The sequence below is a fragment of the Neolamprologus multifasciatus genome, chromosome 22 (assembly GCF_963576455.1).
Source record: "Neolamprologus multifasciatus chromosome 22, fNeoMul1.2, whole genome shotgun sequence".
Lineage (NCBI taxonomy): Eukaryota > Metazoa > Chordata > Actinopteri > Cichliformes > Cichlidae > Neolamprologus > Neolamprologus multifasciatus.
The window spans coordinates 2336560-2603935 of NC_140459.1; the positions used below are offsets into that span (position 1 = coordinate 2336560).

At 41.5% G+C, this 267376-nt stretch overlaps 6 protein-coding genes across 18 annotated transcripts; 3 read left to right on the forward strand and 3 right to left on the reverse strand.

Annotated features, from left to right (window-relative positions):
• The first annotated feature begins 3179 nt into the window (after positions 1-3179).
• On the forward strand, positions 3180-25500 carry LOC146492558 (uncharacterized). 3 transcript variants are annotated; one of them, XM_085149229.1, is made up of 7 exons: positions 3180-4450; positions 4791-4907; positions 6413-6544; positions 22267-22371; positions 22518-22657; positions 24287-24393; positions 25123-25500. In XM_085149229.1, the coding sequence occupies exons 1-7, from the start codon at positions 4294-4296 to the stop codon at positions 25241-25243; spliced, it is 879 nt and encodes a 292-aa protein (XP_085005355.1). In that variant the 5' UTR covers positions 3180-4293; the 3' UTR covers positions 25244-25500. The 3 variants fall into 3 exon arrangements, with proteins under 3 accessions (XP_085005355.1, XP_085005354.1, XP_085005356.1); XM_085149228.1 differs by lacking the exons at positions 22267-22371; positions 22518-22657; positions 24287-24393; positions 25123-25500 and adding exons at positions 6625-6729; positions 6985-7127; positions 7382-7494; positions 8224-8598 and having other exon boundaries at positions 3182-4450; XM_085149230.1 differs by lacking the exons at positions 3180-4450; positions 4791-4907; positions 6413-6544 and adding exons at positions 19242-19891; positions 20757-20867; positions 21478-21525.
• Positions 11081-15795, reverse strand: LOC146492559 (uncharacterized). Of its 3 annotated transcripts, none has more exons than XM_085149257.1 (4): positions 14559-14807; positions 12409-12503; positions 12094-12270; positions 11081-11411 (listed from the first exon to the last, which is right to left on the reverse strand). In XM_085149257.1, exons 2-4 carry the CDS (start codon positions 12414-12416, stop codon positions 11132-11134), a joined length of 465 nt encoding a protein of 154 aa, XP_085005383.1. In that variant the 5' UTR covers positions 12417-12503; positions 14559-14807; the 3' UTR covers positions 11081-11131. The 3 variants fall into 3 exon arrangements, 2 of the variants coding, with proteins under 2 accessions (XP_085005383.1, XP_085005382.1); XM_085149256.1 differs by lacking the exon at positions 14559-14807 and adding an exon at positions 13681-13864 and having other exon boundaries at positions 11094-11411; XR_014872039.1 differs by lacking the exon at positions 11081-11411 and adding an exon at positions 13681-13700 and having other exon boundaries at positions 11437-12270; positions 14559-15795.
• Positions 25501-30853: 5353 nt separating the features above from the next.
• Positions 30854-239989, reverse strand: col14a1b (collagen, type XIV, alpha 1b). 7 transcript variants are annotated; one of them, XM_085149180.1, is made up of 48 exons: positions 239862-239989; positions 238325-238439; positions 228208-228324; positions 213930-214073; positions 211228-211311; positions 165674-165832; positions 165433-165552; positions 160462-160626; positions 159340-159501; positions 158870-159039; positions 157516-157642; positions 153812-153957; positions 148617-148746; positions 140629-140768; positions 140298-140424; positions 140078-140217; positions 139124-139256; positions 138876-138920; positions 136644-136789; positions 124588-124717; positions 114192-114314; positions 112277-112426; positions 98866-98982; positions 91156-91305; positions 86045-86119; positions 79368-79507; positions 76244-76367; positions 73216-73359; positions 72887-73051; positions 72714-72752; positions 70392-70530; positions 69981-70123; positions 69592-69701; positions 62461-62619; positions 58876-58953; positions 58184-58270; positions 56938-56991; positions 44767-44862; positions 44623-44676; positions 43380-43433; positions 42743-42796; positions 42425-42496; positions 39898-39933; positions 39394-39460; positions 39118-39306; positions 37829-37906; positions 37104-37259; positions 30854-33602 (listed from the first exon to the last, which is right to left on the reverse strand). In XM_085149180.1, exons 2-48 carry the CDS (start codon positions 238404-238406, stop codon positions 33361-33363), a joined length of 5562 nt encoding a protein of 1853 aa, XP_085005306.1. In that variant the 5' UTR covers positions 238407-238439; positions 239862-239989; the 3' UTR covers positions 30854-33360. The 7 variants fall into 7 exon arrangements, with proteins under 7 accessions (XP_085005306.1, XP_085005305.1, XP_085005307.1 ...); XM_085149179.1 differs by having other exon boundaries at positions 30854-33641; XM_085149182.1 differs by having other exon boundaries at positions 33525-35234.
• LOC146492561 (C-type lectin domain family 4 member A-like) lies at positions 46714-52285 on the forward strand. Its single transcript, XM_085149272.1, has 6 exons — positions 46714-47832; positions 49062-49181; positions 49280-49375; positions 49465-49589; positions 49884-50020; positions 50937-52285. Exons 1-6 carry the CDS (start codon positions 47679-47681, stop codon positions 51061-51063), a joined length of 759 nt encoding a protein of 252 aa, XP_085005398.1. The 5' UTR covers positions 46714-47678; the 3' UTR covers positions 51064-52285.
• On the forward strand, positions 53862-56691 carry LOC146492562 (uncharacterized). 3 transcript variants are annotated; one of them, XM_085149245.1, is made up of 7 exons: positions 53864-54196; positions 54376-54483; positions 54671-54760; positions 54878-54961; positions 55061-55114; positions 55226-55368; positions 56039-56691. In XM_085149245.1, exons 1-7 carry the CDS (start codon positions 54073-54075, stop codon positions 56102-56104), a joined length of 669 nt encoding a protein of 222 aa, XP_085005371.1. In that variant the 5' UTR covers positions 53864-54072; the 3' UTR covers positions 56105-56691. The 3 variants fall into 3 exon arrangements, with proteins under 3 accessions (XP_085005368.1, XP_085005371.1, XP_085005370.1); XM_085149244.1 differs by having other exon boundaries at positions 53865-54196; positions 54869-54961; XM_085149242.1 differs by having other exon boundaries at positions 53862-54196; positions 54671-54961.
• A 9400-nt stretch (positions 239990-249389) lies between the features above and the next one.
• LOC146492563 (DEP domain-containing mTOR-interacting protein-like) lies at positions 249390-254360 on the reverse strand. The gene is made up of 5 exons (XM_085149112.1): positions 254109-254360; positions 250778-250942; positions 250528-250598; positions 250122-250226; positions 249390-249913 (listed from the first exon to the last, which is right to left on the reverse strand). Exons 1-5 carry the CDS (start codon positions 254125-254127, stop codon positions 249785-249787), a joined length of 489 nt encoding a protein of 162 aa, XP_085005238.1. The 5' UTR covers positions 254128-254360; the 3' UTR covers positions 249390-249784.
• Positions 254361-267376: the final 13016 nt, after the last annotated feature.

The window sequence follows — 267376 nt, forward strand, 5'->3', positions numbered from 1 at the left end:
GCGACCTGGAGAAAATCAGAATGTCATCCAGATACACGAAGACAAAATGGTTGATAAAGTTCCTGAGCACATCATTAAATCAGGGCCTGGAAGACTGCAGGGGCGTTAGTAAGACCGAAAGGCATCACTAAGTATTCGAAGTGCCCCAGGTGGGTGTTGAAAGCCGTCTTCCACTCGTCACCCTTGCGGATGCGAACCAGGTGATAGGCGTTCCGAAGATCCAGTTTGGTGAACACGACCGCCCCCTGTAGTAGTTCGAATGCTGAGGCCAGCAGGGGGAGTGGATATTTATTCTTAAATATCTTGTTCAGGCCTCGAAAGTCAATGCAGGGATGCAGGCTCTCATCTTTCTTTTCTACAAAAAAGAATCCTGCTGCTAAAGGTGAAGTAGATGGGCGAATAATACCTGCGGTCAGAGACTCCGTTATGTAGCATTCCATGGTCTCGCGTTCCGGTTTAGACAGACTGTAGAGCCGACTTGTTGGCAGGGGAGCGCCTGGGAGTAGGTCGATTCCACAGTCGTAAGGCCGATGTGGAGGCAAAGACAACGCCTTACTTTTGCTGAATATCTGGCCGAGGTCCTGGTATTCGGAGGGCACCAAGGACAGGTCGAGGGGTGAGGAGCTTTTCGCAGAGGTGGTCCCAGGATTGTCCGGGACAGCGGCAAGTAAATATTGTTCATGACACCGCGTGCTCCAGCCAGTTACACACCCTTTGGCCCAGTCGATTTGGGGGTTGTGACATTGGAGCCAAGGAAATCCCAGTACCAGTGGTGTGTGGGGGGCTTTGAATACCAATAAACTGATTTTTCAATGAGTGCGCAGCAGGAGTGAGTGAGGGAGTGAGACATTATTTTGGCAGGGCAGCTGAGGTGAGGGAACGCTTTTGTTGTGGCGCCCGCCAGTATCCCCACAATTACTGACGGGCCGACTCTTTTACTCGGTCTGGGCAGGGGTCAACAAAATGTCCTGTTTTTCCACAAAGAAAGCACTCACCGGTCCGTGGTTTGCGCCCCAGTCTAGAGGAGGAAAGCTTGGCTCCGCCGAGCTGCATGGGTTGCTCTTCATCCCCGTGTTGCTCCTCCTCACTTCTCCACATCAGAATAGGAAGGTCCCTAGATGTACCCGTGCTCCCAGCAGGCCGCCGACCATCCCCGGCTCTTTTGCCGAACTCCCGCATATGGTCGTCTAAGTTAATACACATATTGATTAGAGCAGACAAAGCTTTAGGCAGTTCCTTGGTTGCTAACTCACGCTTTATATTCTCGTTAAGGCTGTTGAGGAAGGTTCCACGCAGTGCTTTCTCCTCCCAGCCCGACTCCTCCGCCAGGATCCAGAATTCCACGGAAAAGTCAGCAACGCTCCTCCTACCTTGCTTCAGAGAAAACATGCGATGACCTGCGGCGTCCGAGCTAGCGCCTTTATCAAACACACAGCGAAACTTGCTGAGAAAAACGTCATATGACACAGAGGGCTGGGTACTTAAAACCGCTTGAGCCCATTGAAGCGCCCGCCCAGTCATAAGTTGCACCAAATAAGCGATTTTAGCGGAATCAGAGGCAAAGGCACAAGGTTGCTGTCTAAACACAAGAGAGCATTGCGTCAAAAAACCCCGGCTCTTCCCCAACTCGCCGTCAAATTTTTCAGGCGCGGGGAGTGAGTACTCTCGCTGCCGCGGTGGAGGTGAAGGAGGAAGCGGACAGGCTGCCGCAGCTTCCAGCGATTGGGGCGGGCTGCGTTGGAGCCGTATGAGGTGAGGAAATCATCATACCTTTAAGCTCTGTTATGGCTTGCAGAAGCGCGGTTTGTTCCTTTGAAACATGCTTCAGCATTTCCTCGTGTCGCTCCAAAACCTCCGCTTGGAAAGACAGCTGGCGTGAAGCAAAATCCGCTGGGTCCATGGTGGTGGGATTATTCTGTCACGGAAAAGAGGGACCCAGGCGTGATTTTTGTTCACAGAAACACAGTGCGTTTATTTACAGTGAAACAGACAGGCAAGTCCAACAATTAACTCAAAAGTGCAATTTTCCAATCGTGCTCGTCCCTTGCTCCCAGTGCGTTCCGTGTTGTAACTCCCTTAGTGTGTGTGCTCCCCATCTCGCTTCTCCGCTCGCCCCTCCTGGAGGAAGAAGGAAAATCCACTGTTAGCCACACGCTCGCCGAATAACAAGCTCACATTGCTCGCACGGACTATACCAGTTCGGAGTAATAATCCCACGTCGACTGTCGCTGCGAGTCCAAGTTAAATACCTCTTTCTAGTCGGGAGGAATGATTACCAACGGCTGGTCAGGTAATCAGCTGCAGGTGGCCGGCAACAGCGAAGAGGGACTCCCAATGACGACGGTCGCCAGGACACGCCTCTCCCACGGCGCGCACTTCCGTAAACAGCCCCGAGGACCGGGGAGGGAGAGAGGGAGAAGAAAACACACACTGAAAACATACACACAAGCAGAGTCGTCCGGAAGGACCATCCAACCGTGACAGAGAGAGACCTCTGCACAGCTCAAACGCCAGTTGCAAGAGCTCTCTAACATTAGAATCATAAACTGTGCTTCATATAGGTTTTATTTTGGTACTTTACACGTCACACAGTCTCAAACATTGCTCATATGGCAAGTTCCTCATTTCAGTGTCTTATCTATTAATATGGCTGTGCACTAAAACTTCCTGTTTTTCACTTAGTTTGTGAGTTAAAAGTGGCCTTGCTCTACAAGCCTTTATTAAAGTACATAAAACAATATAATGAGCAGATACACATTAAAAATATTTCTCTTATCCCTAACACCGACCACTTTAAGACATATTAGTGTTCGTGTCACATGTCCCCAGAATATAACATATTTGCATGTTTCCAGTTTCAGTCCAAACTGGCACACAGATCATTTGTTGCACTGGGCCTGTTTACTCCCAGTTAGGAGCTCCGTTTCTAACCGTCTCACTGTTTCAGTGTCTGTGGCTTCAAGTCAAACTGGTTCAGCTGCTGCTCTGCTTTCAGGAAGAGGTCTGTGAGTGACAGAGAGAAGCAGCCAATAGGAGCAGCACAGCTCTTTCTGCTTCCTCTCCAAGTGTTAACATGACTGTAAATACAGTCAGATTGTCCACACAGTCATTGTTTTAAACATATGTGAATGTCGAGTTTGTCCGAAAATGTTGTGCTTACAAAAACGCGTCTTTCAGAGGTGCAGAGCAGCAGCTTGGTATGCAGCTCCAGTGTGTTAGCAGCTTCCCCCTGTAGTTAATGCAGCACGTTTAAATCAGTAGGTCATAGTTGTTCTGTGGTCTGACAACAGGAACAGAAAGATGCAGATTCATTGTGAATTCAGCTGCATCAAAATGCAGTATGAGTGAGTGTAGAGAGGAGAGAAGCAAACTGATGGAAACAGCTAGCAGAAAGCTGAGTGTAACTGAAGCACAAACACAGAGTAACACACACCCAGCACCACTCTGTTTGTTATAAATCAGCACATTGTTGCTCTGAATTTGAGATTTCACAATTGGATGGACTGTCTCCTTCAATATTCTGACATAAACCTTCTTAGGGAGGCTGAGGAGTGTGATCTCCTGAAGTTTGAACCCACCAGCCCAGATTTACAAATCCAGAGGCCGAGTACCCGACTCTCATGTAATGTTGCAGAGGTGTGTTAACCAGGACGGCCCAGCAACAAAGTATGAATGAAATGCATCAGTTTTTCTGCGCAAAATGTAGAAATGAAAGGAAAAGTTAGTGAATGAAATAAAAAGGGAAGAAGTGAAAAATAAATTGTTGTTCATTTAAAGAGTGACTGAGACGTGGTTCAAACTTTCCACATCGACTGGATGAAGCTCAACAGTTCAACAGTTTGTTTCTCTATAAGGCAACAGCAAGAAAACAAACTGTAACTGAGAAAATAACACTTCCTGGGTCGAACCAACTGTGACACTGAGGTGTGACTGTGTTTGTGCTTTTATGTGTGAACGTTCAACGTCTTTAGAAAAAGAAGTTTATACATTTTCTGCTTTTATGCAAACTCAGTCATATATTTTCTCAAAAACTCAACAAAGTACACATATTGTACAACACAGAGTTTTATCTGTAGTTAAGAGAAACAATAAATGCAGTTAAGAAATTTTTATGCAAATTAATCACAGGGTCTGTGTTTCCTTACACGCTGCCACTTCCTCAAAGCTTCTTCCTGCCTGAAAGCAGACAGAAGGCTGGACAAGAACAGAGCAGCTCGATATCTACCAGGGTCAGTGCTGCAGAACTGTTAGAGTACAGTTTAAACTCCTGCTCAGCGTCTCAGTCCTCTCAACATGTCCTCGGATATTTATGCCAAACCAGATCTATCAAAGAAGGTGAGATACAGCAGAAAGGAGGACGGAGCAGAGTGGGAGCAGAGGGAGGTGGATATCTACGAGTGTACAGATGAGATCAGAGATAGTTATGATCATTTTCAATCGGAGGAAGGAGGTAAGTCAATTATACAAATAAATGTACTTCCAGTTTGTTACAGTCAGCTTTTAATGCCAAATAACTGCAGCCCATCAAACATCTGTTTCTCCATGTGCTGTATGAACATTTGTAGTTTATGTTTCACATATTGTTGACTTTTAAGTTCTGTGCACAGAAAAGTCATTCAGACACTTCGAAGTGCAGATGTAATAATAAGTAATACTGTTGTATTACTTATTACTGTATTGTTTTCAGCATCTGATCCTTTTGTGGAGTTACGTTTGTACAACCACAAGTCTATTAAAAGCAGAGTGACAGGAAATAACCACAAACCAACATCCACACTGCTTTCTAACAGGACCACAGACTCAGAATCCTCCTTCAGTCCTGAAGGGCTCTTTCAGATGTGCTACACTGGGTCTAAGAGTGCTGTGCCTCCTGATGTTAGCTGGGATCATCATCCTGTCCATATGCTGTAAGATAAGATACAACCTCTGAACTTCTCCTGCAAATGAATGTATGACTGATACTGAATCCCAGCAGCCAACAAACATGCAGCTTCACAACCAGAACGTGTCCTTCTGCCACAGCAAATACAGGAAGTACATGAAGCCAACACAGAAGCAGCAAAAACTGCAGTTCCTTTAATGACCACTGGAGGCTGATGCTGAAAGCGAGTCAGTCCCCACAGACTCCCATGTTAAAATGAGCACCTTTGCTGCCTTAAAAACATGTTTCCATTCAGGACCAAATGAGTTTTGGTCTCTAAGGATAGTTTCCTCTTCATAAAAACTGCACGGTGGCATTTTAAATGGAATTCTCTGATCAATAATATGAGCTGCTGTGTGGTACAGCCTGACCAACACGTTGGTTTTGCTGACTGAGCTTCTAGTATTTCATGAGTCTGTTACTTAGCACTGATTAGCAGGTGTGTGTCTGTGTGCATGATTCCTGGCTCATATCTTGTGTGTGTTGTGGAGGTGGAGTGAATGTTCTTGTTGTTCCTTCAAACTCTTCACTCAACACGGTGATTCTGTGATTATCTCAACAAAGCAGACAGGCAGCAGCATCTGCTGCAGACTGATGCAGGTGCAGTCACACTATGTTAGACAGTGGCCGTCTGTCATTGTGCGACTAGTTAGTTCACTTGGTGTATTAAGCAGGTAGCTAACAAGCTCATGTTAGCTCCATTCATCTGCTGGGATATATCAATTAATCTTTTTTTATTACATCAAATCACATCAACAGTTGCCTCGAGGTTCTTTATATTATCAGGTAAAGACTCCACAAAAACATAAACAACAACACAGAGAAAACTCCCAGCAGCTGCTGATGTTTGGATTTTAAGGTGGTTTGATTCTAGGTTTTAAATCAGTTGATGATCTTCAGCTGACCTTTAGGTCCTGGTGGAGCTGTGACAGACTTAATGCTGAATCAGGAGAAACATCACGCATCTGTGATGTGAGAATAGAGACGCCTGCAAAAGGACGTCTGAAAGCGGGAAAAACTGTAACAGGAGTTCCTGGAAGCTGCAGGAAGAAACATTTATTAATTATAAATAAGCAGAAAGAGGAAGTGTTGAAGCCTCAGAGCAGCTTTGACTGAATGTAAAAAGACATATTTTCAGTGAGAACAGGCACATGTCACATGAGTCAGAATCTATTCTTTCAAAGCATATAGATAACATCTCTGACTACAGGTGTAGAAATGCTGTTTGATTCTTCACCTTCTTCCTCCACACTGAAGCACAATTATTCTGAATCTTGTCAGTGGTTTTTGTTCACAGTTGATACGTATTTAGCTCATCAGATTTCCTGTAGTTCTAACACCTCCACCCACAGGACATGTTAAAGAACAATGGCTGCAAGTTTCTGACTCTTATTGATATTTGACAAAGCAGAGGAAGAAGATTATTTCTGTTCAATGTTTCACTCATTTTATTTTATTTTATTTTATTTTGATTTCACTGAAATATTTCAGATGCTTTGAACAAGAGTGAAAACAACAAACTTCAAATCATACATGAAGAATTTCAGACTAAATACAACAAACTGAACCACGTTTACAATGACACCAAAAAGAATCACACTGAGCTCCAAGATGAACTTCAAGGTAAGCAAACATCAAGTTCTTATATCACAGATATATTTTCAGAACATTTTAACTTAATTTGAATCTTTTTTTCTCTAAAGACACAAAAACCAACCTGACTCAGTTACAGAGCCGTTATGATGAACTGAGTAAAAAACACAGTCAGCAAAAGAAAGAAGTGAAGAAGCTGAAGGAGAAGATAGAAGGTAATAAAGTTTGAATAACTAATAGAAAACATCAGTGTTACACAGTGATAACCTGATTGTGTCTTTGTTTTGAATCCTAAATGTTTGATGCTGTGTAACAGTTTCTCTGTATAAATGTAAGTTTCAGTTAATTATGAATAAGAGAGAAAACCTGAGTTTAAATGAAGTATTTACAGGGAAAATGACAGGGACCAAAGATTAATGTGATACAACATGACACAAAGTCTGTCTTTAAAACATGTGTTTGACTTTAAGGGAAGTGGTGTCCAGAAGAATGGACGAGATTTGGAAGCAAGTTTTACTTTAAGTTCAATGAGAGGAAAACTTGGTCTGAGAGCCAAAACCACTGTAAGACCAGAGGAGCTGATCTGGTGATGATAAACAGCAAAGAGGAACAGGTGGGTGTGTTTGTTCATGTCTGTGTGATCTTTGATGGAGCTGACAGTCATCTGTTACTTGTGTTTTTGACCTGCTGTCAGTCTGTGACCTGCTTCCTGTTTCCACTCTGATGGATTTCTCTCTGATTTCTGCACAATGGAAGAAAAGTTTCATCACATTTATTCTTCCTTCAGACATATTCACAAGATGATGTCACCACAACAGAAGTGCTGAATTATGACTGGAGACAATATTTGTGTCTCTTCTCAAACAGGAATTTGTCAATCAACTGAACATGAGAGGACTTTCCTGGATTGGTCTGGAAGCCAAACACACATCAGGAGGATATAAATGGGAATGGGTGGACGGATCAGCGCTGACACAAACGTGAGACATCAGTTTGTTTCTATTCCAGAGTTATTATTTAGAAGTGAAACATTGATGTTTTGGAAGATAGATCAGCAATACATGAGTTGAGCTATTTTCCAACAGCCCCACAAACTGAATGTAAAGAAAAGCAGAAATCCTCCTTTGAATGAACAGCTGTGCTTGAACTCTCTTCATCTGCAGTCTGTGATGACGTTCAGTTACAACAAGTCAGTTTGAAGAAATCAGGATTGAAACATGTTCAAAGCAGCGACCGACACATTTCACTTTGTTCAATTTGTCTTCATGTTTTTTGTGCTGTAATGTTTCTTTTCTCACAGAACAAAAACTGTTTCAGAGAATTCCTGTCTCTTCTTCTTTGGTGTTTGTAAAACTTCAGAACATATGAAGGAAGAAGCTTCAGTAAATATGACCTGATAGACACACATTTCAAAGTGATGTCTGTAAACAGCTGACAAAACAGTTTCAAACAGCAGAAAGTCAGCTCTGACTTCTTTTTATTCTCCATTTTTACAGCAGGAAGATTTCATATTCATCAAAGCTTGAAAGCTGTTTTAGTGTGCATGATGATTCTCAGAGAAAAGTCTAAAGGAGGGAAAGTGGGCGAGAAACCTGGGAAAGAAATACAGGAAATATTGGAAATATTCCAAAAGAGACTCATATTTATATGAATGTGACAATAGTTATGAGTTTAGTCCAGTTTCATATCAGATTTGATCTCTCTGACAGGTTCTGGAAAGAAACATATGGGGATCCCGAATATGGTTACCATGGAGTCTGCTGTACCGTTGATGGGAAATGGACATGGTACAGTTCTGGATCAAGGACCTTCATCTGTGAGAAATGAATTTGGTGCTTTGATGTAAATGTTTGAATAATCCAACCAAAGACACCTCACGATGAAATGTCCTGCATGAGCCTCAGACTCAGCTTACAGTCTTTACTTGTTCATTCTGCATCATATATTGATTACATATATTGTCCCTCTGTGCTCTGTGCTGTACAGTAAGGTTGGAAGTCATCCACACAAAACCTTGAAGTACTTCATTACTCTGTAGTTCCAGCAAATTGTTCTAATAAAAGTCAAAGTGCAGCTTGTCTTTACTTTGGTTTACTTGGTTTATTCATCAGTCTGTTGGTCCTAAAACTACAGTAAATATCTTGTTTCTAAAAGTTCAGAAAAAACATATGTTTGATTAATAAGAATTTTAAAGGTTCTGATCAGCTGGAATATCAGAAGGACATTTTTATACCTCTGTATATGTGAAAGTGACAGAAAGGCATTAAATGTTAATTGTGTTGTGTGAGTCATATATATATTTAGTATTGCATTCAATATGGAAGTTGTATTTAAATTTTTGTATGATGGATTTGAAAAAAACAAATATTTCATAAAAGGCTTTAAGTGTTGATGACTTTAATTACAGATAAAATAACTTACTCAGTAACTTATTGGTTGAATTGTAAAAGAGAGAAAACGGCTTCAGAGCTCTAAGTGTCGCTATATTAAAGGTTCAACATTTAACTTGGAGACACTTTGAAATATTTCAAAACATCAACAGAATATAAACAAAACATCTCTGATGTCATGTTCAACACATCTACATATGAACTGAAGTTAGCATCCTCTAAGCAGCTAATGCCAGAATGTACTCTCATGTAATAGCACTTTGTACCACAAGAGGCTGTAGTGAGTCAGCATCTAGTCTGCACTGAGCTCACATTTGTATAGTTGTTTTTGTACTACAACATTAGGTCAGACCACAAGTGTGTTGTTCTTTTACAATAAACAGCAAAAATCAGAAAGTGTGTTTGGATTGACAACAACTGTGATGACACATTATAACCTGTTATTAAAGTTCTGCCCCTGCTTTGATCAAATGTGGGTTACTGCTGGTTAGTTAGTGTGACTTCATACAAACCTGTGTGTTACACCAGTGGAAGAAGCTTTTCCTTCATCAGTCTTCTTGTTTCTTACTATAGGGGTGAACAGCTACACTAACACTCTCTGGCTCTATGCTGCCCCCCTGTGGTCACAGTTGTAGTCAGTGTTGGTATAAAATGTTTGAAAGCTTCAGCACCACAGACAGCTACAGGCAGCTCCACCCTCTCTGTACCATGTCTGCAACCTGTAACTTCAGTGTGTTGGATTTAAATATTGAAATAAATAAACTGAAAGTGTAAAATATGTAAATGTACAAAGAAAATGTAGAAAATGTAGTGGTCCACGAATAACTACAACTTTAAATAATTATCATCATAGCGATGGCCTGATGGCGGCAGTAATGGAAACATTAGAGTACCACCATCATCAGTTTAAATTTATCACACAGCAGTGAAAGTATCTTATTGTATAATCACAGACTGACTGACAGACAGTCAAATTCAATGTTTGACAGAACAAGTCTTAACGTTAATAAAGACGACATCTTAACTTAAAAACAGTTTTTATGTGAAGAAGAAGAAAAAAGACTATCAAAGTGACATTTCTGGACACATTGGAGCTTGTGGATGGATTTTTGAGTGAGACCAAAAAGAAGTGAAAGAGACGATTAATATTGTGCAGTTGAAAATATGCCGACCGAGTAACATTATTAATGTGTGAATTGAAAGATAGAGTACTGTCGAGGATGGCACCCAGACTTTTCACAGAGGAAGAAACGAAGACCGTCAAGTTATTGATCGTAATAGAGAAACTGTTGGTTCTGGATAATGTTGATTTAGAGTCGACCAAGAGGAGCTCAGATTTGTTATTGTTGAGTTTAAGAAAATTAGTGTCACGACCGAGGCCGTCTCAAAAGGAAAAGGACTCAATTGCTGGACGCCGAACAGCACGTAAGTAGTTTCACAAATGCAAAATAGAACAACTAAACCTAAGTGGTTTATGTAGCCCGAGCTAAGTGAGCAATCTGGTCATTCGTCAGTGGAAAACAGCTGCTCCGAGGTTTGGACTGGAGAGAGAGTCAACATGGGTCCGTGGAAAGGGTCAGAGTCACTGAAAATAGAGTATAGACGTTCAGGTAGGGTTCGGGAGGAATATGGGCAAGCTGTGAGTTCTGAATCTTCCTGAGTACTGCTTACTTGCCGCGGGTGGTCTGTAGTGGCGTGGAGGGATGAGTGGTCCAGGTATGTGGTCCAAAATTCCTGGCGTTGAGGCAGGGAGGCAGGCAGGTGAATGTGGTGAACAACCCGTGGGACTGGCAGGTGGTCCAGCGTCCGGATGGGAGCACTTCGGCAGAGATTTGCGTCCGGCTCTGGCTCTTAGGTGACGGTTTCCTCGTGGCTGCGTGCAGCGCGGCTAGTGGAGGGTCTGTGCTGACGGACGTGGGTTACTGACCTGGTAGCCTGGCTGCCCCTGGGTGGGTCCGGGACGGGCGTGAGGTTCTGGGGGCGCTCCGGCTCTGGGCTGGGGCCCTGGCCGGGCCTCGGGGGCTTGGGTCCTGGTTGGTGTGTTGCCGGGGTTGTGGGCAGGTGGGTGTATGGGGGCCCAGCCCTAGGGCAGGGTGCCGCCGGTGCGTCGAGCCACCTGGGAGGCTCTTCAACTGGTGGGGGAGGTTGTCACATCTTGAAGGAGCTTTCCTCTCTTCAGGAACTCTCTCTGCAGGAGGGGGAGATACAGGAGAGGTGGAGGAAGATCTCAGCCTGGGCGTCTATTGTCTTGTGTAGTCTGGAAGATGAGTGGATGATGGGGTTGGTGCAGTTTTCTCTGTGGTGGGGTCGGGTGGACTGTCCCGGGCTCTGTGGGGCCAGGCGGCGCGATGGGCCGCCAGTCTCCAGGTGAAGGCACAGCCATGGAGTCGTCCACTAGACAGTCCCAGATGGCCGTCGCTACCTGGGGGTTGATCTGGCACACCGTGGACGCACTGACTCTGAAACTGAACGCGATGGTCATGAAGGAGTCCCCGGTGGCAAGGAACCTGGACAAGATTGTTCAAAATTAGTATTATGTGTACCGCAGTTACAAAATACATTATTCAAATTCCAAAATACTTTTGTGATGTCAGATTTAAATTACAAAACATAAATCTTACATAAAACATTTTGTAATTATAAGGATAATTACATAATATATATTAGATATAATATCAAACAGTCAGTTGTGTTTTGTTTTAACTTTAACATATCATAATTTGATTGGTAGCAACTTTTACCACTACAGTGAGCCAATCACTCATAATTCCTAAACATGTCAATCAGGTAGGAATGAAGTAAGAGCTTAATAGAAATAAAGAGTTGTATGTTGACATGTAGCCCTTTCCTTGCTTATATCATTAATATGTCTGAAAAATTAATCTGTGATAAGACAGCTTATCAAGATAGAATATGCTAGATAGAACCATATAACTAAAGATGAACCAAACTGTTCACAATTTTATCTAACTCTCAGTTTTAAGAAAGTCTGGTGACTTGATGAGACCTTTCGAGTATCACTAGAAATATTATAAACAGTCGTCTCCATACCACAGTTTGCTTTCAGTAAACACCGACGGCATTCATTGATAGCATAGCACATCCATGTTAGCAGTCTATAAACGATAGTTTAGCATATATTAGCACAGGTATCAATAAAGGACTACCGTATTAAACACTTTTACTAACCTCAGGCAGACGGACAGGCGCTCTGCAGGTGGGATTGAGCGCCTGTAGTTGGTGTCTAGGCGGGCGATGCTTGGACCAACGCGCCCTGCTTGATCCCGGCGATGAGTTTCATTCTTCCTGGTGTTTCTGAAATGATGCCTCTCACTGTGGGTCAACAGAACATCTGGCACAGGACAGCTGTAATGAAAGAAATTGAAGAAGTTTTGAAAAAAAAAATCTTGGAAATGCCCTATATGTGAGAAGCAGATTTTGTATTTACTTTTCTTTTCCAATCAAGATAACTAAAAGTATAATTTTCACCATACAATTACTAACCTTGTCATCTCCTGCACTGTCTGTTTTGGGCTCTGGGCTTGTCCTTCCCAGCGCTCATGAGACTGCTTTGCTGCACTGTGGTATGAGGTGCTAACCTGTTGACAGTGTTGGGAAGATTTTAAAATGTACTCCACCAAAGATTATAGAAGTAATGTATTCTGAATACTTTACAACTACATGAATGTACTATTGCTGTGTGATTTATTACTATTACTGAAGGCTACTCGCCATACCAACACCAACTAGATGTTAAAATCATAATATAAATGAGTAACAGTAGGTGGACATTAGGTAAGGCTGCACTTTTTGCAGCGATCTCATGTAGAAAACTATTCCATGCGTATATAAAACAGGTCAGCGGCTCCGAACCGTAGTAAAGGGACCTCTGGCTAATACGTCGGGTTCGTAGCTGAAAACTAGCTTTACTTTGTTGTCTGGGTCAACTTTGCTAGCGAGAGACAGAGAGAGGCGTTGAAAGGCTGCTCCAACAGAACTTATTGTTTTTGGAGGAAAACACGAACACGGTGTACAGTCGAGTCTTAATAGCTTACTTACAGCTGGGCTCGTCAGGCACTCTTCTTGGCTGCAGTGGTTATTATTATATTTACATGCTTCCAGCTCCCGTTTCTGCTCCGTGACAGCTCGTACTTTTCCTTTTTCTCCCTCCCTTGCTCACAGACACATAACGGGTATGGCAGTCCATTCTCCCTGCAGCACGGACTACACTGCCCATGAGGCTACATTGTTTTGGGCGATGCCTGGAACACTCTGCTATTGCCTTCATATTAAATCATTTTTGTATAATAATTTTTAGAGGCTCTTATTGCGTGTTTTGTTTGGGTTTCCACCGGCGTGGAATTACCAAAAATAGAGAGACCATAACCTAACATATGAAACAGGAAAATACCGACATGTAATCCATTTATTTCAACAAACTAACTGTATTCTCAATTTAACCTATTGAACGGTAACTGTAACGGATACATTTACTCATATTTTGTATTTTAAATACGTAACACGCATGTATTACGTTACTGCCCAACACTGCCTGTTGATGAGATCTTGTGCCGTTCCTAAAACACCGGCCTCCAACTCCTAAAGAGACACGGGTGTCCCTAAATTTAGCTAATATTAGCTTCGGGCTAGCTTGCTACGACGAATAGACTAATACCAGCATTTTACCACAACTTCACCAGATGTAGCTAAAAAAAACTAAACTAATGTCCAGTCCAGTGGGACAGCAAGGAAAGATGACAAAAAATGATTACTTACTTGCGGTTTGGAGGGTCCAGCTGAAATTGAAGCAGCCATTGAAAGACAGGAAGAGAGAAAGATGGCAGCTTGGTCAGCACTAGTGGCCTCTATAATGTATGCAAATACACGCAGGCCGGAATCCCCGCCCCAGAGCGCCCCCAGACGCCAAAACACTGCCAGCAGATTGAAACTGAAAAATGGTTTGAAACTGAAAAATGGATTGAAACTGATAAATGGTTTGAAACCGAAAAAAAATTGATTGAAACCGAAAAAAAATGGATTGAAACTGAAAAAAAAAATTGTAAGCGAAAACAAAAAAATTACAGTTTCAACTAAGTGTTTTTCACTATCAATTTTTTTTCGGTTTCAATACAAGATTTTTCAGTACATTTATTTCAGTTACAATATTTTTTTTCGGTTTCAATATTTTTTTCGGTTTCGTTTCAAGGTGGCATCGTTCTGATTCCACAGAAATGTCCCTCAAAAAAAAACAGTCTGCACACAAATACGCAGAATGTTAGATGTCCACATTCCTTAAATGTCCTTGTTCCTAATGTCCTTGGTTCTTTTTAAATATTAAAATAAATTTGCATCTTGTGACACATTAAAAGTAAATACACTGGCATTACTGTGCATCACCCGCAGTTACAGCTACAGCACAGCTATTGCACCTGAACTGCGCATAACCACTTAGCTGGCCGCAGCTGAACTAGCAGGCCCAAGAAAGGAAAAAACACTAAGCACTCATAATAAACAAAACTGTCACAACACTGCAATACTATGAAAACACATCTTAAACATAATTAAACACATTTACTACTATTCTGACTGGTTAGTTGTTTTTTTTCAGTGCATTAAACTGCAATAGCGGTGCTAAGTGAGCTAGGCTAACTCACCAGAATAGTTCAAAAAGTTCGAAGAAACACTCCGACTCCTTCGAGGTAGGTACCCGTCTGTGGTTCACCGCTAACGACAGCTCTCTCACAAATATTAATTGAACCTCTTTTCTCTCTTTCAACTGGGAAAAACCGTGCTCCGCGGCAGCATGGAGTTTTTCCTTGCCGTCTTTGTTCTTCTACACCACACACCGCGCACCGAGCTGCAGGTGATGCCTTCAGGGCAAGCCCGGAAATTAAACTATCAGACGAGAACTACGATGCATTCAAAGAACCCTGTACTTCTGATTGCTGTAAAACTTACCAGGGTTACATTTGTTTCTTTTTTCATTCTAGCTGAAGTCCGGGACAAACTGTGTTCCTTTTCAAATCAAATCAAATCAAATGACTTTTATAGTCACATCACATGTGCAGTTACACTGGTACACTACATGTGAGTTAAATTCTTGTGTGCGAGCTTCACAAGCAACAGAGGTGTGCAAAAATACAATACCATAAGAACAAGCAAAATATAAGAATGGCTAAATCTGAGAATTATATGAATAAATATATGTACAATATAAGAGTGTATGCATATTACTGAATGTGTATACTAAATATGTTTTTCTACGTGTGTGTGTATATATATTTGTGTGTGTGTGTGTGTGTGTGTGTATATATATATATACATATTTTACAAATTAAATAGAGTAAACAATAAAATAAAATATATAAAATATACAGAGGTTGGTAGTTGGACATGTGCAAAACAAGTGGCATTTATATACAGTGTGGAGTGCATAATGTTGAAGTTCCAGTAGTGAAGCTGAGGTGTCTATGAAGTGTTCAGCAGTCTGATGGCCTGGTGGAAAAAGCTGTCTCTCAGTCTGCTGGTTCGGGACCGGATGCTGCAGAACCTCCTTCCTGATGGAAGTAGTCTGAACAGTTTATGGCTGGGGTGACTGGAGTCCTTGATGATCCTCCCCGCTTTCCTCAGGCACCATTTCCTGTAGATGTCCTGGAGGGAGGGAAGGTCACCTCCAATTATCCGTTCAGAGCACTGCACTACTCTCTGGAGAGCTTTGCTGTTGTAAGCGGTGCTGTTGCCGAACCAGGTGGTGATGCATCCAGTGAGGATGCTCTCAATGGCACAGCGATAGAAGGTCCTGAGGATGCGGGGGCTCATGCCAAATCTTTTCAGTCTCCTGAGAAAGAAGAGGCGCTGTTGCGCCTTCTTCACTGTTTTGTTTGTGTGTACTGACCACGTAAGATCTTCAGCCAGATGTACACCAAGGAAGCAGCAGCTGACAGATGGAGAGAATAGACAGACTGTTCCCTGTTTGTGAAGGACTGCTAGAGAAGTTTAAAATAACTAATTGTCTGTCCTGAATCAGTCTTATTAGGTAATGTTCAAATAATGTTATCATCCCAGTGTTTGCAGTGTGGGAGAAAGTACTCAGGGCCTTCAAGTTACACACTATGAAAGGTAGCAACAAGTTTAATATTCAGAAACCTAAAGTATGTATCAGCAGCAGAATGGAGCTACAAATAAATGTTTGTTTCAGTTCTATGAAGCTTTGAGTATTTTGGATTAGTAGCACTGCTGTGTTTGTTGCATCATATTGCTGTAATTGTTTATATGCTTTATATATTCTGAGGTAAGTTGATCTATAGTGTTACATCATATTCTATAAGGATGTTATGTGTTTGTAGACTTTCTGCCCAGTTTGACCCATTTAGCAGAAGTCAGCCTGTTTTTTTTTTTTTAAACAATGTCTTTTTTTATTAAGAGGTTTCCTTTTATACACATAAACATCAACATATATATTATACATATAAATAGAAAGAAAAGAGAAGGATTACAGATGATCTGTACATTAAGGTTAAGTAGTACATTTAAGCTGTAAAATGAGTTCAGATCTTCGGCTGTGAAATAAAAGGAAAGAAAAAAAAGGGAAAGAAAGAGAAAAAAGAGAGAAAAATATAAACAAATGTATAATATATCCCAAAGTAACATAATCCCTGCAAAACAATCCCATTCATTCCCACCCAGGTCACTGCCTGCACCTGCACACTGTAATTCCACACCTGCCTTAAGAGAGTTTGCTGAAAAATTCTTATAGATTTTGAAAAGCATCAAGGAAGGGTCCCCACATGTTTTGAAATTTCCCAGTGGAGTTCTGAAGTGAGTGTTTTATCTTTTCCAGTTTTAGACAGGCCATGAGGTCATATAACCACTGTTTGTGAGTGGGAGGGGCAGCGTCCCGCCACCTCAGTAGGATTGCCCTTCTGGCCAACAGGGAACAGAATGATAATGCCTGTTTTTTAGAGGCCGGTAGAAGCACCTCATTCCCACTGATGCCAAACAGAGCAAGAAGGGGGGCAGGGGCCAGCGTCACACTGAGAATCCTGGACAGGGTACGAAAAACCTCTGACCAGAACTGAATGAGGTTGGGACAAGACCAGTACATGTGGACCAGTGAGCCTTCAGCAGTTTTGCATCTGTCACAATATGGAGTGATTTCAGGGTAGATACGGGATAATCTGGATTTTGAGAAATGGGCTCTATGCACCACTTTGAACTGGATTAAACAGTGGCGGGCACATAATGATGTTGTGTTGACATGTTTGAGTATAGATGCCCATGTTTCGTCAGAGATTGTCATGTTTAAGTCTTCTTCCCACAGTGTCTTGAGCTTGGATGAAGAGGTATGTGTCAAATTTAACATTTTATTGTAAAGCAAGGAAATCAGCCCTCTATTGGTTGGATTGAGTTGTAGGATAGTTTCTAGTAGTGTAGGCTCTGGTGGAGGGCTTGAGCCTGAAGTCTGGGAACAAATAAAGTGCCTGACTTGCAAGTATCTGAAAAAGTGTGATGGTGGAAGAATATATTTATTAGCAAGTTGTTCAAATGATGCTAGTTTGTTGGCTATGAATAGGTCCTTAAAGCAAGTTATTCCACTTCTGTGCCACTCCGCAAACCCACCATCCTGGGTCGAAGGTTTAAAGAGATGGTTAGATGCAATGGGGCTGAGAAGGGAGAAGTCACAAAGTTTAAAATATTTCCTAAACTGGCCCCATATTTTTAATGAGTGCACCACTACAGGGTTGGGAATGAAGTTGAATGAAGAGGATGAGAGTGGAGAACAAAGTGCAGCTGGTAAGGATATACTGTTGTCACTATGCAATTCCATAGTGACCCAGTCAGGACAACCACTCCGATTATGGTAAAAAATACCAAAACACCAAACATCGTATGTTAGCAGCCCAATAATAAAAACGAAAGTTGGGAAGTGCAAACCCACCCTCAATTTTAGATTTTTGAAGATGCATCTTATTAAGCCTTGGGCGTTTACCCTGCCATAGTTAAGATGAGATGACAGAGTCCAGCTTATTGAAAATAGTGTTGGGAATGAAAATGGGTATGGCCTGGAAAAGGTATAAAAATTTGGGTAGAATTTTAATTGAATTGATACATCCTACCAGAGACATAGAGAGTGGTGTCCAGTGGGTAAGGGACCGCTTCACTTGGTTCAGCAATGCACTCACATTTTCTGTGAAAAGGTTTTTATGAGAAGTCAGCCTGTTTAAGGCTCTGATATCTATTCTGTATGACTTAAAGCAGTTATGACATGGTCTGATTTTCTCACCCAATAAAGGAATATTTCATATATCAGTCTACTCTTCATTCTATCAGAAACAGTTATCACAGCTTGTACATTTGCTTTTTATAAATATATGTAAGCAATGAGCCAAATTTAGTAATGCCAACATACTGAAGGAACAACATTTGTCTCTTATATATGATACAGCTATATATGCACTGTCAAAGATACTTGTCTTTGAGTGAAGATTTAAGGTGATAAGACATATAAATAACTGCAACTTGAATCTGTACTGAGGCTCAGTATTTGACACAGAGTTCATGTTCACTGCTGTAATAGCTAATAATGATTAATATAATAACTATAATATTGGCCATATTATATTTACATTACCACAGTGAGATGACTTTAGTCTCATGAACAACATTAGCTAATTGTTATTTACTAGCTAATCTTAAATGACTGTTCAGTACAGAAATGAAGCCCAAAAATCATGTTTTACTGTCCTGTGGTCTCAGCCTCAGATACTTATCAAATCACACAAAGCTCTTGTAGAAACAAACAAACAAATGAACAAAATATGTTCTCCTTCATTTCTGTCAAACAAAGTTATATGACATGTTTCCAGCGGTTAGTATCATGGTTGCTAGGCAACCTGGGAAGCGCGACGGAGACTAGACCGTCCCATACAGCCCACGTGTTTGCAACAAACTTGCCGTTTATTTTGCAAATCGACCTCAACACTGCCCCTAGCGTCCTGGGGCAGTGTTTTGGAGTTTGCATGTGTTTTGGAGTTTGCATGTGTTTTGGAGTTTGCATGTGTTTTGGAGTTTGTACATGCGTTGTCTCTAGGGGTCACCGTAAGTTTCATATCAGATAAGAAAAATATTTTCAGAAACCGTTCAGATGCACTTTTATCATGTTCGTCCTATAAATTTGTTCCATCATGTGACTCGGCTGTCATATAAACACTTCTGTGTTCTTATTTAGTCACAGATCAGATCATCACATCTGTCAGGACAGAAAAACTAGCAGCAGTAAAAAGTACTGCAGAGTCTCAGGTTCGTGTTCAGACCAGGCTCTGTGCTGCAGCTCAGCCCCTCTCTCTCCCCCCACTTTCTTTACTGTTTCAATGGTCTCTGTCCAAAAAACAACAACAAAGAAATATCTGTGAAAAAGTAGAGTTCATAAACTCAAATCATGAATGAATAAATAAATAAAATAAAATGCAAACATTTTATTTTGAAGGAAATTTAGTTTAATTTGTTGAACAAACCTTCAATAAACCCAGAAAGTTGATTCTGTTTATCTGGACTTTGTGTTATCAGTTTTAATTCTAACTATGGACAAAACGTGGTTTAGCTTTTCCTGTCATGACCTCTGCACTTCCTGTTCAAAGCAGCTCACAGAGAGACAGAGGAAGCGAAGCGACAGCAGCATCAGAATACAGAGGACCAACATTTACTTATGATTTACTGCAGAATCAGAATCAGCTTCACATAGAAAAGCTCCAGTTAACAGAGAAACACAGCGACTGAGTGACAGCTCTGCTGTACAGGAAACTGATACTGCTGAAAACTGAGCATCTTAAAATGTCTTCCATCATCGATGAGGATCCAGAGTTGAGCATGAGTGTGAAATACAGCAAAGGAGAGGACAGAGGAGAGAGACTGGAGGGACTGGTCCTCCTCCATGAGAATGTGGACTCCAGCACAGACCATCAGGTCCCTGTTTCAACACAGGACGGAGGTAAGTATCAAATACTGAGGGATCAGGAATCAGGAGAGACTGTTTCCATCTTCTCAATAAAATATCAAACTAATACAGATCCATCAAAGCTTTTGGGTCCAGAGACTCAGTTTATTCATAGTGTGGAGGAAAGTTCAAGCTTTGGTGAAGGTGTGCAGTCTCTGCTCTTATTATGGTTTATATGTTTCTATATTTTTAATGTTTTCTGTTTATTTAGAGAATAAATGATAAAAATTGTCTAGTTTAAAGTATCAGTGTGTTATTTTAGTAAGTGTAGAAACTCTTCAGTCTCCACAAGCTGACAGAAAAGTGTTGGAGGAGTTATCTCACAGATCAGTGGTGAAGGCAGAAATATAAGAAACAAGGAAGTGTTGGTCGACACTGTGGAGCGAGTATAACCACGGAAACTGCTCAAAGCACACTTTTCACAGCTAGTTTTAGCTGACAGGAAATCAGACCAATGAATAACAACTCTGTTTTCATTTCAGTAAATCATGGAGATATTGTTTTAATGACATAATATTCATATTATAATAACCAACATTGTCTTCATGATCTGGTCTTTGTGTGAAACACGGCTGATACACATTCGTCTGTTTCTGAGTCACATCAAAGCGTTTCTCTGTCAGAGTCTCTGTTCTCACATATGTAAAAGTCACCTGAAGACAAACATGTGACAAAGTCTCCTGTAAATATCAAAACTGCTAGAATGAACTTGTTCAGCTCATCATCAGGTCGGCTGCAGGTGGAAAGTCTTTCTGACGATAAACCAATAAAATACGCTTGAAAAATGGGAAACAAATTATGATTAAAACATGTTTAATAATTAAATTAACAAATGATTTTCTCCATTTTGCCTTCGTAGAAATAAAAGCCCAGGAGAAGCTTCCAGCTGTGAAAAGAAGCCGTTTCAGAGCTGTTGAAGTGAAGCTGGTGGTTCTGTATCTGCTGATTCTGGCTGGAATCACAACACGCTGTGAGGAGTTTTATTATCATGCTCATGATACACTCCCATGTTAAAATGAGCACCTTTGCTGCCTTAAAAACATGTTTCCATTCAGGACCAAATGAGTTTTGGTCTCTAAGGATCGTTTCCTCTTCATAAAAACTGCACGGTGGCATTTTAAATGGAATTCTCTGATCAATAATATGAGCTGCTGTGTGGTACAGCCTGACCAACACGTTGGTTTTGCTGACTGAGCTTCTAGTATTTCATGAGTCTGTTACTTAGCACTGATTAGCAGGTGTGTGTCTGTGTGCATGATTCCTGGCTCATATCTTGTGTGTGTTGTGGAGGTGGAGTGAATGTTCTTGTTGTTCCTTCAAACTCTTCACTCAACACGGTGATTCTGTGATTATATCAACAAAGCAGACAGGCAGCAGCATCTGCTGCAGACTGATGCAGGTGCAGTCACACTATGTTAGACAGTGGCCGTCTGTCATTGTGCGACTAGTTAGTTCACTTGGTGTATTAAGCAGCTAGCTAACAAGCTAATGTTAGCTCCATTCATCTCATAGGAAAATGAAAAACTTTATTTAAATCATTTTAAATTTTAAATCTTCGGTTTTGTTGCATTTCTAACCAGATATTTTGGTGAGTTTGGAAAAAGAGCAGCTGAAGGACGAGATGGAAGGTAAGAAACTATTAAAAACTGTCAGAGTTGGAGACGGATTTGAAAGGTAACTGATTTTACATTTTGAATCAGCTTCTTGTGTTAAGATAAAAAAAGAAACAAACCAAATTACAGCAGCTGACCTCCCAAACTAACATAAACAGGAGAAACTGTTCACAGTCAAAGGCAGCTCAGCCCTACAAACTCCTTCGAAGTGAAACAGGAAACACACAGTGAGAGCTGCACTTCCACAGGAAGTACCTGATCACATGGAAACACCTGTGATATGAGGAAGTGTTGATTCCCAGTGTTGTCTGTTCTTTCAAAGCATATAGATAACATCTCTGACTACAGGTGTAGAAATGCTGTTTGATTCTTCACCTTCTTCCTCCACACTGAAGCACAATTATTCTGAATCTTGTCAGTGGTTTTTGTTCACAGTTGATACGTATTTAGCTCATCAGATTTCCTGTAGTTCTAACACCTCCACCCACAGGACATGTTAAAGAACAATGGCTGCAAGTTTCTGACTCTTATTGATATTTGACAAAGCAGAGGAAGAAGATTATTTCTGTTCAATGTTTCACTAATTTAATTTAATTTAATTTAATTTAATTTAGGTTCTTACAAAAATATTTTAGATGCTTTGAACAAGAATCAAATGCAAGATGAACTTCAAGGTAATTGACTCCTGGATTCTAAAATCACACGTAACTATTGTCAGAACATTTTAACTTAATTTGAATCTGTTTTCCTCTAAAGACACAAAAACCAACCTGACTCAGTTACAGAGCCGTTATGATGAACTGAGTAAAAACCACAGTCAGCTACAGGAAGAAGTGAAGAAGCTGAAGGAGAAGATAGAAGGTAATAAAGTTTGAATAACTAATAGAAAACATCAGAGAAAACCTGAGTTTAAATGAAGTATTTACAGGGAAAATGACAGGGACCAAATATTAATGTGATACAAAATGACACAAAGTCTGACTTTAAAACATGTGTTTGACTTTAAGGGAAGTGTGATGAAGGATGGACGAGATTTGGAAGCAGCTGTTACTTTATATCCAGTGAGAGGAAAACTTGGTCTGACAGCAGGAGAGACTGTCAGACCAAAGGAGCTGATCTGGTGATGATAAACAGCAAAGAGGAACAGGTGGGTGTGAAACAAGACTGGGTGACCTTTGACATGTGAGGCACAAAATGCAGCTGTTGGTTCAAAATGATCTTTAACAGGTGATTGGATGTTACTGGTGAGGGGGACGATGTACTGACTGACCTCCTCAGAGAAACTGAGCCAAACAGCACAACTTCAGTTTGAGATGAAGGAAGTTTAAATCCATGAAGTGATGACAGAGAAGCATTCACTGAGGCAGGAGAGGCTCGACAGAAAAGCATTAGTGTGTGTGTCATCTGCACAGCAGTGCTAGGAGATCCCATTAAAACCATTAAGCAGATGTCACAGGAGCAGCATTTATAAAGAGAACAGAATTGGTCCAAGGATTGAGGCATGTGGGACTCAGATGAGGACACACATTGATTAATATGAAGTATCTGTTTGATAAGTATGAAGAAAACCATGTGAGAGCAGCACCAGTGATGCCAGTTTGTAGTGTGTTAATAAGAGGAGCACCATCAACAGTATGAAGGCTGCAGAGAAGTCAAGCAGGACTCAAATGGAGTCTTTATCCCAGCGCAGAAGAATCTGGTTAGTAACTTTCATGAAAGCTGTTTCAGTGCTGTGGTTTGTCTGGAACCAGGTTGGAATTGATCAAAGATCTGAAGGAGCTGACGAGCAACTTGATTTAAAACAGTGGGATGTAAGGAGGGTTGATCCCACTCAGAAAGACTCTGGCTGTTTGAAAGTCAGCTGAAATGAAAGGGACTGATTTCTAATAGAGAGAAGTAAGGGGGAGATGGCAGCAGGAAGGAGTTTGAACTCCAACAACAGAACTGGATGAGAGACTTGGGGCGGTTGAAGAGGTACAGACTTGAACTCTGACCTGATACTGTTGATGTTGCCAGTGAAGAAATCTAAAAATGTCCACAGTCATTAGAAGACATGGGAATGACAGCAGTTTGTCTCTGGGAAGACAACACTGACTGTAAGCCTGTCAAAGATGATACATCTGTGACTGGATAGTAGGTCAGACATGTGGAAGGTCAGCGTTATGTGTGGGGCCAACAACATGATGCACTACATGAAATGATGCTGCAGTGTTCATCCATTGTGTGGCAGTGTTGTTAGAGGGATCATCAATAAGTAAATTAGAGTCATCTACTAAAATGACTTTATGAACAATAACAGATGAGAGAAGATTAGAGAATCCATTCAGGAAATGATTGCAGGATTTGGGAGGTGCATCGATTACAATACAGCAAACTGGATATTCACATTGAATTATGAAGGAGAGAAAATCAAAGCAGTTAAAGAACCAGGATTAAATGGGAACCAGTTCAGATGATCCTTAGAAACCAAGTCAACACAAAACATTGAAATAACTGAAATGTTATAAAATGAGAGAAATCCTCATAATCCAGATTATTTTTCTGATTCAATCCAATTGAATCAAATGATTTGTTAACACTGATTCCACTGCAACACTGACTGAGCTACAGGAGGAGCTGATATTCATTGATTCTTTGGCTCTTTCTGATTTCTGCACAATGAAAGAAAAGTTTCGTCACATTTATTCTTCCTTCAGACATATTCACAAGATGATGTCACCACAACAGAAGTGCTGAATTATGACTGGAGACAATATTTGTGTCTCTTCTCAAACAGGAATTTGTCAGTAAATTTGAAGGAGAGTCCTGGATTGGTCTGAAATCCAAACCGACATCAGGAGGATATGAATGGGAATGGGTGGACGGAGCACCGCTGACAGAAACGTGAGACATTAGTTTGTTTCTATTCCAGAGTTATTATTTAGAAGTGAAACATTGATGTTTTGGAAGATAGATCAGCAATACATGAGTTGAGCTATTTTCCAACAGCCCCACAAACTGAATGTAAAGAAAAGCAGAAATCCTCCTTTGAATGAACAGCTGTGCTTGAACTCTCTTCATCTGCAGTCTGTGATGACGTTCAGTTACAACAAGTCAGTTTGAAGAAATCAGGATTGAAACATGTTCAAAGCAGCGACCGACACATTTCACTTTGTTCAATTTGTCTTCATGTTTTTTGTGCTGTAATGTTTCTTTTCTCACAGAACAAAAACTGTTTCAGAGAATTCCTGTCTCTTCTTCTTTGGTGTTTGTAAAACTTCAGAACATATGAAGGAAGAAGCTTCAGTAAATATGACCTGATAGACACACATTTCAAAGTGATGTCTGTAAACAGCTGACAAAACAGTTTCAAACAGCAGAAAGTCAGCTCTGACTTCTTTTTATTCTCCATTTTTACAGCAGGAAGATTTCATATTCATCAAAGCTTGAAAGCTGTTTTAGTGTGCATGATGATTCTCAGAGAAAAGTCTAAAGGAGGGAAAGTGGGCGAGAAACCTGGGAAAGAAATACAGGAAATATTGGAAATATTCCAAAAGAGACTCATATTTATATGAATGTGACAATAGTTATGAGTTTAGTCCAGTTTCATATCAGATTTGATCTCTCTGACAGGTTCTGGGCAGAAGGATGGTCAGATGCTTTTTCTGAGTACTATGGAATCTGCTGTGACGATGATGGGAGATGGATAGGGTCATATTATTCTTATTCAGTGACCTTCATCTGTGAGAAATGAGTTTGGTGCTTTGATGTAAATGTTTGAATAATCCAACCAAAGACACCTCACTATGAAATGTCCTGCATGAGCCTCAGACTCAGCTTACAGTTTTTACTTGTTCATTCTGCATCATATATTGATTACATATATTGTCCCTCTGTGCTCTGTGCTGTACAGTAAGGTTGGAAGTCATCCACACAAAACCTTGAAGTACTTCATTACTCTGTAGTTCCAGCAAATTGTTCTAATAAAAGTCAAAGTGCAGCTTGTCTTTACTTTGGTTTACTTGGTTTATTCATCAGTCTGTTGGTCCTAAAACTACAGTTCTGGCTGTTTTTTAGGTTTTTCAACTTCAAATATTTTCATAATTTTTTACCCATTAAATTTTAGTTTAATGGTTTTTCATTATTATTATTATTATTGGGTTTTTTGTTTTTTTACAATATTCCAATATTCATTATACTTCGAAATATAATAAATATTGGAATATAAGAGTCTAATCACCACCAGTGACCTCTGTCAAAGATTAATTCAAAGTTCAGCAACAAAATTGATTTGATTGCATAAATATTTTTATGTCGTGTCAGATTTAAATGTTTCACTCTTTAGACAAAATGCACATGAACAAAATCTGTAATTGTCTGCAACGTCCCAAACGTGTCAGCTCTAAACTCAAGATGTTTTGTGCATTTTAACATCGTTGTGTAACGTGTTGCTACATCTCTTTTTTTTTTTTCTTTTTTTTTCTTTTTTTTTTGCCTGTCCCGTTTGGCTCTTTTGCCATCAGAATTATTGTCTAAAGGCGAAGAAAGATGCCCAACGGATTTTCTTTACCAAATTGACCATCCCAGCTTTGCCGTAATGGTCCATTTGATTCACCTTTTATTCTTTATTTTATTTTCACTTGCTGAATACGGGACAGACTTGACTGGGGGAAAGAAAAGGGAGAAAGAAAGAGAGAAAGAAAAACAGTTGAGAAGAGGGACGGGGGAGAAGGGCAAAAAACAAAAACCAACAGAATAAGCAGAAAAAAAAAAAAAAAATACATATATCGATCACCTGGATCACCTGTTGAGAAAGAAAAAAGAAAACAAGCAGAAGAAAACGAGAGTAATACAATAAACAACATCACAATGATATATGGGAATATGATAGTAAATACTAAATATTAAACATTATTGTGCAGCACGTAAGATCGACAGCACAGTGTGCATTGAGGTAGGAGCCAAAAAGGGTGTAGTTTGTGTGTGTGATCACCCGTGTGTACACCTGTGAGCATGGACGCGCTTGTTTTCTTAAAAGGTTCCCTCATGTAATGATCTGCTAGAGGGTGTGGGGGGCCACTGCCCCGTCCTCCAGGGCATGAAGCAGGTATGGAGGAGATCAAAACTCCAGACATCCAGAGGCCCTCAGAACACAAGAGACCAAGGAAGACCAACAGAGGGGCAGCCGTGCCACTGTCCCAGAAAGAGCCGAGGAGAGTCCCAAATGAGGGGTCACCCAGCAGCCACGGAGCAGAAGCCAGGGGGGGCTGCAGTGACGTGCCCGTGAGCTCCGCCGGCAGCCAGCTGTGCCTGAGTGACCGAGCCCCAGGCCGAGAGGCCGGGGACACCCCACCTCCGAAGTGGCCCAAGCGAGCCCCAGGCTCCAGGCCCCGATAAGCAGCCGCCAAGGAGTGAGCCGGTGTGTACCCGGACGCCCACCCCCGGACACAAAGAACCACCAACGCACCGATGTCTGAGGGAGTCCGCCCCCGGCAGGGGAAGTGGTGCGGGGAGATAGGCCTCCAAACCTTGGAGGGCCTGAGCTGTCCTCAGAGAGGTGGCGTCTGATACCCAACCTGACATATGGACACAGACATACAGGCACACACAGATACAAACATCCATTCCCACCCTCATGCTCTCATATGCACTTACTCCACACTCAACCAACGTGGAGACAGACATAAAGAGACGCTGTACACACAATCACACTAGTCCCTCCTGCTAGCCCTCAATGTCTACATGTATTTAAAATTGAGAGGTGGGCAACGACGCCAGGGGTGAGGTGTACACCCTGATGGTAATTGGGATTCCGTGTAGCGTGCCCACCCCCAAGATCCTATATGTATGTGTAATGAGAGTGTGAGTAATGTGAATGTCTAAGTTGCGGGATAAAATTGAGGCAGAGGCAGCCAGAAGGGGACAGAGGGGGGGGGTTACCTCCTCTGCACCCTGGTGACACACCCCTACTCCAAGGCCCTGCATGTGTGGGTGGTTGTGGTGGAGCGGGAAGAGGGAGGCAGCTGGAGATGGGGAGGGAAGGAAGGGAGGGGCAAGTGACCCCTCCCTGGGGCCAGCTCCCCCGCTGACCCCAGTAGGCACCCCCATACTCCGCGACCCGCCAGGGAAGGGGGGCCCAGGCCCATCCGAACCAGGGCCCAGTGCAGCGGCGCCGCCCGGCCCCACAGAGCCCGGGGCAGTCCACCCAACCCCACCACAGAGAAAACTGCACCCACCCCATCATCCACTCATCTTCCAGACTACATAAGACAATAGACGCCCAGGCTGAGATCTTCCTCCACCTCTCCTGTATCTCCCCCTCTTGCAGAGAGAGTTCCTGAGAGAGGAAAGCTCCTGCAAGATGTGACAACCCCCCCCCCCCCCCCCCCACCAGTTGAAGAGCCCCCCAGGTGGCTCGGCGCACCGGCGGCACCCTGCGCCAGTGGCGGGCCCCCACATACCCACCGGCCCACAACCCCGGCAACACACCAACCAGGACCCAGGCCCCCGAGGCCCGGCCAGGGCCCCAGGCCAGAGCCGGAGCGCCCCCAGAACCTCACGCCCGTCCCGGACCCACCCAGGGGCAGCCAGGCTACCAGGTCAGTAACCCCCGTCCGTCAGCACAGACCCTCCCCTAGCCCTGCTGCACGTAGCCACGAGGAAACCGTCACCTGAGAGCCAACAGAGCCCCCAATTGGCCATGACCGCTACCCCGGGTTGAGCCCCCCAAGGAAGATGCTCCCGGGGAACCCCCCGACGCCCTAAGCCTGACCCTACCCCCACACCAATCACAACAGTGAAGGCGAGACCAAAATATGACCCCCCACCCCCACTAGGTGATGGAGCTGATCAGAGGAGCCCAGAGCGATTGATCTGATGTGGTGGCAGAGGCTGTATCAAGACTAATGTAATCTAATAGATAATTTCTATATTGGTTAGAATTAAGATTGTTTTTATTTTTCCAGTTCATGAGGACTGTTTTCTTGGCTATGCATAGAGCAGTGAAAACCATATGGGCTATATTCTTTTCTGAAGTGACATTATCTAAGCTGCCCAACAAACACACTAAGGGGGAAGTTGGAATGTTACATTTCAGACACTTTGATAAGTCTTCACATATCTCGCGCCAAAACTTCTGAACTGGTGGACAGAACCAAAGAGCATGGATATAATTGTCCGGTGAATTGGTTTGGCAGTGTGAGCAGTTGTTGGTAGATGCAAAGCCCATCTTGAACATCCGATGACCTTTATAGTGCACTCTATGTAGTATTTTGTATTGAATTAATTGAAGACTGGGATTTCTGATTAGATGAAAGGTTTTTAAGCAAATCTGAGACCAGAAGTTTTGGTCTAAGTTAACTGATAAATCCGCTTCCCATTTTGCAATAGGAAGTGATATTGATTCATCTGTTTTAGAAAGCATTCTGTATATTTTGGATAGTAATTTGGGGGTTTTAAGAGTAAAAAATTGAACCACACTTGGTGGTGTTTGTAGTTCAACTTGACCCGGTTTAAATTTCTTTTTTATTATGGATTTAATTTGTTGATATTCTAAAAATCTTTTCTTGTTGATCCCATATTGTGTAACTAGTCTGTCAAATGAAATAAATTCTGTTCCTTCTAGTATATGTTCTACATATTTGATTCCTTTACCATTCCAATCTGAAAAGTTTATCATATTATTGTTTTGTAATATGTCAGGGTTGTTCCAGATAGGTGTACGTTTGCATGGGATTAATGAAGACTCTGTCAACTTCAGAAACTCCCACCATGCTGTCAGAGAAGAGCTGATGTTGATGCTTTTGAAGCATTCATGTCGTTGGATGTTTGAGCTGATAAATGGTAGATCTGAAATCTCTAGATTATTGCAAAGTGCTTGTTCTACATCTAGCCAAGGTTCATCTAAAAGGGTATGTTTTAGCCATCCTGAGATAGACTGAAGCCTGTTGGCTAAGAAGTAGTGCTGAAAGTTAGGTAGTTCTAATCCTCCTTTATCCTTGGTCTTTTGTAGTGTTTTTAAGCTTATACGTGGGGGCTTATTTTTCCAAAGGAATTTGGACATATATGAATCTAGAGATCTGAACCAATCTTGCGGCGGTTTAGTTGGGATCATTGAGAATAAATAATTTATTTTTGGTAATACCATCATTTTTATAGCAGCAACCCTTCCCATGAGTGATATGGGTAGACATTTCCATCTAGCCAGATCACCTTCTACTTTCTTTAAAAGTGGGGTATGGTTTAATTTAGTTAGATCTGCAAGCTTGGGAGAAATATTAATACCTAAATATTTTATATTTCCCAATTGCAGTGGAGTAGAAGAGGAATTATGGAAGCAGCAATTAATAGGAAGGACTGTAGATTTTGACCAGTTAATTGAGTAATCTGATATTCTTGCAAAAGAGTTTATCAATTCAATCACCCCAGAGATATTGGTTTGTGAATTTTGGAGAAAGAGTAACACATCATCAGCATAAAGGCTGATTTTATGTTCCACGTTCTTGCATTTTATGCCCTTAATTGCTGAATTCTGTCTAATTGCTGCTGCTAGTGGTTCGATAAAAATTGCAAACAGTGAAGGGGAGAGTGGGCATCCCTGCCTGGTGCCCCTCAGGAGACATAAGCTGGAGGATGTCTGGTCATTTGTTCTGACACAAGCTGTTGGGGAATTATATAATATTTTTAACCAGTTGATGAAAGAAGATCCAAAACCAAATTTGTGTAAAGTTGCAAATAGAAATTTCCAGTTAACTCTGTCAAATGCTTTTTCTGCATCTAAGGAAAATATTGTAGTTTCAAGATTTTTACTAAACCTACATCTGCTACATCTCTGGTCACAGGCTGCCATGTAGGTCACAGCACGGAGTACAGGTCAGTGTAGATTTAACATAAACATATAAACGAAGGATGAGTGTGAACAAGTGTGACCTCCATGAAGAGAAAAACAAGACTCACCTCAATAATGAACGTGACGTCAGGATCCCACCTTGAGCTTTGTGTTAACAGGACTGTGGGCCCTCTGCCAGTAGGAGGCGCTACAAACTGACTGGTGCTTTGTTGTTGCTGATCCTTGGTCCCAGAATTGGTGTTATGGACATTTATGGGTTGTTAATGAACATTTGTCAGATAACATCTGCATAAGTTTTTCTTTCATTTAATGTAAATTGTCCCTTAAATATATTAAATATAGTCTGCTCTGTAACAAATATAATGTGTGTAATTTTAAACTTCAACTCACCTGAAAGTTTGCAGTCAGCCTCCTGCTGTTGCAGCTCCAACAGGCTTCCTGCTCACTTCAAGTTTAATTAGACTTCAGTCACAAAACCAGCAACACATTTACAACCAACACACACACAGGCAGCACTGATGGTTGTACTTCAGTTTTATTGTTCTCAGAAATCAATACCAGTGAAAAATAAATTAATTCCTTGATTTTATTTTTTTAAACATTCTGGTCGGAGGTGTAGAGGGAACTGCTCTCCTCACAGACCTGAAGGCTTCAAAACACTAAACTCAGAAGGAAAGTTCAAAGTTCAAATTCTGGCCAAATTCACATCAAACACAAGGTTGAATCAAAGCACAGTCGTCCACGTAACTGGGATTTTTTTTTTCAGACAATGAGACTAAAGGATTAAAGTCTGAATATAAAGACAAGAAAAGAAATGAAGTGATAACTAAATAAAAACACCAAGTAAGAAACTGAGCGTTGTGAAAAATAACATTTTTTCCAACTAAACTTTGTTAAATTTGCTTCTCTGAGTAAAACTGTGGGTTGACAAACTGACCCAAAATACATTTACACAGAAATAATCTCCGTTTGTACAACTTATATTTTCATCAGCCTCCCCAAACACAGAGACCAGTTTGAGCTTAATACTGCGACAATACCTGCACTCAAAAACTACAAAATAATATGAATATGTAACAATAAAATGTTTGTATGGCTCTATGATTAGAAAATGATACACTGCATGGTAACTGAAATAAACAAAAACATGCAAAACTTTACATAAAAAGGCTTTAAAACAAAGACACTGGAGGTAATAATCAGACCGATGCAGGACAGGACCAACACACTAACAGATTACATCATTGTCATCAAATACTTTGCAATTTAAATCAAAACCTTTTGGATATTTTTATTTTATTTTTTCTGTCAGAGAAGCAACAGAGTAAAATAACATCTTGTAAGACTAACAGGCTTTAAAGAAAAAAATAATGAAGGAGACAGTTTGAAATAAGTTGTTGCTGGACCGTTTGGAGGCACTTAACCAACCAGGTTAAAAATATAAATCACAGACGAGTCTCTGATTAACGACCACAGGGACAGTTACAGACTGTATATAAAAGAAGGATGTAGCTTCTACGTCTGATTAGCCTTGAACCCGAAATTCTCTCTGATGACCAGAAGGTGGCAGCGTTTGACAGAAGTCTGTGGAGAAACTGACATAGTCGATCTGTGACCTCAGTAAACAGTTAAAGTTTAAACTTTTAGGGTCAAAATCAGTCGTTTTCAGTCTTCTTTAAAACCCACTTTATTTAATCAACTGTCCAATAAAGAATAAAAATGATAAAGTGGGGATTTAAGGCTCCATTAGTTTAGATCATCTGTGTGTAGATTAGTAGTAGCTCTGTAGTTCAGAGCAGTTCAGCTGCTGCTGTGAGGACTGAGCGAGCAGCGTTTGATTTAGCTGAGGGACCGTTTATCATCAGAGGGACTGAAGGTAAGCAGTGGTTTTAGATATTTGTCAGGTTTTTATTTATTTTGTTCAACAAGGCGTAACATGCCGACGTTTTGTCACGTCCCGGGGCGTTCCTGAGGAACGCAAAAGGAGACCTTCGGCGTTCTTATGGTACGCGGTGGGTTATGGCCGAAATCCAGTGCAATGACGCTCCCGCGGTAATAGACGTTCCAGCCCTGTATCCCAGGCCCTAACCATAACCTTTTTCCTGAGGTTAACCATGACTTTAATGATGTTAAATAGCGTGTTTCTAAGTGATTTGAAGAAAAAGAGCGAACATGTGTAGATTGAGTCCATATGGTTCTCATATTTCCTCATTTTTCCGAGGTCGTCATTTAGGAATGTGGTGGGTAGCCGAAAACGTAATATGTTGACGATTTGTCACCTAGCGTAAAATGTTAAGCTTTGGGAGTGAGAACGTGTTGGTTAAAGCATAACTGTTAATGACTGAATAATGAGAAGGGCACCAGTGTTCATTTTCCATGTGTATCTATAAGTGGTTATGTCTCTTGTTGTACTGGTTTCCCTTCTTGTGGCTATAATTAAATATTCCAGTGGTTGAAGCAAACAGCCCGACAGCCCTGTGATGAACCACTCACTGTGTGTTAACTAGGAGAGACTCTGTTCCTCCCCATGATCCTTATTGAAGCAGTTAAAAATAATGGACGGCTGTATTTTTGCCCAGTTTTGACACGTTACTGTACTTTAATGTGTCTATGAAGTGAGAGGTCACGACCCCTTGACCATTTCCACTGGTTTCTCACATTGATCCCTTGCTTCTTTAAACAGCATCAGGAAACCAAACGTTCAAAACGAAACGTTAGAAACCAGCGGGGAACGTCATTGGTGGCTACATGAACCTTTGTTATACAGTCTGTGAGAACAGTTCACCTGTGAAACATGAACCCTCTTTAAGATCCGACGATTTCCAAACAATATTGTTGACAAATGAAAAACAAACAAAATGTAAATTGTTTTGAAAGTTTTCTTAATGTAGCATAGATGTTACAATAGTCCCGACTGGTATCCCTTCCCGTCCCTCTACAATGTCCATAAGAAATCCTTTACATCAGGCACTTGTTGATTAGTCCATAGCAGCTCCGAGCCGCCCAATCAGAATCAACTCCTCTCAGTTAGTCCACGCAGCGCTTCTCTTTAGTCGCCTCTTCGTCCCGACTTTCTCTTCCTCCTCCTTCACACTCCGAGAGGTGCGGTAGACGCCAGGAGACCTCAGCTCAATGTCACCCAGGGCCAGTGCGGGATCATCAGGCGCCACTGGTCGAGGGGCCGGGTAGTTGGGCTGGTAGTAGCGGTACGGATCGTCTTCCTCGACCTCGCCGTAGTTCTGGAAGACGCTGGGTGGTAGTTGGACTGCGGGGACAGCGCCGCCGTCAGTGACATCCTCGCCTTCTGTGATGCCGACCAACCAGGCAATGAGCCAACCAGCAGCCCGGCGGATAGGCAGTGAAAAGCCCAAAACAAAGATGGCCGACCCCGCCACCACAGGAAGCAGTGTTTTGGAGCAATTTGGAGGGTTTTGATTGGGTTAGCGAGAACAAAGGGGTGGGTAAGAAGGAAGGAGCAAGAGACACAGAGACAAGGGTTACCAAAGGTTACCAGGTCAGGTTTATGAGTCAGTTAATGAGGTGAGTTTTAAGTTTGGGTTACCCAGTCAGGATGTGTGAGTCTGAGTTAGAAAGTCAGTGTTGACAATATTGAAGGTCGTTAGGATAAAAAGCTTTAAATAAGTCAGACTGAGCTTTGATGTTTATGTTTTGTGAGACATTTTGTACAAATGTCTCAGTATTACCAGCCAAGTATGAGCTCATTCAAACTGTCATATTTTAAGTGTTTTCAAATATTGTCTTTCAAATGATAAGCATCTGGATACTTAACGTGCAAAAATATTCAAAGTTGTCGTGCAGATGAGTGTTTAGGACGAGTTACAGGAGTTTGTATTAAGTCAGTGGAGTCTGGGAATTAAAAAAGAGGAATTGGATGATCATAATCTAGAAGAAAAGGTAAGGAGAGGACGACCGTGTCAATGTTCACAGTATTTCTTTATCAAACTACTGATAATTTCATATTTTTCTTGCTCCTAAAAAATACAACAAAAAATTAAAACAAGCAACAAATGCATCACATAAAGTAGTGCTGTTTGTATACGGCACCTCAGTGAGACACACTAGATTCATGTGGACCAAATCTACGTATAACTTTTAGGGATCTACAACTACAGGAAGTAATAATAATAATAATAATAATAATAATAATAATATTGGTCTTTGATGTGGTTAAGTTTACATCTGCTGATTATCAGCTCAGATGATGATATATAATCCAAGTAATTCATATCTGTGTAATACTGGGAGCAATATATCTCTAAAATGTTATGATTATGGTCAACGTCCTGTGAGTCGATCACCGCAGACAGATCAGGAATGTCTGCCAGGAAACCAACAAATTTAAACGATCTCTCCCAGTTCTTCCTGGATGATTGGTCCATCCTCAGGTCAAAATTATGCCAGAAGCTTGTAGATGGCTAACAAAAGCATCTGGTTGAGGTGCAGCTTGCCTGAAGGTATATTTAACCAAATATTAGTTGCATAGTTGAGTGTTTGCATACTTTTAATCCAGATCCATAAGTCATTAAAGATTTAAGCTTTACAATCATTCCAGCCTGAAAAAGAAGAGTTCAAAGAAATCCTAAAAAGCTCCAAATTACTACGACATTCCCGCCCATCATGAGTGTATGCAAACTTAACTGAAGCCACATCATGGTTGAAGTCACATGTGGTCTAACATGTGGGGTTGTTTGGATCATAGCAATAATTCTGATGGTGCAACATTAAACCTGCCACTGACTGTCAGGGATTTAAGGTTTTAGAGAGGGGGTGAAAGTGGACACTGGGAAGGAAAAAGGGTGCATTGATTTATAGCTCGAGACAAAACACATGAATTGCACAGCCCTGTTTGATTATTTGTGAACGTCTCAGTAATATTCTGTTGTGGGTTATTATGGGGGATAAAAGAAGGTGAAGACAGATGTGGAGACACAAACACAGAGACAGAAGCGTGATTACAACATGCAGACATTACTCACATGACCACCCTGCAGACTGCAAGCTGCACAGCTCCGTTTAGGCCACTGTGTGACCTTTAACCTCAAACACATCGGTGATGTAGCACCAACATGCACAGAACATGCTGAAGATGACTCCTGCAGGGTTTTCTTTAGCCTCTCAAAAACATGTTTGCTGACTTGTGATTGGTGCAAACTAGCAGTGATCAGGATGCATGTGAGGGATCAGCTGTGAAGCTGCTCAGATATAAACGCCTCCTGGGTCTTTGCCTGCAGCAGGAGGGAGAACAGGCTGAAGCTGGAAGGTAACATCTGCCTGCAGTGCTGCTTCATCACCTGCAACTTTCATGTGGATTTTGTAAAGTCATTTGTTGTATGTTTATATGGAGACATTTAATAACTAATGCATGCATTAGAAAACCCTGCATGGAGCATCTTTCCATGACAGATTAAACCCACACTCACTGCAGTGATTTAGCACCAACTGAGATGTTAAGATGCAGAGTTTATGACCACGTGTGGAATAAAACATGTTGTTTTTGAAAACATGTCATTGAGGGTTTCTCCTTCTACTTCCTTCCAGAGCTGATGTTCAAAGATCTGTCGTTTAAATGAGTTTTAACCACAATAAAATATTCTGTTCTTTTATTTTTCACTTTGAAGTCAAATAATCAGCATCTTTACTCAACATCTACTCTCAGTTCAAGAAACTGAACCTCGTTTTGATCGTCTTTAGCATCAACAGAAAAATCTACCACTGTAAAAGTCTGTGTGTGATATTTAAAATAAGAAGCAGCAGAATAAATAAACTTTAAAAACTCAGCTGTTTTGTCTCAAATGTTCAGAAACAAACTGTCTCAACAAATTCTGCTTAGAGTTGATTATTTTGGGTGAAATGAGCCTTTAAAGTCTGTAGTACGACCACTTTGAGGCTAAATAAAGACATCATCTCTGTGTCTGTCGTTCCATCGAGTCTGTTTTCTGATTTGAAATTGTACAAAATTTAAAAATCACACACTGAAGATGAATTTCTGTGTTTAACTTCAACACACACACTGCTGTTTGTGAAACTGAATCCTGCATCTTAGCTGTGAGTGTATCTGGACGTGCTTCACCTTCAGATACACTGAGTGTGGGTGGATGACTTTATGTGAAGCACTAAATGCATAAAGGCTCATTTACACCATGAAGGCTGCTCTCACAGACTGATTGTTAAGGTGGAATTAAGAAATAAGTGTCTAAAGTTCTTAGAACATGTTTAGCGCCACCTTGTGGCCGGACGTCACTTTTTTCTTAAATTCAGCTTCATGAGGTTTTAAATTTCTGTCACTTTTTGAAAGCAGGGCTCCAGAGTGTAAATGAACCTTTATACACGCAGTGTTTCAGGCCCACTTCTGTGACATGCACTCTGTTTAACTCAGTGGCAGCTTTTCAGTGTGAAAATGAACCACAAGAACTGAACGTCTGTCTTCATGACTTCAGTCCAAATACAATCAGCAGTGAAATGTTTTCATGCTCAGTTAAAAAGTTTCTTCTGTTCACATATTTGAACAAACATGCAGGTTTGTCTCATTACAGCCTCTTCAGTCTGTGGCTGTAACTACACAACAGTCACGGTGGAGGCTGCTGCTTTAATCATGTGGTTGATAATAAGAGCTGCAGAGCAAAGAGCTCAGTATTTTTCTTTGATGAAAAACTCCAGAGAAAGCAGCACGATTAAAAACTACAACAATTAGAGTCTTGATAACACTGGTGGATCATAGTTTCCTCATATTTCTGAGACTACGTACCTCCAACATTGTAGCCCACACAGGAGTTCTGATCACAGTAACCCGGAGGCCCCTGGGTGCCGATGGGTCCGGGGGCTCCGGGCCGACCGGGTACTCCGGGATTTCCAGGTCGTCCTGAGGGTCCAGAGTTACCTGGTCTGCCCTGTCCCTGGGGACCTGGGAGGAAGAGGATGAAGAGTTTAGAAAACATCAGTCATAAGAACCTCGACTGTGAGCCCAAAGTTATCACAACACGTGTTTTCTCCTGCCTTCTGTCAGTCAGAGGACAGAAAACACTTTGCAGCTGTCAAAGTGATTATTTTAATGATTTTATGGTCAGAGTCGAGTAGTTAAAGTACTTCCAGATGTTTCCAGGTAATAAATGTTTAAGACATTTTTAAATGGCACTAAGAAATAACTTATTAACATCTCAACAACAACTAAAACTATGGAAAAAATTATATCAACTATTTAATTTTAGAGACAATTTATTCACATTTTTTTGGTTCAGTTCAGAAAAACAACAACAACACGAGTACTAACACTAATAATAAAAATCTATCTTACCATGTCAGTTAAGACATTTGATAAAAAATTATATTTTCTGTTGAATTCTGTGGATTTTACAACATCTTAATGAAACATGTGAAACATTTTTTCTTTTACTAATCAGACCATCATGTTCAGGACTTTCTTCACTGCATCACTGGGATGGTTCAGAAAGGCTTAGCAGGAAAATAAGTTACCAGGTGGTCCTGGAGGTCCTCTGGGTCCTTGTACACCCACACCTGGAGATCCCTTATCACCCTTCTCTCCTGGTTGTCCTGGAAACACACAACAGAAATAAATACTGCTTAAATGTCTATATTTTGTGTCATTCCACACAGATACACTGTAACATGGAGAAAGTCAGCAAGTTCGACCTTTCCTGCACATTTCTGACTTTGTATTTATTTTTTTGCTGTTAGACTGAACCAGTGCAGCTTTGCATCGTTTGCAGTTCAAAATAATTTTGTATTTATTTTATACTGGGCTGTGTGGCAGCTACAGCAGGGTGATATGACAAAAAATATTTATCACGATATACATTTGAAAATTTGCGATAACGATATAACTGACGATATAATTGACACTAGACAAAATACTTTACAACTCCACAACTTTATTAGTGCAAAAACAAAACAAACATCAATGTATTTTCACTTAAACAAGCAGCTGTTTTTTATGTGCATTAAAGTTATATAAAAATATAACAGTGCAAATGCAAATTCGTTGCCGACAGTTTAACCAAAAGGCATTTCCAGTGGAAACTGGCCGACATATCCTCAGCATAACCATGTATAATATCCACAAAACTTAAAAAGAGCTTATACACACACAATACGGTAACATTATGTTGAAGCACAGTACGTATCACTCCGCGAGGCTCCGCCTACGATAGCCGTAATGCTCCGACAATCCATCAAGCGGTGCGGCTTCGTAGCTTAGCAAAGTCGTACTGAAACATCTGACAGGTTTTCGAGCGCCGTGCACATAAAATCGTTTCGAGGTCAGTAAACACAACCAGAGTTCATACATAAGGCACACGGGATTATAAGGGGCTCTGTCGACTTTCAGAAAAATCAAAGGATTGATTTTAAGTGTCGTATTTTCCAAACAACACGGTAATAACGACGGCCCGCTAGCATGCGCTACCAAAAATAGTGCTTTGTTGTGTATCTGACGGACAAAGCTAAACCAGTTCCACACCAGTGAAGCTGCAGCATTTTTACAAACCAGTCCAGGTTCATCCGTTTCATTCAACGATCCACTTTTGCTGTTTTTATTCTGCGTCACCGCCGTGTGCGTATGTAAACAAAGGCACTGCGCATGCGCGTTTTACCCATATTCTATCGTGATATGTCATTTTCCTATCGTTGCCCAACATTACACCGGTGTTACCGTGAACGGTATGATATGGCCCAGCCTTAGTGGCAGCCCCTCAGTTCACACTGTTTTAAACAGTAACAGAGTTTTACTGTTTTGTTAAACTTGCCTCTTTCTCCTGGTTGCCCATTCTGTGCATTTTGTCCCGGGAAGCCTGGTCTGCCTGGGGGTCCCTGTTCTCCCTGTGGTCCTGGGGATCCTTCTCGACCAGGCTCTCCCGGTGGTCCGGGAACTGTGCGGATTGACACCGGAGGACTCGGCACGTGGTTCAGGATGCTGTTGTAGCGCGCCATGTGGCCTGAAAACAGTTCAGTTCAAACATGATTATTATTATTATTATTATTATTATTATTAACAAATAAAGGTTTGTTTGTTTTTAACTCACTTTGGATCAGCTGCTCACAGACCTGTCTGGCAATGGCCTGAACTGATGCTGTCGACTGGAGATCTCCCTGAAAATACACACGATGTTCATATAACATACATGTAGTTATGTGTTTTAAATTATTCATATTGTGTTTTATGAAGGCGCTACAGACTCAAATATAATTATTAGGACGTAAATTTACTCATAAATCTGCAGTCGTTTCTTTTTCAGCTGCTAGTGTCAAATTTTTAGTTACAGCAAGTTTAAAGTAAATTTATTGTATGAAACTCAAATACACACTTATTATATTTACTTATTGGATAATGTTGATATTTCATTATTGTCATCAACGGAGGAAACAGTGACTAATGTTTACTGCATATTAATAAAACATATATTAATACTTTGATGAATGTCTGCTGTTTGTGCATCCTTGAGTTTCACATATATCTCTATATGCAGGTCAGCAGACAGGACGTTTGTGACGGAGGTAAAGTGATAGCATGAAGACAGAGAGCTTACCCGTTCACCTTTCTCTCCCTTAGTTCCAGGAGGTCCCTGCAAGAGAAACGAATCCATGAAAAACCTCCAAACTTGTGAAGCATCGAACACAAGATGAAGCAGGTGATTCTCTCGCATGTTGATCATCTTGCTGTCCTGATTAAACTGCAGCCTGCTTTGTTTTTGTCATTTATTTAAAATATTGGAAATCTTTATCTATATGAACAATAACTAAAAACATAATTTCAAATGTTTATACTTTTCAGTGTTGACATGTCTCAGAGGGAAACAGACACATCCTAAATCGAGGGGATTAGATTTCAGGAACGTGTCGAGACCAGCGAGAGAATATGAATATTTGTGCAGCGCTGTCACTTAACGCCGTGTTTATAATAATAAGGAAACAGACAAACATCCAGTAAGAATGTAGAAAAGAGGAATAAACACTTAATAAAAACTTCGATGGAGCTGCTGTGACCTCGGTGCTTCTTTCTAATATAAAACTTTCACTGAATGATGTTTATCGAGATGAGAAAGAATAAAAAGTGTTAAAAAATACAACCCAGAATGTAGTATTTATGGAAATAGTGTTAATACCCAAAACTTGAACTACTGTATATTTCACTAAATTCTCATTACGACCTGTAATTTGCCAGCATGAGGTAAAGAGCTGATGAGGCCTTTCTGCAGTCACCCATGCATTTGTAATTACATGCTTATAAAGATTTGATCACAGTGATGAATAATCATGTCAGCAGATTGTATCACCGCCCACAGTGTTTTCTTTGTTGCTGCACTTTGAATGTGATTTACTCTCCATGAAGTTTTCACATAATCAGGAATACATATGAAAGCAGCGAGCGGTCACACACCTCTGTTTTCAGTGGCTGAAGTAGAAACCAGCACAGCAAATGGACTGCAGACAAAGGTTTACATGCACAGCCTACATACTGATCAGCGACTCTGCAAACAGGTGGAGATCAAACTTTGCTGCGTTTTGCATGAAGCTGCTGTCCCACCTGTTTCTCCTTTAGTCTGATTTAAATGCTTGAAACTCTTTGAATTTTTAGTTTATTTCCACTGCTGACAAAATATTTTAACACATTGCAATAACGACCCAGTGGGGCTGAAACATTAAGGCTGCGCATAAGTGCAGTTCCTCTTCTGAACACTAGAGGCAGGCTCCAAAAACGTCCACATTCACAGCAGAAATAAACACGTTTAACCCTTTAAGACCTACCATAGAACCAAGTCCACCAGAGCTTATATTATATGTTTACATGCTGTGGAGCCATTTTTGGGAGCATTTCAAGTTGATATACATCAATACAACCATTATAGCCCACATTTTAATAATATGTCTGCATTAAGTGCATAGTAATTACATAAATTGCAAAAAAGTGCAATAAACTACAAAAAAATGTAAAATCGTTTTTGTTTTTTTAACATATATTTCTAGTTAGAGAAATTTAAGAGGCTTATCCCTCAAAACTGTAAATACAAAAAAGTTGCACAAAATAGTTTCCCATCACAGGAAATTTATTTTGAGTGTCTTCATAGTTTTATTTTTGAAATACACCAATTTTTATATAATGCAGGAAAAACAAAAATAAATATTATAATGCAAATTTGCAAAAAAGCAGCATATGCATCAAAATAAACTATTTCCAGCAGTGCAATATGAGTCCTAAGCATCCCAGAAACCACACAGAAAGTCATAAAGTCAAAGATAACTTTTAAAAACACCAGTATAGGCTCATGAGGCCCTGATGGTAAAAAACTACATTTCTACATTTCATTTTTATGCAGTTTTTGCAAAGCTGTATGTGGAAGGAAACTGTGACCGAGGACAAGCTGATGGCATAAGATGTAAGTACAACTCCTCCGGTTTCATGTGCAAAAAAAAATTATTGCGCTAGCTCACGTGGTTGCAGAGCTACTGGGATTTAAAAATAGTTACGCAAAACGGAGCGTGCAGAACACCTTTAAAGGGTTAAGTGAGAACAAAATGACTTTGAGTGAACTGTGACTGCTGCCACTGAGTCATCACAGCAACATAACAAAAGTCCTGATGTACAAACAGAATGAGAGAAAGAGGAGCCGTCAGCATCAGTGATGGATCTGTTCACTCAAGTGTTTACGCAGAAGGATAACGACGCTGCCAGCCTCCGTTAGAAAGAAAGAAGGATTTGTGTTGGCCGTTTGAAAGGCTGTCAAAGGTGAAGGCTCCAACAGCACTTTTCTGTTGACATAAACACAAAACACTGAGCTCCACATATCAGTGAATGTGTCAAACAGCTTCTAGAGCTTCTGATTGGACAGGAAGCTGTTAACCAGACGCTCACCTCGCTGCACTCTCAGCTGACTCGACAGAGTCGCTGACAACACATCCCGCTGCCTCCTGCGTCTGTTCACATGCAGCGGCTCATGCCAGAAACATGAAACTCAGAAAACAAATGATGGCGTTCCTTCTAAGAGCTAAAAACCCCGCCCACCCCGGCCGGTTTGGTTAATGGAGACAGGCAGCTCCACTCACTGACAGACTCACCGGTGGGCCGAGCTCTCCCTGCTTTCCTGGAGAGCCTGTACTTCCTGGGGATCCTGGAGCTCCCGGAGTTCCCTGCAGGAATGAAAAGCAATTTTTAATTATATTATTTTAATTATTATAAAGTTGTTCCTGTTGTACACGCCTGACTGAGCTTATTAGCCCTGCCCAGCCTGACCCAGCTCCATCATTATCACCTAAAGTCACAGTTTTAATTCAACTTTACATTTAAGTGTCTAACAGAGAGGCTGCAGGCAGTGCCATGCACATATATCCTCTGAATCCTCCAAAACAGTCACAAAAACAGCAACAGTGACTTACGATGGTTCCTGGGGGGCCCGTTGTGCCTGGGGGGCCATCTTTGCCTGGCAGTCCCTGAGAAGGTGAAAGTAGATGTTATAATAAAATAAGAGTAACGTGTTCCTACGATGACTTTGACCCAGCAGCTGTGTCGCTCTTTCCAGCCTTGGCTGCCACCCTTCTGTGCTGCTGACTCTACTGTGGCCAGAGGGGGGCGCTCCAGGGCCACACATGCTGCTCCACTCTGTGAGGGTCTTTTTGTTCATTTGACAGCAGCTCTGTCTCCTTTCTCAACCTCTGGACTTTATAGGAAACTTTTATCTGTTTTCTTTCCCACTTGTCCTTCCATGCAGCCATGCTGTGCATTAACGTGTCATTTCTAAAGCATCACACCTCTTTTGTACTTCATTGTTGCTCCTGTCCCAAATTAGCATATATTTAAAATCAATCCAATGCCTCAAATTCAACATCTGAGAGTAGAGACAGTTTACAGATATAATAGTGTTACTGCAGTATCAGAGATAAAATATCTACATTACAGGTTATATTATTCATATTAGTATTTGACCTCATCCCAGTGGTTTACTGACTGTTAATATTTGTAGTATCAACAAACTTGTCAAACAGCTGCATTATTAGTGTGTCTGTGATGACTCACTCTGGGTCCTGGAGGTCCTTCCCTCCCTGGACCTCCGGGTCTTCCAGGAACCCCCTGAAACAGCACGAGGAGAGCAGAGGTCACTGCAGGTCACGTTCACAGCAGCCCTGAACCTCAACACGCATCAAGATCAGTGTCTGTAACTCATGATGTGTGAGAAGCCTGTGATGGAGCTCTGGATGCACGATTCCTAAATCCCTCCTGAGAGAAGAGTGCTCACAGGTGCTCCCGTGACACGGACTTTTACTCTTAGGTAAACTTTTAGGCTGCGTTCACTCTGCAGGTCTTAATGATCAAATCTGATTTTTTTGTCTGCTCGTTCACACTACAAATAAAATGCGACAGCAAACGCGCTCTAGTGTGAACGCTCAACGCGGCCGCATGCGCAAAAGACGACACACAACGCGCTCTGTTTAGACCCAGAGCAACAGTATGTTTGACTGATGGCCTTAATATAAAGACTTGTTTCAGACTTTATCTTTTCGAATTTTGTTTGTTATTTACGTTTGGCCTAATAATGATCTTTATTGCTGTTTTAGAGGAGCGCTGCTTCAAAGGATAGCTGCAGATTTCTGTCAGAATCTGCAGATTATACAAAGAAAATGTTCAAGTTGTCTTCCCAACAGTTTCACTAACATCTACACTGGATGGCCAGGAAGCGTTCGCGGTGTCTTCTCCGGCGCTGATAATTGGCGTCTGTCTTATGTCGGTGACGTAAAAGACGGATTTAAAGCGACATGACCATCAAACAGCAGCTTTCTAAAACATCAGATATGTATCGGATTCAGAACCACATACGAAAGTGACCCAGGTCGGATTTGTCCCGTTCACACTGTCACACCATGATGGGTCACACGGGGTCAAAAAAGTCAGATTCGATGCGCTTTCGCCTGCAGTGTGAACGTAGCCTTAGTCTGAGGATATGAAGTCTTGTACCTGCGTTTTATTTGCTCCAGCAAAGGAGGAACGACACAACGTGACAGACATGGGGATGAAAGGAGGTTAAACACTTCCAAAGTGATGTGGAAGTCTCCTTCTTTCCTAAGTAACAGGTAATTCCACCTCACAGTCTAAATTTGATCTTTATTATCTCTCTAAATGATTTATATTCAATGATGAAAGCACAGTAATGTGTTTAAGCATCAGTTGATGTAAAGAAATGAGAAGCTGAGTGTTGGTATCTTACTCAGAGAGCAATGAGAGCTATGATCTGTCAGTATATAAAAGCTGATCACATCTTTACCTGAGTTCCTTGTTGTCCCACATCACCTTTCTGACCTCTCTCTCCAGCACTGCCCTGCAGGCACAACGACACACTTTAAATCAAAGATTAAGGAAAAAAAGTAACAAAAAAGACTAAAAGGTTGTTGAAAACTGTATAACCCACCGGGGGTCCAATAATGGAGCGTCCACTGGGTCCTTGCCGTCCTGGGGGTCCCTGAGGTCCTGGAAGACCCGTATCTCCAACAGGACCAGTTGGTCCCTAAAGAGAGCAGGACAGAGAAAGTTGAAGCTAATGTGCTAAAAACACGGATGTGATGTAGGCAAACGTGCAGATATTCTGAGGTGGTGATGGTGGCTTTAACTGGTGAAGTGGGACACTTTCCCAGAGATTTACTGGTTATCAGGTGACCCATCAACCAACTGACCAACCACAGGGTGGCCGGAGCCCATCCAAGATCCAAGAAGGTGAGACACTCACACACAGCAGCTCTAATCATTTTCAAATATGTGCATGTATCAGTACAGTAACAGTCACCCCCTCAGCTACAATGATGATGGATTTTACACAAACCTGGAAAGCAGACGTTGATTAGACAGGGAGTGTTGTATTTATCAGGCTGGATTTTTGCATTATTTCATTATTTAATCATTTAACCCTTTAAGACCGACCATAGAACCAAGTCCGCCAGAGCTTATATTATATGTTTACATGCTGTGGAGCCATTTTTGGGAGCATTTCAAGTTGCTATACATCAATACAACCATTACAGCCTAAATGTTAATAATATGTCTGCATTAAGTCCACAGTAACTACATAAATTGCAAAAAAGTGCAATAAACTACAAAATAATTGAAAATCGTTTTTGTTTTTTTAACATATATTTCTAGTTAGAGAAATTTAAGAGGCTTATCCCTCAAAACTGTAAATACAGAAAAGTTGCACAAAATAGTTTCCCACCACAGGAAATTTATTTTGAGTGTCTTCATAGTTTTATTTTTGAAATACACCAATTTTTATACACTGCAGGAAAAACGAAAATAAATATTATAATGCAAATTTGCAAAAAAGCAGCATATGCATCAAAATAAACTATTTCCAGCAGTGCAATATGAGTCCTAAGCATCCCAGAAACCACACAGAAAGTCATAAAGTCAAACATAACTTTTAAAAACACCAGTATAGGCTCATGAGGCCCTGATGGTAAAAAAAAACCTACATTTCCGCGAAAATGACGTCACTTCCGGTTTCGGGCAGGTCATGGCGGACATGCGAAAGTTCACGCTGACGTCTATTCCAAAGTAGGAAGTGTTATGAACAGCTGATTGGATCAGCAAAGCTGGTATATTATGGAATATTATGTTTTTGTTGCTGCAAGTGCTTTTTATGCAGTTTTTGCAAAGCTATATGTGGAAGGAAACTGTGACCGAGGACAAGCTGATGGCAGAAGATGTAAGTACAACTCCTCCGGTTTCATATGCAAAAAAATTATTGCGCTAGCTCACGTGGTTGCAGAGCTACTGGGATTTAAAAATAGTTACGCAAAACAGAGCGTGCTGCTCTGACCGGTTTTAAAGGGTTAATTCTGCCTTCATAGTGATTTGATTAAGTTCACTATATTTTGTGCATTATTACGTTTTAATACGAGACTATTCTGTGTTACCTAAACCTCAAAACACACCACATAACTGATCTAGTTATAATATCTGTGTGGGAAATGAGCTCAGGCTGGTTCAATGGTAGAGTCACAAACAGTGGAAGCAGTGAGGTGAATCAGTTTTAGTGCTTTAACTGAAATAACAACACATCTAACTGCACCAACAACGAGTCCTGTCTGAGAAGACGGCTTCAAATATTCGGGAGGAAATCAGTTTGTGAGTAGAGAAGGAAGGTTTATGATGAGCTACGTGATACGTTTCCGTCACAAAGTCACTACAAACATGTGAAAGTTCAAACTAGACTTTAATCCAGCCCGAGGTTATTTAAAGACTCCTTATTGAAGATGAAGCGTAGTTCGGTGTATTTACCTCATAATGATCAGAACATGATCTGTGCAAGCAGACGAACATTAAAAGTTATAAATCAAAGGTCAGAGGTCGCCTCGTTTGTGAACACAGATTCTTAGATTTGTGTTTTCTGTAAAATTTAAGGCTGATTAGTGAACTTTGTTGTTTGCAGCATTAATGTTTGCTCAGCTCTGAAGCAAATAATAAAAATGCTTTTACTTTGTAACGGCTTTTTTAACATGGTTACATCTACAGAATATTTCTACAGATCAAAACTCAAAGCAACCGAAAAACGAAGAAAACCTGGACACTGTCCCTGCAGAGGGCGGAGCCTAATGTTTTGTTTTTGTTGTTTCCAAATGTTGGCTGATGAGCATGACTATGGTCTGTCATAATGAGGTTACTAAAAAGATTAGATGTGTGTGTCTGGTACAAAACTGATGACATTGGTGAATTAATATTATTAATATTCAATCATTCCAATTATTAAAAGGACTCCCTGAATAATCCTGCTTTAATTATTACATTTATTATCATTTCCTCAATTATCACAAACTATGTTTTAATCGTTCCTGTGTAGTACTCCGTGTCTTTAGATTTTAGTTAAATGCAGAGTTACAGTGTAAGTACGTCCGGCTGGATCGTCCACGTCATTCAGCCTCCATATGTGCCACATGACCTTCAAACTGTTTCTTATTGGTCTATGAAACTTTATCTTTTATCTCATGGCGTCAAATGAGGGCATGAGTGAGGCACATTCATATCATCACATCTATCTATCAGTGGAGAAACAGCAAGTAAAGAGTCGAACACATTGGCCTTTTTACTGCTCGCCAGCATCTTTCTCTGGTTTGTTTTGTTTCAGCTGTTGCTGTTTAATACATTTAGAAACAAACATGAACAAAAACACTTTTATAATTCCAAATCATTAAAAATCAAATATCTGTGTTTATGGTTTCCTGCCAGAGCTTCCTCTCGACTTCCTGTTCAAACCTTTTTAGCTCGACACAGAACGACGGAGAGACCGACAGGAACTGAAAACTGCGTCTGCTGGAAGCCGCACACCTTCAAATGTCTTCCCACATTTATGAGGATCCAGATTTGACCATTAAATTTAAATATGGCAACCGAGGCGACGGAGAGGAGAGACTGGAGAGAGAAGTCGACATCTACGAGACTTCGGACGTCTACACAGACCAGAAGGCTCGTTCAACACGACGCGGAGGTAAGAATCACGTTCTGTGACTCCGTATAAGACGTCAATGCGAGATAGAAAAGTGCAGTATTAACGTAGTGAAACGAGCAAAACTCCTCGGTTACACAGAGACTCTGTTCATGAGGGAATCATCAGTGTGGGCTGATCACATTTTATATGAAACACTAGCATTTTCTTTTAAAACCAACCAGTTTCCAAAGCTGAGCACACTGCTGCCTGCAAGCAGAGATATGGCAGTGACACTTTGAAAAGTATCAGGAAAATGCCTGAAATAATTTTAGGAAATTTTAATAGATGTTATTGGTTTATTTATTCGATCAGGAGAGAAGATTTGTAACATGCTAGCTAGCTTTGAGCCGTGATGTCATTGTTGGCCTGACTCTTTGTGGTAGAGTAACAGCAGATTGTTAGATGAGGTTAGCCTTCTCTTCTCTTCTTCTTAGACTGCAAACAGTCCAAAATGCAGCAGCCGCCTCTTGACTGGTACCAGGAAATTTTTCCCTATTACTCCTGTTCTAGCTAGCTTGCATTGGCTGCCCATAAAGTACCGTATTCAATTTAAAATATTACTCCTTACATTCAAAACTATTAATAAATTAGCGCCAAGTTATCTTAGTGAACTTCTCAAACCACAGACTCCTGCTAGAACACTCAGATCTGCCACTCAACTACCTCTGACCCAGATCTCGGCTGAAGTCTCGGGGTGACCGTGACCGTGGAATAACCTTCCTCTCGACCTCCGCACATCTGATTCCATCGCACTGTTCAAATCACGACTAAAAACACACTTATTCAATCTTGCCTTTCCCTCTAGTTAATATTTCTTTTATGATTTTATAATATGCACTTTTATGCTCATTTAAATTCTTGTTTGCTCGTTACCTGTTGCTTTCCTGTGTATCAGTGACAGCTACCTGCTGGCAGACTTAGCACTTGCTTTGGTCCTATTTCTATCATCCTCCTATTCTCTATCTTACTTGATAAGCACCTTGGCATACCCTTGGTTTTTAAGTGTGCTTTATAAATAAAGTTTATCATCATTATTCTCCTGGGTCAGGTAGTAATGAACTAAAAGCAGCTAGCTAACACCTGTTAGCATCTTCCCTCATGTTAAACGGTGTTTGGTGGCTGTTTGCTGCAGTAGGTGTCGTGGTGTTTTCATCTCATCTGTTCAGATAAACTGAAGCAGGAACTTAAAATGTGTTTAATCCAACTGTGTCTTCTGCTTCACGTTGTAGAAGTGCACACTCAGTATCGCCTCCCAGCAGCCCGACGAGACCAGTTCAGAGTTCCTGCCCTGATACTGGGTCTACTGTGTCTCCTGCTGGTAGCGGGGCTTACAGTCTTCTACAAATTCTGTGAGGACTCACATTTATTTAAATAACATGGTCAAAAGGTCAAAGCCTTCAGCAGCTGATTTGCATTTACATCCTGAACTGTCTGTTTTTATCATGAGACGTGGAGCTCAAGTCTGAGAATCAGAAGCTGACGTCGGATCTGGAAAGGATAAACTGCCAGTTTGGAAACAAGCAAACACAGGCGAACACCACCGGTGAGAAACATCTCAAACTGACTCTCATTAAACTGTTATTACGTGATTTGAAACTGGACCTCGTGTTGACGATGAGTTATTTCTTAAAGAGTGGAAAAGATTTGAGTGCAGCTGTTACTACATTTCTACTGAGAGGAAAAACTGGAGTGAGAGCAGGAAAGACTGTGAGAGGAGAGGAGCAGATCTGCTGGTGATAACGACCAAGAGCAAACATGTAAGTGTGTCATAACTGTTAAGATACTAAATGTGTGACATACGTGATGTTGTTGTCTCAGTCGGCCATGAATGATTTAAATATGTGCAGCTGTACATGTGATATGTTTTTCTGCCATGTGTCTCTTTGCTGTTCAGTGTGATCTGTTTAAATATGGAATCTCTAAACTAATAATTATGAGTAAGATCTTCATGTTGGTTATTTTTTGGATTAGTAAAAATTAACAAAATGAAAAAAACCTGAAACATGAATCTACAAAAAACTAATCCATTCCTGTTTCTGACAAACTATCAGGAATTTTTCAGAGAGCTGAATAAACACAGAGAATTCTGGATCGGTCTGGAGAGAAAGGAAAAGGTCTCGTCAAAGGAGTGGGAGCGGGAGTGGGAGTGGAAGTGGGTGGACGGATCACCAATAGCACATGCATATACGTAAGAAATTTAAAATTGTGATATATCTCCTGGATAAAAGCTATGGGCCTTCCTCGTGCGTTTTCACACAGGAACTCTGAACAATGTCACAGAATCAGGACGGGACGCTGAATAAATCGTCCTTTTTTCCATGTAGCACAGAAAAGGAGAGAGTTTCTCCCAGCTGGAGATACTTTTGATGGAGGAGCTGCTGCTGTCTGTAGAGAGTGTGCAGGAGGCAGGATGCATGACACCCACTCGCTCACACCAGACAGTTACTGTTTGTTAAAGATCATTTTAGGTCTGATGTTATGTTCTCACCAAGATAATGTAGAAATCCCTTGAATCTGTTTTATTTCTAACAGCCAGCAGGGGGCGTCTCCTGCGGTTGCATAAACAGGTCAGCTTGTGTTGAAAATGTCCTTCAGCTGCAGTGATCCAAGTCCTCATGAACACTTTTCTATGAGTCCATGGTCTCAGATTTACTGGATACAGTGATATTCATTTAATCATTTATTCTCCTGTTAATGTTCAAAGCAGGTGATGAAGCAGGTACGCTTTAGTGTGAGGGGACTGTGTGGTTACCAAGGTGACTGATGGGGATGTGATGTTCCTGGATTTAAAGGTCAGATCCATCCCTCAGGACGCTTTAAAAACACGTCTTTGTAAACTAACGGGTGATGTCACAGAGGCAACGTCCATCTTTTATTTACAGTATATGGTTCTCATGTGTCCTGCATCATTTTGTATAGAAAAGTTCAGAGCTGCAGTTCATGTGTGAAAACTGCACAACTGGTAATTATGGGAATACTGGGAAGTTAAATAGTTCAGCAGGAGAATATGTTGATGTGTGTTTCTAAGCACTGCTAAGTGCTCTCTGCACAGTACTCTGTGTTTTCAGGATGTTACCTGTAACAACATTGTACTTGTTCAACAGAGGCTGGAATAAAGATGCAAAATTCTATCCTAAGGATCATGTCAAAGTATTTATGGATCTACAAGGAACGTGGAACTACATCAACACTGGATCGAAACACTGGATCTGTGAGAGGGACATCTACTGAGAGTCTGCTGGTCACCGCTCAGTCTAACATGTGTAACATGTAACTGCGCTGTATCAGATTTAAGTCCCAGCACAGCTGTGTGAAGGTGAAATTGACATGATGGTGTTCTGACCTTTATGTTTTACTGAAAAGTCAACAAAAGTCGTTGTTGTGAAATCCCAGACTGAAAACCAAAGAACTTTAATAATCAGGGATTATGTACAAAATGTCAGTGAGTCCTAAACTGCTTCATACATTTATTAAACTCCGTGAATTAAAGCTGAAAGCCTGAACTTCAATCACACCTGATTTGTTAGATTTAAAATACGAGGCGAGAGGACCAACACTGTAACTGTTCAAATAAGAACTTGAGCTTCAGCCCACAGCTTCACATCGATCAATATTAGAAATGTCCTCATTCCATATTCCCTCTGAATCTGGATGCAGTGGCATTTTTTCTTCTCTACTTAAAAAGGATTTAAATACACAAAACAATGTGTGAAAGTCTAATCCACCAGAAAACAACACGCGTCTCCTCTGGTGGTCAGTTTTCAGTCAACATTGTCAGTTTATGTCTGTTTCTATTCTGTTATTGTGATTTGATTTGCTCTGTCTTTTTGTTGCATTTTAGTTCATTAACTGTTACTGTACATGTGAACTGTTGAGTGTGTTTTCCACTGTCCAATAACTTTGCAGTGCTGAGCTTTATGTATTTTAGTGAAAATGAGTTTATGCTGTGTACACTGTGGCTAGCACGTATACATTACACTGTCTTAGCCTCTGAAGGCACGAACTGTAAATTAAAATTGTTTTTAGATTTCAAACTCTGCTTCGCGTGGTGTAAATCTGTGCTCTCCATTATTTCCCTCTCAGACTCTCTTTCATGCACCCCGCCTCCTCCCATCTCCACCTCACACAGGGAGGTCCTTTCCTAAATCCTCCCACCGCTGAGAAGCTTCTGCCATGACGAGGTCGTCGTAGTCTGATCTCCATCCTATCTCAATAAATCATGTTCAAGTCTTCTAAGTCAGCGCTCCTGGTTTATGTCTGACAATATTTTCACGGACCGGACTATAAGGTGTCACGGATAAATACAACAAAATAAAACCAGTACTGGTGCCAAGAAAATAAGATTTAATCATAACACACAGGAAAAGACTCAGGGAAACAGAGTTAACGATAAAAATGATTTAAAATAAAAAACTAAAAATTGATATAACCCCTGAAAACCCTCATCGCAGCCCAGTACTGTGGCCCGCTGAGCAGGCAACATCATGTAGCAGTTGATCAGTGAAGCAGTGTCCACTCACTCTGACTTCAGAGAGTGGAATAAACACAGTGGAGAGGTGTGGGGAGCTGCTTTCCACCTCTGTGGATTACAGTGGGTTAGAAAGACAGATCACAAACATCAACAGATGATTTAATCTGCTGACTACAGCTGTTATGGGGTGAGGCAGGGTGCCCCCCCCACAGGCAGGCTCACCTACGGCCTGTTTACAATCACAGCTCAGCGAGTGTGTGTTTGGCCTGTGGAACGACAAACTACACAGAAAGGCCTCAGACAGGAAGCCTGAACACAAATGCGTCAGCACTAACCTCCACACTCACAGGGCAGACGTTTCTCACTGCTGGCACAACGACGCTGATATCTTCTGATAACACTGCCACCTAGTGTCGGAACCTTTAGTTACATTTTGCAATTACAGCCCCTTTAATAAGGAAGCCCAGACTCCTGTTTACTGCTTTATATTACAGACTAACACCAACACTTCGCAAACACAAAACCTCCCGCTCTACCAATTTCCATACAGTACAAAAGTTAGACTAAAAAACTCAAGACAGAGAGAAAACAATCAGATCGGATCTTTTAAAGAGAGCATCTATACGGTTGGAGGAGCACGTGTCCTGCTCCGTGGGGGTTTTCTGATACTTGGAAGCCTCGAGACCAGGAACTACTACTTTTATCCACGTGATTCAGAATCTCTCTAAACTATTAAAAACAGCAAGATGGAGACTGATAAGTTTCTTAGCAGCATCTTTACTCTCTGCACAGCTCAACATAAAAAAGAGCACTTCCTGTGTGCAGCCATCGTGATACTTCACTGGCAACTCAGAAGCCAGGAAATCTCGTACTCAGATAAATGCAGGAAAACCAACCAGGTGGAATCAGCACATAATTATAACTGTTTGAATGTAAATGTGTAAACATTCAGATATGTAAACATGTAAATATCAAAACATGTAACCACCAAATAACTAACTCCTTAACCCTTATAAACAGCTCTTTGTGTACCAAATGACATAAATTTACTTCTACATTTTACATAATTAAAGAGACAGAGAGATAAAGAGAGTGCTCTCTCTTATCTGGAGGGAGCGAGCTAAGAGAAACAATGTTTCAATATTTTTGAAACGATGTTTCAATATTTTTGAAACATTGTTTCATTTATGAAAAAACAGTATTTTCCATAAATGAAACAGTATTTTATAACTTCTCTCTCCTGAAAGATGTTTTGCATGAGTGAAAAACTGCTCGCACAGAATTTTCATAACAAAAGATTTTTTACATACGACTGAAATGCCAGCGCGGTGTGGCGCTCAGTGTTTTCACCGTGAGCGGGAAAAATCTGGATCTTTATCTGAGAGACGTTCAACAGAGATGTGCTTCAAGACTCTGATGAACTCTGGTGATCAGACCTTTTCATTTTTATTCACCATTTTAACAAAGTCAAAAAGAGTTTCATGACTCACAGCTGCAGGTTTCTGTGACAAACACAACCTCTCTGTCATCAGTGTCTGAGTGGACACCTGCCTGAGGTCAGAGGATCGTAAGTGATACGTCAATGATTTCTTAAATCCTACACTTTAACTCACAGAGAGAGAGAGAGAGGCTGTAACAGCATTTATTAGAGTTGTGTTTGTGTGTGCGGTTGTGTTTGTGGGTAGCTGTTACTTCCTTCATGCTCGTCTCTAAAAACAGCTGCGTGACAAAGACAGAAGCAGACGGACGAGACTTTTACTTCGCCCAAGATGTCCACAGGAAACCGACATGTGAGATACAGCAGAGGAGGCCGAGCGGACGGTGGAGAGAAAAACAAAGCGGAGATCCGAGAGCTTGAAGCCCACGCCACCAGGACCGGGTCACAGAAAACCAGTAAGCATGAATAAGTAGACTTATGGGCTGGCAGTAAACGCAAATAAAACATGGATTATGTCTTATTTTAAACATGAAATAAATAAATGTGTCATACAGCAAACATCTGTCCTCGAGCAGCTCATTTAAAAGTGCGCGTGCTGAGTGAAGTATAGTTACTGCGCTTTTCATCTCTACAGGTCGACGTGCTCGAAAGAAACATTCAGTGAAAAGAAGAGACGCTCGAGTCATCGCTGCAGTTCTGGGAACGTTTCTTCTGTTCACGCTGACTTCGACAGGACTACGCTGTGAGGCCGACACGTGCTGCTTACGATCAGTGTTCAGATCCAACAGACTGTTCTGGAAACGATGAGAACATTACAACAAGTTTCTCATCATTCCTGAACTTTTTACTGATTTTAAACTGTTAATTTAAAAAATAAACACACAAACGTTTGTTAAAGTTTCACACGAACACTTTACGTTCCTCTGCAGATATCTCAGTGACCGTGCAGAGAGACGAGCTCAAAATAAAGTTGGATAAACTAAATGAGGAAATGACCAGGATGAAGAGCCAATGCTCAGGTAAGAGAGGAAAATCAAACTCACAATCAGAGTCACTTCTAAATGTTGACAAGCTGAAGAACAATTATTTCATAACAAGCTGTGTTTTCTTTGGTTCTCCGTGTCCAGACTTCTCAGACTTCGAGAATCCAAACACAACTGGTGGTTGGCCGGATTTTGGATTTCCAGATGATCGACCCGAGAGAAACGCAACTGAGAGAGGTTACAAAGCTTTTCTTTTCCCCTCAGTAACTGAAACAACCGTGTTTATCTGCAGCTTGAAGCAGTTACTGTGTTTCACATTTTATTTCCTTTTTTAAGGCTCTTTAACGAACATCACTGAAGTGAACAACACCTCAAACGCGACTGAGAAAGGTTTTACAGTTTCCCTAAAATAACATACAGAACTCATTTAAAGCCATTTTAACTGAGCAAAGACACAAAGTTACAGGAGGTTGGAGTAAGAGGGTGTCGGTATGTTTTCAGGGAACGGCTGTCCTCTAGGATGGGTGAAGGTCGGCTGCAGCTGTTATTATGAATACACCATAGTGTCCGCTTTGCAGAAGAGCAAAGAAGACTGTGAGAAGAAGGGAGGGAATCTGATCGTTGTGAACAGCATCGAAAAACAGGTGAGTGCGTTTGTCTCAAGCAGCGTGACTTTAAAACTAATCAAGTTTAAACCTGCAATATGAAAGAAAGTGCAGAAAACTGTCCTCTGACGTCTCTGAGTCACCCTGATAAAATCATGTTCAGCCAGTAAGGAAGTGAGCTTAGTACAAGCAGCAGCTGGTTCTTAACCAACGGAAGAAAACTCAGATATGTAGGTCTCTATAAATACCAACGATGATGCCTCTGAAAACTGAACACCTTTGCTTTTGAAAGAAAAGCTAAAAGTCTGCAAGAGATGAATCTGCCAAAGCATCAAATTAGAGCAGGTCACTGTGACGAAGCAGCGCTGTGATAGTGGAACACATGGCATGAAACACTGAACTAACTGCAGAGGTGGGCGTGCCCGGAGCTCTGAGACTGTTCAGGAAACTGAATCGTCGTATCTAAACCACAATCAGGCGCAGCAACAGTGAGCACGCCATCAAGCGTGGCTCAAAAACAGCTTCATGTGCCGCAAAGACCAACCAGGAAATGACCTTTAACATGTAGGCTGTGCAGCCGAGCGCAGAGGGAGGAGTCACATGAATATATTAATTATGCTCTGAAACTAACTCACTAATACATTTGTTGTCTTAACTGCATAAAACCTGAGTCGACACTTTGAAGCTTCCATATTTTTCCCACATATAGAGAATACTGAAGGGCGAAACGCCTAAAGATGTCCTGAAGTGTGGCTTAGCGATGCCTCCGCCGTGACGGGAGGAGCTCATGAGAGCGGTCACATCAAGAACTCGTGTGTGTGTGTAAACCCCACAATTACTGCAAATATTGACAGAAGCTATTTTTATTTTCAATTTAATTGACGGATTGATCTTCCTGATGTTTATTTATCTGTGCTTTTGTTTTGTTTCTTCTTCTTCTTCTTCTTATTATTATTATTATTATTATTATTATCATCATTATTATTATTATTATTATTATCATCATTATTATTATCATTATTATTATTATTATCATCATTATTATTATCATTATTATTATTATTATTATCATTATCATTATTATTATTATCATTATTATTATTATCATTATTATTATTATTATTATCATTATTATTATTATTATTATTATTATCATTACTACTGTATTTATTGTATTAACCCTTCTTTCTGGAAAAAATGATTTGATTGAACTCTGTTTAAATTAGGGATTTAATAATAATAATAACTTTTGAAAAAATATCTATAAAAGTGTTTTTGTAAATTTATGTATACAGCTTTCTGCATCCTAATTCTTTTCAATCTATAAACTATTGCTGAAGTTATTAAACTGATCAGAAATGATTCTGCGTGTGTCTGAGTGTAAATCGTTGGGATGTGGCTGCTCACAGCTGCAGACAGGCAGAGTTATATCGGCTCTGTCCCTTTAAGACGAGGATGAACACGAGCATGATGGATGTTTTTACTCTGAGAAACTGGATAAAAACAAATGCGATTTCTTGATAACCTGTTGATATTATTCAGCGACGTGCTGAAGGCGGGCCCATCGGACACAGCCGTGGTTTCTGATAGGCTAAACCAACAACTCACCACAGGGCCTGGCTCTCCACGTTCTCCTCTGGCTCCTCTGATTCCTGGGCCTCCCTGTTAGATACACAAACAGCAGGAGGTGCTTAGAAACACACGATTACCAGGTTTGCTGCTGGGGTTTGAAGGTGATGACAGATGACTTTATAACCCACAAAGCTGACAGATGAGTCATGGTGCGAGAAAAAAAAAAAAGGTTTAATCTGCCAGGAAGTGAAAGTAAAAAAAAAAGGAATTCCACTAAAGAAATGTAAACGGAACATAAAACAGGATGTTGGTGTTTTGTCCTGTTATTGGACTTTTGTGACTGCATGAACGAATGTGCAGCACTGGCTTTTATGGAGGGCCAGGAGTGACAAACTGAATGAATTAAATGTTTCATTAAATAATTAAAATTGGAATTCATTTATTAAATAAATATTTCAATAATTAATTAAATGTCCAGTCATTTAATTTAAAACATGTAATACATTATTTATTAAAATTTTATTTAATTATTGACATATGTAATTGTTTATTGGCATTTTTAATGCATTCATTTTGTCACTCCTGGCCCTCCATATTTTGTGTGTGTTCAGTATAGGGATGACAGGTCGGCAAAAAAAGTCTCACTGTCGCTCTCTGCTGGTGAGAAATGAAATTGCATACTCTTTAAATACCAGCTGGTATATTGGAGTCATGGTGCTTTTTGCAGTGGTACAAAAAGTTACTCGTTTGGTGATTGTTCTTCACTATATCAAAGAAACATGTAATACATTATTTATTTAAATTTTTATTTAATTATTGACATATGTATTTCATTGTTTAATGGCATATTTAATTCATTAATTTTGTCACTCCTGGCCCTCCATATTTTGTGTGTGTTCAGTATAGGGATGACAGGTCGGCAAAAAAGCCTCACTGTCGCTCTCTGCTGGTGAGAAATGAAATTGCATACTCTTTAAATACCAGGTGGTATATTGGAGTCATGGTGCTTTTGGCAGTGGTATAAAAAGTTACCCGTTTGGTGATTGTTCTTCACTATATCAAATAAACATGTAAAAAATAATGTGAGTAAAAAGTGAGGTGACAAAGTGCAGGAAAAACGATGTTTGTGTCACTGATTGTTGTGATGCAGATGTGCGATCACGTTTGGTCTTTGTCCATGTTTCATTCAAGCAAGCAGACGATGAAATGCAATGCAGCAGAGGTGAGACTTGCCCAGTAACCAAAGTGTGTGTGTGTGTGTGTGTGTGTGTGTGTGTCTCACTGGTGGTCCAGCAGGGCCTGCGGGGCCTTTGCTGTCCTGGGTGCAGGTGCAGGCTTTAGGCAAGGCCGGGCAGTCTACCTCCTTCCTCTGGATGACCACAGCATGATGAGGATGACACAAAGAAAAAACAAAAGCAAATAAATAAATATAATAACAGAATAGAAAACAAATAAAAATGAAATGGCATGAATCATGATTAAAAAACAACCCAAACGAGGTGGAAATATGATAAAGCTCTCCATCTCAGGTGTGAATGTCAGATATTTTCAGGTTACAGTCACTGTAGCACACAGAGACTGTCAGGTTCATTCATGCTGCTACTTCGCTACGCTCTGCTTGGAAACCTTCAGCCCCAGCAGTAAAGATCTCAGCCTGCACGACTGTCCAGAACACGTTAGCCACAGACGCCTGAGAGCGCCTGCTTCCCGACACACTCTGATGTTGTTTTGTGTCATGAAAAGATCCAAATAAAACCAGGGAGGCAGTTTAAATTTAAACGACTGCTTTCAATGGTTTTACAGTGAAAAATGGAAGAAAACATGACTCAATCTAACCTCGAAAACCCCGAAACTGTCACCGTCGTGCATGCAGTGTTAATAAACTGTGTGTAAATGAGCACTTAAGAGCTTCCAGGTCATCTCCTCCTGCTTTAAACGAGCAAACATCGAGACTGCTTCAGACTTTGACCTCACCAGACTGGGGAGTTCACAGCACTTGTCTCTGTTGGCCCACGAGGTGCTGCAGACGATATCAAAGTTCTGGAGCTGAAACTGCAGAGAAGGAGAGAAAGAAAGAAAATCTCTATGAAATCCACATCAGGTATGAACAACAGCCAATCAGCTGCCAGGTGTCTGTGACAGAGAGACACACCTACTGGCCTGGTAACCGCTGCACCACAAACAGCCAACACGTGCAGCCAAACGCACACAGGGGCATAAATAATAAACACATGACTGAACAGAGACGCACTGAGAACTTGCAGGTAGTTCACAGCACGGCTGGATCACGACATCAGTGAGGATCAATAAAAGCTAATTATGATCAGCTGATGGGACTCAGCAGGCAGCGGGATTTTTATTTTTATTTTACCTGGTACATAAAAAGCTGCTGATAAATCAGTCATGTTGGTGCTGAGCATGTGTGGCTTTTCACCATAATCCTGTATTACACCCATAACGAAAGATCACCCCAGCTTTACACCTTCCTTTGAATCTTTTCAAACGTTCTCTGCTTGTCTAATTAAGTGTGGAGAGTTTGCAGGTGTAAAATGAGAGCATTAGTCAGGGCCACCCTATGATTCACGGGCTTTAAAGCACAGCGGGAGTCTCTGCAGCTCGTCTTGGATTGTGGGAAATCGTTAAAAGAGTCGAACACAATTAAACGCTCGTGGAGGCTAAAATCCATAAAACTGTTTGAACTTTGAGGCCAGAAAGTGTCTTTTTTTCTACTCTTCTAAGAACAGAAGTAATCTCGTGATGGTTGTTTGCTGCTACCTGCAAAAACCTGCCGATGCTTCATTCTGCAAACTTCATTTTCAAAACTGTAAACACGTAGGATCTAAAACAGCAGCTGTGCCGATGCCGTGAAGCTGAGTTTAATAAGAGTGTAAAACTGAGCCTGTCAATCAAAGCTGTTGGGCTCCGCCCTCCAAACGGCCAAAAGTTAGACTGAGGTGAGCGAGCAGAGCGGCCTGCGAGAGCGGGAGTGTGTCGCAGCGCCTGGCGTCGTGTGTGAGGGCTTCTTTGTGCGTTTGGCTGCTGAATCATAGCGAGTCTGAATGCACGCACGAGGAATTTTGCATGAGTGAAAATGAGAAGCGGCGCCTTATCTCGCTGCCATTTTGACACCAATATAAACCCGCACTCGATTGCTTCGTTTTGGGCGCTGACACGGCCGTGCAGGCGGGGAAAATAAAATGAATAAGTAAATAATTACGCTGCTTATTTGACACAAATGGTTGAATTTTGCAGCTTCAGAACAAAGTCAGCGTTGCAGGTTTTCTCTTCAGAGGGAGATCAAACACTGAAGGCCAGAAATGGATTTGTTTGCATTCATACAACCGCTCGAGGAAAGAGCTTTGATGGAGAGAAAACAGTGAACAAAGTGCAGCATGCATGTGACACGAATGATTCATAATGTTAAATATAGAGAACATACAAATAAATTATTTATAAAATCGAAATGATTAAAATGAGGAGATTTAGTGAAATTACGCACACTATTAATTATGTTTAAGGCTAAAAATAATATTTTGCCCTTTAAGTTACAAAGAGTATTTTTATTGTGTTCTGGGGGAGAAGATAGTAGGAGGAAATGTTATTTTAAGCATCAGTTAGCATCAGTTAGCATCAGTTAGCTGTGACTACACAAAGATTAATGAGTCCAACGGTGCATACGACTGTGGAACTCACTTCATTATAATTTAAAGAATTGTATAAATTTACATTGTTTTAAAAAGTGTTACATGCTTAAAACGAAAACTCAATATGAAAAATGTGAATGAAATTGGAGTTCATTGAAAAAGGATCCATTATAATTTTTGTTTTATTTATTTTAATTTTCATTTTTCTCCTTGTTACTATGTGGAGTGGTATATTCTGATTGTAAATGTGTTGTTTGGTTTGGGTTAGGACCGCAGATAAATGTTAATGTTGGTTTGTTCCCTGATTTTTGGTGCCCACTTAATATAATTGTAATATAATTGGATTGTAGATAGGGGGCGGGGTTTAATAAGAATATGTTCTTCTTCCTGCTCCTTTTCACACATGGTTGCTTTTTGATAGAAAGTGTGGTTGGTTTGATTTTTTGTAGCAAGTGTGAAATAAATAAATAAATGAAATGAAACACTGAGTGTTATAATTCATGTATCACATGTGCAGTAAAGCACAGGAAGGCTGACAGTGGCAGATTTGGGTCTGAGGAGAGCATGACGTGCACCCATACTCTGTCCCTGGGTGCAGGCCTGTTCCAGGGGTCGGCGACCTGCGGCTCCGTTTGGTTTGGGAAAATAAATGAGACGTATTGAGCTGAAGTGTATTTTATTTATGTTAGTTCTTTTTAACTTGTAGTTCTAAATTGGAAGATTATTGTGATACTGAAATAAAAATCAAAGCGTCACACTCGCAGAAGCCGGTGTACCCGCCGAAACGCCGTGCATTTATTGAGACTTTCAACCCCAGGTAGGTCAGTTATGGATGTTTGGATCCACATTATGTCAGCAGCTCCACCGTGAACTATGTTAGAAACAAACACGCTCACGCCTCACAGACGACAGCTCACAGTCCTGTAGAGATAAAGTGACTTCGTACAGCCTGATCTGCAGACGCTGTGCGCAGAGGTTCAGGAGCAGAAGTCTTATTGTAAACATACCACGGCAGACCCGACGATGTTTGCATGAACACGCTTTACAGCATCTCTTTATTGACCACTTTACACACGGTTGCTGACGCACACAGCCGGCTGTAGCTTTGCAGCTCACAGCCCGACACACACCAACAACAACACAATAGCATAGACGTTAAGGCGGCGAGGCGTGGTTGCAGGTGCCACTCAGGTGCATCCTCCTCCCCTGCAGCGGCGCTGCAGACCACGCCCCGCCACACACATTAACCAGGTAAAATACACATTTAGGCAGAATTTTCCAAATATCTATTTATTTATTTATTTTAGCAGCATAGAGCTTTTTTTCCAATTACGTTTTAAAAGTCAGGTCAAGGCTCCAAAAGCCCAAAGGTGATATGAGGCTGGGACTCACAACAGTTTCTGTTTGCTACTTTTTCAGCAGCTAAATGGTTGTTTTGTCACAACAGTTCAGCAGGATTTAATCATTAGTGATGAATTTTATTCTCTGGTTTGCTCCCACAGTGCATCTGTGTCTGTCCCATTGTGAGCCGGCTGGAGGTTTCTTCCTGTTTAAAGGGAGTTCGTCCTTCCAGCTGTCACCAAGCGCTGCTCACAGGGAGTCATCTGACTGTTTGGGGTTTTCTCTGACTTACTGCAGGGTCCTTAAATGTAACGGAATGAGATTTACTCTGACATTTATTCTGGGCCGAAACACACAGAAACATTGGTTTTGATATTTCGTTTTCACAGCAGACTAACGTCCATGATGCGTGAGCTGGTTCTTATAGTGTTTCTTCCAACACTCACTATTTCATGGACTCATCAGGGGTTTGCTATTTTGCCCAAGGACACTTCAACATGCAGACTAGAGGGAGCAGAGGCTCAAACCAGCAGCTTTCTTTGCACTTCACAGCGTTTGTGTGCGTCCTGCTCACCGGTGCAGAGTTGTCCTTGTTCCCTCGGGAGCGGACCATCCTACCAAGAACCTCCAGCCCATCCGTGCTGATGTTTCCTGCTGCGTTGACGGTTTTCTCAGACACCATCTTGCAGTCAACGAACACTTTGGCGCTCGTCTTACTGATGGCGAGGTGAAGCTACAGAAGGAAGAGATACAGTCGCTCGTTTAAAGAGGTCCAAACATGGATGCAAAACAAGTGTTAAGATAAATGCTGTTAATAAAGAGAAAATTATTATTAATATCTGTGATGATTATCACTCCTCACAAACATCAGCAGCATTTAGAAGCTGTGCAGACGTCTCGGGTGTAGAAAGTAGGAGAACAGCGCCCCCTTCCTGTGAAGCCGTAACATGACCGAGCTGTTCTTCATGTTTGTGAGTACGGTGCTCACACACTGACACAGTAACAGTCGAATAACACAGAACACCAACAGCGCACAAACATTAAACACACAAGAACAGCTCAAAGTTTCATTTTAAGACTGCTGGGAGACCTCGCACGACTTATTTATGGTCTTTTCTCCTTCCTGTCAGTCACCAGTGCAGCACAGGTCTGTCCTCTTTCCACCTTCACTCAGTGAGGCTAAAAAGCCCCACAGAACAGAAACAGTCTCCTGATGCAGAACATCACAGAGTACAACTAAAACTACTGTTTCCACTTATATAATTAAATTATTATTATTATTAAATTACATTTAAATGTGCATTAAAACACATTTCACTCCATCTGCTTCCTGCTTCATTAACACCACAGCAGCTAATAAACTGTTTTAATACGGTGAAAAAAAGAACTGAAGGATATTTGGCTGGAATAAAATAATGCAATGAGCTAGAGCTGCACGATTAATCGTTAGAAAATCGCGATCTCGATTCATACTTATGTGCGATCTCATTTCCAAATGACAACGATTAAAAAAACAACAACAACAACAAAAAAAGACGACGATTGTACCGCATTTTGATCCGGGACGTAATCTGCATGAAAACAAGCGCTCACTCTTCCTGCTCAACAAATGACGAGGGCGGAGCTTATACCACGTGACACAGAAGCTGGCTGCTAAAATTAGCAGGAAAAACAACGGAGAGCACGTCAGGGATGACGAGAAAGTGACAGGAGAAAATCCGTCCCGGTCAACCACCCAAACATCAATAACGGGAACCTTATACAGCGCTTCCCTATACCCGTCGAACTCCCGCAGGCACAAAGAAATTATGGAGGCTGTTACTTATCACCTGACCAAAGATATGGCTCCATCAACACTGTGCAAAACGAGGGATTTAGGAAAATGATCAACACCCTAGACAAACGCTACACAGTGCCGTCCCGCAACTATTTTTCTATTGTTGCACTACCTGCTCTATACACGCAGCGTCGAGCAACGGTGGAGACGGAAGTTCAAGCAGTACAACATTTTGCGGCAACGACAAAATGTGAGACATTTGTTGTTTTTATATTTATTTATTGTTTTTATGTTCAGTCTCAACTGTTACGAAGTTGATGTGCAGTTAATAAGTGCAAGAAATATTTATACTGGAAAAGAAAATCGTGAGAGAATCGTGATTCTCATTTTATGCAAAATCGTGCAGCCCTACTTATGAGCTTTTTATTTTTTAAAGCCACATTTAATTAAGTTAATGTTAAAGGAAAAACACCCACAGGGAGCACTTTACATTGTTCCCACAGGACTGTGTTACAGCAGCTGCACAGCCTGAGCTGGAACTGGGACACAAACCAGCAGAGTAGACCGAATTATCTCACTGAGTGACATCACTATTTATAATCACACACACACACACACACAGGTGTTACTGTCACCATCACGGACAGTCGAGAGCTGAACTGCGAGGCGGATAAAACGCCGCCTGTCGACTCCGAGTGGCTCCTCACCGTTAATCCTCCTCTCCCAAAATCGCAGCAGACCCCCAGGCTGCTGTCAGCGACTCTGCTGGCTTCTCAGCAGCAGCACACACAAATGCACACACACACTAACACACCTTGAAACCCCACTGACCTCCGTCTGTAAGTGCACGGTTGGTGAAAGTGATGCGGTTTACAGAGAAGCTGTTTTTGGAGCGTCTGAGTTGTTTGTTCGTGTTTCGCTACTTTTGAAAAGTGCAAATTAAACTGTTAAAACGGTCTATGTTTATCCTGGCAGAGCGGACACTCAAAATGCAAAACATACGCACGCTGCTATAAAGAAAACAGGCTGTAAAAAAAAGGCTGCTCTGTAATTTGAGTTCCTATATGCCTGCATCAGACCGTGACACGTACGCATGGATGAAGAAATGTTTCTATTTGCTCTGACAGCTGCAGACGAGCGTTTGTGAAGCCTTCAAAGCTCCTGTAATAACCTGGATCAGAGGAGATAAACACTTTTTTACTTTTAGGTGGGATTTTAATGTCGGATGAAATACTTTTCTCGCCGCTTTGCGTCCTCAGATAATTATAGTCTGCTAAATTATGGGTTGAAAAAAATGATTATAATAATTCAGATTCCTAATGCCTGCAAAAGTCAGATTCATTTCCACTGCAGAAATCAATCTGCGCTTCTTTGACAGTTTGATGTCTACTTTGGTTAATGTTGTGTTGCATCTGGAATTGAACATTAAATTTAATGTTAATACAGCGAGAACCAAGTCACCGCAAAGAGTACACGAGGTGCACTGAAGCTAACACGAGTTTTATATTTGGAAGGACGGGACTAGAATTTCTACACATCCCAAACTTCCTCATAATAATAATAATAATAATGAAACAAGAGCAACTGCAGTAAAGGAACAACTCATTTATTCTCTCATATTCTGCTTTACATTACAACTAGCTGTGTTTGGTGTTGATGCTGAGAGGATAAAAAACTTCAGGCTACATGATGTGAGGCGTCTGTCGTGGGACGCTGACCCAAACACAGGACTTGTACAAGCAGCTGGGAAATCCTCCATAAAACAAACCAACACCCTGGACATGGAAACTAAGAACTAAAACACCGGAAAACTAGAAACGCAAACTAGACAAGAAAACAAACCCGGAACTGAGAATCAGGAATTAGACAGGAGCACAAGGGAAACACACGGCAGGGAGGCTGTATGACATGACGGCGGACAGAGGAAAACACGGGGCTTAAATACATGTGGGGGTAACGATGGGATGGAAACAGAGCTGCAAGTAATCAGTCTAGGGCTGCCACAAACGATTACTTTGATAGTCGACTAGTCACTGATTATTTTTGCGATTAGTCGACTAATCAGATCATCATCCATTGGACTAAAACGTACAGCTTATTGCACCAGCAGCATCTGCTCTTATATAACTATCATTAGCTTACAGCTTGAAGTGTTTAAGGTATGTGCTAACTAAAAATAAAGACAAGATGATAGTTTGTTAAATTTTAATGAAATTTGCAGATTGTTTCGGTGAAGTTTAATAAACTCCTTGCTATCTAAAATATAACAGGACACCGGAGTAAATTCTCGAGCATCTCACACTTCTGATAATCAGCTGTCTGCTTGACGTTTATTCAGCTGTGTAAAGCTATAACTTTAATCTCAGCCAAACCGATTTACTCAGGAACAAATAAAATACTGAAAAAATCCAAACAATAACATTTTTAAGTTATCTAAGTGACTTATATATCATGTTTAACCTGAGTAACGAAAGACAGCGGTGGGTTTGAAAACGATTAGCCGGGAGTCCGGTGTTCTCACGGCTCTAGTGAGCCTAGCCCCCGGCTAGCTATCGAGCTAGTGGCTAACAGACGTCTCCGAAAACGTCGGAGCGCTTTTGAAAATATGTGGTGTCTTGATAAATTGAGCAGATATTTGAGGTTTACACAGCTACATTCTCGCCTAAAAATATGTTAAACGTTTATTTTGTGACCCAGAAAGAATAATAAGAGTAATATTAAAACTAACTAGCTGCCGCCATTGTTGGAAACTGAGCTGGGCTGCGCTATGAATTCTGGGACACAGCTTCTTCTTCTTCTTCGGGGTTTAACGGCAGCTGGCATCCTTGTACATGCAGTGCTGCCATCTTCTGTTTCAGTCCGTTATTACACTCTTAAATCCTACTACTTATTCCTGCGTCTTTTGTGATCTTACAAAGCTTCAAACGACGCGTCGACTATTAAATCAGTCGTTGACGATTTTGATAGTCGACTAATTGTGGCAGCCCTAAATCAGACATAACAAGGTGGGGAGGAAGCAAAACTGAACACAGGACAAGAGACCTTCACAAAGATGCAGACTTGACCCTGAGACATGGAGACATGACTAAGAAGGGGAACAGAGGGAATATAATACATGGAGACAAGAGTAACTAAACGTGGGACACAGGAAAGGCACAGAGACAGAAAACTAGAGACTAGAAACTGAGCAGAGACACAGACTTAAGGAGACACAGCTGACAGCGACGACAGAGGATTAAACACGGAGACAGAACAAAATCTACAGTAGAGACGTGACACACAAAACACGGCCGGCAGAGGAACGAAACCTACGAACTAAACGACTAAACCCTGGAAACGCTCACAGCATGTTAAACAATCAAAACCATCACACATGTGTTCAAACAGTGAACACAACACAGAGCGCTCAGCGTGAACCTGCAGAAGCGCTGCTGTTACTTTCATGCATCACATTTCTTTTATATTATTCTCTTTGTTCAGCTCACAGCAGCAGGTTTACGAGCAGCTGTTAGGCGCCTACTTCTGATTGGTCACTGAAAATCTCAAAACTATTCTAACAATATAATCATTATCACTGAATAAGAGACGTGCTGGCAGTGATGTGCACGTATGAGCAGAGCTGGGTTTTCAGCTGTGGTGCAAACTCCATGTTGGTGCGCTGCACATGTCACAGTCACTAGTTTTTAAAAGTGAGAACAACAAAAAGCACAGGTGTCCCTCACTGTTATACACTGTAGATAAAGAGACTGACAATCTGCAACAGAGCGACTGTGATTTACAGAAATCTCTCTGCAGTGAGGTCAAAGTTCACGTTTAAGGGGGCCAACGTCTCCAGAGAATCAGAGTAAGCTTTCAATAATCAGCAACCCTGTTCTAACTTTACTGCCGGGCTGATTTCTTCATACTGCATGATGATGTCACTAACATCCAGATGTTCAAGAACAGGAAACCAGTGAGGGCAGCCAATCAGAAGAAAGGGATCTTTAAGTGGGCGGTCTTAAAGAGGAACATGTAAACCCACATGTCTGTGCTGTCAGTAAGTGTGTGCAGTGTAGATGTTCAGTCATGTCTCCAAATGTCAGTTTTTAGCCACTAAAACATCACGTCCTGCGTTTGTCAAATAACTGAGAAAAAGTTGAAGAAAAACTGAACTTGTAGAACTTACAGGAGACTTTTTTAATCTTCAAAGTACTTCAAAGCAGGATAATTGCCAAACTGAGCTGACTATCAAATCATTCATGTCCTCTGATCCATAATCACAGAGTCCTATACAAATGTCACACAGACTCGTCAGGTAGGCGCTGCAGAGGCAGACGCACACATGCAGAGCAAGCAGAACAAAAGGTGAAAAGGTAAGAAGGATCAGCTCTGCTGACAGCAGATCAGTCAGCGTCCCTCGGCTCTGACACGTCGACAAAAACACAACACGACTGCGAGCAGGTTCAGGCTCGGGGCGTGACTCGACTACAGCACGCCTGTCAGGACTTCCACTACTGTCACACTGCTCGACAAGGCCTCGCGAGGCAGAGGAATGAGGGAAGGAAGGAACCAGAGCTTGTCAATAGAAACCTGTGAAACTGTCAGTCAACAAACCAGAGGAAAAACATCTGTATAATTTTAATCAATCCACTGCAGAAGAACACCAATAAGACTTAAAAAGGAAAGTTTCTCAGCATGTTTGATCACCTCCACACTAAAACGCAGCAGCCAGGCTGCTAACATCTTCTAGCAAGTACAGTAAATGACCAGGCAACAGATTATTAATCCAAGCTTCTTATAAAACACACAGCAGCTCGTTGTCTCCGCCCACAGGCTCAGAGTTTGTTGGAGCAAAGGGGGCGGAGCCTTTCAGTCTGTGGACCAGTTTACCACCACAGCTGCGATTGGTTGACTCTGTGAAATCCTTTAGAAAGCAGATGAAACCTTTTCTGTTCAAACAAGCTGTCTGTTGATCAATGCTTGTAAACATGTAACCCTTTCTATTGCTTATATTTTCTATTTTATTTCTTAACCTTCTGTTTATTCCACCCTTCATGCTCAGCGCTCTGTGACTGCCTGTCTATGAAAAGCTCTTAATAAATAAACTTTACTCAGTAAAATATTACCAGACCTATATTGCTTCAAACACTTCCACCAACACGTTTTCCCTCTTGGACGCATCACAAACTATTTCTTGCATCTGCTCTCGATTTGTTTTGACACGTTCGTTTGTCAGCGGGTTCGGTTTACTCCACCCTAAAAACTAAAAGCACCTTCAACGTGTGATTGCAGCCTGCAGCACAATGACCCTGCAGGACCTCCCACACCTGCACACAGCTGTATTAAGCTATCAAAGGTGCTTCCATCAGACCACAGACTCAGACTCATCGTCCCAGCTTCCACTGGTCTTCACTATGTTTTTAATATTGCTTATAAAATATTTTTTAGTATGTTGCTTTGTTTTGTTTTTTTTGCTTGTTTTCTATTCTTTCTCTCAACAGGTGATCCCGGAGATATTTTTCCCCCCCTTTCTCACTGTCCCTCTCCCCTTCTGTTTTTCTTTTCCTTCCTCTTTCTTTCTCCCTTTCCTATCCCTCACTCATGTCTGTCCCGTCTGTAACAACTGAAAATAAAATAAAATAAAATAAAATAAAATAAAATAAATAAATAAATAAATAAATAAATAAATAAATAAATAAATAAATTAAATTAAATTAAATTAAATTAAATTAAATTAAAATAAAATAAAATAAAAAATAAATAAAAATAAAAATAAAATAAAATATTTTGCTTGTATGATTTCTGACTGTACAACAACTATGTTACACATCATCTTGGTAAATATTTAAGGGTTAAAGTTCAAATTGTTCTCTAGCCTGTCAGCCAATCAGACGATCACTCATCCATGTGTCGGGCAAACCGACAGCGGAGGTCAGGTGTGATTCTGACCTTGTGGAAGTTTCCAAAGAAGAGCTTCTTTATTTCCGGCCCTTCGAAGGTGACTGTCTGAAACTCTCCTTTAAAGTCGTTGTTAAAAAACGTCAGAGTTTTTCCACCGTCTGCAGGAAGAAACATGAGAATTAAAATAATAATAAATCAACAAATAAAACAACATTTATAAGAAGCAACAATCTTGTTTAGTTCAAATTTCACTTAAACAAATGCATTTTTTCCAATGTTTTGAATTTTAACTGGAGTTTAACAGAAGTAGAACACAGCAGCTTGTACTGTACCCAACTCTCCTTTTCATTAACATCAGGTAAACATGTTGTATTCACTGATTTATTTTGATAGGAGTCTAGAAATAAAGTGGAACAAATAAACATGTCTCAGCTCACTGTCCAGGATGACTCCCACTAGAGGCTCGTTCTTCTTGTTGAGGATCTCCCAGAGCGCAAAAGGCTCCTCGGGAGTGTCGGCCAGCAGCCTGAACAGCAGGGTGATGGTGTAGTCAGAAGGCAGCCCCTCAGGGTGGATGTACCTGTGAGCCAGGGTGAAAACATCAGAGCTGAGTAAACGTCCTCACTGGTGATGTCTCTTTTAGGTCAAACAGTGAGGTTATGGCTCTGGATGCAGTCGATACTCAGCTGGTGAAATCAAAGCTCGCTTCTCCTTCCAGAAGCTATTTGCTGCACTTTCATCTGTCTTTGAAAAACATGCTATGATGTCGTTTCCATCAAGGTGCAGCAGTGAAGCTGCCAATAAATAAGGTGCTATTTTTATGAGCGTGGAGACTGTGTCCTGTGTACCTGGTCGGCTGTGCCAGCAGCGCGTCGCTGTGCAGGTGGAAACAGGGGAACGTGTTAAAGGTGCCGGGTACCATGGAAACGCCAGACATGCTGCTGTACCGATTCTCCACGAGCCCGAACAGCTCCATCATGCGAAAGCCTGATGACACAAGGAGCAATTATTACCTGTTGGAACCATTTCAATGAAAGCAGGACTTTGATCCGTTTAGCAAATTCTACAGGTTACAACGAGCAGAAAAACAGCAAAAGATGAAGTATTTGTACATTTGTAAATAAAGAAATATAGAGCTGCAGAAAAAGCAGCCCAGACATACAAGACATGACAGCAGGATACAAGATAATTAATTCAGCCAATCATTTTAAACACACCAGAGTCCATAAACACTAAAAACTACAGGCTGTGTTTTCACCAGTATAGAGGGCCAAAACTGCCAAAAATAAAAATTATTAAAAAGATATAACAAAGTGACTTAATAATATAATATAATATAATATAATATAAAACAATATAAAATAATATAATATAATATAAAATAAAAGAATAGAAAATAATATAACATAACATAATATAATATAATATAATATAATATAAAATAAAATAAAATAAAATAAAATAAAATAATATAAAATAAAATAAAATAAAATAAAATAATACAAACATGTGCCAACTGTGAAATCTGGGGCTGATGATGATGTTTGAATAACAAATAGTTTAATATCTTTTATTCAGCTGTTGTTGCTGTTTGTCAGAGCTCTTCATTATAAAACATATCTGCCCTGTTGTGTCTTTCAGAGCTTCAATTCTCCCAGCAAGATATTGATGTGATACCACAGATGTCTCTGTCAACAGGAAACACCATGTGTTAAATACTGGCCCTTACTGACATTCAGCAAATGTATTGGTGCATTTTTAATGAATATAAATGCAGCAAAAACCAATAGAAATCTATTTATTCATGAAATGTCAGATAAACAGATACCATTTAATTTGATTTTGTATTTATTTATAACACAAAAAGAGGATATGTAAATTATGCTATTAAAATAAAACAAATAACTAAAATGTATTAAAATGAAAAGAAAAAATACAGAAGAAATAAAACAGCAACAGCTTATTCTGAAAATTTAAATATAATAATAAAAAAATGATATGTTGATGATTAATGACATTTTGATGAACAACATTCTCAGTTGTTTTAAGTTATTTGTTTTACATGTGTTGGCAGTGTTGGCTCTCCATACTGTTTGAAATGAAGGGTTAGAGCTTTAACATTATTGTGTTCATCCAAACACATTAAAACCACAGCTCACACTTGATTTATATTGTTTCCTATTTGAAGTTATTCTGTAAACTAGGGCTGCTCGATTATGACAAAAATGATAATCTCGATTATTTTCACTGAGATCTCGATTATTTGACGATATTTATTTAACAATAACAATGTGTTGAATAATGACTTTAAAGATTGTCAAAAATAATATAAAATAGTGCAAATACTGATAACAGTGCAAATGTTTGCAATATAAGAAATAAATGAAAAATGTAAACATCTATGTTTAGTGAAGTTTGCAGTGTTGCTCTGTGGTGCAGCTACGACACTGTAGCAAAGTTTACACACTGTGTCTACTTGATCCACGTCTGACTCTGAACCCATAATGTTTCCACACCACTCAAGTTTTTTTACCTCTTTTCAACCAACAGCATCACTCTCCTCTCCAAATAACTTCTGCTGAGCTTTCCGAGCTTCCCTCGGGTCCTCTTAATCAGCGGTCCCCAACCCCCGGGCCTCGGACCGGTACCGGTCCGTGAGTCGTTTGGTACCGGGCCGCGAGAGTTGAGGCTCAGGTGTGAAATGTATAGTTTTCAGGGTTTTTATCGGTTTTCAGAGTTATTTTGTTATCGTTTACTCGGTTTTCCTGGGTCTTTTCACGTGTGTTATGAATAAATCTTCTTTTTTTCGGTACCAGTACTAGTTTTATTTTGTTGTATTTATCCGCGACACCTTAAAGGCCGGTCCGTGAAAATATTGTCGGGCATAAACCGGTCCGTGGCGCAAAAAAGGTTGGAGACCGCTGCTCTTAATTGTTGTGACACGTGTTTGAAATGCAGAGAGGTGCGCTCGATTTGTCACACGGAGCAGCGCGAGAGTAAAGCACGAGGGAGGGGCTAATAATCAGCTCAGTCATTGTTAATGATCGTTGAAAGCCCAGATCGTAATCGAGATTAAAATTTGATTCATTGAGCAGCCCTACTGTAAACACTCATAACTGAGACCGTGACACATGGACACGTGGACACAGCAGCAACGCTCCAGCTCTTACCTGGCATCGTGCTGCCACTCATCGGTACAGCCGGACACGCTGTGAAAGACAAAAAGTGAGTTTGATGACAAATATTTAAAAAGCACCACATGTTGTATAATTTACTCTCTAATGTCCAGTGCAGGCATCTCGTCAGGACTACATTTAGCTCTAACGTCAGGTCAGGGACTCACTGGCAGTTGCAGCTTCACACACAAAGGTCACCAGCTTCTCTTCAATCTTCTTGAAGGCGTCCAGGTCATCCACAAAGAAGACGTGCCTGTCACTGGGTTTACTGGCGATGCTCACCAGCTCCCCGTAGTCAGCATCAGCGAAGCCAATGGCAAACACGATGTAACCTTTGATGGGAATTCAGAGAGAGAAAGATCCATGATGCAACAAAACTGGAGGAGCAACATGAACGCAGACTCTTGCACATTTAAAGGCAGATAAAGTTTGGCCTTTCATTAACACAGACCGCAGCTCGAGGCCTTCTTCAGAGCTTCACACAGAAACAACTGACCTTCCATCTGCATCTCTTTGGAGACTTTGTTGACGTCGTCCTGAGATCGGCCGTCAGTGAGCACCACGAGCACTTTGGGGATTCCTCTCCTCGCTCCCGCCTCTTCTGTGAAGATGTTTTTCTTCACGTGCTGGATGGCTCGACCTGAGTGAGCAGACAGAACAAACATCTCCAATAACTCCAAATATTCCACTTTGAGTTTTCAGCTTCGTATTCTCAGTAGTTGAGAAACAGCAGCAGACGAGTTATTTGAAACAACATGTCTATTACCAGAGGATGTTTTATTATGCTGATTTGACTTCACACCATCTGTTCTGGTTAAAAAAGTCATTAGCGGAGCTGCAAGTCTGTCACTGCGGACTTGGCAGTGATGGGAAATCAGAATTAATCAATTTTCAGCTGCAGTCTCCGGTGTGGCAGACGTTATTCTGAGAGGAAGTCAGAAAATCCTGCAACAACTTCAGAGGATCCCCGTTTACAGTGTTAAGTATAAAAACATGAAAGAAAGGAAGCTTAAGGGTTTGTACAAACTGTAGCATTAATCGTGATGAAAGGACTTGATTATTGATGCAGGCTGATGCACATCAGAGTGTTGCATCACAGCGTCCCACCAGGGAAATCACATCACAAGTTTCACTGAATGTGTGAAGAGAATTCATGTTTCTGCAGCAGCTGGAGGACCAGCTCGACATCTAAGGCTGCCCCCCCCCCCCACCCACCCCCCCACACACCCCCCCACACACACTGTGCTGCAGGCTCAGACACCCACCAGACACCCGGGACCCCCGACTTACTCACACTCTTCAACTATGATCAGATTTTACACATTACTACCAACAGTTACCGTCACATATTAATATTTAGATGTTTATTTGAATGTTTGTTCTTTTCATGCCTTAGAAATGTGCTCATACAGCCTCGTGTGGTTTTTCCACTGTTTGCTTTATAGGTTTTATTTGTTTTTATTTGTTTTATAGGCTTTAATATAAATTTCATTTTGCAGAATTAACAAAGCAACATGATGAGAGATGATGAAGATGACAGCGGTGATGAAGATGACTATATTTTTAGTATTATTATTGCTATTTATGTTATATATTGTCATTATAAGCTGTTTCTTGATTTGTGTCTTCTTCTTTGGTGTTTGGTCATGACGTTTCCCGGCACCACGTCTTCATGTTGCTTAACCCTTTAAGACCTACCATAGAACCAAGTCCACCAGAGCTTATATTATATGTTTACATGCTGTGGAGCCATTTTTGGGAGCATTTCAAGTTGATATACATCAATACAACCATTACAGCCCAGATTTTAATAATATGTCTGCATTAAGTGCATAGTAATTACATAAATTGCAAAAAACTGCAATAAACTACAAAAAAATTGAAAATCATTTTGTTTTTTTAACATATATTTCTAGTTAGAGAAATTTAAGAGGCTTATCCCTCAAAACTGTAAATACAAAAAAGTTGCACAAAATAGTTTCCCACCACAGGAAATTTATTTTGAGTGTCTTCATAGTTTTATTTTTGAAATACACCAATTTTTATATACTGCAGGAAAAACGAAAATAAATATTATAATGCAAATTTGCAAAAAAGCAGCATATGCATCAAAATAAACTATTTCCAGCAGTGCAATATGAGTCCTAAGCATCCCAGAAACCACACAGAAAGTCAGAAAGTCAAAGATAACTTTTAAAAACACCAGTATAGGCTCATGAGGCCTTGATGGTAAAAAACTACATTTCCGCAAAAATGACGTCACTTCTGGTTTCGGGCAGGTCATGGCGGACATGCAAAAGTTTACACTGACGTCTACTCCAATGTAGGAAGTGTTACGAACAGCTGATCGGATCAGCAAAGCGTGTTTCTGGAATATTATGTTTTTGTTGCTGCAAGTGCTTTTTATGCAGTTTTTGCAAAGCTATATGTGGAAGGAAACTGTGACCGAGGACAAGCTGATGGCATAAGATGTAAGTACAACTCCTCCGGTTTCATATGCAAAAACAATTATTGCGCTAGCTCACGTGGTTGCAGAGCTACTGGGATTTAAAAATAGTTGCGCAAAACGGAGCGTGCTGCTCTGACCGGTTTTAAAGGGTTAAGAATCAGGAACTAGTGCACTTTATGTCTTTAGTGCATAAATGGAAAAAACCCATAAAGTCAAATAATGATTATGAACTTTCATCTACGGAGCTGCTTTTATCTTTTTTCTGTATATTTACTCAGAACCTTAAACCACAGCTTGACTGAGTCATTAACAAATCCATGTGCACCTGTCTGCTGCACGGCCGTTAATACATCCAGACATCAGAGATGTTTTTAGGCCTCTGGAAACAACAGGAAGCACGTTGCTAATTGCAACACGGCGATCCCAGAAACTGTTGCTTCCTGTGAGAAACGGAGGATTCGTGTTTTACAGCAACACATCAGCAGTGGGAGAATTCCTCCCCACCAGTGACGCTGATACAAATCTATCAGTCTCATCCCTGTAGGAGAAACCGCCCGCGCTGCTTTGTAAACACGATTAATGACTACACCTCTCACTGCTTCCCTACAGACGTCCTCTCATCACACACACACACACACACACACACACACACACACACATCCATGGATACGACTCTGCGTGAACATGCTTGACTTGCACACACGCATGTTGACACGGAGCCGAGAGGACAACACACTTTTCCACAGTGATTTAATTTTCTGTTTGCGGTCGCCTCCTGCTCAGGAGTGTTGATAACGTCAGGAGGGAGTTGTGTTTGAGCGTGTGCACATCACACTGTGGATTTGTCTCGACCAGGTGTCTTTCTCACATTTAGAGATTATATCTGCCGCGGTAAAGACGGATTTGATCCGTCACAGTCGCACAGCTTGTATACATTTGTACACTGCATCGCACCGGCTTCAAGCACGCACGCCAACATCTGTCATCCTGAGACTCCAGCAGACTCGTGCAGCGTCAGTGACTCATACGCACTTTCACAGAAAAGCAGCCGCCTGCACGCTGAGCGCGTCCTCACCTGTCTTAGTGTTTCCTCCTTTGTAGGAGATCTTGTTGATGGCGTCCAGCAGACCCTCCTTGTCACTGTAGGAGTTCAGCTTAAACTCTGTCCGGGCATCGTCACTGAACTGGGCAATAGCCACCTGTCACAAAACACATGAGCGTAGCTAATAAACAAAAGAGGAAGTAGGCCACTGTTAGGTGAAGGGGTCGAGGGTTAGGAGGAGACGAGAAGAAGCATCGTCACAGAAAAGCTCATCTCTATGAATCCTCCTTTTAGACTCATCATTTAGAAAGTGAACATGTTTGTGTTACTTTTATACAACCGTGGTTCTATTTGAAACATTCAGCATCACAACACATGATCAGCATCATAGCCGGGCTGGTGCAGAGCGACTGTAACGACCACAAAGAGCAGAGAAGGATGATGATGATGGAGACAGGAGGGTTACACCACTGCAACGAGAGCCTCGACTCTCCTGTCAAAATGATTATTACTGGACAGGTCTTTAAGAATTCTTATATTTAAAAACTATGAAAAATGGAGGATAGATTTCTGTTTTCAATAATAAAGTATAAGATAATACGGGTGCAGTGGGCAAAGAGTCAGGCTGTGTTAGATGGAATCATTTAAAGCAGTGAGGTACATTAACCCCACGGTTTTAATGGACACTTTATATTTTTAAGCAATTATTTTTTGTTTGTTTGGACTTCAGATCAAAACGTTTGTGTTCCTCCATCTGTTCCTGGCTTGAACGCAGCACTTGTGGCCTGCTGTGGGTGGCTGTGTGCTGCTGCCTTAGCTACTTCCCTTCTTGCTGTGGAAACAGTTGGGTGGAGCACTCAGCCAGTACCAGTGGATCAGTCTGGTTGAGCTGTGTGTTTGAGCTGCTGCTGAGAGGCTGTTTCACCCTCTTTAGGGCAGATTTGATTCTTTCACTTACTTTGATCGATATCCAGGTTGTTGTTCAGAAAGAGCCACAGATCTCTTAGTTTAGACTGCTTCATAAAATCATGCTGACGTTCATGTTTACCTTCTGTTTGGTTGTTTTCTTCCACCTGGAACGCTTTGTTTACTTTGTCACATATACGCTTGTCCTACAGTATATCACAGCATTTAAAGACTGAACGGAGCTGAACGGGGAGGAAAGAGGAACACGTGAGCAGCTGTAACACATGAGCTGTTTCATGAGTGAAGTGGGCTGTGGCCACCTGGGAGACCACTCAGGAACAGTCTTTATTTGTAAATAACAAAAAATCGAAATGAGAGCAGCTTAGAGGAAACTTGGCGCTGATTGGCTACAGCGAGAGTCTGAACACAGGAGTGAAAAAGAGGTTTAGCTCAACTGGGAAAACTGGGAGGAAACTGCTGTATGTAAACAGTTTGTTCTCTTTCTCTAGTTTGTCCTGGAAAGTTTCCCTTTTCTTTGCATCTGCAGTGTATCAGACGCTCCTACAGATGACGGGGAAACTCGTTTAGATGAAGACGTCCGAGTGAGGCCACAGAAACAACCACGAGAAATCAGATCTTTGAGTTTAAAGATTTTTTACAATTTAATTACCGAAGAGGCTGCTCTGTGCACGTGGTACTTGTTTCTGTCACGTCCCACAATAGTGAAGATATGAAAAATCAAATGTGATCTGGTGAGAAGAAAATTCATGGAGCGCGGTCTTTAAGTCTGTCCACAAAGATGATTTTGGAGTGGTGGCTTTCATATGATCAGCTGTGATGTATCAGTGGTAGTGTTGGTCATGAGTGAAACGGTTTCATTAGAACAAACGTCTCCACATTAACAGCTACAGACAATCACGTCTTACACAGGCCGACAGTAATAATAATAATAATAATAATAATAATAATAGAACTGCTGAGATTATAAAGATGGGAATTAAACCAATGGATTCATCATTGTCACATTTGGTGACTGTAAATGTGACGATGGTGAATCCAGCTGTTTCTTCATGAGACAGATGAGTGGACGGTCCCTGCATGTGTGGAGGTGGAGGAGGAGCAGTGATGGAGAGAGGAGCAGCTTTGCTGGGGTCACTGCTGTTTACTCAAAATTCAAGGAAACAAACAACACGAGCAGCCGTCTCCACGTTGTGTGAGCTCAGTTGGATAATTGTTGGATAAGTTTATGTAAAAGCTCTCTGACGTACGAACAGTCACCTGACCTCAAGCCTGCTGAGACGATTCTTCCCTACAGCTGTCAGACTCCTCTGCCTCCTGACCTCTGACCCACATTAAACTCATGGACTAAACACACCCACAACCACCTACACACACACACAATGGACAAAAACAAACAACTGGACAACTGGACCCTCATACACACAATAATAACACGGATTGAACCACCAGCACTTTATAGAACCTCTGTAGAAGCCACAGATCTCACTGTAAACACTGTAAACGCTGTACAGACAATCATTCTGTACAATAATAATTATAGTTCTACAACTGTTAGAACTTGTATAGTTCTCATATTTATATCCTGTTCACAGCTTGTACAAACTTATAGCATATTCATAACATACCTTCATACCAATAATAGACACATTTTTGTAATATATCTATATTTTTGCTAAAGCACTTTCTGCAAACTGCATTTCGTTGCCTTGTACTTTGACATGTGCAGTGACAATAAAGTTGAATTCTATTCTATGATTTCAGATTCATCAGCCAGCAAACGATGACCCTCGCTGGCTCGCAGTCACACCGCTGCAGCGTCATTCCAGGCGACAACACTTTGGTTAATTAATATGTGAATAATAAAACTTTATTTATCCACGTAAAACAACAACACGCAGGGTTTGTATGATAGTGTGAGGCTGGTCTCCACACACTGATAAAACAGGTGTGGTATGTGCAGTGGGCTGTAGATGGCCCCGCCCACTGATGAGCTCTTTCATTGTGCTGCCAAAGCAGCGCGCAGCAAACCTCCATCATCCACCGTGAGGACGAGGAGCCTGCTGTGCCTCAGGCTAAGTGCACATTTTTCCATCAAGTCATTGTTTTTCTGGTGTTTCTGTGGCGCGTCTGTCAATAACCTGTCAGTCAAAGCATGGCGCTGGAGAGCAACACACGCCAAAGCTCTCAGAGAGCTGCTCGCTAAAGGCTAACACGTCGCCCTCGGTGGTACCTGTGTGCCTTCCGGGCCAATCCGGTCCAGAGCTCCGCTGGTGCTATACAGGAAACGGATGATCTTCAGGAAGTTTTCATCTCCGATACTCCAGGAACCGTCAACCAGGAAGACCAAGTCTGCTTTGGCAGCTTTACAGACTGAACGAGGAGACAGAAAACATGAAGTAAACAAAACAACAGCAACTGGTTGACTCACAAAGGAAACACTTCAAATGGGAATAAGTAGAAAGGTTGTCAGTCTGCTGTATGGAAGCTTGAAAACAGCTGATTAAAGGGTTTTGTTGGAACGTTCATTGTGATCATTTTTGATTGGCTTTCTTTTACTTACCTTTTATCATTAAAAACATATATTTATCCACTTGCTTTCATTTGTTCGCTTTATTGCCGTGCAAATAAACAAACCGGCTTCGTTTTGAAAACCGATGAATAAAAGCAGCTTGTGAGTGAAGCAATCCTGTGATTAATTGCACTCAAAGAGCTTTCGACGTGTAAACGACTGAAACACATTAAATGCAAAACACAGAGCTGCTTCTGCTGCTCTTCCAAAGTCATTCTAATCACTTCCTTCTCTCCTCTAATCAAACCCTATTTAAGGGTCAGCCGGTGCCGCATTGATCTGCCGACGCTTCAATCCAGCATTCGACTCTTGGTTTATTGCAAACATTTAATAAACACATCTCAGGAGGAATCAAACAGACTTTGTTCTGAAGTCTGAATACAGACTGAGTGAAACTGAAATTGTTATTTTGTTCCAATATAATATTTTCTAAGTTGATTGTTAGAATTATTCACCCGCTCTTTGTAAGGACACTTTGGTTCACTGCTGTCAAAACTGCGGCTGGTTGCAGAGCAGCTGAAAGCAGGAGAGATTTAAAGTTTTATGTTGAACGTTTACAGTTTTATGCTGGCATTACACATCACTGTCATCCTATCAAGCCTGAGCTTTCAAGGTCAAACTGTGTTTCTAACCTTTAGTGCGATAGCAGTGATTTTGTTTTTTCTGTTTTCTGTTGCCAGTATAGCGCCCCCTTGTGGCGTAAGACTGTACAGAACTACAGCATTTTGACTCCACCCACAGATGAACAAATTAAACATATTTCAAATCAAATGCAACTGAAATATTAGCAGTAATTCAAAGACAATTTATCAAATGTGGAGAAACTGAATGACAGATGTAAATAGATGACGTCATCCTTTCCTCTTCTTCATCTTTTATCCTATTCAGGGTTGAGCAGGGACCAGATGATGATACTCTTTATAAAACTAGAGCACATCTAGTGATGAAGAAACTGAAACGAGACGATGATGAGATAACAAATACTTTATGAATCCCATATTTGGGACATGTGGAAGTGTCTCCTAAGGCAGAAGTTTAACTCCCAAACTGGAGCCACAACACCGGATGTGTTTTGCACTGAATTATCAAAACAGATGACAGAAGCCCGCACGTACCTGCCGCAGTGTGTACCTGCAGCGTACCTGTTAGAGGTGGGAATCAACACACATCCCACGATACGATATTATCACAATACTTAACGCACGATACGATATTATTGCGATTTTTGAAAATATTTTGCGATATTCAGATTCTGTACATAAAGGTAAACTTTATCAATATTCATTTTCTCTAATATCAAAGTCTCACACTCAGTCTTTCTCTCATTTCAGTTTGATTGTTGACAAACTGAACGGTTTGTATTACAGTCTAGTCCAACTTAACTGAATCAACCATCTGGTACAATTATAGCTATTCTGAACTATGCAGTTTATGAAAACTATGCAGCCCCTTCAGCAACTGAAGAATTTGAAAGTCAATTAAAACAAAATATAATTTTACATTAAATAAAAAAGTTTTAAACTTAATTAAATAAAACATGTCTTAAATTAAAATAAGTAAACTGTCATGTTTATTGCTGCCATAAAACAAGTTAAACACATTTGGACAGTGAAGGAATGTCAGGATTCTTGCTCAGAAAAAGGATCAACATGCTCTGAAGTCAGAGCACAAAAACCTTTTTGTAACAAAGTATCGATTTCTGCTGTCCCTGTATCCATACATTATTAGCAAACAAAATATCACCATGCTACACAGTATCCATTTTTCCCCCACCCCTAGTACCTGTAGAGGGCTGTAGAGGAAGCTGTAATCAAACATGTGAGGAGGAAACACTCACTGTTCTCCTCGTCAGCCAGAATGATTTGAATGTGTTGATCTCTCGGATCGTTTCTCTGAATTTTCTGGATCATCACAAATAAGATTTATGCACATTTCCACATTATGTGCAGGACGGCTGAAAGCTTTATTGCTTTTATTTAGTTTAGTTGTCAGTGGATTCTTTCTGACTCGGTCCAGATCGTCTGTTTCTCTCTAAATCACCACAGGCCTTCATTGTGTGTAAATGTCCTTATTTGTTCCTCGCTGATGCCGACAGCACGTAAACAGCATCCTTCTTTGTTTTTGTTCAATGAATGTGTCTGGAAAGCAGAGTGATTTTATGCTGGTGCATTCTTACTACTGCATTGCTGCTCCGTCCCGTGGAGAGCGCTTGTTAATGGTAAGATAAAGCAGCGAGCTCGTGCTGCTGTCGATGTTCGTGTTTGGGTCTCTCTGGATTGATTAATCTGGTTTATTCAGGAATGAAGGGACATCCGTGGATCTTTTGTGGATGCAGAGGTCCACGACTGGTTTCTGATTTACAAACTCTCTCATTTTCGATGCTCTTCAGCTCCTCAAAGTACTCCTTACATCTTCTCAACACTCTTCACTTGTTCCTACGTCTGTCCTTACACTAACCTGCTGCACATGCTACATAACTGATAACAGATAAGACTCATTCACTTCACCTGTTAGTGTTTTTTTCCTTCTGAAACCTTTTGTGGCAGTTTGAAAGTGAAGCTGGTGATTCTGTGGTGACGGGCGTGAGAAGAATGAGAACCACTGTAACAGATCCAAGACTCACTCGGTTTATAATTACACTGAATCAGACACACTGTGTGTCACATGTTACTGTGTGTTGTTATTGAGAAGCTCTTCTTTGTTCAGCTCTCATTCTCCTGCGTGTGAGGATGAGTTTGTAACAAGGTTGGGTTTAGTTACATGAACCTAGAGCTGGGCGATATAAGGCGATTTTTCATATCACGATGTGCTTTTTTCATTTCAGGCGATAACGATATATATCACGATATATATCGCGATATAAGCCAAATAACTATATTTGTAAGATTTAAATGTGCCGTTGCTCACAAGTAAATGTGAAATAATCAGCAGCTTGTTTTGATTTAAATATTTATTTCCCATAATAGGTTCAACAGGGTAGATGTACTTAACGTGAGACTGTTTCAGATAAATAAAGGCAAATATTGCAAACTACACAAAGGCAGCCGCTAAAGCGTTTAAGTTTCAAAACAGAACAAACAAAACAGACTAAATTGTCAATTCCACTTAGAAACAAAATATTATTTCTAAAAATAAATCTTAGTTTGTTTTACAGAAGAACAAAATTGAAAACTTTTGTCAATATCAAATAAACTGAGAACTAAAAGGAAATTCTCGATCTCTCCTTGTTGTATAGCTGAGCTTTTCAAACAGTTTAACAGTTACTTTAGTCTGACAAAAGCCGAATGACGAATTAGCGCTTCCAGTCAGAGACTGAGCATGCACCGCTTTATTGTATTTCCAGACTTGCTTTCGGCACAATTTACAGTGGCTACTCTGTTTCTGTCAGACTTGAAATACGAAACTTCTGTGGCTCTTCCGTTCAACAATCTCTCCGGCATTGGAACCATCATCTGTTTTCTCTTCGGTAACCTTCAGTCACGCTCTCGGTTGATTTTTCTCTAGTCGGCACACTCATTTCCTCCGTTACCCGGGCGGCACGGCGGCTGGCTGCTTCCCAAACAAATACACATGTGCGGCTTGGCACTTGTGACGTAACGCTGCGGCTGTGACTTAATTTGGATTGGCTGTTCTTCTTCTTTTTGTTTTTTAAGAGGATAAGAGCGGTGAGGTCTATCGCAATAGTTTAACTTTTCTATCGAGAAAAAGTTATATCGTTATCGTTCTATCGCCCAGCTCTACATGAACCCCAAAAGCAGCCAATAGGAGACCTACTTCCTTCTATAGTGCAGTGAGCTTGTCTGCATGTTGACTGTCTGTGACATCAAGAGAAAGTCTGAGACTCTCAGCCTGATATGTCACTGAAGCTGATCTCATTAGAAATTTGCTGCAGATTTGCTTCTTTAACGAGTGACATTTGATCGGTGGGCATACGGATCAAACTCTGCCCCCAAAAATACTTCACAGGACGTCTATCAAAAAATTATACTTTAAAAATGAACTGAAGTATTTATGCATTTATTTTTTATTGGTTTGAGCTTGTAGCTGCAGATTTGCTTTATATTTCCTGTCATTGATATACATGTTTTCTGTCACAGCAAAGATGACCTGAGGATAAAACCTGAGACACTCTCACATTGTGAGGATGAGGGCGATCTGCGGTAAAATGAAGCGTCCCTCACTAACGCTCAAAGCTATCCGCACACTGAATTCCTCTGGCTGATCATGTCGTACTTTATAATTCTTTAGCTGTAATGGCTCTAGTGTCTTGTGGCTGCGTTAATTGCAGTCATCATTTAGACTCGTTGAGAATATTCTTCATTACATCTTTGACATTCATTCACAATCGTTGTACACTCCAGTGGAGTGTACAACGATTCAATGTCGTCCACACGAGGAAACAAATAAAGCACCGAGTGAAAAAGGCAACAGTTGGCCTTAAATTGAAGATTAAGTGCATCATTTAACGCTCGCCCTGAATGCATCTGGCAGTCTATTTAAAGCTGGTGTCAGACATTATATTTAACTTAAATGAGAAATCTCATAATAAGTGCAGCAAATGAAGATTCTGCCTTGTGAAGATCCATTCTCCACACTGTAAGATTAATATAAGATTAAATAAGAAATAAATACAGCTAACTGGTAACTATGGCTGTCAGATGAGGAAAGAGCTCATGAACTTATCATCTCAAACTCTTGTTACCAGGTTACAAAACCATCGTCTTTGCTGTGGGATAATGTAACTGGCTTGTGCAGCACTTTGTGGATCTGACAGGTGGAGAGAAGTGACGCTGACAATCGCAGCACCTGAAAGCTGAATTATTGTGAACTGAGAGGATTGTGAGTGAAGTCTGTGGGCACGCAGCTGAAACACACCAGGTCCCCTGAAAAGCCTCTTCCAGCCTCTGGCTTCACTTTCCAGACTCACCCAGGCTTCGTCCAATCGTGGTGCAGTCTACACATAAAATACTACAGTACAGTCCATCCACCCATTTTCCTCCATTTATCAAGTGAATTGTACAAAACGTTAGTGCGTGGACTTCAGTCCTGTTAATAAAGAAAAAGTCATCGTGCAAATCTCAGACAGTGTGTCACATATCACAGCGGCCACGGGCCGGTTTCATGTCAGACACTATCTTCACAGACCGGCCTTTAAGGTGTCGCAGATAAATACAAGAAAATAAAATAATACGACAAAAACTGTCTCTGTAAATATAATAATAAACGTGAATGTACTGTGTAATAGGGGTGGGGGGAAAAATGGATACTATGTAGCATGGTGATATTTTGTTTGCTAATAATGTATGGATACAGGGACAGCAGAAATCGATACTTTGTTACAAAAAGGTTTCTGTGCTTTGACTTCAGAGCATGTTGATCCTTTTTCTGAGCAAGAATCCTGACATTCCTTCACTGTCCAAATGTGACAGTTTACTTATTTTAATTTAAGACATGTTTTATTTTAATTAAGTTTAAAACTTTTTTATTTAATGTAAAATTATATTTTGTTTTAATTTACTTTCAAATTCTTCAGTTGCTGAAGGGGCTGCATAGTTTTCATAAACTGCATAGTTCAGAATAGCTATAATTGTACCAGATGGTTGATTCAGTTAAGTTGGACTAGACTGTAATACAAACCGTTCAGTTTGTCAACAATCAAACTGAAATGAGAGAAAGACTGAGTGTGAGACTTTGATATTAGAGAAAATGAATATTGATAAAGTTTACCTTTATGTACAGAATCTGAATATCGCAAAATATTTTAAAAATTGCAATAATATCGTATCGTGGGATGTATGGTGATTCCCACCTCTACTGTGTAATTGTGTAACTTTATTAGCAGCATCCTCTTGAAATGCACCAACAACATTGAGAGTAACGTCCTCCTCTCTGCCCCTTCATGCTCTCTGGTCGCTATGGTAACACATAAATATTTCTTTCAAAATAAGACACAATAAAACCCAGGGAAACCAAGTTAACGATAAAAACTCTGAAAGCCATAAATCTCGCAGCGCGGTATTGAACGACTCACGGACCGGTACCGGTCAGTGGCCCGGGGGGGGCTGGGGGCCACTGACATATCTGACTGCACACCTATAAAATAATAAAAGGTCTCCTGCTACAAATCAGAATATCAAAGCTGGTTATGCAAAACGTTTCATAAAAACAAACAACTCAAACTATAATACATAAATATTTATACATATTTATTGAAAACTGAGCAAAAGAAATAAATGAAAGAAGCTGTTTGGATGCAGCCTGATGTCACCAAAACACATCAACATAAAGAGATGGAAAGATGAGACGATCAATCACAGTATTATAAACGGCTCTCCTACCTTCCTTGGCAGCAGGGATTGTGGGTGTAGGCGTGGTGGTCGGGGGCTTGGTGGGTGGTGGGGTCGGGACGGGTACTGCAGAACAAACAAACACATGAGGATGTGACAGCCTGTAATTATAACAAAACAACCGTCGTGTGCCACATGACCCTTTTCTCGTTTGGCTCTCGGCGAAGGCGGTTGCACTTTTTCTCCTCTCCCTTATCTTCCCTGCTTAGCCTCTTGTGTCCTTGTCTTGTCTGGTGTTTTTACTTTTCCCTGAACACTCTCTCACAGTCTGTTTCTAAACCTTAAAGAGGAATTATGGATTGGATCAACTGGTCTCTGAATGTAATTGACACCCTTTTCTCAATGAGAAGTTTGGGCTTGGGTGAGCCTGAGTGCTGAAGATATCTACCTATTCAGAACCATGATAACAGGGTTCTTGCTGATCAGAGCTGGCTTGGCCCTGACTTATCGAAGAATTAAGGAAGCGGAACCGGCTGTTCAAACCCCCACAAGGCTGCCCGCTGGGATTGAAATGATGGGACGAGGCGTGAGTTTCTCAAAATGGGCTCATTGAGTCATCACGGATAAGATCTTGGAGAAGCTACGGCTGCCGTGAATACTCAGACTGCAGACTGGATACATCTTGGAGGGCTTGCTCAGAATAACATCTCTGAGCACAAACTGGATGACATCTTAATAATAATAATGGATTGGATTTATATAGCGCTTTTCAAGGCACCCAAAGCACTTTACAATGCCACTATTCATTCACTCTCACATTCACACACTGGTGGAGGCAGCTACAGTTGTAGCCACAGCTGCCCTGAGGCAGACTGACAGAGGCGAGGCTGCCATATCGCGCCATCGGCCCCTCTGGCCATCACCAGTAGGCGATAGGTAAAGTGTCTTGTTCTCTGTCAGAACGACCAGGACAGAGAGCCCGGGGATCGAACCGGCGACCTTCCGGTTACAGATACGCTTCCCAACCCCCTGAGCCACGGTCGATCTTGGAGAAGCTCACTGCGGTTGTGAGTTCTCAGAATCTGCTCTTTGAGCACAAGAATGACAACATCACAGAGCGCAAGGTTGATAACATCATGGAGAAGCTCATGGCTCTCCAACGGGAGATTGAGAGACCAGTGTTGGACTGTTAGAACTGCTTTGAAATTCATATGAGCTGTTCACACTAAAGTAAAAACCACCATCACTTCATGCGGATACCCTTCGGTGCCAGCTGCGGTCTCAAGGCTGGAGCCGAACAACAACACCCTGATAACGACTGTGTTTAGTCTGTTCCTTCCCATCCCATGCAAGGCCACCTGGGTTGGCTGGAGGACTGTTTACTTAGCCTGGCAGGGCGAAGGACACTGTCTCAGCTGAACTATAGACACGCACACACATACATTTACACTGATATGCACACACTCATCCCCCCTCCCTTTCCAAACGCCTTCGATGCTTGTTCCCTCCTGGGAACACGGCGGGTCTGAGCCCGCGCTGTAATGGTAGCGCTGGGCAGGATGGCTGCTGTGCTTGCTTCGGGTGACTCCTCACCCCCCACCCAACCCTGTGGCTTGTCACGTGTTCCATAATGTTGTGCTGTGGACATTTATGTGCTTTTTTGTGCAGAGGAGTTTATTTGTTTCCTGTTCTCGTGCTGTCCTCCCAGGAGCCCAGCATGAGTAGAGCTCTCTTTTTTTCCTCTTGTATTTTCCCATTGTAGTGTATATTTCAGTGTTTTTCTGTAACGCTACCGATCTCCGACCTGTATCCCCATGTGATGTCTGTTGTGTGTGTAAGGTCAGGGGGGTTGTCTCATTTCACTGCAGGGCAACCTGCACATGGCGAATAAAGCATTGATTGATTGATTGACTGATTGACTGATTGATTGGAGCACGCGGTGAAACCTGCACAGAGCGCTCACGTATGGACCAAACGTGTACAGTAACTACATTCAGCTCATGTATAATTTGCTGCACTGATCACAGTGTTAGCTGCGGTCCAAAGCGCACTCCCACTGTGTCTGCCTTCCACTTCCTGCCTGTATTCTACGCGTGTCTTTGAGTGTCTCTGTGCATTTATGCACTCAGCGCTGTTTAGGCAGTAAATCAGCTACCTGAGGCTGAGAATTACTTGTGATGGCAGGTAGGGAGCATTCAGTAGTGGCTGCCTGCAGCGATGGGGATAGTCATTTGCAGGAAAGGCTCTGGCTTTCATTTGCATCAAAACAAAGCAATAAATCATTGTGGAGGCTCACTGCAGAGCTGCGGTACAGAGGGGAGCAGCTTCAAGCAAACAAATGTCTGCTTAGCTTTGAGGAGGGAACATTCTTTCTTGTATCTCTGTGGATATTTTCTTTGTCTCGTTTTCGATTCTGCGGGTTCTCGTCTCCGTGCCGCCTCTAAACTATGCTTTTCTCCCGGCTCGTCATTCTCACTTCTCTCACTTTAGTTCGCCACAGAAATTAGCTTTCAGATCAGCAGCCTGATTTAGGAAACACTATGCTCCCATTATGATTGTGTAGCACTGCTAACAGAATGAAAACATTCACGCACATATTGCAGAAACTTTAACACTAAGTTCACCTCTGAGTTTACTCACGCTGAGACCTCAGAAACAATAAAAGTACTCAAAGTAAAAGTTGGTCTGTGGGTCTGAGCTGAAACTGCAAATGTGCACATAGATGAGACAGAGCAGGACCTCCAGTGATCATCGGCTGCACTGAAAAACTCAAAGCAGCACTGAACACAGTGCAGAGGAAACAACCAGGAATGTGAGATTAGCCAAATAACTTCCTTTTGCTTTATTCTCATCAGCAGGGCGTCGCCATATTTATTTATCAGACATTGAGTTTGCCTGCAGTTCCAAAAACTTTCATTTTATCCATTTTATTGTATTTTTTACACCCTCTGCTGATTTTACTAAATCAATACTGCTATTGCTGCAATAACAATGGAAAAATATAAAACAGCACATTTGTGCATCCATCTGAAACCTGTGAGTCTCACAGCACGGCTGCTGGTAGCAAACTTGTATCCAGTTATTTGGTCGACTCGTTATTAAAGCTGCACCGTCGCGCAGGTTTGGCTGTGATCTCGAGCGCTTCTTCAACACACGGTGGATCTTATAAAGTGACACGTGAGACACGCTGACGTGTGGTTGATTAAAACGTCTTCGTCTCTGCAGTGAAGCTGGTGATTAAAGTGTTGGATGCAGCTGAACATAACTAAAGCGAGCAGTGAATTTACTGCACGCGGGCCTCATTGAAAATAAAACAACAGCCCACCCACCCCGTCACCCTCCCCTCCCGTCTCCAGACAGTGGGTCTTGATTAGTGTTTGGGGCTGCTGCTGCAGAACAAAAGGCTCATCCTGAAAAGAAGGAAGAGGATTCAGCGCTCGGCGCTCCGGCGAGGATAAAAGATGTTTTATGCTGAAAACGACGCGATCGTCCTCCCAGCCCGGACCGGGCTTCTTCTTAAACCGATGACAGCTGACAGCAGTTTGTGTATAATTGTGTGTGTTTCCCCGCCGTGCGCTTCTGCTATATTGTTAATATGACACATGTAAGGGCGCTTTTAAAACGGGCGTTTGGCAGATCGAATGGAGGAGGCAAAGTACTTCTGGATGTGTCGGCGGTGCACGAGTGGGTTTGTGCGACACGCTGCACATCAAAAAGCAGTTTACAGGATTTCCCAGTTTTTCAGCTTCAAATTGGCTGCAGATCTGACGACCTTAGAGGCAGCCAAAGTTTTCAGTCCTCTGTTTGTGGTCGAAATAAACGAGCCCGAGAATGACTGAGACGGCGTTACAGTCGCACACATTAGTTCTCTCAGAGAACACAAATAAGAAAAAAGAAGAGAGCGGCTGCTCTGAAACAGTCATTGTCTCACATTAAATGGGAAAAACTACACACATGCATCCCTATCAGAAATAAAAGTGGCCGATCTCCACACAAAGGTCATGTAGGGACGCACGGATCGTGAGATTTTAGGCTGATATTGACGATTACAATAAATATTTGCAGCTCAGCTGTTGTCAGTGGATTTCTTTTGTTTCTCTGAGACATGATGAACGATCAACATATAACCAATCATGAGTCCCACGTGCTCGCTCTACACGAGGTGTTTGCTGTGTGTTTTTGTTGGAGGTTCCACTCTTACATTAACCTCCTAGGACCTCCGTCCACATGTGTGGACGTCACATTTTGGGTTATTTAGACCAAAATACTCAATTTTGCTCTCCTGGGGCCTGATATCCACTTACGAGGACGTTATACTGTCAAAATTTTAAACGGATATTCTCATATGTGGCTCTGATTTTTCTTAAAAACAAAAATAAGGTAAAAAAAAATCTGGTAATTCTTTCTTTTTACATTCATCGGGCCCCAATCAGCCCAAATATCAAAGAGAAATTAAAAATGCTGCTGTGGAAGAGTTCAGGGCTTAGGAGGTTAATGCAAACGATTCTTTGTCTGTATCTGCAACTGCTGAATAAATGTAACTGCTGCAGTCTGCCTTGTTGGAGCTGCCTGACTCGATCCTGTGTTGGCGATCACAGCTTTGAGTCCCACGAAGCCAAGTTGGAAAACCCTTCTGCCCAAAACACACACTGCAGCAGCTCTCAGCAACCTGGAGACCACGTTTTACATTTTAAACTTTGGCATCACAAAACACGATTCGTTATATTCTGAAAAGTATCAACGTTTTAAGATTTAAAAATAAATCTTTAAGCTTATTTGAGGCATTGATTTCAAGAGTTTCTGAGGCTGTGGAGAAACCCTCAACAAATGCATTTACTGTAAAATATTTGCACTCTTAAAAGCCTTTTAGCTCCTCGTTACACTGTTGTTGAATATTTATTCAGGGATAAATGGACACTTGGCAACAGATAAACGTTGGCCACTGGCGTCAGAAATGAAGATCTTGTGCAATGGCATGCAATATGTAAGTGTGCCCAATGTGAAAGACTGGAAGCAGCCCAGCACACACAGACACACAAACGAGGCTTCTGTGGAGTGATCTTAAAATAGCAGCAGCAGGAGAAATCCACAGTCAGGGAACTGCAGTGCAGCTCAACCTGCAGCATGTAAATGACACGTGTGTTCAAAGCTGAGGTCCTTACGCGTCTTCTCAGTGGTGGTGACTGCAGGCCCCTCGGTCCCGTCCTGCAGCTGCGTGTACATGCTGATCTTATACTGCGTGTTGGGCTTCAGGTTGTTGAAACAGTGCCTGCTCGCTCCTCCGCTCAGTCTCGTCTCCTGCTTCTGACTGCCTGCAACAAAAGTACAAAGAACATTTTTATCTTTCTCAAAAATGATTTTGTATTCGTCACATACAGAAATAAAAGCAAGTGCATGCACATGCAAGTGTAGAACGATCTGCACGCATCCTAAACCCAGCACGTTATCACAGATTGAAAATGAAAGCATTTATTTATCTTTGGTGTCATTAGGATGCTGCTGTTCGCTTGGTTTGTTAATAATTGATGAATCAAATCCAATTATTGAACCAATCAAACACCTTCCTGTTGTATTTGTTCGCTCCATCCTAACAGTCGGGGTCCATTGGTAACATGTCAAACAGTTTTCTAAGAAAAACTTGTTATCCATGAAACACCAAGCATTCACTTCATTACAGGGAACAGGTGGAACATTTTAATGACTTAAAGAGGCATCCAGTGCAAAGATAATGAGAAGGACAAGCTCACCATGAAACTGCCAATACAAATAAATACATATTCTACACAGGTGGGAGTGTATGGGTAGAAAAATCTCAGTTTAACCCTTTAAGACCTACCATAGAACCAAGTCCGCCAGAGCTTATATTATATGTTTACATGCTGTGGAGCCATTTTTGGGAGCATTTCAAGTTGCTATACATCAATACAACCATTATAGCCCAGATTTTAATAATATGTCTGCATTAAGTGCATAGTAATTACATAAATTGCAAAAAAGTGCAATAAACTACAAAAAAATAGAAAATCGTTTTTGTTTTTTTAACATATATTTCTAGTTAGAGAAATTTAAGAGGCTTATCCCTCAAAACTGTAAATACAAAAAAGTTGCACAAAATAGTTTCCCACCACAGGAAATTTATTTTGAGTGTCTTCATAGTTTTATTTCGAAATACACCAATTTTTATACACTGCAGGAAAAACGAAAATAAATATTATAATGCAAATTTGCAAAAAAAGCAGCATATGCATCAAAATAAACTATTTCCAGCAGTGCAATATGAGTCCTAAGCATCCCAGAAACCACACAGAAAGTCATAAAGTCAAACAGAACTTTTAAAAACACCAGTGTAGGCTCATGAGGCCCTGATGGTAAAAAAAACTACATTTCCATGAAAATGACGTCACTTCCGGTTTCGGGCAGGTCATGGCGGACATGCAAAAGTTCGCGCTGATGGACGTAGGAAGTGTTATGAACAGCTGATCGGATCGGCAAAGCGTGTTTCTGGAATATTATGTTTTTGTTGCTGCAAGTGCTTTTTATGCAGTTTTTGCAAAGTTATATGTGGAAGGAAACTGTGACCGAGGACAAGCTGATGGCATAAGATGTAAGTACAACTCCTCCGGTTTCATATGCAAAAAAAAATTATTGCGCTAGCTCACGTGGTTGCAGAGCTACCGGGATTTAAAAATAGTTACGCAAAACAGAGCGTGCCGCTCCGACCGGTTTTAAAGGGTTAATGGGAATAAACCAGTTCATTGTCATTGGAGTCAAGTTAAGTGAATCAAACCAATGTGAGCAGCAGCGGGACGCAGCTGATTTATTTGGCTAAATTAAGTCCTCAACATGTCTTGAAGTTCTCCAGAGGCCTGGTGATGAACTAATCATTTGATTCAGGTGTGTTGACCCAGGGTGAGATCGAAAACCTGCAGGACACCGGCCCTCGAGGCCTGGAGTTCACCACCCCTGCACTGAAGGTCACCGAACCCATAAATGCTCCTTTTTTCTCATCAAATAGAGTTTAATCCCTCAGAATCCATGCCAGAAGTGCCGCTATGACTAATATTGCGTATAATCTGTGATATAATTTAATCACATTGATGATGGTTGGAAGCTCGAGCTGTGAGGGAGTCATCAGGCAGAGGAACCTATGAGATACAACATTCCTGTGTAGCTAAACTGGGATAAGACGATAATAAGGGTGAAGAATTGATCCTGTGCAGGAAAAGATCAAAGTTATTTCTGTAAATTCCAGCTGAACATGGTAAATCCTTCTATCCTGCAGGAGGATGCATGAAAACACACTTTACACTTTCCTTTCTATACCCTATTCCCTCAATCTACCTCCATTCCCTTTAAATTCCAGCCTGTTCAATAATAAAACAGGATAATCACACATTTCCCCGTTCTCAGCAGCAGGTGTAATTATTTACCAGCTGTTCTAACATAAGTCATTATTTAGCTTCATTGTGTGTTGAGAGAACCAATACATTGGCTCTCCCCGAGGAGACACGGGGGAATTTGTGCCTTTTATGTGACGTTAATGACGCCGGTGTTATTGCTGGACGCCTAAAGGTGACGAATAACAGCTATTACTTTCCTATTTGGTGGATGACGGCTGTATTAAAAGTTAGTCTTAGCTTTGAGGTGCTGACTGAGTGGTGGATGTTTAAAATCGATTCAGGGCCAGACCATCTGTTGTTCGATGTTATTTGGATGTGTTATCAGTGTCAGATAAAGAACTATTGTGTTAGTTGGTGGCTGCACAGAATCATAACTGAGGAAATGATAAGCATAAGGTGCTTCACAGAGGTGACTTTGGTGCAGTGGCCTGTTTGGCAGCTGACGTACGAACACATTAAAGTTCGTCGGTTCATAAATAAATTGCAGAGAGTTTCAGGAGAGTTTAACAGACACCGGAGGTAATGTGAAAGTGTATCTGCTGTCACCGTGTGGCTGTTTTTCTTCCTAGAACATCAAGTTAATATTGGTTTGGGGACCATCGCTGACAGCCAATCAAAATGCTGTAATAAAGCCTTGCAGCCAATTTGTTCTGTAGTGGAGGAAGTGCAGAGCTAAAGAGGAATTCTAGATAAAGACGTGTCTGTGAGGGATGTAAGGAACAAACGCAGGATTTTAGTGGACAAGTTATATGTGATTATAAAACGAGCTGTGAGTGAGTTTGGTTAGGTTTAGGACACGATCTACTTGCTTCTATTTAGAAAAAGATCATAGGTGAACCATGTATTAGACAACCTTTCCTTTAAACATGCGTTTGGAGAACTTCTACACTGTTAGCAAGAATGCCCACTCTCTGTGGGAATCTTGTAATCCTTGATCATGTTTTTAGAACCAATAGATATAGTTAGATTTTTATTTTTAGGGATCATCACAGCACCAAAGTCAGGGTAAGAAGCAAGTAGCAACAGAGAACCACAACTAGCTGCTACTTATAAGCCTTACATCTGACTTCCACCGAGAGGAAATGTCCTCCTGTAAATCTGAACTTGTTTGTACTGTGCATGTATTAATGAAAGGTGGAATGATCCTTGTTGGACTCCAGTTGCAGGTGTGTTGTTCCAGTCTTAATCAACTGCAGTTATAAAAGGTCTGCATTAGTAAATTTCATCCATCCATCTTCATCCGCTTTATCCGAGGCCGGGTCGCGGGGGCAGCAGCCTAAGCAGAGAGGCCCAGACCTCCCTCTCCCCAGCCACCTCCTCCAGCTTATCCGGGGGGACACCAAGGCGTTCCCAGGCCAGCCGAGAGATATAATCTCTCCAGCGTGTCCTGGGTCTGCCCCGGGGCCTCCTCCCGGTGGGACATGCCTGGAACACCTCACCCAGGAGGCGCCGAGGAGGCATCCTTGTCAGATGCCCGAACCACCTCAGCTGCCTCCTTTCGATGTGGAGCAGCAGCGGCTCTACTCTGAGCCCCTCCCGGATGGCCGAACTTCTCCCCCTATCTCTAAGGGAGAGGCCAGCCACCCTTCGGAGGAAGCTCATTTCCGCCGCTTGTATCCGCGATCTCGTTCTTTCGGTCACTACCCACAGCTCATGACCATAGGTGAGGGTAGGGACGTAGATCGACCGGTAAACTGAGAGCTTCGCTTTTACACTCAGCTCCCTCTTCACCACGACGGACCGGTGCAGCGTCTGCATCACTGCAGCTGCAGCACCGATCCGTCTGTCGATCTCCAGCTCCCTTCTGGTAAATTTCATTTAATTCAATTTTGTTTTTTTTCTAAAGCACCAACCTAAACTTTTATCCTGTCTTCCTTCTCTCACCCCAACCAATCACAGCAGATGGCCCCGCCCCTCCCTGAGCCTGGTTCTGCCGGAGGTTTCTTCCTGTTAAAAGGGAGTTTTTCCTTCCCACTGTCGCCAAAGTGCTTGCTCATAGGGGGTCATATGATTGTTGGGTTTTTCTCTGTATCTATGAAGCGCCTTGAGGCGACTTTTGTTGTGATTTGGCGCTATAGAAATAAAACTGAATTGAATTGAATTAAACAACAGTCATCCCAAAGCACTTTACCTGGTGATGTAACCCTTACAATAACTCAGAGACAACCCAACAGTCAAATGGACCCCTGTAAGCACTTGGAATAAACCTCTGGCAGAAGCAGGATGTGTGGACATGTCGGCCTCTCCTGAATCAAACTTTGTAGAGCTGCACGACGCTTTTTACTGCCAAAGTGCAAATAACATAAAAACTAAAGGTGCTTTTTTAAAAGAATACTCTCGCTGTAAAAACAAGGGCATTTATTATTATTATTCACACGTGCAGACACCTTTGTACTTCTGCTGCTTCCTTATTCACAAAGCCTCGCCACAGCAGGCCCCGTCGCATGTTTGATGTTTGGCACATTTATATTCTGGGTTCCCTTCAAGAAACACCCCCCCCCCCCCCCCCCCCCCCCGCCGAGGGGTTTGCGTCTCCTCCTGGGATCAAACCCGGGGGCTTTTGCTTGCTATACATACATAAACCACGTGCTACTGAGCCACTACAGCCACCTAGCTTATATTATTATGTTTAACGACGCCGGCATAATTTAGCATGACAGCTGACAGTCTCGTTAAAAGAACGTCAGCGGTGGGCTATAAACAAAAACATGTTTCTGCAAGACGAACGTAGCTCTGCAGAGTCTCGGCACTTCAAACTAACGCTGGGATGCACGGTGTGATTGCCGTTTACACGCGTGCTGACTCGTGCAGACGGCAGCTTCACTTCCCTTCTTCTTCACACTCCCACACATAATGAACTCTAAATAGAAGCAGTTCAGTTTTTATTGTTTTAAAAATATATATATTGTCACAATCAGAGGAAAGAAGTTGCAGGTGCAACCAAAACTTCAACAGAGAAAACTTCACAAGAAGAAAATATCTGTACCCCCTCCTTAAAGTTTACCTCTGAGAATAGACAACAGGGCATAATTACTGTCACTGCTGTAACAAGCACGTCTCCTCACTCGGCAGCCGTAATCGCGACCTTTTGTCTTTTTTGTTCGCTTTATTTTACCTCGTGCTGCAAATGTAAATGTCACCCGTGCTGTGATCCGTAAGCCTTCCTTCTCTACAGAGCGGCACAGTGTCTGATTGTACAGCTGAACCTTTAAAGTGTCAGCACGTCTCAGACGGGATACAACAATATCTTTGTCATCTCTGGCTGCTTAGGGATTCAGAAAATTGGACCCTCTGCTTCAGCTACATACTGAAACTCCTACTGATGAAAGCATGTGAGCATGAATGAGGCTGCTCTCCTACTGCACTGGATATGCAGCGTAGGAGTTTGACGGGAAGAATTACAGTTACGCACGCAGTATTCTGTAAATGCTAAAGCGATGCACTGTCACATTTAACTCCAGCAGCGTGATGGGAGAAGAGTTCAGATGTGCACGTTTGCACTGATATCAGATTTGCAAACATCTCCAAACATATAGCAGCAAAATGTTTGTGAGTTCACACTGAAAATGTAGCATATTGTGTCTTGATTCTGTGACTCCCACTGTAAAGCCAAGTGTTTGTGTTTGTGCCAAGCTTTGCAGGCACACAAAGATAATCTAATATTGATCTGATACAAAAGCTTATTGGCGAGACTTTTCCAGATTACTGGACACGTTTTGTTTTAACAGTGTTTAAAGGAACTTTATATAAATCTGGAGGAGAACGGTGAGATCTTCATCGGAGTCATTTTCATGTCTAACTGAGGAATCACGTACAGGGTGGGAGAAGGTAGCAGGAACAAATGATTAAAGGATGTACAGGGGTTAAGAACTGGGGTGCATGCCTCTATCACCTCGTTCTTATTGATTTGCATTGGTTACCCATAAAATGTCGCATTGAATTTAAAATATTGTTGCTCACCTTTAAAATTATAAATCATTTAGCCCCTCGTTATCTAGTCGATCTTCTCTACATGTCCCTGGGCGAGCCCTCAGGTCTTCAGCCCAGTTACTCCTGGCTCAGCCTGGATCTAGACTTAAATCTAGGGGTGACCGTGCTTTTGCCCTGGTTGCACCGAATCTGTGGAACAACCTTCCCATCGCTATCCGTGCGTCAGACTCCGTTTTATCTTTTAAATCCCGTTTAAAAACTCATTTATTCAACATAGCTTCTCCATCTAGTTAGCATCTGTTTTATATTTGGTTCAATTTCTTATTTATGTACTTTATCTTTTAGCTATATCTGTTCTTAGTAACTTTGTTCTTATATTCCCTTTTATTGTTGTATAATTGTGCCCTTAACCTGATGACATATGTGGTACTTTGTTAATAGTCTTTTTTTATTGTCTTAATTTCCCTGTTTTTATTATAAAGCACTTTGATGTACAGCTGCTCTTTTAAACGTGCTATACAAACAAAGTTGTATTGTGTTGTATTGTAGCGAACCTTTGAATTTAGTAACTCGTTGAGGCTCCAACAGCAGCAACCGTTTCATTCATGGCTCATAACGCTTGCACAACAATGAGAACTCCTGTATAAGTGTTCCGGTTCATCGGCACTTGTGGGACGGTTTGATTGAAAAAGCACACTGGAGGTCTCAGCTGGGTTAATGTTGGGACCTTTTCAGAACATGAATTGTTTTCTTTTTTAATCATTATAGTTTAGATTTATTTGTTTCAGGTCACGGACTGATGCCCTGACATTCTCCTCTGAAATTTCTTGACACATTTTTGAAATTTATTGCTCTCCAAGTCTTTGGAAGGCATCCATGCCCCAAGGTGCCAAATAAGCCCGATTCGGGACGCTCCCTCCACGGTGCTTCACAGTTTCAATGAGCAGGCCTTCGTCCTCCAACAGAGCACAGAGGTTCGTTTTTTCTGAGACTGTGTGCTTATTAAAGACAAAGAAATCCAAACTACTCTGTGTTGTATCCATGCGTGTGACCTGGATGTTTGGGGTTGACACAGCTGTATCTTAAATATCTGCAAACAAACCTGTAAATACTTCTTAATATCATCTTAAAACATTAATAACATATATGCACGATGTCTTTCCCTAATCCAGAATGAGAGATCAGAAATGTGTTTCCTTGGTGTGCCTACGAAGCTTGGCACAAACACTGGAACCATCCAACGTGCTGACAGATCTTCCACCACCTACAAACGAGTCTTTTTTTAGCAGCTTGAGATTGTGCGCGTAGTCGAGCAGAGATACTGGGATGAAAGGAATTCCACTTGCAAATAGAAGAACTACAAACCTTCATGATGAGAACAGGTTCATAAGTTTAAAATGTTGATACTGTGAAATGATCCAACAAACGCCCCAGGCTGACCTTTATTTGCTTACATACACAGTATAGATGGGAGTACGAGCAAAACATCACACAGAAGGAATAAAACCACCTTTAAAATCACGCTGCCATCACTGTACTCACCAACCAGCGACTCCAGGGCCACTCTGTAGGCGCTGGCATGTCGGTGAGGCTGCCACTGGGCACACAGCCCGTTCATCCTCACCTGATAGGTACTCAGGTTGGTCACGCCCAGGTACACTGCAGGGAAACAGAAAAGTGTTTTTACTTGCAGAGCAGATATTTACGAGCCCAGACATTATTTCCAAATTCCATTCTTGAATCTGTCACTCGGAGCACCGTGTTTGAGTTTTACAAAAAGAACTAAACGCTCAACGACTGCTTTGGTTCAGTGGATGAAGAGCTGCAGCTCAGGAATGTCGGGTTTCTGCAGTAAACATATTTCTCTACTAACTTTAAACTCTTATTAATACTGGAACAATGACATCACAGCACCGTGAGTCTCTTCATGGCATGCACCAAGTAAATTTCACCAATCAGACAAGCAGCAGCCCCCTCACACCAGGAGCTGTGGAGGTTTCAGTTTTTTACGTACATATCTAACATTTGCTCTCGTTATTTACAAACTTAATGATTTAGAAAGCTATTTAGATTGAAATTGAACCGAACTAGGGCTGCCACAAACGATTATTTTGATAGTCGACTAAGCAGATCATCATCCATTGGACGTAAAACGTACAGCTTATTGCACAAGTTTATTTTGTGACCCAGAAAGAATAATAAGAGTAATATTAAAACTAACTAGCTGCCGCCATTGTTGGAAACTGAGCTGGACAATGAATTCTGGGAAACAGCTTCTTCTTCTTCGGGGTTTAACGGCAGCTGGCATCCTTGTACATGCAGTGCTGCCATCTTCTGTTTCAGTCCGTTATTACACTCTTAAATCCTACTACTTATTCCTGCGTCTTTTGGGATCTTACAAAGCTTCAAACGACGCGTCGACTATTAAATCAGTCGTCGACGATTTTGATAGTCGACGTAATCGTGACTAGTCGACTAATCGTGGCAGCCCTAAACCAAACATGATAAGATACAGTGGGGCAAAAAAGTATTTAGTCAGCCACCGATTGTGCAAGTTCCCCCACTTAAAATGATGACAGAGGTCAGTAATTTGCACCAGAGGTACACTTCAACTGTGAGAGACAGAATGTGAAAAAAAAATCCATGAATTCACATGGTAGGATTTGTAAAGAATTTATTCGTAAATCAGGGTGGAAAATAAGTATTTGGTCAATAACAAAAATACAACTCAATACTTTGTAACATAACCTTTGTTGGCAATAACAGAGGTCAAACGTTTACTATAGGTCTTTACCAGGTTTGCACACACAGTAGCTGGTATTTTGGCCCATTCCTCCATGCAGATCTTCTCAAGAGCAGTGATGTTTTGGGGCTGTCGCCGAGCAACACGGACTTTCAACTCCCGCCACAGATTTTCTATGGGGTTGAGGTCTGGAGACTGGCTAGGCCACTCCAGGACTTTCAAATGCTTCTTACGGAGCCACTCCTTTGTTGCCCGGGCGGTGTGTTTTGGATCATTGTCATGTTGGAAGACCCAGCCTCGTTTCATCTTCAAAGTTCTCACTGATGGAAGGAGGTTTTGGCTCAAAATCTCACGATACTCGGCCCCATTCATTCTGTCCTTAACACGGATCAGTCGTCCTGTCCCCTTGGCAGAAAAACAGCCCCATAGCATGATGTTTCCACCCCCATGCTTCACAGTAGGTATGGTGTTCTTGGGATGCAACTCAGTATTCTTCTTCCTCCAAACACGACGAGTTGAGTTTATACCAAAAAGTTCTACTTTGGTTTCATCTGACCACATGACATTCTCCCAATCCTCTGCTGTATCATCCATGTGCTCTCTGGCAAACTTCAGACGGGCCTGGACATGCACTGGCTTCAGCAGCGGAACACGTCTGGCACTGCGGGATTTGATTCCCTGCCGTTGTAGTGTGTTACTGATGGTGACCTTTGTTACTTTGGTCCCAGCTCTCTGCAGGTCATTCACCAGGTCCCCCCGTGTGGTTCTGGGATCTTTGCTCACCGTTCTCATGATCATTTTGACCCCACGGGATGAGATCTTGCGTGGAGCCCCAGATCGAGGGAGATTATCAGTGGTCTTGTATGTCTTCCATTTTCTGATGATTGCTCCCACAGTTGATTTTTTCACACCAAGCTGCTTGCCTATTGTAGATTCACTCTTCCCAGTCTGGTGCAGGTCTACAATTCTTTTCCTGGTGTCCTTCGAAAGCTCTTTGGTCTTGGCCATGGCGGAGTTTGGAGTCTGACTGGTTGAGGCTGTGGACAGGTGTCTTTTATACAGATGATGAGGTCAAACAGGTGCCATTCATACAGGTAACGAGTGGGGGACAGAAAAGCTTCTTACAGAAGACGTTACAGGTCTGTGAGAGCCAGGGATTTTCCTTGTTTGAGGTGACCAAATACTTATTTTCCACCCTGATTTACGAATAAATTCTTTACAAATCCTACCATGTGAATTCATGGATTTTTTTTTCACATTCTGTCTCTCACAGTTGAAGTGTACCTCTGGTGCAAATTACTGACCTCTGTCATCATTTTAAGTGGGGGAACTTGCACAATCGGTGGCTGACTAAATACTTTTTTGCCCCACTGTATTTCCAAAAACTAAAGCTAAAATCTGTCTCAGATCTCTTAGTCTAAGAACAGATGTGATGTGGGTCAGTGGCAGCTGTATTATTGGACATTTTAATGTAATTTGATGTCCCTGCTATTCTTTTATGTCACGCCTCCTACAGTCAGCTGTGTGGACACTACGAGTTTTGATGTCACGAGTCTGGACGCGAACAAAAGCAGCATTGAGACATAAAACTAAGCCTTAAAACGTGCATTATAAACTTGTAAGCATTCCTCTCTATACTGCCATAAGAGCAAAGCTATATATATGTTTAACAGCTCTCAGCTCACATCTGAGGAACCACACGGCATCCTGTTTCCACACGGCAGATGCAAAAGTCTCTGGCCAGTTGGTTTCAAGGACACCAAAGTGCACTTTCATGAAGTTATTTACAGACACGCAGAAATATAGCTGCACTGTCTTTGCTTCAGAAGTCTGGCTTATGCACACACGCACAAACAAACCCACACACACTCTGTTTATGCAAATGGTATGTATGCGCTTTTATCGGCCGACGTTTGAAAGCAGCTCTTGTTCCCGGCTGAAGAACATTAGCATGCGTGTCTCTGTGAGCTGGTAATGGTCTGTACAGCTCAGTATCATTCCCTCTGACAAAACAGAACATTTTCAGTTGAGCCAAATATCTAATCTGCATTATTTTGAACTTCATACAAATGCATAATGTATCCCTGCATAATGTTTCTGTAAACCTCTCAGCAAGTGACTTAATGAGGAGACGCAAAGGGATTCTTAAGTCAGCATCTCTACATATATGTCGACACACTAAAGGCAGCGGGAGACAAAACACTCCAGCTGTTTGGATTTGCTCTTATTGATGATCTGTCAATATTCAACAGGAACTGGTGCTCTAGAAGTTTCACACAGAGGAAAATGTTGAGAATCATCAGCAGTAACTTTGATTCAGTGGTCCCACTTCACCACGACAATCCAGCACAGCGTTTCCGTTTCTGCTGATGCGGCACATTCAGACTCCATCTCACCCACACTCGTTAACAAAAACCCATGATGCTTATTCATTTGGGCAGTTACTCACTCCCACCCCCAAAAGAGCAATGCACCGTTTACAAGCAGAGTGACCTCAGACTTTCATGCTGCTTCACACTGTCCCGTTGGGCAGAGACGCTCACACCCCCTGTGAGGTAAAGGAGCTCAGATGGATGTAAAGCAGCTGTTTCTTTGTCTTGTAAAAACTACAATGAGGCTCTTCTGGAAACTTATATTCTGCACATACATGCTGCTCACAGATATGTTCAAGCAAATGGAGTACTGGAGACATTTCGAGTCCCATATCCTAACAAAGGATGCAGGATCACCTATAAAGAGCTTTGTTAGCCTGCCCAACGTGCTCCCACTGCAATGGAAAAAGTATCTAATGCGCAACATTCATGAGACATGGAAACATTAACGATTAGCTCATCAGCTTTATTTTACTAATTAGTATCTTTTAAGATGCAAAATACGTCAGTTTCTCAGGCTCTGTTTCGCAGAGAGAGCCCGTCTCCAAACAGCTGCACTTTTCTAAATGCCACACAATCTGTGCAGGAAGCTTCGGTCATATAATGTTTCTGGTTGTTCCCTTAATATCGAGTCGCTCAGAATGTTATCAGTAGATTGATATTTGATGTAAATTCATTAAAGTAAGATTCGATTTCACTGTGAAAAGGCTTGAAGAGCTGATTAGAGCACAAAAACAATTTGTGTGACAAGAATAATTATGAGATGTGGATGGATGGATGGATGGATGGAAGGATGGATGGGTGGATGGAAGGATGGATGGATGGGTGGATGGAAGGATGGATGGATGGGTGGATGGAAGGATGGATGGGTGGATGGAAGGATGGATGGAAGGAAGGATGGATGGGTGGATGGAAGGAAGGATGGGTGGATGGATGGATGGATGGATGAATGGATGGATGGAAGGATGGATGGGTGGATGGAAGGATGGATGGGTGGATGGAAGGATGGATGGATGGGTGGATGGAAGGATGGATGGGTGGATGGAAGGATGGATGGATGGGTGGATGGAAGGATGGATGGAAGGATGGATGGGTGGATGGAAGGATGGATGGATGGAAGGATGGATGGAAGGAAGGATGGATGGATGGAAGGATGGATGGGTGGATGGAAGGATGGGTGGATGGAAGGAAGGATGGGTGGATGGATGGATGGATGGATGAATGGATGGATGGAAGGATGGATGGGTGGATGGAAGGATGGATGGGTGGGTGGATGGATGGATGGATGAATGGATGGATGGAAGGATGGATGGGTGGATGGAAGGATGGGTGGATGGATGGAAGGATGGATGGAAGGATGGATGGATGGATGGGTGGATGGAAGGATGGGTGGATGGAAGGAAGGATGGGTGGATGGATGGATGGAAGGATGGATGGATGGGTGGATGGGAGGAAGGATGGATGGATGGATGAATGGATGGATGGATGGAAGGATGGATGGGTGGATGGAAGGATGGATGGATGGAAGGATGGGTGGATGGATGGATGGAAGGATGGATGGATGGGTGGATGGGAGGAAGGATGGAAGGATGGGTGGATGGAAGGATGGAATGATGGAAGGATGGATGGATGGGTGGATGGAAGGAAGGATGGGTGGATGGGTGGATGGAAGGATGGATGGATGGGTGGATGGAAGGATGGATGGATGGGTGGATGGAAGGATGGAATTATGGAAGGGTGGATGGATGGACGGAAGGATGGAAGGATGGATGGATGGAGGAATGGATGGATGGATGGGTGGATGGAAGGATGGATGGATGGATGGGTGGATGGATGGAAGGAAGGATGGATGGAAGGATGTGGGGTGACTGTGGCTCAGGGGGTTGGGAAGCGCATCTGTAACCGGAAGGTCGCTGGTTCGATCCCTGAGCAACCCCTGGTCGTTGTGTCCTTGGGCAAGACACTTTACCCTACCGCCTACTGGTGTTGGCCAGAGGGGCCGATGGCGCGATATGGCAGCCTCGCTTCTGTCAGTCTGCCCTGTAGTCTGTAGTTTGCCTCCAACAGTGTGTGAATGTGAGCGTGAATGAATAGTGGTATTGTAAAGCGCTTTGGGTGCCTTGAAAAGCGCTATATAAATCCAAACCATTATGTGCCATGGGTTCCCCAGTTTCACCCATTGTGGCCAACTTCTACATGGAAACAGTGGAAAAGAGGGCTTTGCTATCCTACCCTGGATGACATATGTGGGTGAAAATCGTACCAAAAATCACGGATCACATTAACTCAGTGGACCAACACATCAAATTTATCAAGGAAGGATATGAAAAGTGGCAGGTTAGCCTTCTTAGACTGTGAGATTTCCATCAGTAATGGGGGACATCTAAAAGCTGATGCGTACTGTAAACCTACATCCACTGGAGCACAAACTGGACGCTACAATACAGATCAAACACCATCCCCACAGACACAGCGGCCAGGGAAGCAGAAGAGCAAGAAGTTGCTGAGTAAATGTGGTTATCCCAGCTGGACATTTGTCAAACCTGTCAAGGCACCTAAAGAAAGTTCCAGGAGGGAAGGACAACCTCAGTGATCCCTCACGTGTCCGGAGTATCAGAACAGTTAAGACGCATTTTCTCTAAACACTGCGTCTCTGTGGCTTTCAACACGCTTTGATTAGGTCCCCCAGCACAAGTTTCATGCCTTACTTCTAAATTACTGCTTTACTTTTGAAATTCTTGAACTTAAAACTTAAATTTTGAGTATTTCACAAGAAGTAACCTTTTGCTGTATCCTTGCAATAAGCATTAAATGTCATATACAACATTATTTCTGGGGTATTTCTTTCATAAACCTTTAGGTATACGAGTGTAAGCAGATAACCTGGAGTGTCATTCTTCTTTTTGCCACAACGACCATGATACTCGTCCTCTGCGTGACATTGATACATCAGCCCACTAAGCTCTGCTGGTCCATTGGCTTCATTAACATGCTGGTGAGCAATATGACAGATGCTCCATTCACCTCCTGGGATCCCACTGGCCTCATCATCTTGCTCTCTTGTCGACTCAACCCATCTCTCCATCTTTGTCAGAGTTCATCCCCTTCTTCTTTCCTCGTTTTCCTTCCAAACTTGTCCTTCAATTCAACCAAGAAGTGCTTAATTGTCATGCAGGCAGCGGAAACTGTGGCTCCGATGCAAAGTGACACGCTCTATTTAAAGCTGCATGTTCGGGCATTTAGCCGACACTTGTATCGAGAGCTCTCGCGCAGAGAGCAATGAGAGCGGATGAAAGGGTGGAGGTTCGGAGTCCTGCTCAAGGACACTTCAAAAGGACACATAGTTTTCATTGGATGCTTTGGCTGTCATGGAGATCAAACCAGAGACCTTTCATTTTCAAAAAGGGCTATTTCACCGATAGGCCAGTCTGCACTGAAGTGATTAATTATCATGCAGGAGAGGAAAATCCAGGCTCCTACTCTAATGATTGTACTTGAGAAGCAAGTGATTGATTGAACCAGGCCAAACACTCACAGAGCCTCAGGAAGTGTCCACATCACAAGTGAGATAACTTAAATCCATAGCATCTACAGTTCATTCTGGGATGTAATTAGGTGGAGTCGCCATTAAAGGCGTCAGATGGATATCAAGATATTGAGCCTGCAGGAGTCTGACTGCTCTCTGATTAGATTAGATGATATTGTTTATTCACTTGTACTCAAAGAGGTAGAAAGGGCCGAGAAAACCAATAACAAGGTGTATAAATGATCCTGGGTGGAAAATGCCAACAGAACAATTAAGAGCAAGCAGAGCAAAGATGTACTGGTCTATTGGGAAATCATCACGGTGCAGGAAAGGTATACTTCGTAGTTTATAGTTGCTTTTATCTTTATTTTCTTAAATAGATTTTGACCTCATATTTGATTAAAAATAAATATATAAAATTGAGCAAACGGTTGGACTTTCAAATGACTTTTTTCAAAAAGTGCCACAGGTAATATGAACGTGGTTTGTTATTTGTGTCAAGTTCATTTACTTCAAACCTAAAACAAGCCAGTTACTCTTGTGTTTCTTTAGTAGTTGTTTAAGTTAAAAATAATAATGATCGTCTGACACATCCAGTCAGTGCCGATCTTAGCTTTTGCAATATTTGGTTCTTTTCAATTCAGTAATATTTATACAGTCGCCTCAAGGGGCTTTATATTGTATGGTAGACCCTAGAATAATACATACAATCACATGACCCCCTGTGAGGCTCTGGGAGGGGCGGGGCCATGTGCTGAGTTGTCTTTTCAGCTCAATTATAAAATTAAATGACCGGGTCATGAAATCCCCTTAAACATCAATACTGACAAATATGGCATTTACATGTGCATTTATTTCTACAATAATTAGGTTCTCCTTATAATACCACCTGTTAAACTGGGACTAGTCACCACAGCGGTGGTATACACTCTATGGCTGTTTCCCAGTTCAGGGTCTGCAGCCTTAAAGTTCGCAGCCTCAACGATCCTCCAGGGCCGCGTACTCAAAGACCGCTAAGGCCGGAAGTGCGAGGCTTGTGAAATGGGACGGTCTAGCCTCCGTCGCGCTGCCCAGGTTGCCTAGCAACCATGATACTAACAGCTGGAAACGTTTCATACAGCTTTGTTTGACAGAAATGAAGGAGAAAATCTTTTGTTCATTTGTTTGTTTGTTTCTACATGAGCTTTGATCATTCTCTGATTAAGCTCAGCTATTGAACGGCGTATATTTTAAAGTAAAGGCTTTAAAACCAAGTTAGTACAAACGTCACTAATGTCACATGACTTTGCCGACATGTGGCCAACAGGAATGTTTTAATGTTCTTCGTTATTAAACATTTGCACATAAATAAGTGACATAATATTCAGTACTTACTTAAAGTTTACTCTTCGGGTGCCCCTCATCACCGTTTTTTTTCAGCAAAATTATCCACACCCACCGCCGCGCTATGCATTCTGGGATATGTTGGGCCACGAAGTCTACACCGCCACGTCCTTAAAATTCAGGGAAATGAAGGACGCATTTGAGGGCCGCATTTCGAGCAGCCTTCAAATTGGGACAGCCTTCATCGCGTCGCTGTGACGTAATCGGCCTTAAAATGCGGCCTTTAAGGCTGCAGACCCTGAATTGGGATACAGCATATATCAGGTACGCCTTGGTACCATGTTAGTTCCCCTTTAGACTTTGGAACTGTCTTAACTCTCCGTGGAATAGATTTAACCAGGGCGGGAAACATTTCTCAGGGATTTCGGTCCAAGCTGACATCATAGGAGTGTTGCTGCACATCCATGATGAGAATCTTCCATTACACTACATTCTAAAAGTGCTCTGTTGAATTGAAATCAGGTGACTGCAGAGGCCATTTGAGTACAGTGAAGATGGTAGACTGTGGTCATAGAGCAGGGGTGTCCAAACTCCGGCCCGCGGGCCAACTGCGGCCCGCGATCCATTTTTAATTGGCCCGCAAGTAACTTTATAAATAGAATAGAATATGGCCCGCACTTCAACTTTTGCTTGAGTGTATTGCACTTCTTAGGTTTAACACCAGGGGGAGCTACTGTCGATCAAGGCAGTTGCTCCACCAAAAAGGACAATCACAGAAGAAATTTACCCCAAGTTACCAAACATGGCAGAACCAAAGAAGCGAAAGGTAGAAAGTGAATGCAGAAAATTTCAGACATGGTGGGAGAGTGAATATTTCTTCAAAGAATTCAAGGGGAAGTGTGTCTGTTTGATCTGCACTGAAATTATGGCAGTTATGAAAGAGTATAATGTACGACGTCATTATGAAACCCAACATCAGGCCTATGCATCCTACACTGGTGCTGAGCGAAAGCAGAAATTAAAGCAAAGGGTAGCTCTCCTGCGGGGTCAGCAACAGTATTTTTTTTTTGTGCTCAAAAGGTCCAGGGAAAGGCTACAATAGCCAGCTATGAGGTCGCCCAACTCATCGCAAGACATGGCAAGCCTTTTTCAGATGGAGACCTCATAAAACACGGCCTCGTTAAAGTCACCGAAATAATGTGCCCGGAAAAAGTGCAGGACTTCAACAACGTCAGCATGTCCAGAAATCCAGTTGTTGAAGACTTGTCAGCTGTGCTTTTGATTTTTACTCCATCGCATGCGATGAGAGCACCGATGCCACAGACGCCGCACAGCTGCTATTTTTTTGCGGGGAGTGGACGAGAGCACGAGCACTTTAGTTGAGTAAAAAATATATTCCAGTACCCGTGTGTTAATGTGCAGGTACACATGCTTCAAATATAAGTAATGCGCATCAATTCTGTCACTACCCTGCTTTTGCGCACCACTTTCTTATATGCGCTTTTCTTGTTAACACACAGAGTACACACCGCTGTGCACAGCGCACGTACACGCAAAGTCAGCTGATCTCATCTGATGCAGATTTGCTCCTTGATCAAGCGACATTTGTCCGGATTTTTGGCACGAGTGGCGATCAGCACCGCAGCTGGATGGCCCGATTTACATACCCAGCGCAGCTGATACTCACCAGAATAATTTACTAAAATTATATGCACTCCTGATAGGTGTGTTGCTAAGCCTAATAACTTAAATAACAAACTTGAAATGTGCCCGTCCCATTTCCCCTTTATTGTTTTTTCTCTGTGCTGTAAATCTTCTGTCTAAGAAGAAATCTGAGGCTGCTGTTCTGAGAATGAGCTACCAAAGCTTTTTCTGAATAAATCAATAAAGATCCATTTATGGAAAGCTGTGATGAAGGCAGTTTTGTCTTGAATTATATTCAACAATATAACCTATTCGACCACTTTTAAGTGATTTTTCTAACTTTAATACACGAAAGTTAAGGTTATATACCTAATTTCTAGTAAGTGGCCCAGCCCCTCCTATATTTTTATGTATGTGGCCCTCAGTGAAAAAAGTTTGGACACCCCTGTCATAGAGGAACGGACATGGTCAGCAACAATACTCATGTAGGCTGTAGTGTTTAAACCAGGGGTAGGCAACTCCAGGCCTTGAGTGCCGGTGTCCTGGAGGTTTTAGATGTGTCCATGATCCATCACAGCTGATTTAAAGGGCTAAATGACTCCTCAGCATTTCTTGAAGTTCTTCAGAGGCCTGATAATGAACTAATCATGTGATTCAGGTGTGTTGACCCAGGGTGGGATCTAAAACCTGCAGGACACCGGCACTCGAGGCTTGGAGTTGCCTACCCCTGGTTTAAACGATTCCCCACACCCTTAGACCACCATGAGGAACAACTTACACAAGGCAGGCGGATCCATGCTTTCATGTTTGTGTCAGATTCTGATTGTACTATTTGACTGTTGCAATAGAAATGTGTGTGGCACACAGTGTGGTTGTTTGCTGCTGCCTCAAGGTTCATTGTGTATTTGGAGATGCTCTTCTGCAGACACTCCTCACTCCTCTGACCTCTGAAAACCCCAGAGATGGTTACAGGAAGGACAATCCCAGCCAATCAGCAGCCTCTGAAATACTCAGACCAACTCATGAGGCACCAACTATAATGAAATGTTCAGAGTCACTTAAATGTCATTCCTTCCTCTTTGTGACGCTCAGTTTGAGCAGCAGGTCATCTCTCCATCACGTCATCCCTAACTGCACCATCAATGTGATTGGCTGCGTGGACATTTGCATTAACAAGCAGCTGAGTGGCGTGTTAATGTTCATGGCTTTTATGGTCGCAATTACACTACCAGCTGCCAAAATGCATGTGCTGCAGTGCATGCACTTCTCAGCACATTCACAAGTCATTTAAAATGAAGATTACAGATAAAATAATAATAATAAAGCAAGTCACACATGAATATCCCTCCTTCTGCAGCTCCACAGAGAGTATCACACTTTATAAAGGTAAAGCAGAATTAGGTAAGAGGAAGATGCAGTGCTCTTCCTCATTAACCCTTTAAGACCTACCATAGAACCAAGTCCGCCAGAGCTTATATTATATGTTTACATGCTGTGGAGCCATTTTTGGGAGCATTTCAAGTTGCTATACATCAATACAACCATTATAGCCCAGATTTTAATAATATGTTTGCATTAAGTGCATAGTGATTACATAAATTGCAAAAAAGTGCAATAAACTACAAAAAAATTGAAAATCGTTTTTGTTTTTTAACATATTTTTCTAGTTAGAGAAATTTAAGAGGCTTATCCCTCAAAACTGTAAATACAAAAAAGTTGCACAAAATAGTTTCCCACCACAGGAAATTTATTTTGAGTGTCTTCATAGTTTTATTTTTGAAATACACCAATTTTTATACACTGCAGGAAAAACGAAAATAAATATTATAATGGAAATTTGCAAAAAAGCAGCATATGCATCAAAATAAACTATTTCCAGCAGTGCAATATGAGTCCTAAGCATCCCAGAAACCACACAGAAAGTCATAAAGTCAAACATAACTTTTAAAAACACCAGTATAGGCTCATGAGGCCCTGATGGTAAAAAACTACATTTCCGCAAAATGACGTCACTTCCGGTTTCGGGCAGGTCATGGAGGACATGCGATAGTTCACGCTGATGGACGTAGGAAGTGTTACAAACAGCTGATCGGATCAGCAAAGCGTGTTTCTGGAATATTATGTTTTTGTTGCTACAAGTGCTTTTTATGCAGTTTTTGCAAAGCTATATGTGGAAGGAAACTGTGACCGAGGACAAGCTGATGGCATAAGATGTAAGTACAACTCCTCCGGTTTCATATGCAAAAAAAATGATTGCGCTAGCTCACGTGGTTGCAGAGCTACTGGGATTTAAAAATAGTTACGCAAAACAGAGCGTGCTGCTCTGACCGGCTTTAAAGGGTTAAAGCATATAGGATATAACATTCAAACAGTTAACATGTTTACAAAAGGACTGATGAAATCAGTGCTTTACAACTAACAAAAAAACAAAGTTGCACTCAAAACAGGTGCAGGTATAAATATTTGAATGAAAACACAAACCCCCTCTGTTAATACGAGGCTTCTCTTACTTTACATCTAAAGAGTAAAACACTATAAATTCATAACAGAGTAAAAACAGGATTTTAGATCCTACGAGGAAACAACTGACGACTCCTCCATCCTACTCTTTTAATCCTGGTTATAGTTACAGTGAAGACAAACATAATACAATTTTAAAGACAATATCCTGTAATGAGATTGTGACTGCTGCTAAGAGCATCGCACGGGTATCTAGGATCAACATCTGAAGTGTCTGACTGTCTGTTGTAATTGGTGAGATGAAATAAACTAAGAGGCTGCAGCTGTTCTTCATTAAAGCTGGTGGAGTTTTGGAAGGTCAGCAAAAAATGAATCTTAAAAAAGGTTGAAAGCAACATTCAAGACGAAATACAACAAGCAGAGGTTTGTTTGGGGCAACATAATAAAGCTGCAGGTAAAAAGATTATATATACAAGTCTGCAGGTGTAGTTTTATTGGATGTAGATGAAATCAGATTTGAAGTAAATAAAAGTGTCGCTTTGTTTTTCAGAACAATTGTTTTTTTGCAAAATATCGTGATATTAAAAATGGAGACAAAAAAGAGATTACACTAAACTGTTGGAAGGATCCATGAACAGTTTCCAGTGACGGAAAAATTAAATGAGAAAAGTTGTACGACTGCTGAAGAGCATCGCTTTAATGAGCTTAACTGGAGGCTTCACGAGGCCGACGCCACAAAGCTCTCTAATGTGATTTGATGCTTTGAACAGTGCCTGAGTTACGTTGTTACATTAATAACTTGCAGAGACGCTCTTAAACAGCACATCTGTATCTACTTCAGTGTGACTGCGAGTGTAGAATTAAAGAAATGAATGATGAACTTACAGGTCTTGGCCCTTCCTGTCAGGGCTTCGCTGGATCCAGTCGAGTAGGAGGCGATGACCTTGACGCTGTACTCGGTACCACTCAGCAGGTTAACGATCAGCATGGTGTTCACATCCTCCCCCACAAAGGTTTCCAGAGCTTGTCCGGGGGCTGCAGGGTGATCATGGAGGAGACACGTCAAGGATGAGAAGATGGTCAGTGAAGCAGCAGGAGAACAGAGGAGCAACTTCAGAGGTCATCATTAGCTTCAGCTGCAGCACAAAATATCGTTTTCCTCTCACATTCCTCTATACTGTTAAAACTGACAGCTCCTGTAGGAAGTGCAGCAGGTCCGGATATTTGCTTTTGTTCCTAACATGATCCTATTTTGACAAAACCCAACAAAAAGAGATGAGAACCAGGTAAGAGCTGAATAAAGCTCAGGATTTTTACTTTCAGTCCCACAGGCTGCTGAGTTTAAATGCTCAGCTTTACAACAGAAAAATGTGCTAACAGCCTTCTATAAAAAGCGTTTGGGTCTCTTCTCTGAATGCAAAGACTGTGCGTGAGGGTGAAACTTTAAATTGGACCGAGCCTCACACTGGGTTAGTTGTGCAGCTCCTCGCAGTGACAGCTGGATGCTAGCAGCTGCAGTTAGCTGTCTGCCTTCACTGTCACTGAACTTCTCGACCACGTTGTGGTTTTGGAGCTATTTAAAGGATTTTAATGCAAACATATTCGGTACACTGTGTGGGTAATTGTACTAAAAACCGAGTCCTCCAGCGTTGGTGAGTAAGTACGACCAACATCCTTTTTTGATCCTTTCTCTGAGGTAAAGTTTAGCATTTATGTGTCAGTGACAGTTCAGCACTGGATTACATTTGTATCCCTGGTGCTTTGTTACAATAAGAAACTCCATCAGCATTTCTGTCTTTTTGTTTTTATCCACATATTTATGAAATTGACAAAATTATAGAATTATGGTTTGCAAACATTTCTTAAAACTGTCTGATGGGACTTAAACTGTAATATTTGAAATGAGCTAAAAAAGAGATTAGGGAGAAATAACTGGTATGTGTAGGGCTGCTCAATGAATCGAATTTTAATCTGGATTACGATCTGGGCTTTCAACGATCATTAACAATGACTGAGCCGATTATTAGCCCCTCCCTCGTGCTTTACTCTCGCGCTGCTCCGTGTGGCAAATCGAGCGCACCTCTCTGCATTTCGAACACGCGTCACAACAATTAAGAGCAGTGGTCTCCAACCTTTTTTGCGCCACGGACCGGTTTATGCCCGACAATATTTTCATGGACCGGCCTTTAAGGTGTCGCGGATAAATACAACAAAATAAAACTAGTACTGGTACCAAAAAAAAAGAAGATTTATTCATAACACACGTGAAAAGACCCAGGAAAACCGAGTTAACGATAAAAACGATAACAAAATAACGCTGAAAACTGATAAAAACCCTGAAAACTATACATCTCACACCTGAGCCTCAACTCTCGCGGCCCGGTACCAAACGACTCACGGAGGCCCGGGGGTTGGGGACCGCTGATTAAGAGGACCCGAGGGAAGCTCGGAAAGCTAAGCAGAAGTTATTTGGAGAGGAGAGTGATGCTGTTGGTTAAAGAGGTAAAAAAACTTGAGTGGTGTGGAAACATTATGGGTTCATGAGTCAGACGTGGATCAAGTAGACACAGTGTGTAAACTTTGCTACAGTGTCGTAGCTGCACCACAGAGCAACACTGCAAAGTTCACTAAACATAGATGTTTACATTTTTCATTTATTTTTATATTGCAAACATTTGCACTGTTATCAGTATTTGCAAAGTCATTATTCAACATTGTTATTGTTAAATAAATATCATCAAATAATCGAGATGATCATTTTTGCCATAATCGAGCAGCCCTATGTTTGTGTTTAAATTACCAGTTAGAGGCTGGTAGATGACCCTGTACCCCATTGTGGGCGACGGTGGAACATCCCAGCTGATCTTGAAGCGATTGTACCATTCCTCTGAGACACGCAGGTTCCTGGGAGCTAAGAGAGGAACTGAGAAGCAGAGAGGGACGAGAAAAGACAGATTATTATATTATTATTATTATATGTATGCAAAGTGTTAACAAATATTAAGGAACAAATATTGATATAAGCAAATATTTGGGCATTTTATGTGTGAGTGTCTGGAGTCAAAACAGGGGAAAAACTATAAAAGAAAGTAAACAGACAAACAGAAAACAGAGAAAAACATGAAAGGGAAAGAGGAGAAGTCAGCTGTTTACCAACAACCTGAAGCCACAGTTTAAATCAAAATAACGTAAATCCAGCAGAAGCAAAAGCATTAAATATATTCCAGTACAGCATGATTAGAATGAGCTTTAATAATGAGACAGGAAGTACAGAGAGGAACTGCAAGGGCAGACGCCGAGTTGGCAAAAGGGAGATAATGATGAGTCAAAAAAAGGCCTAAAAGTTTGATAACGCCTAATAAAATTTCAACTGTCGGCACAGCAGAAAAGTAAAGTCTCCCCACTGTTACAGAGTGTACAGTCGAATTAATCTGCCAGAGCGATATTAAAACCAGAGGACTTATCGCTGGCTCGACAGCTGGGACACGTCTTTTGAAATGGCCGGAATAATACGAATCTTAAAATAAAGTGCTTTCCTGGAGGAACGTGTGCTTTTCGAGCCGTCTGCACATTCACATACGTTTATAACCTCCATGCAGTCTCTCCCACAGCCGTGATAGATTCCAGATCGCCGTGGTTAATGGGAAGCTGTGAGACTTTTGGGCTGGAAATCCCCGAGTGAATCTGCTGGCTGTTGAGTTGCACATTTGAAATGCTAAAAACCTCCCATCGCTCTCCCTGAGCTGCAGCCGGCTCACCATTACTGCAACCGAACCCTCCAAATTATGCCGGCTCTTCTGCCTCATTTTCCCTCTTCACCTTCCCGGCCGATCACCATTAAAAAGCTAATCATGCTCTCTGCAACAGAGCCGTGCTCCCCCCACACCCCCGGTGTCTGCTGCACCCTCATGTGTTCAAATCCCTCTGTTATACCCGCCTCTTCGGTCGTATTATCTATTTTCACTGTGCCCTTCCTGGTCCTGAGAAAATTACCATCATCCTCTGAACTCCGTCTGCATTTCCTCCCACTATGTCTTCGCCCTTCAGGCCTGAGGGTAATGAGAATCTGGAGATTTAATGAAACTTTCAGAGGAAAAAATGCTTTTTTGGGTGCTGAGGATCTGGGGTACTAATTCTGCATGCAGACCTCGTCCTGCTTCCTCCATTGTGCTCTGTGCATCTATCATCTAACAGTTGTTGAGATGACATCGAGTCCCCGAGCTGCTGCCCACTTTTTTAGTTCCTGTGGGAAATTAAAGCATTTTTACACAGCAGAGCATTAAGTCTTCCAAGACAACAGCCAACAATTTAATTGAGCAGCAAAATGTTATTCTTGAGTCTCGGTTAGAAAACGAGGAAAATGATCTAATTACAAAGCCAATTGTGAAAAAACTGGAAAGAAGTCAGCAAAAGCAGAATGCAATCATGTGTAAATCTCATAAATCTATATTTGATTCAGCCTCCAACACAGAACTCAGGAATCAACAATATTTTTAAATATTAGTCAGATGGCAGCAGAAGATCTCAAAAACAGCTGAGAGACGGAGAGAGCAAAGAAACTGATTTTTGGAATCTCTGTGTGCAGGAAACAGGCCAAAAATCAGTCTACGTGACTTTGGGGCTCCTTTAAAAACAGGCATGATGCTGTCATGGAAACCACGGCATCACTGCAGGTTAAAGCTCGGTCACATAAAGAAGCCGCATCGAAACATGACCCAGAAACACGACCTTCTTCTTTTTGGACTGAGACAAAGTGGAAAAACTCTTTATTTCTGTTCTGAAGTTTGCATGTTTGATGGCAAAGGAACGCATGGATGTCTATGGAAGTGGCAGCTGGAACATCTGGAAAATAGGGGTGGAGGAAAAAATGGATACTGTGTAGCATGGTGATATTTTGTTTGCTAATAATGTATCGATACAGGGACAGCAGAAATCGATACTTTGTTACAAAAAGGTTTTTGTGCTCTGACTTCAGAGCATGTTGATCCTTTTTCTGAGCAAGAATCCTGACATTCCTTCACTGTCCAAATGTGACAGTTTACTTATTTTAATTTAAGACATGTTTTATTTTAATTCAGTTTAAAACTTTTTTATTTAATGTAAAATTATATTTTGTATTAATTTACTTTCAAATTCTTCAGTTGCTGAAGGGGCTGCATAGTTTTCATAAACTGCATAGTTCAGAATAGCTATAATTGTACCAGATGGTTGATTCAGTTAAGTTGGACTAGACTGTAATACAAACCGTTCAGTTTGTCAACAATCAAACTGAAATGAGAGAAAGACTGAGTGTGAGACTTTGATATTAGAGAAAATGATGATTGATAAAGTTTACCTTTATGTACAGAATCTGAATATCGCAAAATATTTTTTTTTAAAAATCGCAATAATATCGTATCGTGGGATGTATGGTGATTCCCACCTCTTAGGGATGGGTATTGATAAGATTTTCACGATTCCGATTCCATTTTCGATTCTGTTTAACGATTCGATTCTCTTATCGATTATTTTTTTTTTTAAAAAGGAGAACACTAAGGTCAATTAGCTTAGATCTTTGTTTTATATCTTCTCTTTGAACAAGATAGAAATTTAGGAGTAACATGGCCTTACAAACCCAACAGTGAGATCTTAACAGATCCAACCTACGGCTCTTCAATGGGGTGTCACAGGGTCCCCAGTAAAAAAAATTGTGAATGTAAAATAATAAAATAAATATTCTTCTGTAGCAATTACACAAGAATATCCAATAATGTCCCTGCCTACAATTAAACACATTCACTTACCGAAAATCATCTGCTGTGGCAAATGGGTGCAAGCCTTTGACCACAAACTGAGTCACTGCTCGCTGACATTCGTCTATCCTGCCTGAAAGGAGACGCTACGGTAGACTGCAGCGAGAACTGCCAGCATCTGAGCCAGACTCTGTCTGTCTCATCATGGTCACCTAAATGCACAGTAATGGCAGGTTTTGTAATAAGGCAGATCGCGCTAACATAATCTGCACCGTTAGTTGATTATTTACCTGCCGCATTAACGGGAGAGGACGTGCAAACGTTCCCGCTGCTGCTGGGTTGAGATTCACGAGTCCGGAGCGGAATTAAAAACACGACATTCATTTAAGGTCATCGCGTGTTTTGTGAGCAAATGCTTTTGCATATTCGTAGTGTTTCCTCCCTTAAATGAAATATCTACTGTGCAAGTATTGCAAGTTGCCCTGTTGTCATCCGTTCTCGTAAAGTATAACCAAACTTTTTAGCGTTTGAGCCGCCATGTTTCCTGCCAGGTAAATGACGCTCCGCAACGTGGTGACGTCATTCGGGGTGACTGGAATCGATAAGGGAATCGTTTGCAAAAATGGCAAACGATTCCAAGGAATTGAAACAGTGGGAACCGGTTCTCAACAAGAACCGGTTTTCGATACCCATCCCTACCACCTCTACTGGAAAAGCACCATCAGTGCTGAAAGGCGCGCTCGGGTTTTAGAGCAACATCCAGGGGAGACTTTGCATTTCTCAGCAAGCCAATGCCCAACTGACACATTTAGAGCATCAAACAAAAACTTTTATAAAGACAACTCTAAAATGTTGGAGAACTAGAATTTTCTACCAGCCAACAATGGGACAACATTCCTCTCCTAAAAGTCCAGAAACTTCTCTCCTCGGTTCCCAGACGTTTCCAGGCTGTTACACTGGGATAAGTAAATCGAAATATTAAAGCCCTAAAAACATCTATTTTTGCTTGAGTGTTGTTATTTTTTCAAATTTAAATGCATGTTTACTTGAACTACCCAGATGTTTACAGACGGCTCTAACAGCGTCACGAGCCACTGACTTAACGTCTTTGAGGAGAGAAAAACTCTGATGCAGACTGTGGGCTGCAGCGGAGAAACCACTCGTCCACGATGCTACATGAGTAACTGTCTGCTTCTTTTCCTCCAGCAGCCACGCGAGCCAACAGGAAGGATAACAAGCACCGAGGGACACACACTGGTTCAAAATGATCTTTTGATGCTTTGAAGGTGTCATCTTTAAAAGCGCGGCTCTGATTGGTCATCAACTGGTGACTAAATGATGTTACAGAAAAAATGAATCATGCTGGAATCACCAACTTTACTCATCAGCTGACAAACACTCTGTGGCTGTGTTTGAAATCAGCTAAGCTGCTGTGGCAGGCTCAGTCAGTGCATCCTGCACCAGTGTTGATGTTTAACAGGCTGCGAATGTGAAAGCTTAGACCGCCGCATCGCCGCCACAGTAAACATGTCCGCTTCTCTGTGATGTCAGCAGCTTCTGACAAAACACTGTGTGATGTTCTGTTAATGAGAACACCTGAAACCACCTCGTTTGAAAAGATAAGCCGAACTCTTCTTGCTTGAAGGTATTTTTCCAAATAAAATGAACTGCAGACTGTAATTATGCTGCTTTACAATCTTTTCTCTTTAGTGCTTCTTACAGATTCGAAGCTACTTCAAAATCCAAATCGCCCAAATTTAAAACACCCTCCTGTCTCTTAAATTCATTCCTCGTCACAATAAATTCCACACCGAGGCGATGAAAGTCAATTATCTTCTAATTCTCGCTCTTAAATCTCTTTGCCATCAAGTTGGTGGTGACTTTTCTATCACATCATATTTGTTTCCCGCCGCCCTCTCTGTATTACCCCCCACGTCTCCCTCACTGATCGGCCCATCCTTCAGTGGATCAAACACAGCTTAATCTGCCTCGTCTGTCACATTATCCATCTTCAGTTTGGGGCTAAAAACCCAATCATCCTCTCTGCATTCCCCGTCATGCCTCCCTCGCCGTTCGCTCCATCCCTCATAGGTTCAAATCCCAAGATTACACGGGCGCCGTTTGTCACATCATCTATCTCCACCTTAAAAAACGCAATCATGCCCCCTCCTCTCTCGTCATCCTTCCCCAGGTGATCATCTCATCCCTCACTACCTAACAGGAGCCATTCATCATCAGCGGGTGTCGCTTAAAAAGCGGAGAACGTCGTTAGCGTCTGCTAATGTGTGTAACGCGTCGCACGGGGGAGACGTGATGGGATGGAGCGGAAAGATGAACGACTTGAATTTAGAGTTTCCTCCACGCTAAAAGTGGAGTGTTTGTTCTGTAATGCACTCGGCAGCAGAGAAAATCATTAGCCTCTGCTGCACTCGCAGCGGCGCTCTGTCACATTTAACCAAAGAGGAAAAGATGCTTCCCGCATATTTCTGTCTGCAGCTCCACAGTAAAGGAAATGGATGCTGAGCACTGAGCGGCTGCCGTCTCTTTTCCTTCCTGGGAAACTGTCTCAGGTGTAATGAGCTGCAGAGATGTTCAGGGTTGGGTTGGGGTGAAAGTAAATGTTCCTATTTTTCATCTGAATACTTGTTAATGAAGGCAAAGTGTAACTGGAAGCGCACACCTAATAAAGGTTCGGCTCCAGTATCTTGAATCTAGCACTGACTTTTTTATCTTGTTACATATTTCATCAAGTCAATCAACGTTTTATCTCGTGCAGTGATTTAAACTTTTTTTGCCGTGTTGGCAGAAAGAAAAACGCCCCCTTGATCGTTCACCTTCGTCCTGAACAAGATGAATGGCGAACACTTTGCTGCTCGGCTTAAATTGTTGTGTTTGTTTCACAGTAATGAGACTTTAAGGAAGTGACAGCCACTGTGGGCAGAAATGCATCTTTCTTCCTCAACTCACCCACAACAGATTCTCCTCTCAGGAGGCGCAAACACCCGAGACACCAGCACCTCGTTATGGGTCCCATTAGCAAACTTTTCCAAATCAGCGAAGTCGTTTCCACGCTTGATCCTGAAAATGCTCACTTTTTTGCACCCTTGTGGTTGTGAACATGACATTTCCACTATCTTTTAATTGCGAACCACAGCGCTGCTTTGTCCTGGCCTGTCTCCTGGTGCTCGCTGACCCCCAACACCTCCAGGATTGGAGGATTTTTTACCTCCCAGAATGTTTTTGGCCTTTCAGATCCAAACTTTGCTTCATGTACTTGGTTTGAATTATGCTGAACATATGGCTTTCTTCAATGACTTATCTGTTGGCATAATTAAATCATTATGTACTGAAACTTAGTGTAATATTATAACATGCTGAGATAGGACAACACATTATTGGTCCTTTGTTTTCTGTTTGATTTAAACCACTGAGCCGTTTATTTTTTAAAGCCTGGCCATTGTTGAAGTGTGCAACAGCTCTGCTGGCCCACAGTGAAAAGCGTTATTAAACTGGAGAGTTGGGACCGAGCTAAATGGAGACTGGAGCACGAGGTCAACATTCACCACACTGGAGATCCAGGAGCAGCAACAACACGACTTGAAGGAAGCAACATAATCCTGAGAGCTGCTCATACATCACCAAAGACGGCATCAACTACTGACTATTCTTCAAATTGTGTATTTTTATCCAAACCATGATAAATGTAAACACAAACCAAAAGAAATAGAAACTAAAAATGAAACCAGGTCCTAAAACAACAACAACAAAACTTGACGGCACAGTGAGGACAGACTGAGGAAGGTCATCTTTTTAATCTGTGGTGGCAAAGAAACTTTAAAGTCAGGATGACACAGGCTAGTCGAACACATGCTTTGTTGCCTTTCCTCTGGATTGACTTTAGGTTCACATATTTAATCATTTAACCCTTTAAGACCTACCATAGAACCAAGTCCGCCAGAGCTGATATTATATGTTTACATGCTGTGGAGCCATTTTTGGGAGCATTTCAAGTTGCTATACATCAATACAACCATTACAGCCCAGATTTTAATAATATGTCTGCATTAAGTGCATAGAAATTACATAAATTGCCAAAAAGTGCAATAAACTACAAAAAAATTGAAAATCGTTTTTGTTTTTTTTAACATATATTTCTAGTTAGAGAAATTTAAGAGGCTTATCCCTCAAAACTGTAAATACAAAAAAGTTGCACAAAATAGTTTCCCACCACAGGAAATTTATTTTGAGTGTCTTCATAGTTTTATTTTTGAAATACACCAATTTTTATACACTGCAGGAAAAACAAAAATAAATATTATAATGCAAATTTGCAAAAAAGCAGCATATGCATCAAAATAAACTATTTCCAGCAGTGCAATATGAGTCCTAAGCATCCCAGAAACCACACAGAAAGTCAGAAAGTCAAAGATAACTTTTAAAAACACCAGTATATGCTCATGAGGCCTTGATGGTAAAAAAAAAACTACATTTCCGCGAAAATGACGTCACTTCCTGTCTTGGGCAGGTCATGGCGGACATGCGATCGTTCGTGCTGATGTCTGTTTCAATGTATGAAGTGTTATGAACAGCTGATCGGATCAGCAAAGCGTGTTTCTGGAATATTATGTTTTTGTTGCTGCAAGTGCTTTTTATGCAGTTTTTGCAAAGTTATATGTGGAAGGAAACTGTGACCGAGGACAAGCTGATGGCATAAGATGTAAGTACAACTCCTCCGGTTTCATATGCAAAAAAGATTATTGTGCTAGCTCACGTGGTTGCAGAGCTACCGGGATTTAAAAGATGTTGCGCAAAATGGAGCGTGCTGCTCTGACCGGTTTTAAAGGGTTAATATTCGAATCATGCCACTGTCACACTCACAACATGCACAGAATTTGAGGGTGTTTCTCTGTTTGTTTCACTTGAGATGTTTCCACTTTTCAAAGAGGACAAAAAGGAATAATAACGATAAATAAACAGAGGCTGAAAGAGGAATCCTGAAAACTGCTACTGAATGTAGAAATAAACTCTATCAGATCAACAGGGATCATCGTGAAAGTTCACTTTCATCCTTCTTCCTGTCTGTCCTGTCATTTTAGCCTCATGACAACATTTTCCCAGCACAAATCCAATAATGCTTCAGTCTGTCCACAGCAGCAGGACTGTGCCGGAGATCAGAGCGCAAAGATGCCAGAGTGTGTCGGAGGGTCACGAGTGTGGCACTCTGATCCACAGCAGCTTCTCAGCTCTACTTTTAAATCCCAGCTGAGCTTATTTGTCCAACTATAACAAACTACTCCTACAGTCAGCTGGGAGGACAACATCAAGTTTTTCCTCCACATGTTTCTTCTTTTTCTACACTATGCCAGTATTTTTAGACACAAGAAGCTGAACAAATGTGAGTACAACTTAGATCAGATATGATAATAATAACTTGCTGAATGAATAAATAAGCATAGAAAAGAAACAATAAAACGGTAAATGGACTGGTTCTAATAATAATAACAATAATAATAATGATATAGCTCTTTTTGACTCTGCCTGAACACTCAGAGCTAAATGATACTAAGAGGTTCCACAATGTTCTTTCCCCTCTAGGTAGGGCTGGGCGATATGGCCTAAAATTTATATTGCGATATAATTTGAAGCATGTGTGGTAACGATATATATCGTGATATATTCTTTTCTTCTGTATCACGTATTTTCCACAATAAAAATCCTTTAATGTTCTCAAAAATCGAGAGTGTGCCTTATGTATGAATTCTGGTTGTGCTTACTGACATCTTTTAACCGATTTCCGCAGAAATCGGTTAAAAGATGTTTTAGTACAACTTTGGTAAGCCAGACTGCTTGATGGATTGTCAGAGCATTACGGCTGCTGTAGTGAAAAGCTTTGGAGTAATCTGGGTCCAAAACTCTGTCTGCTTCAGGTCCCAAAGTCAAACGAACACTAAGAGTTAAAAACGGTCTAAATTCTTTCATCTTTGATAAAATCATCAGCGTTGCTGCTTTATCGGGTGTAACAATTAAGTTTAACATCCATGAAAACAGAATTTATTAAATTTAACGGAGTTAGAAGTTAGCAGGAAGTTAGCTCGCTAGTTTCCACCTAAACATTTCATACCATGTTCTGACTGAGATTTTTGAAACTAATTCAAACGTACAGCTCTGCTATCACTTCCAACATAAATGAAGACAGAAAACTAAACAGCAGTGACGTTTGTAGGGTTACTGAAGTTGGACTAGCTGGTATATAATGTTGTGCTACGTGATTGCTAGCTACACAGCTATGTTAGCATAACATTAGCACAGTGAAGCTGGAGGATAAACGCTAACTTTTTTTCCACTCGATAAAAGTTAACGTGAGGGATTCTGATGATTAGGGACAAATGCAATCACATAGCAGGATGCTGTAAAAGGACCAAACTTCAGTCAGGAGAACAACTGAGATAATCCATCCACAACACGAGGTTAGTCATTAATATACTGCAACAACATGGGAACAGAGCAGCTGCGAGAGAATTCAACATTAATCAATCAATGTTACAGAAGTGGAGGAAGCGCAGGTTTTGGCTTTCCCCATATTTCAAGAGTGCTTCATCTCTTTGCTGTGACTGTCGGCATAATTTGCAGATGATAATGGTTTTAGCCGTTGATGCTTTCGACCAAAACAGGCGCAGCTTGATGACATCATCAACATGCGCTATCATGATAGAGTGATATAGTCAAAATCTCTATCGTTGGCCAAATTTATATCGTTTCTATCGTATATCGTTTATATCGCCCACCCCTACCTGTAGGTTACATATTTGTGCACCTCTGGGTCTTTTCCAGTGTGGTTATTATTCACGTCTGACCACTTGCTGCTGTCCTTCAAAAGTCTGTGTCTCAAACTGACAGTGATGATAACAACCAATTCTAACAGTCTTAAATAAACTCATCAACAAATCACAACAGCAGTCACCACACGGTGCTTCATATTGTACAGTAAAGACCTGCAACAGTGCAGAGAAAACCCCAACAATCAAACAATTCCCTATGAGCAAGCACTTGGTGACAGTGGGAAGGAAGAAACCTCATCAGAGCCGGGCTGAGGAGAGGAGCATGTGCTCCAGACTCAAACGTTAGAGCAGGACTTCCTGTAAACCAAACCATCCATCCTGTAAACAGTGTAGAGATGCACAAGCAGGCTTTGAGGGCCTGCATGTATCATCATGTTGTATATCCATCATTTACAGAATCAAAAAAGTCTGTCTTTCTTCTTGTATCGCTGTTTCCTGCTCTAATGTGTATGCTTGTGTTTGACAGCAGATAAGTTGTCAAGTGGAACTTCAGCTCTGCTCTGAGGTCCTGATCACAGGTTAATGATAAAACACGATACTGCAGACAACTTAAAAAGAGCCGAGCGTGAAGAAAAGAAAGAGAAAGAAACAAAAGTCAAGCGGACTCAGCATCAATATGACTCACGCGTCCGTCCCGTCGCGGCGGCTGCCGGTCCGTCTCCCTCGGGGTAAACAGGAGTGATGGAGACTTTGTACTCTGAGTCTGACAGCAGAGGCTGCAGAACCAGGCTGTTCTGACCAGTGGGCACTGTTCTCTGCAAGCACAGAAATACCAGAGTCAGGACACTTTTGAAAGTTTGACTTTAACATTCAGACATTTCCCCATCCTCGGTCTCTCTGCACTGATGTGACATTTCACCTCCCAAAGTTCAGCTGCCAGTCAAACAGAAACTGCACTCGGACGTTTTCTTCTTTCTAATCTCCATAGTTTCCACAGCTCATCGTCCAGTTTTGCTTTGTAATGTTAAACGTGTGGATTTTTGTAGCTGTTGCAGCACATACGCTCACTGCAGGATCACTTCATGTAGATCAGATGTAACAGCAGGATAACGTGACTGCTGAGGTTTCTCGATTTAACAGGACCTCGAGTTTGCTTTAAAAGATAGAGAAATGATGTTTCTGCAAACCCAAAAAACTTGTGCACGTCTTCAGTGATTTGATTATAATTTGTGTCCATGTGCAGATACATTTGCGTCTAAATGATTGTTTCTTTGATCGTTCTCGTTACCCTCCCTCTTCCTTCACAGCATGATCGAGGTGACGGACTGCGACTGAGAGTGTCTTCAAGCATTCTGCATTCTTCTCTCTGTTTGTTGATGTTTTTTCTGTATTTGCATCCAGTCTTTAAACACACTCTCAAAACTTTTGAATGAATTCTGATTAAACGCTGCAGGGGCGTCGAGGAGCCGTGTTAACAATTCATCTTCGTCCACTGAGGTCATCAAGGTCAACCTGAAGATTTATTGGTCGAAAACTGACATAACATGTTGCGTTTATTGTCAACATTAAGGAAGTACCATATAGATTTAAATGATCATGTCACATTTGACCTCTGACCTCTCCTTCAAAGTCTGATCTGAAGGTCAAATGACAATAAATAAGTGATAACGTGCTATAAGGAGATGCTTAAAATGATCGTAGGTTTTGTGACTGACACAAGTTTCCATGGGAGACTTTTTAACTGTAATTGACTAATTTCTTTATAACTTGACTGTGTTTACATTAGCAGTAGGGGTGGGTTTTAATCATCGATTCATCGATTAAAATCGATTCTGGCTTGGATAACGTGATATCGATTCATTAAAATCCTGAATCGATTTTTTTATATAAATGTATTTTTGCCCAAAATGCCAGAATCTCAGGTGAAATCTCACAACATTTCGACAACCACCAAACATTTAAAACAGTAACTGAGAGCAGGAACAGGCTTCTGCACAAAGACGTAAACACAAAGCGCCGACCCGCGGATCAGAATCAGTGAGATGTCGGTTTTCTCACCCTACAGCACGGACACGGTCGGGGCTGAAAGCCGACAGCTCGCTGATTCTGATCTGTCGGCGGGCCCGCGCTTTGTGTTCACGTCGTTTTCTCGCTAATTCTAAAGCTGTTAGTTTGATGTCTCTCCAAACAATATTGACTGAACCAGCAGCAAAAGAAGATCCAAACTACGCTTCACATAAACATCGTCATGGACTCCCTCTGACTTTTGCTGTTTTGCTTCCACCACAATAAAATCACACTTCATGCACAGCTCTCTCTCTCTCTCAGTGTACTTCAAGAAGTTTCCCATCTATCCCCGAAATCTGTCTTCTGCATTATTTGCTTGCTTGTTACGCACAAGTCTACCGTTGTTTACAGGCTGTCGGCCGATGTTTTTTTTTTTCCTTTTACTTACTTCCGAAAAGAAAACCTAATTTCTGCCGTTCAACACTGAACAAATTTAAACTTTTTAAAATTATGCAAAATGCAAAACGCTGTGTCTTTAATAAAACCGCTTTAACATCAGAGGTAATGTTCATAAGTTGATTAATGGTTTTCTTTTGTTTTTGATGTACTGCAGAATATTTTTATAAAATCCCAGAACAGGAAAATCACCTTCATGTTTTTCTGTTTTATCTTCTCTGCTGTGACACACCTTTGATCAAGTCTGGAAAGTGTCAGCTTCCTTTTTTGTAGATACAAAAATATGTAAATATGTAAATGTACTGATCTGAATTATAATATTTCTGACTGTCAAAATTTCCCAGATTCAAATCGAATTGAATCGAATCGTGGATCGAATCGATTCAGGACCTTGTGAATCGGAATAGAATCGATTCTAGAAATCAGTGACGATACCCAGCCCTAATTAGCAGGTCATATGTGTTTAAAATTAAATCAAATTTGTTTGTTTTTTTAATTCAAATCAAACCAGTTTTTGTTTCTTTTTCGCTTGATCTTCAGTCCAACAGCTCACTGGTGGCTTTGTTGGTCTTTCTGACTCGTCTCCTTTTTTGTGCTTTGTGTTCCAAATACTTGTTTTTTTGATTGTTAATATTTTATTCTCATTTTTTATTTTCCATTCTTTGAGCTCCTGTCTCGTGTGTCGGCTTCCTCTGAGCCGTGGATTTAGAGTCTAACAAGGGTGGATTTAAAAATGAGTTAACAAAGAGAATTAAGATTTCTAAAGCGCGAGCTAGCAAAAAAATAGTATTAGCCTTTTTAATAGAGGTGAAGTGGGGAGAGTGGCTGCAGTGGACTGTGAGGCTTCAAAGTGCTGCAGAGGTTAATTGTGTCCAGGTGTCCTCCTCACCTGTGGGCGAGCAGAGTCTTTTATTAAAACCGATGATCTCACACTGAAGACAATCTAATCTCCTCCTTTACCCCGTGGACATCTTTCCTCTCTCCTCATCTCTGCTTCTCTCGATTTCTCTGCTGTTGTTTGTCTCCCCACATCTGCTGTTCATAAATTATACTTATATGGTGACTTATATTATTTATTTTTGTTTTTGTTCTTTGAATCCGAAACCCAGTGGAGCTCTCTTTGTTTTTATTCTCCAGAAGCTCTGGCTCATTTCCCCTCCGCTCATCTTAAAGCATCACCTTCTCTTCCACACTCTTCCCCCTTCTGTTATTAAACTCTATGATACACATATATATATTTTATGTATGATGACAGTATTTTCCAACAAAATCCAATTGGAGCAAACTGAAAAGGATGATGTCGTCTGGTTGTGGCAACATAATAAAAGAAAATCTTGACAAATTCAAGCTCCTCACATTCTATTGGTTAGAAAGAAGCCAAATCTTCTCTCAGTAAACTGAACATATATCAGCCGAGCCTTATGATACAGTTAAGAAACACTCGTCTGTTATTTGATCTGCATGCTGTGAATGCTCTGAGTGGCTCTGTGAAGGGAAATGTTCGTATTTTACATATGATTGAACACAGAGCTCATTTCGCTCCAGGTAACCAGAGCTATTGTTGTATTGTGCGTAGGAGAAATCTTTAAAGGTTGAGCTCTCTCTGCTGTCTGTCTGCTGGGCCAGTTTGCATTCTGAGCATGCAGAGTCTGGCCCGACTCCATTCGCAAAACTTCCACTTTCTAAAAAAAAAAACAGAAAGAAATTCTTATACGTGTCAGTCAGAGCAGCACTGTGGGCCTTAACAAATCAATTTCAGCCCAGCCTGATGAAAAAGGCAGCAAGTCTCTAAACTGTCACAGTGTCACACAGTTGGAATGAACCACCTCCAGCTGCACTCCCTTTTTTACTCCAACCTCTTTGTAAATGCAAACGCGGTCTCATAAAGTATTTATGTGATCCAGAAACACAATCTTGTTTTGACAGAGGCTCCACGCAGGTCTGGAATATTAAGTTTGATCCACCTGCGCTGGAACAACGAGGCTTAAAGGTAAACTGCAGGGTAGACAGTCAAACACACAGCTGAGAGTCAGAGTGCGATGACACAAGAAGAGCTAAACTGTACAGACAAAACGCCAAAGCAGAAACATGACTTCAGACCAGAACAACAGGAACCAACAACAAAAATCAGAAAGACTACTACGAAGAATATTTTGGTTAATATTAAGATTACAGAACAATTGTTGATCTAAAACCGAAATATAAATACATAAATATTAGGAGTGCAAGATACACAAAATTCACGGTTCTGTTCGATACTTTGGTGTCACAGTTCATATTCGTTGTGTTCCCACTATTGCTGTCAGCGTTAATCTCGTTAAAATGACATTAACGCCATAACGCGGCAAATCTCCGTTAACGAGTTACCGTGAGATCGCCCCGTGCGTGGGGCTGGACGGTGTCAACACCTTAACAAGCTAACTGCGCTAACGCACTAGTTCCCACATATTACAGAGAAATGTCTCTTTCCAAAATAAAAGCTATACTATACGCTTCTTCTGGGCTATATTCTCAGCAGCATATTAAACATATCAGGTCCCCATAAGGAGAATCATGTGCTAACGGCTGTCTAAATGACTCGGGGAAAGTTTGTAGCATGCGTGCTTGTTGTTTTTGTCTGCTTCCACTTGTCTTTGCAGGAGGATGATGTCGGAGTAAACGTGCAGTCATATTCGTTGTGTTCCCACTAGTGCTGTCAGCGTTAATCTTGTTAAAATGACATTAACGCCATAACGCGGCAAATCTCCGTGGATCGCCCCGTGTGTGGGGCTGGACAGTGTCAATATGTTAACAAGCTAACTGTGCTAACACACTAGTTCCCACCAATTGAGCATTGCGTGGCACATCCGACATACTGTTATACTTTAGTCCATGACGCGCTTACCTTCAGGGTCATACGTCACATGAAAATAGGGTTGCCAACTCCCTGAGAAATAAATAAGGGACACCTCGTGGCCAGGGCCGGGCGACCCAGTTGTCTTCACCCTTCCCAGTGTGGTGAATTTTTTAGCTCTTTTTTTGTGTGTGAAATTATTTTTTTAACCATTTGACTTGAATTTGATTTAAGTAGATGCGTATTCTTTGTGATATCAAGACATGGGAAACAAAAATCATTTAGCCATTTATTTTTAGCTCAAAATGACAACATTAACACAATAAAACAGGTCTCCATGCTTAACTTTTGAGAATAAAAGTAAATCTTTCTTTAAAAGAACTCTGTCCTGCTTAACTTAAAATTATATAAATTAATAGAAAACAATAGAAAGAAAAATATTCTTGTAACAGTGCACATTTAGTGCATTTAGTGCAATTGGCTTCAGTAGAGGCATTATTTCAGCTTCTGCTCCCGTTTGTAAACCCACTTGTTCCCATGATTACGCATCATAACTCATCATCATTATTCATCTATGTATTACTTTTATGTATTACTCATCTATTTGTTGCAATATATCCTTGCAGTTGTTTATTACACAAAATAAATTATATTATCACACTTCTGGCCACATAGCGCTGATATTCACTGCACATGCCCATTTTAACCTTAACCAGAGGGTTTAAAAACAAACAAACCAGTGTTTACCATATCTGCTTCTGCCGTGGCCTGGTGGACAAAAATTGGTTAAGGGTTCCCCGAGCTTTCACGCCCCTCCTGTTCTTCATGTGCCCACCATTAGAAGCATGCCTATGGAAAAAGTGCGCCGGCACACAGTGCAGTGCGCTTTATAGGTGTTTTCCTTTTCCCATTCCTCCCTGTTCTTTTGCAGCCTTTTTTTCTTTCTCTGAGAGGAACAAACATTGCTGGTCTAATGCCTGGCTCACACTCTGCGATTTTTGGCCCATTTTGAGCCGATTTTTGAGTCGTGCGACCAATTTGGTGATCGGCCCGATTTTGGCCTTCATCGTGCATCGTGTAGTATACGTGGGGTAACGAGAAGCGATTAACACCTCACGATCATCAATCGCTCGTGAGGGTGTCACCACAGCCGCTCACACTGCGCACGCGGAAACACGTAAAAGACGGAGCAGCAGTGCAGCGTGTGATCTGGACACAAGCGATGGAGGCACAACTTGTAGAACTTTGGAAAGCTCATCCGAGCCTTTTCGATGTGGCATCACCAAATTATCACGACCACAACAACCGTGAAAATAGTTGGATTTACATTGCTGCTCAATCACAGCTGATCATGTTTTTCATTAGCAATTTAGCAAAGCTGATGGTGGTGTGTGTCTGTGTGAGTGAAAGACAGAGAGGGAGAGCGAGCGACAGATTTTCTGTTATAACCTTCATTTTATGGAGGCACAGTGTGACTCAGGTCGCGTCAGAGCATCGGGCGGTATAGTGTGAGACCTGCATCGTGACCTACGAACCCATAACCCATGCGAGCCAATCGTGCAGTTTGAAAATCGCACAGTGTTTGCCCAGCTTCAGGTGTACTGTCGTCTGAGACTTGCACCGCAGTGTCGGCGTTTGTTTCCCTGTTGGCCATGCTTTTTGTTGTGGTCATCTGTTGTCTTCCGGTATTTTCTCCGCAAGCGACCTTTCCTCAACCAATGAGATGAGCGGTAATCTGAATTGTCATACTCGAATTGTCATAAGTGTGCTGTTAGCTCATTGGTCACAAAGCAGGAGCGGGGCTGGGAATTATGTTTTCAAACAAAGCGTTAATTACATTAAAACTTATAGACTACTTTTGATTCTCACTGTATTACGGGACAAAGTGCGTCCCTTTTCAGCTCAATACGGGACGTGTACTTTTGTTTCTAAATACGGGACGATTCCGTTTTTTAAGGGACGGTTGGCAACCCTACATGAAAACCAAAATAGTTCCAAACGCCAGATCTGAATGAGGGTGGGGGAGGTTCACTTTGCCATGTTGCAACGAGCTTAGCTTCTGTCTTGCTAGCTTGTGTTGCGCTCAGTGGATCTGCGCTCGACAGTGCAGCCTAGGCGGAGTAGTCGAACGCAGATCCACTGAGCGCTCAACACAGACAGCATCGTCAGAAGAAAAGTGGATAAAATAAATAAAACATTTTGTATTGTTCGAGGAAAGCACTGTATCGAACTTGTTGCACCCCTAATAAATACATAAACACACCACAGCCAGTCAGTGTGACAAAACTAATCAATAACTCTCGGTAGTCTTGTTTAAATCATTTTTATGATAAATCCAAATAATCGCCAAGCCCTAGATCCATGTGGGAACGCATCCCAAGCGGGAACCTCCGAGGGCTGAAAACTGAAGCTGAGAAGAAACTATCCGTACCTGCAGTTCCTTTAGTGGCCACTTGGGGAGAAATCATCATAAACTCTGGTGTTAACATGCCTAGCTTTGCAGTAGTGGTCGACATCACTGACCATGTTACAGAAGAAACACCTTTAATCTTAGATGAGGACTTTAAGTTCAGGTCAAGTCATAAGAAGCCTTCAGTTTATTACAGGACATTTTTGACAGCTGGTAGCTGCTGGAGGCACAAATCCTGGAGGTTTGTGAAGCTAAATGTAATGAATATATATATATAAAAAAAGACACTTACTGTTAAATATCAGAAACAAAACTAACATTAACAAAAAGCAAATAAATAGAGAACTGGAAGTGGATGAGACACACTAAATGAGCAGTTAGGGCACAGAGATTTCTGCTGAATGATGCCAAAGATCACAGTTAAAAAGAAATGGGTTTGGATTTCTCCCTCATGAAACCACACTTATGGTGTTTAAACCTAAATGGCTTCCATTAGCTAAAACCGGCAATTGAGACATGGCTCAAAGATCAGAAATTAAAGCTTTAGTGCAAAACACTGTATTTATTGATTATTTTCTAATAGCTGTGAGTGTCACACACAGACAGTTACAGTTTTTTTTAAGGAAAAGATCCCTTAAACTTTTTAATCCCCAGTTTTTAACCTCCTGGAACAAGAATCTGCTCCCGAGCAGTGAGAGCCAGAACCCTGCACACGGTGGAATTGCTCTTGATGCCCGGCGGCTTTGGTTTATTGGACGCTGAATGAAGCGGCACAGGGAAATAATGGAGCTTCAATGAGTTGAGCATCGCAGCTGCCTGTGGACAGATGGCTTCAGAGTTGAGTCACGCCACGGCTACGGTGTAGACACTATCATCTGGTACGGCAGTGACACAGCCGTCTGAATGAAGCGAACCATTAACTTCTAGATTTATAAGCTTGTAGAGACCTAAGCGCTGAGAAATGTTTCATTTATTCGTGCATTAATTTTCTAGTACAAGTCTAGCAAGAAAGAACCAGACCAGGTTACAACCTTAGAAGTTGTAACCCAAAAAGTACGGACAAAAACAATCATACCTGCTAATTACAGCTAATAACACGCTAGCATTTGACTCACTGATGTCTGTATCTACAGCAGAGTGTTTGTCAGATGAAAAAAGCTTTAAGGCACCAACAGACTCGGTGGCTTCAGTCAGAGGAGGCGAGCTCTGATTGCCTACAGTTCCCCGTGTCAGGAAATTGGGCATTTTGATGTGGGAGGCACCGGGGACAGACTGACTTGTGGAGTCCGCCTGAAGGACAGCTGGCTTCTTAATACCTCTGTGCTGGCTTCATGCTTCTGCCCAGGAGGTCAAAATTTGACAATAACAATGGAAATGCAGATATTTCGTAATATGTCAGAACAGGACAGAAACTAAGACATAAACACTCGATAATTAAATAATATAAATAATTCAAAAGTTGCAAAAAGGCCAAGGAAGTCTGATTTTTGGCTTTTCTTTGCTGCGTGTTCCTGCGATGCAGAGCGTTCTGTAATCGTGTTAGAAAACCACTTTGTGACTAATATCCACAGTTTAATTACATATAATATGATTTGTTGCAGCTGCAGATCTAACATGCTTACTACACGTTAGCGCTTTAGGACAAGACTCCACCAGTGAAGATGAAGTGGGACGAGCCACATATCAATAACATGTAAATGAGACGCGCTCCTTCGGTGGCGCGATGCCCTGCTTTGGCAGCCGAGAGCCACAGAGTGAAACTTTGAACAAAGCAGGTGTTTTCCTCCCCCCGCAGCAGATACACATCTAAATAGTAGCTATTGAGCGCAGCACTTGGTGATTCATAACCTGACCGGATTGCCAAACAGAGGCCACAGCTGTTCGCGCTTTGATAAGAGATCTCATTTAACAAGCCGCCGGTGCGAGCAGCTGGTGGCTCTTTATTGTCAGGATGAAAAGGCTGAAGCGGGACCTGTGTCCAGAGTGGGCCTCTGGTGCGGTGGCAGCACAACCGGCACACAACAACACACACCGGTGAAGTCAAACGTCACAGGAAGATGAGACGGTTCTGGAGATATTTGACACGCGTTAACCCGGCAAAGGGAACACCCGACCACTTAGGATTACAAAGAAGCTCGGAAGCCATGCGCTACATTTATTAACACCAAAGAGACAATTATTACAGAATAAATGTCTTTGTGATGCGTGTAAAAGTGTGTGTGTGTGTGTGAGCAGAGTTTAAAGACAGGAAATCTGGGAGTTTGTCTTTAATTAGGATTCGAAGCAGCTTTTATCATGAAAACTAATCACACTGTAAACATGTCTGCCTCCTCACGGGGACTTTTAGTCAAAACTCTCCTCATCACCGAGAACCAGACAGACGTCTTGAACAGTGTTGGTCAAGTTACTTGAAAAAAGTAATCAGTAACTAATTACCGATTACTTCCCCCAAAAAGTAATCCCGTTACTTTACTGATTACTTATTTTCAAAAGTAATTAATTACTTAGTTACTTTTTAAAAACACGATTTACAACCTGAATAGGTGATAAAGTGATAGATCTTTCAGCCCAATTCTACTTTTTCTGCATAATCATCATACAAAATGTAATCAAATGGAAAAGTCTGTTTTTAAAACTTGTTTTGTTAGTTTTAATCTTTTAACTTTATGCATCAAGTAAAAATTTAATTATCTGCAACATTCTCTGACTGGAAGAAATTAGTTTAATATTTAAACCTATTTTCTGCACATTCCAGCAAATAAAATAAAATATTTTGTGTGTTTACACTCAGTCTTTCAAATAGATGCAAGTAAAACACAGCAGAAAATAAATAAAGTCAAAGACTAGCGGTCCTGTTGCTCTATTTTCACCTGTAAAGCAGGAGTGGGGTAGGCGGAGGGTTACCCTGGTGCAGGTGTGCAGCGGTCAGTGGAAGAATCCGTGAGTTTCTCTGTGAGTTTCCCATTACGTCGTAGCTACTCGGTGCTTGTTTGGAAGTTTAGGGTTTTTTTCTCTGTAAAAAGAAGTTTTCTTCCCACGCACAACGGACACTAATGTTTTTGTCACTTTTTATGGAATCAAACTCAAAGTAAGGTCAGTACTTCCACGCTTTAAACGCTGCACGCTCATACTCTCTCTGCACTCGATATATGATCCATTGTTGATCTGCACACAGCTGTTGTCACGAACGTCGCACTCGCTTACGTCACTGTCATGAGACATTCTCGCAAAAAATCACGGTTTTAGTAACGCAGTAACGCAGCGTTCCTACGGGAAAGTAACGGTAATCCAATTACTGTTTTTGCAATAGTAATCCCTTACTTTACCCGTTACTTGAAAAAAGTAATCAGATTACAGTTTTTGCAATAGTAATCCCTTACTTTACTCGTTACTTGAAAAAGTAATCAGATTACAGTTTTTGCAACAGTAATCCCTTACTTTACTCGTTACTTGAAAAAAGTAATCAGATTACAGTTTTTGCAATAGTAATCCCTTACTTTACTCGTTACTTGAAAAAGTAATCAGATTACAGTTTTTGCAACAGTAATCCCTTACTTTACTCGTTACTTGAAAAAAGTAATCAGATTACAGTTTTTGCAATAGTAATCCCTTACTTTACTCGTTACTTGAAAAAGTAATCAGATTACAGTTTTTGCAACAGTAATCCCTTACTTTACTCGTTACTTGAAAAAGTAATCAGATTACAGTTTTTGCAGCAGTAATCCTAACTTTACTCGTTACTTGAAAAAAGTAATCAGATTACAGTAACGCGTTACTTGTAACGCGTTACTGTAATCCGACCCATCTCTGGTCTTGAATAGTTGAGCAGGAACCGTGAAGTTTGACCCTGATTACTGAGGACAACTATCTTTTAAAGTACAGCCCCTCCCCACACACCCAGATTCCAGGCGTCACTAACACTTTTGTCCGGAATATTCCACATCAGGTTTCCCACATGCACGTGTTGTTGGTAAAATCACACTCTCGAGAGGTTTTTCTTGTTTTCTTTCTTGCGTCCTTCCTGTGTGCTGTGCAGAAAGCATCGATGCCCTTTCCCCCCTTTAATTAAATTGTCATTTAAGTGGAACGGGACAAAAGCCAAGCTGGGATTTTGCGCCTGTGCTCAGTGTTGGTCCGACATCCTGACGGGTCGCATGAGTCACTCTGTAGGCATGAAAGCAAGCTCTGGCAATAAAAGTCACAGTTTCTGGTGTTACGGTAGAGACCCGGAGCAGAACCCGTGAGCGAACTTTCACGTCATATTTCGTTATTAAAAATAATATTTGGCTCCCTTTGGACATTTCTGGCGCTCGGGGTCACGATTGTACGCCGTTATTGATTTATCGTCACGCACGCCTGTGGCACAGTGTTGTTTTCTATAAAAGCCGTCACCCACCCTTCTCTCTCTGCTCATTACTGCAGGAGCTGCCAGGCTCTCTCTACCTCGCTCTCTTTGAAGGTCTGCCACTGTTTTCATCATCATTATCCTCTTCCTGCTCTCGTCGCTTCCCCTTAACTAGACTCTGAAGGCCTGCCATCAACTTCAGTAGCAACGACTTTCTCTCCAAGGAGGACTTCAAATCTGAGGGCCTGCCATCGTCTTCATCAATAATCTCCCACCCTCCTCCTGTGAAGACTGATGCTCTTTTGTCTGTTCTGTTGTATGAATTTGCAGGAGTTTGACTTTCAGAGCATAAAATTCAAAGGAATCACACAAACGTGACTTAGTAAAGTTTACGGCTGGAAATGTTCTGCAAATTAAACTTCTGCAAATTGGTGATGTGGTCGTGACGGCTGCCACATTTTCATTTATTTTAAATGAGAGGGGAAGGCTTTATCAGGACGGACAACACGTCGCTGTCAGTTTCCTGTTGTTTTTAGGTGGTGTTTGTGTGCTGGGGCTGATTGTTTGTTGACTTTGTTAATGTGCGACTCCTATAGGCTAAGATAGTGTTGCTGAGTGTTGATGCTGGGAATGAAAAGCATCAGACCTGAAGGTAATTATTATGAAATGAAGTGTCTCTCTCCGTCTTACCGTCTCTGCTGCTCGGTCTCCCCTCGCGCTGATGTAGCTCAGTCGATAATGTCGAACATTTCTGGGGTCGACGGGCTGCCAGGACACCCGCATGCTGAACGTGGTTTCTTCATCGATCTTCATGCCTCTCACCCCGTACCGAGGAGCTGAAGGGTCGGACAGAGAAACTCTGCAGATCAGTGACTCAAAGATTAACTCGGCGAAGCGTGAAGCTGTCGCAGCCTATCTCAGAAAGTGATGGTATCAAAATGTCATCATTCTGGCATTTAATTTGCTCAGATTTTCATATCACATCAGTGTCTTCGGAATATCGAAACGTTCCCTCGGAGAACATATCGGAACAACGCGCCCTCCCTCTGATAATATAGGAACAGATTTGCAGACGCTATCAGTGAAACAGGAGGAGCAAACTTCTTATCTGATTTACAGTTTCAGAATTTTGATCTTATAATATCAGCATTTATAGCGTCACTTACACGGAACCTTTTTCCCAATGCTGCCATTTCAACACAAACCACAGTGTTATCACACGAGTCCTAATATTATTATCTTTATCTTTATTTCTCTGATTTCTATAAGACAATAACTGCTCTCCATCCTGTCGAGATTTGTTGTACATCTGTTCATCACGTCATTAACCCTTTAAGACCGACCATAGAACCAAGTCCGCCAGAGCTTATATTATATGTTTACATGCTGTGGAGCCATTTTTGGGAGCATTTCAAGTTGCTATACATCAATACAACCATTACAGCCCAGATTTTAATAATATGTCTGCATTAAGTGCATAGTAATTACATAAATTGCAAAAAAGCGCAATAAACTACAAAAAAATAGAAAATCGTTTTTGTTTTTTTAACATATATTTCTAGTTAGAGAAATTTAAGAGGCTTATCCCTCAAAACTGTAAATACAAAAAAGTTGCACAAAATAGTTTCCCACCACAGGAAATTATTTTGAGTGTCTTCATAGTTTTATTTTTGAAATACACCAATTTTTATATACTGCAGGAAAAACAAAAATAAATATTATAATGCAAATTTGCAAAAAAGCAGCATATGCATCAAAATAAACTATTTCCAGCAGTGCAATATGAGTCCTAAGCATCCCAGAAACGACACAGAAAGTCATAAAGTCAAAGATAACTTTTAAAAACACCAGTATAGGCTCATGAGGCCCTGATGGTAAAAAACTACATTTCCGCAAAATGACGTCACTTCCGGTTTCGGCCAAGTCGTGGAGGACATGCGATAGTCGCGCTGACGTCTATTCCAATGTAGGAAGTGTTACAAACAGCTGATCGGATCGGCAAAGCGTGTTTCTGGAATATTATGTTTTTGTTGCTGCAAGTGCTTTTTATGCAGTTTTTGCAAAACTATATGTGGAAGGAAACTGTGACCGAGGACAAGCTGATGGTATAAGATGTAAGTACAACTCCTCCGGTTTCATATGCAAAAAAAATTATTGTGCTAGCTCACGTGGTTGCAGAGCTACCGGGATTTAAAAATAGTTAAGTTAAATGGAGCGTGTCCGCTCCGACCGGCTTTAAAGGGTTAACAGGTTAGTGACGTTTCCCGAAATCCAAACTGAGACGACTTCGGCTGGTTTGCGTTTCTCTGTCCTGAACCAGACATTTACTCATATTTGCAGCTTTACTCTGAAAATCTGACTAAATAATCGATACTGAGTAACTACACTGGATCCAAACTGCATCCATAGGTAACAGTTTGGTTTTTCTTATTTAGTCTGGAAAATTTCACAGCAGTAAAAAATGATCTTCAGGCCCACGTACTGCGTTTGAAATTCCGAGTCATTATTCGACAGATCCTGAAAGATTTCTGTTGCCTACAGAATTCCCAGGAGCACTCGTTAGTCTGCAGTTCCACGTGCACTTACAGGGCTGCTGATTGATGAAAATCCTTCTTTTCATGCAAGTTAGAGCTGATAAAAACACACCAACAGTTCAAAGGCATCTATCACCCATGTTCTTCATCAGCACAGGACCACAAACACTGCCTCAGTGCGTTTTCTTAACCAGTCTGAGAACTGAACATCAGGCATTTTCACCAGTACCAGTGAACTGTTTCTACATTAAACCTCAGCAACACGTTGGTGGAAAAGAAGAAGTGAGAAATGAAAGAAAGTCTTAGGATGTTAGGAGTTGATGAAGGATGAAACGCAGACGATGGAGAGAAGAGAAAAAAGATCCAAATTCATCCCGGGATTAATTACCTGCTACGGTGGTGGTTGTCGTGGCGATGGTGGTTGTTTTTTCAGCTGAAAATCAAATGCAGAAACATGTCACTGATGCGACTGATTCATTAATTCAGAAAGTTTAAAGGATCCTTTGATGATTCCTCCGAGTGGTTCACAGGATAAAATCAGAGGATAATAACAGAAAGAAGACAAACAGTCTCGTTAATAAACACAACAAACATGAAAGTGTGAAGAAATCTGAGGTTTTGTAACAATAAATTTACCGGTGGACTCCACGAGGATCACCTCGTCACTCTCCAGCTCGTTCCCGTAAATGGCGGCGAGGAGGACTTCGTACTCTGTCGAGGGGCTGAGTCCCTTTATCAGGTACGTGTTGATATTCCCGTTCACCAAAACCTGGAACGACAGGACAACAAATCTGCTTCAGACAGACAGGTGACAGAAGAAGATGCTCAAAAATGTTTCACTCTAAGAGTTTCCTGATGAAACCTCAGAGTACATAAAAGCAAAGTCGCCATCAGTTAAGACAAAGATCAGAAGACACACAAAGGCCGGCGACGCCCACATCATCTCTCAGAGACTCACTGAGTGACAACGTTGACTTTTATCTGCTTTCACGTCTTCTCATATCTTAATGAAATCATTTGATTGGTGTTTATCAGGTTTAAAGACGCTGCCAGTCAACAACGACTGCGACAAACTCAGCACACGGTTATTAAACCTGACTGCTGGCAGGAGCAGCTTCGTTCGTTAGTGCTCGTTAGTGTTTCAAAGGATCCGATCTGCTCATTTCTAGCTCCGTATTTTTACGGAGATGATGCAAAATAATCTTATTTCTGTGACAGTCAGACTGGTGCAGCCTCTCAGTCTGTCCACTGCCTGGATGAAGCCATGTATCCATCGTCCTTTGAGGAGAACAGAAGGTGGTTCAGTCTTCTGTGTTCAGTCAGCTTCGTGTGATATGATCATATAAGGATGTTCCCTCTGTAACATTACACAGAGAAACTGCCATTTGGCCACATGAAACGCCGCCAACGTGTGTTTAGTTTAAGCACTGACCAGTCTAAAACTTTATAAAGAGTTTTAATGGTCATTGAATTACTTGAAAAAATGAGCGTTTTCCATCCTGAGAGATGAATCTTAAGATTTCCAGGTGACTTTCTTTCATCTTCTAAGCTTAAAGTCACAATAACAGCGTATAAGAAACCCATGAACACCTCATTGCTCTCTTCTCCGTCGGTGGGTGTCCAGGTGAGTCGATAAAGCACCACATCAGACGCCGGGTGAGCCCAGGACACCCTGAAGCTGTTCGTGGAGATGTCACTGCTCCTCAGGTCCACTGGGTCCGGGACGGTTTCTAAACAAACACCAACAATTCTGGTTGAAACCATTTCAGAAATACTTGTGAATATAACAATCTCTGTTATAGTTTCTTACTTGTGGTGAAGCTGTCTGTCACAACCTCGGCTTGTCCTTCGTCATAGACGGCAAACACACCAACAGTGTACTCCGTCAGTGATGTCAGGTTTTTCAGCAGCCAGGCTGTCACACGGCCAACGTCCACCTGAAGACACAGGACCAAAGCCCAATGACATTTGTTGCTAAGCGACTCGGTTTGTTTGTCATGTGCACAGATACCGGACCAATGATCAGGCTCTGCTGGAATAGTTAAACTTCATCGAGGAACGACAGTTTCCGAACACGTAACTACTTCCTCTCTGACACGTTTAGCTAGCCTGATGACCTGTGTCCTCCAGGGTTGCCTCACCTCATTGGTCTGGACTCCATTGGTTTTGACGTACATGATGCGGTACCCTTTAACCTTCCTGGAGGCGGAGTCCCATGTGATTCGGGCAGAGCTGTGATCCACCTCAGAGAAACGAAGGTTCCTCGCTGGGATCAGCGGTACTGAGGGACAGAAAGCAAACCATAAACACAACATCTGGAAAGAAACAGCTGTGAACTGACTATAAGTTCCTCTCTCTATGGAGGATGGAATCAGCCAAAATATATGTTAATCAGTTGATTAAGTATGATTACTGGACATATAATGCAATATTATTATTCTTTATTTATACCAATGAATTAACCTGTTTATTTACCTTCACTAATTTATTTTTTATTAAACTTAGTGTTCCTGCCTTGACTTTGGGAGACTGGCAGCTTTGTGCCTCCATACTACTTTATTAAATGTGCCTTTCAGAAAATGTTCCAACACGTTAAATCATATAAATTGCCCAGTTGCTCATATTAGCATAGTTATAATCCAACACTAAGAAAGCGTGTGTGGCCTCGCAGATGGAATATTTTTCAAACTGAACGTATACGTCGCAAAAAGGCGAAGAAAGAACGAAAGAACGAAACAGCCGAGCCTTCACGAGAAGCCTGAAATCGTGACCCCTGATAACAGCAGGTCTATCTAATTCACACTCGCACTCGTGGGGGTTTGTACAAGGGTTATTGGACTCCACTACTTTTAATTATAAAGTGGACAGAAGCTCATTACATCACCGCACTCCCTCAGGCTCTGCCTAAACGTCCTCTCTTTCTCATTTCTTCTCGCCGTCTCGGAGGTCTAGAAAAATCCCCCCCTGCCCTCACTTTAAAAATTCAGCCGCAGAATCTGATTCTCTCCGAGCTTTGGAACTTTTACATTTAGAATCACTGATCTGTTTCCTTCAAAAGAAAAGGAAAATAATTCTGATTGTACCCACCAGTGCTTCACCTCAATTATACCGAGGGTCAGACTAAAAACAAAGCAGCAGAGAGAGAGAAATACAGAGTTGGCTGAAGGCAGTGAGATACTGCACCGGGGTATCCCAGGGTCACAACAGCAACGAGCAAAAAGCAAATTAAAAAAGTTTAACAACAGGTAAGTCGCTAAAGTTTCCATATAAAGTATTACAAGACACATATAGATGACGCTACAGCTCAGGGGTGTCACTGCAGCTGGCAGCTTTGCTCAACACCTACATAACTCTAGTGTTGTTTTAATTGACAGCTCAGCCAATCAGAGCTTTCGACATTATTATAACAGCTCTGATGAAGTTTCATTAAGCAGATCACCAATACAGAAAAAGTGTGCTCCTTTAATTTAATTAGGGGTTCCAGATCAGGCAGTGAAATGTGGAACTTAGGGGTGGGCGGTATAAACGGTATAAATTTGGCCAACTAGAGATTTTGACGATAGCGCATGTTGACGGTGCCTGTTTTGGTTGAAAGCATTGCAGCGGCTGCAAACAACATCATCTGCAAATTATGCTGGGCGGCAGTAATGGCAAAGAGATGGAGCACTTTTGGAATATGGAGAAAGCCAAAACCTGTGCTTCCTCCTCTTCCCTACCATTGATTCATTAATGCTGAATTCTCTGCAGCTGCTCTGTTCCCATGTTGTTGCAGTATATTAATGACTAACCTCGTATTGTGGATGGATTATCTCAGTTGTTCTCCTGACTGAAGTTTGGTCCTTTACAGCATCCTGCCATGCAGTTGCATTTGTCCCTAATCATCAGAATTCCTCACGTTAACTTTTATCAAGTGGAAAAAAGTTGGCGTTCAGCCTCCAGCTTCACTGTGCTAATGTTATGCTAACGTAGCTGTTTTGCTAGCGATCACGTAGCACATCATTATATACCAGCTAGCCAAACTTCAGTAACCCTACAAACATCACTGCTGTTTAGTTTTCTGTCTTCATTTATGTTGGAAGTGATAGCAGAGCTGTATGTTTGAATTTTTTCAGAAATCTCTCAGTCAGAACATGATATATCATGTTTAGGTGGAAACTAGCGAGCTAACTTCCGCTAACTTCCTGCTAACTTATAACGCTGTTGAGTTTAATAAATTCTGTTTTCATGGATGCCTGGATGTTAAACTTAATTGTTACACCTGGTAAAGCAGCAACGCTGATCATTTTATCAAAGATGAAAGAATTTAGACCGTTTTTAACTCTCAGTGTTGCCGCAGTGTTTGTTTGACTTTGGGACCTGAAGTCGACGGAGTTTTGGACCCAGATTACTCCGCGAGGCACATGCTTCAAATTATACCGTGATATGGATTTTAGGCCATATTGCCCAGCCCTAGTGGAACCCATCTTATTTAAAGCTCTGACATCAAGGTTCTGCTGTTTTGCTCACTTTTGAGTAGGGATGGGTACCGGTATCCGGTGCCATCATGGCACCGGTTCTGACATAAACGGTAGTAACCAGACCGAAAAGCAGCGCGCATTTCGGTGCTTTATTTCGGTGCTTTTTTTTCCTGAGCTGTGATACACTTTCTTCTTCCTTACATTTCTATTGGCGGTTGGCAAACAACTGAAAGGTGCATTACCGCCACCAACTGGTATGGAATGATACACTTTAGATTCTAGCCAATCATTTTACGTTTCGAGGATAGTAGGCGGGTCCAGGTACGTACGTTCTTTTAGAGCAGAGCTACAGATTAAAAATGCCCAAGGCGAAGCGGTCAAAAGTCTGGCTGTACTTCACAGCAAAAGATGCAAACTCAGCAGCCTGCAACAAGTGCTTTAAGCTGATACTGTCAAAGGAGGTCACACTTTAAATCCGATGAACCTAGCCCTGCCAGTGTAGCAGAAATGATGATGGCAGCAGCAGCCGTTCTTCTCTGCGTGAGTAGCTTAATGTTGTTCGTGTGTAATTTACGTTGAGTAAGCTAACCGCGTTATTAAATTAATGCATGTAACGTGAACTAGCAAACACCATCATAGCTACATGCGGCTGTCTTCTTGTTTGATGGCAGATACTCCCTTCACCCTGGCCAAAAAGGCTAAAATGACCGAAGAAAAAGTGGAAAACAGCTAAACATGAGAGGTTTTTGGACAAAGTTTGTGTTTTTTCCATTGTTTAAGCACTGCTTCCAGCCAAGAATGATACCATATATGCCCTATACCTGCAGAAAAGACTAACATTGTTATCTTTTTACAAAAAAACAGCTGAACATGAGAGGTTTTTGGACCAATTTTGTGTTTTCCATTCTTTAAGCACCGGTTTGGGCACCGTTTAAGCACCGGCACCGTTTCAAAAGTACCGGTTTGGCACCGGTATCGGATAAAACCTAAACGATACCCATCCCTACTTTTGAGTATGTAGTATCATCGTACTAAGGTCAAAGCCATGTGGCTCTGGACCAGGGGTGGGGAACTCCAGGCCGGTTCCTGCAGGTTTTAGAAATCACCCTGGATCAACACACCTGAGTCAAATGATTAGTTTATACCCAGGCCTCTGGAGAACTTCAAGACATGAGGAGGTCAGTTAACAATTTAAATCAGCTGTGTTGTGTCTGTCTCTTGTATCCACAATCTAATTCTCCTGAGCTCGTGGCCACAGGTGAGGGTAGGGACATAGCTTAACTGGCAAAGCAACAGCTTGACTTTCATGCTCAGGTCCCTCTTTGCCACAGCAGACCAAGAAAACCTCTGCATCACCATTAACATTGCTGCAATCTTTCTGTCAATCTCTCGCCTCACTCATGAACAAGACCCTGAAATAGTTCAACTCCTCCATTCGGGATGGCGACTCTTCCCCGACCTGGATTGGGAACTCCCTTTTCAGGGTGAGAACCATGGTATCAGCCTTGGAAGTGCTAATTCTCATCCCAGCTACTTCTCTTTCGACTGTAAGTTGATCCAGTACAAGGTGGAGGTCACTGCCCGATGAAGCCAGAAGAACTCCAGCTTCTGCGAAGAGCAGTAATTAGCTCCTGAGGGCACCAAAGCAGAAAACGTTCAGCGCTTGTCTATGCCTACATCTTCTGTCCATAAAGCTAACACAGCCTCACTTACTTCCAGCAACACACCGTCTGAGGCAAAGAGACATATTCAAGAACCCCAGTGTTTTACAACGGCATCTGCAAATAACTGTTGGCATCAGAATGTGAGCATTTACAGTTTGAATGTGCCTGCACATAAATGCATTGGAATCAAGCCAGCAACAACAAAAAAGGTCCTGCTGTCCAAAAACAAAGTTGACATTTTTCAGAGAACACACAGTTAAACACCAGGCCTTTTGAAATAACGTGTTGTGGAGAAAATAAAGACCAACAGATGGAATAGGCAAAAGAAAATCAATCAATACAGTAAAATCCCATAACAGTGGTTTGGGGTTGCCTCATTGCTTCAATGATGGGGCAGCTTGCAGAGCAGTGTGATTAGTAATTGAATTCTGCATCACACCACATCATGTCCAAGCATGCTTGAAGACAAAGTGAAGCCATGTCTCTGAGAGCTGAAGGGGACCAATGAGAAAATATCCCCAAAAAACCTTCAAACAAACAAAAAAAGGAAAATGGACGGATACAGACTGGCCAAGTCAAACTGGAGATTTGCATGTCATTAAAAAGTTGTGTGGGAAGCACAAGAAACCTTCAAACATCTGTCAGCTTCTGTAGTGCAATTCTTGTTTCTGAGGGTCCCATTTCCACAGAAGAATATTCAGTTTTTTATTGTAGCTAAATTATTGATAAAAACCTTTTTTGTTTTAAATCCTTTCTTATATAAAAGAGATCAAGTGTTTCAAGTCTCTCATGACATGTATAACCTCTGCAAGCGCACACTTAGAGCTACAGTTAAATAACAAACAACCAATGAAAAGATCAAATCTGCATTCTGTGGCCTCGCGAGCTGCTTCTGCTTGTAAAACCACAAAGTGGGAAGATGTGCAAAGCTCTCTGTAGTCTGATTTTGTATGAGTCTTTATCTTTAATCTCCATCATGCTCCTTCAAAGAAAAAGAAATCCAATCCATTTGCATGTGCGACGGCCTCGTTTCACTGCGGTGATCATTAAAGCACATTTTGTCTTAACAATGGAAGAAACGACAGTTAAACGACGAGAGGAAATGAGGGATGAGAGGCCTCTGATGACACAGAGAGGCAGACTGAACGAATACGAACAAGCTCGTTGAGTGAAAAGCACATCACGACCGTCATTTGCATCATGTGGCGTGCAGCTAACGAGGAACCTCGTTTTTATAATGCAGAAGGAATATTTCAGGGAACAGGGCCGATACAAAGACGATGACCAAAACATAATGTGTCCCATCTTCATTCAAGGGCATTAAGTCCTGCCTGCATGGAACAATAAAAGTTATTTTATTATGAAATGTATTTGACAGAGTGTCCTCTTCTGACCCGCATCCAAAGCCTTACACACACCGTAAAGACATAAACATGCCCTGACTTAAAGCCGCAGGCCTCAAACCTTAAAGGAGACTTCATAAAATGTTAATTAGTGAGCACGGTGGGGATTTAGGGTGGGCGGAGCGCCGGGTTACTCTCATCAAAACTCTAAAGAATGACAGCGAGGTGCAGAAAATAGCTGGAATAAGGGAATCAAAGTTGGCGCCATGTAGAGAGTTTGGCATTGCTGGCTGCTGGTTTTTGTCAGGAGCAGGATGCGTGTTGGGACAGGACTTCAGCACGCTGCAGCCGTCTGGGAAGAAACTATGAGCAAACACTCAGCAAATGAAAAGCAAATATGTCTGCAGCAGCTGATCCCTCTGATTAGAAAACACATAAAAAAGATAATGAAAGAAATGAGCTGATAAAGGGTTTGGAGGTTTGTACATGGAGGGTGTCGGTTTGAGTGCTTGGAGATGTGGTTTCCTCTGATCAGACAGCTGACAGTTAACGTCCTGAGGGAAATGACAAATGTGCCGGCTGCTTTCAGAGATGAGAATAGCAGCGACTCGAGTTCAAAGGGTCACAGAATCTGTCGGGGATTTAATGAAATTGAATTTCACCAAAGCATATGTGCGGCCTTATATTTCTATTTCTGCGAGGACCAGTTTGCATTTCCTTCAGATCTCAACTCCCAGGACATTAAAAGAAGATGAGGACACTTTGTGGAAACTGTGCGCCTCATTTTTAAACTGTATCCGGCTGTAGTGTGTGAAGGATTACAAAGCCCTCGTGGAATATTTGTGATGCTTGTGTCTTTAAAAAAATATTTGCATGCTTAAATATTGACTGAAATTGTTCATGCAGCCATAACTCTTTACACTTGAAGCTCCTAAACTATGATGCTGATATTTGTGTGACCTGGACAGTGTTGGGAAGGTTACTTTTAAAATGTATTCCATTACAGATTACAGATTACATGCCCCAAAATGTATTCAGAATACATTACTCAATGAGAGTAACGTATTCTGAATACTTTGGATTACTTAATATATTATCATGCTGTTTACAACTACATGAATGTACTATTGCTGTGATTTATTACTGTTACTGAAGGTCCGCGGCTCCGAACCGTAGTAAAGGGACCTCTGGCTAATACGGTGGGTTCTGTGTCGGCTCGTAGCTGAAAACTAGCTTTACTTTGTTGTCTGGGTCAACTTTGCTAGCAGAGACAGAGAGAGGCGTTGAAAGGCTGCTCCAACAGAACTTATTGTTTTTGGAGGAAAACACGAACACGGTGTACAGTCGAGTCTTAATAGCTTACTTACAGCTGGGCTCGTCAGGCTCTCTTCTTGGCTGCAGTGGTTATTATTATATTTACATGCTTCCAGCTCCCGTTTCTGCTCGATGACAGCTCGTACTTTTCCTTTTTCTCCCTCCCTCGCTCACAGACACATAACGTGTATGGCAGTCCATTCTCCCTGCAGCACGGACTACACTGCCCATGATGCTACATTCTTTAGCGCTATACCTGTAGCATTCTGCCTGTTAGCTTAGCACAACAACAACAACAGGCGCTCTCTCACCCAGGAAACACGCAAAGAGAGAGCGTCACCCTGTAACCATGGCAACCGTAACGCTGCCACCTGGAACAACAGAACGTAGCTGTCAAACAAAACCCAAACAGTCCTGACCCGCCACAATATGAAACAGGGAAGTACCGCCGTGTAATCCATTTATTTCAACAAAGTAACTGTATTCTAAATACCACCTTTTTAAACGGTAACTGTAACGGAATACAGTTACTCATATTTTGTATTTTAAATACGTAACGGCGGTACATGTATTCTGTTACTCCCCAACACTGGACCTGGATGACGTCAACACTGTCGTTACATAACTCTGGTGATCAGATCAACACTTTATTTTTCAGCCAGAGTTTGAGGTGGATCCATGTCGTTCAGTCAAGAATCAGCCAAAGTTTAATGGCTGCCAACAGGACCAGTCCAACCAGTGAAGTCTGCATGGTAACCACAGGCTGTATATAAAGCATAAATGTAGCCACTCTGTCATTACTGATTGGTTTGGACGCCTGTTTCGAAGGTTCAGCCAAAGCTTGACAATGTTCTGGAGACCTAACAGTGTTATTAGCAAATCCTAGAAAACTTATTTGATTATTATTATGAATGTTTATGAACTTTATTACACCAATCGGCCACATAATAATCCATGTTCAGATATCAGATAATTCCATTAAAAAGCTACTAATGGCACCAAAAACACAAATAGTGGCCATGAGGACCAACTCCTGTTAGCTAAGGTGGCACCAAGCAGAGAGCCGGGCTGGGCCTGTGCCTCGAGTGATGCTCAAGTTTAAGCCTTAAGCTGACAGTCAAATAAATAAATCACCACATGTACAGTTGCTACTAAGGAGGAAATGAGCAACAGAGGGGAGCATGGTTTCCTGTTGCAGGTGGTAAGCATGTGTATCTGCTGTAAAGTTGGACATTTCAACGTGAGAATCTTTGGCGAACTGAAGATTTCGGCTTCATTCTTCATGTATTGGCTGCTAACAACAGATCAAAGAAACATTTGATGGTGGGAGTGTTTTGCATGTTAGACTTACATGTGGTCTGCTGGCTGGTCATGGGGTCACTGGCTTCCTCTCCGTACATGGCGTAAACGGTCACCGTGTACTCAGTAGCTGGAATCAATCCTTCCAGCTCCACCTCAGTCACCGACCCATCCACCTTCACCTGCGCACACACAGCAGGTATGTGTATTTAGCAAAGACGCAGAGACTTTCTAGTAGATCCTTTAACTCTCCGTCTTGTCAGTGGATTTCATGCAGTCGTTTATCCGCCCTGTTACTCATCTCTCTGCACGTCTGCTCTTCTATCATCAGCAGTCTCGTCCAGGCGAGCAGAGAATTAACGTGTGATTGCATGAGATGAGTTCTGAATATGGAGATCTTCCTTTTACATTAAGCAGGAGGGGCCAATCAGGCTCTTATAGTATGTCCCACATCTACTGAGCTGAAACTCTGAACAAAGGAAGATGATGAAACTGTGTTTGCAGCACCGCGGTGGTCGATTTTAAAATGTGAGAAAAACATCGGCTGTTTTCTGCTTTGCAGCTGGAGCTTGTAGCGTAGCTGAAACAGATCTTTCTGTCCCCACAGAGGCCGATTTGTTTCATCTCAATCGCCAACACAGAACTCAACTAGCTGCTTGCACAGCGTGCCCACAAATATTCAACTTTACCATTGCTTATTCTGCCAAACATACTGGATGCAGACATAATACAACACGTGGCTTTTGTTGTTTCCTTAGAGAACTACAACGTACAACAGGAACAATCTGGGTTCAACGTGATCAATAACTACTGTTAATACTTTTTCACAGTTTTTTTTTTACTTTTTACCTCATTTAAGAATACTTCCACCTTATCTTTTGGCCTAAGATGTAACCGAGTTAAATAACTAAAGGCTTTATCTCTTTTTATCCTGAGACAATTTTCTGAATAGCCTCTAACCGAGCTTTGGGACGCCCCTGCCTTTCTCACACTGAAGTAGGAATTTCAATCAGAATCAGAGCTGCTGCAATCAGATAGGATGGCTTAAAGAGGACCAACTCTGCTTGTTTCTCACTTCATATTTTTATTCTTGGATTCTATCAAAGCGACTCTGCATCCTTAAAAATCCTTATTCCTTCACAAAGACTTGGTGCAGCGATTTTAGAGCCTCTTCTTTGAAGACTAACTAATGTAGAGTGAAGCCAGAGCTGCTGCATGTCCACATCTTACTACTCCAAATTCTGGCTCGGTTTGATATGAGCAAAGATGGGCAGTAACGCGTTACTGTAATCTGATTACTTTTTTCAAGTAACGAGTAAAGTAAGGGATTACTATTGCAAAAACAGTAATTTGATTACCGTTACTTTCCCGTAGGAACGCTGCGTTACTGCGTTACTAAAACTGTGATTTTTTGCGAGAATGTCTCATGACAGTGACGTAAGCGAGTGCGACGTTCGTGACAACAGCTGTGTGCAGATCAACAATGGATCATATATCGAGTGCAGAGAGAGTATGAGCGTGCAGCGTTTAAAGCGTGGAAGTACTGACCTTACTTTGAGTTTGATTCCATAAAAAGTGACAAAAACATTAGTGTCCGTTGTGCGTGGGAAGAAAACTTCTTTTCACAGCGAAAACACCCCTAAACTTCCGAGCAAGCACCGAGTAGCTACGACGTAATGGGAAACTCACAGAGAAACTCGCGGATTCTTCCACTGACCGCTGCACACCTGCACCAGGGTAACCCTCCGCCTACCCCACTCCTGCTTTACAGGTGAAAATAGAGCAACAGGACCGCTAGTCTGTGACTTTATTTATTTTCTGCTGTGTTTTACTTGCATCTATTTGAAAGACTGAGTGTAAACACACAAAAATATTTTATTTTATGTGCTGGAATGTGCAGAAAATAGGTTTAAATGTTAAACTAATTTCTTCCAGTCAGAGAATGTTGCAGATAATTAAATGTTTGCTTGATGCATAAAGTTAAAAGATTAAAACTAATAAAACAAGTTTTAAAAAGAGACTTTTTCATTTGATTACATTTTGTATGATGATTATGTAGAAAAAGTAGAATTGGGCTGAAAGATCTATCACTTTATCACCTATTCAGGTTGTAAATCGTGTTTTTAAAAAGTAACTAATTACTTTTGAAAATAAGTAATCAGTAAAGTAACTGGATTACTTTTTTGGGGAAGTAATCAGTAATTAGTTACTGATTACTTTTTTCAAGTAACTTGACCAACACTGGATAAGAGCGTCTACCATCATTACAGGAGAGGCATTAAAGCATGTTTTGTGTTTTTAGTAGAATGTGACCTTTTTAATCTGCTGACTTTTTTTTATTTTGTCCGTTTTCTGTGATAAACACCGTAAAAGACTTCAGGTCAAACATTTGCTAAGTAGCTTTGGCACACAGGAGGAATTTCTTAACCCTGTTTCTTGTCTGTGCAGAGGAAGGAAATGCATGACCTACATAACCATCAACAATCAAAATGGATCTACGTGGAGTTTTACTTAAATAAAGGTCACTTTGCTCCTGTTGAAACAACATTATTCTCTATCACCGCCTTTAAACATCATCTCCTCCCTTTGCTTTCGTTTACCCAGCAGAGTCCGGCCCTTCTTAGAACCACAGTTATATTTGTGGAGTTTCCTCCGTTCCTGACTCAAAGCAGGTGGAGTCTGCATCGGTGTGGACTCTGAGTTGGCTTCATCACTCACCCCCAGTTAAAGCTAGTAGGTTTGGAGCGGTACTTGATGTGGGTGTAGGGTTGGACCCGGGCCGATGTACACGAGCTGCAGCATTTCTTGCTCGACTTGTTACGTGCACCACATTCATGTCACTGCTGTGTTTGTTTGGCGTGGACGCATTTAGCAGCTTCGGGGACCGTTGGAGTCGCATCCTGCTCTAAGATCTGCCTCTTGTTCACATTTGCTCGTCCTTTCTCTCCCTCGGGTTCAATCTGTGCAGACCTACACTGGTCCCTGTTTGAATGAAAGCACTTCTCCAGTCAAACTGGGCTGGATTTGAGGCTGGCTTTGGCCCAGACAAGTCCCCACACGGCCCATAAGTGGAAGCCACACGAGGACGAGCCAGCCAAGCCTGGGCTCTGACGGAGTGCCTCAGAGCCAGGCTTATCCTCACCACTGGAAAGCATCCATCCTGATTCCAAATTCCTTCCTAAATTGTTTTTATTGCTTTCTGCCTGGAGGGGAATGTGACGGTAGGCATAATGAGGTCTAATGGGAGAAGGAGGGATAAGGACGGCTGCCTGTGCCCTTCATACCTCTCCTCCTCTCCTTTGAATGCCTCGTCTTCCTCAACTACTGAATTTACCTGCAAAAGACCTCCATGTTCCAGTCGGTCCTGCTGTTTGCTTTTAATGTCTTCTTTCCAATCAGTCTTTGTATGCGTGCCTGCTTCTCTTTGAAGTGTTATTCAGTCTTTAAGGTTTGTTTTGTCCTCTAATTGGTCACAGTTATTAAAGATATATTACTGTGACTCAGAGGGTGGCTGCACTCTTTTGACTCCTGCATGGTGGGGACACTGAAAGGTGGCTCAGGATCAGCCGTGCTGTTTATTAGAGTGAATTAAAAACTCTCTACTGCCACACTTTCTCTAATATTATCTGATATTTCCTTCTATCCCCTTCCTTTGTTTCCTTCCTGAGTACAAAGCAGTCAAACATACAGAATATGAAGAAAAATAAGAGAAACGGCACATGAAAGCAGACCTTTACTTTGAAGCAACTCAATTATAATTACAAAGACATCTAAGAAGGTCAACTTTATTCAGCTGAATGCAAATTAGCAGTCTGTCAGCTCCGACGGTCGCCGTCTTTAATGGACTATTTCAAAGCAAATTTAGGTGGAATTGCTGCGACCGCCGAAGACAAAAATACCAAACGAGAAGCGAAACCACAGACAAAAGTCAACAGGCGCAGAAAGTCTTTGTTATGCAAATGTCCAACAATATCCTGTGAAGTCAAAAAGTTAAATTGTGAGATTTAACTGAATGATCCTGAGCTGCTGATTACATTCAGTTCATTTCTGCTCAGTGAAAGTTTCTTCTGCTCAAACCTGCAGGTATTTGAAGTTTTTCTATTCATCTTCACTCTAACAAAAGACTGTTCATCACACCAGAAACCTGATGCTGGGTTATTGGTTATATCAAACCATAATGACAATATGAAAAGTGCACATCCAGAATTCTGCTTCTATAAAGTATACGATGTGCAGTCATACAGTACAGTTACTCTGTTTGATTAAAAACGCCTGAGTTAAAGTTGGTTGATCCCTGAAAAAGGAAGGAAAAGAAGAAGGGAAGGACGGGAAAATCTTGTCTATCCTAACCCATTGTATTTTTGTATTACTGTGAGGACTATGCTCATTTCTACATTTGAATGTGATGTAGGCAGGTTTGATGTATGGATGGATGTGTGAATGTGAGGGTGTTCAACATTTGTTTGTATTGTACTGTAAAAAACTTCAATAAAAAGATGGAGAAAAAAAAGTTGGTTGATCCTCCTTCAGGGTCGCCTCCTGCACCACAGGACCACTTCCTGTCTGGGTGGACGTCTTGTTCTGACTGCTCGCACTTAGGCTTCGAACTTCGACAAAGAGCAAATATCAGCTCTTGCATCACTGCTGCCTCTCATGTTGAAATACTCTGCTGATGAGAGCTGGGTCTATACGTCAGTGACCAGAGAGCAGCCTTCATTGGATGATGCCAGAGTGTCCAAGCCTGAGAGCGGCGCATCAGGAGCAGCGGAGTCGTTTGGTTTTTTCCATCATCAGTCTCAACATCAAGAATTCAGCTCGTGTCTTTCTGATAAACGATGCCGAGTTGTAACATATTAAAAACCACATTTTTCAGCCACACTAACAGTCTTACCTCTCAGATTCATTACAGCCTGATTAAAGTCTCTTTGTCAACATTTTGACGTCTCGTTTTTTGAAATATGGACTAATTGATGAGGCCAACTGGACTTCATCAATTAATAAACAAGGCAGCAGTTCAGAAGTTTTGAACACTATATTTGAATGGCTTTTAAAATGACATAAAGTAGATATTTTACTTGGATCAGAGTTTAAAGCTGGCCTGTGAGGAATGTTGTGTGATGGAAAGAAATCTGAGGAAACATTGTTTTGGATCAGAGCTGGCGCCCAGCAGGGAGCAGCCTGCTCTGCATCACGCAGCTCATTCTTTGCCTCACATTTACTCTCATTGCACACGAGCACGCTCCTCACCTCCTTCTCGTCTGAAGCGTCCTCTTCGGTCAGCGGGGCGTACAGGATCATGTACCCAGAAGCCCCAGCGACGGCCTTCCAGCGGACTCGCATCGTGCTGTGAGTGATATCAAACAACTGCAGGTTGTTCACCGTGGGCAGGGCCACTGTCGGACACAAGCACAGGGTTTGGATGACGACGAACAATAAGGAAGTGTAGCTGATTAAATCTTACCTAAAACAGTAATCTGGCACTTTTACACTAATCTTCGACTGTAGGGATGGGTACCGGTATCCGGTGCCATGATGGCACCGATTCTGACATAAACGGTAGTAACCAGACTGAAAAGCAGCGCACATTTCGGTGCTTTTTTTTCCTGAGCTGTGATACACTTTAGATTCTAGCCAATCATTTTACGTTTCCGAGGATAGTAGGCGGGTCCAGGTACGTACGTTCTTTTAGAGCAGAGCTACAGATTAAAAACGACCAAGACGAAGCGGTCAAAAGTCTGGCTGTACTTCACAGCAAAAGATGCAAACTCAGCAGCTGCAACAAGTGCTTTAAGCTGATACTGTGATGCTGTCAAAGGAGGTAACACCTCGAATCTGATGAAACACCTGGCGACACATAGCGTTTTTTTAAAAGCAGAAAAATGCGCCGTATTTGATAGCTTGCTGCGAGACCTCACACCGAGCACATCTACTGCGGGTGTGGTGCCTGTTATCGACCCGGAGTTAGCAACATCCCCCAAAAACCCGAAGAGGAGAGTCCTGGCCCCTAGCCCTGCCAGTGTAGCAGAAATGATGAGGATGATGATGCAGCAGCAGCCGTTCTTCTCTGCGTGAGTAGCTTAATGTTGTTCGTGTGTAATTTACGTTGAGTAGGCTAACCACGTTATTACATTAATGCATGTAAGGTGAACTAGCAAACATCATCATAGCTACATGCAGCTGTCTTCTTGTTTGATGGCAGATACTCCCTTCACCCTGGACAAAAAGGCTAAAATGACCAAAGAAAAAGTGGAAAACAGTTAAACATGAGAGGTTTTTGGACAAAGTTTGTGTTTTTTCCATTGTTTAAGCTGCTTCCAGCCAAGAGTGATACCATATATGCCCCATAGCTGCAGAAAAGGCTAACATTGTCATCTTTTTACAAAAAAAACAGCTGAACATGAGAGGTTTTTGGACAAAGTTTGTGTTCTCCATTCTTTAAGCACCGGCACCGTTTCAAAAGTACCGGTTTGGCACCGGTATCGGATAAAACCTAAACGATACCCATCCCTATTCGACTGTTTTGGGCCAGAGAAGTCCTGAAAATTCACATTTCATAGAAAACTTGCCTTTTTCTAAATTCTAAGGAATTCGTTATCCTACGGCTCTCCGGCAGCAATAGAAGTAAATGAGGTCTTGTAAGTTCATGCATGATTAAACAGAAATCCAAATCTTCTTTGATGTATTTTAAACAGTAATGCACAATGTCAGGGTTGTTAAAAACAGCAGTTATTCACGGGTCATTGTCCAGCACGGCAATGAGCCAAACGAGGTTTAACTAGAAAAGAGACTAATGAGATCTACAGCCAGGGCATCAAGATGTAGTTTTGCCTCTGCAAACCAGCACAGTTGATGTGTGATTGAAACGGAGGTCTGGTTTCATGAAAGTCCTCACTTATTCCTTTGATAAATGTTCCACTTTTGTACCACACTCTGCTCAAACCCCCAAATCAATTAGCACCTAGCATCATGTTTAATTTGCTGCCTTAACCAGACGGTGCAGCAGGGCCGAAGTGGCAGCTTCCAGCAAACAGCCACAGCACATTAACTTTGCTACAAGGTCAACTCGTGACTTTGCATTCATCCTCGACCAACAGGGAGGAATCCCCTGTCATTCGTCAGCGAACGCCAGGTCGAGAAGGTCAGAGAATCCAGCCAGGCTCTGGCTCGGGCTACGCATGTCAGCACAAGGCCTCAGGCAATACCACCAGAATTAGAGCTCGCCACAGGCGTCCTGTCAGAGGAGGATCGGGCCACGAATAAATAATGAAACACCTGTGTAGCTTATATGGCCCAAATTCACTGTTTTCCTTTGTAGTACAACACATATCTGCTGCTCCATCAGCGCTATTACGGATGCTGCAACTCAACAGTCATAAACTGGCTTCATTGGAATTGAGTGAAAAGACCAAAGATGTGTTGCTCACCTCGGTCCGTTTCTTCAAAGCAATAAATAAATGATTCAAAGCTCTGCAGGTTAACACTGAGAGAGCAAGAACACGTTTCTCCTGCACAGGAGCAGAAATGGTTTGATGCAGAGAATTAACAGCACAATGAAAGATCCCAGGGGAAGACTGTCTTGGAGGTGACCTCGACTTCAACGGTTGCCATTTAAGACAGAGAGCGATAGTGAATAATGGAAGAGGTGCATGCTGGGAAAAATGAAGAGTTCAGATCCCTCATTCGGGACTTAATTCTTAAACGAGGCTCAAATGGACATTTCATTTGCCTCTGCAACATTTAGAGGTAAATCTTCATCGTGTGGTTTAAACTAACCCAAAGGTGTAGTCACGGTTCTTCAAACGGCCGCTTGAGATGCAAAAGTGAATCAATCTCTACCAACCAAGTTACAACAGAAACATGAAAAATTCATTCATTAATTAAAAATGTATTAATGAATTCATCTTGTCCCTGACCTGTGTTTGTGCTGGCGATGCCTTTTGGAGCACTTTGAACAATTTGAAGGAGTCACGGTCACCAAACGTTCACCTGAATGTGAAACACCCTCAACCACTGGCTCAGGCCTCTTAGTGGGAGGGAACCGTCTGACTCAAAGGAACTGCAGTTGCTCTCAGACTCATTCACCAGTTTTTGCAGGTAATCACATCTTGATCATAGATGCAAATAAACTGCTAACACATTAGAGTCAGTCTCAGTCTGTAACGATGAGCGATGAGCGCAACTTCGCCACAAGATGTCAGGTTGCAACTCAAGACTCGACTCAGCTGATTGCCAACTGGCTGCATTCTGCTTACATCTCTTTATAAAAGCACGGCTGCCTAGTCCCTGCATCACTTTACAATGAAACTGCTAAACTGTGTAGCTGTTTGTAGACGAAATTCTGAATCCATCCATCCATTCGCTTCCGCTTCTCCTTTTCTGGGTCGCGGGGGCGCTGGAGCCTATCCCAGCTGTCATAGGGCGAGAGGCGGGGTACACCCTGGACAGGTCGCCAGTCTGTCGCAGGGCCAACACACAGGGACAGACAACCATTCGCACTCACATTCATACCTAGTGACAATTTGGATTAATCAATTACAAGCTGCATGTCGTTGGACGGTGGGAGGAAGCCGGAGTACCTGGAGGAAACCCACGCAAACATGGGGAGAACATGCAAACTCCACACAGAAAGACCTGATGGTGGAATTGAACTCAGGACCTTGTTGCTGTGGGGCAACAATACTGCATTCATTTCCACTCAATACTGAACTAATGCATGAAAAAACTGATGACTGGTCGCAGAGCTGGTCCCCGTTTTTGGAGAAACCACCTCAAAGGCAACAGGACTGCAGGCTGACTGCACCAGGTTTGCTAGCATTAGCAGAGAAGTCACCGTTAGCTTCAACGTGTCTCAGTGAAGACGCCAATATTGTTGCAATTGACAGACCATCAGATGCTGCACGGTGTTTGTTTCCTGCTTCCATCTGTTTGAATGCGTAAACATATAAACTTACATGTAGTAGCACTTCCTCTCAGGGCTTCACTTGCGGCGCTGCGATAGACGGCAAAAACAGCCACCTGGTACTCTGTCACAGAGTTCAGGTAGCTCAGCTCCACGCTGTTCTGTGTCCCCTGGACCACCTGAAAACAGATCCCAGTGGGTCACAGCCTGGATATCACAGCAGTGTTATCAAGTGCAGTAAGTGTTCAATGCTGGAAGGAGATACGCCAGCCAGTCAGTCGGACACTAAACACGTACGCTCGCTTGTGATGTTCATTCATTTCTGCTCTCAGGGACAGAACCGTCTGACACAGCTGGGATTAAAATAATCTTAATTTGCTCTAAATTAGAGCTCTTCATGTCTTTGTAATAGACAGCAGAACTTTGTTTGTCAAAAAGCTTTAAAATACAGAAAAAATCTTCTGTTTATTAAGCGACTGCATATCACAAGGTTGAAAAAAGCACCACATGTTGCTGCAGGCATTCAGCTCCCTCCAAAGAGATTTAAATTGAGTGTAACTAGATCAGATTAGCTTTGATGAAACCTCAGTTTTCCTTGTGGGGAAACTGGGCCGTTCCAGCTGCAAGTTGTAATAAACATCAAAGAGAAATGGGATAAAAATAAGAAGGAACTGCAGGAGCATAAATATAAACTTGGAAAATTACAGCACTGCATGTGTGCGTGGTGATATAGGTATGGAAACAAAGTTTTCCGCACATGGGAAAACACCTACGTCACAGGTGGACGTCTGTAGTTAAGGACACTGATTAAAAAGACACATCAGTTTTGCACATCCTCCACAGCTAATGGCTGATAATGTAACAGAATATAGTTTACCACAGCCTACGACAGTGCTCGCTTCTATTATTCCCTCACTGCAAATCCTGCATAATTGTTGGCATTTATCATGCAGATCACTCTGAGAAATGACTTAACTTCTGGAAGTGACCCTTAAAAGGATTAGCCGAGCAGCTTTAATTAAAATGCTGCCACTACATCACAGACAGTTTGTATTTTATTTGCTCTGTGGAGGCGAATCAGGACCAAAGTTCCACTAATTAAGGGGACAAAAGAAAAGCGCTCCCTTCAGTCTGTTATAAGAAGCCGGATGAGCCGCCGAACAATCAGACAGTAGTTTAGACTTTATTGCACAATTACAATAAAAGCAGGATGTTCACTGTGGTGGAAAAACTCTGATGGAAGCTGAAAATTAAAAGTGAAAAATAAAGAGACTATTTGTAGTTTGAAAATTGCATGATTTGCATTAATCGCTAAGAAAAACTGTTTCTTTCAGGCATGAAAAACTCCAAAAATAAATGAAAATAATTAAAATAATAATGGACCAACAATAAAACAAGTAAAACACCTTTTCTTCTGGCTGCCCCCCACTGGCGGGGTAGTACACCACTCGGTATTTCTCCACCTGACCCGACGCGTGTGTCCATGTCACCCGGAAACTACGAGCAGTTATCGCCGAGGTCACGAGGTCACGAGGTGCAGCCACGGCGGCGGCTGGCGGGGCAGGCTCCGCCCCCCCTGCAGATAATAAAGAAAGCAGAGATTTTTCAGAGCGGCCTGCGAGAGCTGAAATAATCCTGCTGTGTGTGCAAAGTGACTCTGAAAGTAATAAACTGCAACATCTCTGCTGCTATCTGAAGCCACATCTGTGTTTATGCGGCACAACGTTGTGGCCATTTCATTACGAAGATAACAAGGCTGGAATATATTTGGTGGGGAAGTGTTCTTGTTGTTTTTATAACCAACAGCATCAACAAAGCAACAGCGATGCAAACAGCAGCATCTCCGCGGTATCATCTCCGACTCTGATCTTCAGACCTTTGATCTTCTTGTCGAGCTGCTCCACGCGGTCACAAACGGTCTTGGTGAGGCCTTCCACGATGTCGCTCATCACGCTGAAGTCTGCCACGTTGTAGACGTGAGTTTGCTCTGGAGGTGAGGCAATCGCCTTCAGCTCATTCTCATCAGCATTTTTCACACCTGGAGCGAGAGGAGAGAGAAACCCGAGTGATCCGACTGTCAGCGACGGTGACATGAAAGGTGTTGGAAAGAAGTTTTCCATGACGCAACCAGAACATGAATATATACACAGGACTTCATCTACGACAGCAAAACTATTCGCCAGGCTCTGACATGCGCTCTGTGCAACAGGGATTTTATTCCACCTCTAAACTTTCCACCTGCTGAAACTACAAACTAAAGCTGAAGGCTGACAAGTCCAAAGGTAGTACAACATCAGGGGTCGTCCAAAATGAAGACAAGAAGCATCAGCATGAATCTAAGATGCTGCCTGCTGTTGTTGCCTCGTGAAAATCTGCAAATATCATTAAAGGTCTTTTATTCAATTTTTGTCAGTTAATTCAGCGGTCTCCAAACTTTTATGCGCCACGGACCGGTTTATGCCCGACAATATTTTCACGGACCGGCCTTTAAGGTGTCGCGGATAAATACAACAAAATAAAACTAGTAAAATTTATTCATAACACACGTGAAAAGACCCAGGAAAACCGAGTAAACGATAAAAACGATAACAAAATAACGCTGAAAACCGATAAAAACCCTGAAAACTATACATTTCACACCTGAACCTCAACTCTGAGGCCCGGTACCAAACGACTCACGGACCGGTCCGAGGCCCGAGGGTTGGGGACGCTGAGTTAATTAATAACCTGCAATTTCAGCACAAACACAGAACGGCGGAAATGTTGAAATTAAGCTGTGACTGTGCAGAAGAAGAAAACAGAGTTCAGCTGAGAAAACTCCAAAAAATGTGAATCTTTAAAGACGTCAGCTGGTTTATATGAAGCTCAGTGAATCAAAGGAGCTGCACCATTTTAACACAGACAGATGTAGATGTATCATTGTGCTCTATGTTTGCTATCAACCAGCTGAACGTAGCAGAGCAACAGCCGATGGTGTGTGGAGCATTTACTGTCATACCGATGGCAAACAGTTCTATCCCAGCATCCTTCAGGCTCTGCGCGGGGGGTATGACATCATCCTGGGACTTCCCATCCGTGATGAGGATTCCTATCTTGGGAACGCCGGGTCTGGAGCCGGACTCGGGTTTGAAGCTGTTCTCCAGGACGAAGGTCAGAGCCAGACCTGGTCGGATTTAAACAAAGATAAAGTGAAAACATGAAGATGCTGAAATAAAAACAAGAAGAGGAGCCATTTGATCACCGCAGCCTCGGACGTCTACGATTTGTTTAAATACTCTAAAGTCTGGACTTAGACATTGAGTGCTGTGGAAATTTTGCTTCATGTATCAAATATTATTTTGAAAACCAGATATTTTTTTCACACATTGAAATCTGAAACAATATTCAAACATAAATATTTCAAAAACTATTAAACCAGGATCTGTAATTTGGGAGTTTTGGGAACAAAAGTACTGGCTAGTTGAAATATTTAAAAAAAAAAAAGACCCAAAGTCCCAAATTTGGGCACAAACCAGTAAAAAAACAACAAATAAAACCTTGTAAATGTGATATATAGCTGAATTTCACAGATTTGTGTAGAAAACATGAACATTTTAGTCGCAACAATGAAGAAAATGTTGTTTTCATTCAGCTTTCCTGCTGCGTGGAGCAAAGCTGGGTTGTTCTACATATGTAGGAAATAGGGGTGCAACGATACTCGTATCGATATCGAACCGTTCGATACAGTGCTTTCGGTTCGGTATGCATATGTATGAACAATACAACATTTTTAATTTATTTTATCAACTTTCCTTCTGACGATGCTGTCTGTGTTGAGAGCTCAGTGGATCTGCGCTCGACAGTGCAGCCTAGGCGGAGTAGTCGAACGCAGATTCACTGAGCGCAGGGCAAGCTAGCGAGACAGAAGCTAGGCTAGTTGCAACATGGCAAATTGAACCTCCCCCACCCTCATTCAGATCTGGCGTTTGGAACTATTTGTAGTTCCTATTGTGACGTATGACCCTGAAGGTAAGCGCGTCATGGACAAAAGTAAAACAGTATGTTGGATGTGCCAGCAATGCTCAATTGGTGGGAACTAGTGTGTTAGCGCAGTTAGCTCGTTAATGTGTTGACGTCTTCCAGCCCCACTCATGAGGCGATGCGGTAGCTCGTTAACGGAGATTTGCCGTGTTGTGACGTTAATGTCATTTCAGATTTACGCTGACAGCACTAGTGGGAACACAACGAATATGACTGCACATTTACTCCGACATCATCCTAGTGCAAAGACAAGTGGATGCAGACAAAAACAAGCATGCATGCTACAAACTTTACCCGAGTCATTTAGACAGCCGTTAGCACATGATTCTCCTTATGGGGACCTGATATGTTTAATATGCTGCTGAGAATATAGCCCAGAAGAAGCGTATAGTATAGCTTTTATTTTGGAAAGAGCCATTTCTCTGTAATAAACTCTCTTTTCCAAAGATGAGTGATTCCTCAATCAGATACAGGGCTCGCAAAATCGCTAGCCCAACGTCCTGGGGCTTTTTTCCAGTCGGGCTACCAAAATCTATCTCTGCCCTGCCCGTCGGCCTATCCTAGGAAGGAAAAATATATGTCAATGCTTTTGCATTCTTTCGGAAATGTAGCTGGGTAATTATGTCATTGGCATCGGTGAGCCACTGTGAATATGTGACATATTGAAATCGCGTTTGAATTTGCGCTTGTTTTTTGCTTTCACTTTGCAATCGCGCGAACTGTGTATAGAGAGCGACAGCACTGATTGGTGAGTGATGATAATTTGCGCACCAATTCCTCTGACATCGTCTTATCAATCGTTAGCTTACTATGCAAACATGACAAGTGAAATCTCCCGCAGCTTAAACATGTGAGAGGTTGATCGCGCAGAGAATCACTGAGCGTTATGTTAGTGTGTGTGTAAAAGCAGCAGGATATATATTTTAGTTCTGCTGAGCCAAATAAGACAGGTCAGGGTGAAGAAGTGACAAAACGGAAAAGTTATGACAAATCAGACTATAAGGCAAAAAGAAAGTGCAGCTTTATGGTTTCATGGACAAAAGAATTTCTGTGGCTGCAACATGACGAGCTAAATAACCAGGGCTGCACATAAGTGGTCCGCAGGTGCGCATTCGCTGTCAAAATAAAAACGCGCACAAGATAAGAAGTTGCAACGCGTGTTTGCGTACATAAGATTTTCAGGAGGACAGACATTTGTTTAGAACTCTTAAAGATGTCAAAGAAGCTCCTTTAAGCAATTACTTTGATGTTCCTCCACCTCCAAAGAAATGTCAGAAGGAGTCCGAACCACAAAAGAAGCGTATTCTCGGAAAAGTGGTTGCAGGAGGTGAGCTGGCTTCAAACAAATGATGAACGCACAGAGAGGTGGTGCAGAATGTGCCGTGAAAATTTAATAAATGACAAATTAATAAAAAGGCATGAACATTTTTTTTGTATCGAAAAAATATCGAACCGTGACACCAAAGTATCGAACCGAACCGAACCGTGAATTTTGTGTATCGTTGCACCCCTAGTAGGAAACCATACAAATATGGTTTACTTTTACTATAACATACTTCTGCACACATATTAAATCTATCATGAGTTGGATAAAGTGTGGGAAACTCGAGCCGTTTATCGTCTGCACTTTTAAAGCAGCAGTTACGTCCTGGCTGACAGTTTGATTGCACTTTCCCACTGAGGTGCGGCGAGGACAGATAAATGCCTCTGAGCCGAGATGGAGCCTCAAGAGTTGCAATCAAAGACTTGAAGATGATTGTTATAGAGCGCCTTATTAGCTCAACAAGGTCTTTGTCTAATGAGCGTGATAACATAATGAGCAGCTGAGTTCAGCTGTGTCCATTAACGACGTTACAGACGTCTTCTTCAACTTCTGACAGACTGTTAAAGTCCTGCTGCTGCTGAGCGAGAGATCAGTTTCATTAGCAACACAAGAAGTTCAATTACATTTGATTTAAAAAGGGTCAAATTGCAGCAGCCTGTCTCAAGGAGATCCATACTTCAAGGTAAAGACCCTGCAATGATTCCCTATCAACAAAAACAAAACCACGAGGAGGAGGAGGGTCGGGGACGTCTGTGATAAATCCCTGGGGTGAAACAGTTTTTCCACCCTGTTTGTACTCTCCAATCAGAGTGAAGGCTTCACAGTGAGCTATCAGGACGCCTTCATATTACAAGTATCAGATCAGTGGGGGAGATTTTTAGACTGAATGTTCCTAATTGTGAATATTCTGTCAGATAAAACAAAGCTGTCCTAATTTTTTGGTTTTTTTAATTCAAGAGCAAAACAATAGTATTTACAACGTGACCGGAGGGCAGCCACACATGAAACCTTCCAGAGATTTCTTTCTTTTCTTTTTTCTTTTTATGTTTATTTATAAGATTTTAAGTTCAAAGTTACATGACGTCAAACCAAACACAAACACACACACACAAAAAAAACCCAAACAGGAAAACAGGAAAGAAAAGGAAAAAAAATAAAAAATAAAAATAAAAATAAAATTAAAAAAAATAAAATAAAATAAAAAAAAATAAAAATAAAAATAAAAATAAATAAAAATACACCAGTTAGCCAGTACAAATCAAAAGTTCAAAAGAAACACCATTGTCCAAAGAAGATGATCTTCTGTGTGAGTTTAGGGCAGCAGAGAGTTCACCAAGACCAGAAGATGTGGGAAACATGTCCAGGAAGGAATCAGGGTCCGGCAGACGTGCAGTTTCACACAAACACAAAGTGCAGTCAAGTTTATGTTAAGTTCCCATTAATATGATGGAGAAAAGGGCCCCAGGTTTCGACAAACTTAAAATGGGTGTCAGCCAAACGATAACGAACCTCTTCAGCATACAAACAAGTAATCACCTCACGCAGCCAAACCCTGAACAATGGAGGAGATGGTGATTTCCAGGCTCTAAGAATAAGTCTTCTAGCTACAATCATGCCACACATGAAACCTTCCAGAGATTTCTAGGGTCAAACTCATAATTTAGAAATGTAACTGCACATCATCTGGATGGCGATGGATGAATGTATCTTTGCTCAGAACTCCATAACTAAAGTTTGTGCATGAGGAAGACGCCCACTCAAGTCCAGTCAGTTTGCATTAATGATATCGACTGCCCGAGCGGGTCATCTCCATCCAATCCTGGCTCCTCCTGTCAGTGTGGCGCAGTAACACATGGGCGAGATGCTGAAGCCTGAGTCAGCCTGTGTGGACGTACACGTGCTTCGGTATCGATAAAGTACCGTATGTTTTAATATGCCCGATGGCCTTTCATTGATATAACCAATAAAATCTGCTCTGGGACTGAAAGTTGACTCAGGCAGCTTTTGGACAGCTACTAGAAACTCAGCTTAATGCTGATTATTCCTTCGTCTTGAATCCTGTGGACAGCCAGGACCCTCTGCTTCATTAGTGACGCTTTCCACGTGGATTCATTTTTGTATAATTCATTTTTTAGATTCTTTAATTTTCTGTTTCCCCTCTTCACAGAACAACACGAAACAAATGAAAGTGCCTGTTGGTTTAGTCCAAGAACATCCTGATGAATTCCAGGATGAAGTCAAACTTCTATGAAATGTTTCTCCTGCTGGTTTAAGTAACAAACACAAAAAGACTCATTTTATAACTATTGTTCAAATAACAGCATGTGCTGCATTCCTGCTTTACCAATTGGTGAATGTCTTTATTTATTTCCTTCTACCGTCCGTTAGAAGTGATGCTGAAACTTCAGAAAGCTAATCGACCTTCTGATTCACACTCGGCTCTTATCAGCCGAAGGCAGCAAGGTCACCAACACTAATCCAAAATGAGCTCCCCTCAGTTTAATAAGCTCGGGCAAAAGGACGGGCTTTGGTCCAAGTGCACCTCTGAGCATTATCTGTTCGTTCTGATGGGGAGAGCAGACCATAATAACCAGTGGGAGGCTGGGGTTTCGCTTGGCTTCCCACCTGTCAGTGTGTTTCCTCCTTTATATGGCAGATTCTTCACAGCATCGATTACAGACTCTTTAGTGGTGTGAGCGTTCAGATGCCACTCGACCCTGGGGTCTCCGCTGTACTGAGCCAGACCTGCGTGCAAAAGGAAGAGTGGAATTTAAACTACGATTAGGTGGTAACGTTTAACAGTAACTTAATAACAGATTACAGTCTGGCTCAGACTCCATCCTCCAAAAATCAGAAATCTTCTCACCAATCCTAGTCTTGTCAATCTCCACAGAAAACGCCTTGACCAGGTTCTCCAGGAAGGTCCTGACCAGCCTGAAGTTGATCCGCCCGATACTCCAGGAACCGTCCACCAGGATCACGATGTCGGCTATGGCTGGAGTCTTACACATGAATCCCGCTTCAGCTTAAAATCAAGAAGAAAACAGGAATTTAGAAAAGATTTTGAAGCTAAATCAGCAGAGGAAGGTTTCCCGCCATGATGGCGGACCACAAAAACATTTAGCCTTCTGCCTAACATGTGACTGAGACTCTAAACAGGATCCCAAACTTCCACGGCAGCCTACAGCACATACGTGATAAATCTGCACTGGTAAAAGTAGGACAGTTTGATGTGCAGCTTCTGTCCCAAAGTATTACAAAGTGTTTCATTAATTCTAATTCAGTTCAACACAGTCTAATTAAACCCTAGAGGAGCGAGGCGCTTCGTTTTAGCAGATGAAAAATAACAGCCCCCTCTGTTGTTTGTCTCAACAGTTTACTGGGTGATAAAACAGACCTGACTCTAATGAGGAAAAAGCAGTTCATTTACAAAAGCCAGTGCAGCACACAGTGAGCCAAAGGCCAAGCAAATTAGGAAACAGACATATTTCTATCCACCAATTATCTTTCACACGGAGCTGAGGAAACCCGAGTTTGGGTCTCGATGGGAAATACTGCAACCGTTAAGGGTGCTGGGGAGGGATGCACCGATACCGATACTGGTATCGGGGCCGATACTGTAAAATGTGTGTGTACTCATACTCGTAAAAGTTAACCGATACCATGAACCGATACCAACTTATTTCATTAATCAGAGGGTGGCTTGTCATTTCTGTTGTAGTTTTTTAGATTGGCCACTAGGGGGCCAATTATTATTTTATTTATTATTCATTTTATAATTTTTTATATTTTATTATTTATTTAATAATAATTATTTTGTTTGTTTGTTTACAATATGGACACTCTGCAATAATTTAAAAGTTTATTTGATTCCAAACAGAAGTGTTTATTTATTATTCTGAAAGCTCGAGACAGTGCCAATAGTTCAGTGATATTTTGTTAAATTACAATGTGGATTCTCTGCAATAATTTAACAGAAGTGCTTATTTTTCACTTGAAATTTTTTTGTGGTCATTTTTAATAAGATTTAATTTTTTATCGGCAGGGAATAAAATAAAACCTGTCTTCCAATTAATTGAATTTGTGTGTGTGTGTGTGTGTGTGTGTGTGTGTGTGTGTGTGTGTGGTAGAAGTATCGTTTTTGTACTCTGTATCGGCAAGTACTCAGATCCAAGTATCGGTATTGTATCGGTTTGAAAAAATTGGTATCGTTGCATCTCTAGTGCTGGGTTTGAATTCAAGAAGCCCCCAAACTGCATCAAACTGGGGTTGAATATGGCACCTAAAACTCCCAGCAGATCCACTGGAAGAGGGTCGCTATACTGGGTAGTTTCCCAGTGGGAACATGTGTAGCTTCATCACCTCTCTGCAGCCCCTCGTCCTCTGTTTGCTTTCAGCACCCGCTCCTTTAAAGTCAACTTTCTGCTGATTGGCTGTCGGTCACAAAGCATTTGAACAGCAGGTGGGTGGGGCTTCTATGCCTGAGATGATGTAATAATGATGTCCCCTTTCACTGACAGAATAAAGATCCAAGAGTAAGAAAAACTAAGAGTGTTTATAGAAGTTTGAAGCCTGAGAGTTTGTTTCACACTTTTTCTTTAAAACTTTGTTTTCCATCCAGTGGCTGATGTTCAAAGAAGATCAGAGTATATAACTTTTGAAATTTAAGTGCTTCTTTTATTGCTACAATGATAACATTGCACTTCACAAAAATCACATGCTAAATGTTAGAGGTGGGAATCACCATACATCCCACGATACGATATTATTATTTTTTAAAATATTTTGCAATATTCAGATTCTGTACATAAAGGTAAACTTTATCAATATTCATTTTCTCTAATATCAAAGTCTCACACTCAGTCTTTCTCTCATTTCAGTTTGATTGTTGACAAACTGAACGGTTTGTATTACAGTCTAGTCCAACTTAACTGAATCAACCATCTGGTACAATTATAGCTATTCTGAACTATGCAGTTTATGAAAACTATGCAGCCCCTTCAGCAACTGAAGAATTTGAAAGTAAATTAAAACAAAATATAATTTTACATTAAATACAAAAGTTTTAAACTTAATTAAAATAAAACATGTCTTAAATTAAAATAAGTAAACTGTCATGTTTATTGCTGCCAAAAACAAGTTAAACACATTTGGACAGTGAAGGAATGTCAGGATTCTTGCTCAGAAAAAGGATCAACATGCTCTGAAGTCAGAGCACAAAAACCTTTTTTGTAACAAAATATCGATTTCTGCTGTCCCTGTATCGATACATTATTAGCAAACAAAATATCACCATGCTACACAGTATCCATTTTTTCCCCCACCCCTACTAAATGTGACATCCCATCATGTTACAGTTCATGAGTAGTGTTACTGTCAGCAGCTGCTGTAAGATTAACTGCAGCTACTATTTACATGATGCATTCATACATTTACAGCAGGTTTCTATATTTTATTGGACAGTCAACAATATATTATAAGAAGACGATAATTGTCCAGTGTAAGAAAAAATAAACATGATGCACAGAAGAAAGACTGAAGGACTTCAGAGACTGTTAGCTCCTCTTTATTTCCACATCCCTGCACTGAAGTTTTAACAGGCGTGTGCTCATGTACAGATACAAACTGCTCAACCTCGAGCTCACCCTGGCACTGATCAATACCAGGTAAACTGAACAGGTGACTGCACCTGCATCTTAATGCCAACACACCCCTGAACCAACTGTCAATGCAGCGTGAACAAAGCAAGTGGATGAATCCAAACGGCGATGAATACCACGACCACCACACTAGCTTGCTATTAGCAGGCGTTAACATCTCTGCATACACATTTAGCTCGGTTACATGTTACGTTTAAACGTTGACTGTGTGATCCAGGTTAAAGATGTCTGACACTAACCCTCCTCCCTGGTTACTGTCGTGCACTGACCTGCAGCATTTTCACATCCTTTCAGTTTTCCTATCATGCTTCGATTATTCATGTCTTTAAAGCTTCAGGAGCAGGTAAATACAAGGAGGTGGGCGATTACACAACATGAAGAATGAATCATGCAAATATTTGTATTTGTATGTGTTACGACTTTGGTCTATTTCAGAAATGTACCTCTAAAAAATGAGGTGAGAGATCCACATGGTGTGCAATCAGTCAAGCACCAAGGCTGCCTTTACGAACATTTGTGAGCCACGGGTCTAAAGAGACCACTGACCTCGAGTGTGGTGCTATGACAGCATGATAAAGTTGCAACAGGTTATTTCGATCTTAGATATTTCACCATCAACTGTAAGTGGAATTATTACAAATTGGAAGAACTCAGCAGCTACAAACAAGCAGATCATTTAAAAGCCTCCAAACACCATCTGGCATTAATATGAGCTGAATCACTGTGCACCAGGAGCTTCATTGCACGGCTCTCCTGTAGGTGTATTATAGTGTATTTCCCATGATTTGATGTTTAGAGGATAGTGCTGGAGATCTCCGTCTAAAGCATCAGTGAACAAACTCTTAAAAAGGTTTTCAGCTGGGTTGAGATGAGGTGAATGTGACGCTCCAAGCATACGATTCACATTCGTCTCATCAGGCTGCTCACCGAGCTCGGTGTGCTCTGATAGAGGAGGCCGCTGTCATCAGGACACAAGTGCCTCTGCTCAGAGAAGCTTTCTATTAATTAGCAGTAAGCCTTTCATCAAAGTGGAGAAAGCACCATGCCCTCACATCATAAGAGGCCACCAGGTGACATCAGTGTAAGGGTCAGAGGTTCAGGTTTCCCTTTAATTGAAACCAGGCTACAGATGGCTGCATGGTGCCGTGTTAAACTTTGATTTGGTGTTTCCATGTTTTAGCATTAGGAGAAATACGGAGTGTCGTCCAAAAAGATTAAATGCAAAAGCATCCTTTGCCTCTGGGACACAGAGGCTCTCCCTTCTACGTTTAAAAGCTTAATTAAAAATACTAACATGCCCCTCGTGTCAGTCTGAATGTGTACTGTGACGGGGGTCGCTCACGGTGGCTTCGTCACATGTAATTACCACCATCTGTGCAGCTCTGTGGAATGGCCTCTTTATATTTGCTCAGTTTTGTGGTGCATTTATTAAACGTTTCAGACTCAAAACTTGTGTTAACAGCAGGTTCAAGCACCATAAATCCACCGTGCGCTACCTGCCCGGCAACAACTGGCAGAAAAAGTTACAAATGGCTCAAGGATATTCAGTGATGAGTGGCTTTTAACCCTTTAAGACCTACCATAGAACCAAGTCTGCCAGAGCTTATATTATATGTTTACATGCTGTGGAGCCATTTTTGGGAGCATTTCAAGTTGCTATACATCAATACAACCATTATAGCCCAGATTTTAATAATATGTCTGCATTAAGTGCATAGTAATTACATAAATTGCAAGAAAGTGCAATAAACTACAAAAACATTTGAAATCGTTTTCGTTTTTTTAACATATATTTCTAGTTAGAGAAATTTAAGAGGCTTATCCCTCAAAACTGTAAATACAAAAAAGTTGCACAAAATAGTTTCCCACCACAGGAAATTTATTTTGAGTGTCTTCATAGTTTTATTTTTGAAATACACCAATTTTTATATACTGCAGGAAAAACGAAAATAAATATTATAATGCAAATTTGCAAAAAAGCAGCATATGCATCAAAATAAACTATTTCCAGCAGCAATATGAGTCCTAAGCATCCCAGAAACCACACAGAAAGTCATAAAGTCAAAGATAACTTTTAAAAACACCAGTATAGGCTCATGAGGCCCTGATGGTAAAAAACTACATTTCCGCAAAATGACGTCACTTCCGGTTTCAGGCAGGTCATGGCGGACATGCGATAGTTCGCGCTGATGGACGTATGAAGTGTTATGAACAGCTGATCGGATCGGCAAAGCGTGTTTCTGGAATATTATGTTTTTGTTGCTGCAAGTGCTTTTTATGCAGTTTTTGCAAAACTATATGTGGAAGGAAACTGTGACCGAGGACAAGCTGATGGCATAAGATGTAAGTACAACTCCTCCGGTTTCATATGAAAAAACAATTATTGCGCTAGCTCACGTGGTTGCAGAGCTACCGGGATTTAAAAATAGTTACGCAAAACAGAGTGTGCCCACTCCCACCGGCTTTAAAGGGTTAATTTCTTTCTACTAGCAACAGGATTCAAGCTGATGTAAAACCCATCAGGAACCCTGGAGGGTCATTCGGGGAGGATCTCCAAGGTTTAAAATGTGGAAACAAATGAAGCACGCAGGGAACAGAGACAGGGTCATACTTGCCCAGCATGTTTTCCTTGAACAAATAAAGCTTATCAGTGCACACTGACATACAAAAGCGCAGCCATGATGCAGTACCCATTATAAAAACAGCCTCGATGCTTCGCCTTAACAGTGGATTAAGTAGAATAACCATTTTACTCCCAGGAAGAAAGACGAGCATTGATTTCAAGCATGAGCACAAACGTGACACATAGTTGGCTCAGTGCTGCGGTGTCTCCATACGTGAGATCTAACGTGTGTCGCTGATGCCCGTGGCACCCAATTACTTATCCTGCAGATGTAAAGGAGAATATTTCTTTCGGGTTATAACATGTCTCGAGAGGTGTATCGTTAAGTGTGTTTGGAGGAGGGCAAGGGCATTCTTCAGCAGTCGTTTCATTCATCGCTGACAGGAACTAACTAAGGTATCACTTCTTACAAGTCTCTACAGTGTAGGAATTTAAGCCTCCTCCTCGGTCTTCCAGCCGAGTCTCGGAGCTGTTCGGCGTGACTTCAGATGAAAGCGGTGACACATAAAACACACAATTACTCCGCGGCTCTGGAAAGACGAGCTGTGAGCCTGGCATCGGGTTTGTGTGGCGAGACAGAAACTGAAAGTCGTTTTTGGGTTGCTGTCTGCACCACACAAACATCTGAAGGTTTTGGCTGCATCAATGTGCTGTAGTCTTCTGGTCCAAACGTTCATTTCGGAGGCTTAAAGACTTTTGACCTGTTTGTTTTTGCTCATGATTTAGACAAATAAAAGCAGCTGCAGGAAAGACTTACTTCAGATGGACGAAGCAGAAACTTTGGTCCAGTTTTACTGCAGCAACGCTTTTGTACAAGCTGCTGTGATGCACATGGTCTCACTTCATGTTGGTGTTGTGGCCTCAAGTTTAACAGTGATACAGAGCGATTCACCCGTCATGCCTAAGGGCCGGTTCACCACACATTTTAATGCACTGGGTAAGAAAGATTAGTCTTATCATTTATTCCTCATCACAGAGGAACCATTTCGAAACTCTATGATGCTATTCTGTCTTTTAGTAAGCACTCTAATGTTAAGCTTAAGTGTCCATGGGAAGGAGAACTAGGAATTCAAATACATGAGGAGTCTTGGGAACAGGCTATAGCGAGGGTACGATATTCCACCTCCTGTGCTCGTCTTGGACTTATTCAATTTAAGGCCATGGTTCTCCTTGTCACCTTAGCCACATGTTTTTTCTATGTCCTGAGCTACAAGGTTTCTGGACAGGGTATTTTGCTATTATGTCGACTGTTCTTGGGGTAACTCTTCATCCTTGTCCTCTGATTGCTGTATTTGGGATTCCTGTTCGCTCACTTACACTTGATTCCACACAAAAGGATATTATAGCCTTCACATCCCTATCAGCGAGACGTCTAATATTGTTGCATTGGAAGTCTGTTAAGTATCCTACTATTACCCGGTGGCTTAAGGATGTTTTTTTTTTTTTTTAAGTTTTTTTTTAAACTTGAAAAAATTAAATATACGTTGAGAGGTTGCACAGCCAAATTTTTTCACAAGTGGCAACCCTTTATCTCTTATTTTGCTAGTCTAGAGGTATTGCCTGTTTAAATGTACTTCTGTTACTGTTAAGTTTATTTACTTAGGAAAATGAAGAAAGGTTGATTGTATTTCGGTAACTGCAAGTACTGTTTTCTTTTTTCAATAAAAATAATTTCAAAAAAAAAAAAGATAGATTAGTCAGTGTGCAGAGTTCCTGTGGTGAAGCAGCCAAACCACCATCTCTTCCTGAATAAACGAAGCTTCCTGACATGAACCGCAGGGTCACACTGCAGCATCCAACTTCTTCATTTTTCAAAAGTCATCAGCTGCTGTTGTCCAATACGTGTGTCAAGTGCCGAAAGCGCGCGGTGCTGATGGTGACATCATTAACATGATTTGAGACAGAGGCTCAGGTTGCATCAGCTTCCTGTTTGTAGGTGATCTTTGAAGTCGCCCATTGTTTCTGATTCATGTTGAACTGATGTGAAAGAGCAAATTGTTCCTGAGTCTAGATCGGCTCAAGTCACTAATAAAAGGACAAAAAATAAAAAATAAAAAAATAAATAAAATATATAATAATAAATAAATAAATAAAAATATATAAATATATAAAATATTATTTTTATAAAATAATATAAAAATAATATCAAACAAAATTTAAATAAGAGTCTACTTCTCCAAAGCTCTGAAGCTTTTTTTTTCCAATATTCAGCCAACAAATGAAGAACCTTCAGCAATCTTGGGCTGACCTGAGAAGACTTTTTATAAAGTGCTGTTTTAACTCTATAACACAAAGTAAATAAACAGATATTTTCTAGTTTGAAAGGAACTATTTTGGTGTTATTTTTAGTTTAAATGAAACGATACAGCTTGAAAAGACTCTAAAGATGAAGGATTTGAGCAGAATTAAAGATGGAAAAGGCGGATTCTTCTTAGTCAGCACAGGAAATGAAACAGAAGGGCAAAGCAGTGCTTGGGGGCAGCAGGTGAAACAACTACCTTTCTTTTAATAGCACGTCTGGGGAGATACTCGTGCCTGGACAGATGGCAGAAAGAGGACAAAAGACAAAGAAGAAGAAGAACTGGGAAAAAAAGTGGCAGACGCATATTAAAGGATGAAAGTACACAAGTGAGTCTGCTGCGAATACCAATGCTGTGTTTTTCTCTGCTTGATTTCCTAATGCCCCCCTTGGCATTTGTTTTCTTTTATTTCTTATTCTCTGTGAGTGCGCTGCACTGATTCTCCTGCAGCACTAATCATCAGCACTGCTCTGTTTTATTATGCTGTAATTGCAATGCACATCTATATTTTCACTTAATAACTACTATGCACACACTAATCACACGAGAAGCAACAAACAGGATAAAAGCAAACTGGGTAACGTGAGAATACCAACAAAAACATGGAGGTAACGAGACACGCAGAGAGAGAAAAGAGGGCGGGGCCAAACCTCTGAGGAATAAGTGTAACAACACAAGCGACTGACATTTGTTATCACACAAAGGAAGCACACAGTTATCATCACAGCTCCATCAAAGCTGACTGACGCCTCTGTTTTTACTACAGCAGCAAAAATGAAGAATATCACTGTTTTTGGGTATTTTGCCATAACTGTAACATTAATAGTCAAAGGAGCTGCAAAGAAAAGCGTCTGGACTTCTTTAAGTTACTTGAAGACGTTTCACCTTCATCCGAGAAGCTTCTTCAGTTCTAAGGTCAAATGGTGGAGAGTCCCAGATTTAAACCTAGTGGGAGTTTCCCCCCACAGAGGGACAAAAGGACCCCCTGATGATCCTCTAATCACCTGAGCCAAGGTGTGAAACTGGGTGTGGGTCCCAATCAGCCAGAGTTTCAGGTGAGTTCATTGTGAAACCTGGCCCCACCTTATCATGTGATGTCCTGAGGTCAGATGGCCCAGGATGTGAGTGGGCGTTAAGGCGTCTGGGGAGGGAACTCAAAACTGGATTATAGATGGCAGAGAGTTGGTGTCGTAAACCACCGCCTCTGTTCAAAGATGGTCGCTCACAGTGGACATAGATGCTTCTTTCACTCCTCTTTCAAACCCACACCCAGTTTCACACCTTGGCTCAGGCGATTAGAGGATCATCAGGGGGTCCTTTTGTCCCTCTGTGGGGGGAAACTCCCACTAGGTTTAAATCTGGGACTCTCCACCATTTGACCTTAGAACTGAAGAAGCTTCTCGGATGAAGGTGAAACGTCTTCAAGCAACTTAAAGAAGTCCAGACGCTTTTCTTTGCAGCTCCTTTGACTACGATGACCTGGATGACTGAGAACCTTCACAGACATGTAACATTAATGACTTTGTTACAGGCCATCCTGTGTCTGTGAGTGTTTTTGTCCATTCTCTTTACTTCTATGATCTATATTTGTTTAGCTTCCATGTGCTTTCGAGTGTCATCGTGTGTATTTCTGGTTCTTTGTTACTTGTTTATTTGGTCGTGTCCTGGTCGTCGTGGTCTCTGTTTTGTGTTTCCTGTTTTATTTTAGTAGTGCATTGTGTTCAGTTTTGCTTCCCCTTTCTCCTTATGTGTTGATTTGTTCCTCCTGTGTTCTCACCTGCTGCCCTCGTTCAGGTCCTCACTCTCTGCTCCCTGTTTGCTGTGTGTTTGCTTTTGTGCCAAGTTTCCCTCGTAATGTTCTGGTTGTTAATCATTAGCTGTTTGTAGCTCATAGCTCCCAGTTTGTAGTTTTAGAGTTTCATGTTTTTTAGTTAATCCCTTTGTGTTTGAGTCCGAACTCTGCCTGCCACACAGCAGTACCTGACACAGGCTCACGTGAGCAGCTACTAAGTACAAATGAAGGAAACTTTTTGTTTTCTAAAGATGTGTCTATATTTTGGTGTTTTCATATACAGAAAGTGCAATAATAATGTGAATAAAGCCACGTTTGAGATCAATGTCATATAGAAATGTTACTAAAACAATGAACTTTTATTTTGAAATGTAAAACTAAAGCTCGTTTTAACTTTGTTTAAAGGCAAAGAAACAAAAAAAAAGTAAACACTGGTTCAAAAAGCACAAAGCTAACAAAAGTCAACAATGGAGGGAGGAGAAAAGAGCAAAGGTCAAAGGTCAACCCAGTGTGACACCAACCGGGATGAAAAAGAGCAAACGGAAGAAACACGAGGAAGTCTCCTTACAGGATCAGCAAGTCTGTGCAGAGCATCAGTTTTCTGTCTTTAATAATCCTGAGATGCAACTTTGATTGTTTCCACACAGAAAGTTGCAGTTTTATACGTTTTGATCTTATTGTAACTGTTATAGACTGAAATGTTGACATAATCAAGTTTTGTTTGTTACCATGAGACTGTTTGCATCAAGGAATTAGTTCATCCCTGATGATGATGATGTTGATGATGATACATTATTAAACAAAAGGAATTGGGTCGCTCATCCACTGCAAAACAAACTACAAACATGTCTCTAAATACATGTAATGAGTCAGCATTTCACACCTGTGGGAGCAAAGATTCGGTTTTAAGCTGATTCTGTAATTAACCATTATTTTCTTCCACTGTCACAATCCAGCTGTGAGCCAGCTGTGTCTCTGTAGCTGTTTGCTTCCTGATATAATCGGATGTGAGCCAGCATGGAGAGAAGAGTGAGTTTCAGTCATTAACAAAGACTGTTGGGTTTTCTTGGTGTTTAAATAAAAATAAATAGACAGCATGCTTCACCTGTCCTGCAGCTCACTGTGCTGCAGTGTGCAGATGCCGTTTGGGACGGGGGACAAGAAGAGCGGCAAACAGACAAGAAACAAAAACAGCTTCATTGATGGTTTCTTCAACCAGATCATAAAAAGACCTTTAAGTGTCGCAGGTCTGCAGCACACCTGAGACAGGAAGTGTCGAGACCGGCGAACGGAGGACGTGACCCGAGTCAGCTAAGTGTAAACAATATTATAATGAGTCAGTTTCTCTGTACTGATATTAGATCAGCAGGGCCCACCGCTGGGTCCAAGCTCAGCCTGATACCATGTCCACAACAAGGCAGCGTAACTGTCAGGTTACAGGTCCAGTTACAGTCACTGTGTAATGAATGAGTCACGGTTCATGTTTCCTTTCTATTATGTTTACACAGTGTGTGTGCGGCTACTGCTCGCATGGATTCAGACACGACAGCGATCAGCAGAGCTGCAGCAGAGAGACTGCATGAAGATTTGAAAGAATAAAGTCTGACAGAAAATGTCTCATGTTTCAATCAGAGAGCCACACTGACGACAGAGCAGGATGCTGCATGAAGCCCAGACGTCTCAGGAAGCACCAATAACTCCTTATCACACGAGTCCATGAGCCCACAGCCACCGACTGTTTGATAAAGCTTATCTGAAGCGCAGGTGCAACATTTTTGGCTTTAAAATACAGCATGTCTGTGATCCTTTAGCAGTGTGAAGCTTATTTAGGTGGAGAAGTAGCAAAGCAAGTCCAGCACTTAGCAAAACGCTCGAGGCAACAGCAGAAGAGCTGCGTTGCCAATATGTGCTGTGTCAGAGGTGAGCTAGCCCACCTGAACGCTTTCTGATGGGTTTGTCTACAGTAGAGCTGATCTACGTGCCGGGAAGTCAAAGGTCAGCCTGTGATTTCATCGCTCCACACTGAGGAAAAGCTCGTGAGAGAAACTCAGCGTTCAGCCCCTGCAGATTCCAAATGGTCATCCGCCTGCAAAGTTCAGCAGGTGCAACAGTAAACGTGGTTTTCACAAAACGTCTGTGCCTTCCTGTTTCATCTGGATCATCATAGTCATCTGGAAACAATGATGCAGTATCGACCTACTTATGTAACAAAAACTGTTTACTTAGAAAACACAAGGTGCAGATTGTTGAAGAGTCCCTGAGAAATAATGAGACTGGAAAACCGCCTCGTCCAGTTTCTGTCGGGGACATTAAGGCGGAGCAGGTTGTTAGCATGCAGCACATTAATGTCACAAAATCACAGAGTGATTGTTAACTACTTAATTTATTCATTAATATTCACACTTTAAATATCCAGAACTTTTTCACTTTACATAATTATCTTTGAATTATGGAATATTACAGATAAGTTATCTCGCAAAAGAAAAGCCAAAGCGGATATTTAACCTGCATTACTCCTAATGACCAGCAGGGGGACCTCCATTAGTTACAAACACGACTTCTAGTGGCATCGAAGTCAACAGGAAAACAGGCTCAGTGAACAGTTTCCTGGTGAGTTTATGGGTATAGTCACGAGTCTTAATGCATAAGACATGAAGTTATTTTTTTATAATTTATGGTCACTGTTAGAGTCAGAAAAGAGAATAAACATGTTGTGTTAATCAGATTTGACCAATCAAATCCAAGCCTTTAATGTGCCATCAGCTTTCATAACACCAACATGGTGACGGTCAGAATGCTCCAGGCTTAACGAGATGTAATCGATAGGGATGCAACGATACCAATTTTTTCAAACCGATACGATACCGATACTTGGATCTGAGTACTTGCCGATACAGAGTACAAAAACCGATACTTCTACCACACACACAAATACAATTAATTGGAAGACAGGTTTTATTTTATTCCCTGCCGATAAAAAATAAAATCTTAATAAAAATGACCACAAAAAAATTTCAAGTGAAAAATAAGCACTTCTGTTAAATTATTGCAGAGTCTCCACATTGTAATTTAACAAAATATCACTGAACTATTGGCACTGTCTCGAGCTTTCAGAATAATAAATAAACACTTCTGTTTGGAATAAAATAAACTTTTAAATTATTGCAGAGTGTCCATATTGTAAACAAACACACAAAATAATCATTATTAAATAAATAATAAAATATAAAAAATTATAAAATAAATAATAAATAAAATAATAATTGGCCCCCTAGTGGCCAATCTAAAAAACTACAACAGAAATGACAAGCCACCCACATTGTAATTTTACAAAATATCACTGAACTATTGTCTCGAGCTTTCAGAATAATAAATAAAATAAATACAAATTAGGTTTGCGAATAAATTAAACTTTTAAATTATTGCAGAGTGTCCATATTGTAAACAAACACAAAAAATAATTATTATAAAATAAATAATAAATAAAATAATAAATGCCCCCTAGTGGCCAATCTAAAAAACTACAACAGAAATGACAAGCCACCCTATGATTAATGAAATAAGTTAGTATCGGTTCATGGTATCGGTTAACTTTTACGAGTATGAGTACACACACATTTTACAGTATCGGCTCCGATACCCGATACCAGTATCCGTATCGGTGCATCGCTAGTAATCGACCAACAGGCGAGGTCCCGGTCGTCGATCACCGATACTCACGTAACTCATTTGTTTTCATTAGACCTTGAGCAAGGCACTAAGCTCCAATTTGCACAAATGAAGCTTCTCAGCTCCTGGTTTTCCTGCAGTGGTCACTCCTGCTGGAGTGGTGAACACGCAAGCTCAGCATAAAGAGAGCGGCTGGAAAAACAAAGGTTACAAATAAGCAGAGAAACGCGGTCGTGTGCACAGTGTGCAGAAACAAGCTGCAGCGCTGTAAATCTAAAACAGCTTCAGATACATTCAGCAGTATTAGGCCAGATAGTTATTTGTGATGTAGAAATCTCATTAAGTGTCAGATGAAGGATCTGTTTTTTATTCTTGCCGAGCCTTTGGAAGCAACGTCTCCAGCTACAGAAATTAACTGGCTGGATGAACCTGAGTCACAAGCTTGCAGTAGATTAATGCGCCTCATCAGTGTCGACATAAATCCAAACGAGGACGGGCGAGCTCGAGAGGAGTTGCTCATTTCAGCTGAGTGAGAGACAAAGGTCTGAAATACAGCTCAGAGGTGATTCTCCGGTCAGCATCAAATATCCAAAGACTTTAATTCATTATAACATCGAGACCAAGCTACTACAATCAATGTGTCTTCATTATGGCCTAAAGATTTCTTGAAGGTTGTTTATGGCTCTGAGCCCTCAGCAGCATTCTGCTACAGCCATTTCCTGTTATGAGTCTCAGCTCGTGGGTGGTGAGTGAAAAGTTTGCTTTCAGGTGTCGGGCAGGAAACATTTCTCATGCAAATGCAGCAAAAGTAAGGAAAGGTCACTGTTTGGGGTAATGGCACCCCAATTTGAAGCAATTTTGATCAAAGGCTTCTTTTTTCACCTCGTACGTCTAACTGTGTAACATTAAATTACTCTAATTAACTGTAACAAGTTTTCAAGAAGGTGTAATATTTCTGCTGGAGAGTGCGGAGCTGAGAGGTTCAAAAAGGCTAACTTCTCTAAAAGTTCTGGTAGAAAAGGAACAAACCCAGTGTGGATGTGTTCCTCCTGTAGCTGCATGAACACATCAGCCGCCCAACAGATGTGCATCACACCACGGCGTGATTAGGTCATGTAAAGTCAGGTGGAATGAAATAATTATCCAGAAAATGCAGTGCTGTGCAAAAGTCTTGAGTCGTTCCTACGCTGCAGTGTGATTGGGGTCGTCGTCACGCTGATAATGAAACGATCTGATGTGGCGGCTCAATAACTGAGCGTACTTTTCAGTGCTTCTAACAACAACCGAGCCTCCACTGTGTTTGACAGATCACCTCGTCCATACGTACCGACTCATCACTCGTTACCACCTGTTGCTACCGATTCAACCGGGTTCTTGTATAATTGGGCATCTCTGCACCTTTTTCTGCCTCCTACTGTTCACTGAGGCCTCTCAACACAAGTGCAGCTGCCAAGAAGCTTTAAACTGGAGGAGGATGAACTTGAGTCCTCGTGTCACATCTTTGCTGCTTTTGTTTTCTTAGTTTTTTAAAGATACGACTTTCAGATTCTGTCCATCTGCTGAGGGGTCGTTTATGTTTTGTCCTTCACGTGTCCGGCTTACTTAACTTTTTTAAGAATACACTACACAGCTTATTGAGATTTACTAACACTGAAGCTCTGAGAATCACCTTATTGGTGCAGAAGTACTGTTATATACCAGTCAGACTGTTATCTGTGGCAGGTTTTATAGAGTCAACTAAACAACAACAACTTTTTTAATAGACGTTAATAACAAAGTGCTTAAAGATCTAATTTTAAATTGATTATTTGCACAGAGCAGGGTCATTGTGTAAGTTAGCTGCTTTTTTATTCTTGAGTGATTCATAGATCAACGTTAGCAAACATAAAAATCCCTCTGAAACTGCTCAGGTACAAGAACTGAAGTGAAGTGAGTGAAAGTCCAAAGAACTATTTACCCCAAAATAAAAGAAATGATGGCTCCATTGAGTTTTTCCTTTCCAGTCACCTTTCTCACTCACTATGTATTAACAGACCTCTCTGCATTGAATCATATCTGTTATTAACCTCTGTCTCTCTTCCACAGCATGTCTTTATCCTGTCTTCCTTCTCTCACCCCAACCAATCACAGCAGATGGCCCCGCCCCTCCCTGAGCCTGGTTCTGCTGGAGGTTTCTTCCTGTTAAAAGGGAGTTTTTCTTTCCCACTGTCGCCAAAGTGCTGCTCATAGGGGGTCGTATGATTGTTGGGTTTTTCTCTGTATCTATGAAGCGCCTTGAGGCGACTTTTGTTGTGATTTGGCGCTATATAAATAAAACTGAATTGAATTGAATCCTTCCAAACAAAATGTAAAGAATCGGCTCCAGTAGCAGTATTTATTCTTTACCAGGAGCACAGAAATGAATCTTTGCCCTACAATAAAAACAAGACGTCTCTCATGCATGAAGATGTGAGACTGGTGCCCCAACAACAGGTTCACCACTGAGGAGAGGAGCTGTGACTGGGAATCATCCAAACATGAACTTTTCCTCCGCCTCAGTAGAAACACACAAAGCTGGAAAAACATTGTTCTTCTTCTGATACTGAGGAAAATACTCAATACTGCTTTCAGTACCACAGGGAAGAAAAGGGATTTTATATATAATTAGAGGAGCATATTAAATTAACCAATTATAGCACTAATGTGTCTGATAAAGTGAAACACTAACACTACATTAATGCTTGTTGAAACAGGAGATTTCCACTGTCACGGCCTTTTATGTTCCAAACACCAAAAAAGTCCCAGAAAAGGCCGTGGGTGGCAACGGGAGGTTTGTTTTTGGAACGCACTTCTGACTCCATTGTTTAAAAATCATATGGCGTTTATTTCGTGCAAAATTATAAACAAAAATCAACCAAATAACTTCTTACAACTTAAAATTAAACAAAAGTTAACTTAATTTGCTTTAACTTCAAAAGTGGTCAAAAAATCATTTTCTAACCCTCCCGTCTTCCCATCAGACATTTGGCAAACAAAAAACCATCTTTACCACACCCCTCCAGGGTGCTCTTAATCCCCTGATTAATGGGAGGGTCCATAAGCTAATAAACCAATCACTGTCCAAAACCTTTTCCACTAAAATGAATTACAAATTTACATAACAAAACTAGGTCAGCATATTCTTATAACTTTAAAGAAAAAACAAAAATGAATACAAATTGCATTTTATAAACATTCAACAAAAATGGCCACAACATCCACATTTAAGCTTTTAGTGACGGGTGCAGGGGAGACAAAAACATTCAAATAATATCAGAGCGTAGATGTTGATTATCTGCAGCCAAAAGTGACGTTACCTGTATGAGAGGGTGGAGCTACAGGTAGGTGTAGGTGCTAGCTAGTGTTGCCAACTTAGCGACTTTGTCGCTATATTTAGCGAGTTTTCAGACCCCCTAGCAACTTTTTTTCTAAAAAAAGTCGCTAAAAAAAGGCGTGAAAGACATTACAAAAAACAATAATTGCTAAAAGAAATTTAATTTGTAGTTGTAAATAAATTCTAAATGCATTTAGGACGTTTTTTGCTCACTTTATGTCTCGTCCACGATGTTATTTCTCTCTCCAGCAGCGTAGGTTACAATTATATTAGCATGACCAATTATGCAAATTAGGTGACGACGTCATTTAGCGACTTCTAGCGACTTTTAGGACAACCAATAGCGATTTTCCTTACTGAGGAGTTGGCAACACTGGTGCTAGCTAGCTTGTTTGGCACGCTGCATCCTTGGAGACGTAGGTAACGTCTGCTTGGTGCTCATTTAACAGATTAATAAAATACTAAAATTTCACTCATTAAAACTGAAGTAAAGGCTTTTCAGTGAGCTGTTAGTAGAGTTAACTACTCCACAAGTCACATAATTGTCAGATAATTGCATCATAAATGCATTAAAAAGTCTGTTTCTGTGACTTCTGTTAACTGAGGTGAAAAAAAATCCAGTGTCACGAAAGAAGAAATGTAATATTGAGATAAAAACGTTCGTTTTCTGCTGTGGAGGTCATTAAAAACATCAAAGGGTGAGATGCAACGAGATTCTGGGAGGGCAGACCACCTGTTTCCTATGAAGACTAAAGAGTTTCCACAAGTCTTTGGAGAAATCGATGATTATCATCAAAACGTTCAGAAACCCTGAAAACGTGAGTTCCAACACGTTTGCATTTGACAGGAGCAGCAGGATTTCTAAGATCTAAAGTGCTTTGTTTCATTTAAACAAGTTTTGTTATAAAATATCAAATGCTGTGGAAAAGATGCACAGTGGCAAAAATAAACCCCACAGATAAAGAAAATGGTTCCAGTTAAATGCACAGGAAATGGAAGAGCGCACATCCTGTCCTGCCAGCACACTTTGCAGGAAGGAAGAACCAGAGCGATGAGTGCAACACAGCAAAGATTAAAAAAGAAACTAGACAGTTTCAGTCTAATTAGCAGACGTATCAGCGAGCAAACGTTCACATTCTGGTCGATTTTTCCACCTCGAGTATAAATCCTCACAAACCGGAGGAAAGCAGATACACTGTGATTTGCACAGGAAATATAATCTCAGGGTTCCTCGTACATCTTCATTTTTTCTTCCTTTTCCAGAGTCAAGAAACTAACTGCAGCTTCACCGGCGCCGCGTTAAAGGCTGCGTGCAGATGAATCAGCGCTTGGCTGAAACCCACTTTCAGAAAAGATAAAACTGACAGCAAGTCAATCAGGACAAATCAATGAACTGTTTCAAATCAAGACCCCACCACACACACACACACACACACACACACACACACACACACACACACAGAACTGTGGTAATTGCACCTGTCAGGCTTGACTGAGCCAAATTGTGCATAACTGTTACATAATTACTTTTTTGGGAATCAGCAGAAGTTGAAGATCCCAGTCTGGAGCCTTTATAAGGTGTCGGTCGGCCTTCAGCTCATGACACCAGCTGTGACTGTATATCTCTGGATTCAACCTGCTCCAGTGTCTCTGGCTTTAAACACAACCCACAGCTGCCACTGCGCTCTCTACAGAATCACACACTAGATGAGTGTAGACACACAACCTGCAGACGTCGCACGATGTCTGAAAATGACATCACAATCTTCTGTTGTAGTTCAGTGATAACAGCTGAGCTTAGGTTGCACTGAAGCACAAAGAGACACACAATGAGTCGCACATCTTTAGACTTAAAGACTTTCAGACTGAATGAAGGTTTCCATGGTTTCCAGTTCTCCTTCATTACCTGCGGTTAAAGTACCCGGAACTTTCCAGAACAACTAAATCTGCTGGGCAGGTTCATGGACTCTTGTAGGAGTTCATGTTTTTGTGTGCTGCAGTCGGGCTGAAGTGACAGCACGTAGACGCTTGCTGAGTAAAAATAATAACATCACACTTACACTGTTTTTTCCTTCTCATCCCTGTGATGCGTTCACGGTGCAGACATCAAGTTTCAGCATCTAACTGAGCTGCAGAAACATCACTTTAATCTCTGCTCGTCACTCTGACGCAGCACCTGCAGGCTGTGGGGAATTTTACTAGATTAACTTCTGTTCATTTCAGCTTCCTGTTATGACATTATTAACACTGGTTCAAATTAGAGATGCACGATACCACTTTTTTATGTCCGATACCGATACCATAAATTTGGATATCGGCCGATACCGATATGAATCCGATGTAGTGTTTTTTTAATCAATAACTGTTTTTTTTAATATTTTGGTGCATTTTGTATAAGTTCATACTCAAGTTTAAATAAATAACAACACTAAAGCTTTTCTGTTCTACCTGTATGTAAAATACACTGCACCCAAAATATTTCATAGTTCAGCAAAACTGATCAATCTAATAAACTTAAACCTGCTCCATCCTCCCTATTCTGGTATTTTAAAGAGTACTTAGCAGAAATATTAAGCAACCTAACTAATAGGGTTGCAAACTCCCAGCAAAAGAAAATAGGGAACCACCCTCCACCTCATGATGCTTAATCGACGTAATCAAGTTAAATTTGATGCAGGGTGAAGAAAAAATGCACAGAATTAAATTATTTTTCAAGAATAATTAAATAGATTCAACATCTTTCTTCAACAGAACTGCAGACTGCACAGATGGTATCTTCCCAAAGGAAAAAGTACTATAGCTTACTAGGGTATATTAGACTTAACAGTTACTATATACAGTAATGGACTTCTATATATTTTACATCAGATTAAAACTTTGGGTGTAAGATTCAGATAATTATTTATTAAAAGCTCGACATTTTAAATGAGAATAAGAAAGAAAAGTATGTCTTTGTGCCCCCTTTTCCCTGTTCATGCCCTATCGGCCCCCCTGGCTAAACTTTGCTAGATCCGCCCCTGCACAGTTACCAGCAGTGTTGGGTAAGTTACTTTAAAATAGTAACTTAGTTACATTACTAGTTACTTCTATCAAAAGTAACTCAGTTTTCAAAGTAACTAGTTACTAGGGAAAGTAACTTTGGTTTTACTCAGAATTCTCTTGTTAATGTGTTGCTTCCATACCTTTGCCAGTCTTCTAGCTTGCTTACTTGCCACAGTGCACTGTGCCACCTACCAATAGAAAGGAAAAGATAATGTGCATATTTCCACGAGAGAAATCCCACGCCTGGACCGTCATTGACCATTGCCATGATTCTAGCCTACGTCACAGCGTCATGTGCGCCTTTTACATCCAACACAAAAACTGCAGTCGTGGTGCTTTGATTGTACTCAACTTACTGTACTGTAACTCGGAAATTCTGCCTTCTGAATAGGAAGATGTAGGTAACACCAGACTGCAGATGAGCTGCATACAGGGCTGGACGGGGACAAAAAATCGGCCCGGGCATTTTGACTAGAGACCGGCCATTATAGGAAAAATCATAAAGCCTTTGAATGAAAACAAACGCTGTTGTGACAGTGATGTTCACTGTTCTGATGGTATATATGCATCAATCTATCAATTGTTTGTTGTAAGATTCAGATAATTATTTTTTAAAAGCGAGACATTTTAAATGAGAATAAGAAAGAAAATTATTTCTTTGTGCCCACCTCTCCCTGTTAATGCCCTACCTGGCCCCCCTGGCAAAACTTTGCTAGACCCGCCCCTGCACAGTTACCAGCTGTCAGCTACATAAAAAAAGGATCCTGGTGTTATCTGTCTCTCAGAAACAGTTCATAACTTCCCTTCAACTCATTCATGTCACCTAAAAGGTAAACCTGTTTCTCCATCACAGCTCTGATGATTCAGTAAGGACATCTCCTGGTTTCATCTTCATGTTTCCCTCTCACCAGATAACCAAACCGACATCATCACCAGCAGCTTTACAGCTGTGGCTCCAGCAAACATCAGCTGATACTAGAAATTAATATTAAATCAATTCTAACAACAGCTGATCAAGCTTAAACGTGCTGCTGTTGTTTAGCGTGACATCGGCTGGTTTCCTCTTTCTGGCGCAAAGTGGGCGATAAACAAACAAGAGAGCCGATCAGCTGATCATTGATCAGTTTCATGATTGAAGTAGAAACGGGAGAGGGAGGGGGGAGAATGAAAGAAGAAGAGACAGCTGTGCAGCAAAGACACAGAATAACTCCAGCTTTGTGTCTTTTTCATTGTAGCTGAATTACGGGACAAACTGTTCCTTTTCACCTCAATAAGAAACGCGTAATATTTTATCTGAATACCAGACGGGACGGTTGGCAACTCTAATAACTTATGAACAAAATAAAGTTTAACATCGTTAACATCATAGCACCCACCCAGCTGTATAGAAACTCCGTCATGCTAGCTAGTACGCAGTACGGAAAAAGTCAGAATAACGAAAATAAACTCCACCTAAACTTGGTTTATATCTGACCCAGATAGACTGCAGGTCACAACTTCTTACCTGAAGTTCAGTTCACACTTGGACCGGCGGCCGCCTCGGGTCTCTTTTCCTTCTGCGTCCCCTTTCCCTCATCCACCTGCTGGCCTCCACCACTTGCCAATGTTACAGAATCTGTGGTGGAAGCTCCGCGATAGCCACCACACGAAGTAACGAGTAACGACCCTATCTAAATCCCAGTAACGACTAACGCGTTCCTGATTTTGGCATAATAACTAGTTACCGTGCTCGTTACCACAATAGTAACGTAGTTACTGTAACGCGTTACTTAATAACGCGTTAGTCCCAACACTGCTTACCAGCTGTCAGCTGCGTAGAAAAAGATCCTGGTGTAGAAATAATATTAAATAAATTCTAACAACAGCTTATCAAGCTTAATAGTGCTGCTGTTGTTCAGCCGCTGGTTTCCTCTTTCTGGCGGGAAGTGGGCGATAAACAAAGAAGAGAGACGATCAGCTGATCATTGATCAGTTTCATGATTAGAGTAGCAGCAGGAGAGAGAGAGAGAGAGAGAGGCAGTCGCTCCATATATCGGTTGTTAAGCTTAACGCTGGAATGCTTTACAAACATTCAGAGATGAACTTACTCACTTGCTTTACTTCTCTCTGGGAAAACTTCCTCGGAGATGAAATGCTGGTTTGGTAGCGACGCTACAAATACTCAACCAGACCACTGACAGGTGTGGCAGCCACAGCCGCTCTATCACGTGACCACGCTGCTGCGACGTGCTACGGTTATGAGCCGAGTTACGCCATGTCAAAAGTTTTGTGAGGTGCTTTTTTTATATTTAATGGATCGATTACATTTTTTATTTCTCTCCGATATCCGATCCAGTAATTTAGGTCATTATCGGACCGATACGGATACGTAATATCAGATCGGTCCATCTCTAGTTGAAACATTCAAACAAAGGAAGAAGAAGAAGAAGAGCTGTTTTGTTTTGCACCATTTCCTCTGTCACTGTGGCTCTATGGGTTGGGCTCTCACCACACGTTCAACCTCCACAGCAGACACTGACGGAAGTGAGCAGTCACACAAACTGGGGCAAAAAGAGCAAAGCTCCAAAAACACGACCCATAAATCTACAAACGCCTCATTAACGCTGAAACTCCAAAAGTCTAGAATCGTTATGATCTGTGTTCAGAAACAAGAATATGAGCAGTAAGAAAAAACTGTTTAAAACGGTTTCATTTCCTCTTCAGTTCCCGTCTCAGCAGAAGGAGACGAGCTCGATTTCAGTGTTGAAGTCAATCTAATCTCATCATGAGGTGATAGTGAACTTTCCTCACTGTGCACAGGTTGAACAGGTGACAACACACCTGTCAGCAAAGGGCTGCTGCGACGTCTTGTTGACATTAACTTCACGGGTGCGTTGCCCCCACTGGTGACTGAATCCACACAAAGCTGTAAAAGACCGTCTGTGTGTGCAGATGTGAGAAGCACCGACAGCACAAGACCGAAGACGAGAGACGAAGAGGAAGAAAAGCTGAAGCTCTTTAATGAGCGCCGTCACAAGACTGAGAGAAACTGAAACACAGGAAGTCCCACGGGGCTTACACACACACACACACACACACACACACATCGAGCTGCACACACTCGGCAGCAGCAGAAAGAGCAAAACTGAGAAGTACAGTGTGAGACAGGCAGCACTGAGTCACTGTGGCTTCGAGTGCAGCTGTTTTTCCAACGAGCCGGAAGTGTCACTTCCGTTTGCTCAATTTTTTTTCAACGACAAAGTAAAAAAAGAAAAAGAGAGAAAGTAAAAACTGCACAAAAACCCTTCGATTGGTCACAATAATAAACGTTAAATCCAACATGTTTCAGGTATAAATAACACAGATGGTGAATGTGTGTCAGTGTTCGTTCTTTTCTTTCTCCGTCTTTAAACTCAAAAATACTTTCACACCCTGCAGCGACACGACAGGAAACGCTGCAGACGTTTCACGAACGCTAAATTATATAAAGCATCACTTTTATGAGAAAAAGCTCCATATTTATGGTAGTTTCACTTCAGCGGGGAGACAACATGAAGCCAAAACATTGGTCGAACGCGCAGTGAAAATGTTTCTTGTAGTTGGTCACCAGGTTTGCTCAGACCACAGGAGGCTTTGGCCCACTCCTCTTTACACAAACTCTAAATAAACCTTTAGCTTCCTTGGTTGCTGCTTGGCAACTCGAAGCTTCAGCCCCCTCACACGTTTTCTGCAGGGTTGCCGTCTGTAGACTGAGTAGGCCACTCCACGACCTCCATGTGCTTCTTTAGCCACTCCGTTGTTGCCTTGGCGATGTTTTGGATCAGTGTCATGCTGGAAGTCTGATCCATGAGCCATCTTCTTCCTCGACCACGATTTTAATCCATCGGAGCTTCAATGTGGTGAAATCGTTCTGTACCAGCAGGAAAACAGTCCCAAAGCACAATGTGCTCCAGTGTTGGGGAAGATGTTCTCGGGGTCATGCTCAGCATTAGTCCTCCGCCAGACGAGCTGAGTTCACTGTTGGTTTCCTCTGACCACAGCACTTCCTCCCACACTTCCTCCAAATCATTTACATGTTCAGCTGCTCGCTTTCTCTCTCCACTAAAACGAAACTATCATGAAATTAAAGATGATTTATTTCTGTGAACGTATATACACACACTCCCGTATCACAACTGTCTTTGTTCCCACCCTGAAGCGAGCATCTCTAAGGTAAAGGCCACCTCTTATATTTTCAGTCATTGTCTGGCATTGGTGCACATTTCCATTGATTTCAGACAAAGCTCCAAACACTGAGGGGAGCGGGCGAGTAAGGAGCGGCACCGAGGACTGAACCGGAGGATGGTGGACGGCTTCACCTCTCAGACTCTACAGCTTCATTAGGTCTGAGAAGGAAATGTGGAAGCAGAAATTGGGCCTCTTTAACGTTTGTTTCCTTGTTGGAACAGCAGCGTGTGAAGCAGTGTTTGTGTGACCAGGACAAACAGATTAGCTTCATCAGTCTTTGCACTCAGAGCTCAGCCGACAAAAGGAGCATCGTTAACCGCTTTACACCGAGTTCCAGTTTCCTTCATGCTGTTTATGGCTGTATTTCTGAAAACAGTGGTCGAGTCAGTGGTTATATTATTAAAATATCCTTAAACTGTCGCTTAAGAATAACGATGTAATTGTACAAATACTGTAGCAACATCAGCAGCTATAAATAGATCCAAGTGCATCTGACACAGGTGCTCAAAGTCACTGCAGGCTGGTTTTATAATCCGTGTAGCAGCAGCTCGTCTCTGCAGGTCCAACGGTGGCTGTTGGCCTTTTATACTCGTGTTTAAATCTATTTTATTAGGAGAAGTTTGGCCACTGATGTCATTTTCAACACACACAAAAAAAAGCAAATTAGATGAGTTGTTTGCAGTGTTGGTCAAGTTACTTGAAAAAAGTAATCAGTAACTAATTACTGATTACTTCCCCCAAAAAGTAATCCTGTTACTTTACTGATTACTTATTTTGAAAAGTAATTAGTTACTTAGTTACTTTTTAAAAACACGATTTACAACCTGAATAGGTGATAAAGTGATAGATCTTTCAGCCCAATTCTACTTTTTCTACATAATCATCATACAAAATGTAATCAAATGGAAAAGTCTCTTTTTAAAACTTGTTTTATTAGTTTTAATCTTTTAACTTTATGCATCAAGCAAAAATTTAATTATCTGCAACATTCTCTGACTGGAAGAAATTAGTTTAATATTTAAACCTATTTTCTGCACATTCCAGCACATAAAGTAAAATATTTTGTGTGTTTACACTCAGTCTTTCAAATAGATGCAAGTAAAACACAGCAGAAAATAAATAAAGTCAAAGACTAGCGGTCCTGTTGCTCTATTTTCACCTGTAAAGCAGGAGTGGGGTAGGCGGAGGGTTACCCTGGTGCAGGTGTGCAGCGGTCAGTGGAAGAATCCGCGAGTTTCTCTGTGAGTTTCCCATTACGTCGTAGCTACTCGCTGCTTGTTTGGAAGTTTAGGGTTTTTTTGCTGTAAAAAGAAGTTTTCTTCCCACGCACAACGGACACTAATGTTTTTGTCACTTTTTATGGAATCAAACTCAAAGTAAGGTCAGTACTTCCACGCTTTAAACGCTGCACGCTCATACTCTCTCTGCACTCGATATATGATCCATTGTTGATCTGCACACAGCTGTTGTCACGAACGTCGCACTCGCTTACGTCACTGTCATGAGACATTCTCGCAAAAAAATCACGGTTTTAGTAACGCAGTAACGCAGCGTTCCTACGGGAAAGTAACGGTAATCTAATTACCGTTTTTGCAATAGTTAATCCCTTACTTTACTTGTTACTTGATAAAAGTAATCAGATTACCGTTTTTGCAATAGTAAACCCTTACTTTACTCGTTACTTGAAAAAAGTAATCAGATTACAGTTTTTGCAATAGTAATCCCTTACTTTACTCGTTACTTGAAAAAAGTAATCAGATTACCGTTTTTGCAATAGTAATCCCTTACTTTACTCGTTACTTGAAAAAAGTAATCAGATTACAGTTTTTGCAATAGTAATCCCTTACTTTACTCGTTACTTGAAAAAAGTAATCAGATTACCGTTTTTGCAATAGTAATCCCTTACTTTACTCGTTACTTGAAAAAAGTAATCAGATTACCGTTTTTGCAATAGTAATCCCTTACTTTACTCGTTACTTGAAAAAAGTAATCAGATTACAGTTTTTGCAAAAGTAATCCCTTACTTTACTCGTTACTTGAAAAAAGTAATCAGATTACAGTAATGCGTTACTGCCCATCTCTGGTTGTTTGTCAAACGAGTGATGTGGGGAGAAAATAAGAGGAAGCAGAGAAAGGTGGACAGACCGTGGAGAAAATGTGTTATTATTCAAAGAAGCACACGAGGTTGAATATGAATCATCTGCCAGTCAAACAGAGAGAAGGTAAAGAGCCTCATCATCGAGGAATATGTGATGGCAAAAGGGAGAAAACACAGAAGAAAGAAAGCTGGCAAGAGAAAGGTTAAAGGTTAAAATGCTGGGTACCAATCCAGTGAGAAGAGGCTTCAGGAAATATAGAGAAGACGGAGGAAGGAACACAGGTGGGAAAAGATAAGAGCAGCAGAGATATAAAGGCAGCAACAGTGTGACAGTGAAAGAAGAGGTGATAATGAGAGAGGGAAGAAAAGGAGGAAAAAAGAGGACATTTGAGCCAAAGCATGAAGACAACAAATCATAAAGCAGCACAAACTGAACAGGACTCGACACCTCCGGGGTTTGAACCCTAATGAGACAAAAACAGAGCGAGCCACAGAGCGAGAAAAAAGACGTAGAAAGAAGTGGATGAAGAGTCTTTTCTCCTTTTTGAATCTAGGTGAGAACAAACTGACAGTCAGTGCAAAAAAACCCAGAGGAGAGACGTGCTGACTGGATATTTACAGCATGGAAACTGAAACTGAAGCAAACAAACAAAAAAAGGCAGAAAATCATTAGAGGAATTGACAGATGTGCTACTTTGTATTCCCACGGTGGAGACGCCAAGATGGAGAAAAGGCTGCACTGGAGCCACGCATGGACGTTTGACACTGAACGACACGGATACACAAAAGTTAATAGTGATCAATGTATATGGATAAGAAATGCAATAAACAAATCAGCTCGTTTCTCAGCTTGCAGCCTTTTATTGCAAATCTGTGCAGACAAAGATTTTTGCTCCCTCGTTTTCCTCTTTCAGAGCACCAGATGTCAAAACCCACGCCAAGCACTTCCATGCAGCTGGCTCTGATGTAGCTGTCCTCTGGTCCTTCTCCTTGTTCCTCCATCTGCGTCCCTTCATTTCTCTCTCACATCTAAATGAGGTTGTCACAGTGTCAAATAGGAGGCGACGGAGCTTCATCTGCACTGAACCCACATCACCACCACCCTCCTCTCCCTCTCTTTCCAATTTCACTAAATCAACATCTCTTCTCCTCTGGCCTTCCTCGAGCCCTCCACATTTGATGTACTGGTTCATCATTCATCTTTATTTGCGGCGCTGCAGACTGACATTACTGTGTTGTTGTTAAAGCTGCTGTGTGAGTCCTCTTCATGCAGTCGGAGGACGCTGTGTGCTGCAGTTATCTCAGCCTCCAATTCCAGACTTATTAATGGCTAATGAATCATGTGCACACGTTTTACAACAACTGGGAAATAAGAATAATTACACCCGTGTGGCATAATTACTTAGCCTTAAGTACAGTGCAGCTTTTAGAATTTATGCAATTATCTCACACGGAGCACATGAAACCTACGATCAGCATAACTGTATATTAGTTTTAAATCAGACTGAAGCAGATAGAAGGACTTTAATGATCACATGCAGGCTTTAAACCTTTGTTTCAAAGGGCCAATCACAGCTCTGTCAATCTGCAAAGCCTAACCGGAGTGGTGCACGCCTGGCTGGTTCACCTTGATTGTTCAAAAAGTTTTTCTTTGTTTCAGTGCAATTTGTCAAACTGTGTCTTTTGATATAGAAAGAAAAACAAAGGTTAACGTTAAAGATGTAAGAAAGAGGATAGAAGAGAAAGATAAGAAAAACTAAGGTTCAAAACTCAACGTTTTAAAAGTAGAATTTGCTGAACTTACATGAAATGTCCCAACTGTTTGTTTTTAATCCGCTGATGTGCGATGTTTGCTGAAGATGTCTCCAAGTCTGACTCAGAATGCAGGGAAATTTAATTATTTTGTAAAATTAAAGGTTTTACTGGGCAGATGCGGCTAAACTGGGTAGTTAGTAGTGTTATGGGGCATAGCAGACTGGTACCATCATCACTGCCAGGTCAGGTACTGGGAAGCAGCAGATACATTATAAGACATTAGGGATGCACCGATACTGGTATCGGGGCCGATACCGATACTGGTATCGGGTATCGGGGCCGCTACCGATACTGGTATCGGGTATCGGGGCTGCTACCGATACTGGTATCGGGGCCGATACCGGTATCGGGTATCGGGGCCGATACCGATACTGGTATCGGGTATCGGGACCGATACTGTAAAATATGTGTGTACTCATACTCGTAAAAGTTAACCGATACCATGAACCGATACTAACTTATTTCATTAATCAGAGGGTGGCTTGTCATTTCTGTTGTAGTTTTTTAGATTGGCCACTAGGGGGACATCCCGCGCTAAACAGGCACAGGGTTAGACGAGTGAGACTGGCAGCTCCAGATAAAAAAGAGAAACTGTGTGAAATTTGTGTGTGTATGTGTGGTAGAAGTATCATTTTTTGTACTCTGTATCAGCAAGTACTCAGATCCAAGTATCGGTATCGTATTGGTTTGAAAAAATTGGTATCGTTGCATCCCTATAAGACATCATTGAGATAACTCTGAACTGGAATGTACGGCTTCTTTGATTCTGGAAGAAGTTTGTTACCATTATGAGTCATTTATAAAGGCTAATGGTTAAAAATATAATCCTCTTGTAACATGAGCCCTTCTATTTGAAAATGCATTAATCCACAAACAACGCTGGACTTCAACAGCACAGGTCAGCCAATTTGAGCCCCTTCACATTATAAAAACACAGAAATGATTATGTGACTCATTTCCTCCCACTGCACTGCTACACAGGATCCCCACCTGCAAACCCCACGTCTCCACCCTGATTACACGTTTATAGATCCAGAGAGGCCAGCTCCTTCTACACGCTGATGTAAAAACTAATAAATCACCTTAAAAACAACATTTATTTTTCCCACCTTTAAGAGATGAATCATCTTGATTAAAACTCTGCTCACATACACATATTTTGAGTGCACGAGTAAATAAACGACAGGGAAAAAATGTTTGCTTTAGTTATTCTCATATCTGATATATCTTTTTATCTAAATCAGGAAGCTGCTCTGACTGTAAGGCAGTCGTGCAAGTAAAATAACAAGCCCCACCCAGTCCAAATGACCAACTCACTGGACCCTGTACGCCCGCCTCATAACTCCGTGTAACCCCTCCCCTCAGTAAGAACAAACGCTTCCAGGGATTCATCAACACTGAAAGCTTTCCCAAATCCGACTCTGCTGGGGAACATTACAGCCTGATTATCTGTACCTGTGCCCAGAAACAAAATCAAACAAAAACACGAACAAATCCACATGAACATGTCAAAGTATTGACATATGCAACAGTGCAGATCCATATCGAAACCGTCTGTGTGCAGCTGTTTGAAGCCGCAGATGACTCACTTTTCATGCTGTTTACCCAAGCCTGACTATCGTCCACACCGAGCGTCTCACTTTGGTTCATTGATGCAGAGAATTGATCAGCCCAGAAAAATACAAGTTATACCAAGTGGATCATCTGAAAATTTGCAAAGCTTGGTTCACGTAGTTTATGTGGGAAAAGTGTCTCAAGTTGCTTCACTGGACTCAAAAGGGTTTTGACTCAAGATGCTAAACACAGAAACCCAGAAGCTTCACTTCTTACCCACTTATATGAAGTTTGTTTCAACATTTAATGTCTCTTTTGAATTAGATTTTTCTTCTGACATCCAGATGATACCAAATGAGATGAAACAGTCTGATCAGTTAATTCGTGCATTGCAAAAACAATCTCTAACCAAGTGCATCCATCAGTCATTCAATGCTGCAAAGACTGTAACGATCAAGCAAAAAGATGCAGAGTCGTAAAACCGATGCACCAAAAGATTCAAGAGTTTCAAAAAGGTTTGTCTAAACTTCTACAGACTGCAGATTTATTTGTTTTAACTTATCGATTCAAATTGTGTTAAAGCTTCAATCCATGCATTATACAAACAGCTGCAGGCACTCATCGTCTCCAACTCTCTCTCGTGTTCGTGGTTTTAATTTTTAACAGAATTATCTGAAAAATACGAAAAGAAGTCATAAAAGTCATGAGCTCAAGTTTTGTCGAGTGAAGTTATTTTTCTCTTGCTAACCACAAATTAGGAGGCTTCTGTGTCTTTGTGTTGCATCGTTACTGTTTATGGATGCAGCTTGCAGGCTTGCTCACATTTCCATCCGCCTCACATTCAAATATGTTCTGGCTCCTGAAAAAGCCACAGAGAGGCCAAAATGCTAAAAACAAGGCTTCGAAACAGAACCCAGACAAATGGGTGTATGGGTTCATTACGTCTCCAAGCTTAATTTAACCCTTTAAGACCTACCATAGAACCAAGTCCGCCAGAGCTTATATTATATTTTTACATGCTGTGGAGCCATTTTTGGGAGCATTTCAAGTTGCTATACATCAATACAACCATTATAGCCCAGATTTTAATAATATGTCTGCATTAAGTGCATAGTAATTACATAAATTGCAAAAAAGTGCAATAAACTACAAAAAAAATTGAAAATCGTTTTTGTTTTTTTTAACATATATTTCTAGTTAGAGAAATTTAAGAGGCTTATCCCTCAAAACTGTAAATACAAAAAAGTTGCACAAAATAGTTTCCCACCACAGGAAATTTATTTCGAGTGTCTTCATAGTTTTATTTTTGAAATACACCAATTTTTATATACTGCAGGAAAAACGAAAATAAATATTATGATGCAAATTTGCAAAAAAGCAGCATATGCATCAAAATAAACTATTTCCAGCAGTGCAATATGAGTCCTAAGCATCCCAGAAACCACACAGAAAGTCAGAAAGTCAAACATAACTTTTAAAAACACCAGTATAGGCTCATGAGGCCCTGATGGTAAAAAACTACATTTCCGCGAAAATGACGTCACTTCCGGTTTCGGGCAGGTCATGGCGGACATGCGATAGTTCGCGCTGATGGACGTAGGAAATGTTACGAACAGCTGATCGGATCGGCAAAGCGTGTTTCTGGAATATTATGTTTTTGTTGCTGCAAGTGCTTTTTATGCAGTTTTTGCAAAGTTATATGTGGAAGGAAACTGTGACCGAGGACAAGCTGATGGCATAAGATGTAAGTACAACTCCTCCGGTTTCATATGCAAAAACAATTATTGCGCTAGCTCACGTGGTTGCAGAGCTACAGGGATTTAAAAATAGTTACACAAAACAGAGCGTGCAGCTCTGACCGGTTTTAAAGGGTTAAAAAGCTTGAAAATCAGGCAAAAGTGGAGAAATTGAGGAGGAAATCTTGCTTTCACCTTATTATATATTTGAATATAATGAATCCTAATTATAAGCAGAAAAGCTGAATGTTAAAGAAAATACTGCTCATACAACCCCGGCTGCATCGATACATGTTAGAAAAGAACATAATTCATTAACTGAATTTTCTGTCACACGTTCTTTATTTTGGCAGGAATTACACCTCAGTAAATGGGTCAAGCTGGTCCATGCCACACGTTCAGTCTCTGAGACTAAATCCAAATATGAAATGTCTAGTTAGAAAAGGAGTAAAGTGTTTGGAATAACTGGGTAGAGATAAACAGATTCAGCGATTCCATTAAACTGACATTTAGAACTGATCCTATTACAAAAACTGACATGAAGTCAGACAGAAAATTTAGACGGGAAAAATTATGAACAGCATTAAAATGTAATTGGCTGCATTGGTGCAGACATATGCACTTATTTCAGGGACGCTGCAGTAGCATGTAAAGCACTGGCCAAACCATAATGAGTCATTAAAGTCGGGTGTCCTGTTCAAGGACACGGTGACGTGGAGCCAGGACAGAAACACATTTAGTAAAACACCCAATCTGCCTCCTGAAGGATAATATTCTGCTGTCCAAGCATCTTCCACATCCCCCATTTATCAGCATGCAGGTTTAACTCAAACACAAGATTTCTGTAAGTGGGGCAGGTTTGTTAGCATTGCTGTTGTATGCAGGAAAGCTTGTGGAGGATGGATGCACTAACGAGCTTTAGTATCAAATACACAATTGTTTTAACTGTGACATATTTTCTCTCCTTGTGCACACTGCTGTCCTGCTACACTGGCATTTGAAGCATTCGTGGTTTCAGAAGAAAACAATTCAGTTTTATTTATATAGCACCAAATCACAACCACAGTTGCTTCAAGGCTCTTTATATTGTAAGGTCGACCCAACAATACTGTCAAAGAAAGCAGAAAAATCCCAACAGTCATATGACCCCCTATGAGCAAGTGCTTTGGTGACAGTGGGAAGGAAAAACTCCCCTTTAACAGGAAGAAACCTCCAGAAGGAGGGCTCAGGGAGGGGCGGGGCCATCTGCTGCCACCAGTTTGGGGGTGAGGGGAGGAAGACAAAGAGGAGGACAAAGACATGCTTAAATAATTAAATGTAGAGAGGTGTATACACACATAGTGAGTGAAGAAGAAACACTCAATGCATCATGCAAACCCCCCAGCAGCCTACGAAGGAAGGATTCAGGTCACCTGGTCCAGCCCTAACTATATGCTTTAGCAAAAAGGAAAGTTTGAAGCCTGATCTTGAAAGTAGAGATAGTGTCTGTCTCCTGAACCCAAACTGGAAGCTGGTTCCACAGAGCTGAAGGCTCTGCCTCCCATTCTACTTTTAAACACTCGAGGAGAACAGATGTCAAGCTTGGTCTAACCTGGAAACAACCGTTTTCAAACTGACAATGCTGATGTTTGCACAGTTTCCAAGCCTGAAGGCAGCACATCATGTCAGGAATGTGACCGGGAGGTTGTTTCTTTGTCTTTTTGGATAGATCATATCTCACTTGTACACACATAAATCATGTTTTACATTACAGGGAACATGTCTGAAGGTTCTCAGTCATCCAGGTCATCGTAGTCTGTCTCAGACTTAACAATGTGGTGTTTGCTGTACAGCAGCGAGGAATGCCCAGACCTCTACATCGGAGAGACCAAACAGCCACTTCACAAGCGCATGGCACAACACAGAAGAGCCACCTCCACAGGACAAGACTCAGCTGTCCATCTGCATCTTAAGGTCAAAGGTCACTCTTTCAAGGATACCAATGTTCACATTTTGGACAGAGAGGACAGATGGTTTGAAAGAGGAGTGAAAGAAGCATCTATGTCCACTGTGAGCGACCATCTTTGAACAGAGGCGGTGGTTTACGACACCAACTCTCTGCCATCTATAATCCAGTTTTGAGATCCCTCCCCAGACGCCTTAACGCCCACTCACATCCTGAGCCATCTGACCTCAGGACATCACATGATAAGGTGGGGCCAGGTTTCACAATGAGCTCACCCGAAACTCTGGCTGATTGGGACCCACACCCAGTTTCACACCTTGGCTCAGGCGATTAGAGGATCATCAGGGGGTCCTTTTGTCCCTCTGTGGGGGGAAACTCCCACTAGGTTTAAATCTGGGACTCTCCACCATTTGACCTTAGAACTGAAGAAGCTTCTCGGATGAGAGGTGAAACGTCTTCAAGCAACTTAAAGAAGTCCAGACGCTTTTCTTTGCAGCTCCTTTGATTACAGGGAACAGGTAACTTACATACATTAAGTTACTTCCCCGTATTCAGCTGATTTAGAATCAGCAGTTAACCTACAATGCACAAGGAGAATATGAATACTCCAATAGAAAAGTCAGATGACCAAGAGGTTTGAATCACTTTACTGTGACCTGAGCGTGCTAGCTGCTACGCTGCCATGCTACCTCCTGAGGACTCCTAGCTTAAGATGCACGCACTTTAATCTCCTTCTTAACACTGAAGCAGATAATTCTGCAGAAACTTTCAAGTCTCTGCAAGTTCTTTTTGATGGTCAGCGTAGATGTAGTGAAACAATCTGAACTAATGGCTACATGCATGAAAGAAAACCAAGTTAAAAGGTGTCGTTTCTCTTATACATATGTAGGCAGCACTGTGTGTGAGATTTATGGTTTATTGAATCAGTATTTGCCCTTCTGCTAATCTCCCGTCCTTTCAGCAGATTAGCTTCACAAACTGTAGATAAGGAATGCAGGAAAACACACACACACACCTTCCTGTCACTATTCTGTGGACAGGTGAGTAGACTAAAGCAACAAGACAGTGATGTAAGTCAGACTGACAGTCTTCAGACAAATCCTGGCAGTGTTTGCTCATTCAGCTGGATCACTGAACCATGGATGTGAATCATTTGGATTCCAATCGAGTGAGATAGTGTATCAGGATATAAGGCTGATATAAAGACAGAGCCCAGTATAGTTTAATGCAGCTACTTTGTTGCCAAAATCTAAAAGCACAGATAAAACGCAGAAGTCGATGCACAGACACGCTCGAACCAGTTTGGTTTTCTTTAGAGAATTTAGAGTGTAAGTTGTCTGAAATTCACTAAATTAAAAGCACAAACTTTCCATCCCAGAATGATGCAAAGAACTAACAACCAGCAGCCAGCATATGGGCCTTCAGACAATAAACTGTGCCATGGCAACTGGCACGAGTCATACGGTTCATCCATTCTTCAAAAGAAATCTCTGGGCGTGTGTCAAGACCGTACCTGTGTTTGTGCAGCCCGTTTGTTCTGCGAGCAAGAACAGAAAAAGCAACGTGCACACGCCTCACAATGTTATTATCAGCATGTGACACGTGTTCGCTTTTTACATGTTCAGGCAAAGTCCGACTGGCAGCTGCAGAAGTGGCAGCGTGAACTGTGTTAACTGTAAGATGTCACAGTTTGGTTGTTCTCAGTTTTGGTCACTTTAGTGAAAGAGAGCCGTTTTGTCAGATTGGTAATAAAACATCAACGCATCCTGGTATTTTCGACAGGAGACGAGCCTCAACATAAAAACTTGTCCTGCTGCAGGTGAGTTAAAGGTGAGACGTGTGCATACAGTTTTCAGCAGGGAGCCACCTATCACAGATGTTTCACGGCTAACGTAAAAAAGCGAGCGTCCAAGTGGCTGCGTTACAGGACTTTAACTTTACAGAAGACTGGAAAAGAAGGCAAAGCTGAAAACGTAAGCACATGCTCATTCTCATTTTTATATTAAAAGAACAAAGTGAGACATTTTAGTTATAATGTAACCAACAACAACAACAACAGGTTCTTAAAGATATACGTGCTGTGGCTTATAGATTAAACCACAGTGTAACACAGCAGCTGAGCTCCACAAACACATTATTACTGGAACACAAACGGCCGTCCTCACCCTGGATTCAGTTTCATATATTGTTTGAACTATGACATCGGTTTTATCACAATCCCCACCCTCTGTGCTCCTGGGGGTTACTGGGACGTTGCTGTAATAAATCTTTTAACAACCGCCCTAAAGGTGGCTGCAGGCCAAGCGTGGAAGTCACTACAAGAGCCGGCGACACACAGCACCACACTCTTCTTGGCCGCAAAGAGACTGAAACCACGCGATCAAAGCGTAATCACACCTTTCACAAAATAACACCTCTGAATTAATAACATAACAACTCGTAAATAAAATAATAATAAAAATGTGTTTGCAGATAGTTTTTCTCCTCAAAGAAAGAAAGAAAGTGGACTTTATTGATCCCTGTTCACTCAGTGAAGCAGTGAGCAGCACTGTGTAGGGACGCTACCTCGCTCAGGGGTACCTCAGGGTAGCCGTTTGGTGGATTCGAACCACCACCCTTCCAATCATGGGGCCAGCACTCTACCTACTGAGCTGTCCCTGGAAAGCCATCAGAACTGACAGTATTCAACTGTATTCACTGCAAATACTGACCCGTCTGTATTTTCTTTGTTTTTTTCAGCACTCAAAGTGAAGAAAAGACAAAAATCAATCAATAAATTCAACTGTCAGGAATATAAAGTAGAGCTGAGTTCATTAAAGCATCTGGATCATTGTGAGAGGAGGTGCTTCACCAAACTCTTCACTCCTCTTCAGATTTACACCGACCGAACACAAAGTGGACGCAGTCGTCACAAAGTTGCACCATTTGCAGAAACGTCTTCAAACTGAGACGCAGGCTACGTGTAATAAATGCACAGCAGCAGTAACTTCATTAATTATTTAAACCGTCTGATGTGGCACTCACGTCTTATGTGATGTTATTAACCTAAATGCTGCTGCTGCACGGTGGACGGCTGAGCTGCATCCGAACAATCATCGGGGAACAACAAGGATCAGGCAACGAAGAGCAGACGTTACAGGGATCATCATAAAATGTTTTAAACACAGTTTTATTTTCATATACTACTCACACTGCAGAGCATTATAAGAGCAACAAAGAGGAAAGTGAAATGTATGTGCTGACCTGCAGGGACACCTGTGGGCGCCACCTGGGCGCTCTGACATCGAAGCAACAGATCAGATGAGTTATAGCGCGCTCGTGTCAGATTACACTCCACATCCATCACACGACGGTGGACGGATGAGACGAGAGTTAAACGCACACGAAACATTTATCTGATGAGCTGGAATTACCTGAAGCTCAGACACTCAGAAATGCTGAAATATAAACTCGGCAAGCCGACAAACTGCAGGTCAAGTTGATAAAAACAGACTCAAAGCCAGCGTAGCGTTTTCTCACTGGGCTGTACTGTAAGAAGGCTTTCCTAACACTCTGCACATGCAGAGGAGAGAAGAGTCTGAGGATTATTTCTTTTAATTCTCAGTGTCTTTAATAAGGTGCATAGCTGGAGGCTTTCTCTAAAGTGAGAGCGCTTTTACCGACGAGCATAAAAGAGCTGGATATCGCCTTTATACAAACCTGCGATGGCTGCAAGAGACAGAGGAAAAAATCCATCAATATTAAACAACCCCGTCTCCTAGGAAGGCTTGAAATGAGGACCATACTATAATAACTCACTCTTTTTATATTATATTTCTATAATTATCCTTCTTCAGCATAATTAAGCCCAAAATGCAACCTTCAGGAAAGAAGCTGCAGTTCCTCAAACGGCCACCTGAGGGTCACTCAGAAAAAGATATTTACAGCCTGGTTTAAAAAAGCTACAGTGGGTCACTACAGCCAATTTCTCCATTCATAACAATTGTACAGTGGCTGTGTATTTTATATGCATCAGATACAGTGTTGGGAAGGTTACTTTTAAAATGTATTCCATTACAGATTACAGATTACATGCCCCAAAATGTATTCTGTAACGTATTCCGTTACGTTACTCAATGACAGTAACGTATTCTGAATACTTTGGATTACTTAATATATTATCATGCTGTTTACAACTACATGAATGTACTATTGCTGTGATTTATTACTGTTACTGAAGGTCCGCGGCTCCGAACCGTAGTAAAGGGACCTCTGGCTAATACGGTGGGTTCTGTGTCGGCTCGTAGCTGAAAACTAGCTTTACTTTGTTGTCTGGGTCAACTTTGCTAGCAGAGACAGAGAGAGGCGTTGAAAGGCTGCTCCAACAGAACTTATTGTTTTTGGAGGAAAACACGAACACGGTGTACAGTCGAGTCTTAATAGCTTACTTACAACTGGGCTCGTCAGGCTCTCTTCTTGGCTGCAGTGGTTATTATTATATTTACATGCTTCCAGCTCCCGTTTCTGCTCGATGACAGCTCGTACTTTTCCTTTTTCTCCCTCCCTCGCTCACAGACACATAACGTGTATGGCAGTCCATTCTCCCTGCAGCACGGACTACACTGCCCATGATGCTACATTCTTTAGAGCTATACCTGTAGCATTCTGCCTGTTAGCTTAGCACAACAACAACAACAGGCGCTCTCTCACCCAGGAAACACGCAGAGAGAGAGCGTCACCCTGTAACCATGGCAACCGTAACACTGCCGCCTGGAACAACAGAACGTAGCTGTCAAACAAAACCCAAACAGTCCTGACCCGCCACAATATGAAACAGGGAAGTACCGCCGTGTAATCCATTTATTTCAACAAAGTAACTGTATTCTAAATACCACCTTTTTAAACGGTAACTGTAACGGAATACAGTTACTCATATTTTGTATTTTAAATACGTAACGGCGGTACATGTATTCCGTTACTCCCCAACACTGATCAGATATCTGCTGAGGTTTGCTCAGCATTATTATTATTATCTGAATTAGATGTGTGAACATCAGAGAAGGACGCAAAGACCAGCTGCAAACTCTTTAAGGTGTACAGGGCTGAGTATGAAATACTGAAGGTTTCAATTTTCCTCTAAGACACGTAGAGCCTGCCAGTCTTAGAAGGAAGTAAGACCTGTTCTGTGACCACCTAGGGGACCCGAGCGGAGCCAAGCGTGAAGACGAGGAGACCTACAAAACAACACCAGCAGATGAACAAGCAGCCAAAGCTTCAGACTGACAGCCTTGCAAGCAGACAGCTGTTAAAGGTCTCATCAGCAACAAGGCAGGAGCCCAAGAACAGGCCTGTGAGGCTATAGCTGAGGTATTCAGCAAGTGTGGGCAAGGAGGAGAGCATCAGCTGTGAGCGTGGAAAAGCAGAACGAGAGAGAGAGAGGTGAAGCTGCGGGGAAAGAGGGAGAAAAGGGTGGAAGGAAACAAAAATGGTGCCGAGATGGGTGAAAAGAGAGGAAGAAAACCTGTAATAAAAGAGGACACACGTTTCAGACAAGTCCAAGAAAATGAAGTTGCCATATACGTACGCTGAGAATATGATCTGCAGGTTTTATTCTCATTACCAGAGGGAGCATACATATCTATGCAGTATTGATTACAGCAGTCAGAAAGAAGGAGGAAACAAATCCTCCATGTTTTCAGCTTCTGAATGTACAAACATGGCCACCAGGCACAAACAAGCCAAAGAGACTACAGGTGTGGGTTTCATGTCTGTAAAGGAGGGATTCCTAATAGGTACAGTGATGATAAAGGGTCATAGTTCAGATATAAAGTGAAGAACAGGGTGGTTAAGGACAATAGGGAGGGGACAAAGAGAAAGAAAAAAAAGCCAAAAGGTGGCAAAGGACCAGAAATCGAACAGAGTAATGAGAAAAGAGATGAGAGAGAAATAACTGCTGCAGCAGAGATAGCACTCGGCAAAGAGAAAGTGGAGGGCTGATGAAAAGGAGAGGTGGAGGTGATGATTGTGGAGTTTTCAAGGATTGTGTGAGAGTTTGAGGGAGGGGGTGAAGAAGTTGTTTGTGATTTGGAGTCGTATAAAAAGCTCAGTGTTTTTAATCAGCGTTTGGCTCTTCTCCACCCACACAACCCCCACCCTCACCCACATCCACCCACAGCGAGTTAGAGCAGGTGACGCACGCTGAAAACCAACACACACCTGAGAGACACAAACACATGACTGATTCTACAAAATCCAAGTAAATCCAGGTACAGATGCGTTAACGGGCAACATGTTCCTACTCCCTGTGTGTGTGTGTGTGTGTCTGTGTGTGCGTGTGTGTCTCTTACAATAGTGAAACTCTGAGCACTCCACTCGTCACACATAGGTGCTTGTAAAGGCTCCTCTTACTGTCACGTTCAGTTGCACTGGCTAAGCCTGATCTTTCATCATGCAGGCTGGTGTACTCGTGAATTACTCCATCGCCACCTGTCCGACACCAAAATGTGCAATCGGTCCCTCTTTAAAAAAATGACTGTTGTCTCTCAGCATCATCGTGACACATGCAACAAGACGCAAACGATACAGGCCACGTTGTGCATAAAAAAATAAAAAACAAACTACACCACAAAACGCCACACGCACAGGCTAATTATGAATATTTAATATTGAATGTTTGGCATTTCAGATTTATGGTTTCTTATTTGTTTTGCAGCACCAGAAGAAACCATCTAACCGGTACAAATTTATTCTGCAGCAGGAAAACAAACTTGCAGTGACAAAAACAACAAGAAGCCCTGCAACAGATGGTCTGGCCCCCACAGAGCACTGATCTCAACATCATGGAGTCTGGAACTACATGAAGAGACGGAAGACACGGAGACAGACTAAACCCAGAAGCACTGAAGTACGCTCTCCAAGATGATGAACGACTTACCTGCCAAGCAGCTTGAAAAATACAACAAATATTGATTTATGTTTTAGTGCATGTTGAATGAATTCAATTGATAAATACCTACTAATTCTGAAAGCATCCTCACTATCCTGTCTTTTCTATGAACTAAAGACGCTATAAAAAGTCTTTTGGCATTAAATAATGAATAAAATAATCAGAAGAATTACATGAAGAGATGGAAAACATTCAAACAACATTTAAATGTGGGTCTGTATGGGCCAAGTAGGTCTGTTAGACAAGCACTGAACCAAAGGGTGCGACCACCCCCGACCCCGACCCCCACCACCTCATCCTTCCATGTCCATACATGCAAAGGCTGAAGTAGACCAGCAACACCCACAGAGAACCAGTGAGAACAGACATGGCGTTGTTTCAGTTGTTAATAGCACAGAAAGAAGGAGCTGGAGTGGAAGTGGGTTGCCAGTTGGCTTGCAGATGTTTAGCGATTGTGGCTGGGGTAAAGCAATTTAAATAACGAAGTTTGCCAGGTGGCTGTGGAGCTGATGACTTTGACACTGAATTGTTGATCTGCCTGGAGCGTAGCTGAGTTTGATCATATAACAAAAAATGTAAAGGAACTAAATTAAAAAGGTGCGGAGAAGCTATCCAGCTCCAAAGCAGACTCGATAGGATCAGCACTGAGGGCACTTCACCAGGATGACACACAAATGTCAGTTATATTAGGCGTATTAGCAGAATCTACTGACTATAAAAGACGCCTCGCAGTCAGCAGATACGCCATTTCACAGAGACGACCAACCATAAAAATACTGAGAAATCTAAATCGACACAGAAGACAAAAACAAACATTTCCACCAGCTCAGACATTTTGGTTTTAAGAGAAAAAGCAGAGCTCTTATTAAAAAACTCCCAGCAACCTTAAACTGCACTAAAACATGAAACTGTGACAGTGACTGTAGTAGAAGAGAAACAATAATCAGTTTCATTTGCTCATTTCTGCTGCGACTCATTAGACTTAAATCAGAGAACTGATTAAAAGAGGTGAGAGTGAAGGAGGACTAAGGAGGCGCCTCTGTCAGTGCGCCCCAGGGTGGCTGTGGCTACATTGTAGCTGCCAATGTAGCTACATTGTAGCTGCCAATGTAGCTACATTGTAGCTGCCAATGTAGCTACATTGTAGCTGCCAATGTAGCTACATTGTAGCTGCCAATGTAGCTACATTGTAGCTGCCAATGTAGCTACATTGTAGCTGCCAATGTAGCTACATTGTAGCTGCCAATGTAGCTACATTGTAGCTGCCAATGTAGCTACATTGTAGCTGCCAATGTAGCTACATTGTAGCTGCCAATGTAGCTACATTGGCAGCTACAAAGCTACAAAGCTACAAAGCTACAAAGCTACAAAGCTACAAAGCGCTTTACACATCCAGTGGATGACTGGATGTGTAAAGCGCTTTGGGGTCCTTAGGGACGAGTAAAGCGCTATAGAAATACAGGACATTTACATGGAGAAAATTTTGGGGGAAAGTGTGTTTCACTGCAGCAGTACTGCAGGTTTATCTGAATTCTCACTCATTACCAGAAAAAAACAAACCCAAACATTACAAATGATCAAATAAGCATAAAGACTGATGACAGATAAATGTAGAGTTGGTTTTTCAGTGTTTGTATTCATGAGTTGGGCTTGCAGCTCTTAGTAAGCATACATAAACAGACAAAACAGCCAGGGTGCACTTAATGCTTAAAAGACATTTTTATGCTGACAGAAGCTTAATTGATTTAATTGTGATAAGTGACTCATTAAGTCAGATTTAAAAGGTCAGAATGATTGTTAGCATTTCATTTACACATAAACCAGACGCATTTGGACTTCTCTGCCTGTTTTCTGCTACTCTGAGTTTTAAATTCACAGGTTACTGCGATCTTTTTCCTAAACTTAACCGAGGAGTCTCTGTGTCTAACCTAACCAGTGAGTGAAAGTAACAAGCAACTGAAAACAAAGTAACCGATAAGTCAAAGTGCCGACAACAAAGATCAGAGGACAGGAATCACGTTTAGATTCGTGTACAGACCAATGACACATCACTAAGACCGCATTTCTTCCATCTATCTGAAGCTGTGTTGAAGGAGGTTAAGCAGGATTCTTCTTTCCCAGCAATATTTTTCAGTTTCTTATAGGGAATTCTGTGGTGTTCCCAGGTTGATAGGACACAGCTCCCTCAGCAACGTGTAACCCTGGGTCTCCATTGGGAAGCACCCGGGACATCAGATGCCTGAACCACTGCAGCTGGTAGCCTCAATCTGGGCCACCACGCAGACTCATATTTGACCTGTGACCTCATTTTCTCAGTGAGGTGAGGATTAGAACACAGATCATCTCGATCAGCTCAGTTCGCTCTTCACTACAATCGCTTGGTTAATTTTGTAGTTGCAAAACTATAAGTGTAACTTCATTTGAGCAGACTGAGTCCATAACTGAAGCTCAGTCACCTTCTTTCCTCTTCCTTTTGTAACAGTCACAATGGTGTGGTGTCTCTTTAAGACAACCCAAGTCGAGGGTTAATGTTGTCATCAGTATGCGCCACTACTCTCTCTGTGATTGTGTGGACATGTGCTTGCATGCTAGAGGGTCGGATTTTATGTTTTACCTCTCCACACACCCTTTTTTTTGCAACGTATGGGTTGTACGAACACTGTGCGCTGTTTGTTAAGCTGCAGCGGTTCAATCGGGCTTATATGGTTGACGAAGAGAACGTGTCTTAAAGAATACGCTGTGGACACTCACCAAAGCCAGCGTGAGTGTGTATTCTTTCGACTATCCTGCTAAGTGTTTTGCCGCCTCCTCTCAACCACTAAACACAACCCGACGTTATACTTTCCTTCAGTGACCCAAACGGTTCCTCCTCTTGCCGAACCCGAGGACATTCGACATGCTGCACCATGGCATCTTTGACGAACACCATCGACTCTACTTACTCCCACCTCACTCTCACTCTTATACTAATGGCCCGCCTCCTCCACTGAGAGCTTCTACTGATGGTAAACTGCAGGAGACAGCCTGACAAAGGGAACGAGGTCGTAGATGAGATACAGAAAGAAAAATAGAAAAGCCAAAAACACACAAACGAGAACCTGCATCAACCCGACTACTTGAGGAATAATGTGACACATTTTCCAAAACACCGTATGAATTACAGCAACTCTTTTATCCCGTCTTATTTTAACATAAGGATGAGGTGAGAATTCAAACTGGCAACATGACAGATGCAGAAAGAAGAAAATGAACAATCAGAGAAAAGCGATTTGTTGGCTGTACTTAACTTTGTTCCTCACCATCTCCACGTATCGCTCACTGAACAGGACAAGTCAGTGTCTGCAAAGTCCAGCACCCACTTCAAGTCACCTGCCATGCAACAAGGACCCTCACGCTTTACATCAGCGATCATTTTAACCAGCGTGCTGTCCAAGTGTTGAAGCAGCTGTCCTCACTGATTTGTTTCAGAGAGCCTACACGTCCCAATAACCTCAGTGGTTTCATTTACAGCATAAATATGACACTTTAGTGTGTAACAGCTCATCTGACTCACAATCCATCACAGTTCACAGCAAAACAACAAATCTGACCCTGAGCACAGTTTGGGTGAAGACTCATTGAGTGGTCATTACAGACGGCAGCTATTCGCTCTCGTTCCACATCAGCTACAGCTCAGGGTGGAAGAACAGCGGTCTCAGGTAGAGGATGAACTGGGAGGGCTCGTATGAGATAAACCAGTATTGTGTGAATCATGCTGAGCCCAGTCCAAGAATCACACTATAAAACAGAAACTGGCATAACAGCACCGCTGTACGCTGCAGGAGTTTTAACACCTTTTCCTCTTTTCATGCTCTGTAACAAACCAACAAACAAACCACAACAATGCTGGCTGTAAACCCTTAATAACATTTTAATTCTGTGGTACTAAACTCGGGTGTGTGACACTTCTGTATTTACTTGTAGTTAATGTCCCCCAAAGATTTCACAAGGATCGTTCTTTCACTCTGTGCCGACCAGGATTAGATCTTAAATCCTGCAAGATGAGAAAGCCAAGAACTGCATTCAACTTTAGACAAAAACCCCCGAAAAAAACAGCAAACAGTTCAGCAAAGCTGTCCTCCAGAGTCCTACTGAAGAATTCATGGAAAAGGATGAAGTGATCAAGTTAGAGCTCGCTGCAAAATCTTTTTTCATTTTTTTTGTACAGATTCAATTTTCCCTGCTCCAAAAAAACGTGACAAAGATAAAAAGCACAAAGTGGTTAAGCATAGATTTAGCTGTTCAAAAAGAAAGAAAGACAAAGACAGAAATGTAAAGTGTTTTTCTCCATTGTTACAACTCTGAAAGCAAAAGCTGTAATTTGGGTTTTAAACTGGTGTCTAACTGGCTGCCACGAGTCTCACCCCACCATCATTAACACCATTCCTTCAGTTCTGGCCTTCAAAACACAAAACCAATCACACAAGGGTTCACATCACGCTTTGAAAAGCTGCAAAGGAACACAGCAAAATATCAGGTTTCACAGCAAAGGAATGATCCTGCAGGATTTAAAGAACAATGCTGACCCAATTACACTGAAAATAGGTTTATTGCATCTGTTGTTTAGGACCATCCAGCCATACATCCTTACAAACATGCATCCTTACATATATGAAAAAAGGCAAATGTCTGCATAACTGAATCAAAGCTTTGTCTTGCATTTGATCCACCTAGTGTGCAGACTTTTTCCAATTTTGCAGTCCTATTATATTTTGTCCACTTCATTGTGCTAAACACGTTCACAGCATAGCAATCACAGGAAAAGTAAAAGAAAAAATACTCCTTATTTCATCACAATACAACAGGAATACAAAAACTTTAAAATGAGATTTGAAGAACAGTTCTGATTTTTCTGAGGTAGAAATGTGAATTACAGCTCTAACAAAACTGAGTTTTCCTGCATTTTGCAGTACGTAAAGAGATTAAAGATTTTTTTCCTTTTTGTGGCATCTGATTGTTTGCCTCAGCATGCGCCACTTACCAGAAATTACAATTGGCTTGTTTACCGCACTCCTCTCTCCATTCATTTCCTGTTTGTTGGAGGCTCTTCCTTAAATTCCCATTTTTGTGCCATTTCATTTCCTTTCCCTCCATTTCCTTGGGTATGTCTCACTGACAATCACTGTGCAATTTGCAGAAGTATTACATTCACAGAACAGTAATCTTGAAACATCGTGAAATGGCGGTGTTGTTGAAACGGACGGACGGATCAGGATTTAGCCGGTGACTCAGCCGCACCACCATTGTTACAAAAATCAGAGACCTGCAGCTTCACACTTACCTGCTTTTGTGTCAGTCGTTTTATCTTCTCTTTCAAAATCTCCAGCTACTAAAACGAAAGCTTCCTGCATGACATCTGTTTAAAACTGCCAGAAGAAGAGCAGCTGTGACATAAAAGGTTGGCGACGACATCTTCCATTAATAGGAAATCTTGATCCTGAATGTTTTACAAGATACTTTGAAAATTGCTCTTCTTCAAACTTGTTCTTGAGGAACAGCAGGTTGTCTTCCTGTAACGGTATTTCAGCAAATCATCTTCTGTCACTGCGCCATACTGGTCTTGAATCCAGACAACTCGAGACTTTCAGCAGACGGCTGTATCTTTATCATTTCACTGTGTCTGTTCACCTGGATCATCTCTCGTCTCCCTGCTGAAGATCTTACCTTCTGAGATCTCATTGTTCTCCTGTGTGACGCTGCCGTTTTTTCTCCCTTGGGATGGAGCCATTTCAACAGCCGATTGCTGAGCTGGAAGATATAACACATGATGCAAAAAAACAACATTAACGAATGGTAGGACACTGGAAGAAGCCTAGGACTCGATGTGTGCATCGACATATGACAACATGTGTTAAATAATACACACAACCTTCGCAGCAGCCAGTCGTTCAAATTCAAGTGTCTGATAATCAGCAGGTGTGAGTTCCTCTATAAAAGCAGAGGTTTGCTTGTCTGGAGCATCCAGCTGTGTGATTCCTCAGGCGTGGACAGTCTATTACATTCAACCAAAGGTCAGACTAGAGGTGGGCGGTAAAAACGATGTAAATTTGGCCAATGGTAGAGATTTTGACTCTACCGCGATAGCGCATGTTGATGATGTCATCAAGCTGCGCCTGTTTTGGTTGAAAGCATTGCAGCGGCTGCAAACAACTGCAAATTATGCCGGCGACAGTAATAGCAAAGAGACGGAGCAGTTTTAGAATATGGAGAAAGCCAAAACCTGCGCTTCCTCCACTTCCCTACCATTGATTCATTAATGCTGAATTCTCTCGCAGCCGCTCTGTTCCCATGTTGTTGCAGTATATTAATGACTAACCTCGTATTGTGGATGGATTATCTCAGTTGTTCTCCTGACTGAAGTTTGGTCCGTTTATAGCATCCTGCCATGCGATTGCATTTGTCCCTGACCACCAGAAACCCTCACGTTAACTTTTGTGGAGCGTTCACTGTGCTAATGTTATGCTAACATAGCTGTTTTGTTAGCGATCACGTAGCACATCATTATATACCAGCTAGCCCAACTTTAGTAACCCTACAAACATCACTGCTGTTTAGTTTTCTGTCTTCCTTTATGTTGGAAGTGATAGCAGAGCTGTACGTTTAATTTTTTTTCAATAATCTCTCATGGTATGTCATGTTTAGGTGGAAACTAGCGAGCTAACTTCCGCTAACTTCCTGCTAACTTCTAACTCCATTGAATGTAATAAATTCTGTTTTCATGGATGCCTGGATGTTAAACTTAATTGTTACACCTGGTAAAGCAGCAACACTGATCATTTTATCAAAGATGAAAGACTTTAGACAGTTTTTAACTCTCAGTGATGCTGCAGTGTTCGTTTGACTTTGGGACCTGAAGTTAACGGAGTTTAGGACCCAGATTACTCTGTAAGGCTACTGACTCCAGCAGCAGTAATGCTCCAACAATCCATCAAGCAGTGCGCCTTCATAGCTTACCAAAGTCACACTAAAACATTTTTTGACAGATTTCTGTGCGCTGTGTACCACATAATATCGGTTCGAGGTCAGTGAGCACAACCAGAATTCATACATAAGGTGAACCGGATTATAAGATGCTTTTTGAGAAAATTAAAGGATTTTAAGTGTGCCTTATAGTGTGTAAAATATGTCATACTTGCTTTTGCAAGCCACTGTATATCACAATATATATCGTTGACACAGATGCTTCAAATTAGACCGCGATATGCATTTTAGGCCATATCGCCCAGCCCTAGGTCAGACTGCAAAATGCTCAGAGAAACTGAGAGCTACATGTCAGACTCTTAGGTTCTCAGTTAGCATGTTAAATGTTCATGACAGCGCAATTAGAAAAAGACTGAACAGGTGAAGGCCTGTCAGGAAGGGTTCCCAGGAGAAAGCCTGTTCTCCCTAAAAGAACAAGCCACATTTGCAAAGCTGCATCTGAACAACCCACAAGACCGAACAATGTTCTCTGGACAGACGAGTCCAACGTGGGGTAGAGTTTGGTTATAATGAGAACCTCACACCGGTGAAAACCGAACACAGCCCATCAGAGTTTCAGTGCAACAACAGAACATTAGTCAGAGCTGTGAATCGAAGACATCAGGACACAGTTACATAACGCCATTTCGTCAGCTCTGAAGAGCAGAGCGGTATTCTAAATGCTGAGTCAAAAGGGCTTTTGTAGCCTGACATGAATACTGGAAACACTCAGCACCTGTGGATATGTACATCCAGCATCAGGTTTAAAAGCTTTGTTTTCCTAAAGCACAGCATGAAAGCAAGTAAACAGCAGCAGGTCGCTGAATGTCAATGACTGAAACCAAGTAAACACTCAGCTCTGTATTCAAAACTGAAACACTGAGATGAGGTGGCTGTTTGAATTCTTCACTGCTTTGCTCTCGTCTTCCAACAATAATGCTACGTCCAGATGAACAGAACCTTTTGGGATCCAACAATGCAGCTTAATAAATAACATAAGAAGCTCTTACAGAACAAAGGAGGTCGGGATCAGGGCGCACATGTTTTGATCGTGTTCACAACACAAGATTACACGAGAGAGCTGCTGCACTGGTCTGTAGTGTTTCAAACTAAAGTGTGCTCTTGTGGCCACACCCCAATCAGTGATGTCACAGCAGGTATTCTGCCAATCCCAGCTGATGGAAAGCACCTGCTGTGACATCACTGATTGGAGCCAAAAGTGCGATTTGGTGTCACACTGTAATCAACTCGGAGGCAGTTTTCTGTCTGATTCGGTGCGACTGCGACGACGTTTCAGTTCTCTTAATTTTACAACTCGAATTACATCAATCAAGCCGTCCAATCAGAAATCAGCTGGAGGATCCCTGAAGCAACAGATTTAATAATCAGTGGAGTCCTTCTCTTACCTTCATGTTTGCCCTGAAGAGGTTTGCTCTCCTGCCCCTCATGGACTGCAATGATCTTAAAGTTGTACGTTTTAGAAGGATCAAAGTCCTCGATGACCAGTTTTGCTTCCTGCTTTGATGCCTGAACCACCTTCTGCTCTCCGCCTATTAAAGAAAAAGCACAAACACTTAAGACTGATAATTACAAGCAAGAAACACACACCCCACCCTCTGGGTGTGCGGCCCTTTCTCCTTGTTTCTGTTTGTATGTTAAACCTCACCCCCACATGCATTCAAGTCAACAGATAGACTCTGTATGATAAAAACCGATGAAGCCTCTGGATCTGGGAAGTGAAGCCCAGAGATGGGCGTTACTTGTCACGCGTTGCTGTAATCCGATTACTTTTTTCAAGTAACGAGTAAAATAAGGGATTACTATTGCAAAAACGGTAATTAGATTACCGTTACTTTCCCGTAGGAACGCTGCGTTACTGCGTTACTAAAACCGTGATTTTTTTTTGCGAGAATGTCTCATGACAGTGACGTAAGCGAGTGCGACGTTCGTGACAACAGCTGTGTGCAGATCAACAATGGATCATATATCGAGTGCAGAGAGAGTATGAGCGTGCAGCGTTTAAAGCGTGGAAGTACTGACCTTACTTTGAGTTTGATTCCATAAAAAGTGACAAAAACATTAGTGTCCGTTGTGCGTGGGAAGAAAACTTCTTTTTACAGCAAAAAACCCCTAAACTTCCAAACAAGCACCGAGTAGCTACGACGTAATGGGAAACTCACAGAGAAACTCGCGGATTCTTCCACTGACCGCTGCACACCTGCACCAGGGTAACCCTCCGCCTACCCCACTCCTGCTTTACAGGTGAAAATAGAGCAACAGGACCGCTAGTCTTTGACTTTATTTATTTTCTGCTGTGTTTTACTTGCATCTATTTGAAAGACTGAGTGTAAACACACAAAAATATTTTATTTTATGTGCTGGAATGTGCAGAAAATAGGTTTAAATGTTAAACTAATTTCTTCCAGTCAGAGAATGTTGCATATAATTAAATCTTTGCTTGATGCATAAAGTTAAAAGATTAAAACTAATAAAACAAGTTTTAAAAAGAGACTTTTCCATTTGATTACATTTTGTATGATGGATTAAGTAGAAAAAGTAGAATTGGGCTGAAAGATCTATCACTTTATCACCTATTCAGGTTGTAAATCGTGTTTTTAAAAAGTAACTAAGTAATTAATTACTTTTGAAAATAAGTAATCAGTAATGGGATTACTTTTGGGGGGAAGTAATCAGTAATTAGTTACTGATTACTTTTTTCAAGTAACTTGACCAACACTGGTGAAGCCAAAGTCTCAGTTAAGTTTCTTTAAGCTGCAGCTTTTATAAACCTCTGTTTGCAAAACAACATAGAGGTCTATGAGAAAATGACTCAAAGTCTCATCTCAGTAAACATTTTCCTGACGAGTTTTATGACTTTCATTGTCTAAAACCTACCGTAGGGTAACATAGACCATTTACTTTAGAATAAGCAGGGTGTTAGCCAGTCGTTTTAATACAGAGACCATGGTAGACATGAGGGTTAAGCCACAGATATGCCAAGATTTATCAAATCAGTCGTAAATCTGTCCAAAACAGCTGCCACAGAAATGGTGTTAATTCAACAGTGGTAGCATCTTGTCCTCACAAACACTGTGAGGACAAGATGTCCGTGCAGCTATCAGTCGGTGAGGCTACGAGCTCATCCCCCAGGACTTATTCACAGCACGACACAACCTGAATTTTAAGGCTGTGTTTAAACCAGTGAAGATAAACCATATCTAAATCAATAAATCACCTCACACAGGTCGACAGCAGCGGTCGGACTGCATGCAATAGAAATCTGGCTTTGTTTGACCTTTTTAGTGTCAAGAAAAATAATTCTGTTTCATTTTGGACAACAAGACTGTCGGTCACACAGCGAAAGTATATTATCGAGAATTTCAGGAGGATTCGAGTCGAGTGTCTTTAGTAAGACTGCTGCACAAAAACCACACTCTGCTGCACAAAAACAAATTAAATACAAAAAACGCTTCATTACCTTTCATTTTCTTTCTATTGTAACTCTCACCTTACAATTAAAGTAGATTTGGCAGAATAATTTTCAGTGCCAGCCTCCTTCATAATGTGACAATCACTTTGTAGATATTGCACAACTTCAGTAATTTCCATGTAGTTATGTTTTAAATTCAACACAACGCCTGTTTAGGAGCATAAAGATCTCTGCAGAGCTTCAAAATTTTTTAAATTAAACTTTCAGGCTAAATATCCATCCACATCAATAGGTGTATTTCAGATGTGCATTATAAGTAGTGTTTTACATTTAACATGTTCATGGACACAGCTGGTAATACAACACATGGCCCAGATATATGCAGAAAGAGCCCGACAGGGCAAAGAGAACAGGTAAGCTTAAAAGTACATTTAATTTTCTGTAACAGTTGTAATTTGTTCTAGGATGAGGATGAGGATGAGGATGAGGATCATCGTGACGATTAAGTAAAAATTAAAAATAGATGTAAATCTCTGGACTGATAAATTTATGACTAAAAAACAACCTCATGTTGTTCAGTTTTCTCTACTCACAAATTTTACCAACCACTGAGTTGACTTGGCACCAGCACTGTCGTACTGCTACAATACAGGGTGGGCCATTTATATGGATACACTGTAACAACATGAGAATGGTTGGTGATATCAAAGTCCTGTTTGTGGCACATTAGTATATGTGAGGGGGCAAACTCCTCAACATGGGTGGTGACCATGGTGGCCATTTAGAAGTCGGCCATCTTGGATACAACTTTTGTTTTTTCAATAGGAAGAGGGTCATGTGACACATCAAACTTATTGGTAATGTCACAAGAAAAACAATGGTGTGCTTGGTTTCAACGTAACTTTATTCTTTCATGAGTTATTTACAAGTTTCTCTTTGTTCACAGCCATTGACATGTCGAAGAGGAAGCGGATCGAAATCGTGTTGATATCTGGTGAATGCAGTAACCGGGTCATTGCAGCAGATTTCAATGTAAGACACCCTACGAGACCACCCATCTCCCATGCTACAGTTAGCAAACTGCTTGCTAAGTTTCGTGAAACTGGTTCAGTGTTGGATTTGCCAAAATGTGGACGCAAGAAAACTGTCACTAATGAAGGAACATCAGTGGCTGTCCTAGCTTCATTCAGCAAGAGCCCACAGCGTAGCACTCGCCGCATGTCACTGGAGAGTGGCATTAGTCAAACATCCCTTCGGCGGATATTAGCTACTCACAAATGGCACCCTTACAAACTCCAGCTACTGCAGCATCTCAACGAGGATGACCCAGATCAGCACAGAATTTGCAGAATGGGCAAAACAAAAACTGGAACAGGACCCTCAGTTCACGCAGAAGATTTTGTTGAGTGATGAGGCAAACTTTTATGTGAACGGTGAATTTAACAAACAAAACCACCACTCTTGGTCTGACACTAACCCACATTGGATGGATCCCTCCAAGACTGTTGGAACAACAAAAGTGATGGTTTGATGTGGTATATGGGGTACAACGATAGTGGGTCCATTCTTCATCAATGGAAACCTCAAGGCCACTGGATATTTGAAATTGCTACATGATGATGTGTTTCCCTCTTTATGCACTGAAGCTGGCACGTTCCCTGAGTTTTTCCAGCAAGATGGTGCACCACCACATTATGGGTGCCAGGTCCAAGCATTCCTAGATGAACAGTTTCCTGGAAAGTGGATTGGTCGTCGTGGGCCAGTTGAAAGGTCTCCCGATCTGACCCCATTAGACTTTTATCTTTGGGGTCATCTGAAGGCAATTGTCTATGGTGTGAAGATACGAGATGTGCAGCACCTGAAACTACGGATACTGGATGCCTGTGCTGGCATTTCTCCTGTGGTGTTGCTATCAGTGTGTGAAGAGTGGGAGAAGAGGGTTGCATTGACAATCCAACACAATGGGCAGCACATTGAACACATTTTATAAGTGGTCAGAAAGTTGTAAATAACTCATGAAAGAATAAAGTTACGTTGAAACCAAGCACACCATTGTTTTTCTTGTGACATTACCAATAAGTTTGATGTGTCACATGGCCCTCTTCCTATTGGAAAAACAAAAGTTGTATCCAAGATGGCCGACTTCTAAATGGCCACCATGGTCACCACCCATCTTGAGGAGTTTGCCCCCTCACATATACTAATGTGCCACAAACAGGACTTTAATATCACCAACCATTCCCATGTTATTACGGTGTATCCATAAAAATGGCCCCACCTGTATTCTGGGCTCCTTTTGTCCATGAAGGCAGTTTAACCTGTGACTCACGCGTAGGGCAGACAAATACCTGCAGCTGCATGAATAATCGTCTGTTCAGCTGTGCTGAAACTAACCGCTGAAAAAGCCTTGAGCAAACGCTTTCAGATCTGTGAACTGCATCTGTGGGGTCAAAGCCACTTTTTCCTATTTTTGGTTCATCCTCGTACAGCTATGCTTGTGTAATATTAGCTTTACAATGCACAAAAACGTGTGCTGATCCGAGTTAGCAAGAATGCATAAAAGTTATTGCCTTTTGCAAACAGTAAAAAAGGGGATTTTTTTTGTTTAGAAAATGTCTTTCAGTTCAAAACGTTACCTGTAACGACTCCTATGCTGAAGCTTTGCATTTACCCTCTGACTTTACATCACTTTTTATTATCAGATTAACGATAAATGTTGTCAAAAAAGGTCAATCATTTAATATCTGCAAAATAGAACATATTTAATTCATGTAAGCTTTGAGTGGAGGCTTCACAGACTTTGTTCACATACCACATGAGTGTCTTACTTGAGGGCAGATGATCAACCAGCCACACCAAGCATGTCTATTTTTAACTTTGAGTGATGTTTGTTGGTCCTTCACTGAATCTCGAGTATTTAATGTTCTTGAACAAATTGGGCCTGTTCAAGAACACTTTACACAAGCAGATGACTGCTGATGAAGATGCGTGGTGTGATGAGATTGCCATTGACCCCGTGTTGAACTCTTTGAGTTCAGTGTCTCTCGGCCGTGTGAAGCGTGCACACCTGCCACACCGCTGTGCATTCATAAAAAAAGGCTAAAACGATCTCTTAAATTGCTCAAGAAATATTGAGAAGCCCCGGGCTTCAAAAGCAGAGGGGAGAAACCGAGGATGTGAGCAAAAATGTAATAGACTGTAAATAAAAATCATATAAAGAGTATGTGTTTAGCATCCGATTGTGCCAAACGCGCTTTGCTGTAGCAGCAGGAGAAAGTTTTGGCAGAAGTCAGCAGTTTGCAAATTGACTGTGCAGTGTAGGTTTTTGCTTCCTGGCTTGAGAGAGAGTGTAGCAGATATTTACTGAGCAGTCCAAGATCATCAGAGTAGCACATGCTAATTAGTTTAAGAATTTGTGATGTAAGAAAAGTGCTTATTCTTTCTTTGCCTTTTTTCATGAGGCTTAATTAAAATGAGCCACTTTTCCTTCTGTTCATTTCTCGTTCTTTTCCTGCTGCTGGAGAACAAACGTTCCCGTTGGGATTCATAAATCTTAAACTGTCAGTTACCAAATCTAATTTCTTCTGCAGCAGCTGCTCCTTCAAATTGACTGACAGCAAAAACCAACATGATACGGCGCTTTTTCAATAGCAAGTGCTTCCTTGAACTTTTGACTGTCAGAAACAGCATCTTCAACCCTGAAGACATTTTAATTCAATTAAATAACAACTGGTTTGTTTCACATTTTGGAAGTAAAAAGGTAAATGACTCGAGTCTTGGGCTCAACCAGGAATAGACGAGCCTGATGAAAACCATTCGGCAGAGCTCTACAAACACATCCCTGCTGATTAAGAAAATTAACTGCTGCTCAGTCGCTGCCTTTCCACCTTCATTACCCTCGCACCAACACCAGCGGCCTGCAGCGTGAAGATGATCGTTCCCGTCGTTTGCTCCCTGCACTTAGCCCAGAAGGCACTCAGTCATCCCGCCACTTTCACTTACTTTTTAGAAATAATTTTTATCCTTTTCTTCAAAACGAAGCACTTCCTTAGGCAACATGTTGCAAAGCGAGCCTGCGTGAGCACAGTTCAGAAATAAGGGCATCATGCTCTGCTAAAATGTCAAGGCTATTTGGAAACCCGTAAGACTGTATGAAAATGAAGCTTGTGAGGCTGCAGTGTTCACGACTGAGAAGCTGAAAGCTTTCTCGGCCGACAGTAAAATGTGTGAAAAATGAGAAAAGGCCTCTGTGCTTAAAGGTTTCTATAATATCATACGTAAGAGTGGGGCAGAGCATCTGTGGCTGCCCATCGCTGTTTGATTGCTTTGTCTAATTTAGTAATTGATTACTAATTGAGCTCAGTGAAGTAACCAGGAACACACACCTACGAACTCGTAGGACTTTTATAATCTTTTTCTTTCTCATGGTTGTTATAGGGGTCGCCGACATCTCATCCTCCTCAGTCAGACCAAAGCTCTTCGTGTTCTCCTTCACTCCACACTTGAATCTTCTCTCTCGGCTTCCTTCTTCTCCTCCTCTTGCCTCCAACATACCCACACCCTCCTCTGCACATGTCCAAACCATCTCACCCGTGCCTCTTTGGCTTCATCTCCAAATCTGAGCTGTTCCTCTGATGTACTCCTTTTTGATCTCGTCCATTCTGGTCACTTCCAATGAAAATCTTAAGGAAAATCTTCATCTCTTCCAACTTGATTTCCTGTCTTTTATGCAGTTCCACCAAACTATCCATCACTACAGGTCCCACTAAGTCTTCCCTTCCACTCCTCCACTCTCCACTTTCTCTCCACAGAGATGTGCAGTAACGCTAAACGGTATTGCAAAAATGGTAATTAGATTACCGTTACTTTCCCGTAGGAACGCTGCGTTACTGCGTTACTAAAACCGTGATTTTTTTGCGAGAATGTCTCATGACAGTGACGTAAGCGAGTGCGACGTTCGTGACAACAGCTGTGTGCAGATCAACAATGGATCATATATCGAGTGCAGAGAGAGTATGAGCGTGCAGCGTTTAAAGCGTGGAAGTACTGACCTTACTTTGAGTTTGATTCCATAAAAAGTGACAAAAACATTAGTGTCCGTTGTGCGTGGGAAGAAAACTTCTTTTTACAGAGAAAAAACCCCTAAACTTCCAAACAAGCACCGAGTAGCTATGACGTAATGGGAAACTCACAGAGAAACTCGCGGATTCTTCCACTGACCGCTGCACACCTGCACCAGGGTAACCCTCCGCCTACCCCACTCCTGCTTTACAGGTGAAAATAGAGCAACAGGACCGCTAGTCTTTGACTTTATTTATTTTCTGCTGTGTTTTACTTGCATCTATTTGAAAGACTGAGTGTAAACACACAAAATATTTTATTTTATGTGCTGGAATGTGCAGAAAATAGGTTTAAATGTTAAACTAATTTCTTCCAGTCAGAGAATGTTGCATATAATTAAATTTTTGCTTGATGCATAAAGTTAAAAGATTAAAACTAATAAAACAAGTTTTAAAAAGAGACTTTTCCATTTGATTACATTTTGTATGATGATTATGCAGAAAAAGTAGAATTGGGCTGAAAGATCTATCACTTTATCACCTATTCAGGTTGTAAATCGTGTTTTTAAAAAGTAACTAAGAAATTAATTACTTTTGAAAATAAGTAATCAGTAAAGTAACTGGATTACTTTTTTGGGAAAGTAATCAGTAATTAGTTACTGATTACTTTTTTCAAGTAACTTGACCAACACTGGTCACAGATCACCCCGATGCTCATCAGCCTAAACTCTCTTCCTCACCTTCCTGTGGTGACCTGGAGGCAAGCATCATTCATTCCTCCTTCCTCCTCAGCACCTCCACCTCTTTACTGTGCACCTAGCCTTCCAGTACTTTTATTATTTCACTTTTATGCCAATCACTTGTTACATGCTCATACTCATGGCTATACTTATGTAGCAAGTCTACATTCCTGTGTACAACTAATTTCTGCATTCCCAAGCCCAAGCTCTGGGATTGTTTCCTGCTAGTCATCTACCAGCAAGTTTCCATTCTTTCCATCCACACAGCACAGGTAGTGCACCCTGATCGTGTAACAGCATGCATTATTCTCGTTGCTGTTCGGTTCATTAAGAGCCTGCCAGCTGTCTTTCATCTGACTTCTTCATTTTGGTCCTTTGGCTTGCCAGTTTCTTGCAGCTTAAAATAAATTCCAATTAGGTGGTTTTGAATTGCTTTCCAGAACAGGATTGTGTGCGTACTGCCCAAACCTTCACACAGTGCCACAAAAACAACATACAACAGTAAGTAAGCTTTCAGTTTAGTCACCAAATGAAAACAGAGCCATTCTCTGAAAATAGAAACAAAAAGAAACACGTTATGAACATGTTTTTCTTTCTTTGACAGGAGCTACAGATTTACTTTCCAGTTTTATATCCAACATCCTTCTTTCCACTTGCTCTCTTCCTGCCTCTCCAGCTCTATCCTGGCTTCCAGTATCTCCCTCCATTTGTATTCCTGTGTCACTCCCTCCATCTGCCCAATTCTACCTCAGAGTATCAGGGGAAAGCTGCACCTTATCTGACTTTTTTCTCTATTACTACGATCAAATAGACATTCAAACCACACCAAAAGCTACAGGTTTACTTAGCCATTGGCTGACAGCAACACGAGCAGGTTGACTTCACCTTCAAAATCAAGGCTACAGTCAACTTTTGCATCTGGCAGTGAGATAACTGGTTCAAACACATGGAAGCTTTTTCTCTCATAAAGTGTTAAAACACTACTTAAACATTCTCATTGGGTAAAAGGAGGACAAAATATTCAATATTCGGAACATTTGACATATGATTAAAGACCCGAGATCAGCATGATACAAAACAGTGTTTTGGTTTCTTGCTACTTCACTTTTCCAGGATGGCTCTAGCTCAAGAGATGGAGGAGGTCATCTACTAATGGGAAGGTTGATGGTTTGATGCTAAAGTCTCCTTGGCTACTGAAATCCGAGATCTCCAATGCGCCCATTGGAGTGCGACTGAGACATGTTGTATAAGTGCTTCGAGTGCTCAAGGAGAGCAGATCTATATAAGAACCATTTACCATACATGCATTTCATGTTTGTTGACTATAATCTCTCCACGCCTGTTTTCTCCCCACCCGATCAGATGGGAGTTCTTCCTCCCCACCATCACCACTTATTCAACATTCGTTACCTGATGGCTCGAGTTCTGTTCCATATTTGCAGAGTTGTTCCTCATGGAAGAAAATGGTTTCTTATTTATGTTGTGATGAACTGAACTGTGAAAAACATCTATTTGAACTGAATATTGGAAATTAAGTCAATGGCATTTTTGGCCATCTTTACACATTAGACTTTCTTTTGGAAATAAGACCAAGTCTGTAGGAGGTTTCTGTAGCTTTTGACAGGTAGCTCAGCTACCACCAACTCTTTGCCATGTATATGTGGTTATGCATGCACTGTGATTTTAGTACATTTAGCTGCTACTTCACTGAGACGAAGAGTAGGAGCTATTTTTCTCCTCTGCTGATGACCCGTCCAAACAGCCTTTCTGATAATGTCTTTATAAATGCTCTGAAGGACGCCTCATGCTGCCCACACGTGCTGTGGGAACATTCAAACTGTGCTGTTGCTGAACGAATCCTTGCAACTCTCCATCATAACAGTAGCAGGACTTGAGGACGGGTTGACAGTTTGAAAAGCAGCACCTTTTCCCACTGCAATAAAATATCCCTTTTTACCCTGATGTCTCCCTCAGAGGGAAAATATCCACAGAGACGACAGATAAGGCAAAAGAAATTCTAAGAAAACGTTGCCTCTCTGCTCTGGACAGCGTCTCAATATCAGCAGCTGATTCCAAACTGGGTGTTTCAACAGACGAGTTCACAAATCTGTTCCAGTTTTTACAGCATTTCTTGCAGTTCACCTGGGAATACTGAGGGGATTAAAAACAACACTGTTGTTCTTCAAGTTCAGCATACTCAAGCACACACTCTCTAATTAGGGCTTCGTGTTCTCCGTTTCTTAATCCATTTTTATCCTCCCCACCAAATGAGACACACCTAAAATTAACCTGAATCAGAGGAAGTGTTGGCATTTATTTGGCAGCGCTCTGAAGAGAGCTGAGCAGTGTTAAATTAGACTGTACAAGCTTTGAATCAAAGTGATGTTTGTATCGATAAAAATAAAACAACTGTTCTCATTTAGACAGACGAATGCCCACGAAGCAGCTTTATATTTAACACTTGTTGGTAGAAAAACCTTGAACAACTCTAAAAATAAACCCAGCATTCATCTTCTCTCAGACTGGGATCCAAACTTTTATGTCTTTGGAAGAATTTCCAGAATTTATTGTTTATAGAGAAATTGAATCATATATTTTAAAGTAGGGCTGCTCGAATTTTAATCTGGATTACGATCTGGGCTTTCAACGATCATTAAAAATGACTGAGCCGATTATTAGCCCCTCCCTCGTGCTTTACTCTCGCGCTGCTCCGTGTGGCAAATCGAGCGCACCTCTCTGCATTTCAAACACGCGTCACAACAATTAAGAGCAGCGGTCTCCAACCTTTTTGCGCCACGGACCGGTTCATGCCTGACAATATTTTCACGGATAAATACAACAAAATAAAACTAGTACTGGTACCGAAAAAAAGGAGATTTATTCATAACACACGTGAAAAGACCCAGGAAAACCGAGTAAACGATAAAAACAATAACAAAATAACACTGAAAACCGATAAAACCCTGAAAACTATACATTTCACAGCTGAGCCTCAACTCTCGCGGCCCGGTACCAAACGACTCACGGACCGGTACCGGTCCGAGGCCCGGGGGTTGGGGACCGCTGATTAAGAGGACCCGAGGGAAGCTCGGAAAGCTCAGCAGAAGTTATTTGGAGAGGAGAGTGACTGCTGTTGGTTGAAAAGAGGTAAAAAAACTGCACCACAGAGCAACACTGCAAACTTCACTAAACATAGATGTTTACATTTTTCATTTATTTCTTATATTGCAAACATTTGCACTGTTATCAGTATTTGCACTATTTTATATTATTTTTGACAATCTTTAAAGTCATTATTTACGGAGCCCCGCAGGGGACATGGGAGAAAAAAAAATTAAGACGGACTTTTGCGAGATCTCGCAAAACAAACTCGGGATCTCGCAAAACAAACTCGGGATCTCGCAAAACTTTTGTGAGATCTCGCAAAACAAACTCGGGATCTCTCAAAACTTTTGCGAGATCTCGCAAAACAAACTCGGGATCTCTCAAAACTTTTGCGAGATCTCGCAAAACAAACTCGGGATCTCGCAAAACTTTTGCGAGATCTCGCAAAACAAACTCGGGATCTCGCAAAACAAACTCGGGATCTCGCAAAACAAACTCGGGATCTCGCAAAACAAACTCGGGATCTCGCAAAACTAACTCGGGATCTCGCAAAACTTTTGCGAGATCTCGCAAAACAAACTCGGGATCTCGCAAAACAAACTCGGGATCTCGCAAAACAAACTCAGGATCTCGCAAAACTTTTGCGAGATCTCGCAAAACAAACTCGGGATCTCGCAAAACAAACTCGGGATCTCGCAAAACTTTTGCAAGATCTCGCAAAACAAACTTGGCTAAAATGTTTGCGAGGTCTCGCAAAAGTTTTTGCGAGATCTCGCAAACATTTTAGCCGCATTCTTCGGACGCTGGCTCGAAGCCGACCGGGAGGTCGAGGCACAATGTGCCGGGAAAGCGGTGTTCCTGCCGGCTGTAGTAGGTCGAGACCTCCCGTTAGCTTCGAGCTAACGGGAAGAATGCGGCTAAAACTTTTGCGAGATCTCGCAAAACTTTTGCGAGATCCCGAGTTAGTTTTGCGAGATCTCGCAAAAGTCCGTCTTAATTTTTTTTCTCCCATGTCCCCTGCGGGGCTCCGTAATTATTCAACACATTGTTATTGTTAAATAAATATCGTCAAATAATCAAAATCTCAATTTCAGTGAAAATAATCGTGATTATCATTTTTGCCATAATCGAGCAGCCCTATTTTAAATAACATGCATTCCCAAGATGCTGACACGGCTTCTATATCATCCAAATAAAAGTCTCTTTATGACACATTAAGTAGTTTATAAACTAATAACACTTGCAAACAACAGCATGACTCAAATTCCAGGCTTTCAAGCTTCGCATCCATATAAACAGACAGTAAAGATGTCTGCAGTGCACCTGCTTCCACTAACAGTGATTAAAAAGCTTTGGCCACAAGTTTGAAACTGAGTAATACCCCTTATGCATATAATCACAATGTAGCTGAGGAACTATATACAACAACGATACACACATCATCATTTTACAGCTGTAATTACAGTCAGCGTACGACAAAGAACTCCTTCCTTTAAAATGTAAAAGCAATAAAAACAGCATACGCTCCATGATTCAAAGTCAGGAATTCAGATCAAAAAAGAAGTGCAGAGCTTTTCATTTGAAAAGCTGCATCAGGATGACAGAGTCTGTGAGAGCCAAGTAAGTATAGTGCCAGTTTACAGTCAGCTACCAGTTAATTAGGTGCACCTGGATGAAACGTATGCAGGCTTGCCCTTTACACAAACCCTCCTTCAAGAACCTTCAGAGTCATCCTGGAAACTCCAATTTATCAACTCCATTTGTGCACACTGGCTATAAATAAATAAATATATTAATTTCAGTGTGTCTCTATTCAAGGACACTTACATGTAGTATCCCACATGCACCGTGTACTCCCCTTCACTTCAACAGAAATCAGCATGTTGTCTGAACATCAAGCAATGAGGCACTGATCTGTACCTCCTGACTGACTGTGTGGTTAAACCGAGACGTCTGTGCTCCAGTTTTGTGAGTGAAATTTTTAAAAAGAACAGAATAAATAAAAAATCTTCCTTCTTTCATCACACAGCCAAGATGCCGACTACTGAGGATGTGAGGCGCACAGCGCTGCTGTGGGGAAGTCTTCACTTATGTACAGATGCAGCTGAACTGGATACAAAATACATCCCATTGTCATCAATAAAACCTCAGCTTCAGCCAAAGCGTTGCCGTACCCGTGTTCAGCTGGACGTCGTTTTACAGAGCTGTAAAAGCCAAACTCGTCAAAGCCTCGATCAATAAATCAAGATCAATCAACCAACCACAGGCTACCACACCGGGCACACGAACAGCTCCGGTATCAGTTATATCAGATGTCTCTCTCTGCACGGTGAGTTATGAACCAGCATGCAAGCGAAAACCGCATAAAAAGGTCGATTTGTTTCCCCTCAGGGGAAGAAGAAGTTCAACTGCTGTGCTCCGCCGTGCATAGCTAGGATTTTTTTGTCCCACAAGCAAAAGACAAATACTGCATTGTTAAAACATGATTTATGAAAAGACATTATTCATATTAATTTGCAGATGCATTAATCTGCATCTGTTTTTCATCTCAGAGCACTTTTTTGTCATTTGAGAACAAAACCGGTGCAGCTTTTTACAGCTGACGGCGATCGGTCTTTAATGACACGCCTTCCTGCAGCCATCGCTGCTGAGGGACCCTTGAGCAAAGCACGAGACAGCCGATCCATCACAGAGGTGTGACTGAGGGCAAATTGCGAATTCCTCGTCAAATTTCCCGGACAAATCAAGTCTAAACTGGAAGGTTTCTGCAGCAGCTCTGTGCAAAGGTGAAGCCTGGAAGCGCTCAGCCTGTGGCGCACGGCGTGGGATTGTCATGCTCAAAGAATTTGCTAGTTTATTCATTTTGTTTGATTTTTGCAAACGATGAAGCACGGATGTAGACAAAGTCTGATATCCCACTCTCACAGCAGTCATCATGTCACACTTCAGTTCACATCGTCTCTCCCAACTTAGCAAATTTCTCACTACGTGTAGCAACTTTCCCGAAATGTTTACGGCCCTCGCTGCGCCACACCGGAGGTCAGCGCAGGGACAGATTTGTCTCTGCGAGCAGCTCACAGCGGGGCCGAGAGACAAAAGACGCATTCTGTGGCTCCGCAAGCGATCGTTAAACTCACAGCACAGCCATCATCTAAACTAACCACACTGTGGCAGAAAAACTAATTATGTGGGATTTTGTAAGCAGCTTTAAGTCTGACTGCTACCGAAGAAGTTAATCAAACTAAACACAACTAAATGTGATAGACACCGTCAGACCAATTTCCCTCTTTTTAATGATGAAGCTGCTAATAAGAGGTGGAGACGGTGTAGGCACAGACTCAGTTCTTACCTGGTCGTGTGGTGTAAACGACTTTGTAGCTTTCAAACTGTCCTTTGGGTTCTTTCCAAGACACGTGCAGCTCGGTGGGGCTCAGGACTTTGGTGCGAAGCCTTCTTGGTGATGAAACTAGACATAAAACAAAAACAATACACAGCTTTACACAATAACTGTCAGCTTGATATTTAGTGTATACATGTGCAGAATGAGTGGTTATAAAACTTCTTATCATGCACCATCAACATCCAATATTTTGCTGTAATATTGGGAATGAAACTGATGTCATCATTCATTTATTAGTAGATTGTGTCCATAACAATGGATGGAGTTCAATTTAGCGCGACATGGTGTCATACAGCTGCAGGAAAACGTTTCAGTCCTTTCAGAATAAAAGACGATCTAAAGCATCATGTGATTTGCGTCACTTCCTCCAAATAAAAAGCTCAAAAACTACAGGAAGTTACGTTTATATGTCATCCAGTCACAAAAAACTTTGTTTTTGGCTTTTTGATCTTCAGCAAAAATTCTAAGAACTAAAAATTCTGCAGAGCTCGACTTTGTCCTGCTAGCTTTGAGCACCACTACTCCTCTGTAACACCAAACCTATACATTTACACTCTTTTGTAAATATGTAACATCAGCTCACCGTGATCAAAATATAACTTACTGGGTTACATTTTATTAGTCTCACACTTTCAGGACAGATATAGATTCTGTCAGTTGTAATATTCACCTATTGTATATGTGCAGGCATCATTTTATAAATTCAATATTCAAAAGTAAAAAAAACTATTTCAATTAACAAAATAAGATGCTTCTATTTTTTGTGGATCAGTAGCTGCCTTTCCATGAGCCTTTCCCCTCCAGCAGACTCCACCCTCATGGTGTTTTGTTCTCCGCCTGCTGCAGCTTCTGGTTGGAGCTACTCTTCAGCTCAAAGATGGCGGAGCTGGAGTCTGTACGATCTTTACACGACAGACTCACCGAAGCAGCAGCAGAAGGATAGCCAGCTGACAGAAAAACAAGGAACAGGAAGAGCTGGGGCTAGCTGACATTTCAAAATAAGAGCAAGGAACCTGTCCACTTCTAAACTGAGCAAGGTTGGCATTCTTCTGGATCATTTTGGCAGCTGTTAACTTATGTCTACGTATATCTGGTAAACACTGAATTGATTTTTTTAGTTCCTATTTATGCAAAAATATCTCACCAAAAACTTTCCCCTGCAACTGTACGCAACAAAACGTCCCCTTAATTAGTCACAAAGAGCATCGGCGCTCAGGAAGTTTTACAATCTGCACGTTTCACAGAATCTGCTCTCCGTCTGTTTTACTTCAACGCACTCGTTCATCCGCTGAGCGCAAAACACAACTGCGACTGACTCGAGTTAGATTGAACTCCCTCCAGAGTTATGATGGCGTCGAGGCGGGCGATCCATCTGTGCTTTTAAACCGTGAGGAAAGAGGAGAAAAAGATAAGGAAGGATAAATTGTATCTCATCCAAGTAGAGGATACACATCAGAGAGATTAGCTTGCACAGATGTCACATTAAAAAAAAGCCCCAAAAGTCCCATTTTCCTCCTTTTCCTCATCCTCCTGCTCTATTGACGAGCCTGCACTGTGCTCGCCTCCTGTCTGCATCAAAGCGACACCCCTGCCTCTCATCCTGATTAGTTGTTGTCCCCGTCCGCACCCTAGAGGTCCACATACCCCCCCCCATTCTTCACCTATATTCATTTTCTCCAGCTTACGCGCTCACTGTCACCTCATCTGTCCCCGAGTTGTATTCCCTATATCCTTGCTTGTCCTGATCTCATTTTCTTTCCCTTTTTATTAGTTTGTTTTCTGCATCTGTGCTTTGAAATATGTCAGGGTGAGAAGAGGATGACAAAAAGGAGGGAATGCGACTTCTTTTTAACTGTTAAGAGAAAAAATAACACAGGAACCAAAAGGAAAGGCGCTGGAATAGCATCTCCACACTATTCCTCTCCTGTCCTCAGCAGGAGCACCTGATCCACTGAGCTGCACAATGTCCACACACACTTTACAATGGCCTCAACCTGTGCACAAAACCTCCGAAAGGTCACCAACACTGCATCGGGGGAACTTTGTTGTCACAGTTCACCAAGCGTGTTGTGTTTTTGCATAGACGCTGGTTTAAAACACAGGGATGAGGCTATTGTAAAGCACTGCAACGGCAGAAACCACATTTCCAGAGTCAACAACCAGAACAGCCTATCATTTCCACACCAGCAGCGCCAAATCCCAGATAATAAATATGCATTATTCCCCAGTTTACTTTGGTGAACTGTGGAAAAAACAGAAAAGCCAGGGGGTGGAAAATAAGATATGAAACCCACAAACTCGCCTGTGTGTTTGTGTACTCATTATGAGGTGAGCCATCTGCTGCTGCGACTTCTTTAAATACCTACACGGAGATTGACGCCTGCTGTAGCTCAAAAGCTCAAGAGCGGAGTAAACAAGAGCCTTGTAAGAATGGTTCACCCAAAAAACCCAAACTGTGGGTAAAGTCACCTCTTATATCTGCATGTGTGCGTGCCGCTTTCTCCAGGTGTGACATGATAACATGAAACTGGCACGTTTGAAGAGAAAGTAACAGTTTTAGGTCGATTTAGATGAAATCAAAGATTTAGTCAAGCCGATCGGCTCGTCGCCCAATCGTCTGCAGCATTTTGAGTGAACCACGTCTTTATGCAAAGAGGTTATCTGCAGAAAACTACTCATGTAGGTATACAAAGAAACTTGAGCTCAGCACAGGAAGATAATCCTGATTTTAGTGGAGAAGATATGAAGCTGGTGCATTCCACAGCAGACAAATATACAGAAACACACATAAGGAATACAGTACCAGTGATTGCACCAACCTGCGGATGAGAGCGAGGGCTGCATGGGATTTCGGCTCAGGTACTACAGATCTCTGTCTTGGAAACAAAGGATGCTCTCTCGTCTGAAGAGAGCTGCTCAAATCCCAAAAGATTCGAGAAGCAGATTTCGCACGGCTCTGTTTGTAGTGCTTGAACTCGGTCGCGTGTTCCCGTGTGCCCGCATCTGCATACGTGTGCATTAATTATGTATACGTGTCCGCGGATGGAAGCAAGTGTTTTCTGATGTTTCCACATTAAAAAACATTCTTCGTGCACTTTGTTCCCGGGAACTCAGGTGGTTGTTTTGAAACCTGCCGGTTCCTTTGCAGCTCCATGCACACATGCCTTTTACACACACTCACAGAGAGACGTGGATCTTCTCTGCAGGATTGTATTATCACGCAGAGACAAGTATTGGACGGTGAGCGAAGAGCCTGGTGACGACAAAAGGCCTCACCAGTAGAGATGGGAACTTAATTCTCATCTATTTTTCATGGAGGATCCTGTGCAAACAGCCGAGGATGGAGAAAGGCCCCACCGCACCCTCCGTGAGCGGTGTGGCAAGCCGGAAGTGCAAAGTTTGAAGTGCATTTAAAGTCATAAGAGCAGACTAAAAGGGCAATATTAGGCAAAAGGGCAATAGTGAGCAGAGAGGAAAGAATAAGGAAGGTTTAAGTTGGAGTTTTCTGCAAATCAAAGTCACTTTGAAAAATACTCTGACACTGAGGTTCTTATTACCAAACACACTCATCTTAAAGATGCAACACAGGACATTTTAACACCAGTAAATCATTTTTACACATCGGGATAATTACTGCACAGCATTCCTTATTTTTCCTTCACATACCTAACACCACGGCATGAGGTGCAAAAGGTCTTTAATTGTTTTACACCACAAAACAAGAAAGCAGTGCTGAAGGCAAACTGTGCTGTCAGCAATGGAAAGAAATATTGGAGTGCAACAAGTTTGAGTCGCTCATTTCTTTTGCTAAGAAAATGGGATAAGCTAGGAGTGTCCAACTCCAGGCCTCGAGGGCCAGAGTCCTGCAGGTTTTAGATCTCACCCTGAGTCAGCACACCTGCATTAAATGATTAGTCCATTACCAGGCCTCTGGAGAACTTCAAGACATGTTGAGGAGCTAATTTAGCCATTTGGATCAAGGACACATCTAAAACCTGCAGGACACCGGCCCTCGAGGCCTGGAGTTCCCCACCCCTGGCTCAGACCCTCTTAGGAAAGTTATTTGTTGAACTAGTCTTCAGGAAAATTTCTCCAGGCTTCTTCAAGGACATTCAAAGTTCTCATTTGGATGTTGGCTGTCTTACGTTTCAGCTTCCATCATGTTGTGGAGCCCGCTCATTGACTGGTCCAGGTATCCCTTACTGCAGCGGTCCCCAACATTTTTTGCGCCACGGACCAGTTTATGCCCGACAATATTTTCATGGACCGGCCTTTAAGGTGTCGCTGATAAATACAACAAAATAAAACTAGTGCCGGTGTTCTGACAAACCATCCTACTTTGGCAAAACGTCCTACCGTAAGTAGTTTATGCACATTTCTGCTGTCACAGAGTAATTCAGCACAAATTTAAGTAGGTATGATGGATTGGCACTTAACTGTGCCCATCAGAGTATGCTGGTAGCTCATATGCATACAGCCAGGATGGGTTTCCACTTCATTTTACCCGTTAAAGTATGCTTGTAGGTAACATTCACAAAGGTAGCATGGTTTGGCACTTAATTTTACCTGTCAGAGTATGTGTGTAGCTGTTATTAACAAAGGTAGGTTCGCCACTGAAATGTAGCTATTAAAGCAGTGGTTCTTAACCTTGTTGGAGGTACCGAACCCCACCAGTTTCATATGCGCATTCACTGAACCCCTCTTTAGTGAAAAATAAAATGTGATTTTTTTCAAATTCAAGACATAGATATGTTTTTTACTGGTGCACAAAATGAGCCGTGCATGTCATGGCAGAGGCTCTGCCGAACCCTTGAGACCGACTCACCGAACCCCTAGGGTTCGATCGAACCCAGGTTAAGAACCACTGTATTAAAGTATTCTTCTAGCTCAAATTAACAAAAGTAGGACAATTTGCCACAAAATTGTAGCAGTTTAAGTATGCTTGTAGGTGACATTCACAAAGGTAGGTTGGTTTGGCACTTAATTTTACCGGTCAGAGTATTTTTCTAGCTAATATTCACAAAGGTAGGACAATTTGCCACTGGATTTTGTGTTGTGCGCATGCGCAGAAACAATGGGTACCGAAAAAAAGAAAATTTATTCATAACACACGTGAAAAGACCCAGGAAAACCAATTAAACGATAAAAACGATAACAAAATAACGCTGAAAACCGATAAAAACGCTGAAAACTATACATTTCACACCTGAGCCTCAACTCTCGCGGCCCGGTACCAAACGACTCACGGACCGGTACCGGTCCGAGGCCCGGGGGTTGGGGAGGAGTTACTGTCTGAGTTACTTTCCTGACCTGCTTAATACTTACTGATGATCATTTAAACCAAAACCTTCAAACTGCGATTCCTCTATGAGACCTGTTACTCCAGATTTTCAGTCCAGTTCTGTTGTAATTTGCCAGACCTCAGCCTTTTCTTCCTCTTACTAAAGAATGTCTTCCTGACAGCCACCCTTCCTCTGAGACGTTTCCGATGATGCTTTAGTGAACAATGAATGGATCAACTGAAGAACCAGACGTATCTCTCAGGTCTCGTCTTTTAGATACCTTTCACTTGCTGTAAATAGTTTTCTTTTGAATCTTGCTTCTTCGTCTCCCACACTTGTTCGATTTCCTCTGTGTTTTTTAATGACACACTGCCGAGATACGCCAAGATTTCAGTGAACATTTTGGGAATCAGCTTGTTGGTGCAAAAATGCCATTTTATGCCTGTCAAACTGTTATCTTTGGTATTTTTCTGTAGTTTCAACTAAAGAAATGGGAACAAATCATATGGTTTGTGACAGGCTGTAACAAAGTGGCTTAAAATACAAAGTAAAAATGTCTCTTTGCTAAGATGTTCCCTTGGGTTAGATCACTTTTATATGCTTGAATGAATCATAAGTCAGCATTAAGTGGCTCAACAAACCTCTGATAATGGTAAGATACAAAGACGGGACTGAAAATGGATAAAAAAGTAACCAATGTCTAAAAAACTGTGAAAGACAGTCAAGACTGTTGCACATTGTTGTAAGTAACATCTCAATAAACAATAACTTTGATAACTTTGGCAGTCCTACCATCATTCCACATATTTCATTCCCTTTAATCCCAGCAGTTCTCTTAACTAAACCCTTAAAATGACTTCAGAACAACGTTGGCATTTGGCCACACTCATCACGCCTGTTTCCCCTCCGGGTTTAGATACCTGCTCCTTTATGTCTGCAGGCAACAAAGAAATGAAAAGCTCCTCCAAAGCTGGGACTGAGCCTTTGAAATCATTCTTTGACCTTTTTTTTTTTTAACGACAGGTGCTGAGCTCGAGGGTGATTTAAGACAAGCGCAGAGTAATTTCTTAAAACAGCCACAACTTTATGGCACAAAGAAGAAGAAAAAAGTGGAAATGGTTCCTTTGCTTCATATCTATGGATAATTTAAATAGATATGAATTTGTTTATGATATATTATAGCCATTCCTCAGCATTTCATGTTAAAGTTTCTTCTTCTCTGCAATAAATCAGAGCCGTTGCAGTGAGCAGTTTCACAGGGAGCTGTCCAAGCTGCTCGGAAACCTTTAGCTCTTCCCAGGTCGCTGCTGTAGCCGAGGCTCGCGCACTATAGCCTCTTCACTGAGGAATGCTGCGGTTTCTCTCAGTTTACTCGCACTTTAGCCAAAACCTAGCAACTCTCCTTATTGTGAAAGAGTTATTCTGTTGTTTACTAGACTTATTCTCTCTGCAGACCGACCGGTGAATATGGACGGACTCACAAAAGACAGCGTTTCACTTCCTATTCACTTTCTCAAGTTTCTCTTCCTCAAATGTTTCACATTAAGAGTTTTAATTCTAGGGGTGGGGAAAAAATGGATACTGTGTAGCATGGTGATACTTTGTTTCTAATAATGTATGGATACAGGGACAGCAGAAATCGATATTTTGTTACAAAAAAGGTTTTTGTGCTCTGACTTCAGAGCATGTTGATCCTTTTTCTGAGCAAGAATCCTGACATTCCTTCACTGTCCAAATGTGACAGTTTACTTATTTTAATTGAAGACATGTTTTATTTTAATTAAGTTTAAAACTTTTTTATTTAATGTAAAATTATATTTTGTTTTAATTTACTTTCAAATTCTTCAGTTGCTGAAGGGGCTGCATAGTTTTCATAAACTGCATAGTTCAGAATAGCTATAATTGTACCAGATGGTTGATTCAGTTAAGTTGGACTAGACTGTAATACAAACCGTTCAGTTTGTCAACAATCAAACTGAAATGAGAGAAAGACTGAGTGTGAGACTTTGATATTAGAGAAAATGAATATTGATAAAGTTTACCTTTATGTACAGAATCTGAATATCGCAAAATATTTTTAAAAATTGCAATAATATCGTATATTAATATCACCATACATCCCACGATACGATATCACGATACTTAACGCACGGTTAAGTATCGTGATAATATCGTATCGTGGGATATATGGTGATTCCCACCTCTATTTACTTCCCAGTTATATATAGAATAAAATAATCATAATGTAATAATGTTCATGGTAATGAAAAGAAGCCTTGGTGTCACAGTTAAATACACTGACGCAGAGTTTCTCAACATATTGTTGTAAATAAGAAGGAAAACCGAACCCTCTGACTCCAACACTCGGCTTTGTCACTATTCACAATATCAGACGAGCACCACAAACATAAAAAGTGTCACTTTTTTCTATTTTGTGGTTGAAGGTATTAATCGTGTCGAGCTAATTAAAAATATGACTGAATGAGATTAGAGTTGGATTAATATGAAACACAGTGCAGGGTAAAGGGTGGGTGGGCAAGCAGACCACCCATGTACTGTCCTAGCTTTAGTGGCAAGCTTCCAGCCAATCATGACGAGGTATACCCGAGTCACCTGGTAGCGGGCACAAAGGTAAACCAACTACGGTAAGCTCATTTTCACACAGGACGCACTTTATGGCGTGGCACAGCATCGGCCCAAGTCTAAGAGTCTAAGAGTGCGTGGCTGTGGAACAGCATCAGGTTTAGAAACACTTCATGTTCAGTGTTGCCAAAAACCTTTGAACGTTAGCCAATGCAGAAGGTGTTTGGATGGAGCGCAAGTACCTGACTGTGTTCAAAGCAAAACACTTTAGTATGTTGGAGGGTTTTTCCCCAGCAGACGTGACGCTCGACACATTAAGGCTGATTCCAAACTTCATCTGAGATCCGTGTGGTCGGGTCAAACTCATTCAGCTCAGCCAATTCAGGACACGTCATGAATATCAATCAGTCATTTTCCTTCTTGACAAAAGGTCTAGAAAAATGTGGTGTTTAAGATTAAGAGTCATCTCTCACTAACAAGGTAATATATTCAATCCTAAATGGGTTAACCAGGGTGAAAGACAACGTCAGCACGTAGAGTGATTTCAAAAGGAGGGAAAACAACACAAACAGCTGCTGGTTTAAGAGTCGTGGTGAAGCGTGTTGATGTTACCACGTTAACCAGCAGAAACTTGATCACATTTAGATTCGGGACTGCTGAAGATCTCAGTTTCTAACAAGGGTTACTCAGACATTTGTCACGGTCATTTCAACACTCCACGGTAACTCATAAATAAGATGAACACATGTGTATTTTTTAACACAGGTGACAAAACGTGCCACAGCAAAGCGATTCGGCAAAACTGGTTTTCTCATTCCGACTTTGGCATCGAGGCTTTTCCCAGAGAAACAGACAAAAGGATCAAGAGAATAAAAACAACCTTTTTTCCAGAACAAAGCTGCACATCGAAACAGTCGCAGTGAAATTCAGATATGTGACCTGCTGAGTAAAACTGTGGTAAAGTATAACAGCTTCAGATTTAGAGAGCGGGACCACACCGAGGTTTATCCAACCAGCGATTAACTTTAGGAGAACGCTAAAGCACAACAGGTTCTGCAGGCTTTCTAGCCATTTGATACCATTATGATATCAACCTCGACTTTTTATGGCTATATTTGGCCCCTCGCTGGGCTTCTTTGACACCAAAACGCGAGCCCAAGAAGATTCTGCTGGATGTTACCATCATGGAAAGCCTGTAAAACCCTGTTTTCTCTGGCAATGATCCATCAAATCTGATGTTATCAGCCCATTAAACACCTGTTATCAGTCAGTATCAGCCCATACATGTCAATGATATACAGTCATCAGTAGCACTTTTAGCCCATTCAGACTTACCAATGGACCTGTGATGCATGTCTTTGGAGTACCAACCCAAAGACATGCATGATACTACACCATCTAGCAGCTTACTGGGCTGTTATCCATGAGGGAGAAAGACAGATTGGAGATATAGGAGACCTCCAGTGGTTGCAAAAAGGAGTGCATGGAAAATCTCCGTTCATGCTATTAACTAGCTTCGTAGGATAGCTTTAAATACGTGAAAGGGTGCACATGACTATTATTGATTTATTTTAAATTGGTCTGTTTCAGTCACGCCATGCTAGTTTCCCCATCTCAATGCTGTATACACTTTTTCAATCGTTTTATCTTCGTTGTCAGGTCCACATTCTCGTTTGAAGAAATTTGTAACTTTGGGTTACAAATGAAATCCCTACAACATCCAAATGTAACGTTTTGTTGCAGTTTTCACCTGGAAACACTTTGACCGTTGCTCCCATTTAACGGTGTGAAAGGAACAAGGAGCGTCATATGTAGGAGGCCACCTACAGGCGACATGTTTGGGACTGATAAGGTCCAATCAGTGGAATGATGAGATCTAAAAGAAAGTGGAAGACCTCGTATGGCCTGTGTTCAACAATCACTAAATCCTGGCTTCTATAAGTAACAGTCTGGGGAGGTCAGCGGATGGACGTAGCTTGGACTGAAAATCCAGACTAGTCCTTACTAGTCCTACATCGTCAGGTAGCCCAGTTCCTCGCTCTTCTACACAGAAGAAAATCTATACATGTGCAAATCCTGACAGTTAGCACACGGTTGGAAGCTCTGGCTTTCCCTGTGGGGTATCATTAGGGAAGCTCTGCTTGGGCCCAGTGTGGTGAACTGGGATTGTTGACTCTTGAGTGGACAGCAGTGATACTTACCTTGGCCTTGTGCTGCGTGAGGGAACACAGAGATGAGAAAGAAGCCCAGCAGGCAGAGACTCAGTCTGACTGTGAAGCACATCCTGATACCAGCAGACCGAAGGACACGATACACCTGATTGGTAAAGCAGTACAAGAGGAGAAAGCAGACAACAGGGTGGAAAAAAGAGGAAGTAAAAAAGAAATGAAGGAGCAGGAAAGGAAGGGTCGGGGCGTGAGATTAGGAGGCAACAGAAGAGGAGTCAGACAACCAGGAGAAGATGACAAAGGAGGTGAAAGAACGGAGTAGAGAGAGGTGAAAGAAAGAGGAGCAGGAAGGAAAGAATGAGGAAGAAGACAAAGCAGGATGTGAGGGAGGATGGAGTAATGATAAGAAACAGGAGGGAGGAGGAGAAGGTGAAGAAGATGAAGACATGGAGAAAAACATCATGTCATCCTGTTATCATAAGTTAAATTCAGTCATTTCTGTCCATGTTTATGAATCCAGTCATTGCTTTATATTCTGAATGTGCAGAAACATGAAGGCAGACGCGTTTGTGGAGATTTTAATGGAAACGTGACGATCTGATCTCTGGGCCACTGCAGGACTACAAAGCCCCTCCCATCAGATTTCTTTGGGTTGTGACTGTGTTAAGTGTCTTTCTACGCTTACTTTCACAATTTTCACCCCATTGCAAAGTATTTTTATCAATGTAAAAGAAATAATGTCAGAAATTCAAAACATTTATAGAACTGAGTTTTATTATAATCAGATATAATACTTCTGTAAGAATGAAGGTAAATAAAGTCAAGCATGTTTACTCCTGCAAATGGCTGAGGGAAACATTCAAAAATAAAATAAAATAATTAAATAATACAAATAAATATAATTGCAGTTACTTGTTCGTTACAGCACCTTCAGTTTGTCTCAGTCAGGCTGTTTCTGTTTCTAATATTTGGCTCTTTAGCCAATTTTCTGATATTTTTGATGTTACTCACAGTCACAAGTTGGTATTTCCATCGCCCCAGTATTAAGAGCGTTTCTGCTGCCATCAAACAGATTTTGATTCATAGAGCTACTGAGAGCAATACTGCTTTAATATTTCTGAAGAAATTTAAGTTAAAAAAAGGAGAAAACAAATATTTAATATCCAGTTTTTGTAATAATGCAGGAAGGACTCGGGCTGTGGGCGCTGATCAGCTTCTAACACGTGTTAAGGCGCCGCTAAAGATCTGAACACACTGACAGCTAAAGCAGCTCCTCGGTGAGGAGAAGCCCGGACGCTGCGCGATCAGTGGAATCGTCTTTTGCGCGCTCCTGCACAGCCGCCCGGTGCTAACAAACACCACAACACACGCTACGCCATCCCTCTCCGGTCCTCTTAATTACAGTAAATAAAAGCAGCGGAAGTTTCTTAATTGAAAAGAGCGCAGGTGAAGCCTGCACGCTGCGCCACCCGCAGCACCACGGCGCGTGGAAGTGGGGAGAAAAGGGTCGCAGATTTTCAAAGCTGATTTCGGAACAACTGTGCGGCGCGTGAATAAAGAGCAGCTTTACCTTCTCAGTTCATAAGTTTGCAGCTTCCGCGGCTCTCCTCCTGACAGCTGTGTGGCGAGCGCAGCAGTCCCCACAGCCACTCTGATTCACGCCGTTCACCAACTCCGCTCTCGACCCCGAGACAAGTTACACGCAGTGCTGCGCGGGACTGCCGATTCAAAATTTCAAAATAAAGTTACAAACTTGCTACAACATGTTTTATTCTTCTTGGTCAGATTCGTGTTATGCAGAAGGAGCCAGCGCGCACCAGGACAATAAAACACGACACGAAGACGCTGCTGTGATTCTGATGTCGTCTCAACTCGCTTTGATTGGTCCAGTTTTACGATATTGAATATTAAAATAGTTACATACAAAACACACGTGTTGTACATGTTGTAGGACGATGAATCTACTGGATCCACAAACCATCACCAGCCTCAGTGAGCCACTGCTGAGCAAACACGTGAACATGTTTCAGCTCCGAGCTTCAGCTGGTGCGTTTATGTAAACACGTGCTGCAGTCCAGAAAACATGAAAGAAAAAAGTCCCAAAACAAACAAACAAACAAACAAACAAACAAACAAACAAACTTTCAAAGTTCTTGTTTAGTTTGTTTTAAGTGTTTTACAGGAAGTTGAGTTTAACTTGTGTCTAAAGAGATTAAAGGTAGAAATAAATCTACTGGAAAAAAGAAGCAAATTATTTATTGTGTATTTATTTTATAATTAGAGTCTGATTTCTTTTTAGAGATCTGTTTTCATCCTGTATTCATCATTAGATGATCAGACTCGGATTTTAAACAGGTTTTTGCGTCCTCTCATTTTCTCACAGTTACACAGATGTAACATGTAACCATATAGTAGACCTCGATGCGCGTCTCTCTTTTAATTTGAAGGTAAAAGCGTCTCACTTCCCATCTCTCTCTGGTACTTTGTGTCCAAGTTAACTTCTTCCGTGAGTCTCCCTTCAGTTGAGACTTGCAGTGGATTGATGGGTGTTTCCCGCTTCATTCACCATCCACGCCTGCAGCTATTCATTCCTTTTACCTCATTTAAAGCGAGACGAGGCAGCAGAAAAATGCGTTTGAGCGGCAGATTGAGCACCGACAGGAGCGAAATGTGTGTTTCTGTGACCCCTGGGTAAACGCTCCGAGACGCCCGATATGATCCTGTTAATATGCGTCCTTCAGTTTGGGGCAGGTGGCTCGTTGTAAATCTAAAAATTCATGACAAAGGAAGATGAATGGGACATTCTTTGCGAAACATTACTGGCTGAATAGCAACTGTCACTAAGATCCATTGGACTGTGGTGATGAGCTGTAACTATAGCGAGTTAAAAATTAAACATCTGCATTTATTCCCTCTTCATCGGAGAAAGAGAAACAGATAATTTATACCTTATATAAACCTGAATATAGTACAAATAAAAAAATGTTGAAACAGACAATTTCGTTAGTGTTTTGATAAATATTCTCATTTTGAAGTTGATGCCTGCAGCTTGTTGGAAAAACAAACAAACAGGAAGTGACGAGGCCCAGTTTTCACAGTTTTCTCCAGCTGTAGCATTTTAAAATGTGCAGCACAGTCATGCATGCAGAACCCAGATGACCTATGAACAGTTCACCATTAATGGCGTCTTCACAGGTGTGCAAGCTGCTGTGCCATGCTCAGTTCTGATTGGTCAGACCCAGCACAGTTTGGCGCTCTCTTTAGCCTCTTAAACAAGCTCAGAGACGCATTTGTAGTAGAATTTGAGCGGAGTTTGTGGCTGCAGCAATAAACTGTGTTCATTCAAAGCTGCCTTTGGGTTTAAAAACCACTTTGTCTCGTGTGCAGAGACTGAATGATTTTGTGCACCACAGATACAAAATTGGGAAACATTATTAAAATACTGCTAAGCTATTTGCCACCTTTGCTGAATCCAGCCTCGTTATGATGTCTGTGATTATGTTTTTATACCCAATCATGTCACTAATCACACTTGTTGGTTAAATGTTAAACGAGTTTCCTCGTCTGTTTTTGCTGCTGTCACTCACAACTTAGCTATGTCAACAAAAAGTAGTCCCTACAATGTCTAGATGCCAGTTTCCAAACGCAAAAATAATCCAATGAGTAAAATGAAAAACACAAGGGGACTCGAGAACACACAGGGAGGCAAAACCAGGAACTCACGCTGATTGTTGGGTTTCTCTCTGTATGTATTATTGGAGGGTCCACCTTACTGTCTCACCTTGACGTGACGGTTGTTGTGATTTTGTTAGGATGCCTGCGTCGTTGACCCAGGATTTTTGAGTTTATTTTATTATTTATCATTTCTAGTCTTTGGTTCCCCTTGTCAAGTTCGTGTCTCTGTGTATCCTTAGTTGCTATATCCCCGTGTCCAGTCAGTGTCTGTCTGCCCTGGTCCCACGTCTCTGTTCCCTCTGTAGTGCCTGTCTGTGAGTCTGTGGCTGTATCCCAATTCAGGGTCTGCAGCCTTAAAGGCCGCATTTTAAGGCCGATTACGTCACCGCGACGCGACGAAGGCTGTCCCAATTCGAAGGCTGCTCCAAATGCGGCCCTCAAATGCGTCCTTCATTTCCCTGAATTTTAAGGACGTGGCGGTGTAGACTTTGTGGCCCAACATATCCCAGAATGCATAGCGGGGGTGGGTGTGGATAATTTTGCCGAAAAAACGCGATGAGGGGCGCCTGAAGAGTAAACTTTAAATAAGTACTGAATATTATGTCACTTATTTATGTGCAAATGTTTAATAACGAAGAACATTAAAACATTCCTGTTGGCCACATGTCGGCAAAGTCATGTGACATTAGTGACGTTTGTACTAACTTGGTTTTAAAGCCTTTACTTTAAAATATACGCTGTTAAATAGCTGAGCTTAATCAGAGAATGATCAAAGCTCATGTAGAAACAAACAAACAAATGAACAAAAGATTTTCTCCTTCATTTCTGTCAAACAAAGCTGTATGAAACGTTTCCAGCTGTTAGTATCATGGTTGCTAGGCAACCTGGGCAGCGCGACGGAGGCTAGACCGTCTCATTTCACAAGCCTCGCACTTCCGGCCTTAGCGGTCTTTAAGTACGCGGCCCTTGAGGATCGTTGAGGCTGCAGACCCTGAATTGGGATACAGCCTAAGTCTTTAGTTCAGTCTGTGTTATGTTTCCTGTTTTACTTTGAAAGTCCGTGTGTCATGTATATGCGTCTGGTTTTGCTTCCTTTGTCTCGTTAGGCCCGATTTGCCCCAGCTGTTTCCCTCCTGTTACCCTGATTGCCCCCCCTGTGTATTTAAGCCCTGTGTTTCCCTGTGTCGTGGTCGACTCTCATTTATGCTGTGTGTTCTGCCTGCTCATGTAAGTTTATTTGGATTTTTGTTGCGTTTGCCAGCAATAAAAGCTGAGTTTTGAAATACACTTTTGCCTCCGAGTGTCTGCACTTTGGGTCCTCCTCACCACCACTCCTGCCTGCACGCAGCCCCAACCTGACAGATTTGTATAAATAAAATTGAATTGAAAAATTTACCAAGGCAACAACAACTAGTCAAAGTCTAAACATGTAAAAGAGACAAAAGGAGGAACACCAAGAAAAGCATTACTGAACCACCGACTTTCATTCCTCCACCTGCTCCTGACTATCAGTACAGTCTGTGAACCTCATAGTTTATAGAGAATCCTGCTTCATCCATTGTGATCAGCACTAGGAGTTCACTGGGTTATAACCTAAGGCTGGGTTGGGGAAACCACTACTTAAGCTAATAACAGTAATGAAAGGCAAGAACCAAACACAAAAAACCAAAACTCCTCATTACAAAAGCCATAAATTAAACTCACTAACCAAAGACTTAAAAATAAAAGAACTCAGACCCACATAATACTAAAATAAGAGAAACTCAGAAAATTCAACAAACACATAATCAAAACCTGCAAAACTAGAATAAAAGAAGAAATAGCAAAAAGCCAGGGACTGTGACACGTCAAGGCTTTTAAAAATGTTTTGTTGACATTAAAATGAAACAGAGGCTACATTTTCCCTACATTTTAAACTCCTTATTTCTTCACCCATCATGTCATCTTTGGGATTTCACAGCAACATAGTAACAACCACACAGAGTTTGAGCACTGAGTGAGCAGGTGTTGCTGTCTTTGAATGAATCATGAGCTTTTGTGAGCTGAAGGTGAGGGTTAAGTTTCTTTTGTACCTCGGATATTACGGCTTTGTTTGGTGAGCATGTTGCTTTTAACAGTAGAGATTGAGGTCTTTGGAGTCTCTTGTATTATCATAATCATAAATATTTAACAGGAAAATGTGTTCCCCTCAGATGTTGAGTTTCTCTCAAACAGCAGCTTGAATAAACAGTGTGTCTTAGTGTGCACCTCAGAGCAGATTACACTCACACCGACGAGCTCAGGAGAGTTTACTGTAATCTGAGTAGGCACTAGTGCACATACAGTACAGTATGTGGTGATATGTGACATTTATATTTAGGCGCGTTTTTCATCTTTGTGACAAAAAATGATCTAAAAAGCAGATATTTGCTGTCAAAGTCACGACGCATCCCTGTCTGGTGGCTGATTTCTCACGCCAACATTTCTCCGTCTGATCGTGTTGTGCCAGCAAACTCTTTGTTGGGAATATAAGCAAAGAGTCTCCGTGTGCACTGATCAACCAGCGAGCCAAGGCTTCATTATGTGACAGGGTTCAGCCGACGGCGGCCTGTGGCTGCTCATAAATGAACCGACTGAACCACGAGATTCAAATGAACACAAATTATATTTCTGCTCATGCTGAAGCTGAGAATGTGACCCCGTTCACCTGCAGAGTCACAGATAGTCTCGCAACACGTCTTGATTGTGACTGAAAGGAAAATAATAATGATGCGCTCCCTCACCGAGGATACAGAGGGCTGCATGAAGCACGCTGACAGGGAGACAGCGTCAGTCTCGACGGGACAGCAGTGTGTTTGAAATGATTCTGCATAATCTATTCGACAACACTTCAAAGAATATAATTTACAGATTAGAGCATCTGTTCTTATTAGTGTTTACTATTAGCTATTAATATGCAAATATTACTATAAATATGGTTTATAAACTATTAAAAAGAGGCTTTTTGGTGGATCTTGGTTCTGCCAGTAGGGGGCAGTGCAACAAAGGTGATCCATAGTTTTTGCAGCTTCAAAGACACATTTACAGTCTGTGTCTGTGTTTGACTTAAAGCTTCAGCTGTAACCAGTCAAACATCTGTGTGAAGGACTCTTTGACATCCTGGGTTCTCTTCTGGCTTTTCACAGGAAGCCCGTCCTTCTGTTGAGACTTTCTGAGCTTCCCTAAAAGTTAAAGATTTGAACTGCAAGGATTGTTTTCAATGCTGCAGCTACTGTAGAGGCTGGTCACGGTCCAACAGACAGCACACGCAATTGCAAAGCTGCACCTGCATCTACTCTGAGACCTGCAAACAGTGATTAACCTTTAGAAATGAGAAATAGCTGCTGAGAAGCTTATTTACAGATTCTCTGTTTTGATGTGATTTTGAGAATATTTCATTTAGTAACCAAACATTTCTTTGCACAGCTCTTTCTCAGCTCACTTCAGCAGGTTAATCTAAAAGAAAACAACACATCACGCTGCCCTACAGCACATTTCCAAACCTTTCATTGTCTTAAAGTTGAAACATTAGAGTCATGTGACATCAACAGAAACATGTTCATCAGTTTGCAAAAAACAAAATCTTTAAAAATGCACCGAAGTCTTGGCAGATTTTTGTCATGTTTATTTGTTTCTGTAAATATCATGTGCTAGATTAGATTTTAAGCTCGTGCAAAAGACTTAACTCAAAGTTAATCTCTCCCGTCTGTTTACATCACAGCCATGTGGTTGGACTGTTTTTAATTGTTCCAAAGCAACAATAACAAAGTTGAAGCTGCTGCTTCTGTGTGTTCCTGTTCTTCCACATCCAGTTTTCCTATCTGAGCGTTTGGCCTGCACACACTTACTGTGTTAGCAGCTCGTTATTATTCCATCTGTCCAACACGCTGCTGTTGGCGTAGATATCACAGTGACCACGATCGTGCTTGAAACAGAGCCGCGCAGCTGTAAGTGCAATACTATCCACCACTTTGTCTCTGCCACTGTCAGCTGTCAGCACGTCTGACACGATCCAGGGGAGGAAGAGTAAAATATCCTGAAATCATATCCTGATGTTTATTTGACTGGGATCCAGTGTGACTCTGTTCCAGCATTACTACGCTGCCCTTTCTGATAGTGACAGTGAATTTATTATACAACAATCACTATTATGCCTCGTCCTGGCCAGGTTCTTTCACGAGATTTAAAATATTAGATATGATCATAGCTGTAATGGTGGGGAGGAGTTTTTGAAGATATTGGTTTCTAAATTGGTCCATAAAGCTCTGAATGGTTTAGGACTAGGGATGCACCGATACCGATACTGGTATCGGGTATCGGGGCGGATACTGTAAAATGTGTGCGTACTCATACTCGTAAAAGTTAACCGATACCATGAACCGATACTAAGTTATTTCATTAATCAGAGGGTGGCTTGTCATTTCTGTTGTAGTTTTTTAGATTGGCCACTAGGGGGCCAATTATTATTTTATTTATTATTTATTTTATAATTTTTTATATTTTATTATTTATTTAATAATAATTATTTTGTTTGTTTGTTTACAATATGGACACTCTGCAATAATTTAAAAGTTTATTTTATTCTCAAACCTAATTTGTATTTATTTTATTCCAAACAGAAGTGTTTATTTATTATTCTGAAAGCTCGAGACAGCGCCAATAGTTCAGTGATATTTTGTTAAATTACAATGTGGAGACTCTGCAATAATTTAACAGAAGTGCTTATTTTTCACTTGAAATTTTTTTGTGCTCATTTTTATTAAGATTTTATTTTTTATCGGCAGGGAATATAATAAAACCTGTCTTCCAATTAATTGTATTTGTGTGTGTGTGTGGTAGAAGTATCGTTTTTTACTCTGTGTACTCAGATCCAAGTATCAGTATCATATCGGTTTGAAAAAATTGGTATCGTTGCATCCCTATTTAGGACCAAAATACATCAGTGACCTCCTGACCCAGTATGAACCTTCCAGATCCCTCAGGTCATCTGGATCCGGTCTTTTATCAGTTCCCAGAGTCAGAACCAGACACGGAGAAGCTGCATTCAGCTTTTATGCTCCTTATATCTGGAACAAACTCCCAGAAAGCCTCAGATCAGCTGAAACACTCAGTTTATTTAAATCCAGGTTGAAGACTCACCTGTTCTCAGCTGCATTTGAATAAAGCACCAAATCCACACTTAAGCTTTAATTTCAAAACTTACATTTTAACTACTGATTTTATCTACTGTTCTGATTTTATATACTGTTTTGTTTGTTTGTTTGCTTGCTTGCTTGTTTTAATCAATTTTAAATCATGCTTTTTATTTGTTGTTGTTTCTAAAGTCTCTGTAAAGCACTTTGAATCACCTTGTTGTTGAATTAAACTTGCTTTGCCTAAATGATAACGACTCGAGTAGCTTCTGAGCCTTCGGTGAGACTCGTGCTGGTCTGATGTCCTGTAGTGTTCACGTGTTTTGTTGTAATATGTCAGCCTGTTTAAGAAGCCATCAGTTTATAACTTGAATGTTTCTGTCATCATCACATGCTGTGGTTTCTGTAGGAGTCGTTAACTTTGTCCACAGGTCTCTGTGACCTGATTATAATCACTAAGGTTTATTTTCCTTTCTACTGGCTGGTAATAGTTTTTAGTCTCATCCTGATGATTCATGTCACTGTTTATCTGCTCTGAAGTAGCTTTGCATAAGTCACGAGCCCTTTGATTCATCCTCTATATGAAATAAGCTGCTTTAGCTACTTTAAGTCAAAGTTCGTCTGAATGATCTTCCTCTCACGAAGTTTTTAAAGTGGGCAGGTGCTCCTGTGCTCACAGCCAGAGCTGTGTTACATCATGTTGGCAGACTTGTGTGTTTGTGTTCCTACAAACTACAAATGTTTCTGAAACTCCCTCAAACGTTTTAAGATAAGATGCCACTCTTGAGACGAGGGCAGGAACCTGAATATGACAACAAGAGAAAGATCTGCCATTAGTGAGGCGTCAACACCTGAAGTAAAAGCTGTGGTAGTGATGAGCACAAAGCTCTCACACTCGCCCTGTCAGCAGCTGCAGGGATGAAGGGTTAAAAGTAAACAGAAGATAGTGAACTTTGCTCCTGGTCGACTGTAACATCACGTCTTCGTGCACATTCTGCAACTCTGAGATCATTAAAGCCTGTTTTTATGAACTAACTTACATTTAACCAAGAAACTCTTGAGACGAACGGTTAATTATTAGTCAGTGTTAACGCGGAGGGTTTGGTGATGGTGAGAGAAACCAGAGCAAACATGCGAGCCATCAGTGGGAGGATGAGATGATCTGCAATGACTTTATTTGACTGGAAACAGACAGTTTATTTTGCTTCGTATTCATCTGGTTGTTTTATACAATTTGTCTGATGTTGTTAGTTTTTAGAACATTATTTGTAACATTTCTGTTACACGTCTTTCAACTAATGAGCTGTAATTACTGTAAAGAATACAACAGGAGAGCCTGTCTTTGTCACTGAAGGGTTTTATTTGTATTCAGCATTAAAAATTAAAAAAATTAAAGCTTACTTACAGTCACAACAAAACTGAAATACAAGCAATGAAACATGAACAAATAAAAGAAAGGAAACAGTAGTTTGAAGCAAATTATACAGTTACACATTAAATATTGATTATTTCTTTTGTTGGAAACAAAGTGAAACATTTTAAAAATTCAGTTTCTCAATAAAATCTCCAGCAGCTGCTCTTTTAAACAACGATCCTTCAAACTGAAAACGGCGTTAACGACTCACGAGTCTCCAGGATCCTCCCGCAGAGAGCAGAGTGCTGCCCGCCGAGAGGTTTTACATATTAATGGAGGAACATCCCACCAACTCTCACAGGCACGTTATAAAAACAGGTATAAAAAGATGAAAGAATAAGAGACACTTTAGAGAAGCTTCGAAACTAAGCAGTGCAGTTACAGCCGCTCCGTCAGGGAGTTTAAGTTGATCTACTTCACGAAGCTTCTTTACTGGGAATCAGACACGAGCGGATGGAAAGATAAACACAACGAAGGGCTAAAGAGCAGGAAGAGTTTCCAGGCGTGTTTTTTCTGTGTAAGTAATGTATTTGTGTGTGGATGAGGAAGTGAGGTGGTGCGTGGGGTTAAAAGTCCAACCTGTCACAGTAAGAAAAAACAACATCATGTCACTTCAGGAGTCACTGAAGTCGACGGCGTGCAGACGTGTCTCAAAACGCCTGAAAATAAACGCGTTCAGCCAACGTTTCCTCCTTTCCACTGTTATTCTTACTGCATTTAGTTGATATCATATAAGAGCTGCTACAGTACAAAGCACATTGTTGCTGGTAACTTGTGATGATGTCGGAGCAGCGCAGCTATTCCACGCTGCCATGTGCGCCGCCTCCTCACGCTGCGTTCAGCAGCTTTGCATCATTAATATTTCCAGTAGTTTAAAGTATCAGGACTATTCCCTGCAGCATGTTTGCTACACGGGAGAAAATATCCCGTCCACAGTGCATGTATGAACAAATATATCATGGCTGAACAGGTTTCAATAGAAAGATTTCACCACTTCATCCGATCGCACGTCGCTGATAAACTCTCTGGATCGCAGCCTGACTCATCCTGATGAAGCTACTCAGATTTTGCAAAATCATCTTTCAAATATATAAAAGTGTTTCTTCTGAAAACAAACGCACCCATCATCAGCTCAGCAACAGAAACAGAAGACTTCCCGTGTAACTCCTAACAAACGCTTCTCCTCTTTCATTGTTGCGTCTTTGCAGCAGGAAAAACTCGAGCAGGGCGCACGTACGTCACGTAACTCTAATCTCAGTTTTCAGCCTCTTCCATCACTTCCATCACCACGGTTCTGGGTCCCGTTAGGATCAGGTAGCTGACTATCCGGTAGTCCAGATCAAGGACGTTGAGGCCGTTGACTGAAACCACAAACTGGCGAACCTGCAGATCAGGACACGAGACAGGAAGTAAGAACTTTTTCAAGTGTTCTGAAATCAACATCAGTCCCTTAACAGAGTGTTGTGGTACAAACAACAGCACAGTCCTGGTTCAGCTTCAGTTGGTATCTCTTCAGCACAATATCAGGATATTTGGTGCATGAATTCACAGCAGTAGCTTCCTCCAGTAGCCACCTGCCTGTCACGCTTACCTTCATCCCTGCGAGAGCAGCTGGACCCTGAGGCTCCACGGCCTGGATGTGGCACGGCCTGTTTCCTCTGACCACAAAGCCCCAGCCCACCGCATCACCGACAATCTGCAGACACGCAGACGACAGTCACACATTTATCTGCAGAGTGTGCTGTGCAAAAGTCTCTCACACAGAAAGTGAGAAAAAGACGTCGTCGTTCTCATCGAGTGTTTTATTCACGAAGCCTGTGAAGCGTTTGTCTTTCCTGACACCTGTTACACTCCAGCACCAACATCATCATCTCTGAAACACGTTCATATTAAAATAATAGAACAGCAGTTTTAAAGAAAGAAGGTGTCCCATTCGCTCATCAGGTTTTCCCCTCAGCTTCATAGAAACCTCTCTGAAGTGTGTAAAATGAATTTACCGTGAAGGTTTTCCTGATGTAGGGTCCTCCTGGTTCTTGTAGCTCCTCTGTGCTCACTGGTCTCTTGAGGACTGAGACAAAAGTAAAAGACATTTTAGATTTAATGCAAGTCGTAACTTTCCATGTTGGATTTGGCAGATTTTTGAGACTAAAAGCAGTTTGGTTTCCATATTTGGAAAAGCAAAGACGACGCTAACGGTGTAGAGGTCTAAAGCTGCTCCTTAATTCAGTTGTTGAGCATTTTTATTACCAGATTTGGGGTTGGAGAGCACCAGGGAGGAGGAGGAGGAGGTGCTGGGGAGACCGACTCGTCCTCGGGTGTATATGTGTCCATCACTGCAGCTTCTCATCCGGGCTTCTCCCCGACCTCCACCACATCCACCTGTGACAGCTTTCACATCCTTGGATGCTGTGACTGTTGGAGACAGAGAAGTTTCTGTAACCTTAATACTGTTGATGATATTTTACATTTCAGCCAAAACATTTGAGTTATTTACCAAATGAATATTGACATGAACATCTTGAGCCTCTCTGCACTGGCTGCCTGTGTCTTTTAGAGTTCATTTTAAACTTCTTATGTTTGTTTTTAAATGCCTCCACAGTCTTGCCCCGCCTTACCTCTCTGAGCTTCTTCATCCCCACACACCCTGTCGGTCTCTCAGGTCAGCTGACCAGCTGCTCCTGGAGGAAGCTCAGAGGGGGCGGGGCCTTCTTTATTGTGGCTCCAAAATTATGGAATAATTTGCCCGTGCACGTTAGAGAGGCCCCTTCACTGTCCACTTTTAAATCACGTCTTAAAACCCACTTTTATTCCTTGGCTTTTAACCTCAGTGAGACTTAGTTTGTCTTTTAATTGAAGTAGTTATTTAATGATTTCACTCTTCTTTTATTTGGTTTTTATTTATATCTCATGTAATTTTATTTTACAGTTCAAATGTGCAGCACTTTGTGTCAGCTGTGGTTGTTTTAAAGTGCTTTATAAATAAAGTTGATGATGATGATGATGAGTTCCTGCTCTGATGGACTAGAGCAGCTCTGCATGATTAATTTTTTACTTGTCTTTGGTTGAATCTCAAAGTTTGCTCCCTGAAACAAATAATTTTAGTTCTTTGCTCTCTGAGCCGATTTAGGCCAGCGCTGCTCGGATCATCTGCAGGTCACCAGAGATGGGCAGTACTGTAATCCGATTACTTTTTTCAAGTAACGAGTAAAGTAAGGGATTACTATTGCAAAAACGGTAATTAGATTACCGTTACTTTCCCGTAGGAACGATGCGTTACTGCGTTACTAAAACCGTGATTTTTTTGCGAGAATGTCTCATGACAGTGACGTAAGCGAGTGCGACGTTCGTGACAACAGCTGTGTGCAGATCAACAATGGATCATATATCGAGTGCAGAGAGAGTATGAGCTGCAGCATTTAAAGCGTGGAAGTACTGACCTTACTTTGAGTTTGATTCCATAAAAAGTGACAAAAACATTAGTGTCCGTTGTGCGTGGGAAGAAAACTTCTTTTTACAGCGAAAAAAAACCCCTAAACTTCCGAGCAAGCACCGAGTAGCTACGACGTAATGGGAAACTCACAGAGAAACTCGCGGATTCTTCCACTGACCGCTGCACACCTGCACCAGGGTAACCCTCCGCCTACCCCACTCCTGCTTTACAGGTGAAAATAGAGCAACAGGACCGCTAGTCTTTGACTTTATTTATTTTCTGCTGTGTTTTACTTGCATCTATTTGAAAGACTGAGTGTAAACACACAAAAATATTTTATTTTATGTGCTGGAATGTGCAGAAAATAGGTTTAAATATTGAACAAATTTCTTCCAGTCAGAGAATGTTGCAGATAATTAAACTTTTGCTTGATGCATAAAGTTAAAAGATTTAAACTAATAAAACAAGTTTTAAAAAGAGACTTTTCCATTTGATTACATTTTGTATGATGATTATGCAGAAAAAGTAGAATTGGGCTGAAAGATCTATCGCTTTATCACCTATTCAGGTTGTAAATCGTGTTGTTAAAAAGTAACTAAGTAACTAAGTAATTAATTACTTTTGAAAATAAGTAATCAGTAAAGTAACGGGATTACTTTTTGGGGGAAGTAATCAGTAATTAGTTACTGATTACTTTTTTCAAGTAACTTGACCAACACTGCAGGTCACAAACAGGTCTGAACAGCAGCTGATCTTTGTGAGTCAGAGCTGTGTGATATTACACAGAGGCAAGAGTGGGATTATTCACAATAAGTCACCTTTAAATGACTTAAAATATACATATTGTAATAATATGATGTGTATGCATGTATTTCTGCTTCTCCCCTCACAGACAGAAGTGTTGAAGTGATGAGATGGAGACTTGCATGTTTTCAATAATAACGATTAAAGCTGACCCAGTTCTGTGTTTGACTTCCTTTATTTAACTTCCAACAATTCAGTTCAAACATGCTTTGATAAGAAGCCGCGCTTCTTTCAATAGCAGAGATAAGCCGAGCTGACAGAGTTCATGGTGCTGACTGAGTCGTTCCTTCTGCTGTGAGACGAGGCGGCGCGATGACGCTGCTGCTGCACGTTCACGCCAGACCAGGTCTTAGTTTCTGAGTTTAACGGCGATTCATTCGTTTTCTCCTTTTTTAGCACATAAACCTACGTGTGGCTCTGCAGCCATGTTTGCTCTGGTGCAGTTAAACAGAGAAGCAGTTTAACATTAACATTAACATTAAAAACATTTAGTAGATAGAAGAACGTTTCTTGAGGTTGCTATGGGCAAAGAGGTTAAACCACTGACATGTGACGCCCGGGGTCGTAATCATTACACGATTAGCTGAGCGTGAGAAAGTGCAGCACGCTCTGCTCCCTCGCCCTTACAGTCTTTGATGACTCGAGGTGTAAAACTCAAACATAGTTTGATCACATATGTAACAATCTGTGATAAAACTGATTTTGAAACCTCTGGGTCACTTTTTATTATTTATTTATTTCCATAAATGTATCAGGACACAAAACGATGCTACAGGCTGAGTGTTTGTGGCGTCTCCACACGACCACACAGATCCACGGTTAGGTCGTTTTATTAAGAACGGCTGACTCGGCGAAGATTCACCCGGATACGAAAACGAGTCAAACAATAACGTGCGTTTATTTGCTTCATGCCTTTGACTCATCACAGTTCTTCCTCTGCAGGATAATAATTTACTGTCTTCCTCGTTAGTGAAGTAAATGTGAGAAGTCAGTATCCATCAGTACATGTGGTCATAACAAGACGATTATTTTTCACGTGATAAAATGTAAAAGAAACATTGTTTTTAAAGGTTATAATAAGAATTAACCACAGAAGCTGCATCAGTGACACATGCAGGAGCATCTGATGGAAAAGCAGCTCAGGTGGGATAAACTGTTGACTTATTACGAACAGCTCTGAAATAAAAATAAAGAAATAAATAAACTCTAAACTTTGACTTTCTTACAACTTTTTTATCTCTTGTATCTTGTTTGTGACGTTGCTGAGAGTCACGGCTCCTGTAGGGTCTCTGCTCTTTTTTCTCACATGTTCAGAGTTTGGAAACTAAAGCGAGATGTTCTTACCTCCTGTTCGAGGTCCCATCTCTGTTCAAGTCCACGAAAAGCAAAATGCAGAAGATGAATCCAGAAGACGACAAGCTTCAAAGGTGCACCAACAGATGGACAGACCATCGGTCTCTGAGTGTCCGGCTTCAAGTGAGACTCTGCGCAGGCTTGATGACACCTATCAGTTTTCTCAGGTCAGTACTCAGTTACTGGACCTGTGATCTGACGGGAGGGTAGTCAGCTGGTTAGAAATAGACGTGCGTGACCGAGTTAAATATTAAACCCTCAAACAAACAGACGAGCCGTCAGCAGGAGACGAGAGGCGACGTGTAGTGAAACGTAAAAAATGAGAAATAACACTCGTAAATGTAGAAATCTCTCAGTACGTTTGAATTATTAACTGTTACTTATGAGCAATTATTGTGACAAAAAAATCAGGTTTAATGCAAAGAGTGCAGGAGCTCTTTTATATTCCATAGCAAGACGGGATTTCATGAGTATTGCACTAATCTCCACAGACTGTTGCACATAGATGAATCTGCAGTAGAGTTTTAGACTGTAAACCTCGTGCTTTCTGTCTGTACACACAGCGGCATCATGCACACTCTGCATGCATGTTTGCATGTTTACCTGCTGGCAGACTTTGCTTACATGCACTTTGTTTGGAGAGCAGAAAACAAAAGCAAGTGTTCCTGCAGCAGATCAAGATCAAGATCCAGATATCAAACTCACTGTTGCTGAGGATCAATCACCTTTCAGTTTCAGCTTTTGCACCACTGAAAGTCACTGTGTGATAATACAGGTGATTTCTGCATTTACAGTTTTGCACTGTGTAACTTTACAAGATAAAAACACTCAAACATTTTGGCAACTTTACAAGAAAGCAGAGACATGAAGGATTCAGGAAGGTCTTTGCTTGTAAATGGGACTGAGCTTCAGCCTGGTTGCCATGCAGACTGGAGGAGCAGCTGCAGGTGGAGAGGAAGGAGAAACACAAAGATCATTTCTGCTCCGATGGACAGAGCAGTGGAGATTTCCATCGGTCAGCACAGAGCACTTTTTCGTCCATATTTGTCCTTTGAAGTATTTTCTCTGAGCCTCACGTAGTGAAGTTTCTTGACTTCCTTGTTACACATTAATAGTAACACACAAACATTTTCAGGCATAAAAACAAACCAAAACATAAAGTTCTGGTAAAACTAAGGGACAACTCAATAAACACACATGCGAACTCACAGATAGTCACTAAAAGGGAAGGACAACAATATAAAGTTAACCACTGAAAACTCTGGTTTTGAAGTTTCCCCCAACAACACACACAGAGGACTCTGGAGGAACTGCAGAACTTCTACGTTTGCTTCCTTTTCCAGCTCTCGAGGACGCCCCTGATTTTAACCTGGAGGTCCACAGATATGCTTCAACTGGCCGTCAGAGGAACTGCAGCCTTTGCCGCTTCTGTTTCAGCCCCCGAGGTTGTCACTTGCTTTAAACTTGTCAATTGAGTCACACGGAAGGACATGTGGTCGTGATCATTGTTATACAACAACAACATGTGGGAGATAAACCCACATTCCTTTCTAATGTCTCGAGTTTTCAGGTTACTCATCGGTGAGCTGATCATGAGGCTAACAGAGCTCGTTAAACTGAAGGTAAAACGACAAAGATACAGACAGCTGTAGCCTTGACAAACAGATCAATAGAATCAGGAAATATCCAGTTTCACACCGTTAACATTATCTCGGGCTAAACTACATTCAGTCCATTTGATACCCGTTTGAATAAAAAGTGATATGAAGGTGACACAGTGTAAACGTAACAAACCAGAAGACATTTGTGTTTGTTTCTGGAGGAAAACGAATGAATAAATAACTAATCATCAAGTAATGCATAAATAAATAAATAAAGCTTTTTTTTTTAGATGCATCAAAAAGAATCCAGGAGCAAGATTTGCATTTAACTGAATTTATTACAAAACAATAACGGCGAAGCCTGTGCGTCACCTTGGAGATAATATTTAGTCATTTTTCAGGTGGTATCAGGATCAAACGATGATCATTTATTTTGTACTTTTAACTTCTTTACCTGCCCAAAATAACATCTCTGATGGACAGAGTCTCCCACCCCATGCATGTAGATGTTTCTGCAGAGCTGCTTCAGTGACAGACTGCTGCATCCTCGATGCATGAAGGAGCGTTTCTGCAGCTCCTTCCTCCCTGCAGCTGTCAGACTGCACAATCTGAACTGCTCCCAACAAACATAGATGTTTACATCAATGCTGTAACTGCAATAAGTTAATTAATTAACCAGTTCGCACTACAACCTGGTTTGCCTCTTACCTGTAATTATTTTTTATTTAATTTAATAACTGTACAGTTCTCTCTGTTTATAGTAACCATCGTCCTTAATGTAAATATGTAAGAAAAATTGTGTATGTTTCCGTTTCGTGTCCTGTGTCCTGTTTGTTTGTATATTTGTCTTTTTGGCTGCTGTTACAACCAAATTTCCCCTTGTGGGACAATTAAAGGATTATTCTATTCTATTCTATTCTATTCTATTCTATTCTATTCTATTCTATTCTATTTTCTGTCAAATATTCCCTTTAATTAAGATGATTTAATATCCACAGCACTTTTTGTTATGCATTCATTTAATGGTTTTCTAAAAAAGCCCTTCATTGTATTTTTCCACCCTCACCGTCTGCTGGAGAGCAGTCACATGTTCAGTTTACTGTGCCTTCCTTCTTCTGCTGCATGATGGAGTTGTAGTTGCTCCACCTGCAAAGGTGAATTTAATTATTGGAGTTTCTTGGACAGTTTTCTTTGATATGAAGTTGTTGCTGTTGAGAGCAGATGTGACGCTGTGGGGACGGGTGATGAGTTCAGCCCTGCAAAACAAAACAAGCTCTTAACCTTTGACACAGTGACCCAGGATCATGTGGGTCATGAACACGTCTCATGTGTTTCTTTTGTTTACCTGGAAACATTAAAATGACGCGAGGCTCTGTGGTTGTAAAGTATACGACTTTAGAGCAGTTTAGGGCTTATGTGGGCGTGAGCTCATCCATAAAGACTTTTATAGTCAGTTTCCATCTTTTTCACTGGACACCTCTGTGACTCACACGGTGTTTTTAACCAGGAGGAACAGTGAGACGATTGTGTTAGCAGCTCCATTCATTCATTTTCTTCCTTCAGTTCTGCAGTGTGGCCTCAGCTGGAGTCTTTGCTGTCACAGAGAGGTGCAGGGTGCACCCCGGGCAGGACGGCAACCTGCCGCAGGACTAATGGAGTCAGGAGATCATCGCCTTCAGATGTTTCCTGAAAGGCGGCATCCTCGGATTAAAGCCTGGATCTCTGCTGCAGTTTAATAACAGCTCAGAGTTTTTATTAAAGTGTTGAGACGTGTTAAAGGTGTGAGCCTGAGCTGCTGCTGTTCAGTACCTGCGTCAGGTTAACATTTCTCTCCTCAGTGACATTTGAAGGCAAAGGTGCTTTCATCATGAAACAAACCTGCAGCGTTTACGCTTCTTCATCCCATGTGGCTCTTCTTGATTTCATAGAAGTAGAAAATGAAACAAACACAGCATTTCAGTGTGTTTTAGACCGTTTGAAGTTCTCTTTGTTCAGAGTTTAAAGCAGGGGTGTCAATCAATCAATCAATCAATCTTTATTTATAAAGCACTTTTCATACAAAAAGAAAATGTAGCACAAAGTGCTTTACATGGTTAAAAGCAGCCCCCCCCCCCACACACACACGCACACACTTAAAAAGTAAAATTGGGCTGGGCACACATGAGCCAAGTGAGGAAACACTATCACAGGGAGCCGTCTGCACCGGAAGCCGGTCACAGACCGCAGCCTCCAGGCTGGGCACACAGCAGGAGGGAGGCAAAGAGTCCAGGCCTCGTGGCCGGTGTCCTGCAGGTTTTAGGTCTCACCCTGAGTCAGCACACCTGAATCACATGATTAGTTCATTACCAGGACTCTCATTTAGCCATTTAAATCAGCTGAGCTGGATCAAGGACACATCTGCTGTGTCCCATTTCAGGGTCTGCACGCTTGAAGTACGCATTTCAAGTGTGGTTACGTCACCGCAACGCGACGACAGCTGTCCCAATTCGAAGTGTACTCCAAATGCGCCGTCGATGTCCCCAAATATCAAGCGTGGTCCGGTGCACGCTTCGTGGTCCCATATATCCCACAATTCATAGCGCGGCGGTGGGTGTGGATAATTTTGCCGCAAAATACGGCAGAAGGGAGCGGCCGAAAAGTGAACTGTCAAAAGTAAGTACTGAATATGACGTCACTTATTTATATGCAAATGTTTAATAATGAAGAACATTAAAACATTGCTGTTGGTCACATGTCGGCAAAGTTGTGTGACATTAGTGACGTTTGTACTTTCAGCATTAACTTGGTTTTAAAGCATATACATATATATATATATATATATATATATATATATATATTAGAGATGGACCGATCCGATATTACGTATCGGTATCGGTCCGATACTGACCCAAATTACTGGATCGGATATCGGTGAGAAATAAAAAATGTAATCCGATCCATTAAATATCAAAAAAGCACCTCACAAAACTTGCTACGCGGCATAACTCGGCTCATAACCGTAGCACGTAGCAGCAGTGTGCATCACGTGATAGAGCGGCTGTGTGTATTTGTAGCCTTGCTAGCAAACCAGCATTTCATCTATGAGGAAGTTTTCCCAGAGAGAAGTAAAGCAAGTGTGTAAGTTCATCTCTGAATGTCTGTAAAGCGTTCCCACGTTAAGCTTAACAACCGATATATAGAGCGACTGCCTCTCTCTCTCTCTCTCCTGCTGCTACTTCAATCTTGAAACTGCTTAATGATCAGCTGATCGGCTTTTCTGTCGCCAGACCGTCTCTCTTCTTAGTTTTTGGCCCACTTCTCACCAGAAAGAGGAAACCAGCGGCTGAACAACAGCAGCACGTTTAAGCTTGATAAGCTGTTGTTAGAATTTATTTAATATTACTTTCTACACCAGGATCTTTTTCTACGCAGCTGACGGCTGGTAATTGTGCAGGGGCGGATCTAGCAAAGTTTAGCCAGGGGGGCCGATAGGGCATGAACAGGCAAAAGGGGGCACAAAGACATACTTTTCTTTCTTATTCTCATTTAAAATGTCTAGCTTTTAATAAATAATTATCTGACTCTTACACCCAAAGTTTTAATCTTGTGTAAAATATATAGAAGTCCATTACTGTATATAGTAACTGTTAAGTCTAATATACCCTAGTAAGCTATACTACTTTTTCCTTTGGGAAGATACCATCTGTGCAGTCTGCAATTCTGTAGAAGAAAGATGTTGAATCTATTTAATTATTCTTGAAAAATAATTTATTTTTGTGCATTTTCCCCCTGCATCAAATTAAATTTGATTACATCGATTAAGCATCATGAGGTGGAGGGTGGTTCCCTATTTTTTATTTATTTTTTTGCTGGGAGTTTGCAACCCTATTAGTTAGGTTGCTTAAAATTTCTTCTAAGTACTCTTTAAAATACCAGAATAGGGAGGATGGAGCAGGTTTAACTTTATTAGATTGATCAGTGTTGCTGAACTATGACATATTTTGGACGCAGTGTATTTTTTACATACAGGTATAACAGAATAGCTTTAGTGTTGTTATTTATTTAAACTTGAGTATAAACTTATACAAAATGCAGCAAGATATTAAAAAAACGTTTTGTTGATTAAAAAACACACTATATCGGATTCATATCGGTATCGGCAGATATCCAAATTTATGATATCGGTATCGGACATAAAAAAGTGGTATCGTGCCATCTCTAATATGTATATACATTCAGTACAGAAATGAAGCCCTTGAATCATGTTTTACAGTCCTGTGGTCTCAGCCTCAGATACTCAACTAATCAAAGTGATGTCATGACAAAACATTTTTCTCCATTTCTGTCAAACAAAGCTGTATGTAACGTTTCTCGCGGTTAGTATCATGGTTGCTAGGCAACCTGAACAGCGCAATGAAGGGCTAGACCGTCCCATTTCACAAGCCTCTCACTTCCGCACTTCTCATACTTATAGTACGCACCGTACGTAGTACGCGTAGCGCGCGTACTTCAAGCGTGCGGTCTCTTAATTGGGACATAGCCATCTAAACCCTGCAGGACACCGGGGTTCTCTGTATTTTCTGAGAATCTCACTGCATGTGACGTGTGACTGGCAGGCCTACAAACCTATAATGTGAAGTAAACCAGGATGGGCAGGTTACAGTTCTGAGTTTGTTGAGTAAACCTTATTCTGAAAGATCCAAGTGTAAAAACAATCTTCTGTCTCAGTTAAATTAAGTTGCTCCTTTGTCTACATGTTAAAGCAGAGCCCGTTCTGTCAGCCACGTTATTTTCTTTCTTTCTGGAGCTGCTGCAGTTTATTCTCATTTGTTTCTCGTCTTTACTGCTTATAGCATAAATAAATGGTAACTCTAATTAAAGCTAACCAACCTGTTCAAAACTGAACCACAACTCACAAATACAGGAAGTGACTCAAGTTGCAACAAATTCTGAATAAGCAACAGGAAAGGGGGGTTGTGTCTCCCCCTGCATCTCCCTCACACAGAGATGCTGCAGTCTGAGATTCAGATAAGTAAGTCAGACAACTTTAAAACTGGACTGATGCTGGTATATAGGCTGGTAAACCAATGTGATAACAAACAGGAAGAACTGGTGCTTTTATCCAGCAGGTGATTATTTGATACCAACAAGTGTCAAAACTGTGGTTCACTTTTGATCAAACTGGTCTCTGGTGTGGATGGTGAAACCACAACATTTGGAGAAATTGGACAATTTCATGCACATGGACACAAATCAGTAGATAATATAATTTCAATATTCTTCCTGAGAATGTAGAAAATAGCAGCTCATTAACAACCTTTGTGGGAAATGTTTGTCCTAATTTAAAAGCTTATTTCACAATTGGGCTTCATTTAAAATCAATCACCCGAGACCGCGGTTACATTAAGGCGACGTGTCCCGAGAACGAGCAGCGAGAGCCGCTAATGAGGTTCTTTGTCTTGGTGGCTTATTATGTCCGTTTTTAGTTCTTTAATCACAAAGTAATTAAATTCCCAGTCTGGGAAAACATAAAGGTTAAAAAGTAGAATATAAAAAGACTAATCGCTTCTCTTTGTCGCTGCGTATTCAGTAGAAGTGCCCTTGAGCAAAGCACGAGAGGCGAGGTTTGTGAGCGACATGTTTGGAGGTCGTTTAAATAACTGCTGGATGTAAATCCCAGTGATTGAGTGTCGCTGTGCACTTCCTCGTTAATAATCGATCAGTGTCCTCAGCGGTGATCTAACGCTGTCGTGTCTCATTGATTACGCGGATCAATGAGCTCCCAGGATACAGAGCGCCAGAGTCAATACACATGATGTTTTACAGAACTGTTAACGTGTTTCACTATTGAGCCACTGTCTGTTTTAAATATACGGCCCTTTTCTCAGCTGTAAATTCTGACTCTTGGAAGGATCATCCATTAAAATGATGATCATGCACATACAAATATGAAGCTGCAGCTGTAAAGATCTGACTTTGATTCATAGTAATGTGTTGGCAGGGTTTATTTATGTTCATCTTTTCAGGATTAGGAGTAAACTTTACTATGTGTTTCATTTCCTGCTCCTCTGCCTGTTCTCTGCAGGCCTCACCTCCTCTGTAAAAGAAGCACTGCTGCCCTCTGCTGGACACAAGCTTCACTCACACCGTCGCTGCTACATTTTCTTCTTAATTGTTAACAGTTAATAAATAGAGGTGGGAATCACCATACATCCCACGATACGATATTATTGCAATTTTTTAAAATATTTAGCGATATTCAGATTCTGCACATAAAGGTAAACTTTATCAATATTCATTTTCTCTAATATCAAAGTCTCACACTCAGTCTTTCTCTCATTTCAGTTTGATTGTTGACAAACTGAACGGTTTGTGTTACAGTCTAGTCCAACTTAACTGAATCAACCATCTGGTACAATTATAGCTATTCTGAACTATGCAGTTTATGAAAACTATGCAGCCCCTTCAGCAACTGAAGAATTTGAAAGTCAATTAAAACAAAATATAATTTTACATTAAATAAAAAAGTTTTAAACTTAATTAAAATAAAACATGTCTTAAATTAAAATAAGTAAACTGTCACATTTGGACAGTGAAGGAATGTCAGGATTCTTGCTCAGAAAAAGGATCAACATGCTCTGAAGTCAGAGCACAAAAACCTTTTTTGTAACAAAATATCGATTTCTGCTGTCCCTGTATCCATACATTATTAGCAAACAAAATATCACCATGCTACACACTATCGATTTTTTCCCCCACCCCTATTGTCTGCACACTCAGCTGCTAAATAACACCAATCAAGAATTTAAGTCCTGGGTGTTAATTAATCCCTGTTCTCCTCTCCAGCAGAAGTCCCTGACCAGCTCTCATCTCTCACCTTTTGGTGTTTTGATCGTTTCTTTCTTCCTGAAAACTGTTGAAAGCTTCTGAGTTTGATTTTTGACTCGTTCCTGTTTCTAATGACACTGTTGGCTTGTGATCTTGGGCTGAATGATTTAGGACAATAGAAATAAAATGAAATTGAGCCACACAAAAAGCAGTTTATGTATAAAATATCTCCTGTTAGCAGTGTTGGGAAGGTTACTTTTAAAATGTATTCCATTACAGATTACATGCCCCAAAATGTATTCTGTAACGTATTCCGTTACGTTACTCAATGAGAGTAACGTATTCTGAATACTTTGGATTACTTAATATATTATCATGCTGTTTACAACTACATGAATGTATTATTGCTGTGATTTATTACTGTTACTGAAGGTCCGCGGCTCCGAACCGTAGTAAAGGGACCTCTGGCTAATACGGTGGGTTCTGTGTCGGCTCGTAGCTGAAAACTAGCTTTACTTTGTTGTCTGGGTCAACTTTGCTAGCAGAGACAGAGAGAGGCGTTGAAAGGCTGCTCCAACAGAACTTATTGTTTCAGAGGAAAACACGAACACGGTGTACAGTCGAGTCTTAATAGCTTACTTACAGCTGGGCTCATCAGGCTCTCTTCTTGGCTGCAGTGGTTATTATTATATTTACATGCTTCCAGCTCCCGTTTCTGCTCGATGACAGCTCGTACTTTTCCTTTTTCTCCCTCCCTCGCTCACAGACACATAACGGGTATGGCAGTCCATTCTCCCTGCAGCACGGACTACACTGCCCATGATGCTACATTCTTTAGAGCTATACCTGTAGCATTCTGCCTATTAGCTTAGCACAACAACAACAGGCGCTCTCTCACCCAGGAAACACGCAGAGAGAGCGTCACCCTGTAACCATGGCAACCGTAACGCTGCCTGGAACAACAGAACGTAGCTGTCAAACAAAACCCAAACAGTCCTGACCCGCCACAATATGAAACAGGGAAGTACCGCCGTGTAATCCATTTATTTCAACAAAGTAACTGTATTCTAAATACCACCTTTTTAAACGGTAACTGTAACTGAATACAGTTACTCATATTTTGTATTTTAAACACGTAACGGCGGTACATGTATTCCGTTACTCCCCAACACTGCCTGTTACACACGAACACTGGACCGGGCCGTTTGTGTGGGTGTGTGTTTGAGCGTAGTGAGGCAAACATTAACCCTGTCCAAAGTACATCACTGCTCCAGAATTACGATGAGCAAAGAGTTCATGTATTTCAGTGCGATGCTATCTGAACTTCAAGCTGCATTCAGGAGCACATGTGTCTCTAAACACACGTTTAGATGTGTGATGCTAACATTTCCACGTTTTGCTTCAGACATGTGAAGCTGTTCGATGGTGGAAACTGCAACCACGTGTTAATGTGTTACTGCAGCAACTTTATAAAGAAAGATGTTAAGTGTGATTGTTTTATTCTGCTCCTCTTTATTTTCTCTCATATGTTCTATTACAGTAGGCAGCATTTCAAAGAATAAGATAAATACAGGCTCAGCCTTCAGACCATACAGCTGTTTTCTATGTTCGAATCTGCAGAACGTCAGTGAGAGTGGTTGCCCCTTATACATCCACAGCAGGCATACAGCTCTGACAGTGAGCACAGAAGGCCAACAGCCAAATTTCCAGGCCAATCAGAAGTAATGTGGTTTAAAGGGAAGGTGGTATTTAAAGCCAAAAAGTTACATGGATGAACCGCAGGGCAGGACGAAGGCCGAGCAGAGGTAAAAAGGATCATTTTGCAAACATACGTTAGTCCAAGAATAAAAATGTGGGACTGTTAGGACAGCGTTAAGGTTGTCATGAGTGGCTTAAAAACAATGATTGCAGTTTTATGGTGAAACGTTGGGGAGTCTGGCCTGTCGGTTCTCCTCCTGATACTAATGTTTTCTAGAGACTGTTTCCCATATACCTGACATGAATGCTAGATACATGAATTATTACAATTTGCAGTTTTACTGGGTTAAACTAACCAAATAGAAACCCAAAGGCCCTCTTGGCAACTGGCCGGGGTCTTAAGGAAACTTAAAAAAGGAGAAAACACAAGAAGTAACTCAAGAAATACCCACAGACAGATAAACTGACCAACAACTGAGTGAAAACTGACTGAACACAAACGAAAGAAAACATTTCCTTAAACAGTCACACAGGCTGGGAAAGGAGCTCAGACAAAGAAAACCAGAGTGAGTGTCAGAGATGGAGAGGGTAGGGCCTGAACGCAGGACGTCCTGTGTAGAGTTCAGTGCGTTTATTTACAATGAATCAAAGGACAAAGGTGCAAATAATCCTCTCCACGGGGTTTCTTCCTGTGCTTGTTCCCTGCTCCCGTGCTGTGGTGAGTAATCTTATCCTGACGTACAACAGCGCTCCACTGCTTCTACTTGTTTCTGCAACCCTGCAAACAACAACAGGCTGCTGTTAGTTCCTGCAAAGACCTGAGAACCAGGATACGGTTGCAAACTAGCTGACTGGGTTTCTCACAACAATCCAGCTGTTAAACAGATCAGCTGATCAGCGAGAGGTGCGTGTAGTTATCCTTCCTCGGGTGTGGCTGAAACACTCTCCAGGCCTGGTGTCTGAGGGAAACCAGGACACCGCCAACAACAACCGCACATACATGCTAAACAGACACACAGGCAGGCAGTGAGGACTGCCAGCCCGAGAAATATAAACAAGTCCACAGACACATGAACCCTGGGTCCCCATGACAGTAAGTGTATGAGCTTTTAACATGAAGCAGGAAAAACCACCAAATAATGACCCAAACATCATAAAAGTGATCGATGCTGAAGTTTCACACTAAATCTGTCAGATTATATTTGTAGTTTTAAAATATAGATCATAAAAAGAAAAACACTCCATGTTGCTGGCTGACTTTACGTCTTGCCTGACCTGCAGCTATCAGATACCTGCATACTTGAATAATAGGTTCCAATATGTGAGTATTAATAACATGAAATCTAAACTTAGAAAAGTAACTTGTGGAGTTCCGCAAGGATCTGTTTTGGGACCTAAGTTATTTTTACTTTACATAAATGATATTTGTACAGCCAGTGATACTTTAAAATATGTGATGTTTGCTGATGATACAAACTTATTTTGCTCTGGAAAAGACATAAAGAAATTACTGAAAACAGAACTCATGAAGTTAAATAGATGGTTTGTATTTAATAAACTATCACTGAATGAAAGTAAAACAAAATTTATGTTATTTGGAGGTAGTAAAAGTAATAAAGTAAAATTGGATTTAAATAATGTTGAAATTGAAAGAGTATATGAGACAAAATTTTTAGGAGTAATTATTGATGATAAACTTTGTTGGAAGCCCCACATCCAAGTCTGTTTCTATTCTTTATAAAACAAGAGATTTTTTGAATAAGAACTGCCTTTATTTATTGTATACTTCCCTTTGTTTGCCTTATATGACCTACTGTGCAGAAATTTGGGGGAACACATACAAAACATATTTGGATTCAATATTTAAATTGCAAAAAAGAGCTATTAGAATAATAAATAAAGTTGGATATAGGGAACCAACCAGTTTTTTGTAGGATCATCTATGTTAAAATTCATGGACATTATATATTCTAAAACTTTAGAAATGATATATCAACTAAGAGATGGAAAATATGATTTGAGGGGGTCTTATTAGTTTGAAATGCCTAAAGTGAACCAATGTTAAGTATAGATGTGTGTCAGTTTTGGGAGTGAAATTATGGGATGGACTTAATGATGAACTGATGTGTTTTTCTTTGTCATTCTTCAGGAAGATTTTAAAAATTAGTATTATACAAGGTTAGAAATTTGGTTTGTTAAAATTTTTTGTGTTGATTTAATTTCTTGATTTATCATTGATTTCTTTTCAAACTGTTATACACCTTATTTATCAATGCTATTTATTTTCTTGGTTAACCCTTTAAAACCGGTCAGAGCAGCACGCTCTGTTTTGCGTAACTACTTTTAAATCCCGGTAGCTCTGCAACCACGTGAGCTAGCGCAATAATGTTTTTTGCATATGAAACCGGAGGAGTTGTACTTACATCTTATGCCATCAGCTTGTCCTCGGTCACAGTTTCCTTCCACATATAGCTTTGCAAAAACTGCATAAAAAGCACTTGCAGCAACAAAAACATAATATTCCAGAAACACGCTTTGCCGATCCAATCAGCTGTTTGTAACACTTCCTATGTTGGAATAGCCAGCGTGAACCATTGCATGTCCGCCATGACCTGCCCGAAACCGGAAGTGACGTCAATGTAGTTTTTTACCATCGGGGCCTCATGAGCCTATACTGGTGTTTTTAAAAGTTATGTTTGACTTTATGACTTTCTGTGTCGTTTCTGGGATGCTTAGGACTCATATTGCACTGCTGGAAATAGTTTATTTTGATGCATCTGCTGCTTTTTTGCAAATTTGCATTATAATATTTATTTTTCGTTTTTCCTGCAGTGTATAAAAATTGGTGTATTTCAAAAATAAAACTATGAAGACTCTCAAAATAAATTTCCTGTGGTGGGAAACTATTTTGTGCAACTTTTTTGTATTTACAGTTTTGAGGGATAAGCCTCTTAAATTTCTCTAACTAGAAATATATGTTAAAAAAACAAAAACGATTTTCAATTTTTTTGTAGTTTATTGCACTTTTTTTTGCAATTTATGTAATTACTATGCACTTAATGCAGACATATTATTAAAATTTAGGTTGTAATGGTTGTATTGATGTATAGCAACTTGAAATGCTCCCAAAAATGGCTCCACAGCATGTAAACA

Excerpts from the sequence above, each read along its gene's own strand:
- LOC146492563 (XM_085149112.1), bottom strand. Across the intron at positions 250,599-250,777 it reads GCTCTCCAACCCCAAATCTG|TCCTCAAGAGACCAGTGAGC; the intron begins GTAATAAAAATG and ends CTTTTGTCTCAG. Across the intron at positions 249,914-250,121 it reads CTGCTCTCGCAGGGATGAAG|GTTCGCCAGTTTGTGGTTTC; the intron begins GTAAGCGTGACA and ends CCTGATCTGCAG.
- LOC146492558 (XM_085149228.1), top strand. The coding sequence starts at position 4,294 with ATGTCCTCGGATATTTATGCCAAACCAGATCTATCAAAGAAGGTGAGA. Across the intron at positions 4,908-6,412 it reads CATCATCCTGTCCATATGCT|ATGCTTTGAACAAGAGTGAA; the intron begins GTAAGATAAGAT and ends GAAATATTTCAG. Across the intron at positions 6,545-6,624 it reads GCTCCAAGATGAACTTCAAG|ACACAAAAACCAACCTGACT; the intron begins GTAAGCAAACAT and ends TTTTCTCTAAAG.
- LOC146492561 (XM_085149272.1), top strand. The coding sequence starts at position 47,679 with ATGTCTTCCCACATTTATGAGGATCCAGATTTGACCATTAAATTTAAA. Across the intron at positions 49,182-49,279 it reads TACAGTCTTCTACAAATTCT|ACGTGGAGCTCAAGTCTGAG; the intron begins GTGAGGACTCAC and ends TTTTATCATGAG. Across the intron at positions 49,590-49,883 it reads TAACGACCAAGAGCAAACAT|GAATTTTTCAGAGAGCTGAA; the intron begins GTAAGTGTGTCA and ends ACAAACTATCAG.
- col14a1b (XM_085149179.1), bottom strand. The coding sequence starts at position 238,406 with ATGTGCTTCACAGTCAGACTGAGTCTCTGCCTGCTGGGCTTCTTTCTC. Across the intron at positions 140,425-140,628 it reads ATGGAGTCCAGACCAATGAG|GTGGACGTTGGCCGTGTGAC; the intron begins GTGAGGCAACCC and ends CTGTGTCTTCAG. Across the intron at positions 37,260-37,828 it reads AGGACCTCCAGGACCACCTG|GTCCCCAGGGACAGGGCAGA; the intron begins GTAACTTATTTT and ends TCTTCCTCCCAG.
- LOC146492562 (XM_085149242.1), top strand. The coding sequence starts at position 54,073 with ATGTCCACAGGAAACCGACATGTGAGATACAGCAGAGGAGGCCGAGCG. Across the intron at positions 54,197-54,375 it reads GACCGGGTCACAGAAAACCA|GTCGACGTGCTCGAAAGAAA; the intron begins GTAAGCATGAAT and ends TCATCTCTACAG. Across the intron at positions 54,962-55,060 it reads GAGAAACGCAACTGAGAGAG|GCTCTTTAACGAACATCACT; the intron begins GTTACAAAGCTT and ends TCCTTTTTTAAG.
- LOC146492559 (XM_085149256.1), bottom strand. The coding sequence starts at position 13,719 with ATGGCTGCTTCAATTTCAGCTGGACCCTCCAAACCGCAA. Across the intron at positions 12,271-12,408 it reads ACAGTGCAGGAGATGACAAG|CTGTCCTGTGCCAGATGTTC; the intron begins GTTAGTAATTGT and ends CTTTCATTACAG. Across the intron at positions 11,412-12,093 it reads CGCCTGTCCGTCTGCCTGAG|GTTCCTTGCCACCGGGGACT; the intron begins GTTAGTAAAAGT and ends AATCTTGTCCAG.